The sequence below is a fragment of the Aquarana catesbeiana genome, linkage group LG04 (genome assembly GCF_042186555.1).
Source record: "Aquarana catesbeiana isolate 2022-GZ linkage group LG04, ASM4218655v1, whole genome shotgun sequence".
Lineage (NCBI taxonomy): Eukaryota > Metazoa > Chordata > Amphibia > Anura > Ranidae > Aquarana > Aquarana catesbeiana.
In genome coordinates, this window is record NC_133327.1 from 458,311,721 (window position 1) to 458,518,206 (window position 206,486).

Below are 206,486 nucleotides of genomic sequence, written 5' to 3' on the forward strand. Positions count from 1 at the left end.
TGCCAAAACCATTTGCTCAATATTTATGGCTAACTGCTAATTCATTTTTCTTTTCACTGGCTGAGGCGAAAAAGCGCTTTGGAATGCTTGCGTTTTCATTGTTCTCCTGTGAAGACTAAAAAGTAAAAGTTAGTTTTATTTGAAAGTTGTCCCTGAACTGATATTTGCACTTTGGGTGAATCCTGGTGGGCTGAATTGCTCACTTTTCACTCTACCCCAATACTCTCTCTTCTACCAGCGTTCACAGTGAGAGATTCAATCTTTCCCCATAATCGAAATAATCTAACCTCTAAGAATTTTGCACATGGGTGTTGTTTCCTCTCTCCTGTTTTTTGTTCATCTTAAATAGAAATGTCCTACTTTTTACGTATACCTAGTGTCTGGTCAGCTGCTATGGGAATATGGATTTTATCTTCTTTGGGGGAGACTTTGATCACTTTCTGTTACTGTGAAAGTGATGTTTGTCCCCAAAGCAAAGAATGAGGGGCCATCTCTCCAATGGGGACAAATGCAGAAAATATTATTCTTGGCTGAAGGTCTACTTTAAATTATATTATGACTTGTGTAGCTGTTAGCTGAATTGGGGTTTAACAAAACTAAACCTTTTTCTTAAAATATATGTAGATATTTCTTTAAGAGAATCTGTCACTTTACCTATTTAGAGTAAGGTGACTTGTTCCCTTGATAAGCCGGCCCCAACCACTGATATCGTTGCTATGCTTCACTCAGCTGTGAAAGCATTTGGGTGTGCTTGATACTTCTGGTTATAGGGAGCATTTGACACTCTCCCTTTACTCTCAGAATGCAAGGCTGAGCAGTCCAACTCCCCCTTCACTTTTTCCATTTGTTATGTTGTAGCCTGATACTACAGTTGTTTAAATAATTTGTCTCATTATTCATACACTCAGTGCACCATAGTGACAAACTGAAAAGAGAATTTTAGAAATACCTGAAAATGTATTAAAAAGAAAAACTGAAATATCACATGTACTTAAATATTCAGAACCCTTTACACTTTGTTGAAGCAGCTTTGGTATGACACGACAAGCTTTGCACACTTGGATTGGGGGATCTTCTGCCATTCTTGTTTGCAAATGCTCAGTCAGGTTGGATGGGGACCATTGATGGACAGTCATTTTCAGGTCTCTCCAGAGATGTTCAATAGAGGGTTCAAGTCAGGATTCTTGCTCCTCACAATTTGAGAGTCTGTGAGGTGCTTTTTGTTTTTTTTTGTTTTTTTGTTTTTTTTTTTGCAAACTCCAAGCGGGCTTTTTATGTGTTTGGCACTGAGAGTGCCACTCTGCCATAAAGCCCAGATCGGTGGAGGGCTGCAGTGACGGTTGTCCTTCTTGAACGTTGTCCCATCTCCACACAGGATTTTTGGAGCTCAGTCAGAGTGACAATTTTGGGTTTTTGGTCACCTCTCTTACCAAGGCCCTTCTGCCCCGATTGCTCAGTTTGGTCGGGGGGACCAGCTCTTGGAAAAGTCCTGGTTGTGGCAAACTAATTCCATTTGAGAATTATGGAGGCCACTGTGCTCTTAAGAACCTTCAGTGCAGCAATAATTTTTTTTAGCCTTCCCCAGATCTGTGCTTTGCAATAATCCTATGTCTGAGCTCTGCAAGCAGTTCCTTTTGACCTCATTGTTTTTGCTCAGATACAGCATGTATGGTCATCCATGAGGCCGTTTTTTTAGGGAGGTGTGTGCCTTTCCAAAACCTGTCCAATCAATTTAATTTACAAAGGGTGGACTCCAATCAAGGTGTAGAAACATCTCAGCAACGATCAAGAGAAATGGAAGGCAGCGAAGCTAAATTTCAAGCCTTGTTGAAAAGGGTCTGAATACTTATGCCAATGTGATATTTAAGTTTTTCCTTTTTAATAAATTTACGGACATTTCTAAAAAAAATTTATTATGGGGTACTAAATGTAGATTAATGAGATTTTTTTTTTTTTGATTTAAACAACTGTAGTATCAGACTGCATCATGACAAAATTGAAAAAAATGTGAAGGGGGTCTGAATACTTTATGAATATACTGTGTGTGTGTGTATACAGTATCTCACAAAAGTGAGTATACCCCTCACATTTTTGTAAATATTTTATTATATCTTTTCATGTGACAACACTGAAGAAATTACACTTTGCTACAATGTAAAGTAGTGAGTTACAGCTTGTATAACTGTGTAAATTTGCTGTCCCCTCAAAATAATTCAACACACAGCCATTAATGTCTAAACCGCTGGCAACAAAAGTGAGTACACCCCCAAGTGAAAATGTCCAAATTGGGCCCAAAGTGTCAATATTTGTGTGGCCACCATTATTTTCCAGCACTGCCTTATTCCTCTTGGGCATGGAGTTCACCAGAGCTTCACAGTTTGCCACTGGAGTCCTCTTCCACTCCTCCATGACGACATAACGGAGCAGGTAGATGTTAGAGATTTTGCACTCCTCCACCTTCCATTTGAGGATGCCCCACAGATGCTCAGTAGGGCTTAGGTCTGGAGACATGCTTGGCCAGTCCATCACCTTTCTCTCAGCTTCTTTAGCAAAGCATTGGTCATCTGGTGTGTTTGAGGTCGTTATCATGTTGTAACAATGCCATGCGGCCCAGTCTCTGAAGGGAAGGGGGATCATGCTCTGCTTCAGTATGTCACAGTACATGTTGGCATTCATGGTTCCCTTAATGAACTGTTGCTCCCCAGACCATGACACTTCCACCACCATGCTTGACTGTAGGCAAGACACACTGGTCTTTGTACTCCTCACCTGGTTGCCGCCACACACGCTTGACACCATCTGAACCACATAAGTTTATCTTGGTCTCATCAGACCACAGGACATGGTTTCAGTAATCCATGTCCTTAGTCTGCTTGTCTTCAGCAAACTGCAGGCTTTCTTGTGCATCATCTTTAGAAGAGTCTTCCTTCTGGGAACGACAGCCAGGCAGTCCATTTTGATGCAGCGTGCGTCGTATGGTCTGAGCACTGATAGGCTTACCCCCCACCACTTCAACCTTTGCAGCAGTGCTGGCAGCACTCGTACGTCTATTTCCCAAAGATTACCTCTGGATATGATGCTGAGCATGTGCACTAAACTTCTTTGTCCGACCATGGCGAGGCCTGTTCTGAGTGGAACCTGTCCTGTTAAACCGCTGTATGGTCTTGGCCACTGTGCTGCAGCTCAGTTTCAGGGTCTTGGGAATGTTCTTATAGCCTAGGCCATCTTTATGTAGAGCAACAATTCATTTTTTTTTCAGATAATCAGAGTTCTTTGCCATGAGGTGCCATGTTGAACTTTCAGTGAGAGCATTAACTCCAAATTTAACACACCTGCTCCCCATTTACACCTGAGACCTTGTAACACTAAGTCACGTGACACTGGGGAGGGAAAATGGCTAATTGGGCCCAATTTGGACATTTTCCCTTAGGGGTGTACTTACTTTTGTTGCCAGCGGTTTAGACATTAATGGCTGTGTGTTGAGATATTTTGAGGGAACAGCAAATTTACACTGTTATAAAAGCTACTCACTACCTTACATTGTAGCAAAGTGTCATTTCTTCAGTGTTGTCACATGAAAAGATATAACAAAATATTTACAAAAATGTGAGGGGTGTACTCACTTTTGTGAGATACTGTGTATATGTGTGTGTTATATATATATATATATATATATATATATATATATATATATATTTATTAAAAACACAGAAAGGTAACATTTAAATGTCATACACTTGCAGTGTTGATCTTTAAAATAAAATCAGATTGAAGCTAAGAACATTCTGCAGAAAATGTAGAACTAAGAGTTAAAGCAGAGTTCCAGGCTAAAATGCAACTAGGTCCTTTTTTCAATAGTTTTGTGCCTTTTCAGTTTTGTTTTTTTAAGCTGTCCTTCCATCCTACCTCGCCGCGGTGAGGTACGTCATTTCCACATTTGCATCAGCCCCTCCACCCCCAAACCCCCAAACCCTTGCTGCATTCTGGGCCGATGGACAAATCCGCTTGGGGTGCCGACATCGCAGGAACCCTAGACAGGCAAGTATCCTTATATTAAAGGTTAGCAGTTACAGTATTTGTAACTGCTGAGTTTTAATTTTTATTTTTTCACAGGCTGGAACTCCGCTTTCAATTCTCATTGCTAATAGATGCATTCATCATAAGATATGGCTCCTGCTCTGCTTGGTAACTTTTCTGTCCTCTTTTGGAACTAACTTTGCATGTTTTCCTGCTTTTCCAACAGAAGCACAGCTAAAATCATTTACAAATCTATTATTTCTTTATAGATATTCAACTTGAATTTCCAAAAGTAATATGTATTTTTCAATAAAGACACATTGGGGTTGATTTACTAAAACTGGAGAGTGCTAAATCTGATGCAGCTGTCCATGGTAGTCAATCAGCTTCTAACTTCAGCTTGTTCAGCTGAGCTTTGACAAAAAAAAAAGCTGGAAGCTGATTGGTTTTTATGCAGATCTGCACCAGATTTTGCACTCTTCGGTTTTAGTAAATCAGCCCCATTATTACAATGTAAACGCTACAAACAAATTATTTTTTTCCTTATTAGGATCAAATTCTTACACTGGATCATCAAGTACGATAGCTGGGAACAATGAAGTTCATAGGGATCCAAGAGATAAGAGACTAAAAAGGTAAAAAAAAAAAGCAGTGTAAAATTAGTGATATTACAGTATTTGAGGCAAGATTTGATTCATACTGTGCTTGTTTCATACAGCCAAGATGAAGATCCTTCTACAACTGGTGGAGCCCCAGAGAGCTTGACCTTTAAGGAGCGCCAGCGCCTCTTTTCTCATGGCCAGGATGTGTCCAACAAAGTTAAAGCTTCTCGCAAACTAATGGAACTGGAAAATGAGCTAAATACAAAATGATCCTTGTGTTTTACTATAAGGCACCTTATAGTTTAAACAATATATATATTCTAATCAAAGGACTAAAGTGGGTGGGATGACAAAAGTGTAAAAGGGAGGAATATAAATATATATATTTTTTCTGTAAAGAGTGATTTTATGAGTCATTTATTTTGAGACTGTTGATTTGAAACCTAGAGATACTGCAATAACAAGAATGATCTAGTTCCTTCCAAACTGATTTTAAGGTTTGCGAATCTCAAGTACTATTTATGTGATTTTTGTTGCTATTATCATATGGACACATTTGAAAAATTTTGGAATCCTGGCACAAGCTGATAGTGATTAAAAAAGAAAAAAAAAAGAGCCTGTGATGAACTGCTGAAGGCCTTCCACTGTAAATGTCAAAGTGAATATTACAGTACTGTGGAAGCCTGCACCAAATCTTGTAAATGTTTAATACTCTTTTGCACATTGGATTATTTTCCCTCCCTTTGTGTCATATCTGTCTAAATATTTTACTGACAGTTTTTTTCAGAGTACATTTTGGAGCAAGGAAAAAGTTTGGGGGAGGGATTAAAGGGGGAACTCCACTATACGGTTGCTTCCTTGTCGCCGGTGTAAAAATCTGCACATTGGATCTCCAAGGGATGCATTTAATAGACTGATCTTTGTAATAGAAAAGTTTTTTTTATAGTAAAAATGCATCTAATGTTAATATCTTTAATTGGTTAGGCTTTTGCTTACAGACACTGGACTACAATTGATATTTTTCAAGTTATTGTACATTTTACAGTTCTAGCAATTATCTTTCAGATACAGAATAAACAACCAGTTGAAAATTCTGAAATAATGAGTCAGTACATATTTTTATCACCGATCATTTTCCTTTTAAGGGGGTGTCATTCTTGGGCTGGCAATCACCACTGCTTTTAACAATTTTAAGTCCATGAGCACTTAAAAAGGCTAAGGCAATAGGGCTATAGTTAAATTTCACATTTTATTGAAAATATGGACTTTGTGAAAAGTCAATGTACTCTGCTACAATGGAGTTGTTTGTAAAAATATACAGTAAGAATGAATTGATATTGAAAATCTGTATTAAAACCTTTTGTTTTAATTTTGCAATTTAACTTTTTTTTTTTCTGTTGCAAATATATGTATAATTGGTCTGTGTTTTGGACATGAACACGTCTAAGTATTTTGATGAATAGACCTTCAGAAAAGTGTCGTCTTATTTTCATTTAAAAGATGCACCTAATTAAATTACGTTTAATTCTTAACTTCAAAGTAAAGTTTGTCATTTTTAATCTTCTAATCTCCTAAAGCTCTCTCTGCTTTTAGTTTTTAGTGATATCTGTCCAACTAAAGAGTGAAGGAAGTCCATTTCTTTTCTTTTTGTTTTTAAAGGGAACAAATGGGTTTTATTTATAAAACAATGAATGTGACATTCCAAAACATTCATTTTGGAATAATCCTCCCGGTGCATGTTTTAAACTGGTGATTAATTTACCCACAGTTAATGGGCAATGTCATATTCACTGCTTGATTAGTATGTCTCTAATCTTTCAATTCAATATACATGTAAAAGACTAGCTTGATGTAAAAATGTGTTTTAAACACCTTGTTTCAATGTTTAGTTTGTAAGTATATATAAATATGGGGCTGTCATATTTGACCAATACAATACTCTGCGTTTTGCTTCACATATTCAAAAAACCATAGGCTTTAACCCTTTCACTGCTGTGGATGCATCGGTTATGTAGGCACCAGCACGTAAACAAACTCCCAGCCACTATATCAGCCAGGCGTCTGTTTACATTGTTGCTGCTGGCTTTGTATTAGAGCTGATTTAGCCTCCAAAGCTGCCTGATCACTTCAACATTTAAATAAAAGTGCCCCCCCCCCCCCATGTGTCCTGAGCTTACTGTCTCTCCCCGGTGCTGATTTTCCTTGTGTAGTGTGAACCCAGAAGCACTTAGCTCTGAGCATTTATGGTTTCAGAGCTGTCAAGCAGTCTGTGCTCAGTCAGCTTCAAAAGAGTGCAGAGGTGACATTAGGGGACTAATAATCTTCTTAAGGTGACCTGGCTTGTTGGCAACCTTGTAATAGCAATAGAAAAAGTTAGAATAACTCCACTTTTGTTGAGAAAAAAAAAACATTCCCTTTGGGAGATCTATGTACATTACAAGGATTTTAACCAACTTTGTTGAAGATTCCTAGCTTTTGTTCTGAAGAAATCCCTGTGTGCTTGTTTATGTCCATGTGGGAAAGTGGATCTAATGAGAGTAATTTCATTATCAACCAGCTGCTGCACCTGCAGGGCTCTGAGGAAAATTGCAGGGTCTGCATTCCTTTAAATGTGGTTTCCTATTGGGAGTATCTCTCAAAAATTACTTTTGTTGCAAGGGATGCCTGAAATCTGACTTGTATCTTAGCGTAGACTTCTGGGGAAATGAGTGAGCTAATCACACAAGCAGGAAATTATATTCCTGGGGGGTGTTCTGTACACATTCCGTGTACAGAACATCTCCAGGTAGTAATATTGCATTTTACAGAAAATTCCAGAGCTGCAGGTTATGTACAGAAATGTAATTGTTAATAACATTCAATTACAATATGACTTGTGTCGCAATTGTATATGCTAGATTTTTTTTCTTTTATTTGCTATTTTTTTCTCCACGAAATCTGAGTTACCCTTTTAAGTAAAAAAAAAAAAAAAAAAGAAATTATTAAAATAAAATGATACATTAGTAAACCCCCCCCCCCCCCCCCCCCCAACATTTTTGTTTAATCCTCCCTGCCCCCATATTTTATTTATTTCAGGTACTTGTATAGCTCCGTCAGTTTATGCAGTGCTTTACATATATATTCACATCAGTCCCTGTCCTCAAGGAGCTTACAATCTAAGGTCCCAAACTCACATTCATACATACATACCTACCAGCATGTCTTTGGAGTGTGAAAGGAAACCGGAGTACCCGGAGGAAACCCACACAGGCACAGGGAGAACATACAAACTCCAGGCAGGTAGTGTCGTTGGGATTCGAACCAGCGACTTTTTTTTTGCTGCTAGGCAAACGTGCTAACCACTACACCACTGTGCTGCCCAATGCGTACACCTACAGACGCAAACCCCACATACCAGGTGTACATGAAAATTACAATTGCGCCACATATGTTAGGTGTCACCTTGATTGCCAAAGGCAACCCCTCCCTTTTTGGCTGCAACAGCCTACACCCTTTTGGAAAGGTTATCCATACAATTTTGGCGTGTCCAAAGAAATTTATGCCCCTTCAGCCAAAGTAAACATTTGTGAGATCAGGTCATAGTTGGCATTCCAGCTCACTCCAAAGACTTGAAATAGGCTTGAGGTCAGTTCACTATGCAGGACACTCTAGCTACTTCACATTAAACTGGACAAACCCATGCTAATATGGACCATGCTGCAACAGAATAGGGCCCTCCCTAACTGTTGCAATAAGGCTGGATGCACACAACTGTCTAAAATGTCTTTGCTGTAGTCTTTACTGGAATAACCTGAATTCAATAATTAGAAGTGGTATCTATGCTATACAGTGAGGACGGAAAGTATTCAGACCCCCTTACATTTTTCACTCTTTGTTATATTGCAGCCATTTGCTAAAATCATTTAAGTTCATTTTTTTCCTCATTAATGTACACACAGCACCCCATATTGACAGAAAAACACAGAATTGTTTACATTTTTGCAGATTTATTAAAAAAGAAACACTGAAATATCACATGGTCCTAAGTATTCAGACCCTTTGCTGTGACACTCATATATTTAACTCAGGTGCTGTCCATTTCTTCTGATCATCCTTGAGATGGTTCTACACCTTCATTTGAGTCCAGATGTGTTTGATTATACTGATTGGACTTGATTAGGAAAGCCACACACCTGTCTATATAAGACCTTACAGCTCACAGTGCATGTCAGAGCAAATAAGAATCATGAGGTCAAAGGAACTGCCTGAAGAGCTCAGAGACAGAATTGTGGCAAGGCACAGATCTGGCCAAGGTTACAAAAAACATTTCTGCTGCACTTAAGGTTCCTAAGAGCACAGTGGCCTTCATAATCCTTAAATGGAAGACGTTTGGGATGACCAGAACCCTTCCTAAAGCTGGCCATCCGGCCAAACTGAGCTATCGGGGGAGAAGAGCCTTGGTGAGAGAGGTAAAGAAGAACCCAAAGATCACTGTGGCTGAGCTCCAGAAATGCAGTCGGGAGATGGGAGAAAGTTGTAGAAAGTCACCCATCACTGCAGCCCTCCACCAGTCTGGGCTTTATGGCAGAGTGGCCTGACGGAAGCCTCTCCTCAGTGCAAGACACATGAAAGCCCGCATGGAGTTTGCTAAAAAAACACCTGAAGAACTCAAAGACGGTGAGAAATAAGATTCTCCGGTCTGATGAGACCAAGATAGAACTTTTTGGTCTTAATTCTAAGCAGTATGTGTGGAGAAAATCAGGCACTGCTCATCACCTGTCCAATACAGTCCCAACAGTGAAGCATGGTGGTGGCAGCATCATGCTGTGGGGGTGTTTTTCAGCTGCAGGGACAGGACGACTGGTTGCCATCGAGGGAAAGATGAATGCGGCCAAGTACAGGGATATCCTGGAGGAAAACCTTCTCCAGAGTGCTCAGGACCTCAGACTGGGCCAAAGGTTTAACTTCCAACAAGACAATGACCCTAAGCACACAGCTAAAATAACGAAGGAGTGGCTTCACAACAACTACGTGACTGTTCTTGAATGGCCCAGCCAGAACCCTGACTTAAACCCAATTGAGCATCTCTGGAGAGGCCTAAAAATGGCTGTCCACCAACGTTTACCATCCAACCTGACAGAACTGGAGAGGATCTGCAAGGAGGAATGGCAGAGGATCCACAAATCCAGGTGTGAAAAACTTGTTGCATCTTTCCCAAAAAGACTCATGGCTGTATTAGAACAAAAGGGTGCTTCTACTAAATACTGAGCAAAGGGTCTGAATACTTAGGACCATGTGATATTTCAGTTTTTCTTTTTTAATAAATCTGCAAAAATGTCAACAATTCTGTGTTTTTTGTGAATATGGGGTATTGTGTGTACATTAATGAGGAAAAAAAATGAACTTAAATGATTTTAGCAAATGGCTGCAATATAACAAAGAGTGAAAAATTTAAGGGGGTCTGAATGCTTTCAGTTACTACTGTATCTTATCTCGGCCATAAAAAAAAAATCTGAATATAGAGGATATATTTACCTGGCTGTTATGCTTTTCAAATGGCTTAATTGCTTTCTGAGTATGCAGGACTTTACTCAAACTTTCTAATCTGCATGCTTGTTCAGGGTCAATGACTCAATGCTTTGAAGCCACAGCTCTCTAAAGGTTCAGCAATGACATACCCCTAATTCTTTCACTACAGGTTTCTTTAGGCAGAAAGCAGAGTATTAGCATTAAAGTAGCTGAGTATCCCTTGAGTGCGTATTCTACAAATCACTACATTTATTTTATAACCAAAAATAGAAAATTGCAATCATACTTTAGGATAAACCCTGAAGTAATAAAAAAAAGAAAATGTGCTAATGAAAATAAACTACACACCCAGCGCTTGGATATTATATTCTGACAGGGATTCAGCAACACTGATCGACAAAAGTTTGACAACATGTCCATTTGACAGATTTCAGTCTAATGTTCAACTTCTGTCAAACAGGAAACCCTACACACTGATCAAAGTTCGATCCATCTATGGCCATCTTTACATCAAGCTATCATAAAAGCAAAGCCCAAAATGTTTTGTTTTTGCAAATGTTCAGCTAAACTATCATGAGCAACAACCTTTAATGGATGGAGAGCTTCTAAGTCACTGTCTGAGAACAAGTGGTTCTCTCTTTAAACAGGCTAACTAGCGGTAAATTTCTTACATCAGTCTGTTATTGATTTGAATTATTTACCTTGTCTGAGCAGAGCAGTTCTTTCCACAAGTCAATAAACGTGGTACAGTTTATGAAAGTCTGAAACTGCACAAAATGAGTTTAAATTTATTCTGAAAAATTCGATATTTTCCTAACAAAGTGTCCGAATTCACAATTTTTTCTGACTGGCTATTTATTAAAGACACGTGTGTGTGTGTTTTTTGTTTTTTTTTCCTGGCCTAATCTGAAGTTGACTTTCTGTACAAGAAGACAATGGCTCGTCAAAAGCAGAGTTTAAACAGCTAAGCAAATTGCCTGAATCCATGGAAATCTTGTGTCTTGAGATAGTTTACACTACTTGCCATTACAGACCTACAGTCTGTACTCTGGCTCCTGCACTGACTAATCTAGTTCATCTTTTCCACTCCAACAATTGCCTTCTCCCAACCTTTATATGTCATTATTTATATACTGAAGAAAACTTGTCTCAACCTTCTATTCCGGGGATATGCAATTAGCGGACCTGCAGCTGTTGCAAAACTACAAGTCCCATCATGCATCTGCCTCTGGGTGTCATGCTTGTGGCTGTCAGAGTCTTGCTATGCCTCATGGGACTTGTAGTTCTGTAACTGCTGGAGGTCCGCTGATTGCATATCCCTGTTCTATACCATCTAGCTACCTAGTTTCTCTTTTCCAATATGCACGCATTTACTTACTTTTGATTCCTAAGGACTAAATACCCTATTGTATCTTGCACCCTGCAAGTAGTTTGATCCCTGTGCTGACTGTGTCTCTTAAAACTGTAGTTCTAAAAACAGGCCTTGTATAATGGGTGACATAGCAGTGCATATTTACAAGACACAGTGAATGTTTCACTGCATTCAAGCCTTAACCCCTGCATGACCAAGGCTGAAACAGACCCTATTGCCCAAGCCCAATTTGGCAACTTTGACATGTGTTAGTAGTTGTGATATGTACCGATTATGCACATGTATCCAGATGGTTTATTCCTTGTTTTTTTTGTTTTTTTTTTTCAGGACAAATTTGGGCTTTCATTTGGTTGCAAATGGTAATCTCCTGATTTTAAATTTTTTTAAATTTTTTTTTTTTTTTTAAAGAAAAACTGCCTCAAAATAGTAAAAAAACTATTTTTTTTTTCTTTCATTTAGCCTTATATTTTAAAGCCGGTACCATGACCCACCACCAAAAAAACCTGCAATATAAATTCTCCTCCTATTGATTGCGGGAATACCATATATGTGTGTCCCTTATTTGTTCTTTTTACCCATAAATGGGTTAAGATTGATAAAAGTAGGCTAGAAATAATTTAAATGTAGTGTGGAAATGAATATATAATTTTAATTTTTAACACTTTTTCATTTGTGCTTTAGTACTACCTTGAAGTGGATGTAAAGTAAACCCTCTCCTATACCCAGTGAAGAGAATAGACTCAGATGATACACAGAGATGAAACAAATCTCCCTACATAAGTTTTACTTGTATATCTGCTGCCTTCAGCTTGCTATATTTAGAAAGTGCACGTTTTTGTTCAGCACTCGGTGTGGGTTCTTGACGTACACTGTGTGACAGCTGATTGGAGGAAAGGCACACACCCCCACTCCACATAGGCAGAGGAAGAAAGGAATGTGCAGAGCTGTGCTGTGAATAGAACAGCTCTCTACTAATCTATAGCACACACCCTGACAAATTTCAGACTGGTTTTATCTCGGTTGTCGGAGACACTGGACTCTGGGCTTTGGAGAGAGATAAGAAAACACTACAGATGTGTACCAAGGTATTGTGCATAGAGTGGCCCCAAACCTCTTCTCGGGTCATCTGCCAGCGCACCTGACTCCTCTCTAGTGTCCCCATGGGGGCACTTGTGCGTGATCGCTCCCGAGCCCTATTGCTGTGTCCATTGGCATAGACCGCAGGACTTTGCCCCACTCCCTCGTCACTGGCTTTGATTGAGAGCACTGGGAGGCAATAGCTCCTGGTGCCCCAGCAAAGCTAGTGAGACATGGAAATGAAGGGAGAGAAGAGCTGCAGATATGCACAGCCCTTGACCGAATGAGGGCTCAGGTGTGTATAAGGTGGGTGAGGGGCCAAATTCGATGCCTAAACATTTTTTCACCTTGATGCAAAGAATGCATTAAAGTGATTGTAAAGTCTTGTTTTTATTTTGGTTAAAAATAACAAACATGTTATACTTACCTGCCCTGTGTAGTGGGTTTGCACAGAGCAGTCCAGATCCTCCTCTTCTCGGGTCCCTTTTTGGTGCTCCTGGCCCCTCCCTCCTGTTGCATGCCTCCACAGCAAGCAGCATGCTATGGGGGCACCAAAGCTGAGATGCAGCTCCTTGTGTTCATTCAGACATGGAGCTGCGACTGGCCCTGCCCCCTTTCTCTCCTCATTGGCTGACTGACTTTGACAGCTGCAGGAGCCAATGGCGCCGTGCTGCTGTCCCAACCAAAGAGGAGGGGAGTCCCAGGCAGCCAAGACATTGCTGCAACATCGCTGGATCTAGATGGACCTCAGGTGAGTATTAGAGGGGCTAGATAGAATGCATTAAGATAAAAAAACTTCTGCCTTTAAAACCACATTAACCACATGCCGACCAGCCGCTGCAGTTGTACTGCGGCAGAATGGCATGGCTGGGCGAAACGACGTTATGTAACGAGCAAATGCGAGTGCCCGGCGGTCTCGCTCACCGTCGGGCTCCCACGATCGCCTCTGAGACAGGGAGAACCCGGAACTGTGTGTGTAAACGCACAGTTTCCGGTTTTCTGAGGGAAGAAGTGACAGATCGGCGATCTGTTATCTTCCCTGCACAGTCCCCATCCCCCTTCAATTAGAACACAAACTAGGACACACTTAACCCCTTCACTGCCAGTGACATTTCTACAGTAATCAGTGCATTTTTAATTGCACTGATCGCTGTATTAATGCCAATGGTCCCAAAAATGTGTCAAAATTGTCTGGCAAGTCCGCCATAATGTCGCAGTCACGATAAAAATTGCAGATCACTACCATTACTAGTAAAAAAAAAAAATAATAAAAAGGCTATAAATCTATCCCCTATTTTGCAGACGCTATAACTTTTGTGCAAACCAATCAATATATGCTTATTGCGATTTTTTTTTTTTTTTTTACCAAAAATATGTAGAAGAATACATATCAGCCGAAACTGAGAACATTTTTTTATATATATATATATATATTTTTGGGAGATATTTATCATAGTAAAAAATGTGTTTTTTTCAAAATTGTCACTCTTTTTTTGTTTATAGCGCAAAAAATAAAAACCACAGAGGTGATCAAATACCACCAAAAGAAAGCTCTATTTGTGGGGAAAAAAAAGGATGTCAATTTTGTTTGGGTGCAACGTCGCACGACCGCACAATTGTCAGTGAATCAGTGACGCAGTGCCGAATTGCAAAAAGTACTCTGGTCAGGAAGGGGGTAGAATCTTCCGGGGCTGAGGCGGTTAAGGTAAAAATCTTTAGGCTTTAGAACCACTTAAAATTAAACCACAGTAGTTGGTCCTTTCAGTTTTAAAGAATTGCATGTTTTACTTCGGTCTCTCCTGACACACTCCTGAACTTGCAGGCAACAAGGTACCATGGAATATGTAGAATGTAGAAATTAAAATTAAACAGCAGAAGGGAAGCTGCAAAGCATGCAGGGAATCTAGGAAGTGAAAAGAGATAGACAGCAGACAACCTGAAGCAAGATTTTTCAATAAATCTTTTACTGAATTATCAATAATGACTATTATGTGTATTACTATTACAATGCTGCTGTTATATAATGAAAGTAACGTAGGTTGCAGGCACATTTCCATCTAGCTCAACCAATAGAAAATTGAATCCTGTACCCACGGTTGATCTGAATAAGGCCAAAAAAAGATCATATGAAGTACGGTCTAATTTGCTCCAACCGGAAAAATAATCTTTCCTGATACCCCAAAAGGCAATCAGATATTCCCTACATCAACCATCTCTGGTATTATTACCTATAACTAATAATATTCAGTAGTATTTTGTGCATTTAGGAATGTATCCAACTCTTTTTTTGAAAACTAAACTGGCCAGAACCAGTTCTTCAGTGAGTCTATTCCAAACATTCACAAATCTTACTGTGGAGAAAGTTTTATGTATGTGGAAGTTAAATCTTTTGTTTCAGACGTAAGGAGTGCACCCTCTATAATGATCTGGAAGTAAAATAATTGTATAAACCACTTATGTATTTATACTTGATGATCATATCCCTCCTTAATCGCTTCTTAAGAGAGAATAAACTCAGTTCCGCTAATATCAGATATAATTTTGCCCCTGTATAAATCATCAGTAAGACCTCATCTGGAATATGCAGTTTAGTTTTGGACACCAGTTCACAAAAAGGATATCGAGGAACTGGAGAAAGTGCAGAGAAGGGCAACTGATGGGCATGGAGGAGCTCAGCTATGAGGAAAGATTAGAGGAACTGAATTTATTCTCTTTTGAGAAGAGGTGATTAAGGGAGGATATGATCACCATGTACAAATACAAATACATTATTCACTTTAAGGTCATCACAGGGCACTCTTTACGTCTGGAGGAAAAGAAATTTCATCTTCAAGTGGAAAGGTTTCTTCACAGTAAGAATTGTGAAAATGTGGAATAGACTCCCTCCAGAGGTGGTTCTGGCCAGCTCAGTAGGTAGCTTTAAAAAAAGGCCTGGATTATTTCCAGGGTGTACATAATATAACTGGGTACTAACATTTATAAATGAAGTTGATCCAGAGAATATCTGATTGCCTCTCGGGGGATCAGGAAGGAATCACATTGGAGCATTCTTTGCTGGGGTTTTTCACCTTCCTCCGGATCAACTGTGGGTATAGGATTGTGTATATGGGATTGTATGTTTTTATTTATTTATTTATTTTTATTTTTTTTTTGATTGAACTAGATGGACTTGTGTCTTTTTTTCTACCTGATTCTATGTAGCTAATCTTTCCTCGTAGCTGAGCTCCTCCATGTCTCTTATTACTAGTTTGGTTGCCCTTCTCTGCACTTTCTCCAGTTCCCCGATATCCTTTTTGTGAACTGGTGCCCAAAACTGAACTGCATATTCCAGATGAGGTCTTACTAATGATTTGTACAGGGGCAAAATTATGTCTCTCTGTGGGGTTGATTGACTAAAGGCAAATCCACTTTGCACTACAAGTGCACTGAAAGTCGCAGTCGCTGTAGATCTGAGGGGAAGCTCTGAAATTAGATGAAGCTCTGCCTATTTTATCATCCAATCATGTGCAAGCAAAAATGCTGTTTTTTATTTTCCTTGCCTGTCCCCCTCAGATCTACAACGACTGCACTTCCAAGTGCACTTGTAGTGCAAAGTGGATTTACCTTTAGTAAATAACCCCCATTATCTCTTTCAATATATGAAAGTATTTTGCTAGCATTAGAAACTGCAGCTTGGCATTGTATGCTATTATCAAGTTTATGCTCTACCAGAACACCCAGATCCTTCTCAACCATTAAGGGCCCTTTCATACTAATACGCTTTTTCTGCGTTTTTACCTTGAAAGAAAAACGCAGGAAAAATGTTAACTTTAAATCCTATGGGACTTTTCACACCACTGCGCTGTGGGTGCGGTGCATTTTGAAAAGTTCTGCTTGCTGCAACTCTGGCGCAGCTTTGAAAACCTCACCAAAAGCAGCTTCCCATTGGAATGAATGAAAAATGAACTCGCAATTTTGTGTTGTTGGTGCGTTATTGAGTCACATGTCCAATTTTCACAGGTGCAGGTGGCCCAAAAATGCACAGGAGACGCATCTGAAACACAGCAAAATTGCGGTAAATGCATTCTAACCGTGATTTTGCTACAGAACAGTGAGAAAGAAGCCTCACTGCCCAAGCTGTACTCCGCCTAGAATGTATGATGCATGCATGTTTTTAGCCCCCAAGTGCATAACTCTACATTTATCAATATTGCAACTCATTTGCTACATATTTGCCCAATTAAATAGTACATTGAGGTCAGCTTGTAAGTTGAAGATATCCTGTAAAGACGTTATTCCACTACATAGCTTGCTGGTATCTACAAATGCTGAAATGGTACTTTCAATCTCAAACTCTATATAATTTATAAATAGGTTAAAAACAATGGGGTCCCAACACTGAACCTTGGGATACACCATTCAGAGTATAAATCATTATTAACTAACCTCAGAATACGGTCTTTTAGGCAGCTTTCTAGCCATTTGCAAGCTACATTTTCTAAGCCTATAGACTTTAACTTACGTATTAGCTATGTGGGGGAAACTGTGCAAATGCTTTTGCAAGCTCCAAGTGTATTCAGCCACTCCTTTGTCAAAGTTTTTGCTTATTTTCTCATTAAATTAAATCAGATTTGTTTGACAACTTCTGTCTTCTGTGAATCCATGCTGTCTGTTGCTTAAAGGATAAGTTTCCCTTTTGAGAACATGTTACATCTGTTTTTAGGGTGGAACGTATAACATGTTCACACTGCTGCAGCGTCTCTCTGATTTGCTGCTTGTAGTGACAGCGAGCTGGGGATCATCTCCCCAATCTCGCTGTCAAATTTTTTTTTTAAACTGCCAACCCCATCCACCCAGCCCTGTCATTCATTTAGAGTTCTATGAATGGGAGAACTACAACTGCCGACAGCTTTTGCGGGTGTCGGCTTGTAGTTCTCAAAGAACTACCAGGATGCTCTAGGTAGTTCATTGATGCTTCCTGTCAGTGTGCAACTGCCTGCCTGTACGAGGTATGAGCAGACAGCTTACACAGTCTGCAGGAGTCCTGCATTGCACCAGTGATCTAATCGTGGGTGCAATGCCTTGCAGGCTCCTAGTAAAAAAAAAAAAATGCACATTTTTTTTATCTGCAAAAAGATGTGCATTTGTTTATTTTTATTTTTTTAAGTTGAACTTCTTTAAAATATTGTTTTCTGGCAAAAACCTCTTCTGTGTGGTCTTTTATTAAACTCTTCCCATCTATAGACATTTACCTGGTTTGTAGTTATTTGGTAAAGAATTTGATTAGATGGACTTTTTTCAACCTAACTATGTAACTATGATCCCATTTTAAACATAGGCACCACATCAGCCATGCGCCAATTCAGTGGTATCATGCCAGTCATTAAAGAGTCCCAAAAATTATTAGAAACAATGGCTTTAAAATAACAGAGCTCAGCTCTTTGAGGATATGTGGATGCATGGCCAGGTGTTTTATTCACTTTTATTGTGTCTAAATATTTTGGAACATATACATTTTGTGACTTTATGGTTCTTTTGGGGCTGTGTTAATACTGTTCCCAGTAGGGACTTGAGCTCCCCCCATTTTCCTTTGTTTACACAGAGCTAAAGAAGGTACCAGTATTTAATACACTTGCCTTCTCTTTGTCCTCTGTCTCAAAATCTAAATTACTTTATCTTGGGTTACATGCTCAGAACTGACCTATTGTTATATGTGAAGAATTTTAGGGTTTGTCCAACTCTTTTTTTTTTTTTTTACAACCTGTCATTTATTTTGAATTTTTGCAGGCTTGATTTCCATTTTACATATTCTGTTATTATGCTGTTATATGATGATCGTATTGCTTCATTTTTATATTTTTAAATGCTCTTTTCTTAATATTATAGCTTCTCTAACTTTAGATGTGAGCAACATAGGTTTTATTTTTAGCCTTTTAAACTTGTTGACCATTGGAATACATATTTTGCAGTGTGTTTGTGTACAGTCGAATTGAAACATTCCCATTTCTATACTGTGTACTTTGATGACAAGTGTAAATTGTGATCATAGAACAATTCCCTGACACCTGAGTGTAAATGTTGCTATCATTCGTACCATTCATCACAACCCTTTTTTTCAGGCAGTCCCCATTCTCTGGAATTACAGTACCATGATCATCCTAGAAGACTACTACCGTTAAAATATATAAACAATACATTAGAACTAACCTGTTTTTTTTATCTACAGATTCTTCGTCTTAATCAGTTATTATCTGGTAAATAGCCGAAATTTCACCCAGCCCCTGCCTTTTTCCTTACCTACTGTATATGTTACTGCACTACAGAGATTGCAAGCTTAATAAAGTGTTACTAAACCCACAACAGTAAAGTCAGTCTTTATATGCAGTAAAGCATGCTTGTCATACTCACTGTGGAACCTAAGGAGTTAATCCTCTGTATTGTGTAAAAACGCTTTTTGATCCTGTCTTCTCTGATCCTCCCCTGTTTTTACTATCCCCAATCCATCTGCTGATAGTACAGAGCCTTTGAGGCACTCTGCACATGTTCAGTTTGGTGAGTATTGCTAGGTTTTTGTTTTGTTTTGTTTTTTTTTTGGGGGGGGGGGGACTGCATGTGATCAGCACAGTGTCAATCAGCACTGTCCAGACAGAGGGATAAGGGTTATGCAGCCTCATAGGACAGTCAGAGGAGAATGAAAACTCCTCCCACAAGTTTTAACCAGATACTGATAGAAGTCATAAGACTGATACATACTACTGATGATAAACTGTATTTAGCAGTTTATATTTACTAAAATAATTGCATTTCCACACTCTGTGTACTGTGGGAGACCAGATATAGTGAATGCAGGGTCCTGGGTTTAGTAACACTTTAAATCGGGACATTCTCCTCTTTTGTCTTAGTTTGCACCCTTTTATTTTTTTTATGTAGAATGCTTATGTTGGCTGTTCTATTTCAAAGATTAACAATAAATGACATGGCTTGATGATAAATTGTGAATTATGTGACAGTTCTTCTTTTTTTTATTTTTAATAGGAGTGCGAATGGTTATTATCAAAGGTTTTTTTGTGATGACTGAGATCTCTAGAGTTGCTCAGGGAAGCACAATTGCTAAAAGTCTTTGATTTCTTAGAGATAGCCAAAGCTTTTAAAAATTTGTTCTCCCAGTTTTTTATTTTTTTTTAAGATGCATAATACATTCATTTTTTTCCATTTACTATTAATGAACAGCAGTATTGTATACACAAATAGTGGTTTTTTTTTCATATTCAAGATTGCATTTAAAATTAAGCATACATTCTATACCTCAGCAGCATGTGTCCCTGGGGATTGAAGTAAATAATAAGTAAAATATTAGTGTTTAATACAAATAATACTTATTTCTAATATTCTATATACAGTATGTTTCTCTTCATTTGAATGGTTAAAAAAGCCCAGATGTTAAAGTGTGTGAGGAGCCAAAGCTTTTCATTTTAGTTTTGGATCCAGTTGGGAAGGGGTTAAATCCCCCTTTTTGTAGTCTGTGTCCAGTAAGGGAGATTTCTGTTCTCTCTCTAAAGCCTCGTACACACGGTATGATTGTTGGCCAACCAAGCGTGTGATTTTTGTCAAAAGGGTGTGTGCCAGGATCTTGTCTTGCATACTAATGGTACACAATTGCCGTGCACCAAACACGAACTTGGTGACGTACTATGAGGAATTTCAGCTCTTAAGCGCCACTCTTTGGGCCCCTTCTGCTAATTTCATGTTTGGTGAGCATTGATTCCAAGCATGCGTGTTTGTATCTTTGACTTTTGTGCAACGGATTTGTGTACTGACCATGCGAAAATCTGACGTCAAACCATTGTCCGCCGAAAATTTACTAGCCTGTCATCCAACATTTGTTGGCGGAAAATTGGACAACAATTGTCAAAAGGAGCATACTAAGATTTTAGGACAACAGTCTGTCAACAGACAATCCCCTGTCAACAATCGCATTGTGTGTACGAGGCTTAACACTACATATCCCAGTGTGACAACAGATAATGAAAGGAAATTTCTACTAAGTGAGAATTCCTCTGAAACCCTTTTTGGGACAGGTGTCCCTATTAGAAAACCCCCATTCAGGTGACTACATTTTACATTTCCTATCACTTTTTAAGAAGTACCAAAGCAAACATTTGAGGAACAATATTTTTTTGGTGTTTATATTTCATTGTAAGCTCCTTTAATAAAAACATACAAAATGTATCTTATATATGGCTAGCCAGGAAGATTTTTAAAGGGCCACAGACTGAAACAAAATCTTTGTTCCTATCAATGACTATTTGATTAAGGCATCATGCACATTGGGCATCAAAAATGCTGCTTTTAAGAGTGTTTGACTTTTTATTTATTTTTTTTAACCTCTAAATGTAAATGTTCCTCCATGTGTCCATGCACACACACAGGCATTTAGAAAAAAAAACACTTGTGCATTCAGGAGTTACGCATTTAGCACTTTAGCTAATTTCAATGGCCAGAATAAATAATATTCTGGCCAATGGAATTAATGAAACCCAAACACTTGACACGCCTAAAAGCGATTTAGGCGTATTTCTATGCAGCTTTTCTCCTGTCAGGTTAAAGGCACAAAGAAGAGCTTGGCAAATGCCCAGTGTGCATGAGGCCTAAAATTTAATTGTTTCCTGTCATCTGAGGCTTTACCTGAGCGTAAAGTTCCTCACTTTGGCCCAATTGCTTGTGGTTAGTTTATCCCAAAGCAAAAATGTATTAAAGTGGAACTTTAGTCAGAAAATTAAGTCTTACTAGATCACTTCAGGCTTCAATCCAGTAATACACTGTATCACCCTGCTCTGCATATGCTTTTTCTCTCTATTTTTGGCATAGTGCTGAAAATCAGAGCCACTAGAGGCGAATCTGCTAACAACCTAAGATTTAATGCTGTTCAAGGGTGCTAAACTACAGCAAAATGGCAGCCTCCAGTAAGAAGAAACAGGAGCAATGATGGAGACAATTTACAGCACACACTCATTTTGGTAGCATAATTATTAATGTAAAATATATGTTCCCTGCTAAAGAACATTACTTTTTATCAAGTTATTATGGGTTTAGTTCTGCTTTAAATTGCAGCTCACAAATTCTTCTTCTGCATTAATTTTCTATTTTTAGACTTTTTTTCCCTTTATTTTCACATAGTAATCCAGCCAGTAAGTTGGTTGTTTTTCAACTTATTTTAACAAAGTAGCAGAGGGTTCAGACAAACCATTTAATATGACCAGGGGTGCTGGCAGTGGCGGCTGGTGCTGAAAATATTTGGGGGGGGGCGCAAACAAACTGACAAATTCTGAAAAAAAAAACATCATTTGCAGCCTCACTGTGCCATCAATTGCAGCCACTGTGCCCATCAAATGCAGCACCTGTGCCCATCATATGCAGCCTGTGTAGACACGTAAAGTGTCTTATCCCTAATCAGAACAGCGTCAGACCTACATTGCACTTATATTTAATTTCAGTACACTCCACCCAGGTGGTAGTGTATTTGTAGGGGCAGCAGTTCACTTCCAGTTTTGTCTATTATATGTTTAGTCTAATTTCTTCTGTACTTATATCCTGTGCGCGGATTTACCCACATACACTCCCATATGCAGCCTGTGCCCATCATATGCAGTCTCTGTGCCCATCATATGTAGCCTCTGTGCCCATTATATGCATACTGTGCCCAGCCTTTGCCCATCATATGCTGCTCGTATGCCCATCATATGTAGCCTCTGTGCCCTTCATATGTAGCCTGTGCCCATCATATGCAGCCTGTGCCCATCATATGTAGCCTCTGTGCCCATTATATGCATACTGTGCCCATCATATGCAGCCTCTGTGACCCCCCCCTGCTCGCCTTCTGACCGGCACACACCCCATCCTGGTGGCGGGTCAGGCAGCGGATGATGGCGGGGAGCTCCTGTGACCTCCATGGTTATCTGTCTTCCCGTGTGTGTCTTCTTCCGTTCCGTTAGGCATCCAGTCAGGACGCCTGTGCCTTTAGCCAATCAGGTGACCGGTATTAGATCTGCGCCTCCTGATTGGCTGAGAGGTTCAGGTACAGCTTACTCGGTGGAAGTAACATTAGGTTGAATTCATATCCATTGGATGCTATGTATTGTATGTTGAGCAAAAATAATGTGGCAAAACCTAGATGTATTATGAATGTACGTAATTGGTCATTAGAATTTTAATTGCATGTTTTACTATGCATTAATTGTTAAATCGTTTTAATCATATGGAAATTGTTGTATATGGTTGGTGATGTACCTTTAAGAAAATCCCATGTATATTTGGTTTTGGATATATGAATATAGGGATGTTGCTACATCTCCTAATGTATCAGACCACAAAACAATATTAGATCTGTTTGTTAGTCAAGTCCTTCTAAATATGATTATCTAATGCTACTGTCTCCCACCGCTGTCTCCCTCCTCATTGGGCAGATTAAAAGCAGCGGGAGACATTGGCTGCTCTCGATCAAATGCTGTGACACGGGAGCCGGGGAGCAGGGCTGAGTCCCGCTGTCTGTGTCATCACTTAGGCTAGGTGCATTAGTTAACTGAAAGCCTTGTCCATTAGGGAACTGTTTTTTTCAAATTTTTGATGACAGGTTAGCTTTGAGAACTGATCCTGGATTCCTTACTAAGGTATCCTTTGACTTTCATTGTTTTGAGGATGTAGTATTGCCTTCTTTCTGTCCGCCCCCCTACAGCTGAAAGGAAAAAGAATTTCATCTCTTTGATGTCCAGGTCTGTGTTCTAAACTATTGGAAATAACAAAGAGCTTTAGGAATTCTGAGGCCCCTTTCGTTCTTCACTCAGGTAGTAAGAAAAGTGGTCAAGCCTCCAAGAATACCATTGCCTGCTAGATCAAACAGGCTTTAGACAAATCATGTCCTCTTTTCCCCTGTGGCCCATTTTCTAAGGTTTTTATCTTCACCTGGGACAGAGCAACCAGGGCCACTCCAGAGCAACTCTGTCACACTGCTACGTCACTTTTTTTTCAAGCATTATCGTCTAGGCCTCCTTTCTGCTAATGATCAGGCTTTCAGGTTGAAGGTTCCTCAGTTGGTGGTCCCTCCCTAAGCATGTTGTCACTTATCCTCTCCTGTGCTGCCCTGGAGAGACAACTTGTGAAAATCAGAGTTAGAATAACTGGCAAATCTGTTTCCAGGAGTCTTCCAGGACAGCAGAGATTCCCTACCTATGGTATGTTGCAGTTTATGTCTTTCAGTTAAACAATCCAGGAGGGTTCTCGGACAAAATGCTGAGCACTGGGCTGAAGAACCACCCTTTTAAGGTCCTTCCTTTTCTGTTTCCTACCTCCAGGGGTGGAGACATGCTCTTTTCTGTGCTGTCCTAGAAGACTCCTAGAAACAGTTACCAGTAAGTCTAACTCTGGTTTTCAGCCTCAAACTATGCAGATAATTTTAAACTTATAGGAAAACAATCTATGTGCCAGCAGACTTGAGAATTGGCATCACTGGGGCAGGTTAACTTTGCAGTTAAACCTTTACACACACAAATGGTAGTCGCCACGTGGTAGCTGTGCTTTAATGAAACAAAAAGAGCCTGACCTTGTCTTAGACACTTGCTGTCACACCCTGACAGGAATGTAACAGGGTCTATAATATGGTTGTTTTTAGGGTTGCACCGATACTAGTATTGGTGCCGATACCAAGCATTTGCATGACTACTTGTACTCGTGCAAATGCTCCAATGCTTGACCCAATACCTGGCAGGTGACCAGTACACCCAGCATCCTAAACTGTTTACGATGCTTCAGTTTTTGAATGAACAGGAATCGCTGTCTCCTGTCCATTCATATTTAGTGCAGCTGAGGCTGCTGAGAATGGAAAAATTGTAATAAATAAATATTTAAAAGTAAAATTGTAAAAGTAATAAAAAATAAAATAAAAAAAAACTGACACCATCCACTCTCCCCCCCCCCCCCCCCCCCCAAAAAAAAGAAAGCAGTGTAAAAAAAAAAAAAAAAAAAAAAGCAAAAAAATATAAATTGTACAAAATAATAAAAAATGTATTATAAAAAATAAAATTGTAAAATAAATAAAAAACTACTGATACAGTCCACGCCTCATCAGTGCCACCTATCAGTGTCCATCAGTGCTGCATATTAGTGCCACTGTCACATGACATTAAAAAAAAAGTATCGGTAATCGGTAACGGCGAGTACTTGAAAAAAGTATCGGTACTTGTACTCGGTTTTAATAAAGTAGTATCGGTGCAACCCTAGTTTTCTTCAAAGAAGCAAGTTCACCATTCCAAGGATCTAAAGGGTGTGCTGAAGAGGTGTTTTAAGATGCTCCAACAGATTTATCCTTAATGCCAACTTTTCTAACTATACAATATCTATATTTCCAGATGAGGTGTTTTTATAAACAGACAACCAATATATCATTGATCAGAATGAAATTACAATTCAATAGACACCAAATATGATCATCTCCTTAGGAAATGTATCCTATCCACCCTCTTCATCTTGTAACATAGACATGTGTCTTGACAATGTCTAACTGTTTGCTATTTTGTTATACACAATTTGTTATATAAAGTAGGCCTAGAATAGAATCACCCCCTTTAAAATAATCACATTTTGTTGCTTTGCAGCCTGAAATGAAGACAGACACAGTTTTTGTTTTATCCAACTGTATTTACTCTCTTTATTATAACATCCAAATGAAAGCTATAACACCAACATGTCAGAAAAAAATGTAAAAATTTCAAAAACAGAATCACCATGTTGGCGAAAGGATCACTCCCTTGTGTCAGTATTTTGTTCAACCATCTTTTGCTTTAAGTACAGCCTTTAGTCTGTTGGGATATGTCTCTGCTAACTGCACATTTTCAGTATTTGCCCACTCTTCTTTGCAGAACTGCTCAAGTTCGGTTAAATTTGATGCTGACCATTAGTGGACTGCAGTCTTCAAGTCATTCCAAAAGTTTCAATGGGGTTTAAGTCTGGGCTCTGACTAGGCCATGCCCCTTTTTCTCCTTCAACCACTGTGTGGTCATTTTTTGCTGTGCACTTTGGGTCATTGTCATGTTGGAAGGTAAACCTTCTTTTTATTGAAAACTTTCTGGCAGATGGCAGCTGATTTTCCTCAAGAATTTGATGATATTTTGCCCCATCCATTTTTCCTTCTATCCTGACAAGTGTTCCAGTCCCTGCTGCAGAGAAACACCCCCATAACAGGATATTACCACCTCCATGCTTTGCTATAGGAATGGTGGAATTTGGATGGTGACCTGTATTGGATTTCCGCCCGACATATTGTGTCTACTACTCTTATAGTGTTAAGGCCAAATAATTACATTTTAGTCTCATCTGACAATAATACCTTTTTCCATGTGGCCTCAAAATCTTCAAGGTGCATTTTGGCAAAGCTCAATCGTGACTGCATGTGGCCTTTCTTGAGGAGTGGCTTTTTCTTGCAACCCTCCCAAACAAGCCACATTTGTGGAGAATTTGTGATATTGTTGTCACATGCACACCACTCTTTGTCATAAATTCCTGTAACTGCTTCAGAGTTGCTGTAGACCTCTCTGACCAGTTTCCTCCTGGCTCTTTCATCCAGTTTGGAGCAACATCCTGATCTATGGAGGGTCTTTGTTATACCAAATACCTTACACTTCCTAAAGTGGAACTACACTGCATCAGAGCAGCACAAAGCAAAAACAGTACTTAATTCATTCTTAATATTCAAAGCAAACTGCACCATCCATCCATGTCTCCATACTTTTTTTTTTGCTGAAAAATCACTTTGAAAAGTGTAATGAATGTAGCACCATCAGTTTTTGGATCTGGTAATTTTATTTCTGGTCAAATAATCAGACTCCTAGATATGTATTTGGTTTATGACAGACATTAGGGGGTTATGGCTTAAGGGAGCCTTATAACATCCAGATTTGCTTGTAGCTTGGAATGTTTGAATGGAATTTATTATGGCTCAATTTTGGCTAAATGTGTTTTAAGCTTGCTATAAATTGGGAGGGAGGGATTTTGTATGTGTCTAACCGTGTCTGGCTGTCCACTCAGACATAAGATTTAAATCTGGCAGTTTTGTCACTGACCTGTGCATTTTGGCAAAATAAGGGTGCCTCTGTGTTCAGTATGACTTTCCCAGCTTGACAGACATTATCATCACAACTCCCCTCTTTAAGAAGCTATACGAAAAGTATTGCAAGTTCTTTTATAACATGTCTAGCCACAATCGCTGCAGGTAATTGCTGGCAAATAGCTACGGCCACCAACAGCCTGTCATGGCACTGTGTAGACTCAGCAGCCACTTCTATCTGCACACAGCTGTTAATACCAGCCACAGAAATTAGTAGATTCTTGCCCGTGGTATTCACAGTGTGGCTAAATGCCCACATAAATGCTACCTTAGCCTGTTACCAATTAGTCTAACTGTAATGCCCCGTACACACGGTCGGATTTTTCGACGGAAAATGTTCGATGGGAGCTCGTTGTCGGAAATTCCAACCGTGTGTAGGCTCCATCGGACATTTTCCATCGGAATTTCCGTCACACAAAATTTGAGATCTGGATCTCAAATTTTCCGACAACAAAATCCATTGTTGTAAATTCCAATCGTGTGTACACAATTCCGACACACAAAGTTCCACACATGCTCGGAATCAAGCAGAAGAGCCGCACTGGCTATTGAACTACATTTTTCTCAGCTTGTCGTACGTGTTGTACGTCACCGCGTTCTTGACGTTCAGAATTTCCGACAAGATTTGTGTGACCGTGTGTATGCAAGACAAGTTTGAGCCAACATCCGTTGGAAAAAATCCATGGATTTTGTTGTCGGAATTTCCGATCGTGTGTACACGGCATAAGGGTCCATTCAATGTACTGTGTTGCTAAAAAATGGGCCTGTGTTTTTTTATCTGTTACTGCTTTAATGCACCACAACAGATCGGCCCAAGATTTCCACAATAACTTTTCAGGATAGCAAAATGTAAACCACCTTCACAGCTACCAAGTATGCTCAAAATGTGCCCTTCAGCCACAGGTGTACTTCAGTTTAACCTCAATGAGTACAAACATAATGGGCATCAACAGACTGCCTTGCTGCAAATAAAACTCCAATGCCAGAAATGTGAATACTCTTGTGCATTTTACACCCTTGGGTGCATTGTCATATACAAAGTGTGTTCCAATAGGATAGCTACTTAAAGAGGATCTTCAAACTTAGGTCTTAAAGGAAAAAAAATCAGCAGCTACAAGTCCTGTAGCTGCTGGCCTTTAAAAAAAAGAACACTTACCTGTCCAGGGATCCAGTACTGTCCTCACCTGGGCTGGTTCTTTGCCAGGCAACAGGTCCACGGTGCCAGCATATTTACTAAGGGAGCTGGCTGCGACTCCCTGCAGCTTCACAGCTGGCTTCCCATTGCACATGCACAAGTCATGCTGTGCTGTATGAATATGCAATACTGTTGTATTGTGCATGCGCAAGGTCAAGTAGTGTGTGTGTGATGTCATGAATCAAAATTTGTTCAATCCTTACCGAATTGCCCAAAGTTCCATCTATGGCCGGTTAAAGTTGAAGGGTCTCGGCACAGTTAGAATGAATGCCATGTTGGTATGGTATATAAAAAATTTTAAAAAAACTGTCTACAATGCACAGGTGAGTGACTGCATTTAATAAATATTTGATATCGTTAACAAAGCATTGTGAATTTATTATAAAAAAGTTGCAATGTGCAGTTACATAGTGAGTTACTGTAAAGTTACTGTTATATATTATTTATATTAATGGTTAGGAAACAATGATGGTCCATTTTCAACCATGTCCTAGTGAAAAATATTGTGTTACAGTACATAGGCGGAAGCTTGCAGATGCATCCCAGAATGTCCAAACCACTTGCCACATAAACACACAAATCCATTAAAAAATGTTAATAACAAATGCATTTATAAAGTAAGTGGCACCTAAATGACATTGTGCTTTTCCAGTGATTCTGGCAAATTAATAACACTTGTAGCTAAGGGGAGACAATCATGAGGGAGGAACAATAAAAGCCCTATTACACACTACATTTCATAATTGTCCCCATCATAAAAGATTTTGTGGCTTAATAGTATGGTATCCCATAGCAATATTTATTCATATATGTTATCAACTGCTAAAATGCACAATTGCCCATTTAGAAACAAAAGAATAATCCACTGTTTTTGTTGTGGTGTTTGAGAAGGAGGAGCGCTCTAAGCATCTTAAATCTTTCATCCTCTTAACAATTGTAGAAGTGAAACAAGACATAGGAGTGGATAGCGTTGTCATGTGACAGCATAAAGCTTGCGTTGGAGTAATCCATCACATTATTTATCTCATTGTTAGATTTTAGATGAGGCATAAGATATCTAAGTAGACATGTCTGCAGTAACAATCAACATCCCCCTTGTATACCAGGAGAGAATGAAACAACTGGAGCACAAATTACAAGTAAGTCTTATTAATTCAAAAAGATAAGCTACAGCATATATTTACCTTTTTTCATATTTCAAAATGTGACTGTAAATATACCAAATGTAGTTACAATATAAGGTGCCAACATGCAATCATAGTAGGCAGTTAGGCTGGGTGTATATTGTTATGTGTGCGTTGAAGCATGTATAGGAGTGAATGAGTTCATATAGTCTCTCTTTCCCTCTTACTCTGAACTGCAGTGTTTAGATGTGAACCAGCCACATAGGAAAGATCTACAACAAAAAGGCATGAGTTTCCCTGCGTGAAAATGGATCCATATCCCACTACTGAGGCAGAGCTTTTCAAGTGTGTTATGAATTTAATTGGAAAATTCTATGCTGTGTCTGACTGGAAAAAGCATCAAATATCAAATATCTTATAATTACATGTGACTGTGATGCTAAAACTTTCAGGGTGGATTTATATTATCCTGATGTGGTGCATTGTGTTAAGGCAACCTGTTCAAAAGAATAAGCTGGTAATGCACCAAAATGTTAAAAAATAGACAGGTGAATTTTTGGCAAAATAACGCACTGCCAGGGCCACTGATAAGGAATTACAGCCAGCCCTTCTGTACTGGACCCAGGCCCAGTCAGTTCAAAAGGGGGGCCTGGCACCTACTGAGTAGGAGGACTGGCTGTACTGTCTTATTGCAGACACTGATCCTCTTCTGCCTCCCCCCTGCAGCACTGCCAGCTTCTCCTCCTCTTTCTCCCTCCAGCTGCACTGCAGGGGGATTAGTTCTAAATCATAGCAATTTGACCAAGCTAGCATTTAGATGCTGAGCATGTGGGTGGCCGGGACCGAATTTCTTTTTACGGTTCAGCAACTGGGGTAGGGAAATTTGCCTGCTAAAAATCAGATGGTGGTATACTGCTAGCAGATTGGCTGCAAGTACTTGGGACACCTATTGCTATACCTTCATTCCTCTCAGTGCAGCTTTTTGAGAGGACTGGAGGTATATATAGTAGGGTTGGAGATCCCTGATGAGGAGCAAGGAGAAGTCCACTTTTTTTCTTTGATGTGGGTCTTTTAAATGCTGTTGCCAATGGACTGCATGGCAGGTCATCATATGTCTGGTCAAGTATGTGGTGCCCAAGCGGCTGCTGTTCCGGCCATGCTTGATTCGCTTCAGACATAGGATGCAAACAGCAGTGGTGCTGCACACGTGTCGAAAAAGGCCCACAACAAGGAACTTTTAAAAATCAGCGGGGAGTCAGCAGGGCCCTGCACCTGCGGAGCTCTGCAGTGTGATGCAATAGGGTGGCTGCCCTTAAGCTGCCCCCTAGAGGACATCCTGCCTCATTGGAGTTGTGCCTCCTCCTCCTCTCTTCTCTTAGGCACCCAAATACAGTCAGTGACCTCATCATCACCTCCCTCCTCGTAGCTGGAGCAAACTTGGCAGTATGCTGCAGCTGGGGGAACATGACTGCCAGTTTCCTGTCCTTCTGTGGCACCCCCTCTCTCTAGGCTCATGATACTCGCTTCCTCAACCTGGGAACCAACATCGGTGCCTTCAGATCACGGCGCATCCTCCAGCAGCATGTGTCCGACACTGTTGTCGAATAATTCTGGGGACTCCTTCATGCATGATTGTGGGGTTACTGAAGGAGTTACTGTGGAATAGGCCACTTTGGCAGCTGCTTTGGAAGGCAAACTACTCTGAGCAAGGGTGACAGAGGATGAGGGGGATGAGGACGGCTTTGTTATCCACTCCACCAACACTTCTGCATGTTCTGGCTCAATAACACGGCCAGCAGCAGAAAAAAAGGACAAGCATGCCCCACGGCCACCTGCAGAGAATGCACCATGTCCACGACCAGCACTGTTGACTGTAGACACAGAGGCTGCTTTCCCTCTTTTAGTGGCCTGTGAGCCTCTGCCTCTCCTTGGTGGCCTTCCGGACATGAAGTATATTTTGTTTTGCAACACCACACTATTTAATACTGCTTCACCGGCAGTATTAGATACTGTGTACACCACCAGAAGTGTAGTAGAAACTGTACACACTGTATTAGATACTGTGTACACCGCCTGCACTGTATTAGCAACTATACTATGGCTGCACTGTATTGTGTACTGTGTACACCACCAGAAGTATAGTAGAAACTGTACACACTGTATTAGATACTGTGTACACCGCCTGCACTGTATTAGCAACTGTACTATGGCTGCACTGTATTGTGTACTGTGTACACCACCAGAAGTGTAGTAGAAACTGTACACACTGTATTAGTAACTGTGTAGACCTCCTGCACTGTATTAGAAACTGTACAATGGCTGCACTGTATTTTATACTGTGTACACCACCAGAAGTGTAATAGAAACTGTACACACTATTTTAGATACTGCGTACACAGCCTGAAGTGTATTAAAAACAGTACACCACTGTAGATATAGGATGCAGAGTATATATTTATATACACACACACAAGACACAAGTATGTGGGTGTGTATATATATATATATAAATATATTAATACACTGTCTGTATGTAGAGTAAACACTGAATATATAGTCTATGCTAAATGCAGAGTGTGTATATATACCGTATTTATTGGCGTATAACACGCACATTCATTTTAAGAGGGAAGTTTCAGGAAAAAAACGTAAATTTTAAATAGGGAACTTTGAAGCAAAATAAGGGTCAGTGCCCATCTGCAGCCTCACAAGTGCCATCAATGCAGCCTCATCAGTCCACATCAATGCAGCCTCACCATTGCCATCAATGCAGCAGCCTCACCATTGCCATCAGTGCAGCTTGATGGATGCCCATCTGCAGCCCAGAGGGGACAGGGAGGGGGACAGGACAAGCGCTGTCAGATTACATACAGTGAGAATCTCCTATGATAGACAGAACAGTGGTCCAAAGGCGGCCCAAGAGACGGGGCTTCTTATTACAGATGCCGCCAAGTAAACAGGAGATTCTCGCTGTATGTAATCTGACGGCGCTCGTCCTGCCCCCCCTCCCTGTCCCCTCCGAGGCAGCTAAAATTAAAGTATTGGCGTATAACACGCACACGCTATTTGCACCCGATTTTAATGGTGAAAAAGTGAGTGTTATACGCCAATAAATACAGTATATATATATATATATATATATATATATATATATATATATATACACAGTATCTCACAAAAGTGAGTACACCCCCCTTATATCTTATCATGTGACAACACTGAAGAATTGACACTTTGCTACAATGTAAAGTAGTGAGTGTACAGCTTGTATAACAGTGTAAATTTTCTGTCCCTTCAAAATAACAACACACAGCCATTCATGTCTAAACCACTGGCAACAAAAGTGAGTACACCCCTAAGTGAAAATGTCCAAATTGGGCCCAAAGTGTTAATATTTTGTGTGGCCACCATTATTTTCCAGCACTGCCTTAACCTTCTTGGACATGGAGTTCACCAGAGCTTCACAGGTTGCCACTGGAGTCCTCTTACACTCCTCCATGATGACATCATGGAGCTGGTTGATGTTCGAGACCTTGCGCTCCTCCACCTTTCATTTGAAGATGCCCCAAAGATGCTCAATAGGGTTTAAGTTTGGAGACATGCTTGGCCAGTCCATCACCTTTACCCTCAGCTTCTTTAGCAAGGCAGTGGTCATTTTGGAGGTGTGATCGGGGTTGTTATCATGTTGGAATACTGCCCTGTGGCCCAGTCTCCGAAGGGAGGGGGATCATGCTCTGCTTCAGTATGTCACAGTACATGTTGGCATTCATCTTTCCCTCAATGAACTGTAGCTCCCCAGTGCCGGCAGCACTCATGCAGCCCTAGACCATGACACTCCCACCACCATGCTTGACTGTAGGCAAGACACACTTGTCTTTGTACTCCTCACTGTCTGGTCACCTTGAGGCTAGGTGACAGATGCACTCTGTAGGAGTCAGACATGCACCGCTAGGTAGTGGACCCTAGGACTGACTGCTGCGGATTGAACCCTGGGAGGTTCAGGAAGCAGGTCTACTGGATCACTAACACATATCCCACTGGGAGCTAGAACATAGATTCCCCAGGGTGCGGAGTCTAAGAGTCAGCAGGTGTTCACCAGAGCCCCTAGTGGTGAGGATGGACTGAGCTGCAGTCTGGCTCCAGGTCGTGGCCCCCAGGGTCTCACAGCTCATTCTCACGGTAGACTACAGGAGAAGAGGGCGGAGGCAGCAGGCTGGAACAACAAGGAAAGTAAGGAATAAGCCAAATGTCAGGGTGACTAGCAGACAAGGATAAACATAATATGCCAAAGGTCAGGGTCACAAGCAGAGATGAACACATGGACACAGGTAAGCTGACAGACAAAACTATTGCATAACCATGACACTCACCTGGTTGGCGCCACACACACTTGACACCATCTGAACCAAATAACTTTAATTTGGTCTCATCAGACCACAGGACATGGTTCCAGTAATCCACGTCCTTAGTCTGCTTGTCTTCAGCAAACTGTTTGCGTGCTTTATTGTGCATCATCTTTAAAAGAGGCTTCCTTCTGGGATGACAGCCATGCAGACCAGTTTGATGCAGTGTGCGATGTATGGTCTGAACACTGACAGGCTGACCCCCACCCCTTAAACCTCTGCAGCAATGCTGGCAGCACTCATACGTCTATCTCCCAAAGACAACTTCTGGATAGGACGCTGAGCACGTGCACTCAACTACTTTGGTCGACCATGGCGAGGCCTGTTTTGAGTGGAACCTGTCCTGTTAAACCGCTGTATGGTCTTGGCCATGATGCTCTAGCTCAGTTTCAGGGTCTTGGCAATCTTTCTATAGCCTAGGCCATCTTTATGTAGAGCAACAATTCTTTTTTTCAGATCCTCAGAGAGCCCTTTGCCATGAGGTGCCATGTTGGTCTTCCAGTGATCAGGAAGAGAGACAGAGCAATAACACCAAATTTAACACATCTGCTCCCCATTCACACCTGAGACCTTGTAACCCCAATGAGTCACATGACATTGGGGAGGGAAAATGGCTAATTGGGCCCAATTTGGACATTTTTACTTAGGGGTGTACTCACTTTTGTTGCCAGAAGCTTAGACATTAATGGCTGTGCGTTGAGTTATTTTGAGGGAACAGCAAATTTACACTGTTATACAAGCTGTACACTCACTACTTTACATTGTAGCAAAGTGTAATTTCTTCAGTGCTGTCACATAAAAAGATATAATAAAATATTTACAAAAATGTGAGGGGTGTACTCACTTTTGTGAGATACTGTGTGTATATATATTACATACACACTAGACTGTATATATATATCAAATACACTGCCACTAACTGAATAACCTGCCTGCTTAATCTAAATCAAGCTATCTCTCTGTCCACACCAACAACACTACACACGGCCGCCGTGTAAGCAGCCTTATATAGTGTGGGGTGTGGACTGAGTCCTGATTGGCCAAAGGCACCCTGCCTTTGGCCAATTATGGCTCTCTTAGAGCGTGCTGTGATTGGCCAAAGCATGCAGGTCAGGTGCATGCTTTGGCCAATCATCATACAGCAATGCAATTTTGCAGTGCATTATGGGGCGCCCCACAGCGCTCAAATTTGCCATGATCGCTCCATAATGTTTGCTGTTCGGTGAACGGGCGAACACCCGATGTTTGTATATAGTGATGAACCACAGAGAGAATTTGTAGTTCTCAATAAGGCGTTGCCAACATCCCAAATTGTATTACAAAAAAGAGGACCCTGGAAAAGGGAAACCTTTGTACCCTCCGGTACAGCGGGACTTTATAGGCGAACAACAAAAAATGATTTTGTATAAAAATATATTAAAAAAAAAAAAAATGTGTAGCGCTAAGGTAAATATAGTGAAAAGAAGGTTTTGGAACAAGGAGAAGTGGAACCACAATTTAAAGTGGACCGTAACCTCAACCAGGCCAAAACCAAATATGTGTATACACAGACAGTGTGATACAAACAAAGTGCAGTGCTTTTTCTTTTGAAAAAAAGTGCAAATGTGCATAAAAATAAAGTGAAAGTAAATCAACAATTAATAATCTCAAAAATCCACATTTTGCTAGTGAAGAGATGTAAAAGACTGTCCAACATAATGGTGAGGAAGTGTTAATCCCATATAAATGATAAAGACTTATTATTATAGTCCATATGTTGCATGGTGCAGTTGAAACAGGGGACCCAAGGCAGATATCCTTATAATACAGAGGCTCCAACTCTGAAGGGGCCCAAGGCAGATATCGTTATAACGCAGAGACTCAGAAAATGTAAGGTAGAATACTCTTACCAACTTCGGTGGACTCACAAGCCATAGGTGGTGAGTCAAACGAGCTTGTACTGTCTTGTGATAAATGACAGTATAAAGATGGATGATACACCAGAGGACGTCCTCCTTGAATGGGAAGCCCGGAGCCTATCCTGTAGGTCTGCACGATCACCGTTTTCATCAGCATACATGGACCATAAAGAAAACAACGACAAGGAACCTCCACATAGTGTAAATCCGAAAAATTATTTCTTAATTGGCATTTATTAGATCAATCATGATCATCAAAACAATCCATAAAAATCTTGATTTAAAAATAGAATCGATTCAAATAAAATAAAAGATAAAAAATATAAGCGTGGTGTGGGTGGCTGGGTACAGCAAGGAGACCCGACGCGTTTCGTCTGAAGAGACTTCTGCTGGGGTAGAAGTCTCTTCAGACGAAACGCGTCGGGTCTCCTTGCTGTACCCAGCCACCCACACCACGCTTATATTTTTTATCTTTTATTTTATTTGAATCGATTCTATTTTTAAATCAAGATTTTTATGGATTGTTTTGATGATCATGATTGATCTAATAAATGCCAATTAAGAAATAATTTTTCGGATTTACACTATGTGGAGGTTCCTTGTCGTTGTTTTCTTTATGGTCCATGTATGCTGATGAAAACGGTGATCGTGCAGACCTACAGGATAGGCTCCGGGCTTCCCATTCAAGGAGGACGTCCTCTGGTGTATCATCCATCTTTATACTGTCATTTATCACAAGACAGTACAAGCTCGTTTGACTCACCGCCTATGGCTTGTGAGTCCACCGAAGTTGGTAAGAGTATTCTACCTTACATTTTCTGAGTCTCTGCGTTATAACGATATCTGCCTTGGGCCCCTTCAGAGTTGGAGCCTCTGTATTATAAGGATATCTGCCTTGGGTCCCCTGTTTCAACTGCACCATGCAACATATGGACTATAATAATAAGTCTTTATCATTTATATGGGATTAACACTTCCTCACCATTATGTTGGACAGTCTTTTACATCTCTTCACTAGCAAAATGTGGATTTTTGAGATTATTAATTGTTGATTTACTTTCACTTTATTTTTATGCACATTTGCACTTTTTTTCAAAAGAAAAAGCACTGCACTTTGTTTGTATCACACTGTCTGTGTATACACATATTTGGTTTTGGCCTGGTTGAGGTTACGGTCCACTTTAAATTGTGGTTCCACTTCTCCTTGTTCCAAAACCTTCTTTTCACTATATTTACCTTAGCGCTACACATTTTTTTTTTATATTTTCTACACAGTCCTAGTCGTTCTGTAGTGTTGGCAGCTTTTTCCACTTACTAGACAGGCGCGGTATTTTATTTATTTTATAAAAATATATTATTTATTGAAAATTGCTTAAAAAAAGCATAAAAACATGATAGAGATCTAAACATACATCTGTACAAAGTATTGTTCAAAGTGCATCAGTTTTTTCACATAGTATATTTTCCACAACTCAAATTATAAACATATATTTCTCCATAAGCCTGACATGTTTCAGGACGGTGTCCCTTCTTCAGAGGCGTTTTTTAGGAGAGAAACAAATAGATGTATTCTGAAAAACAGGTAGGAAAAGTTTGAACATAGAAACATTATTCAGGGCAAAAATCCACATTATGGCATCTGAGAATGTCCAATATACATACCAGTATCCAACTTTTAAGAAGAGTTGTACAAAAATATGTGAAAGACAAATTTTTTCTTATGAAGAAAAAATAATAAATAAATGAATTTCAACTGTCAATTGTCCACCAGTGAATATGGTGGCAACCACTCAGAGACAAAACGCTGCAAACAAAAACATAAAAATGTCTGAAAAAAAGTGAACTATTGGGGAATATTTACAAAGGGCCTCTAGGGACTCGGGCAAGAAACATCCAAACGGGGACCTCCAGGGCTGAGTCTGCACGGCGCCCGCCCACTACAGAATAGTGGAGGAGTGTCATGCAGACAGGGCCCACCGGCGCAATATCACCGCAATTGCGCAATCAGCCAAAGGCTGAACAGGCATGCAGTGTGAATTGGAGGCCATGCTCTCCATCAAACAAGATGGAAAGACAGGGCCCACGTGCGCCGGGCGGGGGTAAATTAGAAAACCAAAACGGAGGGATAGGCAACAAGAAAAAATCTAGCTATGAGAATCTTCAAAAATAGACTCATCTAATTAAACCTCAAAGGTATTTTGTTTTTCTGAGTATATGGACATGACCAGATGCACACAATGAAATTATGTTGGACAGCAATGGATACAGAACAAAACACAGGCTAGAATAACAATGGTTGTATGAAAAAACAGCAGAAAACGGTCAACATAAAAAAATGTAATATAGTATTATCGCCAGTTGTATCATCAATCATATTATGTTTATTTTTCCTCATATGATATTATGGTAATGGAAAACATAATATACCTTACAAATATACAGTTTCTTAAACAAATATTAAACATGTTGCTTAAACATACAGCGCATTTTTATAATATGGCAATTACTCTTTTTCACATCCCCCGATACGAAGCCGTCCAAGAATGGACGGAAACTCATTTGGGTATTGAGTCCTGGGAACCGAGTTGCACTGAGATCGGCAATCCAACGGACCTCCCTCTGGAGCAAGATCTTGTTCCAATCACCACCTCTGTTATTCGGATGAATCCGGTCAAGAATGGTGAAATGGACAAGGGAAACTTGCCCATGTGGTGGTCTCGCACATGTTGCCCCAGAGGAAGGTCTGTGTTCGCCTGTCTCATGCTGGTGATATGTCGTGCTGCTCTCTTATGGAACTCCAATTTCGTTTTGCCAACGTAAAAACATTCACATTGGCATGTCAAGAGGTAAATAACACCAGACCTCTTGCAATTTGCAAAGTGTCTGGGCTTGTACATCTTACCATTTGGTAATGTAAATTTGGTCTGTGTGTTCATATAACGGCAGCAAGGACATACACCACAGGTGAAAGTTCCAAGTCTTTTACATGTATCGGGGCGAAAAGCCTCTAAGAGGCTTTCAGTGTCTATTAAATCAATCAGATCACTAGGATCCTGTTCTTCAAGGAGTGTTAAGAGATCATCCAATGCTTCATCTGATCTCTTCGTCTCTGTTTGAGAAATATTTTTTTCCTTCAAGAAAAGACTCTTATAGTAGAGTTTTCGAGCGAAAAGATGTAAATCTTTGATTACTTCAAAGGTTCTTTAAACCAGCATCTGGACAGAACCTGAGACCTTTGTGCAGCAAGTCCCTTTCAGTTTGTGTAAGTGAGTGATTAGAGAGATTGACAATGTTTTGAGTATTAGGAGAGGAAGAAAAGGCAGAAGGGGAAATATGTGAGGAGATTAGATGTCCGGAGGATTTGCAACCATTCGGTGAACTAAAAAAATCTTTGTCTGACTGAAGTAGGGTAGTGGTAATAGAAGATAATGAAGAATCACCAGTGTGTGTAGATACAGTAGAGCCCGCACCATGGAGTCCTACCGAGGATCTTACACGCGTCCAGTTCACTTCCCAAGTCCTTAGTGTCATCCATTCCATATGGGCAATACTTGAGGCTCAGACGCAATTGCTCCACTGATATTGAATTTGCCCGTGAGGCAAATATATTAAAGGCTCAAGGCTATTCATCTACATGTTTGAAAAAGGCCTTTAAACGTGCATGAGGACAACTGAGACATAATATACTTTTTCCTAAGAAAACATCTGCAGACTCCCAATCAATCACCAGAGTAATAACCACCTACAATAAACAACATACAATCATTAAAAATATTTTACACAACAACTGGCACCTGCTACAAATTGACCCTAATTTAAAGTGACATGTGTCTACGACACCAACCATCACTTTCAGACGAGCACGTTCACTAAGAGACCATCTGGTTAAAAGTGAGTACACTGGCACTTTTTGCTCCGATACATGTAAAAGACTTGGAACTTTCACCTGTGGTGGATGTCCTTGCTGCTGTTATATGAACACACAGACCAAATTTACATTACCAAATGGTAAGATTTCACACTGCATGCCTGTTCAGCCTTTGGCTGATTGCGCAATTGCGGTGATATCGCGCCGGCAGGCCCTGTCTGCATGACGCTCCTCCACTATTCTGTAGTGGGCAGGTGCCGTGCAGACTCGGCCCTGGGGGGCCCCGTTTGGATGTTCCTTGCCTGAGTCCCTAGAGGCCCTTTGTAAATATTCCCCAATACTCCTCTTTTTTTCAGACATTTTTATGTTTTTGTTTGCAACGTTTTGTCTCTGAGTGGTTGCTATTGGGATACTCTGGCTTATCCCAAGCAACCTATCATATCGTTTTTTTCTTCTTTCTCCTCCCCTTTCCTGTTTTACAGCGTTGCTTCCGGTTTTGTTTCCATTCTTGAACGTTGCGTTGCTATGACGTCATCGCGTTATACACAATGACGCGGCCTCTCTAAACATCTTACTCTGCTGACACTTCTAGAACGATCAGCACTGCGCAAGCGCCAGCAGCTTTTAAAATCTGCAGATGGCATCCTGCCCAAACACACACCCCAACAAACAACTACGCTCCAGCTTCCTGTATATTGCATCTAATCTTTTATTAAGTAAGTAAAAAAGCTACTTGATCTCCCCCTATCTCACTGCTTCTAAGCAGAGAAGGGGAACTTTCTTTTGTTTGCCGCTGCTCTGTATAATTTTTTACAAGTTATTTTGTTGGCTTCCTTGCAGTTTAATTGTTAATTGCATAGGAAAGTTTGATTCATGTTTTCTTTTTAAATAACAAACAAAAAATATAAAGCAGTGAGTTCTAATATGTGGACTACAGGAAAAGCAGCCTTTTTTACATAGCTTACATAGTCTACATAGTTTTTTGATAAGACGCTTCTTAAATCCTATAAAATGTAATAAAATAAAATTATTTGAATTATTTCCTAGGGCTCTACTTTGGATGTGGCGGGGTTCGTCCTCTTTCTTGGGGACCTTTGTGTGGGTTTCTCTTGGCCCGAACGGAGGCCACCATTTTCATTAATGGACAATTGGCAGTTGAAATTCATTTATTTATTATTTTTTCTCCATAAGAAAAAATGTGTTTTTCGCATATTTTTGTACAACTCTTCTTAAAAATTGGATACTGGTATGTATATTGGATATTCTCAGATGCCATAATGTGGATTTTTGCCCTGAATAATGTTTCTATGTTCAAACTTTTCCTACCTGTTTTTCAGAATACATCTATCTGTTTCTCTCCTAAAAACGCCTCTGAAGAAGGGACACCGTCCTGAAACATGCCAGGCTTATGGAGAAATATATGTTTATAATTTGAGTTGTGGAAAATACACTATGCGAAAAAACTGATGCACTTTGCACAATACTTTGTACAGATGTATGTTTAGATCTCTATCATGTTTTATGCTTTTTTAAGCAATTTTCAATAAATAATATATTTTTATACAAAATAATTTTTTGTTGTTCGCCTATAAAGTCCCGCTGTACCGGGGGTACAAAGGTTTCCCTTTTCCAGGGTCCCCTTTTTTTTGTAACACCCGATGTTTGGTTCGAACTTATGTTTGACCCGAACATCAAGCTCATCCCTGGCAGAGAGACTTGGACGGGGTGGGCAGTTAGGATTAGTAGTATCAAGCGAAGGAACTAAAACTGCATTAACATCTCCGCAATTAATAATGCTGTAAGGATGGTGTGTCAGCACTTTGTCAAACAAGGTAGTTAAAATGTTCTGATCAAAGGGAGGGGAATATGCAGGGGAGGAGGGGTGATAAGGTGTGATCGAAGGCACAGAACCTCAAAAAGGTAGAACTCCTCCAGGGAGAGATAGAGTTTGTCTTCATCCCAGGCAGGACCGCCAATCAACCATGATGAGTGAGACGCAGTGGAGCAGTCAATATGATGAGAAGGATCAGATGTTGAAACTAGAGGCCCAGCACAGCCAGAGATGACAGTTAAGGGGCCATGTAGAGAGGAGTGGTGTGAATGAAGGCTGGAAGGACCACTTGGAGTAGGGGGAATAACACGATAGTTAGAAAGGACCCCCATACAAGGGAAAAAAAGAAACTTGCATGAGCCAGTAAAGCAACAAAATTGTTTAAATAGCTAGGCAGCTGCATCCTCTGGGGTGTCCAGGAATTTGGTGGAGCCTTCATGAACCATACACAGTTTGCTGGGTTAGAGCATGCTATAGGTGGCGCCTGTGAACATCTTGGAAGGTTCTCCTTCTACTTTGGATTTCAGTGGAATAGTCTGGGAACAGCATGATTGTGGTACTCTAGAAGCAGAGTAATAGTTGATTACGTGCTGTAGATAAAATGTGGTCCTGATCTCCATAATTTAGGAACCATACCAGGAAAGGTCTAGGATTAGCGCACAGGCATCTAGGGCCTGTAGGGACATGGCGTGCCCTTTCCACTGCATGAGCAGAGGAGACCTCTGTCAGATTTAGAAGCTCCTTGAAGAAGGATTCAGTAAAAATTTCGGGATGATCACCCTCTGGGAGACCCACCACCCACATGCTTTCCTATAAAGGCGATTTTCCACGTCTTTTGCCCTGTCCAAGATTCTCTGATGTGGCATTGTAGATCTTTTTATGGTGACAGTGTGTACACTGGTAGTATCCTCCATGGCAGACATGTGTTCCTCTGCCTCCATAAACTTGGTGTTGAAATGTATCCAGATTATGGCAGATGAGATTGCACTCAATTGCCAGCTGATCTATGCACTCCATGAGTGAAAAATTGCAATAGTCTATGGCTTGTAGGATGACTTTTGTGTTGGGAGAGTTTCAGGAGGGAGCAGTTGGCTGAGGCTCCAGGCTGCTCTGTGAAGCTGACATGGCCGCTGCATCATGTCTATTGCTAGAGCAGTGTGGGAAGAGAGGGAGCAAGATTGGTGGTGCACGAGCCATGTGACTGATGCTGCAGGGTCACTGGAAATTCCCCCGCAGGAGCAGGTAGATGGCAGGGGCCAAAGCTGCAAGGAATCAGAAGGGTAAGAAAAGGAAGAGCGGAGCTCTCCTTAAACATGTCCGCTACCGATCACATCCTGGCCACGCCCCCTGTGCTGGAAATTTTCTAGATAGGCAACGCCCATCCTCAGATTGATTCGTTGTTTTTATTTATTTATTTTTTAACTTATTTTTATTGGTTTTAAAGAATTAAGTGGTACAAAACAGAGACTCTGGGCATTCCCCGCATTTGAACGAGCGCAAGAGCCGCTTGCACATGCGCAGTGCTTACATTGATCTCGCGCAGTCTAAACGTACTTGCAGGCACAGCAAGCTTGCTCTGAAAAAGTTACTTTCTCATTCTATTTTGGGCATATTTGTTACTTGGGCAGTTGTTACTAAACTTCCTCACATCACCCCACATCACCCCATAATATTGGCGCCTCCATCTTTTGTTAATATTGAATTGAAGATGCCGTGTGCGTTGTCCATAGTGGCACACGGATTTCATTCTCCCGTGCGCCGAGATCACTATAGTAAATGGGGGATTCACGCTCTGTTCCCGGCGCACCGTTTCGTATAAATGAAAATGTGCGTTGCGCCTTGCCATGCGCCTCTACTGATGTCGCACGGCTTTCGTAAATCAGCCCCAATGTAGCATTTATGTGTTGGCTAATTATTTTATTATATGTAATAAAATTATATTGGATTAGCCGGCAGAATCTTGTGTGAAAGAAATATAAAAATGTGAGTTACCAGGCTTTCAGTATCTGATTACTGCACAGGTACGCAGATCAGAAATTCTGACCTCAGTTGCTGCATACTTACTTTGGATCTAATCTGTAATAAAAAAGAACAGCATAACAGCTAGGCATTTCCAGGATGAGGTCAGCAATGGAAATCTATATTTTGTCATGACAGGTTTTCCTTAAAACATGCCCATTATTTATAAGCTTTTTAACTTTCCCTTTGTATTTCCATATGTTAAATTTTGTGATTTTTTTTTTAATATATATGCTCCTTAATGCCACAATACAACTTGAAGAAAAATTTTGTTTTTATAACATCTATTCCAGTTTGACAATCTTTTCAACTGTTCTTAAAAGTTTTTCTCAACACCTTGACAATATGACAGAAGGAAATAAACTGTTAACCATTTCAGCCCCGGAAGGATTTACCCCCTTCCTGACCAGAGCACTTTTTACAATTTGGCACTGCGTCGCTTTAACTGCTAATTGCGCGGTCATGCAATGCTGTACCCAAACGAAATTTGCGTCCTTTTCTTTCCACAAATAGAGCTTTCTTTTGATGTTATTTGATCACCTCTGCGGTTTTTATTTTTTTGCGCTATAAACGAAAAAAGACCGAAAATTTTGAAAAAAAATTACATTTTCTACTTTTTGTTATAAAAAAAATCCAATAAACTCAATTTTAGTCATACATTTAGGTCAAAATGTATTCGGCCACATGTCTTTGGTAAAAAAAATGTCAATAAGCGTATATTTATTGGTTTGCGCAAAAGTTATAGCGTCTACAATCTAGGGTACATTTTCTGTAATTTACATAGCTTTTAGTTTATGACTGCCTATGTCATTTCTTGAGGTGCTAAAATGGTAGGGCAGTACAACCCCCCCCAAATGACCCCATTTTGGAAAGTAAACACCCCAAGGAAATTGCTAAGAGGCATGTTGAGCCCATTGAATATTAATTTTTTTGTCCCAAGTGATTGAATGACAAAAAAAAAAAATTTACAAAAAGTTGTCACTAAATGATATATTGCTCACACAGGCCATGGGCCTATGTGGAATTGCACCCCAAAATACATTCAACTGCTTCTCCTGAGTACGGGGATACCACATGTGTGGGACTTTTTGGGAGCCTAGCCGCGTACGGGGCCCGAAAACCAATCACCGCCTTCAGGATTTCCAAGGGCGTAAATTTTTGATTTCACTCCTCACTACCTGTCACAGTTTTGAAGGCCATAAAATGCCCAGATGGCACACCCCCCTCCCAAATGACCCCATTTTTGAAAGTAGACACCCCAAGCTATTTGCTGAGAGGCATGTTGAGTCCACGGAATATTTTATATTTTGCCACAAGTTGCGGGAAAATGACAAACTTTTTTTTTTTTTTTTTTTGCACAATGTTGCAAAATTTTTTTTTTGCACAATGTTGTCATTAAATGATATATTGCTCACACAGGCTATAGGCATATGTGGAATTACACCCCAAAATACATTCTGCTGCTTCTACTGAGTACGGGGATACCACATGTGTACTCCTCACCACCTATTACCTATGGAATATTTTATATTTTGACACAAGTTGCGGGAAAGTGACACATTTTTTTTTTTTTGCACAAAGTTGTCACTAAATGATATATTGCTCACACAGGCCATGGACATATGTGGAATTGCAACCCAAAATACATTTAGCTGCTTCTCCTGAGTATGGTGATACCACATATGTGGGACTTTTTGGGAGCCTAGCCGCGTACGGGGCCCCGAAAACTAATCACCGCCTTCAGGATTTCTAAGGGTGTAAATTTTTTATTTCACTCTTCACTGGCTATCACAGTTTCGGAGTCCATTGAATGCCCAGGTGGCACAAACCCCCCCCCAAATGACCCCATTTTGGAAAGTAGACACCCCATGCTATTTGCTGAGAGGCATGGTGAGTATTTTGCAGCTCTCATTTGCTTTTGAAAATGAAGAAAGACAAGAAAAAAATTTTTTTTTTCTTTTTTCAATTTTCAAAACTTTGTGACAAAAAGTGAGGTCTGCAAAATACTCACTATACCTCTCAGCAAATAGCTTGGGGTGTCTACTTTCCAAAATAGGGTCATTTGTGGGGGGGTTGTGCCACCTGGGTATTCCATGGCCTCTGAAACTGTGATAGGCAGTCAAGAGTGAAATAAAAAATTTACACCCTTAGAAAGCCTGAAGGCGGTGCTTGGTTTTCGGGGTCCCGTGCACGGCTAGGCTCCCAAAAAGTCTCACACATGTGGTATCCCTGTACTCAGGAGAAGCAACAGAATGTATTTTGGGGTGTAATTTCACATATTCCCATGGCATGTTTGAGCAATATATAATTTAGTGACAACTTTGTGCAAAAAAAAAAAAAATAAAAATAAAAAAAAAAATTGTCTTTTTCCCACAACTTGTGTCACAATATAAAATATTCCATGGACTCGACATGCCTCTCAGCAAATAGCTTGGGGTGTCTACTTTCCAAAATTACACTTTTTTTTACATGAAAACATTATTTTATTTTTTTTGCAAGAAAATTACTTTGAACTCCCAAACATTATATATTTTTTTAAAGCAAATGCCCTACAGATTAAAATGGTGGGTGTTTCATTTTTTTTTTTCACACAGTATTTGCGCAGCGATTTTTCAAACGCACTTTTTTAAATTTTAATGCACTAAAACACACTATATTGCCCAAATGTTTGATGAAATAAAAAAAGATGATCTTAGGCTGAGTACATGGATACCAAACATGACATGCTTTAAAATTGCGCACAAACGTGCAGTGGCAACAAAATAAATTCAGTTTTTAAAGGCCTTTTAAAGCCTTTACAGGTTACCACTTTAGATTTACAGAGGAGGTTTACTGCTAAAATTACTACCCTCGATCTGACCTTCACGATGATACCTAACATGCATGGTGCAATTGCTGTTTACATTTGACGCCAGACCGACGCTTGCGTTCGCCTTAGCGCGAGAGCAGGGGGGGACATGGGTGCTTTTTTTTTTTCCTTTTTTTTTTTTTTTTTTGCTTTTTTATCTTATTTTTAAACTGTTCCTTTCATTTTTATTTTTTTTAATCATTTTTAATTGTTATCTCAGGGAATGTAAATATCCCCTATGATAGCAATAGGTAGTGACAGGTACTCTTTTTTGAAAAAATTGGGGTCTATTAGACCCTAGATCTCTCCTCTGCCCTCAAAGCATCTGACCACACCAAGATCGGTGTGATAAAATGCTTTCCCAATTTTCCAATGGCGCTGTTTACATCCGGCGAAATCTAAGTCATGAAATGCTCGTAGCTTCCGGTTTCTTAGGCCATAGAGATGTTTGGAGCCACTCTAGTCTCTGATCAGCTCTATGGTCAGCTGGCTGAATCACCGGCTGCATTCTCAGGTTCCCTGTTGAGACAGGAGAGCCAGAGAAAAACACGGAAGATTGTGGGGGGGGGGGGCATTCCCTCCCACTGCTTGTAAAAGCAGTCTAGAGGCTAATTAGCCGCTAGGATTGCTTTTACATGAAAGCCGACCGCTGGCTGAAAAGAATGATACCAAGATGATACCTAAACCTGCAGGCATCATTCTGGTATAACCACTCAAAGTCGTGAATTGCGTACCTGAAGACAAAAAAATGGTTAACAATAAAACACAGTAAATGGTAAAGTATAAAAAATTGCATACCTGAAAAGCAAACATGATAAAACATAATAACAATAAAACATTGTAGAATAGAATACAGTAAAAAAGAGCAGAACAATAGAGAGAGAATATAGAGAGAGAGAACAATGAAACGACAACTATTTTTTTAATTTAATATATTTTTTTGTTTTTTTTTTTTACACTTTTTTTTGTAACTGTAACCGGTTCCAGGTTCGGGTCTCTCAAAATGCGATGGCATCTTGGGAGACCCTGTGAAAGTGTGCCTAGTCTGTGCAATGCTGTACCCTACGCTAATACTCAACTAGTGTATGGTAGCGTTCAAAACATTCACCAATGCAAAGACCAGGATTATCAGGACAGGAGGGAAAATAATAGTGGGTGTCACGCCTATATCCGCGCTTGCTGCAGACATGACATCTTTTTTGGGGGGGTTCGTTGGGTAGGGGTACTCGGGAGGACATAAAGAAAATGCCTCTCATGCAGCCGACTGCATTTGGTTGGGATGTGAATGGGGGAAGTACGGGTGCTGCAGAAGTGGTGGGTTCCCAATTAGGATTGGCGAATGCAGCAGGAAGGGCACTATGGGCACGACGGGCCTGTGTTTGTCTTCTTCTTGGTGGCAGCGGGACACTACTTGTGCTTGCCACCTCACCAGCTTGAACTGCATTTATGGGACTCGCCACGTCACCAAGTGTTACTGCAGTGCTGGTTTGACTATGACTGGGGTGTACTAGGCCGCTGGTGCTTGCCAGTTCACCAAAATGCTACAAAAAAAAACTGTTAGCGATCGCAGGGATCAGGCCTGACTCTGCGAACGCAGCAGTTATGCGTTTATTGTTTTGTAAGTGACAGTGATCGATCGATACTGCACTTGGGTGGGCTGGGCTGGGCCTGGCGGAGGGGCAAAATGCAGGTGCTAGCAGGTATCTGGGCTGATCCCGCTAACACTGCCTTTTTGGGAACTCTAAACTGCTGGGGACGCTAGTATAGATCTGATCGGATCAGATATTGATCCGTTCAGATACTATACGAATAAGGGAGGTGTACGGTGCGTGCGTGGGTGTTAGCGGTACTGGCGCTAACCTGACGCTGCTTGGGGCTGGTGCTTGCCAGTTCACCAAAACGCTACCAAAAAAACTGTTAGCGATCGCAGGGATCAGGCCTGACTCTGCAAACGCTGCAGTTATGCGTTTAGAGTTTTGTAAGTGACAGTGATCAATCGATACTGCACTTGGGTGGGCTGGGCTGGGCCGGGTGGAGGGGCAAAACGCAGGTGCTAGCAGGTATCTGGGCTGATCCCGCTAACACTGCCTTTTTGGGAACCCTAAACTGCTGGGGATGCTAGTATAGATCTGATCGGATCAGATATTGATCAGTTCAGATGCTATACCACTAAGGGAGGCGTATGCTGCGTGCGTGGGTGTTTGCGGTACTGGCGCTAATCTGACGCTGCCTGGGGCGACGCATATCACCGCCGGACGATCAGGGGGCTAAACCTTTATTCGGTAATAAACAGCGGGTGCCCTGACACTATAAAAAATAAACAAACTAACCAGCGTCACCCGTAACAGTTATACGGTGATCACTGGTGAAAGGGTTAACTAGGGGGCAATCAAGGGGTTAAAACATTTATTAGGTAGTATATGGGGGTCCCTGTCGCTATAAAACGCTGACGGCGAACCTAAATATTTAGCTCCCTAACTAGCGTCACCAGTGACACTAATACAGCGATCAGAAAAATGATCGCTTAGTGACACTGGCGACGGGGGGTGATCAAGGGGTTAAAACTTTATTAGGGGGGGTTAGGGGGGTACCCTAGACCTAAAGGGGGCCTAACACTAACTGCCCTACCACAAGTCCCATCATGCCTCTGTCTGTGGGGACTTGTAACTGTCAGTCTTCCAATGCCTCATGGGACTTGTAGTTCCGCAACAGCTGGAGGGCCGCCAGTTTGAGACCCCTGTTCTACTGTGTGTGTGTGTGTTTGTGCACTCACAATGAAGTCTTCTCTCCTCCTCGCCAGAACAGAAAATGCCGAGCCGAGGGGAGATTACATCATTTCCTCTGCTGCTGTTTAGCATAGAGCAGCAGAGGAATGATCCCATTGGCTGGGAGCGATCACGAGGCGGGGGCCTCCCCCTCACCTCCGATCAGGGGGGGACAAACGCCGACCACCTCGGCCACCGGGGGGGGTCCGATTGGACCCCCCCGCCCGCGGGAGGCAGATCACGTACAGGTACGTGATTCTGCCTGCCGTGCCATTCTGCCGCAGTATATCTGCGTGAGGCGGTCGGCAACTGGTTAATTAAAATAAAGTATGCACATACTGTAGGTATGCATTAGTAAAGCTGGGTACACACATGATCCGAATATCGACTGGTTCAGCAGAAACCAGCTGACATTCGGTACATGTGTACAGCTGCCTGTCTGACAGAAGCCAGTCTAACGATCGGCTTCTGTTCTCAGTGTGTCCTCCTCTCAGAAAACAGTAGCACAGCGGGGAAGATCACCTCACTACCATCGCTTGTATTAGTATGGCGATCTGTCGGTTGTTTTTTTTTTTCAATTTGCTAGAATGAAAAAAGTCTGAGTATGTGAACCCAGCTTAAGTTGAGAAAATTCCCATTTAATAGGAAACTGTGAATACTAGAGGAACATAGGTGTATTTGCTTGATTACGAGACAATGCACGTAAAGGGTTAGTTCAATTTTACCAAAATACTGCCTATGCAGATAAGGGACGTCTGTAAATAAAAACAAACTATGCCGCTCTGATTAAAGTTGCCTATAAAGTTGAATAATGCCCTTCTCTATAGGTGTAGGCCTTTTACTTATCTCATGAAGCCTGACTGGAATACTCCCAAGATGTTACTAGGACATTTCTAAATTCCCACCCTATTAGATTGTAAGCTCTTCTGAGCAGGGCCCTCTTAATCCTCCTGTATCTTATTGTATTATAACTGTATTGTCTCCCTTTTATATTGTAAAGCGCTGCGTAAACTGTTGGCGCTATATAAATCCTGTATAATAATAATAAGCGAGGCCTAGTCGTTACTGCTCGCTTCCTACATTGCAGGAGTGAGCTTTCAAATGCTGAGCTCAAAGACACTGCATGAGGGGATAGAGAGAGCATGTGAGGGGGGCATGAATCAGAGCATAGGTTCACTCCTGTGTGCAATAGTGCACATAGATGTTTGGATCCACTGAGTCACCAGGTAAAATAGCTAACTACAGGCAGAATCGCTTGCTGTGCTCAAACGTGAATTCAAAAGTCCAGCAGACAGGTGGTCCAGCCAGACAGCAGCTGACGTTAGTCTTGAATATACAATCTTAGTAAAATCCAGAAAGCAGTTCCAATGCAGAAATGTGACTGAGCTGCTACCAACAGCTTACAGTCAATTACTACCAACTGAGAGCCTGTAGTCCTGGCTCCTGATGACAACAGCGATATGCAGCCAATAACAGTGTTACATGATTGGGAGCCCCAGTCTTCTGGCTTTGGGTGTCATGGCCCATTTAAATTGCTCATGGCAAAGGCTTTCACTGCCGTTTGAACCTAGATGCAGTGCCAAGCATTAACCAGCAGGTGATGGAAGCTTAAAGCCCAACTCTAGACTCATAAGGTCTTCCCTATTTGCCCTACCTCCCTTTTGGAGAACCACAGCAGCAATCTTAAAATGCTATACATACCTTTTTTCCAGTGTTCCTTGGTCTGCTGCAGTGACGTCACAGGCCCTCTTCGCCCTTTTCTTCCCCTAACAGTAGGAGTTATGACCTAACACCATTTTCTACACCCTTCCCCTGTGAGTCCAGAGAAGGGGATGGAGCTTTAATGCCCTGGGCTCACAGGAAGTGAGTTAAATGAACCTGGGTGTTATTAAACCAAGTAAACAAGCATGGCTGTATTATTGATGGGGTACATCTGCAGGGGACTGTGTCCAGACTAGGTGCTTTTTCCTATCATCCCTATTGTGGAATGCTCAAGCTACCTAAAAAAAATAGTCAGCTTCATGGATCCATGTAGTCAGCATCTTCCTGAGGGGCCTAACACCTGCAGATCTGGCCAGATCGGGCTTAGTCAAGTTTCAGCACTGGTAACTTCTACCTGTGGGTGAGGTTTACCAGCTTAATTCCCCAGTATGAAGGTCCACAGGCTTTGTACCTTCAGGTCCATTGTTATCCACCAGGGAGTTAACTTCTGTCTCCTCCCTCGTGGGAGTATTAGGCATTAGGAGATTCTTCTCTCAGGATCATCTACCTGTCTCCTTTTTTTCTCTCGGTCTGTTTCAGCCCACTACTCCATTGTTATGGGTCTAGTTTCAAAGCATTATAAAGTGTCTGGCTCCATTGACCAGGTAATGGCTTGTGTGATCCCTCAGCCTTTCCAAATAGCTGAGATGAATTCTTCTCCTTGTATCTTAGAACCACTATCCCCAGGGCTACTGTCTGACTTTTCCCTTTTACATGAGGGAATCCCGCGGGCACGTCCCCAGGAGTCTGTTAGACAATGTGATAATGGTGATTCCTTTTCCTGTGACAACTGTCTGAAAAGGGATTTCTCTCAGTTTGAAGATATTTTTTAACTTCCTATTGTTTCTACAGGACAGGACATGAAGGAAAATCTCCCTAATGGGATACATCAAAGAAAAAAGAAACTGACAGGTTGAAATAACGCACAAAAAGAAAACTTTCAGTTGAAAACAACACAGCAACTGTTGAAAAAGTACAGTCAAACTGTTTGGGGGGGGGGGGCACTAGAGGTCAAAGTGTATGGGGGGAGTACCAGTGCCTGTGGAGAAGTAGCACTGGTGTTAGGGAAGGGGGGATAAAGTAATGGTGTCTGTAGGAGGGTGTTTCGGGTGGGAGTGGGGGGGGGGGTTGTGGAATAAAACATTGGTGTCAGTGAGGGAAGCATGAGGGTCTGTTGGAGGGGGGAGAACAAACAAATAAGATTAGTCCTCAGTTTGGGGGATAATGCATTGGTGCTCGATGGTTTGGTGAGATTTTTTTTTTTTTTTATTCATCCCGAGGCAGCTAAGGAACAGCCCAGTACAGGGTTGTAGGTAAGTATAGCCTAAGGTTATAACCTATGTGCTGAGGTTGAGAAGGAAAGCCATCCTCAGGATGATCCTGCTAAAAGAACCACCCTGCCTACCTGGGATCTCAAGCTATAGGTCTAAAAAAACACCTGATCCCTAGTTCCAGCAAAGCGTTAGCTGCTATGGAGCTGGGATCATAAATCTTAGCAGTAGCACTAAGTGAATTTGCCGGAATAAAGACAGAGCAAAGGAAAGCATTAAAGGGTAACTCTACTTTCCGGGGGGCGGGTATAGCAAATAAAGAAAAAATAATATAGTGTATACAATTGGGACACAAGTCATATTGTGATTGAATGTTATTCAAAATTACCTTTCTTTTTCAATCTGCAGCTCTAAAAAAATTCTGAAAATGCAATGCAATATGGCTACCTGGATGTGTTCTGTGTGTAAAGAATGCCCCCCAGAAATATAATTTCCTGCTTGTGTGATTGGCTCACTGATACAAGTCATCCCCTGCAACACAAATGTAATTTTTGGTGAGATACTTTCAATAGGAAATCACTTCTAAAGGGATGCAGGCCCAGCAGTTTTCCTCGTTAGAGCCCTGCAGGTGCACAGCTGATTGATAATTATGACACCACTCCCAATAGACTTACTCAGCACAGAGGAACAGAGATTTCTTCAGAATAACAAAATGTAGGAATCTGCAACAAAGTTTGTTACAATCCTTGTAAAGTACATAGATCACCCAGAGGGGAATGTTTTTTTCTCAACAAAATTGGAGTTACACTTTAAAAGAACCTTCATCAATAGACTGTGGATTCATCAAAAAGGAGGGTCTATCCTTAGGTAGAAAGATCCCACAAAGTCATCAAGGCATGCTCCGTTCCTGTCAGAGGTTGACAGCAAAGCAATTCACTGTTTAAGAAGATGAGCGGCATTTCTCTTATGACTTCTTTTAATACCTGACATAAAATGTAATAATCTAAGGTGTTCACATGTGTACAACAGTGGCTAAGTGGTTAGCACTTCCACCTGGCAGCAATTGGGGTGGCTGGTTCGAATCCCAACCACGGCACTACCTGCCTGGAGTTTGCATGTTCTACCTGTGCCTCAGTGGGTTTCCTCCGGGTACTCCGGTTTCCTCCCACACTCCAAAGACATGCAGGCAGGTTAATTGGTTCCTGTCTAGATTGGCCCCGGTATGTGGATGTATAAATGTGAGTTAGGGATCTTAGATTGTAAGCTCCTTGAGGGCAGGGACTGATGTGAATGTACAATTTATATGTAAAGCTCTGCATAAGTTGACGGCGCTAAAAAAAGTACCTGTAATAAAAATAATAATATCCTTTTTTTCTGTCTTGTATTTGCATTTCTAGAAGCAAAGCAGTATTAGTACTTTCACTAGTACTTTTGAGCTTCAAAACCCATTCAAGTTGCCTTATATTTGAATTGTCTAATAATTAAAACATTATCATTTAGGTTAAAGAAGAAAATATTATTGTTCTGAAAACAGAAAATGCCATCTTACATTTGAAACTAGCAGAGGTAAATTTCTGTGGTGGGATGCTGTATTTCAGTTTTGAATTTACTGTGTGTGTGTGTGTATGGATGTGTATCACCTTAAACTATTGTTAATTACTCTCTTTTAGTGTATGTCTCAAACTTTAAAGTCAAATGAAGGATATGCACAAATTTATGAAATTTACAATCAGAACAAAAATGTACACCAAATCATCAGTGATACTCTCATCAAAGTCAGTTTGGCAATGCAGGTATGTATAAAGATAAAATACCACTTATAAATAGATCCAGGGGTGTAGATAAGGGGGGCTCAGGGGTGTTCAAACCGCCCCCAGAGCATCTTGGCAAAATGCCCAGACAGTGTCCCTTCTGTTTAGCCTCAGCATCAGCACAGTAGAAGCAATCAAAGTTTCGGAGTGCAGCAGCCAGCCCCCCTTCTATTGTGCCCCATCCCCTCAGTTTAATAAGAGGTCCCCCTGAAAAGCATGAAATTACTGCAAGGTCTCAGATGCCAGCAATTGACAGTGCATGGTTGAGGGAACTCCTAGACGCCTCCTCGAGGTATCATATCACACAGCCGAAGGGAGACTGGGGATGCAGGAGTTTTCCTTCTCCTTTTTCCCGTGCTGAATCTGAGGTCTGGAAAGTGGGGAGGCATGAATTTTCTGTAATTTAATTAGGAATCTTTGCTGGGAGAGAGGGTGTTGGCTGAGGAAGATATTTTTGCTTTGGGGGGTTGGTTTATAGACATTTTAATTTTTGGGGGTATATTTGAGGGAGGGAGATATTTTACAGTAGGAATAGTTGCTTGGTGAGGGAGGGTTCTTAGGAGGGAGAGGGTTTTTTTTCCTTTTAAAATAGATGTTTTTTTTTTTAATTATACTTACCTAGGTGGATGGAGCATCAGTCCAATGTTGCATCTGTCCCCAGCTGCTTCTAAGACCAACAACAGAGCAATTGAAGACCATTGATCACTCAGTTCTCAGCCTTCAGTGAAAAAAGAGTGGTGACTGTCAGTCCCTGGCTCTGCCCCCCCTCCCTCCCCTAATCTCACTGGAATGCCAGGCTGTGGAGGGGGTAGGAACGGCTGGCTCAGGGTCCTTGTGGATCACTGAGAGGCTGAGTGAGCTGCTGGTCCAGGCATCTGGGTGAATCCTGACTTTAAAGTTAGGATCTTTCCACAGCCTGGACCCTCTGAGTGATGTCAGCTGACAGCAGGCTATAGCTGACTGTCGGCTAAAAATGGGTCACAAAAGTACAGAACAAACTGCACTCCTCCCCAGGAGAAGTACAACCAAGCGGTATGCCGTACCTTCAGAGCGCATGCACTGGTGACATCACCGGCTGCTTTCCATGTAAATATCTCCTAAACACCACAAGTTTAGGAGATATTCACTGTACCTACAGGTAAGCGTTATTATAGGCTTACTTGTAGGTACACGTTCAAAAGCTGGGTTTACTACATTAAGACTGAATAAAAGCCAACCATATTGACCAGGTGCAAAGAGCACCATCCTGTGATAGGCAGTGCACAATATATATTTTTTTCATCTCTTAAAACATTTCATAAAATTTCTTAGGATGCAGTTTTTTTAAGATTTAAATAAATCACTGAATTTACTGCCCACCACAATATGTTGCCCCTTGCACCTGCTCAACTTTCAACATAAGGTTAGCTCAAATCCAATCTTGGGTCTCATTCATACATCCTACATGACCATGGTGTAGCAAGTATACTGCAAATACCTGGATCTCAGATCTTCCAATCTCTTTTCAGCCTATCACTCAGGGGAACAGGCAGAGCAGCTGACAAAAAAGAAAAATTCTGGGATCCTGGCTGTAGGTATTCATGGTATATTTGCCATTCCATGGGCATTTAGAATATGAATGAGATCTAAAGCACACGGTAAGTTTTTTGTAGTTCAACCCAGCGCACTGAGCGAAAAATAACTAGGGAGCTTAGGAGGAGCTTGCTGTACTAATGAATACACTACCACACCACAACTGCGTGCATTGCGTTCTATTCAGTTGAATGGGGATCATTTTTGCTGCGCTGCATTGCAAAGACTCACTCTGCTGTCACATGTTTTTACCGTACCTCCCCCAACATAAAAGTGTAAATGATGCTTTTAAGTTTGAAAGACCTGAACCTCCCCCCAGGAAAAAAAAATATCTACGGCACTGAATAGATCTTTACTAAACATAATAGATGGGACTGTTCTCTTATCAGTATATGTTAAAGTGATTGTAAAGGATCGTTTTTTTATTTTTTTAAAATAACAAATATGTTATACTTTCCTCCATTGTGCAGCTCATTTTGCACAGAGTGGCCCCAAACATCCTCTTCTGTGGTCTCCCGGCAGCTCTCGCGCCTCCTCCCCGCATCAGATAACCCCCCAGCAGAAGCGCTCTCCTGGTGGTTACCGTGCAGGCACACTCCTGAGTCCAGCATTTGCACCCATAGACATGGATGCCAGACTCGGCCCCGCCCCCCCGTGCCGCATCATTGGATTTGTTTGACAGCAGCGGAAGCCAATGGCTGCGCTGCTATCAATCCATCCAATCAAGAGCCGGGACAGCGTGTCAGATAAGTAAGATGGGGGGGCTGGGGGGGCGGTGACTGGCAGGTCTATCCAATCAAGAGTCGGAAGAGCGTGTCAGGTAAGTAATACGGGGGGGGGGGGTGTTTTTTCACCTTAATGCATAGGATGACGGAGAGATCACATGGTAAACGGCCGCGATCAGCGGCCATTTACCGGGATCCAGATGACCCGGCGGTCACGGATGTGTTCAGGTGCGCGCCCCAGGGGGGGCGCACGAGAGGGGAACTCTGGGAAGACGTCATATGACGTGATCCCATAGTTAAGCAACCGCCCTGCTGCCGTCATTAGGCTATGGGCCGGTTGTAAAGTGGTTAATGTCTAAACCGCTGGCAACAAAAGTGAGTGCACCTCTAAGGGGGGCGTCGGTAGTAAAGCGCTGCTATTTTTAGTGGCGCTTTACCGTTGTTTTACCGCTTTCCATTGATTTCAATGGGCAGGGGCGCTTTAGGAGCGGTGTATACACCGCTCCTAAAGCACCCCAAAGATTCTGTTTGCAGGACTTTTTTAACATCCCAAAATCGCACTGCCCCAGTGTGAAAGCACTCAGGCTTTCACACTGGAGTGACAGGAGAGGCGCTTTGCAGGTGCTATTTTTAGCGCTAAAACGCCTGTAAAGCGCCTCAGTGTGAAAGTAGCTTAAGTGAAAATGTCCAAATTGGGCGCAAAGTGTCAACATTTTGTGTGGCCACCATTATTTTCCAGCACTGCCTTAACCCTCTTTGGCATGGAGTTTACCAGAGCTTCACAGGTTGCCACTGGAGTTCTCTTCCACTCCTCCATGATGATATCACTGAGCTGGTGGGTGTTAGAGACCTTGCGCTCCTCCACCCTCCCTTTGAGGATACCCCACAGGTGCTCAATAGGGTTTAGGTCTGGAGACATGCTTGGCCAGTGCATCACCTTTACGCTCAGCTTCTTTAGCAAGGCAGTGGTCATCATGGAGATGTGTTTGGGGTCGTTATCATGTTGGAATACTGCCCTGCGGCCCAGTCTCCGAAGGGAGGGGATCATGCTCTGCTTCAGTATGTCACGGTACATGTTGGCATTCATGGTTCCCTCAATGAACTGTAGCTCCCCAGTGCTAGAGGCCTGTCCTGAGTGGAACCCATCCTGTTATACCGCTATATGGTCTTGACCACTGTGCTGCATCTCAGATTTAGGGGTCTTGGCAATCTTCATTAAGCCTAGGCCATCTTTATGTAGAGCAATAATTATTTTTTTTCAGATCTTCAGAGAGTTCTTTGCTGTGAAGTGCCATGTTGAACTTCCAGTGACCAGTATGAGAAAGTGAGAGCAATAACACCAAATTTGACACACTTGCTTCCCATTCACACCTTAGATCTTGTAACACTAACGAGACACATAACACCGGGGAGGAAAAATGGCTTAGCTGTACACTCACTACTTTACATTGCAGCAGTGTCATTTCTTCAGTGTTGTCACATGAAAAGATATATCGTATTTTCCGCACCATATGGCGCACCGGATTATAAGGCGCAGTCTCAATTACGGGGACTATTTCTGTACTTGACCATACATAAGGAGCACTGCATTATAAGGCGCATGCTAAAACATATGGTCTACAAAAAAACAAGCAAACAAAAGCCGTGGGGGGTAAATGCCCTACCCTTACCCAGGCCATGTATATGGGCTTGCTTTAATGTCCGGTATCTGCAGACAATGCCAAAGTAGTAAGTAAAACTTACTGATCCCTGCAGGAATGATCAGCGGTATCACCAAAAGTAGATCGCCCAGCTCACAGGTAGGAGAAACACCGGCCACACTGCGCTGGAGATACAGTGCATGAGAAGGGACGAATGACTTCCCGGTCCGTACGGGGATAGTCAGTAGTCTCACTGAGATCGGGACGCTCCGCTCACACAGCAATACACACACCAGCCGTGTAGCACTGGAGTAGGGACCCATGTGATGTGGCTCCAGGCGCATCAACAGTGTGCTAGTGCCCAGGTGTAAAAGGGGTTTGATGGATTTGTTTAGATTGTAGATCTCCTTCAAAGTGGAATGGTTGGTTTATCGCTGCCAGCGTACGTCCCTGTGTCATAGTGGGTAATGATTTTGGAACTCAGTGCACATATAAGGCGCACCGGATTATTAGGCGCATGGCCGATTTGGAGGAAAATATAAGGCTTTTAGGTGCGCCTTATAGTGCGGAAAATACGGTAATAAAATATTTACAAAAATGTGAGATACTGTACATACTCTATCATAGGACACCACAACAGGTCACAATTTGACTGTAATTATGGTGTACCATAAGATGAATAAAGTGAGCTTTAAACTCATTAATGGAAAATAGGTGTCCTAGGACAAAGAAAGATTGGCTGAAAACACAAGGATCATTTTAGGCTTTTATTTCTCTAGGCAGGCATGGAAAGAGAGAGCTATGCTAGAGTGAAACGGGAGATCAGTAGTGTGAAAACATGGATTTCATGCAATTTTGGCAGAGTTAGTTAAGTTGGAAGTCAGACGGAGAGAATGATTCATAAATAAATCGAGTAGTGTTTGTTTTGCGGTGGAAGGAAACATTTACATATGTGAAATCTATATGTGCATACATCATCCAGCATTGGATAGTAGAAAGGAAGAGCAGAAACCAGTAGGTGTGGAAGCAAAAGGTGGACATTGAAGATCCGTCATCCAAGCAGTACTACTGTAGCCTAAAATTGCCTAAGGAAGTCTGAGATGATGAGGTAGCCTCTGTTTTCTCTCCAGCCTAGACACAACTGGATAGCATGACAAGTGGTGCAAGGTCACTGAAGTGAATAAATAGCCTGTGAAGTATAACCTGATCCATCAGAATATGAGAGCATTGAGGCATCTTTTCTCCCAACAGCTCAGTTTACCCTTTCCTTGCTCTGTTGCATCAGCAAATCACTGTTCTCCAGCCAAGATGGCTGCCCCATGCACTAGAGATATTTCATAGACAAGCATTACAAAGTGGTCTCCTTAACCTCTTGGCGCTAGCCGCACGCAAATATGCAGCCTCTGTGCGCCTGGGCCTTAGCACCGAGAGGCCGCATATTTGCGTGAATTGAGGTCAATAGCGCTGTACCAAGAGCGCACGCCCTGCACGCTCCCGTCACAGTGACTGGCATCTAACTGAAAGCTCCTGAACGCATGCAGCGAATCACGGCGGTCACATGATCTTAAGCCACCCCCCGCCTCCCAGCATCTTAAACCTCTTAAAAAGCTGGGAGGCGCCAACGTGAATAGGTTAAAGATGGCTGCTGCACTTCTGCATTAATGAATATTCAGTTTAACCCTGTCCACACTTGCAGAAAGATAATACAGAAGCAATAAAGGAGGAAGTTTCACAGCAGTTATCAGCTACAGCTCAGGTTACAGTATATTTTAGCTTGTCAAGTAATTCATTATTTTACATTGACTTTTTTCTCACAGGGTTTGAAACAAAATGTAGGACTTCTAAGAACATTTGTAGTTGAGCATTTGGAAAATATTCAAAACCAATTGAAAGAACAGTTTCAATTACTACTGAACAATGTCCAAATAATACAGCACAGTAAACAATGTTTGCAAGGTAAGAGGCAAATAATATGGACAACTTTATTGGAAAATAGAAATGCATGAATTAAAAAAAAACTCTCTGTTGACAATTCATTTATCAACTAAACATAACTAAAGAGTAATCAGACACTTTAAAGCTGTTTTGTGTATGGGTATGCTGTTTTACAAAGTTTTCTCAGTGCAAATTGAAATTTTGTAATGCAGCATCACCCTAAAGCAGTGATGGCAAACCTTGGCACTCCAGATGTTTTGGAACTACATTTCCCATGATGCTCATCTACACTGCAGAGTGCATGAGTATAATGGGAAATGTAGTTCCAAAACATCTGGGGTGCCAAGGTTCACCATCACTGCCCTATACCATGGGGAATAGAACATTGGTGCGTGTTAAAGAACAAATGGGTTCAGCATGCAATAGCAGGGAGCAATAATGGTGGATGGACTTTTTGAAAACAAAAATGTACATATATGTTTAGTAAGATTTTGTTGTGATTGTGAAGACAACTATTATTATATTACCTTAACCACTTAAGCCCCGAACCTTTTGGCTGCCTAAAGACCAGAGGACTTTTTACAATTTGGCACTGCGCTGCTTTAACTGGTAATTGCGTGATCATGCGATGTTGTACCCATACAAAATTTGCGTCCTTTTTTTCCTCCAAATAGAGCTTTCTTTTGATGGTATTTGATTGCCTCTGCAATTTTTATTTTTTGCGATATAAACGGAAAAAGATCGAAAATTTTGAAAAAAAATGATATTTTCTACTTTTCGTTATAAGAAAAATCCAATAAACTCAATTTTAGTCATACATTTAGGCCAAAATGTATTCAGCCCCATGTCTTTGGTAAATAATATGTCAATAATCGTATATTTATTGGTTTGTGCAAAAGTTATAGCGTCTACAAACTAGGGTACATTTTCTGGAATTTACACAGCTTTTAATTTATGACTGCCTATCTCATTTCTTGAGGAGCTAATATGGCAGGGCAGTGCAACCCCCCCCCCCCCCAAATGACCCCATTTTGGAAAGTAGACACCTCAAGGAAATTGCTGAGAGGCAGGTTGAGTGTCTACTTTCCAAAATGGGGTCATTTGGGGGTCCCAAGTGATTGAATAATGACAAAAAAAAAAAAACATTTTTTTACAAAAAGTTGTCACTAAATGATATATTGCTCACACATGCCATGGTTATATGTGGAATTGCACCCCAAAATACATTTTGCTGCTTCTCCTGAGTACGGGGATACCACATGTGTGGGACTTTTTGGGGGCCCTGAAAACCAAGCACGGCCTTCAGGATTTCTAAGGGCGTAAATTTTTTATTTCACTCCTCACTACCTATCACAGTTTTGAAGGCCATAAAATGCCAAGATAGCACAACCCCCCCCCCCCCCCAAATGACCCAATTTTGGAAAGTAGACACCCCAAGCTATTTGCTGTGAGGCATGTTGAGTCCATGGAATATTTTATATTTTGCCACAAGTTGCGGGAAAATGACAAACTTTTTTTTAATTTTTTTTTGCACAATGTGGCAAAATTTTTTTTGCACAATGTTGTCACTAAATAATATATTGCTCACACAGGCTATGGGCATATGTGGAATTACACCCCAAAATACATTCTGCTGCTTCTACTGAGTACGGGGATACCACATGTGTACTCCTCACCACCTATTACAGTTTCAAAGGCCATAAAATGCCAAGATAGCACAAAACTTCCCCAAATTACCCCATTTTGGAAAGTAGACACCCCAAGCTATTTGCTGAGAGGCATGGTGAGTGTTTTTCAGCTCTCATTTGTTTTTGAAAATGAAGATGGACAAGAAAATTTTTTTTTTCTTTTTTCAATTTTCAAAACTTTGTGACAAAAAGCGAGGTCTGCAAAATACTCACCATACCTCTCAGCAAATAGCTTGGGGTGTCTACTTTCCAAAATGGGTTAATTTGGGGGGGGGGGTTGTGCCATCTGGGCATTCCATGGCCTCCAAAACTTTGATAAGGCAGTGAGGAGTGAAATAAAAAAATTACACCCTTAGAAAGCCTGAACACATGTGGTATCCCTTTACTCAGGAGAAGCAACAGTATGTATTTTCAGGGCCGATCCCAGGCGGGTGCTCAGGGTGCAGTGCACCCGGGCGCCAGAGAGGTGAGGGCACTGAAGCACCAGAGTGCTCCCCTCCCTCCTCCTCTCTGTGTCCAGAGGTGGCTCTCTCAGCAGGTCACCGCTGCTGCTGTGTTTTTCGCTGCTCAAGCCCTTCCCCCTCCCTCCTCCTGCCAGAGAAGGAGAGCAGCCGCCGGAGATCGGAGCAGCTGGTCTCTGTGTGGAGAGAAACCAGCCGCGCAATGACGTCGCGGGGGGGGGGGCGCACCATCACCGTGCCTGACACATGTTCTCCTCCTTTGCCTCTCACTCTCGCCCAAGCCTTTTTCCATCTGCTCTCCACCCGGGGGGCACGGCTGCACACTGTCCTCTCCTCTCTAGCTGCCGCCCAGGTGTTTTTATGTACCCTAATGGAGGGGGTTTGTCCTGGGGGTCTGTACTAATGGAGGGGGGGTTTGTCCTGGGGGGTATATTTACTAATGGAGGGGGGTTTGTCCTGGTGGGGGTCTGTACGAATGGAGGGGGGTGGTTTGTACTGAGGGGGTCTATACTGATGAAGGGGTGTCTGTACTGAGGGAGGGGTTTAGACTTAGTGGGGGGTCTGCACTGTGGGGCAACTATAGTTGGTGGAAGGGGGGTGACACCATGTTATACCGCACCTGGTGACACCAACCCTAGTGACGCCACTGCAGCTGCGGGCTCTTCTTTCCCCCCTCCCTCCCCCTCTCCTCCTCACGTGCACTGCTGTACTAGTGAGCGGCACAGCTGCCCACTATGTTTCTTCCCCCGCCTTCATATCAGCCAGGGAAGAAATAGAATAGAAAAAGGAGCAGAGAAGAGGATTGTGGGACATATAGTCCCAAGCACTGGCAGCCCCACTATAACATGGAAACTGCAGCTCACACAGCATTCTCAGCTGAATGGGAGAGAGAGAGCCAGGAGCCCGGGAAAGCTTTCAGGGAAGTACACCCAGGACTCCAGAGGGAGAGGCAGTGCTGAGAGAACACCATCAGAGAGAGAACCCCGCTGCCCTGCGCCACCAGAGGGAAAGCCACACAGCCTAGCGCCATCCCTGGCAGAGAAAAGAATGGAGTCATTGCCAGAATACAGATCTGGGTGCTACCCAGCGGAGTTGCCACGGGCAATTCAGAGTGAGCTGACTCCTGATCAGAGGAACCGTTGCTGTATCGCTGGGTCAGGTGAGAGGGCCGATCGGCCATTATCTACTAACGTCCATAGGAACTGCAGTCTCTGACCATCCCCTGTATTATATCTTCAGTCTCTGACCATCTCCTGTATTATATCTGCACTCTCTGACCATCTCTTGTATCATGTCTGCAGTCTCTGACCATCTCTTGTATCATGGCTGCAGTCTCTGACCATCTCTTGTATCATGTCTGCAGTCTCTGACCATCTCTTGTATCATGTCTGCAGTCTCTGACCAGCTTCTGTACCATGTCTGCAGTCTCTGACCGTCTCTTGTATCATGTCTACAGTCTCTAACCATCGATTCTATCATGTCTGCAGTCTCTGACCATCTCCTGTACTATGTCTGCAGTCTCTGACCATCTCCTGTATTATGTCTGCAGTCTCTGGCCATCTCCTGTACCATGTCTGCAGTCTGACCATCTCCTGTACCATGTCTGCAGTCTCTGACCATCTCCTGTACTATGATTGAAGTCTCTGACTGTCTCGTGTATCATGTCTACAGTCTCTGACCATCTCCTGTATTATGTCTGCAGTCTCTGACCATCTCCTCTACTATGATTGCAGTCTCTGACCATCTCTTGTATCATGTCTACAGTTTCTGACCATCTCTTGTATCATGTCTGCAGTCTCTGACCATCTCCTGTATCATGTCTGCAGTCTCTGACCATCTCCTGTATCATGTCTGCAGTCTCTGACCATCTCCTGTATTATGTCTGCAGTCTCTGGCCATCTCCTGTACTATGTCTGCAGTCTCTGACCATCTCTTGTATCACGTCTACAGTCTATGACCGTCTCTTGTATCATGTCTACAGTCTGACCATCTCCTGTATTATGTCTGCAGTCTCTGACCATCTCCTGTATTATATCTGCAGTCTCTGACCGTCTCTTGTATCGTGTCTGCAGTCTTTGACCATATCCTGTATTATGTTTGGGGGCTCTTTCTAACAGACAGCCCTCTGTGTGTGCATCAGAGAGACTCCCCTCCAGGTCTCATTAGTGTACTCTCTTCCTGTATTTTCTTTATTGTTAAGAGATTATGGGAGGATCCCAAGGTAATGAAGACTTCTAAGGGGAGCATCTCTGTGTTTGAGGCATTGCCATAGAAACATTTGTAAAGGGGAGGGGTTGGTAAGATGACCATGCCCATGTGGGGGGGCGCCAGAAATATTTCTGCACCTAGGCGTCTGTGACCCTAGGATCTGCCCTGCGTGTAGGGCAGCTCATTCATTTCAGTGAGCTGCCCTATGTGCAAAAAAGGGGAAGAGAAGTACCTGACTCTTCCAAAAACATGCTGCACCAAAACACATGGTGACATCTACCCACTGACCTAACTAAAGTGTCAATTGAATTTAAATTAATAATACATAAGTTTCAATGCCCTGCTCAAAGTTGTGTTGTTTTGTGTAAGGCATGTTATGGTTGATTAAATGTATTTTTTATTTTTAGGTATGACTGAAAAAATACTAATGCTTGAAAGATCTTTGAGAGAAGTTAATGAAAAGTACAACACTGAAAAAGAGAGGAGGAAGATAATGCACAATAACTTAATAGTAGGTAGTTGGTTCAAAATCTTGTATTTTACAGAAATGTTTTATTCATTGAATGGTGCTGTTATTAGTTTTATTGCAGCAAGTTGTAGACTTTTGGGGATATGAGGTCACTAAAAAAAAAAAACTTAGTTTTTTTTTTTATTTATTTACAGTAAGTACCTTGGGAGTACACAGTGGGCTTTCTCCACCATTGCTGCCACTGTACCCTATAATATCATTGGGACTGACTGCCACTTGACAGCTGGGTCCAGGTCACTGATGCGGATGCATAGACAGTGGTTTCTGTGTAAATGAATCCTGAAACAACAATATTGTTGATATGTTCTTTTGTTTGTAGATTAAAGGAGTCTTTATTAAACTTGTAAAACAATTCACTGTGCTTTGCGCCAGAAACATAATTTTAGCATAGTTATAAAGAGGACAAACACAAGATAACATTTGCACTTCTAATCTACAGTAACACTAAAAACTAACAACAAACTAGAATTTTTTTTATGTTTAGCTTTGTCTGTCCCAAAAAAAAAGATAGATATTGTTCTTGTCCAAGGGGATATACAGTTGCAAGGGGTCAAATAAAAAAACATCAAAATGGTAATAATTAGATAGTAAAAGGTGCTGTGCTGTTGTATTCTGACAGCAGGAACTCCTCTGCTGTCAGAGTAAACTGATGAAACACAAATTTTCCAACATTCCCGTACGAGAGAAACTTCTCATTAGATCAACTCCTCTGGTGCCGGAAGGGCCATAGATGAATGGAAATTTGTCTGGTCCCTGCTGAACCAGCCAAATTTCAATCCATCTATGGCCAGATTTCTACAAGCTCACCTCTGCCATCTGCTAAATGTTCCACAGAATTACGGTTTGCTCACAACTTCACACCTGGTCATAATCAACAGTGCTTAAACTGATATTAGAGCATTGAGTTAGTGCCTCATCAAAGGTATGCAATGCCAGTTGTCTGGTTGGAACTACAAGAAAAACAGAAATGGAAGGCGCGCACACCTAGTGCATTGCCAAAGATAATTTAATAATAAAAATGTTTTATATAAAAGTGGGTACTCACAAAATTCAACTGACAAAAGGCCATAAAAACAGTGCATGGATATGCACAGAACACGGGGTACAGCTAAAGCGTTTCAAAGGCGCACCCCCTTCCTCAGAGCTAGGTGTAATGCACTAGGTGTGCGCGCCTTCCATTTCTGTTTTTCTTGTAGTTCCTTTTGGATTACCCCTACTGAGGAAGGCAGCATCCACCCAGTTTTGGATACCATATACACCTTTCACACCACAATTTTATCTGACATCTGTTACTCCACACCTTGGAAGACCTATTAGCGCTGGAAGTGACTGTGTTTTTTGTATCTCAGTTGTCTGGTTACTTCAAGGTCAAGTAGGTAACATGTTACATGCTCTTGTATTTAGGGTTTACCATGTAACATGTTACTATGAACCAGTACTCACACCCCCCACCCAGGACAGGGATCAGGGGTTTAGCTCACTTACTCAATTTAAAAACAGTGCAACTGTGCAGGGCTTCACGTCTTTTATTCACAGGAATCTGTGATTGAATAAGCTACAAATCTCATCTTTCGCTTCTAGTTCTCAGTGAACTGCAAGCACTCTCATTGGTCATTGCCTCTTCCTACAGCTTTCAAACAGAAATCTTATACAGGCATACCCCACTTTTAAGTACACAATGGGGTTTATTTACTAAAGCTGGAAAGAGCAAAATCAGGCTCACTTCTGCATAGAAACCAATGAGCTTCTAACCTCAGATTGTTCAATCAAGCTTTGGTAATAAAACCTGGAAGCTCATTGGTTTCTATGCAGAAGTGAGCCTGATTTTGCACTTTCCAGCTTTAGTAAATAAACCCCATTGTGTACTTAAAAGTGGGGTATGCCTGTACAAAGGTATGGGCAGAAAGCTGTAGCCTGTGTCTGCTGGTGCAATGCTCTGCAAGCTCCTCACACCAGATTTGTGCTTTGGTGCCATCCCTTGGCTGCTGCAGGTGACTCTGTGATGCCTTCTGTTAGCATCTCCTCCTTAGCACATTTCCTTATTTTATTTGTTCTAACCTGGCTAAGAATATTATGATAGCATTTATATAAGCTTATGTAAAGAATGACATTTTTACTGATAATGGGGGGAAAAAATAGATGATAACTAAATTGGAAAAATACACCTCTCTTTCTCTGCTGCTTATAGATACAGGCCGACTATGACGTATCATAAATCTGGCCCCCCTAGTATATTATTATGCATTTATCTGGTTCAGAAAAGGCAGTTGGTATCAAAATTTTGAACATGAATATAATTGAATATTTTGAATATTTTTCTTTAGGATCCCAGTATTCTGAATCTTTAATTTAATACATTTATGAATTCAATACATTTATTTTAGTAATACGTAAAATTTGTTCACAGTAAAATATATGCAATATATACATTGCATCTTGATACAGGCGGTCCCTGGGTTACAAACAAGATATGGTCTGTAGGTTAGTTCTTAAGTTGTATCTGTTTCTAAGCCGGAACAGGTACATTTTTTAAGTGTAGCTCCAGCCAAAAAAACTATTTTTAAGTTTTTTGGATAGCATGGGAAGGGTTAATACCCCTGTAACGTTTGTTTTGCTGTCTGTGCCCCTGTTCAGAAGATTTCACCTCACTTTCTGTCCCAATGACAATTGGATTTTGAAAATTGTGGGTTGTTGTGGAAACAAACCTTGGTGATAATGCATCCATGGAGGTACCTTTTTCCCATGATAACTCTTACAGGAGTGAATTTCCCTTCCTAAGGGTAGATTTCCTCTCACTTCCTGTTGTCTCCTTCCGTTTGTAAGTAGGAGTTGTTTGTAAGTCGGATGTTTGTAACTAGAGGACCACCTGTATTGCATATTGGTGAAGAAAACAATGCAATACAATAGCGTCAGATCTGTCTTGTAGGAAGATTCCTGTTGTTATCTCAAACTAAGCACCATTAAAGCGGGGGTCCACCTATCTATCGTTTTTTTTTTTTTTTAGTTCATTCACAAACTTTTCTTCTCAGCATTACATACTCACATATTGTGTGTAATATGTCCGCCTGTGTCAGATTTCGTCGGAAAGAATAACTTATATTATTCACTGCAGGCAGTTTCCATCTTCATTGTGGGCATTTGAAGCCCACAAGCATTTATTTCCTGGATGTGGTGAATGCTGTGCTCCCAGCATTCACCGCTCGTTCCCGCACATGCTCAGTGGCATCCTGGGAAGCCTGAGACTAGCTCCCAGGAGTCTGGGAGAGGCTAGAAACACGCCTACTCCCACGGGAGGAGAACCAGGAAGTGCAAAGAAGAATAGAAAAATAAAAGGTAATTACGGCAATTTAAATTTTTTTAAACGCCATGTCAGCATCTAGGCAAGGAAGAGAATACATACAAATATTGTTCAAAATTTGGGTGGAACTCCGCTTTTTTAAGAGAGGGAAGTGGGGTGTCACACTAAAGAACCTATAGGGGAAGGTCATTCACCCTGAAACTATTGCTTCAGTTGTGTATAATGTGGTACAATGTACTCCCAGCAAAACCTTCAGTCTTGCTAACATTCGTTACTCAACTATAAACAGTGAAAAAATTGTAAGAGTTGGTTAAAAATATTGTGTTTCCAAAAGTAACAAGAAAGTGTTTCAAAAAAAGAGCTGGAACTGAAACTGGGATCTGCTTGCTATTTCTGTGTATGTGTCAGCTCAACCACATCTTCCACCTTTAATTGAAACTGGGATCTGCTTGTTATTTCTGTGTATGTGCTTTTGGTGATCTATGCTGCCTTCAAATTCTTTACCTCTGTCCATATCACCGTGATATTTATTTTAATTTATTATTGTCTATACCTAAATTATGAGCTGTTCTTATCTTTTTGACCATGACTCTTCTGCTCTCTTGCTGTGTCTTGTAGTCAGCCTTTGGTGTGAGAAGTTCATTCTGTTAGCCATGTGTTCCTCCTATGCGATCCTGACTAATTAATTGCCAATACCCCCGCCCAAACTCAGTATAAATTTAGGCCTTTTCTAGGGGATGCACAGCCAGGGGTTTGCACAGGCAGGGATTGCATAGGCAACTATCATCTTGGATAAACTATTCATAATGGATTAAGTATTACACTTCGGCTTAACAATTCAGCGAATGCACAAAGCGAAAATCCACAACAGACTTTGGCAGAACACTAAACAGACTACAGGTGGGCGGAGCCAGCGCACAGCATGTGAGGACGTCTTGAGAGGAGCTCTCCCTGCAGATTCCACATCCTGACCTAATCCTGTGAGCAAAAGCCGGCATTTTGCCCTGAACTGCTGGGGCATGAGTGGCGGACCCTCTGGAGAGCCTCAGGGGATGGTGAAATATGGGCCTCCGTGGCCAAAAACACCGGGGGAGAGACTGGCCCGTTATGCCTGGGGCTCTCAAGATGGCGCCGGGCAGAGAGGAGGATGAGGAATGGCCGCCGCTCCAGCAGCAGCATGAGGACACAGAAAGACCACAACTTGCTTCCTCTGGTCGGGTGAGTCCCAGAACACAGAGAGACCGCACTATACGCAGGGGGAGATCACTGGACAGGGACGATGTGCTCATACATGATGCAGGCAGGGCCCTGGAGGAGGAGGGAGAACCGTCTCTTAAGCAAATAATGGATGCCATACAGGGGTGTCAAACTAAGCTGCTAGATCATTTTGGGGAACTGCAAATGGAATTCTCCTTCATGAAACACGATATGCAGAAGCTTAGAGAAAAGGCCCAGGCTACTGATCATCACATTGCTGCTCTGGAGGACACTGTTAGACCTATGAGCACTGACAACCAGGTCATTAAAAAGACCCTCTCTGAGCACACTCTTAAAATGGCCGACATGGAGGATCGCATGAGAAGAAATAACATAAGGCTGGTTGGGTTCCCTGAAGGAGTGGAAGGTAGTCATCCTGAGGAATTCTTGGAGGACTGGCTGAAAGAGAATATGGCCCCTGGAACTTTCACTGCTATGTTTGCCATAGAGAGGGCGCACCGAATACCAGGTAAACCCCCACCAAAGGGAGCAATCTCCAGACCCATGATAGCAAAGATTCTGCACTTCAGAGACAGAGAAAATATCCTGAAAGGAGCCAGGACAGGTCCTGAGCTGAAGTGTCATAATTATCGGATATCTATTTATCCTGATTTCTCTGCCACCACTCAAAAAACAGAGGGCTTCTTTCTATCCGATAAAGAAACGGCGTAGAGAACTGAACCTGATGTACAGTATGCTATATCCAGCAAAACTACGCATTGTGGATAATGGCAAAGCACATTTTTTTACCACCCCCACGGAGGCTTCTGATTGGCTGGATGCGAGGGGACGACCGAGAAGAGGGGGCTCTCCAAGATCACCTTAAATTCCTACATACAGATAGAGAAGATGTGGGGGGATAAGGGATGCCAGGAGAAGGAAATATGGCGGACGCTGAGCTGATCTTTTACCGCCCTTTTTTCCCCCCAACCCTCTTTACAAGGTGTCAGGAGGCACTGACTGGGGCCCTCGGATGTGGCCTTATACACCTGACAGCCCGGAGGACTACAGAGGATCTCTGCTTGCTGCTTTCAAATGCTCAATTATACTTTTAACACCGCAGGAATCTGCAGGGTTTTTTCTCCTTTCGAAAACAAAGGTTTTTGGTTTTTTTTGTTGTTTTTCTAATTTCACTTGAAACCTGAGGAGTGGAACAAGAAGTCTTCCTCTTCTCCCTGAACACATATAATTTTTTGTATTTTTGTGTTGTAGGTTTTTTATTGGGGGGGGGGGGGGTTTCTCTCACAATTGAACTCACTCCTCACAGTGCTGGAGCCTGTGTGATTTTTTTGAAATCGCACATCCATTATAACCTCTTTTGGGTTAAAGGTTTTGGAAATGAAGTGCCTTGCAAGTTGGGGGCGGGTACAGGGTGGGGGAAGGGGGACAAGGGGGGGGAGGGGGGAAGTATTAGGGAAAATTATCATTATGCTTTGTGTATGCTGATGATTTCAAGCTCGTTTTCGATACCTGCTGTCTGCCTTATATGTTGCTGCTCACCAGGGCGGATGGGGGGGAGTGCTGGAGCCCTGGAAGATACCCTACCTGAACGTTGGGAGTGAGGGGGAGGGGGAGGGGGGTGTTTCTTGCTTTATCCAATATGGCTGTGAACCTTAGAGTGATCTGGAACGTCAGAGGCCTTAACTCCAAATTTAAAAGATCGCTGGTCTTTGATTATCTAAAAAAATACAAACCGCATTTAATATTGCTACAGGAAACACATCTGCAGGGCTCCAGGACTCTCTCTTTAAAAAGGGCGCATATTGCTGGGGCTTACCATGCAAGTTATTCTTCATTTGCTAGGGGAGTGTCCACACTAGTCGCTAAATCCCTACCCATATGTATTCATGCAATTAAAACGGATATAAAGGGTAGATATGTTATCATAGTGATAAAGGTGCATAATAAATTCATGACCTTTGTGAACTTGTATGTCCCGCCTCCCTTCTCCTTGTCTCATCTGGATGATATGCTTCAAGCGACTTTTGAGATAGCGGAAGGGAGGATTTTCATTTTGGGTGACTTGAACGCGGTGGTGGATCCGACAATGGACAAGTTGGATGCACCGCCAAGAACGCCAACACCACTAGCGAAGTGGATGTCAGCCCACGGCTTCTATGACGCATGGCGGGCGAGACACCCAGAGATTAGGGAATATTCCTGTTACTCTGAGACACATAAAACACTGTCCAGGATAGACACTGTATTGGTTGAACCTGAGGGACTGCAACTGGTGACTGGGGCGAGGTACTTACCTAGAGTGCACTCGGACCATTCACCTATACTGGTGGATATTGTAGTGGGACAGAGACAGGGAATCAGACACTGGAGGATGGAGGCTAGTTGGTTACAGGAGGAATATGTTAAAATTAAATGTAATGAGACTATTCAGCTGTTCTGGAAGGAAAATAAGGAAGCTGGCTCAGATCTAATAAAGTGGGAGGCATTCAAAGCTACTCTACGAGGGGTGTTCATGGCGGAGGTGGGTAGCTTCAAGAAGCAACTAGCCTCTTCAGTCATGGACAGGGAACGAGAGGTATCCCTAGCTGAGGCAGAATACGTTAGGTGACCAACTAGGGAGGGTTTGTGTACTCTCCAGGATAAGACACGGGCATACAAGGAAATACTGACTGACCAGACTACCAAACTCAGACTTGTGCAACGTAGACGCATCTTTGAATTTGGGGACAAAAATAGTAGACTGTTGGCATATTTGGCACGACCAGAATACACACCCATATGTATAACAAGTATCTATGGCCAAGGTGGGGTAGAGGTGAGTGATTCCGAGGGTGTGCTACAGGTCTTTGTCCATTTTACAAAGAACTTTACAAGTCATGCACCCCACCGGGAGATAACACTCTAGAAAATTATCTGAATGATATTGATCTTCCTAAGGTAACAAATCTAGACTGTGAAGAATTGGAAGCTGACATAACTGTGGAGGAGGTTGCGGGGGCGATAGCTTCTTTTGCCCCTAGGAAATCTCCGGGCCTAGATGGTATACCCTCGGAGTGCTACAATACCTTTAGGGGTGGACTGGCGCCCCGACTATTGCGAGTGTTCCTGACTGCACGGCGGGAGGGGAAACTTCCTCCCTCTATGAGAGAGGCCTTGGTGGTCCTGATGCATAAAGGGGGAAAAGATCCTAAAGAATGTGAATCCTATAGTCCCATTTCATTGATGAATGTCGATACCAAAATACTAGCGAAAGTATTGGCGGGGAGATTGCAATCGGTAATCTTAAAACTAGTTAACCCGGATCAGACAGGCTTTATACAAAGGCGCTGTGCACAAATGAACGTTAGAAGGTTATTTATTAACCTAGAGACGGACCATGACAATTCCGGGGAGAGAGTGGTGGCCTCTTTGGACACCAAGAAGGCCTTTGTTTCGGTGGAGTGGTCCTATCTGTTTGGTCTCCTGGAGATATTGGGATTCGGGCCTATATTTATATCCTGGGTGAAGCTGTTATACAATGACCCATTGATCAGGGTGAGGGTAAATGGAATTATATCTGAGCCCTTCTCTGTCCTCCGGGGGACCAGACAGGGGTGCCCGCTACCCCCCCCTTCTTTTTTCTTTGGTCATAAAGCCACTTGCGGCAAAGATAAGGGATGCTCCCCATCTGAATGGACTTCGGGTGGGGGGGATTGAGGAACAAGTCTCCCTTTATGCGGATGACATGCTTTTGTATCTGCAGGATCCGGGTGCTTCGTTGTCTACGGCCTTCCGGTTGATACAGGAATTCGGAGATTACTCTGGGTTCCGTATCAATTGGAGCAAATCATCCCTGTTTGCTATAGATGACGCAGTGGCGGTCCCGGCGGAACCCCCCATTCAACTATCTCAGTATCTGGGAGTTGTGATTCAACTTCCCATTTCGGGGTATCTGGACCTTAATCTGAGACCAGTAGTGGAGGCTCTTCGTGAGAAGGTGCAGCGGTGGAGGAATATGCCATTGACAGTGATGGGTCGTATAAACCTATTTAAAATGATTGTCCTTCCAAAGCTGTTGTACGTTCTATCGAACTCGCCTGTATATGTCTCGGTGAAACTGTTTAAATGCATAGACTCCATTGTGGTGGATTTCCTGTGGGGAGCCAAGGCTCCCAGGTGATCCCTAGCAATCCTGAAACTACCAATAACTCGGGGGGGGGGGTTGGCTATGCCGGACATGAGATCCTATTTCTTCGCATCCCAAATGACATTCTTGCATTGGCGGTGTTTCCCCCAGATACCTAATGCCACTACTTTACTGGAGGCAGCTGTTGCCACATCTCAGGAAACATTACTGAACATCCTGTTTAGAAAAGAGATACCAGGGAGAGGGATGGGATCTGTTATGGCACTATCAGGTAGGGTGTTCCATCTTTGTGCGCAGAAAATAATGGATGACCCGCTATGGTTATCACCTAATTGTCCCCTCTGGTACAATAAATCCCTACAAGAGTTCTGCAAAATAGAGGATGGGCATGGCTGGGCCAAATTTGGGATTAAATATCTACATCACATATACCAGGATGGCAGGCTAACATCCTTTGCACAACTGAGGGAGCAGTTTGGTGTACCTAGGACCTGGCAGTTCAGATATACCCAACTGCAGCATGCAGCGACAGCCCAGTTCGGGAGGAGGGAGGTGAAGGTACAAAACACAGCCTTGGAAAGGGTCCTGATTGACCCGGAACCGACTAAGCGTATATCAAGATACTACAAGGAGATTAGATTGGGAGGCCCTGACCTGACCGCTAGGACTAGAAGTAGGTGGATGACTTTCATTCCAGACCTGACTGAGGAATTGTGGCAGGAGGTACTCGATACATATTTTGTATCGGTGATTTCCTCCACGGATAGAATGATACAGCTTCGATATCTACACCAGATGTACTACACTCCAACCAGACTATTTAAAATGCACAGAAGGGACAATCCAGAGTGTCATAAATGTAGGGGTAATGAGGGAACTTTCCTTCACATGGTGTGGGATTGCCCTAGGATAAGACCTTTGTGGTCTCAGGTGACTTAGTTCATATCTGACTACTTTGGTCTTCCAAACATATGCTCTCCTATGAGGTGTCTGTTGGGGATTTTTGATCAGGAAGAGATGAATACAAATACTAAACTGTTCCTTAGACTTCTCTATTTTGGGGTGAGAAAACTGATCGCTCGACGATGGATTCATGGTGAACAACTCACCTTGGGAATGTGGATAAAAATAATAAATGCTGATGTACTTATGTATAGAATGACATACGAGGCGAGAGGAGCCCCCAAAAAATTTAGGAAAGTGTGGTGTAGGTGGACTGAGTCCAAAAATACCTTATCGGTAGAAGAGGAGGGGAGCAATAGAGAGGGAAGAATATAGGCAATAATGAGGGTGGACGGTAGAGTGTTGAAAGAAAGGTTGCATACAATATTATGAGCAGATAAATAATGAGGGGGGGAGGGAAGGGAGGGGAGGGAGTCCATGCAGGGGGGGTATGTTGGGAGTTTGTTTTTCTCTGGTTGACACTAAGTTTCCAATGTTTATGTTGACTGTCCAGACGCTCCTCTTTCTGAGCGGTTCTTCAATAAAATATGATATATATATAAATAAATATTTAAAGGGGGGGGGGGGAGAGAAGGGGAGAAAAAAAAAAAAGAGCAAAACAATCAGATTGAATGAAGTAAAGGCATTTTTACTATTGAAAGGAATAATTGCAAAACATGTGTAACTGGATGTGTTATATGTGTAGAGGTAACATGTTATCTTCAATGAGATGTATAACGACTTATTGGTTACAGAATGTGATATAACATGCCAATATGCTCAATAAAAATCTTGTTTAAAAAAAAAAACAAAAACAGACTACAGGTGGCCTGATTCTCCATCAAACATTTTCATCTTTCATCCAGGCTTCTCTCCATCACCCATCTTCTCCACCTCACAGCTGATATATATCACCCTCACTCCTGTCTTCACCTTATTACTGCACGTATCAGCTCCTGCTAATTCTTAACTCATATCCCGATTAAAACCTGCAGGACACTGGGACATGTCCCCCCCACATAAATCACACTCCCAAATCACCTCTCTCACCCTTCTGCTTCTCCTAACTTCTGGAGATATTTCCCCAAATCCTGGACCGCCATCATTTACCTTTGTCCAACATACCCAGCACCCCCCATCCTCTGATAGCAGCCACAATCCACACAATCTCATGTCTATTCCTCTTCAGCCTAGAACCAGCCTCCCCTTCTCCTGTGCCCACTCTCATTAACACCCTCTCACGCAGTCCCCATCAACTCTTTTCTACCTTTACCACTCTACTTCCTCCTCCATTACCTCCACCCACTAACTTACTCACTGCCCAGGAGATTGTTAATCACTACAAAAATAAGATTGAGACAATTCGTCTTGAGATCTCTGCTCTACAGATATCTCCCTCACTTTACACTGCTTGTCATTCTGCACAATCAATACTTCCCTCTTTTAACCCAGCTACTATAGAGGAAGTCACTAAACTTTTTTCTAATGCCCACCTAACCTCCTGCCCCCTGGACCCTGTTCCTTCTCAAATACTACGGTCACAATCTGACTCTATCCTTCACTCTTTAACTCATATCTTCAACCTCTCACTCTCTACTGGCATCTTCCCCAACCCTCTAAAACATGCATTAGTCACTCCTATACCAAAAAAGGCCTCACTAGACAGCACCAATCTTAACAACCTAAGACCCATCTCTTTACTCCTTTTTGCCTCCAAACTCCTTGAACGTTTAGTCTACAACCGATTGAGCGACCACCTCATTGAGAATAACCTTCTTGATCCCCTTCAGTCTGGATTTTGCCCACAGCACTCCACAGAATCTGCCCTCCTAAAACTCACAAACGACTTGCTAACAGCCAAAACCAACGGTCATTATTCAATTCTCTTACTCTTGGACCTTTCCGCTGCCTTTGATACAGTTGACCACCCCCTCCTCCTCAAAAAACTCAATTTGCTTGGTCTCCATGGCTGCACTCTCGGTTGGTTCGAATCTTACCTATCTCATCACACCTTCAGTGTCACTTACAACTCCACTTCCTCCTCTCCAACTCCCCCAAGGTTCTGTGCTTGGACCTCTACTATTCTCGATCTACACGTCCTCCCTGGGTCAGCTGATAGCCTCCCATGGCTTCCACTACCATTTATATGCTGATGACACCCAAATCTATCTCTCTGCCCCTCAGCTCACCCCATCAATCTACTCACGCATCACTGATTTACTAACAGACATATCAGCCTGGATATCAAACCACTTCCTCAAACTGAATCTATCTAAATCTGAGCTCTTAATATTTCCTCCTCCATGTGCCCCTTCCCCTGACTTCTCTTTCAAGATCAATGGCACATCTATCAGTCTGTCCCCACATGCCAGAGTGCTACAGGTAACCTTAGACTCTGAACTGTCCTTTCAGGCCCACATCCAATCCCTGTCCAAATCATGCCGCCTTAGCCTCTGCAACATTTCCAGAATACGCCCTTATTAAAGGGGGCTCCTGGATTCCGATAAGCCCCCGCCCACAGACCCCGACAACCAATGGCCAGGGATGTCGGGAAGAGTCCCTTGTCCTCATCAACATGGGGACAAGGTGCTTTGGGGTGGGGAGGCCGCAGGGCGCCCCCCTTCCCCAAAGCACCCACACTCCCATGTTGAGGGCATGCGGCCTGGTATGGTTCAGGAGGGGGGTGCTCGCTCGTCCCCACCCCCTTTCCTGACCGGCCGGGCTGCATGCTCGGATAAGGGTCTGGTATGCATTTTGGGGGGACCCCCACGCCGTTTTTTCGCCATAGGGGGTTCCCCTTAAAATCCATACCAGACCTAAGGGACATCGTCGCCTCTTTCTGTGTTTTTCCTATTGCAGCGAGCGTGAGTTGTACAGTACCCTGTCACCGAGAACCAGCGCGATAGGATCACGCTGCAAGCATTCTCGCGGGCAGGTGCTGTAGCTGCCCTTGCGTCGCATTTGGTCCGTCGGACCAGCATACAGACGAACGGATTTCCTGATAGGAACTGGGTCCGGCGGAGTTCCGGCAGGAAGATTTGAAGCATGTTTCACATCTAAAGTCCATCTGATTTTCGACCGAAAAGGTCCGTTGGAAGTCCGATGAAGCCCACACACGGTCGGATTGTCCAACGGATTCGTTCCGGCGGACAAGATCGGTCGAAAAGTCCGCCCGTGTGTACAGGGCATTACTAACACTGTTTCACTTCCTCCATTAGCTCATCCCCCTCAGCTATTACCTTTTGTATCAATTGACCCTCCCTTTTTAGATTGTAAGCTCTAATGAGCAGGGCCCTCTGATTCCTTGAACCAAATTGTAATGTAACTGTAATGTCTGTCTTTATTTTGTTAAGCGCTGAGCAAACTGTTGGTGCTATATAAAACCTGTATAATAATAATAATAATGGAACAAAACTTATCATAAATGCAGCCGAACACCCCCCAGTTCGGTTCGCGGCGGAACATGCAAACAGGCAAAAAATTTGTGCGAACACCGTTAAAGTCTATGGGACTCGAACATGAAAAATATAAAGTGCTAATTTTAAAGGCTAATATGCAAGTTATTGTCATAAAAAGTGTTTGGGGACCCGGGTCCTGCCCCAGGGGACATGTATCAATGCAAAAAAAATTTTAAAAAGGTCTGTTTTTTCAGGAGCAGTGATTTTAATAATGCTTAAAGTGAAACAATAAAAGTTAAATATTCCTTTAAATATCCTGCCTGGGGGGGTGACTATAGTATGCCTGTAAAGTGGCGCATTGGGAAGGGTTATCATCACCCCTGTAACATTTGTTTTGCTGTTTGTGCCCCTGTTCAGAAGATTTCACCTCACTTTCTGCCCCAATGACAATTGGATTTAGGAAATTTTGGGTTATTAGGGAACCAAGGATTGGTGATAAAGCATCAGTGGAGACTCCTTTTTCCCATATTAACTCTTACAGGAGAGAATTTCCTTTCCTAGGGGTAGATTTCCTCTCACTTCCTGTTGTCTCCCTCTGTTTGTAAGTCGGATGTTTGAAAATAGGGGACCTAAACATACTATACGGCCTGCCCTAAACACTCTGTGGAAAATTGGGCCTTAAGTGTTGGTGGTACCAGAACACTGTAAGCCCTCACAGTTACTCTTGGTGGGTGCTGGAACGGGCATTGCTGTGAAATATTAGATTAAAAATTGTAATTACGCGCCCCTATTAAACAGGGGCATAAAAATTGGACCTTAAGCGGTGGTGGTGGTGCCCTGAACCGAAAATATTCCTAAAAGCTATGATCATGAAGATTGAGGAGGAATAGGATAGTCACTTAGCATAATAGGATGGTCACTCAGCATATGCAATCTTCAAGGGATCCCACATCCATAGAAAAATCAATCGGTTACCTCAGCATCAGGTGCTTGGTAGCTGGTGATCTAAGACTGATTCATTTTTATGAATGTGAGCCGATCAACAGAGTTTGTGGACAGGCGCACTCTGTGATCGGTTACAAAGCCTCCAACAGCACTGAATGTGCATTCTGAAAGAACGCTTCCTCAAGACCCAGTAACCCAGGGATGTTCTGGTGGAAAGGTCTCAAAGTCTGATCTTGCCCCTAGATATTACTGCACCATGTAATTCAGACGCTGGCGATGGTTGCTGGAACCGATCAGACCTGGGCGCTGAGGACTGAATAATTGTCTGAAGGCATCAGTCAGCAGGCCACCTTCTCCATCACTCTTTCTACGACTGAACGAAGCTTCAGCAACACATTGTCCAGCACCAGGAAATTGTAACCTCCCAGGTTCTGGAAATGCATTGCACAAACCTTTCTGCGAGGCCTCCCGAAGATGTTTCATCCTCTGCTCCCTCTGCAAAGGCTGGATAAGTTCTGCAACCTTACCCTTGTAACGTGGATCAAGAAGGGTTGCCAGCCAGTAATGATCCCTCTCCTTGATACCACGAATCCTAGGGTCCCTTCGCAGGCTTTGCAGGATCAGGGGGGCCATGCAGCGTAAGTTTGCAAAGGCATTCAATCCTGAGTCCTCTGGGTCACTAAGGATCACATGATCCTTAACCACCTCCTCCCAGCCACGTACAACTCCATGGGTTTCTGGGGACTGCAAACGATCCCATGAAGACTGCTGCTGATGCTGAGTGTTATCCTCCACCTCCATGCTGACACAATCCTCCTCCTCCTCCTCTTCTTCCTCTTGTGTGATCGGCGGGCCTGCAGGAATACTAGTATCTGGATAAAGGGGGCCTTGAGAGGTAAGGAAGTCCTCCTCTTCCTCCAGTTGTTCTGCCTCAAGTGCCCTGTTCATTATTCCAGGAAGCCTGTGCTCCAACAGGAAGACAAGAGGGACAGTATCACTGATGCATGCACTGTCACTGCCCACCATCCTCATGGCCTCCTCAAATGGTGACAGGACAGTGCATGCATCCTTAATCAGTAGCCATTGGCGTGGCCAAAAAAAGCCAAGCTCCTCTGACCCTGTCCTGGTGCCATACTCACACAGGTAATCATTGATGGCCCTCTGCTGCATGTGCAGCTGCTACAGCATTGCCAACGTTGAGTTCCAGCTGGTGGGCATGTCACAAATCTCTTTGAATGTCAGCCACTGGCATTATATGACCGGTGGAAATGGACACAGACTTTCTTGGCCTGCCTCAGGAGATCCTGTAAGCCAGGGTACCTGCTAAAGAACTGCTGCATGATCAAATTCAGGACGTGAGCCAAACAGGGAACATGGGTCAAGTGTCCCTGTCGGAGGGCGGCAAGGAGGTTGGTGCCATTGTCACATACAACCATTCCTGGCTGAAGCTGGCGTGGCATCAACCACCTCTGAGCCTGCCCCTGCAGAGCTGACAGAATGTCTGCCCCAGTGTGGCTCCTGTCCCCTAAGCAGACCAACTCAAGCACCGCATGGCATCTTTTTGCCTGAGTACTTGCATAGCCCCTTGAATGCCTACGGAGCACTGCTGGTTCAGAGGAGAAATCTGCAGAGGAAGAGGCCATAGAGGAAGAAGAAGAGCAGGGGGTGGAGGAGAGAGCTGTGGCAGAAACACCACTAGCATTTTGAAGGCGTGGTGGCAAAACAAGCTCCAACAGTACTAAACCTGCATCCTTCCCAGCTGCCAGCAGAGTTACCCAGTGCGCCGTGAAAGAAAGGTAACGTCCCTGTTCATGCCTGCTGGACCATGAGTCAGCAGTAATATGCACCTTACTGCTGACCGCCCTGTCCAACGAGGCCAAGACATTGCCTTTCACATGCTGGTAGAGAGCCGGAATGGCCTTCCGTGAGAAGAAATGGCATTTGGGAACCTGCCACTAAGGTACTGCACATTCCACAAATTCACAAAAGGGGGCAGAGTCTACCAGCTGAAAAGGTAGCAGTTGCAGTGCTAGTAATTTGGCCAAGCTAGCATTCAGACGCTGATCATGTGGATGGCTGGGACCGAATTTCTTTCAAAGGTTTAGCAACTGGGGTATGGAAATTTGCCTGCTAAAATCGGATGTTGGTGTACTGCTAGCAGATTGGCCGCAAATACTTGGGACACCTATTTCTATACCTTCAATCCTCTCAGTGCAGGTTTCTGAGAGGACTGGAGGTATAGTGGGGTTGGAGATCCCAGCTGATGAGTAGCAAGAAGAGGTCCGCCTTGTTCTTTGATGTGGGTCTTTTAAGTGCTGTTGCCAACGGACTGCATGGGAGGTCGTCATATGTTTGGTCAAGCATGTGGTGCCCAAGCGGCTGCTGAACTACTTGCTGCAGCTCCGAAACGGTCTGGCCCAGGCTGGAGACTTGCAGAGCAAGGGAGGTGAGCATCTTGTACAACTCTGCAGACTCCATGATGGTCAGTTCATTATGTAAGGGCTTACCTAGGTTGGAGTCCATGGCACAGAGACAGTGGCTTGCGAAAGTATTCGGCCCCCTTGAACTTTTCAACCTTTTGCCACATTTCAGGCTTCAAACATAAAGATATAAAATTTTAATTTTTTGTGAAGAATCACCAACAAGTGGGACACAATTGTGAAGTGGAACGAAATCTATTGGATATTTTAAACTTTTTTAGCAATTAAAAAACTGAAAAGTGGTGCGTGCAAAATTATTCGGCCCCTTTACTTTCAGTGCAGCAAACTCACTCCAGAAGTTCAGCGAGGATCTCTGAATGATCCAGTGTTGTCCTAAATGACTGATGGTGATAAATAGAATCCACCTGTGTGTAATCAAGTCTCTGTATAAATGCACCTGCTCTGTGATAGTCTCAGGGTTCTGTTGAAAGCGCAGAGAGCATCATGAAGACCAAGGAACACACCAGGCAGGTCCGTAATACTGTTGTGGAGAAGTTTAAAGCCGGATTTGGATACTAAAAGATTTCCCAAGCTTTAAACATCCCAAGGAGCACTGTGCAAGCAATCATTTTGAAATGGAAGGAGTATCAGACCACTGCAAATCTACCAAGACCTGGCTGTCCCTCTAAACTTTCAGCTCAGACAAGGAGAAGACTGATCAGAGATGCAGCCAAGAGGCTCATGATCACTCTGGATGAACTGCAGAGAACTACAGCTGAGGTTGGAGAGTCTGTCCATAGGACAACAATCAGTCGTACACTGCACAAATCTGGCCTTTATGGAAGAGTGGCAAGAAGAAAGCCATTTCTCAAAGATATCCATAAAAAGTCTCGTCTAAAGTTTGCCACAAGCCACCTGGGAGACACACCAAACATGTGGAAGAAGGTGCTCTGGTCCGATGAAACCAAAATCGAACTTTTTGGCCACAATGCAAAACGATATGTTTGGCGTAAAAGCAACACAGCTCATCACACTCAACACACCATCCCAACTGTCAAACATGGTGGTGGCAGCATCATGGTTTGGGCCTGCTTTTCTTCAGCAGGGACAGGGAAGATGGTTAAAATTGAGGGGAAGATGGATGCAGCCAAATACAGGACCATTCTGGATGAAAACCTGTTGGAGTCTGCAAAAGACCTGAAACTGGGACGGAGATTTATCTTCCAACAAGACAATGATCCCAAACATACAGCAAAATCTACAAAGGAATGGTTCACAAATAAACGTATCCAGGTGTTAGAATGGCCAAGTCAAAGTCCAGACCTGCATCCAATCGAGAATCTGTGGAAAGAGCTGAAAACTGCTGTTCACAAACGCTCTCCATCCAACCTCACTGAGCTCGAGCTGTTTTGCAAGGAAGAATGGGCAAGAATTTCAGTCTCTCGATGTGCAAAACTGATAGAGACATACCCCAAGTGACTTGCAGCTGTAATCGCAGCAAAAGGTGGCTCTACAAAGTATTAACGCAAGGGGGCCGAATAATTTTGCACGCCCCACTTTTCATTTTTTTTATTAATTAAAAAAGTTTCAAAAATCCAAAAGATTTCGTTCCACTTCACAATTGTGTCCCACTTGTTGGTGATTCTTCACAAAAAATAAAAATTTTATATCTTTATGTTTGAAGCCTGAAATGTGGCAAAAGGTTGAAAAGTTCAAGGGGGCCGAATACTTTCGCAAGCCACTGGATGTATGCTCACCCTTGCAAATGGACACAGCCCACGGTAACAAAGAGATCAGCTACCTGGGCTGTGAATCTGTGCACGGGGGCTTGACAGGAATTTGCCAAAGGATAGTCGAAGTAAAGTCGTAGCCAGGGATTCCAGAAGTCAGAATAAACAGTAAGCAGAGCCAGGGTCAGAAGCTGGAGTCAGTCTTGGAACGCTGTAGCCTTGAGCCACTTGGGGCGTGACCACGCCTGGCCATCTGCAGGGCACAGTAGGGACCGTGACACAACTGCACTAGGGGTGGCACGGTACTGTGTACACCAACACTGTATGTATTGTGTACTGTGTACGCCACCAGAAAAGTAGTAGCAAGTACACTAGGGGTGCACGGTACTGTGTACACCAACAGAAGTGTAATAACAACTATGGGTGTACTGTATTGTGTACACCACCAGAAAATTAGTAGCAACTGCACTAGGGGTGCACGGTACAGTGTACGCTAACAGGAGTGTAATAACAACTATGGGTGTACTGTATTGTGTACACCACCAGAAAAGTAGTAGCAACTGCACTAGGGGTGAACGGTATTGTGTACACTACCAGAAGTCTAATAGCAACTATGGGTGCACTGCAGGTATTGTGTACTGTGTACACCACCAGAAAAGTAGTAGCAACTGCACTAGGGGTGCACGGTACTGTGTAGACCAACAGAAGTGTAATAACAACTATGGGTGTACTGTATTGTGTACACCACAATAAAAGTAGTAGCAAATGCACTAGGGGTGCACGGTACTGTGTACACCAACAGAAGTGTAATAACAACTATGGGTTTACTGTATTGTGTACACCACCAGAAAAGTAGTAGCAACTGCACTATGGGTGCACAGAAGTGTAATAACAACTATAGGTGTACACCGCCTGAAGTATATTCGAAAAACTACACCAGGAACGGCCTGCAGTCAGATATAGCTAAACTGGATACAGTGGATATTGACTCGGTTAAATTGATGATAGGCAACTCCTATCCTCATATTGATTAGTGGTTCCAAATTAATAATATCTACTGCAGTAGGGAACAGACACAAAAGATACGCTCAGCATCTTTCCAAATTACTGTTCTGCTTTATTATGACGCAATTGAAGGTTTTTATGCACATGATTACGTAGGTATCACATTAATATTACAATTGTAGGTTTATGGTAACAAGGGGCGTTACATAGGCAGGCTAATTCTAATCAGGACTCGAAAGAATGTAAACATTTACTGAAAACATTATTAGTGCCGTGTGCACAGTGAGGGCAGAGTGCAATACATACAAAATACAATACAATTATATACAGAACTTACAAATTTCCATTACAGTCTCCCCTCTTTTGATCAATATTTTGATCACTAACCATACCTGCTATCACCTTTTAACCTGGAACCTCCACATGCTTAGGTGGAGGTAGTCCTGGCCAAAGAGGCAAAAAAAAAACTCCATTGTGGAGAAAATAATAGCTGAGCAACTTTTTCATTACAAAATGACTTTTCATTGTGAAGAACAAATGATTGATAAGACATATTTACAGAGTACTGGCTGTACACTCCTGTGGCCAGAATGGCCTTCTAGCTGAATTGTGGACATGCTGACTTATCAGCATATGTAAACACAGACAATTCTACATAAAATGGAAGACGTACAAAAGACAAATATGACTTCAACATGGCTAAACTATTTTTCAAATATATATATCCCTTACAATTAAAGTAATTGAATCAAAAAGTACCCTAGACTGTGATCACAAGAGGGAAACAAATCAAACACAGAGATTTCTTTAATTAAGTCATTTTTGCAGTGTCTGGTGTGGATCCAGGTGACTTTTCCTTCAAGTTTTGCAAAAACTGTACATGAAATAGATGCTGTATTGAGTCTCCAAACATTTCCTTATATATAAATGTCTCTTAACAATCCAAAAGTCACCTGGCTTTAGTTTTAGATCCTTCCAAACTTTTAGGATCTGGAATTAGGGAGAAAACACATAAATGAGTTTGTAAAAAACCTTAAAAGATCATCAGCATTCTCCGTGAGATCCGAATGGAGGACTTCAGCTGCTGAGACAAAATATAAGCAAGTGAGTAACACACTCCCAAACACAATCTCATAGGGAGAGAGTCCAACATCCCCTTAGGGGCTTGATAAAATTTAAGAAAACATTCAGGCAAAAGTTTTCTAGTTTCTTACTTTACTTTGTCCGCTATATTGTAGACAGTAGGGGGTGTAAAAATAAAACCTCAAAACTTCTAGTAAGGACTCTCCTATAAAAAATGATTTCTTTTGTTACTCTCTGTACTTTCTGCACTCTTTATTTACAAACTACTTCTGATAACACTTTTTACTGTGGCCTTTGCAGTAGCATTTGCCACTGGACATCCAAAAAACATGTCCATACAGACAAAATGCATACTCGTAAGATCCTGACTTGGGCATCTGGATATCTTTTTTGTAATCTCTGGAAGGGATGTTGAGCTTTTGGTAACACCTTTGGTAACAGGTAAAACAAGAAGTGGTATGTTAAAAAAACAACTGTGGTGAACCCTGGCTCTATCCCATGCTCATTTACTAAGGCAGCCATAACTGCTTGTGACTGATGACACGGTCCATGTGTCAAGCTGGAGGGAAAAGAGTGGCTGGCAGACATAAATTATCATCTTTTCCAAAGTCCTGTTTCATAAGAAGTTGCCCCCTGTGGACCACTTGTTCTTCTCGTTCTGGGGTCCTTAAAGTTGAATTATTAATCCCAGCTATACTGGGCCAGAACTAGGGTGGAATCTGTGAGTTGCACAGACCCATCAAGTGTCCGGGGCTGTAAATGCAGCATCCTTAGTCACCTGGTCTGCTTCCATGTGTGAAAGTTAATATGGCTACCTCAGCAAGAAGCTGGAAGGCTGAAAACAGCCAATCAAATTAACTTGGCATGCTTTATTGGTTTACCTGCCGAAGTAAAAACAAACTTCTGGCCCTTCAAATGGAACCAAAAGCTCTCTATATCTCGACTATCTATATAAATATACACTCTTTTTATAGCTCACAGGATTTGCTAAAACATGGAGCTCTGCTTCTTGAGCTGGGGAAAAATCATCCAATGACTTTGAATACAGAGTATCCTTCTGGGTGATAAACTGCATACTTAAATCTACAAAAAATGTAATATCTGGGTCTTCAGGGAGTGTGTCCTGCACTGGACTCACAGCAGCTGATTCCTATGTCATCAATTTAACACATGCGTCTTTTCCTTTCTTTTGAATAAATGTACGCATTTTTCATTGTTAGATTTGTACATAAACAAACTCATATTTTAAACCTTTCATTAGACAAACATTTAGTTAGCTGTAAATTTGCTGCACAGAATGTCGGACCATTGACCAAAACAATATCTAACTTTGTCTAATAGCACCTTTGCATAAAAGCTACAGCTCTGATATATCGGGGTGAACCCTTCATTACTGGGTCCAGCTTGCATAAATATATTACAATGTCTTTTTTTCTATCACACTATTTGTGTAAGAACTCCAGTTTCATGTTTCAAAAGACAACTTTTTCCTGGCAATATTATAATAAATGATAACAATACCCTGCGGTCATGGAGAGATGTCCATAAATCCAAAACTATTCTGCTTATACCACTGTACTTTACAAGAAAAAGGGGCACATCATTTCACAATCCACACATTCTGCTTTGGATTTCAAAAATAAAAATAAATAAAAACAAAAGGACCAATCTGTTTGATGGACCAGAAAGCATCAAAAACTATAAAACAACTGGCTGCAGGTGGCATCTATCCTAACAGGGTGTGTGGACTTGATGTGATGGGTCTGTTATATTTAAATTTTATTTATTATTACTCTTACATCATGGACCGCACATCAAGTTATTATCAAGAACCTTGAAATTTCATTATTGTAGAAGAACTTCTTATGTATTCCATCCATCTTGGCTTTGTTAAATATTATGGCAGCTTTATTCAAAATAACAACCTCATCTTAATCTTTTTTTTCTCTCAATAAGGGCTTATTGTATAAATGTAAAATTACAAAATTGTTATCTTAATCTAAACTAATCCCATTTTTACACATTTCCCCAATAACCTGGATTTCATTTCCAACCAAAGGTTGTCTAAACCAGTTTCATTATATCTATATAATTGTTAAACTCATATTAGAAATTAATACTCATTATTACTTAATTTTACTTAATTTCCCTTTTTTAAATGCACTGTTTCCACTATCAAAGGATATTCAATTTGTGTAATACACGGTTAAATGTAACCTTCATTTTACCATGTTTGGAAAACAGATTCAAAATAATTGTGATCACATTGTTTACCATTAGATTCGTTAACCCGGCACATTTTGTTATAAATGTTTTGTCTAAAAAACAGAAATTGGCAATGGTGTCCTTCCAGCTTATCACTAACCTCTCATCCCAGCCACATTTCTTTCATGAGAGCACAAAGGAGGGGGTCACATCTGCATACATGACACACACAAGCAATAGAACTAAAGGTCCCAGCATTCGCACACACACCAATATCTCTCTAAAATCGCTTACATTTTTCCCATTTGTACACAACACATGCATATCATTCTCTCACTTTCTTTTAACTCTTTAATATTTCCCTGCCTAAATTCTGCTTTCCTTATTTTGTTCAGATATCTTTTATATCTAGATTCTATGATCAGATGGGGAGCCACAGTGCTCATCCCATCTTCCCTCTCTGACAACATATAAAGTATTCTGTTTTACCTCTCATTTCTCTGTTTCTGACTTTTACTAGTTGTAGTGCCTGATCCCAAATTCATCCCACAACTTAACATGAAAATGTCTGTTTCTGTCTAGTTCTAATGTCACCCTTGATCCATCCTTCTCACATAGATAGCTGTTTCTCTAGCTGTTTACTCTGCATGATTCTTAGTCCCTGTGGACCTTGGTAACCCAGTTACCCATTGTGGATCCCTGTCCACTCTAACCATTAATCTAGGGGCTCAGTATAGGCGGAACCACACCTTCGGTTCATATATAGCGCTTCTCTTGCGCTGGGCATTTTTGAGGGTCTCTTACCCTTCATTCCCTTACTTAATTCAATGCCCATAATGACTGGCCAGTCTTCTCTCTTCTCTATGTGTGCCTATACCCTCTTGCCTCTAAACTACTTTATCTAGCAGATGTACTACATATACCTGTGAACAGTACTATTCTTCCCTTTCTTATTTATAACACTCCGATGGACAGTAGACAGGGACAACATAACATATAACCACCAATCAATACAGTTCGATTAAGGGGAGTAAAATAGGTACCCTTTGTCCCGAAAATGCCTTACCGATCAAGGAAGTCTGATAACTCAAATGTAAGCAAAAGGCTTACCTCAGCCGGCTGTTAATCAGAAATTCCCGGATCGTCTCAAGCTCCTCGTTTCGGATACTCAGGGTCACCTGGAATCCCCTCCTAAGGCAAAGCTCGCCATGCATGACTCGGTTAAATTGATGATAGGCAACTCCTATCCTCATATTGATTAGTGGTTCCAAATTAATAATATCTACTGCAGTAGGGAACAGACACAAAAGATACGCTCAGCATCTTTCCAAATTACTGTTCTGCTTTATTATGACGCAATTGAAGGTTTTTATGCACATGATTACGTAGGTATCACATTAATATTACAATTGTAGGTTTATGGTAACAAGGGGCGTTACATAGGCAGGCTAATTCTAATCAGGACTCGAAAGAATGTAAACATTTACTGAAAACATTATTAGTGCCGTGTGCACAGTGAGGGCAGAGTGCAATACATACAAAATACAATACAATTATATACAGAACATACAAATTTCCATTACAATATATATATATATATATATATATATATATATATAAAATACACTGCAGCTAACTGAATAACCTGCCTGTCTGCTCAATCTAAATGACACTCTCTCTCCATCCACGCCAACAACACATTACACGGAGCCGATGTGCAGGCAGCCTTATATAGTGTGGGGCGTGGACTTAGTCCCCCTGAGCTATAATTGGCCAAAGGCACCCTGCCTTTGGCCAATTATGGCTCTCTTAGCTGAGGGTGCTGGGATTAGCCCAGTCATCATACAGCAATGCACTGCGCACCTGCAGTGCATTATGGGCCGTTACGCACCGCTCGAATTTGGCACGAACGGCCCATAATGTTCTGTTTTCCACAAACGGGCGAACAGCCAGTGTTCGATTCGAACTCATGTTCGACACGAACAGAAAGCTCATCCCTAATCATAAACAATCATTTAGAAAACTATCACATATAGCAGCTGAACATCTGTGTTTTTAACTTCATGCAGGGAATAAAGTAGATGAAGTAGAGTAGATCAAAAGTATAAAAATATTTTACGTGAACCAAAATGGTGCCAGTTCCTAGGTTATAGGGTATGAGTAAATAGTTCAGAACACACACACTTAGTTGTAGTTACCTCAAGCCAGAGGTTAGTCATGAACACAATTCCAATGATAACTTAGCCAAAGGCTTTGCCTGAAAAGGACAGATTGAAATACCTGATTTAAATTTTAAGGACGGTTATTTTGCACTGATTGTTTATTAAATGTTTTGGCCATCGCCAGCAACTTCCATCTAAACATTCACAAACCACCTGGACAAGCTAAGAAGTTTCTAAAGGACCTTTTTATTATAGGCTCTACATTTTTTCTAATTTAGCAGTGCTGTGTGCATATTTTCTAGTGCTGGTTGGAAGCCCAACAGTATTCGGTGCACATTATTTGGTTGATACTAAAAGAGTAGAAGTTGTTTATTTAGCAAAATGAATGTTCGTGGAGCTTAGTAAATGAGAAAAGGTTGTGAGCATTTCATTCAAGCAATCACCACATGCCAGTGGAAATCCTATTTTTTTTATCACTGTCCCTGGCAGATAAAATGGATATTTAAGCTGAACACAGCTCTACCTTATTTGCTAAGCTAAGTGAATATTCACACTGTAAAGTGAATGTGCTTTATTCCCTTGGTAAATGAACATATACAGTATTTGTTGTGTGCATAACTAGATATGAAATTGTCCAATGGTGTGCACATAATCATTGTAGAGATGTGCAACCGTTGGGCTAACACAAACATGATCTCGTTTTTGTGTTGGAAATTTGCATCCTTGCAAAAATGATCAAAAAATGTTTTTTAGTCCACAGTGAAAAATACAAAACAGAACTATTGTGTTAAAATCAATCTACCATAAAAGGATGTCTAAAGCTTGCAGTTTGCTTTCATTTTTAAAGTATTAACCTCCTTTGATAATATTACACATGGTTGTTAGCTGGCAGCTTCTGCTCTTGTACATATCTAATTGTCTTCTTTTAAGAAGGCTCTTACATTAGCATGTTTTTGGACTATGAAAGGGAAGCAAAGCCTCCAGAAACAAGGAACAACATAACATTTACATACAGCTTTATTTGTCAGACTAGAAACTAATATATAGTAATAAATGGACACCATTGAGCCTGTAGATATTTGTTAAAATGTTATATTAACAATGCTAAAATTATTATGTTGTAGTTTGTTTAATTTATAGTATATTTGGCATCATCATAAATTATTTTTCTTTTGCTGATATTCAGAGAATCAGATGATGTTAAAGATGCATGGCAATATTTGAATGGAAGCCAGTATATGCAGAAAATTAGCTAAACAGCAAAGAATTGCCAGGGTGCCAATTGTAACTGCAGATTTTCTTTTTTTTTAGGAACTAAAGGGAAATATTCGAGTGTATTGCAGAATACGTCCATGTCTACCCATTAATAGACAAAAGTTATTAAACCAGCAGGAAAGGTAATATATGTAATATATATATATATATATATATATATATATATATATATATACACATACATACACACACACATATATACATACCCATATATATACTATTATTATTGTTTTGCCTATTGTACAGTATATAATATTGTGTCCTAATCGTCACTCTTTCTTTTCCTTGACAATGCATGAAAGCTCTACAGTAGTTACATTTGCCTTGGATGATGTAAGTATCCGATACAAAGTTACTGCGCAATGGATACATTGGCCTGGAACTAATGTGAAACACAAAATGACCCTGTCACCACATGGTTACTTATAAAGAAAAGGCTGGTCCTAAAGATCATTTATACTTACTTTTTCAGTGGCCCATGTCTTTAAAAAATGCCACTTCTCTGCTTCCCCATCAGTACAGGTATTCCATACTTTTGGGTCTGCAAGGTCAGAAAGTCAAATGCTTGCAGTAACAAAGTGTGATTACCAGTGGCGGCTGGTGCTCAAAATTTTTTTGGGGGGGCGCAAAGAAACTGAAAAATTCAGAAAAAAAACCCCATCAATTGCAACCTCACCGTACCATCAAACGCAGTCACTGTGCCCATCAATTTCCGCCACTGTACCATCAAACGCAGCCACTGTGCCCATCAATTGCCGCCGCTGTGCCATCAAACGCAGCCACTGTGCCCATCAATTGCCACCACTGTACCATCAAACACAGCCACTGTGCCCAACAAATGTAGCCACTGTGCCATATCAAATGCTCCCACTGTGCCATCAAATGCTGCCACTGTGCCATATCAAATGTTTCCACTGCGCCATCAAATGCTGCCACTGTGCCCCATCAAATGCTGCCACTGTGCCCCATCAAATGCTCCCACTGTGCCATATCAAATGCTCCCACTGTGCCATATCAAATGCTCCCACTGTGCCATATCAAATGCTGCCAGTGTGCCCCCCCGCCCGCTGTCTGCACTTACCCTGTCTCGGTGGGACAGCACCTCGATGCTTCTCAATGTCTTCTCCCGTCCTCTGCTTTGATTGGACGCCTGATAGGCGTCCAATCACAGCGCCTGTCGTTTCAGCCAATCGGGTGATGGGTAACATATCCGAGCACCTGATTGGCGTAGAGTCGCTTTAGTGTTTGGAAAGCGAATATTTATTCGCTTTTCTAACACAGCTGAGTGACCTCAGCTGGCGCTCGCAGGTCACCTTTTTTGATGCCTATTAAAGCCTATGGCTCTAATCACGTGCATCAAAAACACCCCCTGCCGCTGTAATTCAGGTGCCCGGGGCCCAGAGCCTGAATAGGGGGTGGCAGCAGCGACCATAGATAGATTCATGCAATGCATGAATCTATTTATTGGTGCTAGAGGGGGTGGCAGGAGAGAGGGCGGCGCCCGTGCTCTCTTATGGATGCACCACCACTGGTAAAGACTTTCCTAGATCATACTGCTTTCTGGCGCATCTCTGCTGACTCAAGCAGCTGTGCCACTCAGCATCCTGTTGCTCTGGAAACCTCACAGATATGTAAGAAAACAAATTTTGATTTGCTCACCCTTTAAATAAAGAGTTAAAATAGTTAATACATACAATATAAGCCAAAAATTAAATACATAAAATTGATGAAATACTACAACACTATAAGTCTAGGTTCACATCTATGCGGGCTGCGTTTTTGCATGCAGTTTTTGCATGCAGTTTTCATGCATTTTGCATTTTTTTTTAATCTTTAAACGCTGTAAACAACTGTATATAGCTGGTTGCTAAGGAGTGGGCAGGAAAGCCTGAATGTAAAAAAATATTTGCCAGCAAAAAAAAAAAATGTGAAAAAAAGGGCAAGGGGTCCCCCCCCCCAAAATCTATACCAGACCCCTATCCGAGCATGCAACCTGGCAGGTCAGGAAAGGGAGGAGACAAGCGAGCCCCCCCCTCCTGAACCATACAAGGCCGCATGCCCTCAACATGGGGGGTGATTTGGGGCAGCGTGGCTCTGTCCCCCCACTCCAAAGGGTAAGGGCCTCTTCCCCACATCCCTAGCTGGTGGTTGTGGGGATCTGCAGGCAGGGGGCTTATCGGAATCTGAAAGCCCCCTTTAAGAAAGGGGCCCCCAGATCCCGCCCCCTATGTGAATGAGTATGGGGTATCCGGTACCACCACTGATGTCTTCTACCTCCACTGCCTTCTCCCTCTTTTAAAGTGTCTTCTCCCTCCGGTGATGTCTTCTCCCTGCGCTGTCTTCGCCCTCTAGTGATGTTTTCTCTCTCCGGTGATGTCTTCTCCCTCTGCTGTTTTCGCCCTCTGGTGGTTTCTTCTCCTTCTGGTGGGTTTTCTCCCTCCAGTGGTGTCTACTTCCTTCACCACCGCTGACCCAATAAAACATTAAAAAACGGTCCTCCTCCGACACTGGCTCCCTCCGTTGTGTCAGCGCCGGTGTCTACCAGTTCTTATATAGCCATGGGGCATGGCTATCCGGTGACGTCACACAGAGAACCTGCCCCTTGTGACGTCACGTGCCGTCACGTGCCCCCTTCCAGATTTTGCAAAAGCCCCTGCCCGCAAACCCCCACAACTACTGGCCAGGGTTGTGGGGAAGAAGCCATTGTCCCCATCAACATGGGGACACGGTGCTTTAGGGGCGGGGGGGCACCAGCTCCAAAACACATAGATGTGAATGTGTACCATAGGAAATCATGTTAACCACTTGCTTATTGGGCACTTAAATCCCCCTCCTGCCCAGACCAATTTTCAGCTTTCAGCGCTGTCCCTCACTCTTTGAATGACAATTGCGCGTTCATACAACACTGTACCCAAATTAAATTTTATCAATTTTTTCCCACAGAGTTTTCTTTTGGTGGTATTTGGTCACCTCTGGGTTTTTTATTTTTTGTTAAAAAAATGAAAAAAGACCGAAAATTTTGATAAATACAAAAAAGCTTTTTATTTTGTTATAAAATTTTGCAAACAGGTAATTTTTCTCCTTCATTGATGTACGCTGATGAGGCTGCACTGATAGGGTGCACTGATGGGCACCGATAGACTGCATTGATGGGCACTGATAAGGCAGCACTGGTGGACACTGATGAGGTGGCACTGGTGGGCACTGAGAGGTGGCACTGATGGGTGGCACTGATGGGCAGCACTGTAGGGCATTGATAGGTGGCACTGAAGGGCACTAATAGGTGGCACTAATGGATGGCAGTGATGGGCACTGGTTGGTGACACTGATAGGCAGTACTGCTAGGTGGCACTGATGGGGCATTTGATTGGCACCACTGGTGGGCATTGATAGGTGGCACTGGTGGGCATTGATAGGTGGCACTCGTGGGCATTGATAGGTGGCACTGATATAAACTGGTGGGCACTGATTGGCGGGCACTGATATGCACTGTGGACACTGGCAGGTGGCACTGGTGGGCACAGATGAGGTGGCTGTGCCTCTTCCTCTTCGGGACCGGTGTCCCTTACACAAAAGCCGATAATAAGCTTTTTTTCTCCTCACGCTGTCAGCGAGGAGAAAAAAAAAAAGATTACCGATCCTCTGTTTACATCACGTGATCAGCTGTTATTGGCTCGGCCCCTTACTCCGATCTGTGATCATCTGAGTCTCATCGACTCGGTGATCACAGAGTGCGCCGCACGTGCCTCACAGGGGGCGCGCGGGGAGCGTGCAAAGGGGAGGACGTCTATTGACGGCCTCCCGGCAATGTAGGATGGGAAGAGGTTAAGTGGACTGTAGTGCTTTCCTGGAAGCCCCACTAAAAAACACATAGGTGTGAACATAGGATAATTGTATGTCAAAAACTTTTCTTTTTAGTTTTGAAAAGAGCAGGGATGGATTAGAATCCTTGGTGGATGTTTATTTCAGGGGTAATTTCCTCTTGCTTGCTGTCATGGTGAACAGTTTCACCAGACATTAAGTGTAGAATAATCTACAACAGGGACACCAACAGCAAAAAAAAATCTGTCTGCACAGATACAATGCCTTGAAAAAGTATTCATACCCCATGACATTTTCCACATTTTGTCATGTTACAACCAAAAATGTAAATATGTATTTTATTGGGATTCTATGTGATAGACCAACACAAAGTGGCACATAATTGTTTAGTGGAAGGAAAATGATAAATGGTTTTCAACATTTTTTACAAATAAATATGTGAAAAGTATTCCGTGCATTTATATTCAGCCCCCTTTATTCTGATACCCATAACTAAAATTGAGTGAAACCAATTGCCTTCAGAAGTCACCTAATTAGTAAATAGAGTCCACCTGTGTGTAATTTAGTCTTAGTATAAATACAGCTGTTCTATGAAGCCCTCAGAGGTATCTTAGAGAACCTTAGTGAACAAACAGCATCATGAAGGCCAAGGAACACACCAGACAGGTCAGTGATAAAGTTGCGGAGAAGTTTAAAGCAGGGTTAGGTTATACAAAAATATCCCAAGCTTTGAACATCTCACGGAGCACTGTTCAATCCATTATAAAAAAAATGGAAAGAGTATGACACTAACCTACCATGACACGGCCGTCCACCTAAACTGACAGGCTGGACAAGGAGAGCATTAATCAGAGAAGCAGCCAAGAGGCCCATGGTAACTCTGGAGGAGCTCCAGAGATCCACAGCTCAGGTGGGAGAATCTGTTCACAGGACAACTATTAGTCGTGCACTCCACAAATCTGGCCTTTATGTAAGGGTGGCAAGAACAAAGCCATTGCTGAAAGAAAGCCATAAGAAGTCCTGTTTGCAGTTTGCGAGAAGCCATGTGGGGGACCCGGCAAACATCTGGAAGAAGGTGCTCTGGTCAGATGAGACCAAAATTGAATTTTTTTACCTAAAGGCAAAACGAGATGTGTGGCGGAAAACTAACACTGCACATCACCCTGAACACACCATCCCCACCGTGAACCATGATGGTGGCAGCATCATATTGTAGGGATGCTTTGCTTCAGCAGGGACAAGGAAGCTGGTCCGAGTTGATGGGAAGATGGATGGAGCCAAATACAGGGCATTCTTAGAAGAAAACTGTTACAGACTTGAGACATACAACCAGAGCTACACTGGAATGGTTTAGATTAAGCATATTCATGTGTTAGAATGGCCCAGTCAATGTTCAGACCTAACTCCAATTGAGAATCTGTGGCAAGACTTGAAAATTGCTGTTCACAGACGCTCTCCGTCCAATCCGACAGAGCTTGAGCTGTTTTGCAAAGAGGAATGGGCAAAAATGTCTCTCTACATGTTCAAAGCTGGTAGAAACATCCCCAAAAACACTTGCAGTTGTAATTGCGGCGAAAGGTGGTTCTACAAAGTATTGACTCGGGGGGGCTGAATACAAATGCACGCCACACTTTTCACATATTTATTTGTAAAACATTTTGAAAACCATTTATCATTTTTCTTCCACTTCACAATTATGTGCCACTTTGTGTTGGTCTATCACATAAAATCCCAATAAAATATGTTTGTTTTTGGTTGCAATATGACAAAATGTGGAAAATTTCAATGGGGTATGAATACCTTTTCAAGGCACAATATTATCTATCTATTCATGACCTTCTATTGACAATTAGTCCATTTGCTGCATTGGCACACTGCACTTCATTTTTCCTTCCATATTGATCTTTTCCTTCTCTCTTTTCTCCTAATGTAAGGTCTAGAGTACTAGTTTTTATGTTTTGATCTGTGTGAACATTAATGGGAAAAGTTTATTTTTCTATTACTGAACGTCAATATGTACGCTAAGACCTTACTATATTTGTTACTCTTTAGGGTTGATTTACTAAAGGCAAAAAGACTGTCCACTTTGCAAGTGCAGTTGCACTCATTTTCTCCATGGATTAGAGAATGTGGTATAGTTTCACTTTGAAAAGAATACCCAATTATGCACAAGAAAAAAAGAAAAGCATTTTCTGTTTGCACATGATTGGATGATGGAAATCAGCAGAGCTTCACCACATTCAATAAGCTCTGGTGAAAATGAGTGCAACTGCACTTGCAAAGTGCACAGTCTATTTACTTTAGTAAATCAATCTCTTTGTCATGTAAAAATATGGAAAGAAATGTTGTCTGCAGTCCTTGAATTCCATATTCAACTATTTTATTGCCATCTGAGTTGCATATTTTCACTTGCTGGCTTGTCTAATAGCTGTCATTAGAACAGTAAATGGGGGAAAATCTCTGTGACAGAGCACCAGATAGAAGTAAAACCTGACAGGGGCTCTAATCCTTCCCCATACTATAAAAAAGTTTGGGCTGAACATACATTTTAAGTAATTATGATTTGTATGTAAATTGTATTATATTTCACAGATTTCTTTCTACATTAAAAAATTATAAGTAAACAATGATTTGTGCATTGTTAAATCACCATAGAATCAGAGGTGCTCGCTGCCATTTTTTTGTCAGCTGGGTTACATTATGTATTAATATTATTATCATTATTATTCCAGGATAACTTGGTTATATATTCAAACTTGTTCAGTAAGGCAGAGCAAAGAGCAGTCAGGGTGTGCAAAATACAATAACTCCTAACAACCAATAAGGGTTTAGTTTTCTTTAGTCAGCAACGTTAAAAGATGACTGATTTCTGATGGACTGATATGTGCTGTTCTATTTTACATAGCTTCATTACCAATTGCTATTTGTATGTTATATTAAAAAATGGTGGTTCTTTTTCATTTAATGTGCTTTCTAAATACTGCATTGTATTTATTAATGTAATATTTGCTTTATAAATAGGAAACAGTTTCGCTAAAATGCAAACGACCAGGCCAACCAGCTGTGGATAAAATATTTAATTTTGAAAGGTATAAATTTAGAATCATCAGTTATTTTATTGTATGGTAGATGCAGTGGGTATAAAAAAGAATCACCCCCTCTTTAAAATAATTACATTTTGTCGCTTTGCAGCCTGAAATAAAGACAGACACAGTTTTTGTTTCATCCAGCTGTATTTACTCCGTGCAACTTATAACATCCAAGTGAAAGCTATAACACCAGCATGTCATAAAATTCTTCAGAAAATGTTGCAGTTGCGACCGGGCCTTGGTGTTCTGCCATCGTTGGGGGGGGGGGGGGAATGTGCCAAGACGGCAAGAAGGGGGCCCACTGCAGAACATGTGAAAGGGTCCTGCTGTGGGACCATAATAAAGGGCCTCGCGATGGGAGTAAAGGGCCCCAGGATCAGTGTGACGGGCCCTGGGCCCAAAGGGAAGGGCCTCGGTCGGGGGTCAGGGGGGCCCTTCATGGTTTCTTGCACTGGGGCCCTGAAAGTTCTAGTTACACCTCTGACATATCCTTTACATGACTGGTTAGCCATGATAGGGACTACCATAGTATATGAAGTAAGTTACTTGCAGTCAAAGAGTTAAAGCAGAAAGTCAGCCTTACCTTCAGTCATGCAGAGTTCTACAGGCCCCTCTCCTGTACTAAAATTGCTTACTATGATTTTACTGCACACAGTGTGCATTTCGAAGCTGCAGCAAATCATATGGAACCCCCATTTCGATTTCCAGGTTGGAGGACGTCCAACATCATCTAGTACTTTCCCTGGCCTGCCTCTATCATTCATTGGATTTCAGTTCTTTTGATAATGGAGGCTCAGAATCACATGTTGGCTTTACCTAGGTTAGTATGCATGCAAATGCAGTCTGCCTAGGAACTCCCACTCCCCAAGGATGATACCCACCTGTGAAGGTATTTTGATATTTTCCTAATTCCTTCCAAGAGCCAGCCCCCTGCTTGCATCAAAGCTGAGGTCTTGGGAGGAGAGCTATGTATGGCAACCTGACGATACCTCCCACCAGCCTTGATCTGATTCCTGCTTCTAAAATAAAGTGTGCGATAAAACCAGGTATTTATCAGCTTTAAGATGATTTCTTTCCTATGTACAAAAAAAGTTAAAAAGATACGGACTTATACACACCACTGTTAGAAAGGGTTTCTTAGCACTGCACTCTGCAGTGACAAGTACATAAAAATCTTACATTTGTAATGAGCATATATGGCCAACCCTATGCACATAAACATTTTTAAAAAGTTTTGCATATACTGTAGATAAACCATATGGAAACAGAGGCTTATATACACAAGTGGTAAAATTGACTGCATATCCCTGCACTCCACATTGACAAATTACCCAATACACCTAAAGTTGTCAGTGATATTTGAGAAAAACCTTGGATTCATGGCATGTTTCTTTGAACTGAACACAGACTGCAAGCCGGCCCCTGCTGACACCACCTTTCATTCTCTTCAGCAGCTCTCCTAAATGTGTGTTCTTGAAAAAGGCTGCTGGATTCACCCATATGCGGAATGGATTTGGGTTTTCCTGCATCCAAATCGCATGACAGGCAAGTGTGACCAGCTCTCAATGGAGCCAGTTCACACATGTCCAGGGCAGCCGCAGTCTGGATTGAAAAAGGGTCCGGTGCGTGTTTGGGTTTGGTTCAGATGCGAATTCAGGTAAAAATTCGGACCTGAATTGGACACGGCTCCAAGGCACAAACCCACAGCCGCACATGTGTGAACCCGGCCTCAAGCAGTAACTATTTCATGCACGCACAGTGTATACATAGCATAGTCATTAAAGCATAACTGAAGGCAGTGCGGGACAAGGTCACCTAGAGCCCAGGGAAAACATGCCAAATTGCCCCCCCCCCCCAAGATGTATGAGCATTACTGTATGTGTCAGAAAAAATCCCCCCCCCCCCAAAAAAAAAATGGAGCACAAATCTGCATGCCTACCCTCTAAGCATAAATTCCCCCTTCTCCCAATACCACCCCCCTTCTGAAATCCCACTCCCAGCATGAATCTTTGCCCCCCCCCCCAGCTCAAATTCTCTCATTCCCCATATGCCCCCAGTTCAAATCCACCCCCTGAAAAAAATCCCCCCCTCCTAGTACAAATCCTCTACCCTTCAAATTTCCCCTCTGAGCACAAATCCTCTTCCTCCCACTCCAAATCCCCCCTCCCAGCACAAATTTTCCCCAATCCCCCATCCTAGCACAAATCCCCCAAAATTCCCCCTCCTAGCACAAATCATTTCCCCCCATCCCCCCTCCCAACACAAATCCCCTGAAATCACCACTCCTAGCACATCTCCCCAAATTTCCCCTCCTACAACAAGTATTATAACCCTGACACCCCCCAAATTCCCCCTCCCCTCAAATCCCCAACCTCCTTGTGGTTCCCCTCCCCCACACATGATACCACAGGGCAGCGGCCTTCCTAGCCACCCCTTGTCCCAGCCCTGACTGAAGGCAAAACTTTTTTCCCCAGTTGTCTTCCAGGACAGCCCTTGAGAGATGGAGTCCCTCCCATCGACCCAGGAAACACATTGCCAAACAGTTCAAAAGGCGGTCCCTCAGGTCCCTGGTCAGTCATTTGTGTTTCCTCCGTCGGAGGAACATGTTGCCAGGAACCAGGAGAAGGACTCTATCTCTCAGGGGCTGCCTGAGGGGAGCGGAGCCGCACAGGGGGACCGGGTCCTATCCAGCGGCTCCAATTTAGTCCTACCTTAAAATGCTTGGGGCTCGGGTACCATCCAGCTGACAGGAGCAGACCCGTTACCCCCCTCTTTCCAGTGCCGAGGTGTGCCAGGGGCAGGTTGGTGCAGGTTCCCCCCAGGAGCAGTGACAGATGGATTCTTCCATCACAGCTCCTTGCTGCAATAGCGGAGGGGGTCGGAGACGCCGAGCGTCATTTCCGGCGGAACCGCATCATCCTGGAGGAGGGGAAAGCCCACGCTGAGGCCTACAAGTCCCAACCAGCGTCCAGCTATACTGGACTAGCGGTGGGACCCGGAGCTCGTGAGGGGGACCATGGAGGCTACTTCCCAGGACACTCCGGTGGATGCAGGCACTAGCCAAACCCAGGTAGGCTGCTGGGCAAGCCCTTACTGTGGTTTTTTCTGGGGTTTTGTTGTAAGGCTGGGATTTGTAGTACCCCATGGTGGTGGTCACCTCACAGTCCCGGGTGTATGCAGTGGTGGTTGCAGCACAGGTGCTTTTAGTGAGAGTTAAAAAGGTTCTCTGATGCTAAAATAGTTAATTCTTTATTTTAGGGTGAGGAAGCTCCAAGGGAAGACAAGTCAGGCCGCAAAAAATGCCCTAATTGTGGAAATAAGTTGTCCTCAGGCTCTAACAAAGCCTTATGCAAGCAGTGTATTGCAGGCTTACTTAAAACAGAGGCAGACTCTCCCTTGGTGAAATTCCTTGGCTCCTTTAAGGATGAGATGGCATCAACCTTTAAATCTCTCGGCGAGTTAATCGCAGATGTAGGCACGTCTGCTTCCACCAGTAGAGCAGCTGCGATTTCCTCTTCACCATGCCTTACAACACCCAGTTCTGGGGAGCCCCGTACAGTCAGGGAGCATTGCCCCGTGTTAGTTAGCCCTGAATCCTCTGACGCAGACTCAGATGAGGATCAGGCTGTAGCTAACAAAGCCGCAAAATACAAGCTGTCTCTGGAGGATGTAGACGAGCTGTTGAGCGCTATTTATGATACGCTGAAAATTGATGAGGAAGAAACTCAATTGACCAGACATGATAAAATGTATGAGGCTCTGGGGAAAAAGAAAGCTAAGGTATTCCCTATACATAGTGTGCTTTCTGACCTTGTCCGCAAGGAATGGGCCGAGCCAGATAAAAAGGTCTTCTTCCCAAATTCCCTTAAAAGGAGATTCCCCTTTGATGAGAGCCCAGAGGCAGTCTGGAATAAAAATCCTAAACTAGACGCCCCTCTGTCCAAAGTCTCAAAACAGTCTGACCTTGCTTTTGAGGATATGGGTCATTTAAAGGACCCAATGGACAGGAAAACAGATATAGTCTTAAAAAGGGCCTGGGATTTTTCTATGGCAGGTTTAAAACCAGCTCTGGCCACTTCTTGTGTTGCCAGGAATCTGGAGTTCTGGTTAGCCCAACTAGAAGAGCATCTAAAGGCAGGCGGGCACGCCTAGGGGGGAGCTCTTAAAAACCTTCCCTATGCTTTTTAAGGCGACAAGTTTCATCTCTGACGCTTCCACTGATGCCATAAAATTTACGGCTAAAACAGCTGCGCTTTCTGTCGCAGCCAGGAGGTCAGTCTGGATGAAAACTTGGGGGGAGACACGGCGTCTAAAACACACTTGTGCAGTGTCCCCTTTACAGGAGACCTAGTCTCCGGGCCTGAACTAGATACCGCCTTGGAAAGAACGGCGGATAAAAAGAAAACCTTTCCTATTAAAAAGAAAAATTTTCAAAGAAAATTTTTTCGTCCCTCAAAGGAACCCTCCAAATCAGAGAAGGAGTTCAAACCCAAAAAGCACTGGACAGGACAAAAAGGGAAAGGGAAAGGGGGCATACTTTTTAACCGCCCCAATGCAAACCCTAAATCCCAGTGACATCAGGGTCCTGGTGGGAGGAAGGTTAGTGAATTTTCTCCCACAGTGGGAAAAGATAACCTTAAACGAGTTTGTCTTGAACATTATAAAAAGAGGGTATGCGCTGGAGTTTCACAGCGATCCACCCTCAAAGTTTCTTGTGACAAAGCTTCCAAGGCACTCAGAAAAGGCCAAGGCCTTACCTCTGTTAATAGGGGAAATGGTGGATCAAGAGGTATTGACACCAGTCCCTATTCAGGAACAGGGGGGGGCGTGGCTTGGTGCCGAACAGGAATGGCTGCCTGAACTCCTCGCTCTGTCCCACGGAGGTCCTGCTAGCTGACTAAAGGAGCCCTTCACCACAGCTAACATGGGGAAACCGAAGGACAAACATCACAGTCCCGTCCAAATCCCCTAGAGGCACAGACCTGCTCTCCGGTCACAATATTCCGGAAATATTCCGGCCGCGATTACACGAGGCCCCGGCTTCAACTCCGGCCTACTCCGGAGCACGCTCCTCCAGCCTCAGCCCTGCCAGGAGAAGCTCCCAGCGCACGGAGAGCCCGTCTGCCACCCGACCACTTAACATGAGTGATCTCAGATCGGTAGCAGCAGACATCAAAGAATCTTTTGCTGCTGCTTTTACAGATCTCAGGAGAGATATTCAATTGATGCATATGAGGATTGATGACTTGGAAACAACCACAACCCGCCATGATGCCGCCTTACAATAGCTACAACACTCAGATCTGGACAACCGCGGACGCCGCCATAATCTACGGGTAAGAGGTATGCCCGAATCCGTTGAGCAGAATCACATAACACAGGCTACAATTCAGATCTTCAACGATTTGCTGGGTAGACCCCCTGAGACCCCCATCGAATATGAGCGTCTACACAGAGCTCTTAAACCCAGAGGCAGAGACACAGATCCTCCCAGGGATGTGATATGTTGCCTAATAAATTTCAGATTGAAGGAAGACATCTTGAGAAGAGCTAGGGAGCGCCGTAGCTTGCTGTACCAGGGAGCAGAAATCAAGATTTTCCAAGATCTGTCCCCCATAACCCTGCAAAACAGAAGAGACCTGCGCCCGCTGCTCGACCTGTTACGCCATAAGGGGATCCAATATCGCTGGAAATTTCCCTTTTGCCTATCCGCATCAAATGCTGGACGCACTGCCAATCTGAAAGTCCCGGAAGATCTCGGGGGGTTCTGCAATACACTACAGATACCATTCATCGAACTCCCAGACTGGTATAGAGTCTTTCGTACCCCCCAGCCCCAAAGAACCAATTCCATGGAAGCTATTCCGGTAAGAGATGAATTCCACATCAGAAGGCGCAGATCATCCTCTCCAAGATCACTTCCTCAAAGAGATCAGCGAGATAGAGACGGACAAAGCCCAACAGCATCCCCGGCCCACAGGCGGGCCAGGCCAGATCAGTCTTAATGACTCCCTTCCAAGTACTTGAGAACAATACAACTCATGCTCGGAGTTGCCGTCTTTTTCAGGTCGCCACCCCACGCCAAGCCCCAGCGCCATTGAACCAGGACAGGACAACAAAATGACCGGCGCCTCAAATTCATTCTGCAATGGGCTATTTAACACTCGACTCGGACCTGCCCCTCCATATACAAATGGACACTATTGCATTTCTACAAGTGTAGAAACCCCTGAAGATCCCATGCTTTCTCCCTCCATATAAGCTCAACAACAGAACATCCTCCTTAGAGAGATAACCCTCTTCCACAGACCCCAACAGAAGCCAAAGTATACCTCTAAGAAGCATAATTTCAGCCGAATCCATCACCAGTGGAACATTAACTGATCGAATAACTGGCTACCATGCGATCCACCAATTCCCTTATTTAACCATCAGCCTATATTAAGCCTATGATTGACAGCCTGGGATAGATCCCCATCGTCCACATGACGTCCTCCGCTGCAGTTAACAGTACCCCTTGGGTCCCCTTTCTCCCTTTCCTCTCCTCTCCCCCCCTTCCCTCCCCTTCCCTACCCTCCCCACCCCCCCCCCACACACCCAGGTACCTTCTTCAGACCAAAGATGCTACACCAATGAGATGGACTGAGCACCCGAGACAAGTATAAGCTAGACGCTTAACTTACGGTACTCCACTGTGCTCCGATTTATATATAGAGTTCTTTATTTATTTATTTTTCCTTTTCTCCTTACTTGTATTTCATGCTTTTGAATATACTTTTGCTAAATTACTTGCTATGCATATCGGGAAAGGGGGGGGCTCGTCCCGCATGGAAAAGGTCCTTGAACAGCGCACCCCTACTTGCTGTACCCGTACCAGGGACTTCCATGTGAGACGAGCTTCCTAATGGTGGACAGGTTCTTTTGAACTAGCAACTCTAGGGCTAAAACCGCTGAGTTTTGTACTGACAACTGAATACCCATAAAATGCCGCTATATACCTAACTCATTGATGGTTACTACCATGAACAGCTATGGGCCACTCTTGGGAAACGCAACCACTTGAGGTGAGGTTTTGTCTTATCCCGCTGATCAGACCATATCTCGACCAGTTCATATACCTAAACATCAATGAGTCCATACTCCTTCCCCCACCCGTAGCCAAATTACCCCTCTAATTTATAGCGAGCTAACCTTCTTGAAGTTGCTCTACCTCACGCCCTCACAAATCCCCATAACCAAGTACGAGGTCACATATTGCACTAAGTCCGACTCATTATAATTATTATTATTGTTATTAGTATCATTATTATTATTAGGATATGTTTATAGATGGTCTAATCATACAACTCTTCCTGTGCCTTTTTACTTGCTCTCAGAGTGGCGACTTCCCCGAGTTTATTAGCATAGCGAGATACTCTCTCGGTACATAGTCTAAAGTTTAGTGTTTCAATTGTCTATAATGTTGACTGTTAATGATACCACAACATCAATCTGAGATCTTTCACCATGTCTTTTTCCCTTGCTATAAAAGCAGGCTCCCTCCACACAAGTTGAATAGACTTATGACGACCTCCCACGGACTGGACATCCTACAAACCTACCTCCGGACACTTTCCACTCCTCCATACAACAGGACAGTGACTATCCTAGTTGACCCACACCGGACGTTTCAACCCCTAACAGGATAAGGTAGCTGGACTACCCCTACCTCCGGTAAGTACATCTTACTCCTCGCTAAACACCCCCACTTGACTAACTTCCTCTCTTCTTTCTCTCAACCCCCCCCTTTCCCATACCCTCTTTCCCCTCCCCCTTCTCTTTACCTGGGTTTCGCCTCCCCTGGTCTCCACCGTAGCATTCCCCACTGTAACGATTAAAAACCTATCAAGGGCGTATAATTCTCCACAGAATAAACCTACCCACACTGGTCACATTTGTAAAAGGCAGCCCCGCCTCGTGACTAATCCAGCAACCGGGTAATACCCAAATACCATGGTTCCCCTACATTCTAGTCCACCACACAACACTCTCAAAGTGGTCTCACAAAATGTTAAAGGGTTAAATATCCCTGAGAAGCGAAGCCAAATCCTCAACATGATGAGTAAATTGAAAGCAGATGTGGTGTTTCTGCAAGAAACTCACTTCCGCATGAATAACACCCCTAAACTCGCAAGCCGTATGTACCCTACATCCTTCCATGCCACTAACTCACTAGCCAAAACGAAGGGGGTCTCGATTTTGCTCCTTAAAAACCTCCCGTGGCAACTGACAGATTCCCTCGTAGATCCAGAGGGCCGCTATTTATTTCTAAAGGGAGTCATCCATAATTGGACGGTCACTTTAGCAAATATATACAGCCCCAATACTGCCCAGGTCAGTTTCTTCCGCTCTATTGCAACTACCCTCGCAGGCTTTCAATCGGGGATTACAATCCTTGGGGGCGATTTTAATGGGACACTTCAGCCCATCCAAGACTCCTCATCGGGGTCCTCCACCCTGCCTTACAGAGCACTGAGACAAATTAAGATACAAATACAGGAACTCCTTCTACACGACACATGGCGTACCCTACACCCGAATGAAAAAGATGACTCTTTTTTCTCCGCACCTCATAACAGGTATTCCAGGCTAGACTGCCTCTTTCTCTCCCAAAAAGATCTTCCCTTCCTAAAATCTGCTACCATTGAACCCCTAATCCTTTCAGATCACCACCCGATAACCCTCTCCCTAACTTTCCCGGAAAGAAACATGGTCACGAAGATATGGCGTCTAGACCCATCTCTCCTCACTTCAGAAATTGATACCAATCACATCCGCACTAGCCTAGGTAACTACTTCAGGGAAAATGACAACTCCGAAACAGCACCCCTCACCCTCTGGGAGGCACACAAGTGTGTCATCCGAGGGGAATTTCTCACACTTAAGGCCAATCGGAAAAAAGCACAACAGACAACTATACGGGAACTAACTAACAAAATAAAGAGACTAGAATTACTCCACAAGCAGTCACAGACACAAGACACATATCTAGAACTTACACAAACTAGGAAACTTCTCCTAGAAGTCCTCAACCACAAAACCCGACGCAAATTTATGCTAAATCAAAAGCTATTTTATGAACAGGGAAACAAATCCGGGAGACTCTTAGCCAGAGCTATCCAAACTAAGAAAGCTAGCACTAACATCCACACCATAAAAGACCCCTTAGGCAATTCGAGCTCGAATTTAGCAGACATAGCATCTCAATTTGAACGCTACTACACAGAACTTTATAATATACCCCAGCAACCCGAAGCAACTGTAGGCCAAACCCCTAGAAAAGCCCTTATCACAGACTTTCTCAAAAAGTTCAGCCCCAAACCCATACCCCGGGAAGATGCCCGCGATTTAGACAACCCCATATCCGAGGATGAACTCAAGAGAGCGATTAAACAACTAAAAACAGGCAAAAGCCCAGGCCCAGACGGCTTTTCAGCACTTTATTACAAGACATTTGCAGATATACTCTCAGCCCCGTTTCTGAAGGCATTTAATTCCCTAACCTCCACAACATTACCTTTCCACAGATTACTAGAAGCGCATATCACGGTCATACCGAAGGAGAGGAAGGACGCCACTTCAGTCACCAGTTACAGACCTATCTCCCTACTTAATGTAGATCTCAAATTATTTGCCAAAATTCTAGCAAACCGGCTCCTTCCCCTCCTTCCCGCAATAATAGGGAAAGACCAGGTTGGATTTGTTCCTGGCAGAGAGGCCAGGGACAACACCATCAAGGCAATTAACTTAAACCATTGGCTAACCTCCCAAAAACAAAGAGGCTTCTTTCTATCCTTGGATGCTGAGAAGGCGTTTGACAGGCTGGCTTGGGACTACCTGGGGGCGGTTTTACGCCACTTAGGTCTACAGAACCGAATGTTCAACCTAATTATGTCCCTATACACCACACCAACAGCAAAAGTCAAAGTCAACGACCACCTGTCAGACGCCTTCTCCATCCGGAATGGAACGAGGCAAGGATGCCCACTATCCCCTATCCTTTTTATTTTAACCCTAGAACCCCTACTACACTGCCTACGGTCGAACGAGAACATTAAAGGCATACCCATTGCAGGACATACATATAAAATAGCGGCCTTCGCCGATGACATCCTGGTATTTTTAAGTGATCCACTGACCTCAATCCCAAACCTGCTCAGAGATTTTGACCTATTCCGACAAATATCCAACCTAAAGATTAACTTCTTAAAATCCCATGCCCTCAACATATCTCTCCCGAAAGACCTAGTCTCCCAATGCCAAAATAATTTTCCCTTCGTATGGAAACAGAACGCCATCACATATTTGGGAATCCAATTGACCACTCACCTATCGGATCTATACACAAAAAACTTCACCCCGTTGATTCGCACAATCTCAGATGACCTAAGCAGATGGGATAAACCCCATTTCTCATGGTTCGGTCGTGCGGCCATCCTGAAGATGAATGTGCTCCATCGTATCCTATATCTGCTACAAACAATCCCCATCAAACTTCCCGCAGCTTTCTTTCAAACAATTAAACAACAATCCCTGAAGTTTCTATGGAAACACAAGCGCTCAAGGATAAGCTTCGCCCAACTCTCGAAACCCAAAACTAAAGGGGGTATTGGTCTACCAGATTTGCAAAACTACTCCCGAGCATGCCATCTGGGATGAATTGTAAAGTGGTCAGTACACGAGGGGGTTAAAGATTGGGTGAGACTAGAAGGCTCTTTTTCCCACTTGTCCATCAGAAGCACCCCCTGGATTCTCCCTTGCCACATTCCTAGAACCCTAAAAGAACATCCCCTAATAGAAGCCACCCTCAGTAGCTTCAGAGAGGTATGTAAGAAATTCAAAATTTCCTCTAATCCGGGGCCCCTTACACCTATTCGACTTAACCCAGCCTTTACCCCGGGGATGTCCAACAATTTCCTCAAAGATACTTGGCCACACAAAGACATGTCAGCCCAACACTTCTTTAAGGATGGCAAATTTCTAAACCGCACTTCACTCCCAACAAATGCAGGGGGCGAACCTCCCCCGCTATGGAATTACTTCCAGATTCGTCATTTTCTCACAACAATAAACCGAAACACATCTCTATCCAGAGATTTAACCCCATTTGAAAATTTATGCTCCCAAATCACACCGCAACAACATTTGATTGCAAACACCCACTCTATGCTTTACGCCTTGACTTCCCCTAAAGACACCAAAGCTTGCCAGGTTTGGGAAAGAGAACTTCAAATAGACCTAACAGAAGAAAACTGGGAACGAATTTTCACAATAGCACACAAAGGCTCCCTCAATGTCACGACACAAGAGAATAATTACAAAACCCTTTCCCGGTGGTACTGTACACCTGAATTACTAAATAAATTTAATCCAGAGACGTCAAACAAATGTTGGAGATGCTCTAATGAAACAGGTACATTTTTATACATCTGGTGGTCCTGCCCACTTCTCCAGACTTTCTGGATACAGGTACATGACATTACCTCTCACGTAACCACATACCCTCTGGACTATACTCCAGCTAGGCTTATTCTCCACCATTCCTCCACTTCAGCCCACACATACAGAAAATCTCTGGGGGTACATATGATCAATGCAACCAAATTATGCATCTCAGCCCACTGGGGATCCCCCCTTACCCCAACTATATCTGAATGGTTTTCCCGTGTGGGCAAAGTGGCTGAAATGGAGGAACTAATTCACATTGCAAAAGATTCACCATCAAAATACTCCCGAACATGGGCCTGTTGGACCCACTTCTGCACCACAGAGAGATATACCTCCATCATGGGGCCAAACCGTCCCGATTCCTCCAATGACTGACTGAGATACTCCAAATAACACCTCTGAGAAACATATTTACTCAACAAGACCCGCTGATTCTACCACTCCCGCCCTAATGCGGATCCCGGGGGGAAACCCCTTCAGACAGGGATCTTCCCACGAAAACCTTCATACCCTTGAAGCTCGGTGGAGACCGGGGAGGGGATGCCCCTGAACCCTCCTTCCCTTCCCCGTGCTTGTCTTCCGCTCTATCCCTCATTCCCACTCACCTCTACGTCTTTTCCCCTTTCCACATCTTTACCCCAACCGACCAGACGACAATAATCACATATCTATCCCCATGACAATTCCAACTCATGGGTATAAATTGCCATTTACCCCTCACATCTTAAAAACTGACGAGACTACCCCCCCATACAGATATACCCACCTTACAAACCCAATACTTCCATACGTGCTCAGGAATAAACAAACGGATTTATATCTAAATACACACTGCCACTTCTCTAGCTAGCCCCTTAATTTTGAAACTATAATCAAAGTGGCATTCCTGTACTAGACAAGTCCAGATCTCAGATGATGAGGTAAACCTCAAGTTCGAGGCTGTTTAGTTCCTTTTTGTATCTGTTTAACTTTCTGATAAACACATATCTGACTCGCTATGCTTCAGTGAGATAAGTCATGTTAATAAGGTTTATGTTGTCTGAATACCTATTGTATGTAAAATCTGTGTAACAACACTTTGTTCACGCAAAAACTTTTATGGGAAAAAAAAAAAAAGGAACAGGGGGACGGATTTTACTCGCACATTTTTGTGGTAAAAAAGCCGTCCGGGAAGTTCAGCCTAATCATGAACCTCCGACCTCTGAACTGCTCCATCCGATACAAAAAATTCCGGATGGAGTCCATCTACTCGATAAGGAATCTTCTCCAAAAAGAGGTGTTCATGGCTACCTTGGATTTAAGGGATGCCTATCTGCATATCCCAATAAGGAAGGAATGCCAGAAATTTCTTCGGATGGCGATCCAGATAGACACCAAAGTTTATCATTTCCAGTGCAGAGCACTTCCTTTCGGACTGTCGTCCTCCCCGAGAATCTTTACCAAGGGAGGCATTAGTTCCGTTAAGACTACAGTCAGTCACGATTATTCCATATCTAGATGACTTACTCCTCACGGCCCATTCGGAGAAACAACTTCGTCGGGACCTAGAGTTGACACAGCTCAGCCTGACGCAGTTGGGGTGGATAGTCAGTCTGAAAAAGTCCAAGACTACCCCAACACAGGAAATTTTGTACTTGGGGTACAAGATCCTGTCAGTAGAGCAGAGGATAGTCCTGCCGGAAGAAAAGATATTGAATCTGCGCCAGAAAATGTCTTTTCTTCAAAGCAGTGCCAAGTGTACAGTGAGGGAGGTGATGTCGGTCTTAGGACTGATGACAGCAGCCATTCCAGCTGTACAATGGGCCAGGTTCCACCAAAGAAACCTCCAGAGGTTTCTGTTGGAACAATTAAAAAACAGAGATCTGGAAGAAGAGATTTCAATCCCCTCCAGAGTAAAGCGCTCCCTCTGGTGGTGGAAAGAGTCAGAGAATTTGAACAAAGGGGTTCTCTGGATCTCTCCCGTCACATCCATACTAACTACGGATGCGAGCAGCTGGGGCTGGGGAGCCCACCTCAACTCAGTCTGGGCACAAGGCAGGTGGACGGCAGAGGAGAAGCTCCTCTCGTCCAATTGGAAGGAGCTAACAGCTGTCCTCAGGGCTCTGTTATTCTTTCAGAATACAATACAAGGTCATCATCTACAGGTCCGTTCAGACAATATGACGGCTGTAGCTTATAAAAACAAGCAAGGGGGCACCAGAATTCATGGACTAATGCTGGTGGCCAGTCGCATGTTTCAATGGGCAGAATCCGGCATCCATCTCTGCAGTTCACCTGAAAGGGGAGCTCAACAACACTGCAGATTTCTTGAGTCGACAACGAGTGTCGAATCAATAATGGTCTCTACACCCGGAAGTGTTCAACTACATAGCAGCTTACTGGGGAAATCCAGTAGTGGACCTGTTTGCAAACAAGGAGAATGCAAAAGTTCCAAATTTTTGCTCGCTACACCCAGAAGATCAGCCCTGGGCATTAGGCGCCTTACAGACCCCATGGACCTTCAGTTTAGCGTATGCGTTTCCTTCGCTTCACCTCATCCCGAGGGTTTTAGCGAAGTTTCTAGTAGAGGAAACGTGTTTAATCTTAGTGGCACCGTTTTGGCCCAAGAGACCGTGGTTCACAACCTTGCTACGGTTAACAGACCAACCTCCTCTGAGGCTTCCCTGCAGACCAGACCTTCTGTCGCAGGGACCTCTCTTTCATCCACAAGTATCCATGCTGAACCTCTCAGCGTGGTTACTGAGGAGGAAATTTTGAGGAGCAAGGGCCTGACTGACAGAGTTATTCAGACTCTGCTACAGAGTAGAAAACCTGTCACTCAGGCCACTTACAGGAAGGTCTGGAGAAAATTTAACAGCTGGTTGAACAGCTGAGGTGAGGTAAACATGGATATAGCAAATATCCTGCAGTTTCTCCAGGAGGGGATAGACAAAGGGCTAACTCCTAGTACTATTAAGGTCCAGATAGCGGCCTTAAGTGTATACTTAGAGAAAAGGTTGCAAGAAGATCCTTTCATTGCTAGGTTCTGTAAAGCAATCTCCAGACGCAAACCAGTTGGAGTTAACATCGCCCCATCCTGGGATCTATCAGTCGTTCTAAAGGCATTTTTGGGGTCACCTTTTGAACCTATCTCAGAGGCCTCTCTAAGACTGGTCATTCTCAAGACAGTACTGCTTGTGGCAATCACTTCAGCACGCAGAGTTAGTGAAATCCAAGCCCTCTCTGTCAGAGAGCCCTTCCTCCAAATTCTGGAAGACAGAGTCATCCTAAAGACAGACCCTGGGTTCTTACCAAAGGTGGCATCTAATTTCCATAGGTCACAAGATATTGTCCTCCATTCTTTCTGTCAGAAGGCTTCAAACGAGGAAGAAAAGCGTTTTCATTTATTAGATGTGAGGAGGTGTATCCTAGAGTATCTTAGGGTAACCAATCCATTCAGAATCTCAGATTCACTTTTTGTTCTTTTTTCCGGACAACGTAAGGGGCAAAAAGCTTCAAAAGTCACCATAGCTAGGTGGATTAGGCTAGCTATAGCAGAGGGCTATAAGACAGTAAACAAAGATCCTCCTGGGGGTATTAAAGCCCACTCCACAAGGGCATTATCAGCATCCTGGGCAGAAAGAGCTGGTGCCACCCCGGAGCAAATATGTAAAGCAGCCTCGTGGTCAAGCTTTTCCACCTTTACAAGGCATTATCGACTGGACTTAATGTCCAGTCAAGATCAGGTTTTTGGGAGAAAAGTTCTCCAAGCCGTGGTCCCCCCCTAATCTGGTGAGTACTTGGGGATCCTCTCAAGGGCTGTCCTGGAAGACAACTGGGGAAAACTGGAGTTAGACTTACCGGTAACTCCTTTTCCAGTGGTCTTCCAGGACAGCACGATCCCACCCTTTTTTGATTATGTGAATGTACTAACACTATTACCTGTTATGGTTATGTTTTTACAGTTCCATCCTTCGGTTCTTGGTGAATGACTGACCAGGGACCTGAGGGACCGCCTTTTGAACTGTTTGGCAATGTGTTTCCTGGGTCGATGGGAGGGACTCCATCTCTCAAGGGCTGTCCTGGAAGACCACTGGAAAAGGAGTTACCGGTAAGTCTAACTCCAGTTTTCTATTTAGAGTTCAGAAACCTGCTATGTTTCCATTGCTGTTTGTGCCCTTGTTAGGGAGATTTGCCCTCTCTATTTATCCTGGTGACTGTTTTCATTGAAAGTAAAAGAAAATCACAAATTTTGAGTGGTCATCTAAGCAGGAGTAGAGGGGACAATAGCTCCAAAAGGGACACTAATTCTGGTGACCCTGGTGACTACCAGGGATTTCCCTCACTTTGTAGGGACTTTCTGATACTGATATAGGACAGGAAGTGAATGGAAACCTCCCAAATGGGACACAGATGGCAGTAAAAAAAACTGACAGGGGTTATAACCCTCTCTTGCTCTATCCAAAGTGAAAAAATAAAGTTTTGCCTTTAGTTCTACCTTAAACAGTGAACCGTATACTCCTTTACACCCCTAAATTCACCTTGCTCAGCAACACTGTGAAATTATTTTTTTCCTACAGAGTGTTCAAGCCACAAGAATCTCAAAGTGCGGTATTTGAAGAAGTGCGACCCCTTATTACATCTGTATTGGATGGGTAAGAAAATGTTTAAAGTGGACCTTCAGTCATTTTTTTCAGTTTTCCATCTATTAAATCTTCTGCCCTTGTTGTTTTAACTTTGGATAGTAAAACATTTTTTTCTCCCAGTAAATCCCTTATACAGCCCACTTCCTGTTTCTTGTCTGGTCATTAGCCTAGGCTTATGACATCGGAAAAAGAGAAAAGTTCCCCCAAGGTGGGGTTTTTTGGCAGCAAAGTACAAGTATTGAGTCAAAAGTGTATAAAATTGAAAAAGTTTATTTTACAAACTTCGATTCCCTATGTAACAATGCCAAAATTACAATAAAACCATCGGATAAGGGAGGCAACGTGGTCCTGATGGATAATAAGGATTACGTACGTATGTGTCAAGGCATTCTAGACAATGGGAGTGGTATAAAACATATATAAAATCCTCCTACACCAAATTCTATGATTTGATTCAGTCAGCCTTTGAAAGAGGGGTTATTACCAATGACCAATATGAGTTTATTAGGATTAAACATCCACGGGTGGCTACGTTTTATAGCCTACCCAAAATCCATAAATGTCAGATAAAACCTCCCGGGCGACCAATCATCTCCGGAAATGGAGGAATATCTGAAAACTTGAGAAAGGTTATCAACTCCTTCCTACAACCGTTCCTCCTGTGCATGCCTTCTTTTTTGAAGGACATGATACATCTGCTACAGTCAGTCAATGAGATAACCCTCCCTGTGAACTCGCTTTTGGTAGCCATTGACGTTGAGGCCCTGTACAGCTGGATCCCCCATAACAAGGAGATCGCAGCTGTACGGGCACTCCTACAGCAGAGCCAGAAATATGATGGAGCATTGAATGACTTTATCATCGATGGGCTTGACTATATCTTGCATCACAACTTCTTCTTCAACAACTCCCACTACCTCCAGGTGCAGGGAGCGGCCATGGGCACTTGCTGTGCCCCGGCCTACACCAACTTGTACCTGGGGGAGTGGGAGAAAGCCCTCCTAGATGACTGGGACCTCACCATGTATACGAGCCACATATTTTTGTGGCTACAATACATTGATGACGTCCTCCTCATCTGGGAGGGCCCTGAGGAAATGTTGCTAAAATTCTTTGACTGTATCAATCAGAACAAACACAACTTAAAGTTTACCATGACCTGTGATCACAAACAAATGACGTTTTTGGACGTCCAGTTGAGACATACCCCCGAGGGTAAGATTTCCAGTACTCTGTTTCGAAAAAGCACCACAGGAAACACAGTGCTCCATGCGGATAGCTTTCACCCCACAGTACTAAAAAAGTCGATCCCGTATGGACAATACCTGTGACTACGCAGGAACTGTTCAGATGATACTCTTTTTAAACAGGAAGCGTACAACCTTCAAACTAGATTGTTAGCACGTGGCTACAGTCGTTCTTGTCTACGTAAGGCCTACAATAGAGCAGCCGCACGATCTCGATGCGATCTGCTATCCACAAAGAGGACGGTCAATGATCGTGGTATGGATCCTACCAGGATCATCCTTCGATTCTCTAAACAGCACCATGCGATTAGGAACATCATTCAAAAACATTGGCCCATACTCAGGGACGATCCGAAAGTTAGTGGTTTCATTTCAACTAGCCTTTCTATCACCTTTAGACGGGCCACCTCGTTAAAGGACAAATTGGTCCAAAGCGAGTTCAAGGACGAACAGAAAAGATTGAAACATTGTTCAATCTTTGGATCGTTCCCTTGTGGGCATTGCTCTTTCTGTCAATACATAAGACGGGAAAAAACATTCCGCCTTCCGAATGGAGTATTGTTTAAGCCCGCGCACTTTACCAACTGCCAGACACGAGGAGTAGTGTTCCTCATGTCATGCGAATGCGGAGCATACTATGTCGGGAAGACAAAACAAGAATTTCACCGTCGTATATCCAAGCACATTTATCATATGCAAATTGGTAACCACTATCTACCACTTGGGCGACATGTAGTGGAAGTGCACAATTACAAGATGCCCAAAGTATCCTTCACCGCACTCGATCGGATTCACATACCGGATCGAGGCGGTGATTGGAACAAAACTTTGTTGCAACACGAACAGAGGTGGATATTCAAGCTACATGCCAACCTCTTTTCCAGGACTAAATGAGGCCATCTCATTGGCCCCATTTCTAAGGGCTTTGTTTCGGGGAAAACTCAATAAATGTTCTTGGAACATTCCTCTTAATACAAAAGCTCTTTCGGTCATTTTTCTTGTTTTTATATTTTATATTGCCTTTTTTTGGATGATTTGATTCTGTTTCCATTTTGCCTTACTTTATTTCATTCATCTTGCTGTGATTTTGTAGATTTATAAATGTATGTGATTAGTGTTCCTTACGTGTACTGATTTCTCATGTATATGTATATTGTATGTGATGCCTGAGTAGTATCACTATGTAATTAAAATTAGCCTAGGAGAATATACCCATGCATGTCATGTACCATTTGTTTCTATATATTCCCTTTTTCTGCAAGCAAATGTAAATGGTTACTATGCTTCTTTTTTGGCCCTCTTGTTCACCCCTCGGGAGTCCAGCATACTCGCTGCCGCTGCCTCTGGATCGGGGTTTTTCCTCGGATGTGCCTTCCCGGCAAGGGGGGGGAGGAACCAATTACCATCCAGCGGTTCCTCCTCCCTTTTTCCCCATCAGGCACCCGGGCTGGTACCGGCTGCCACATTGGGGATTCTTCCTCCTTGCCGGCGGCGTTCCGGACCATTCTCAGACATTCCTGTCACTGCGCATGGCTCCGCGCGTGCGACGTGACGTAGGCGCGTCACGTAGTTATGACAAGAATGACGTCATTCCGGGGCCGTAGGCCTGTCCCGAATGCCGGGGGAAGCCACACGAGGCTGCTTGAATGGTGGCCATGCCCCCTACGACGGCCTGTTTGGTCGGCCTGGGGGGGACGCGCACCTGCAGTGGATCCACCTTGATTAGGATATGCCCTTAGTAAGTATATATACATGTGAATGATCTTGGATCTGTAGCTTTCCTGTTTGGTGGGTCAGAAATCTATGCAGCTCCTGCACCGTAAGTACACACCTGAGCAGTATGTTCTTGCGCCATCTCTGCCTTTATACTTATGACTTTATAATATATCTACTATGTACCTATGTTTAGTTACTTATAATACTATTTTGTTATATGTATATATTTCAGACTTGTCGACTCGGATTGGACATTGATCCACTGAGCCTGACACAACTTGCGGCCAATCCCGGGCTAGGCCACAAGCTATAGTCTGATCATACAGGGCGACTTGGCGCAGTTTCATATGGGCTCTAACACCTGCTAAGGTATATTTGGGTTTATTCTGTTTTCCCTATATTTGGTCTTATTGTGGGCATCTTTTTCCTTCTTCTAGTCACACATTTTTTGTTTTTTTGCACCCCTGCGTTCCACTAGTCCCTCATTATGTGCGGTTTTGTATACACCGCATGCATCCTTTTTCACCCTTTGGGCCACTCTCCCAATACTATGTATGCACAATTATTTCTTTATTTTTCACTGAACTTTCTTCACCCTACCACAATCACCTTATCTAATTGAGCTGACGTGTACCATTATGACCCTCTGACCAACTACTTCATCCAATTACTTAACTAATCTTTTTTCTCAATTTATTTTTTCCAAATAATTCTTCTTACTTATTTATTGTTTTTTGGCAAAAATATAGTTGTCAAGTACTTAGAGGCCGCCAACTGCATATATGGAATGGAGGGAGACTGGTGCCTCGTAGCTGATTATTTGACCATCTATTTGGACAAATATATCTTTCCAAATAATCTTTATTATTATTTTTTTCTTATATATTAGGGGTGTATTGCTTAGTCTATTTTTAGATTTCTGCTGCAAGTGTGGTTTGCTCCCCGATCGATCGTCTGGCCCGACGGGGGGTGATCTCTTAGTGTGACTTCTCGTAAGCCACATCCTTGGACTACTGCCCCGTTTTTTGGTTGCGGTGGAGGTGGAGGTGCTTTGAGGCCCCTTTGGGTGAGAGAGTGAGCAGCTTTTAAAGGGATCTCCATGTAGGAAGTTTCCTTTTCCTGCTGGACATACATTGTTGGGTAATTATATTATATGTATGCACTGCATATCATTTTCACTGTATGTAAGTACTCTGCCACATGTGTACTTATACCACATATCTCTCAACAGACTGATCTCTGAAGAAGACCCCTAGTATATGGGTTGAAACGCGTCAGGTTTATTTTCCTGTTGTTAACATTTTTCTCCAATGTTATTATGGAAATTTGTCTGTATAATGTATGTCTGATTTTATAAGTTTAAAGTACTTCCTACTGGAGCTCATTTTTTAACCTTCATGATATGCGAATTTTGTAAAATAAACTTTTTCAATTTTATACACTTTTGACTCAATACTTGTACTTTGCTGCCAAAAAAACCCACCTTGGGGGAACTTTTCTCTTTTTCCTTTTTCAATACCAGGGGTGAGCAGCATTTTTTCTCCTTCTTTTGTGTCCCCTCTTTGAGGCTTATGACATCATGCACAGCTCTCTCTCTCTCACTCTCGTGAAAATTTGCCAGGAAGGGAGGGGGCATGAGTCATAAGAGGGCCAATGAGAGCTGCAGAGCTGGAGGTGAACAGACAGCAGCTTCAGCTGCCCACACTTAAAATGGATGCAGCCAGACTTAGTGGAGGAAGATTTCTGCAGCATATTTGGCAAGTACAGAATCACAGTATATATAAAATAATATGCAAAGTGGTTGGAGGGAAGCTTCAGAATGGCAAAGATGTTTTTATTTTATTACAAATTATGTGAGTAGACTGCAGTTCCTCTTTAAATGAACAAACTATGTAGGTTTGGCTAGGTAATATAAACACCTGGATACTGAGAATAACTTCCAGCTCAAACAAGAAATGTTACTTCTTGGATGCTCTTTTACACACAGAAATGAAGTATTTGACTCATATAATACTTTTCTGTGTTGGCTGCTTTGTACTCAGTGTTGCCAATGGTTCATGTATTTGGAGACAGACTTTTCACACATTTCAGGGGAATTGCCTGCCCCTTCACATCAGGGCTGCAATGGTGGATGTGATTGGAACAGACCTGGAACAGAAACGCAGTGAAGAATTAGGCCTGTTAGAAGCTGTCAAATTGCAGAATAGCAACATGCCTTCCAGGCCTTCCTTTTTTGTGCTGTAATGATGGGTTGAACATTTAACCATTTTCAATAAAGAAGCTGGTTTTATTGCAGTCATCTATCAGACATTTGTACATCGATATTCTAACATAATGAGCATTATCAAAGAGGGCTGTGCCTCTGCCATCACTGCATTATTGTACCATGCCTGTTATGCTTTAGCTTATGATGCTTTATGTGCACAGTTACTGCATGGCTCATGGGTAAAGAAACAGATGTGCAAATTTAGGGTCATATAAAGAAAATACAATATTTTGTTGCGCTAAGGGATAACAGCTTTGGATAGGAGTGGGCAATGGCTAGAAGGTAAATAGCAGCTTGTATAGAGGGGCAATAAAACATTGATATCTAACACTTAGATATACAGTAAAATACAGTCAGATGATAAAGAATAATAATAATGATAATATGAGTAATATAAATAATCAATAATCAGATGATAGAAATGTCCAGGAATAGCGTGGGTGGATGACCAATAGTCCAAGCATAAAAATGGTGGGGGTGTAGGGCAGGGGAGAATCGGGGGGGGGGGTTATAAAGTCTAGGTATTGTAACTTCAGGGGGAGAGATACTGGCAAAACACAGGAGGCAGCATGCTTGAAGGCCAGAAAACACCTTTTTGAGGGAGATAAAAAGAGAAAGAAGCAGCGCCAACCTAAGTGCAGTATTTAAAATATACACATTTATTACAGGTAGAAATGCACTCACTCAGGGTAGGATATAAACAGGCACATCAGGTAGGGTTAGTCCGGGTGGTAGGCAGCAGGGCTCCACAGGGGATGATCCTAAGTGCTGGGGTGTTATCCTCTTGTCCTGTCTGTCGGCGCCGGTGGTAACCAGTGTCTCAGGCTGGGGCAGGAGAGTTAGAGCATGGATCCTCTGTTTGTGTTTCCCGGGTCCCGGTGACGTCATGGTTGCTCCGAACGCGTGCACGCCCATAGCGTCACCGGGTCCTGGGAAACACAAACAGAGGATCCATGCTGTAACTCTCCTACCCCAGCCTGAGACACTGGTTACCACCGGCGCCGAAAGATAGGACAAGAGGATAACACCCCAGCACTTAGGATCATCCCCTGTGGAGCCCTGCTGCCTACCACCCCGGACTAACCCTACCTGATGTGCCTGTTTATATCCTACTCTGAGTGAGTGCATTTCTACCTGTAGTAAATGTGTATATTTTAAATACTGCACTTAGGTTGGCGCTGCTTCTTTCTCTTTTTAGCAAATTTAGGGTCAAATCCCCACTGATGAAAGATTGTTATGCTTTAGCCTCAGCCATTTAGTCATGCCTGTTCAGCCACGCTCCACTTTACTCCTGTTCATTGCTTGGGTTTTTCATCTGTAAAGCAAGTCAGTTTACATGTTTGGTAAATGTTTGGGAATCTTTCAGATACTGACAGTTAGAAATTAGGGATGAGCTTCGAACAGCGAACAATTTGGGGTGTTCGCGGCAAATTCGAAAGCCGCGGAACACCCTTTAAAAGTCTATGGGAGAAATCAAAAGTGCTAATTTTAAAGACTTATATGCATGGTATTGTCATAAAAAGTGTTTGGGGACCTGGGTCCTACCCCAGGGGACATGGATCAATGCAAAAAAAAAGTAACCTGGTGACCCCGCCCCCTCTGACGTCACTGGGAAACTCATAGGGAAGTCCCCGTCAAGTCCCTGTGCGTCAGAGGGGGGCGGGGTCACCGGGTGGCCCTGCCCTCCATTATTTAAGAAGTGTCAGAAGATGAGAAGCGTCACACAGCGGGAGCCTCCCATCATGGATGCGGAGCGGCCCGAGAATGAAGAAGGGAAGAAGACGCCGCGGAGGAAGATGCCGGACGAGAACACCAGAGCAAGAAGCAGAGGATCAGAGGAAGAACCAGAGGGACAGAGGGACAGTGGGATGGACAGGGGGACAGTGAGATGGACAGAGGGACAGTGTGACAGTGGGATGGACAGGGGGACAGTGAGATGGACAGAGGGACAGTGGAATGGACAGGGGGACAGTGAGATGGACAGGGGGACAGTGAGATGGACAGGGGGACCGTGGGATGGACAGGGGGACCGTGGGATGGACAGGGGGACAGTGAGATGGACAGTGGGACAGTGAGATGGACAGGGGGACAGTGGGATGGACAGGTGGACAGTGGGATGGACAGGTGGACAGTGGGATGGACAGGGGGACAGTGGGATGGACAGGGGGACAGTGGGATGGACAGGGGGACAGTGGGATGGACAGGGGGACAGTGGGATGGACAGAGGGACAGTGGGATGGACAGAGGGACAGTAATGGACTGTACATACCTCTCTCCTGCTGTCCCGTTCTATAAGCTGTGGGTTGCACTTGCTCCCTGTACACTGGCTGCTCCTTCTGCTGGGCTCCTGCAAGAGCGCTGCATTGCTAGGGGCAACAGGGTCAGGGCGGCCGCTGCTTTGCTCTGCATGCAGAGAGAGGGACTGAGGGAGCCGGAATTAGGGGGCGGAGCTGAGGTGGACCGAGGATCGGCAAAAGCGTGGTGTACACGGAGGCGCGCTGCTCAGTACAGGGCAGCACTGGGTAAGCCTCGCTCAGCCGACGTCACTGGTTGCTAGACGCAAGGCGGGGCGGCCCTAGCAACCAGTTAGTTTAGCTAAGCGATGCAATGTTCATCAGGGTGGCGGACTGGCGTTTTTTTTTTTTTTTTCATTCCGGGGAACACTGTATTGTCCCGGAATGAAGAGACCCGGGACACAAATATGCATTAAGGGACAATCCCGGGCAATCCGGGACACGTGGGCACCCTAATCGCAGGAGAGACCCAAGGAGAGCTGTGAGGGAACATTGCCTATAGACGGTCATTGGCAATGTCTCTGCCACCACACGGTAAGATGGCAGGGAACTCCTGGAGCAGAAAGGCAGGTGAAACTGGCGGTACGCATGGTCCAGTCAAAGTTCCTCATCAAGGACTCAGGGCTGTTGGAAGTTCGGTGAGTGTTACCACAGTGGGGCTGGAGGTGCCAAGGGCTGGAGTTCCAAGGAGTCTGTGAAGGGAACACTGCTAGTACACGGTCACTAGTGGAGCCTTCATCAATACATACGGTGGATGATGGGGAGTCCTGGATCAGAAAAGAGACTGTGGGGATCTGTGTCAAGTCGATGCTGCCTGCGGGCACATGATTTGCAAGTTGGGCTGGCTGGGAACAGTAGTCCATATTTCCTACAAGATATGCTTTTAACCCACTGGCCCTCTGGGGAGAAGTTCTGCAGGCCTCTGGCCTAGTGTCAGCGAGCAACAACAGCCATAGGAGGGAGGCTTATTCAGAGTGGGCCCCTTACTATTCAATAGAAGAGGATGTGTCATATTTCAATACAGTAACTAAGTTTTGTGCAGGAGGAACCAAGTGTACAGGAGGAAACAAATAATGGGCAGGAGGTGAAAGAGATCTAAGAACATTGATTTTACATGGAGATGCAGAAGGAGATTCATACCTAAATATGCACATTACATCTTCTGGCTCTAACTTTATTCAGAATGTACTAAATCCTTAAATATGATGGCAATAATTTATTCTATGGGCATCCCGTATTCCTAATCCAAGTTGTACCCCCCAATAAAAACAACAAAAACAAAGCTTGCAAAAGACTGTTCATTGTCTCTGGAAGTGATGTATGAAGTCTGGCAGTGGGGTGATTTGTCGGTTTATTTGTTACTAGCTGCAACACCATGGCTACATTTGGAGGTCCCACCGAGAACTGCCTTCATGGTTAACCTGCTGGCTGTCGCCCTTAGCAACCGCAAAAGCCAAGGGAGACTTTCCTTATTTTGCCAAGTTTTGGGTACAACTAGGGAAAAAGACTATGTCTGCTCTAAAATTGCAATCAAATTCAGAATGGTCACTAAGTGTCATTGTCCATAGCAACCGACCAGGATCAGAGCTGCCGTCGTGCCCCTGCACTCAGTTGTTTCAATGGACACTCACTACCTCGAAAAGCCCTGCAACCAGTGACTGTAACCTTGTGCTATCACCCGTGGCAACCACGGCGAGTGATCGCACTCCGGATTACAAATATGTCCAGCGCTCTGCATGGCATGGGCATTTTTCACTGTATTGCAGAGAAGAAAAAAAATGTTTGACTTTATTAATCCTGCTTAACACAGTAAAAGGAGTTGTGGATATCTGCTGTTGCCCCTAGTAATGGAAGGCAACGAGGGGGTGTCTTTGACGGGATGTTGCACGGTCAGTCCCACACAGTAGAATATCACAGGAGAGACTTTACTGTGTTTAATGGTGATCGTTGTACAGTTTGCCTGCTTTCAGTTCCAGCTCTGTGACGCAGTTTTAAACGTTTTAAAACTAAACCTGGACAGTGCCTGCAATTCATCAGCGCCTGTCACTAGGTGTCACTATAGCGCACATTGTCTGAAGCCTGCTTACAGTTCCCGCACGCTGAACCAACAAGCGTATGGGCGGAGTCACGCCAAAGTGGAGGACAGAAAAAGAACTCAGCATGCTGCGCACCAGACACGAGGTGGATGAAGATGGTGGAGGGTGATCGGAGGATGCCCGCTGTGCAGCGATTGCCTGAAATGCAGGACTGGGTGCTGGTTGATACTGGCATCCGATTAGAACTTTGTGGGGGACTCGCCTTGGGAGTGATTGGAGCGGCTATGCATGCTGTGTTCCAGGTGCCATCTACCGACAATCGGAGTAACTGCCTGGGCCCAGTGCAGTCACTGTGGGGAGCCACTAACCCGCTTAGGGCCGGTGTAGCGGAAATCGAGATACTACACCATTCACCCGCCCACAGGACTATGCACGCTACAGCCACAGGATATTCAGAAGGCCGGAGAGGGCCAAGAATCACTTGCCAATGATGGACAGGAGCGTCCGACAGGTACGTCTACCCCAGAGTTCCAGGACAGAGGAGGAGAAGAGACTACTTTGGAGACCTGTGGCCTGGCCAGGGGCCCGGAGGCTGCAGGAGTCAGTGTGCGGCCTCCGGTTGATATCCCTGAAAAGCCGGCTCCAAGTAAGACCCTTGCTGTGCCCATCCAGAGGGAGCCCATGCTGCAGGAGGGAGTACCTTCAGGTGAGCTGGATGTGGTGAGCGAGGGCCGGGTCATAGATTGGGGTTCACCCAGAGTGTTGGAGAGGTTCGGATCAGTGGAGAAGTTGTTCTCCTGGTCCTCCCCTGAGGAGGGCTCCAGTGAGGAATAATGGGAAACTGGAGATTCCCCATCTGTTGATGCCCCATCTGACAAAGTGGAGGAACCACAGTCTCCAGCATGGACCCCAGTACAGTCCAGCAGGATCTTCATAAATCAGCCTTCTACTACCCAGACCAGGGTGCCCACCTACAGGCAATGGGTCATTAAGGCCCCAAATGCCTGTGTCCTGCCGGAAAAAGGGAAAATCAAAGAGTTACTCCGACTCTCAAGATTTCAGCGGAAAGTGCAAAGAAGGGTAGCCTTTGAGTGGGGCTTTGATTACCCCTATGTCCCAACCCAGACCATGAACATCATAGATAGCTCATGGGGACAGTGGGAGGTTGACAAGGTTTGGGACTTTTTGCATGTCCCCAAGCCACTCCGGGTGCCAGAGAGTGAAGTATGGTCCCGTTTCAAGAACATCAAGCAAGAGTGGAGCTTGAGACATGCAATCCACAGAGACCGGGTCCTGATTGTGAAGGCGGGTCGGCCTACCAGGAGCTATTCAGTCTCAGTCAGAGGGAGGGTAATGTTCGGAGCAGGTTGCCTGATCCCCGGTTCTATGTGTGAGGAAGGACTGCTGTGCTGTGCAGCCCACATGGAGCTGGCCACCAGGACTGCAAGAACAGGGCAGGATCTGGGTGGTTTTCCCTAATGACACTTTAAAAATTTTACAGGGAGAGCTTTTGCCCGCCACCCAGGGTGCCTGATGGAAAGAAAGATATCATGGACACTAGGGTGCACTGTCCCTGTTAAACCTTCCTACTACCTGACTTTCGGGAGGGACCCCTCCACCTAGGAGCCACCAGAAGGTTTTCTTTTGATACTGGCATGTCTGTTTAGGCTGCACTCTGCAGGAAGTCTCTTATGCCTTGTACACACGGTCGGATTTTCCGACGGAAAATGTTCGATGGGACCTTTTTGTCAGAAATTCCGACCGTGTGTAGGCTCCATCGGACATTTTCCATCGGAATTTACACCGCACAAAATTTGAGATCTGGATCTCAAATTTTCCAACAACAAAATCCGTTCTCGTAAAGTCTGATCGTTTGTACACAATTCCGACACACAAATGGCCATGCATGCTCAGAATAAATTACGAGACGGAAGCGCTGGGTCGGGTAAACTAGCGTTCATAATGGAGATAGCACATTCGTCACGCTGCAGTTTTTAAAATAGTTTAATGCAGCGCATTCTCTTCTTCTTTATAATACTAGAATAATGAAGTTGTTCTGCTGCTCATATTCACACAGAGTTCTGACAAACTGAATCTTTATTATTTCTCGTGATCTCCTGAATAATATTATTTATTTTTTTCATCAGATCTCCATAATAAGGTTTCTAATTTTTGTATATATATATATATATATATATATATATATAGTGGTAGTGTGGTACCCCAACCAGTATATGCGTTCAGGATTCTCAACCAGGCAGGTCGAGGGGCTCCAGGGTATTTGCTTGCTTGAGAGGAAACTGGCTTTTCAATTTCCTCATTATTTAGTAAAGTCCACTTTGGGAACTGGAGCCCGGGTCCAGGTTTTGAGACTCACTGGCACACTGATTGTTCAGGTGTGTGTGGGCCTGATAGTAGAGTCAGGACCATGGTTCTGGGCTCCACCCAGAGAGACAGGAGGTCTCCAGGAGTCCAGGCTTGCAAGGCAGAACCCAGAGAGTGCAGAGGTGCACTGAAGTATCCAGAGAGTGCAGGGGTGCACTGAAGTATCCAGAGAGTGCAGACTGTAAGGTAAAAGCCAGAGACCTGAGTCTGAGGTCGCTGACAGTAGTCAGGAGAGCTCCATGTGGGAGCCTGAGCAGTGGTGTGTCTGCTGCTGAAGAGAGCCAGGTGGCTCGGTATTTTGTTTGCAAGGCTGCATGTGTAAGCCAGGAGGCTAAATATCCTTTTGTTTAAAGCTGATGGTGAAAACCCCCTGCGAGGGAAACTACTTTTGTTTTTCATTTCTGGAACTTTGATTTTCTTTAATAAAAGTGGGCCAAAAAAGCCCTGAAAAGGAATCATCTGTGTGGACTGTTCTCGCTAGTGGGTGCTACACTTGAGCTAAACAACCCCCAAACCTCACAATATATATATATATATATATATATATATATATATATATGTGTAGCGCTGGTAGATTTACAATCTAACGCTGATTAGGTAAATTTAGTAAATTGTGTGTTAGGAAGGTTAAAAGTTCGCCTCTGTCCCAGCTTGGCTGACGTTGTGTGTGCTTCCGTGCTGACCGGTGGGTGTCGCTGTTACCATTAGTCAGTGTTGGAAGGGCAACGTGTCGAAGTGTATAGATGCTCCTCTGTCTCGGAGGCAAGCTCAGTGGAGGTGGTCCTCCGAGTTGCATTCTGGGCGAGGGTATTTATGGGACAGACGCCATGTTCTAGGGTCTTTTTTTTACAGCCACCTGCTGGCTGGCCGACAGGTATGCGTTAAGGAGCTACCTCGTGGTCCTCCAATCGGGAGGCCCACGATGCTACGGCGCAGGGGTGGGTCCAGAGGCTTGTCTGGGGCCTACCACCGCGGCCGAGGAATGGTCCTGAGCTGTCGGTCCTGTGTGACGAAGCTGGGCAGCCGAGGAGATCCCAGGGGAGGACCCGTCTTGGAGAGATCACGCAGTGTGCTGTTCTATAGAGGGGCCTGGTGACTCAGCTGGAGGACGTATCCAAAAGAAGTAACCATACAGCATAGTGTCGCCGGTTCAGCTTAAAGGTTCAGGCACTGTGACTGACTGTTCACTGCAGAAGATCTGATACATCCTGTGGCAGAGGATCGTGCAGATTTACCTCCCCGAGTAAGTCTGTGGCAGAGACTTTAGATTCGTGCTGCGTACTGGCTGCTAGACCGGTGAGAGAGGCCTATCCAGACGAGCAAAGAGTGTGTCCCATGAGGGGAACGCATTCCACATAATTATTTGAGTTCTACTGGGACATTTGTTGCTAAGATTTTGCAAGAAGATATTTGAGTTTCTTCTGAGAGTTTCCTTTTCCATCTCTTTCTTGCTACTTCCTAAAGTTTGACTGTTCAATAAAGCATTGAAAACGTACTCTGGTGTTGGTGCGTGTGTGATCCAGCAGTGAACTCAACGGAAACCCTAGATCCGGTGTCGGTGAAACAGAGGGAAGCAAAGTGAAGGTAACAGACCCATTTAACTGCTTGCTGACCGCCGGCCGTCAATTGACGGCCAGGCGGTGCAGCTCTCGTGGCGGGCGGGCGTCATATGACGGCCTCGCTTTCCCAGCCCACTAGAGGGCGCGCGCACGCCGCCGACGGCGATCACGCGCGCCCACCGTGTCACTGGGCACCCGGTGCGCGTGCCCGGCGGCCGCGATGTCCGCCGGGCACCCGTGATTACCGGTAACACAGCAGGGCTGTGGATCTGTGTGTGTAAACACACGGATCCACGGTCCTGTCAGAGGAGAGGAGACCGATGGTATGTTCCCAGTACAGAGGAACACTGATCGGTCTCCTCCCCTAGTGAGTCCCCACCCCCTACAGTTAGAATCACTCCCTGGCAACACAGTTAACCCTTCGATCACCACCTAGTGTTAACCCCTTCCCTGCCTGTCACATTTATACAGTAATCAATGCATTTTTATAGCACGGATCGCTGTATAAATGTGAATGGTCCCAAATATGTGTCAAAAGTGTCCGATATGTCCGCCGCAATATCGCAGTCACAATAAAAATCGCAGATCGCCGCCATTACTAAGTAAAAAAATTATAAAAAAATAAAAATGTTATAAATCTATCCCCTATATTGTAGACGCTATAACTTTTGGGCAAACAAATCTATATACGCTTATTGCGATTTTTTTTTACCAAAAATATGTATAAGAATACATATCAGCCTAAACTGAGAAAAAATTTGTTTTAAATAAAAAAAATTGGATATTTATTATCGTAAAAGGTAAAAATTATTGTGTTTTTTTTTGTAAACTTGTCACTCTTTTTTTGTTTATAGCGCAAAAAATAAAAACTGCAGAGGTGATCAAATACCACTAAAAGAAAGCTCTATTTGTGGGGAAAAAATGCTAACAATTTTATTTGGGTACAGTGTTGTATGACCGCGCAATTGTCATTCAAAATGTGACAGCGCTGAAAGCTGAAAAATGGCTTGGGCAGGAAGGGGGTGAAAATGCACTGTATTGAGGTGGTTAAACCAGCAGCTCCACCTTGAGTTAGTGCTATATATATATATATATTTTTTTTTTTTGTATTTTGGAAATGTACCCGCCTACTCACAAACAAACTGTGCTTTTTGAAGTAAAACACATCGGCAAGTATTTCAGAAAAAAATAGCCATTTATTCTGGGTCATAACAAAATAAAGAGGAAGGCAACGCTGGAGAAACTGCTGAAATTGGCGAAGCCTTTGTACCCCAGGGCACACATAAACTATTTGCCAGCCAAAATTGGTGGCCTGAGGAGTCCATATAATAGTGAGCACAATCTGGTCCAGGACTCCAAGAGATCAGGAACAGCAGCAGATGACATCTATGTACCCAGGCTGTGGTCATACCACAGCCTGCGTCTTTTGCCAGACCAGACTGAACCCAGGCCATCACTTTTTTGTCTTCCTTACATGCTTCCTTCCAGGCTGTGGCTGTGGTGTTGGAGGTGTGGCAGGAGGTGGAGGAGAAGAAGGAGGATGGTCGATCTCACACAGGTGGGTTTTTCTTGTGAGTTGGCCCCTCATCCCCTTATTTTGGTTCCTCACACAAGAGGAGGCATTGGCCCTCCTCCATTTGCTGCATTTTGTATGCAGTCATGCATGCAAAGGCCTCTTGGAGAGTGGGGTTGGCTTTGAGGGCCTCATTAGCCTCCCTAATAAGCCTGAGCGCTGCCTCCTCCACGTTACTCCCCTTCCTGGCTCTTTTGTTTGGAAGGCGGAGGGAGGGACCTGGGATTCTGTGAGGCTCCTACTGGGCACGGCCACCTCCTGGCTGCCACTTACCCCTGCCACCTCCTGGCTGCCACAATCCCCAGCCTCCTCCTGGCTGCCACTTTCCACAGCCTCCTCCTGACTGAGGCTTTCCTGTGTCTGAAAAAGGGACATAGTTTTAGTTTATTGTTCATCAATCACACGCAATTTTCAGCTCATGACTGTTGCAAATTGAATTTTAATAAATAGAAAAGACTATCATTTGGACCCCAGCATTTTTAATTCTTGTCCCTTACATTTTTGGCCACTACTGTCTATTGATATATAAAACACTTTAATAAATCAGCAATTAGTGATCAAAAATAACATCTATTTCACATCATTTATTTTATGACAAGAAATATGTTGAACAATACTATACCTGACTCAAGCTGGGCTCCTTCGCTTCTTCCTGGCGGAAGCCTCAGCTGAGTTGAGAGGGATTCCCTGACTTCAGTCTGGTCTGCCAGAAAATGAAGTCTCTCATACTACCACAGCCTGGGTACATAAATGTCATCTGCTGCTGCTCCTGATCTCATGGATTTCTGGACCTTAGTACGCTCACGATTATATGTGCTCCTCAGACCACCAATTTTTTTTTTTAAAACGGTGATGTCTGCCGTGGGGACCCGCGGCTTCACCAACTCCAGCAGTTTCTCCATTGCTGCCTGCCTCTTTATTTTGTTATTATAATGCGGGTGTTTAACCTGCCACAGACAGGGCAGCTCCCTGTATTTATCAATGAATATTGGTAGGAAACTGTGGTCTTTGAACCCAACCATTTTCTCTGCAAGACACAACACAAGACAAACCCTAATGTCAGGCGAAACTCTCCTAATCTTGACCCAATATATGCCTCAATCTATAAGCAGTATGGGCCACTGATGCACCAACTTAAAATTGTACCGGTCGTCGCTTCCGCAACTCCATCCTCCGCTCACAGATTGTACGTACAACGCACGCTTGTTAGGCTTTATATAGACTGCGCATGCGTGAAACTCCACCCGTCCCTGACGTTCTTTCTAGTCTATTCCCTGCCCATTGTCTTTCGCCGCAGTAGGTAGAGAACATGTCGGAGACACAGCAGGTGCATGCAGAGGAGAGTAGCAACGACGAAAGCCCGGAGCCACGAACGTCCCGATCCCGGAGGAGATTTAGGGCCTCAAATATGTAATTTGAAGAGATGGTGGACATCTTGAAGAGGGCCAACTATGATGGGAAGTATGGACTGTACCTAAATCCCAATGATTCAGTGTAAGGAGATGACACTCAGCAGCTGTTTACACATCTGGACACAGGAGCACTAGTGTGGGACACCAGAACAAACTTTTTGTCCCACACAGGTGCTCCAGTGGATACTAGGGGTGTCTCCATGTGTGAAAATTGTACAAAAAAGGGAAGTATTCCAGCTTTAGAAAGGAACAAAAAATTTCTTAAGCTTGGAACTCGGCCAAAACAGACAATTGTACGACACTTCCAAGCAATGTTTCATATTCCTATTTCTGCCATCAAATATCTGTGTGCTAAGTATACCTATTTTTTATTCACATAGTGGAGAAAAGACTCGGGACATCTGAGGACACCACAAACCCCACACCTCCTAAAGAAGGGGAAATCCCAAAGCCACAATCAGAGGATGAGGAGGGAGACGTTTATGAAGTGGGCGAAATTGTCACCACAACAGGTGAGTGTCTGAGACCACAGCTTCAGGTAATAGATGGATGCCTGCATATTTATAATACATGGTATGTTTTTCTATTTTAGGTGATGTGGATATTGAGAAAGAAGAATCTCATTTCACAAGTGAAAGTGCCCAGATCCTCATCAGGGAGATAATGGGGTGCAATTGTGATTTAGAAAATATAAAAGAAAACATCAATGATGTTCAACAAAAAATGAAGAACTTCATTGCTGTTTTAGGCAGAATAGAAAACACACAAAAATTGTACCGTTTTATTGTGTATTTTTTCTTTTAAAAATAAGTTTTAAAGTTTGTTAAAAGCCAAATTTTGAAGATGCACACGGTGTGTCAACATGTGCTATCTGCCATCACGGGATATCAATGTATTTGTTTTGTGGGTGCAACCCCTTCCTCGCAACTCAAGTAGGTGAGAGGACGGGGTTGCACCCCCAAAACACGTCCATTGATCCCCCATGATGGGAGCTAGCACATGTCGACATTAGGCATGGGATCAGGAGAGAAATCCCCAGTTTGAATCACAATTTGTGTGCATCTTCAAAATGTGTTTTTTACAGTGGTGACATCACTCCATCTGATGAAGGCAATATCAACACAGTTTGTACACAGAAGTGAAGTGTCATAATACAAAAATATGAATACACACTGTACAAATTGAAGCGCTTTGTTACATTCTGCAATTACCTATCAAGATAATAGGAGAACAAAACTTTAAACAGTACCATTTGAAAGTATTCTGGCAGGCCCTTGCACTAGATGCTTTGGTGAATTCATCCATAAATATGACCGCAAAAGAGGTAGGTATAGTGTGTGTGGGTTTGGCAAAGTCAGCAGATAGAGGATTGGTATCGGTTGACTTCGTGGTTGAGGTGAGGGAGGGTTCAAAATGATTTGGAACCCCCCCAAAAAAGCCTCTTGCACTCTGCATGAATTTAAAGACACAAATAACATTTGTACACATTTTAGGGGGTGTTTAGGCTAAAGCACTACTATGGAGCTGACAAAATACATTGTTAAGTGACTAGGCTAGGTGTGTATGGGCCCAGGATAGCATGCTGGGGAGGTTAGTGAAGGCAAATATGCATGAAAGACCAAAAAGGAAGTTTAAAAGCTTCCAGCATGCATGAGGACAAAAGGGACATTCACAGCATATTACAATCATGGTAATTAGGGAATGATAAATGAAATACAATACATTAGCACACATGAAATACATAGAATGTGATGTTAAAGGAGAAAACCTACCCTAATATAGTCCTTCTGCAGGACCTGAATTATGGCAGAACAGGTCTCTGGAATAATGATCCCCAGAGCCTGGGGGGAGATGCCTGTTGAGAACTTGAGGTCCTGGAGACTTCTCCCCGTCGCCAAGTACCGCAACATGGCGACTAGCCTCTGCTCGGGAGTGATGGCTTGCCGCATGCAGGTGTCCTGCCTGCTAATATAAGGGGACAGCAAAGCCAACAAACAGTGAAAAACGGGGTCCGTCTTCTGAAGATCATTTCTAAAATCATCAGAATTATTCTCACGGATCTCCCGCAACAAAGGCATATGAGAGAATTGGTCACGCTGGAGCAACCAATTCTTCATCCATGAACTCCTCCCCACCCTGTTCATGGACTGGGCTTGGGTCAATGCAAGAACCCCAACACCAAGCCCCTGCATAGCATGAACTCTACGACAAGTACGTAACCGCAACATGGCTTCAAAACGGTCGGCTGGTCAGAACAAACTAACAGAACACTCAAAAACAGAAAGGCTTGAGAAGAGCGAGCTGAAAATCAGAAATGAGCAGATAAGAACACACTGAGAAATCAAATACGTACTATAATAATAATAATACGCACTGACAAACAAATGCGAACTGACTACACGCACTGAAGAACAGATACGAACCCACAAGCACAAACTGAAGAGCAGTAACGATCTGAACAGCACAAGTCTGAAAAGTGCGAATCGTCTCTCACCAAACTTCCACTAATACGAGATTAGCAGAAGGAGCCCAAAGGATGGCGCACATGGTATTGAACTTCCCTTTTCTAATGCTGTTCTACATCACCGCGTTCTTGACGTTCGCAAATTCCGACCAACTTTGTGTGACCGTGTGTATGCAAGACAAGTTTGAGCCAACATCTGTTGGAAAAAAAACATGGATTTTGTCGGAATGTGCGATCGTGTGTACGGGGCATTAGACTCCTTTTGAGGGAGTGACAGTAAAAACAGGGAAATGCATGCCTTTCTGATACATTTGAAAAAAATGTGTGTTTATTCACTGAGTAGAAGATGATAACCCCTTCTACCTATTGAATGTTGTATAGTTAGACTGTGTGTATGTTTTGTCTTCTCTTAGGAACACAGGGATGGGACGACTGTCCATCCCCACCGTGGGACAACAGATGAAGACCTGTGGTAGGGAAAGTATTCCTACCCCAGGAATAGTGCTCTGCCTCCACTTGTATGACTGTAGCTGTAGGAATCTGTAGGCTAGGATGTATGTGTAGAATGTACAATTGTATATACATGTTAAAAATGTAAATAATAAATTTTTGTACTTTTATACAAAATTCCCATCCAAGTTGTCACCCTTTTCCCCTCCAACTAAATTATATGGGATACCCTTTACTCCTGGGCCCAGGAGGAATTTTTGTAAATCCTTTTCCACAGCTGAGGACAGCTGTGATTTTTGGTGGGGGGTGAATGTAGCACCCTTTACCAGTAGGTAGGTGCTAGTAAGGTTTATTTTACTAGGTTAGCCAGCACAGGTAAATTTAGGCAGGCTTATGCTGCGCACCAGGCCTGTCTGTTTTGATCTGGGGGCTGGGAGTGGTCAGAGTAGCTGTGGGCGTTACCACCTGTGCTCTGGCTCTGAGGCACCTCCCCCTGTTCCAAGGAAAATGTTCTGGAAAGGGGGCTGGGCCTGGAACTGGAGTGGCAGGCAGCTTGTGTATGAGAATTCCCATCGAGCTTGGCAGGGGGCGGCCTCATATAAAAGCTGAGGTGATTCTCCACGGGGGACAGAGTCGGCTGGGTGAAGAGAGGAATGGCATGTTAGTCAGTCGCAGGAGGCCATCCCCATCTGGGGGGGGGGCTGATCGCAGGAGAGCCCCGGGGAGAGCTGTGAGGGAACATTGCCTCTACACAATCATTGGCAATGTCTCTGCCACCACACGGTCAGATGGCAGGGAACTCCTGGAGCAGAAGGGCAGGTGAAGCTGGCGGTACGCATAGTCCAGTCAAAGTTCCTCATCAAGGACTCAGGGCTGTTGGAAGTTCGGTGAGTGTTACCACAGTGGGGCTGGAGGTGCCAAGGGCTGGAGTGCCAAGGAGTCTGTGAAGGGAACTCTGCTAGTACATGGTCACTAGTGGTGTCTTCATCAATACACACGGTGGATGATGGGGAGTCCTGGATCAGAAAAGAGACTGTGGGGATCTGTGTCAAGTCGATGCTGCCTGCGGGCACATGATTTGCAAGTTGGGCTGGCTGGGAACAGTAGTCCATATTTCCTACAAGATATGCTTTTAACCCACTGGGCCTCCGGGGAGAGGTTCTGCAGGCCTTTGGCCTAGTGTCAGGGAGCAACAAGAGCCATAGGAGGGAGGCTTATTCAGAGTGGGCCCCTTACTATTCAATAGAAGAGGATGTGTCATATTTCAATACCGTAACTAAGTTTTGTGCAGGAGGAACCAAGTGTACAGGAGGAAACAGGTAATGGGCAGGAGGTGAAAGAGATCTAAGAACATTGATTTTACACGGTCATTAGTGATGTCTCAGCCACCACATGGTCGGATGGCGGAACTCTTAGATGGAATAGTCTGTGGGGGTTGAGCTGCAGGAGGAACATCAGTCTGCATGGAGATGCAGGAGGAGATTCATACCTAAATATGCACATTACATCTTCTGGCTCTAACTTTATTCAGAATGTACTAAATCCTTAAATATGATGGCAATAACTTATCCTATAGGCATCCCATATTCCTAATCCCTATCCAAGTTGTACCCCACAATAAAAACAACAAAAACAAAGCTTGCAAAAGACTGTTCATTGTCTCTGGAATTGATGTATGAAGTCTGGCAGTGGGGTGATTTGGCAGATTATTTGTTACTAGTTGCAACACCATGGCTACATAAACAATGAATTGGTCCAATAAAAGAGAAGCCACACTTGTATTGCCTCAAGCTTAGCATCTTTCTCTCAGCTGTCCATTAAAAGGGCTCATGGCTGATGCATGGTACAGTGCCAGGAGTTATATTTTACCCCAACAGAGGTCTCTTAAGATTTAAAGTGGCCATTCTGGGGGTGTTAAGCCATCTACCCAATATCTTGTCAAATTTCTCAGGAATTCCTTAATGCATGAGAAATTAAATGCTAATGTCACCTTAACCCAAAATAACATTGTCTGAAGTTTTACAGAAGCTTCCTATCAATGTATATCTGCTGCAACAGCACAAAAACATTGTTGTTGAAGGAAACCTGTACTAAAATAAATAGAACCTCCTTTTGCCTGTCTGGTTGTCTGGCTGGCTGGCTCAGGTTTCAGTACTTTTGAATTCAATGACCCAGGACAGGTGTTAAGTATATAAAATTACTACTTTAATTTTTCCAGGTCAGTGAGTCAGAAAATATAAAGGCTATTGGACCAACATGACAGCTATGATACTGGCATTTTTAGCAATTATCACAAAGTAAATGAAAGTAGCACTGGTAGTGGCAGCTCAGTCCTTTCCACCAAATCCATAAGGCCTCATGTACACTGCTGCTGGTAAACGGACATTCAGAGGCAGCTGGACACTTTTTCCAGCTGCCCCTGAACTCATCCAATATTAGCTTATGTGTACATGTACACAGGTTTGTTTACTGAAGTTTTTAGGCAGTTGTGTTTTAGAGGCTTTTCTTTGAAGGCAAAAAAATCGGTTCAGACGCCGATTTTTCTGACGTTTCAGACGCCAGATGCGGCTAAACGCGCCTAAACATGGTACCGGCGTTTTGAAACTTTTTCGTTTAGAAGCGATTTAAGGGTGCCCTATTTTTTTACATTACAAAAAAAATTATAAAAAAATTATGAAAAACCACTAAAACATTTTTGAAAAACTTGTAATTGCTTGCAATGCTTGATAGACCATTTAATATACCCCTAATGAGCCTTTGATCCAATTCAATATACCACTAGACTCTTATGTACAAATTTTAAGATTTGAACCAGATGACCCCACCATTGAGCTTGACCCCCTCCCTACTTGATCAAACATAGTTGCATGAAATTTATTTTCTGACTGTTTTAATTTCATTTTGCCCTCATGTTAAATTTTCAAGCCTCAGCAACAGCAACATCAGGAGCATTTCCTCACATATGTTCATTATGGGATCCATAGTCAAAGCACCAAAATTAAGAGAGGTATATACAAGTAGGCTGCTCTCTCAGCTGCTGCTACTCACTCTTGTCTCACAGAATGGCTGAAATAGTTAATAAATACTGTTTTTTTTGTGCTTTGGGAGTGTTTACTGATGTTATCTTAAATAAACGCTCCTAGACTCAAACGCAGCAAAACGCGACTAAAGGCGGCTTGCAAACTCGGCTTGCAAACTTGGCTAAACGGGTGTTTTCAAATCCAGTTTCAAGCTGTCAGGAAAAACATTCAGAAGAGGTTGCCTGAGCGTCCCTTTGTACATTAGGCCTAAGTAGTGTACCTAGTCCTGATAAAGGATACTAAGCAGCCAGTATTTCTATTCAGTTATGCTCATGCCACCACTAATCCGGCATATGCCAAGCCTCTGTAAAACACCAGAAGTGGCAGATACAGCCACTTCACCATGACAGGGGGAACTGGAACTAGTGACTATAAATCCTTCTTTAATCAGCACCTTATCTCTTGTCAAAAGAAGTTTATTGAGTATACAATATTATAAAGATACATAAAGTAAGTTTACAAGGATCTATAAAGTAAGCTCATTGTTTTACAGTAGGGATTATATAGGTAAATATCATGAAATTTCAAATATTAAACATTGGGTTCACGTAAACCTAAATTAAAGATATATATCATTTCCTTAGTTACTTTTGTAGGTATTTAAATGATTTATACCTACTATATATATTGTTTACAGGTAGAGTGTATATAGGTCAAATAAATTCTGATAATGAGCTTTAATCGTAAGGTGGAGAAAAGGAAAGAGAAAGAAGAAAAAGGGTAGAAAGGCAGAGGTATGGTCCACAAGGTTGTCCCGCTCGTCAGTTCATTATTCTTTTTAGTTCTCTTTGAAGCCTTAGAATGGGTGTCTCTGTAAGTCATTTAATCTGTTACCATGGCAACAGGACAGAGTCATTGAAATTTGACAGGAACTGTTGTTTTATCCAAGGATGCCAAAGTTTTTCAAATTTTGGAATTTGATTTTGATCGATGGCTACCATCTTAGCATGGGACATTGTATTATTCATTCTGTGAATTGTTTCTGCTAGTACCAACGTAGGAGATTTCCATGCTTTGGCCACTGTTTGTTTTGCAGCCGTTATTAGTTGGATCATAAGTTTGAATTGAGAGAGTGTTAACCATTCCGGTTTTAGATTAAGTAAAGTTATATATGGATCTGGTTGTATTATTTTTTTAAATATTTTAGATTCAATCACGAAGACTTCCTTCCAGAAGGTTTGGATTACTGGGCACGTCCACCATATGTGTAAATGTGTGCCTATTTCTGGGCATCCTCGAAAACAAAGAGCTGAGGTATTAGGTGAATATTTTGCCACTCTAGCGGGTACAAGGTACCAGCGAGTTAGGACTTTATAATTTGTCTCCAGTGCTAGGATGTTGGGTGAGGATGACTTAGATGTGAGCCATATGTTAGACCAGTCCGTGTCTTCTAAATTTCGTCCCAGGTCCTCCTCCCACCTCTGAACGTAAGAGGGTCTATTAAGATTTACTACTCCATATAATTGATTATAAAGTGATGAAATTGTACCTTTAGCAAATGGATCTTTTGTACAGATTGATTCAAAAATGGATAATTGGGATAATGGTGTATCCCCCTTTAGGAATGGTGTATAGAAATTTTTGATTTGGAGATATATAAATATCTCAGAATTTGGTAGATCATATTTTTCTCTAAGCGATGGGAATGAAAGGAATGATTTAGATGCTATGAAGTCATTTAGTGTCTGAATGCCTGATGTTGTCCAAGCTTTAAAAGAATTTGGGTAGATCCATGCCGGATAAAAGGCCGGATTTCTGATAAAAGAAAGGAGAGGATTGTGTGGAGATTGTAACTGATATTTGGTTTTTAGTTTATCCCAGAGAGATAAGAAGTGTTTAGTTATGGGATTATGAATTTTAAAGCGGTCTTTAGGATCAAGCCATAACAAGTTTGATATTAATAAAGGGTCATTTTCTGAAGCCTCTATAAATACCCATAATGGGATTTCCTGTTTTGCATGGTATTTGGACAGACTGGCCAAATGTGCTGCTCTGTAGTAGTTAGTAAAATTAGGGTATCCCAGGCCTCCTTTATTTTTGGGAAGATGTAGTGTGTGTATAGGTATACGTGGTTTAGAAGAGCCCCATATAAATGAAGTTGCTCTTTTTTGTACTATTCTCAAAAAATAGGAAGGAATTGGAATAGGGAGGACTCTGAATAGATAAAGCAATTTGGGTAGAATAGTCATTTTGATTGCATTAATCTTCCCTATCCAGGATAAAGGAAGTTGCGACCATTGTTTTATTAGATTTGTGATCTGTCTTAATACAGGAGGATAATTGGTTGAGAATAAGTCAGAATGAGATGCTGTTAAATGAATTCCAAGATATGGGATTGATTTTTCTGCCCAAGTGAATGGGAGTGCAGCCCTAGCCGGGGTCAATTCCATGTTTGTGAGCGAAATATTAAGCACTAGGCATTTCTTAGGATTAATCATAAGGCCGGATAGGGCTGCAAATCCATCAAGAGCTGGTATTAAGTTAGGACCAGAGACCTGTGGTGATGATAGAAAAAGTAATATATGGTCTGCAAATATACATAATTTGTGTGTAATACCTCCTACTTCAATGCCAGTTATAGTTTGGTCTGTTCTGATGTATTGGGCCATGGGTTCGAGTATAAGGGCAAATAATAAGGGAGATAATGGGCAACCCTGTCGGGTACCTCTTTCGATATTAAAGGCATCAGATTTGTATCCAGCGTATTTTATATAGGCTTTGGGTTTATTATATAATGCTTTGATCCATGTTAAAAAGTGGGGTCCAAAAACCCCATTTTTGTAATGAATATTGCATATATTGCCAGGATACTGTGTCAAATGCCCTCTTAATATCGAGAGATAGAAAACATAAAGGGATTTTCCGTTTTTTAGCAATATGTGCCAATAACACTGCCCTGCGTATATTATCGCCTGCCTGTCTATTTGGCATGAAGCCTACTTGATCTCTATGTATTAATTTTCCTATAATGCTATTGAGGCGTTTTGCTATTATTTTTGCTAATAATTTAATATCAAGGTTTAACAGAGAGATAGGCCGATAATTCACACAGGAAGTATCATCAGAAAGGGGTTTTGGGATCATACAAACAATTGCCATTAGTGTTTCTTGCCGAAAAGAATGTCCTTCTAGAAGTTTGTTAAAAGTTTCAGTGAGAATGGGAGAGAGTATTTCTGAGAATGTTTTATAGTATAAAGCCGAGTAGCCGTCTGGGCCTGGTCTTTTGTTAAGTTTTAGGTCTTTTATGGCGTTAGCAACTTCATCTATAGTTATAGGCTCATCCAAACTGCTTTTTTGATTCTGAGACAACTCAGGTAAGGTTATTTTTGAGAAGAAGGATTCAGCCTCTGTAGGTTTAAATTCATTGTTTGTCTTGTATAAAGTTGCGAGATGTGAGTGAAATTTATGGACTATTTTAACTGGATTACAAGTATAAACATTTTTTGATAATTTCAAACGTATTGGTTTGAAAGATTTGTTAGTTGAATTTAATGCCCGAGCCAAATATGTACCTGGTTTGTTTGTATTCATGTAGAAATTGTGTTTGGAGCGTTTGAGGGATTTATCAACTGACTCAGTGAGAAATAGATCGTATTCCAATCTAGATTTTTCCAGATGAGATTTTGTACTCTGAGATGGATTATCTTGGAATGATATGTAGGCTGCATTAAAATTGAGTTCTAGTTTTTTTGCTAGATTTTTGCCTTCCTGTTTAAATAGTGCCATTTGTCTTTGTATTGTACCACGCAAGACAGGCTTATGAGCTTCCCACAGTGTTATTGGGGAAATGTCTATTGTATTATTAATTGATATGTATTCCTTTAAAGCTTGTTCAATGGCCATCTGATGTAGTGGGTGTTTGAGCATTATGTCCGGTAAGTACCACGTTGGGTCATGCGCTTTTGGTATGGCTGAGGCTATAGTAGTGTATACTGCATTATGGTCAGACCACGGAATCGGAATTATATCTGATGCAATAATTTCTGGTATCATTCCTATTGTTAGAAAAATATGATCTATTCTGGTGAAGGTTTGATGAGGGTGCGAGAAATAAGTGAATTTCTTTTTCATTGGGTTACTTTCTCTCCACGAATCTACCAGATTGTATTTGGAAAGAAGTTGAGGAAAAGGTAATCTAGAGGTTATTTTGGATGGTGTAAAAGGTGATTTATCTAGAAATGGGAGGAGGACCTGGTTCGAATCCCCGCACATTATCACTGTTCCTATTTTGTGTGTATTAATCACTTGTAATATATGTGAGAGGAATGGTGTAGGTTGTTTGTTAGGAGCGTAGTAGGAAATCACCGTGATTGCTGTATCCATTATATAACCCATGAGTATCAGGTATCTACCTTCTGGGTCTTTAATTTCTGATGATAAGGTGAATGGTGTGGATCGGTGAAATGCAATTAGAGTTCCCCTTTGCTTGGTACAGGCAGAAGCCATGTAAATTTGTTGATAAAAAGGAGAAATATATTTTGGAGTAGAATCTTTGGTGAAGTGTGTTTCTTGGAGGCATACTATGTGAGCCTTCTTGTTATGGAAAGTACGGAAGGCTTTGGTCCTTTTTTGAGGGACATTTATTCCCTGAACATTCAGGGAAAGTATATTCAGTGGTGCCATGGCAACAGATCAAATAGTTTTGACTTACTTTTTGTTATGCAGAGCTGACTGCGCAGATCAACCTGTGTGGACTGAAGAGATGAAAAGATAGAAAAGAAACCAGTGAATTCTGGAGTAAAGAGTAAACAAAAAACATATGAGATTAGATGATACATTGTATAAATTATTTTTTGCAAGTAATTTACCCGTGAAAGAGAATAAATATCTCTCTCAGGGGAATAAGTGCCTTCGTCACACTCCCACATAATATGGTTGGGAGAATGAGGAGGGCTAATGGGGGTACACGGATCTTCCGCTTACAGGAGAGAAGTGCTATGTCAAAAGACATCAAAATGATGATTCATTAATTGGAGTACAGAATACAGTTTTTGTTGAAATTATTTATTCCAGGGTGGTTGTATATGGTTAGTCTTGCCCTAGGCTAAATAATTCAGTTAGAAAGGTACTGTTAATAACTTTGGTATTGATGAAGATAGTTTGAATTATTTTGGGATTTTAACCCTTTTAGAGTAAACAATTACATATTTTATTCATATGTAACTGTTTAGATATGTTAACTCATAAAATTGAGGTTGTATTGCTTCAGATTAGAATAAACAAAAACATAGTTCTAGGAACTAGTTAGGTACTAATATATTTGTTTTAAGAAAAGAAAGAAAAAGCTTCCATTACTTCTGGATTATTGAACATATTTGTCCTAAAAAGTAATAAATCTATTGTTATTACCTGAAAATATATAACTGAACAAGAATTTCCTTATTTCACTTATATATTCTAAGGCTATATGAATCAGAAGTAATAAGAAATATAACTGGAATGTAACATGATCCCACACAGTGTGTGACTATCAGAATGCAGTTACATTCAGTTATAAATACAGGTTTTTTTATAGAGAACCATCTCTTAGTATAATAAATGAAGAGATATCAGGAATTAGGATGTCAGTCCATTGAATCTTCTTGGTCCATGGATGATGTGGCATAACGGCCTCTTTTGTGAGAATGATGATTCCCATTTTGTTCTGAAATTTTCTGGGTGCTGCCTCAAGGTGAAGATGATGCCATTCTTCTGCGTGTGGGGGTGTTGCTGCTTGTGGGTTCTGTCAGATTTAATTTTAAACGGGTTTGTTGTAGTTCATCTGCTGATCTGCTTCTGTAAATTGTACCTTGGTAGTTAAATCTGACTGAAAAGGGGAAGCCCCATTGATACATAATGTTGTGGCGTTGCAGTTCCATTAGTTGGGGTTTCATGGATCGTCTTTTAGTAATAGTAAGTTGGGATAGGTCAGCAAAAATTTGATAATTGTGTCCTTGAAAATTAAGTTCCTTTTTTTCTCTTGCAGCAATTAATATTTGTTCTTTCGTTCTGTAATAATTAAATTTTGTGATTATATCACGTGGGGGTCCGTCTTTCTTTTTGGCTGTGAGGGCTCTGTGTACTCTGTCCAGTTCTAAACGTTCAATAGGGATATCTGGCTTTAGTTCTTGTAATAGAGCAGTAATAGTAGATTGCAGGTCTGTCACAGTTTCAGGTATTCCCCTTATGCGCAAGTTTGAACGTCTGGCTCTATTTTCGTAATCTTCGAGCTTAGTTTGAAGTATTACATTCTCTTCTTTTAATTGTTCCAATTCTGTTATATTTTCTTGGGTTGTAATTTCAATTTCATCAATTTTTATTTCTAAGGCTGCGGTGCGGTTTCCCAGCTCTCTTATTTCTTTGGTTAGGCTGTTTGTTATTTGGTCTGAGGTTTGTTTTAAAGCCTTATGAAGCATCTTTTCAAATTGTAATAATATTACTGGGGATGCTGAGGAGGCTTGTGGAGAAGTTTGTGAGAGGATTTGTTCTGTATCTGACTCAAATGGAGAGTCTTGCTGTGACATTTTCTGTCTGTGAGAGCGCCCTGATGCTGTATATTGTGAGGTGACTGGAGCTGCTTTAGTTGCAGTGAGTGCCTGTGAGCTCTTTGTGAGGTGATTTTTATTTCTGCCACGGCTTCCTCCCAGTACCCTATTTCCTGCCCAAACTTTCACAGTTTGTTCCCTGGGGCAAAAAGGTTCAAATGGATACCTTTTGAGCCTGCAGGCTCCGCTTTGTCCTTCTCTTCTCTCCTCAGCGGTGTGGAGCTCTAACAATGCATGTCTGCTCCGCTAGGCTCCGCCTCCTGTCCCCTCAGCACCTTATCTCAAACCTAACTACTTTTTGTGCTTCTTAGTATCATGCATGCTGTCATGACTTATTGCATATCATGGAGTTTGGGATGGGGACTCACACAGTGGTTGATTTGCTAGCAAGCTTCCACCTACAAATGATTTCTCAGTGGAAAATGTGGTCATCTATCACATTTACCACATTTGGGCTAAATTCCATTGCTGCGCTGCACTTGGGGAAATCAGCACATGCTCTCTGACTGGTTCACATCAACCATTTTTGTATGCTGTGTGTGGTCTGTCTGTTTACTATGACAGGAAATGTCCTGCATGTCTGCTCTTACAATGGGTACAACCACTCCACATACTGTACTTTGAAGAAAAAAAAAGGATGATAAGAAAAGGGGAGATAGCAAGACATGTAGGAGGAGATTAAAAGGAGAGAAGTGGGTGGGGGTGGAATGCAACTCAGAGTGAGGTACTGTCTGAGCCTTCTATGTGTAGAGCTGAATGTGTTCAAAAAGCCTCCATTGATGCTGATGGGAAACTGGAGGTGTTCACTATATCCAAGAATTTGCTAATGAAAACAGTATCATTAGTAGTAATCAGCATGGGTTTATGAAGGGTCGAAGGGTCTTTCTTGCCAGACCAATCTGTTAACATTCTATGAAGAAGTAAGCTGCCATCTAGATAGGGGAAGGCCTGTGGATGTGGTGTATCTGGATTTTGCAAAAGCACTTGATACAGTTCCCCATAAACACTTAATCTACAAGCTGAGGTCTGCAGGCATGGACCATAAGGTTTGTTCTTGGATAGAAAACTGGTTACAGGGGCGTGATAAATAATATGTACTCAGACTAGTCTGGAGTGGGAGATGGGGTACCCCAAGGTTCTGTCTTGGGACCAATTCTGTTTAATTTATTCATAAGTGACATAGAGGATGGGATAAATAGCTCAATCTCAGTTTTGATATGATACAAAAATAAATAGGGCAATAACTTTGCATCAGGATATAGAAATTTTACTGAAAGACCTGAACTAAACAATGGAGTGTACAACTATATGGCAAATGAGATTTAATTTGGAGAAATGTAAAATAATGCACTTGAGGGCTAAGAACATAAACGCAAGCTACTAACTGAGGGGGGAGAACCTCTGGGGGACTCAAGGATGGAGAAAGATACGGGGGTCCTAGTGGAAGACAGACTGAGCAATAGTATGCAATGTCAAGCGGAAGCTACCAAGGCTGGCAGAATTTTAGCATGCATAAAAAAGGGGATAAACTCTAGAGATAAAACTCTAATCGTGCCACTTTATAAAACTCTGGTCCGGCCACATCTAGAATATTCCGTCTAGTTCTGTTCACCAGTCCTCAGAAGGGATGTGCTGAAGATGGAGAGAGTCCAAAGAAGGGCAACAAAAGTAATAAGATGACTGGAGGACCTCAAATACGAGGAGCAACTACAAGCACTAAATTTATTCTCGCTGGAGATAAGACACTTGAGAGGGGGCATGATAGCGATTTACAAATCTCTCAGTGGTGATCCCAGTGATCCCAGTATAGCAAAAAAAGCTATTCAGTCTCAAGGGGTGTTAAGAGGACATGGGGCCACACAATGAGATTGGAGGAGAAGCAGTTTAAACTTAAGCGGCGCAGGGGGGTTTTCACTGTCAGGGCAGTAAGAATGTGGAACTCTCTTCCACAATTGGTGGTGTCAGCAGGGAGTATTGATATTTTTAAAAGACTCTTGGATATGCTGCTTAAAGAACACAATATACAGGGATATGGGAAATAATCATAGACATTGACACAGGTACACAATACTCAGGTTGAAGTGGTTGGACTATTGTCTTTATGCAACCTTACCTACTATGTACATAGTTATGTAACCTGCAAGGAAGAGCTGGGGAGAAATGAACACTGAGGAGGAGAGCAGACAGGGATTTGGCACATGTTCACAGAGGGTGCATGAACCTCCCAGTGCTTCTGAAAAAATATATAAAATTGGCTTCTAATTTTTTACACAGTTCTGGTCATTTCCTCAAAACTTTACATTTTTAAACATAAAGGTAATTTAAAACTGTTCACATAAAACAACGTGTAACTTGTTTAATGGTTTCAATTTTTTTTACTACACTGTCACAAGATGACACCTTATAAAATAGGTAACAAAACGTTGTGATCAAAGTAACAGGAAATTTCATAAAATTTCTCCATATAAAGTAAATAAGTTCTTTACATTTTCAATATGGGATTTCCTGGGCAGTAGATGTGGATCTGACTTGATCTGATAAAAATATTATACAGTATATGCTTTTTAACTATTAGAAATTTGTTAAAATACAGTTAGAAACCGTTTTAGTACTGTGTTAGAAACGATAGTCTTGACTTAATTTTCTGACCACAAGAATATAGGAGTCATTATATGATCTCCTGCTTTATAGATATTTTATTATCTATAGTGGCTGTGGAGGGGAAGGAAGATCTGGGTGTATGAGGCATTCGTAGGGTAGTTGGATTCATTTTGTGGGCATACTTTTTCCCTCTGGTAACTCAAAACAGAGTTGTAAACAGCTTTTCCCCCCATACCCTGGGCTGGTACCTGCAGACACAGGGCCTTACACAATGTGCAGAAAAAACTGGCCAATGAAATGTAACAACTGGTCCAGAGGTACTGGTGTCTGGAACAAAAAGTGGATTTATCTTCAGCTGCTCCACATGCATGCACCCTACAGACTAGCATGGACCTATTGTTTTATGAGGGACATCCAGCTCCACACCCACCTCTGCGGGGAGTTGGGGAAGTCGGGACAAAGTAATGTAATCCTCCATTGCTGCTTTATTGGGTGACCCCACTGGGAGATTGTATAGGGAAGAATAATATTCTCTGAATTCCTGTGCAATCTGGGTGGGAATGACCTTTTTTGGCCCGAGGGAGCTACGATTTGGGGCACATATGTATTAAGTCTGTGATTTCTGACCGCTTTAGCTAATAATTTCCCACACTTGTTGCCGGATTCGTAAGTAAGCTTCCAGCAGAATTGAAGCGCCGCTTTAGCCCTATAATGTAGTAGACCCACTGTTTGCCGTCAAAGTTCCTTTTCCAGTAAGGCTATAGGTGTTTGCTTATGTTCAATTCAACTTCATGTATCTTATGAAGAAGCATAAGCAATTGTTGCTCTCTTTCCCATTTGATGCACGCACCATGTTTAGTCAACACCCCTCTTATAACTGTCTTATGGACTTCCCACAGGTTACCCGGGTCACAGTCTGAGCTGTCATTTGTTTAGGAAATAGTGCTTCAACTCGTTCGTAAAATTGGTCAGAACTGCAGGGGTCTGTAACAGACTTTCATTTAACCTCCAGAATCGAGTTCTGGTGGTCGAGACTGTGGAGAGGGCGTATCGCATAGTAATAGCAGTGTGTTCTGACCATGTGATATTGCCTATGATAGGATCGTTCACTGCCTCCTATTGACTATGGGGGACCAGAAAATAATCAATTCTCAGGTACACTCTGTGAGGAGAGGAATAAAAGGTATAGTCCCTTTCACCAGAGTGATGCAGTCTCCAAACGTCTATCAGTTGGGCATTGTGTAGGTCTTGTGTTATGTGCATATCAATGCCAGGGCGTACCGAGGAAAGGCCAGATGAGGTGTCCACTGAGAGGGACAGAGGTATGTTTAAAATCGCCACCTACAATCAACTGAATTCCAAGAGCAAGTTCAGTACACAGTGGATAAAGATATCCTGACGATCATTAGGAGAATATATGGTAACCAACGTTACCCGTGTGCCACCAATAGATCCCTTGATAAACATATAACTGCCTTCAGTGTCTATTAAAGTATCATGATAGGTCCGAGGTACCTTGCCTGAAATGAGCATAGAAACTAGATTTAGCCGACACGTTAGTAGCATGATAAGACAGAGGATAGTATCGATTTCTCAGGCATGGAGGGTTACTGTTCTGAAGTGAATTTCCTGTATAAACGCCACATCAGCGTGGGCTCTTTTAAGGTCATGCAATAGCATACGCCATTTTTCAGGTATGTTCAGACTCTTCGCATTCATATATATTATATTAATATTGATAAAATCCATCGTCCCTGGGTCTAAAAAAAAAAAGGAAGGGGGAAGCAGAGGGGGAAAAGAAGGAAGAAGTATAGAAGATAAATGAACAAGAAAAAAGCAAGATCAGAACAGGACAGAACTGACTTGCCATTTACGCGTACCTGCTTGGTGGTTAGCACTGGCTTGCAGCACTAGGGTTCCTGGTTCAAATTCAGGTCAGGACATTATTTGTGTGGAATTGGCTTATGGATTTCCTTCCACACACCAAAAACATGTTGGTAGCTTAACTGCTTCAGCCCCGGAAGATTTTACCCCCTTCCTGACCAGAGCACTTTTTGAGATTCGGCACTGCGTCGCTTTAACTGACAATTGCAGGCTCGTGCGACGTTGCACCCAAACAAAATTGACATCCTTTTTTTTCTCACAAATAGAGTCTTCTTTTGGTGAGCGACAATTTTGAAAAAAACACAATATTTTTTACTTTTTGCTATAATAAATATCCCCCAAAAATATATAAAAAAAAATATTTTTTTCCTCAATTTAGGCCGATATGTATTCTTCTACATATTTTTGGTAAAAAAATTGCAATAAGCGTATATTGATTGGTTTGCGCAAAAGTTATAGTGTCTACAAAATAGGGGATAGTTTTATGGCATGTTATTATTTTTTTTTTCACTATTAATGGCGGCGATCTGCAATTTTTATCGGGACTGTGACATTATGGTGGACACATCGGACAATTTTTACACATTTTTTGGGACCATTGGCATTTATACAGCGATCAGTGCTATAAAAATGCACTGATTACTGTAAAAATGTCACTGGCAGGGAAGGGGTTAACACTAGGGGGCGATCAAGGGGTTAATTGTGTTCCCTAGTGTGTGTTCTAACTGAAGGGGGGAGGGGACTGTATAGGGGAGATGACAGATCGCTGTTCATACTCTGTATCGGCTCCGGGGGCGAGCAGCAGGCTTGCATGCGCGCCCCTAGTGGTCACAGGGCGAAGCGACGTAACATAACGGTTTGCCCAGCCCTGCCATTCTGCCACAGTACAACTGCGGCAGCTGGTCGGCAAGTGGTTAATTAGCTGATTTCCAAATTGCCCCCAGTATATCAGATAGGGACCTTAGATTGTAAGCTCCTTGAAGGCAGGGACTGATGTGAATGTACAGTGTGTAAAAGTGCTGCATGAACTGTTAGCACTAATAAATACCTGTAATAAATACATTAATACATTTAAACCTGAATCCTGGGATTAGCAAATTTTTACTAAATGCAAGCAGTATGTATATTAATACTTGAACCTTGGTGTGATTTATGTCTTTCTTCCAGATGTTTTCAGTAATCCAATATGAAATTGCCTCAGGAGCAGGAGCTTTATGTCATAAGAAAGACAGCTAACTTCTGCTCTCTTCTTATGCAAGGTGACTCTGTCCCCGCCTGTAGTTTTCTGCAGCCAGTCAATAGTGGAGGGCCTGTTTAGCCCCTCCCACAGCTCTGATCTCTGCACAGGCTATATGTCAATGTTGTCACTGCTGCTTTTAGATACTAATATCTGGGTTTGTAAAGGCATTTGGTGCACACAAAGTGGATTTATATCCTTTATGGCTATTAAGGGATATATATCAATGAAAGTTTTTGTGCCTGGAGTTCAGCTTTAAAGGGTTTCAAACTGACATTGTTGGATTATTCACTTAAGTTACATTACCAAGAATACTGCAGAATAAAGTATAGGCTTTGGGAGGTAAGTTAGGGCTGGGAAATTTTCCACTTAAAGTGATTGTAAAGTTTCTTTTTTTCTATAAAAATAATAAACATGTTATACTTACCTGCTCTGTGCAATGGTTTTGCACAGAGCAGCCCAGATCCTTCTCTTCTCAGGTCACTCTTTGGCTCTCCTGGCCCCTCCCTCCTGTTGAGTGCCCCCACAGCAAGCAGCTTGCTATGGGGGCACCCGAGCCAAGCGGCAGCTCTGTGTATCCATTCAGACACAAAGCTGCGGTTCGACCCTGCCCCCTCTCTCTCACTGGCTAACGGACTTTGATTGACAGCAGTGGGAGCCAATGGTGGGAGAGTCCCGGGCGTGAGGCACTTGTGGACATCGCTGGATCGAAATGGGGCTCAGGTAAGTATTAGAGGGGCTGCTGCACACATAAGGTTTTTTTATCTTAATGCATAGAATGCATTAAGATAAAAAAACCTTCTGCCTTTACAACCACTTTAAGTTTATGAGAGATATAGGAAGCTATCCCACCATCATTCATGAGTAACTAAAATATCAGATTCGCATTTAAAACTCAGAAGAACAGATCATAGTTTCAAACTTCACACTTACTTCACTGACTGCATGCATTTTTCAAATCAGTGACTCAGAAAGCAGTGAAGCCAAAATTAACCAGGCAACTAGCATTACAAAAGGACTTAAAGGGGTTGTAAACCTTCATGGTTTTTCACCTCAATGCATTCTATGCATTGAGGTGAAAAACCTCTTGCTGTGCAGCAGCCCCCCAGTGCCCCCGCTTTACTTACCTGAACCCTCTTTTTCTCGCGCCGGGAACAAGCACACAAGCTCTAGCCGGTGTCTCATGTCCTGATTGGCTAGATTGATATCAGCGCAGCCATTGGCTTCCTCTGGCTGTCACCCAAATCCAATGAAATGGGAGCTGGGGGTGGGGCCGAGTCCGGCATTCGTGTCTGTGGATGCAAATGCTGGACTCGGGAGCATGCCCGCAAGGTAACCCGCCCGGGAGAGCGCTTCTCCTAGGGGGTTATCTGATGCAGAGAGGAGCAGCGAGAGCCGCCGGGGGACCCCAGAAGACGAGGTTCGGGGCCACTCTGTGCAAAACGAGCTGCACGGTGGAGGTAAGTATGACATGTTTGCTATTTAAAAAGAAACGAAAAAAAAAAAACGATCCTTTACAATCACTTTAAGCAATGGCAACCCATGTAGTTGTAAATGTTGGAAAGGTTTATGATCATTGTTTAGTCTTCTGACTGATGTGTGACCTCGATTTACCTACAATATGCCTTCAATTAATTATTTAGTTACAATGTTTGCATTATGGCATATGGACAAACTGGAAGTGGAAAAACTTACACGATGATGGGACCCCATTCTGAATGTGAAACAGAAAACCACACAGAACTTGGAATTATCCCAAGAGCAGCAGAAGAGCTATTTAGGTAAAACATTATATTATGTTTGTGGATGCAGAATCTGTCAGTGACTAAATCTTGATAACCTGAATGATAACACTGCAACACATGTTAAAGATATCAGAGTACAGAATCCTGAACCATCTAATCTGCAAATCCCCACTAAAAACTCACCTTAGTCAAAGTATGTGGTGAGTCAAAGGTGATTTGGCAGTTTATTCTCCATGAAAAGAGGCCATCCTAATAATCTACCCCAAACTTGCCAGTGGTAGGTACACACTATTCGTTTTCATTCAACCTCGTGGGTTGAACAAAAACAAACTGTCAGCTTCGGTTGAAGATGGTGTTTTAACCATGCAAGGTTAGTTCAGCGCTCTCCTCCACTGAACTATTCTGGCCGGCTTTTGTCGGACAGACTGACATATACATGGCCGAAGGTTGGCTTTTGTTTTTTTGAACCGGCCGTTGTCTCCCGACATTTGGCCCCTGTGTACCCAACTTTAGGCTCACAAAAAAAAGATCATGTCTTATCTATGTAAAAAAGAGAGAGAGGAGCGCCACTAAGTAAAATCATTTATTCACCAATATAAAAACAAAGTATCAACTTACATTTAGGAGCGGTATATAGAACAGACAGATGTGATTCCTGATAGAAGAGGGGGAAGGGAACAGTCAGTGATTCCCCGGGGATGCCTCCAAACACGACGCAGTCTGGCGGGGAGGCCAGGACGGTACACAGCCTGTCTCTGCGGGAGGACGGAGTGGCAGCCCAGGAAGCCGCTGGCAATGTTGTCAATGAGGAGAAAAAACACAATGCGTTTCTGAGCCTGCGCAGGGTCTGTACGGCACATGCGCGCTCCTTTATCGAGTGTAGAGTAGGGAAAACAGTGAAGAGCTATTTATAGCAGATCAAAGGTAATGGGTGGACGTATTGTATGTATCATGTATAGCAATAATCCTTTATTTTTATTTTTATTTTTGTTTCCATTTTTTCATTATTTTTTCATTATTATTTTTTCATTAGTATAGAATGGTTTCTGTTTTATTTGTCTTGGTTTAGCTTGCCTGCCCACTATCGGCTATTTGGTAATAATGTTATTCACGCATTGTTGCATATATCATTTTCATGCAAACAAATACATACAAACAATATATACAAACAAATCGCATACAAATGTGATCATGTATGCGAGGAACTGGAAATCAACACCTTCCTATATATATTCAGAATGGTTTCTCTTGCATTTACCTTTGGTTAGCTGGTTTTACTTACCATTGGCTATCTAATAATGTTATTCACGCATTTCTTGCACATATCATTTGTATGCGATTATGGGTGCTCCATATGTCGCAATCCAATATATTTTACCTTTTGTTTTAATTGTCGCACCAATCATTCAGGGGTGTGACATCCAGCATATTGTATGTATCATGTATAGCAATAATCCTTTATTTTTACTTTTGTTTCCATTTTTAAAATTTTTTTTTTTTTTTAATTTTTTTTTTGATAGTTTATCATAAATGCTCTGATATATATGCATATATATACACTCTTGAGACACATCTTCTTTTAATCATTCACCCTTTTTAGATATATAGTTCTCTAGTAATATTTTTTTTCCCCAAAATAATTTTTTCCCCAGCTTTCTTTTATCAGACATCCAGCTTACTCATAAAGATACAGATCTGTGCTCTGGCCTTGTTATATAACATTGCTATTGTCCGTGGTTCATTTATTGACACTCCGGTATTGATACAATCAGCTGTGAATGTCCACCCATTACCTGCATTGATACAATCAGCTGTGATACAATCAGCTGTGAACGTCCACCCATTACCTTTGATCTGCTATAAATAGCTCTTCACTGTTTTCCCTACTCTACACTTGATAAAGGAGCGCGCATGTGCCGTACGCAGGCTCAGAAACGCGTTGTATTTTTTCTCCTCATTGACAACATTGCCAGCGGCTTCCTGGGCTGTCGCTCCGTCCTCCCGCAGAGACAGGCTGTGTACCGTCCTGGCCTCCCCGCCAGACTGCGTCGTGTTTGGAGGCATCCCCGGGGAATCACTGACTGTTCCCTTCCCCCTCTTCTATCAGGAATCACATCTGTCTGTTCTATATACCGCTCCTAAATGTAAGTTGATACTTTGTTTTTATATTGGTGAATAAATGATTTTACTTAGTGGTGCTCCTCTCTCTCTCTTTTTTACCTGGATGGATCTGAGTTTGACTTCTCTCAACAAGAAGAGCTGCCTTTCGTGAATCTGGCCACACAAATTCCTACAAGAAAAGAAAAGTTTTATTCCGGTGTTTTGTTTTACCTATGACTTATCCTCCAGGGATCCTCTCCTGCTTTATAGACTGTTTCCTGGCTCCTGTCCAAGACTTCCAACACCGTCCTGATTACACCGTGATTGATCCAGCTTTTAGACTTTATAATTTCATTAACTTTTATAGTCATTTACCTTATAGCCTCTGAGCGCCAGTTTATTTGTTTTAGCATTTCTTATCTATGGGTGTCATAAATGTGTCAGTGTAGTATCAGAAGCAGGCAGCAAATGTATTGACTTAAAATATGAAACCGCAAAAGAAAGATAAAACACAAAACACAGATAAATCTCCCCCCACCTTTAGGCCCCTGTCAGCTTTTCAGGCGGACCTGATCGGACCATCCAATCTCTTCTATGGAGCAGAGGATGTCAGCGGACACGTCCACAGACACACGCCGCCGTCCAATCTGATCCTGTCCACCGAAGACAGACGGATGGGGGACCTATTCCCCATTCGTCTGGCGGATCGGATCGAAACGGGCAGGCGGTCTGTTTACATCTAGAGCGGGCTGTGTCCCTGTCCGCTCTACATAGCAGAGCGGACACGGACCTGTCACCTGCCTGCTCAGCGGGAATCAGTGGAGAGATCCTTCTCTGAGCAAGCAGATCCCACTTCACAGATGCGCTCTTGTGAAAGGGGCCTTAGGGAGATTCACCCTCCCTAATTGTCCTGATCAACAATATCCCCAGGAATGAAAGTGAGGGTAAAACCAAAGCTTTGCGTTGCCACTAAAACAGAAATAGAGGGGAAAATCTTTCAATAGACATACTTTCTGCTCTTTATGTTTGGGGGACTTAGGGGTTGATTTACTAAAACTAGAGTGTGCAGAATCTGGTGCAGCTGTGCTTGGTAGCCAATAAGGTTCTAACTTCAACGTGCTCAATTAAACTTTGACAATAAACCTGGAAGCTGATTGGTTATTATGCACAGCTGCCCCAGATTCTGTGCACCATTTTTCGTAAATCTCCTCTTTAAGCCCCATACACACTATTCGATCTTTGGCAGATTTTTGTCTTCAGATTTACCAAAACCATATAATATGAAGTCAAACCTTAAGAGTTTCAATTTGAATGCAATCAGGCAGGCCCTTGCACTACATGTTTTTGGTAAATCTGAAGACAAAAATCTGCAGAAAATCTAATAGTGTGGGGTCTTAGAGAAGCAGTTTTGCTTACCCGATCCTCCACTCCAGCAGGTTTCTCTATGCTGCTAGACCCGGCAGCCCCTTCTGCCCTGTAGTCCAGCGGTCTAAGGACCTCTGACATAATTTAAACTGATGCAGGGCCTGTAGCCCTGCATTACACATGGGGCCGGCTGCCGCAGGATCAGGAGGATCAGATCAGTAAACATGCTTTTCTAGTCCCCTAGACAGAAACAAGCATTTAACCCTTGCAGTGTGGGTGCAGGCGTAGTGAGAGGACTGCCTTGTTAGAATTTTAAGTGTAGTGCTGTTGTATATAACATGGATCCTGCTTCTAGTAAATGAAATCTATTTTCACAAAAAATAGGGCAAATATTTTGGTGCAAGATGAAGGAACTGTATTTGTAAATATTTTACCCTTCCACCTTGCATATTCTGAACATTTTTACCTCATTCTAGACTCATTTTGGAAAAGCCAGAAGAAAGTCATTCTGTGGAAGTTTCCATACTTGAAGTATATAATAATGACCTTTATGATCTTCTGGCATATGACAGTCATTCAGGTCTGTGCCTAAAGCGTGATATTGTGATTGGTAAAGATGGGAAGAGTTATGTGCCTTCACTGACATATAAGTAAGTTTTCCTTCTCAAATCTTCTTCTAAATGAGTGAGAGACTAGGAGCCATTGAAGTAACTAGATGTTTGTACTTTTTTTGTTATGTTTCCTGCTATCCTGTATCATTGGAAAATAATTGTGGGCACAAGTACGTGTCAAGTAACAGCCACATGAAGGTCAGAAGCCAATGTTTCCCAGCAGAACATTGCCCAAAGCATCACACTGCCTCCACTGGTTTGCCTTCTTCCTATGCACACCCACCCATCCACATGATTTAAAAGAAAACATGATTCATTAGATCAGGCCACCTTCCTCCATTGCTCTGTGGTCCAGTTCTGTTACTCACATGCCCATTGTAGGCTCATTTGGCTGTGAACGGGGGTCAGCGTGGGCACCCTGACTTTTCTGCGGCTACGCAACCCCATACACAACAAACCGTGATGCCCATTTTTTTTGCTTTCAACACATCAATATCAGGGACAACATGTTTATTTGCGGACTAATATATCCCAACCATTTTCAAATGTCATTGTAACAAGATAATCAAAGTTATTCACTTAACCTGTCAGTGGTCACAAATTTATGGCCGATTAGAGTATTTACTACCACTAAATGTATTTTTATTGAATGAATAGAAGAGGAAGATAAACTAAAACATTTTTACTCTGTTTATAAGCACTGTGAGATTGATTTATTAAAGGCAAATAAGTTGTTCACTTTGCAAGGAAATTTGCACTTTGCAAGGGTGTTTCCCCTAGAATTTAGTGAATGCGGTGAAGTTTCCCTTAGTGAAGAATACCAATAATGTGCAAGGGAACTAAAAAATAAAGCATTTTTTCCTGCATGTGACTGGATGATGGAAGTCAGCAGAGTTTCACCTCATTAACTAAGTTCTGGGGCAAATTGCTTCACAAAGTGCAACTTTCCATACTAAGTATAGTTACATAGTAGGTGAGGTTGAAAAAAGACACAAGTCCATCAAGTCCAACCTTTGTGTGTGAAACAGTCTTTTTGCATTTACTAGTAAATCAAACTCCAAGTGTATGTCAATGATGGCCGAGTTCATACTTCTGTGTACAGTAAATCTACTAATTGATGGAGTTCTAGCTTTCACCCCACCATATTGAATAGTCTATCATGCACTGTCAGACAATAAGGTACCACCCATAGGCATGCGCAGGGGGTGTGCCTGGGGCCACTATAATCACTACGTGTGGTGCAGATACCTCCCACTGCCCGGGCTTCCACCGTGTGTTGACCTCCCCCCTGGGCCTGCAGTGCTGCTGGTTTCCCTCCTCTCCTCCCAGCTGCTACGAAGAATGTTTCAGGATGCAGAGCGGGGGAAGGGGCTAGTAAATATGTAATTTACCGGCCCCTTCCTTTACTATTTACTATGCTTCAGTTTGTGAATGAACAGGAGGTCATTCAGGACTAAGCACTTCCCAATCATTCACTGTCTTGTGCAGATGAGGCTACAGAGAAATTCATGTGTGTTAGAGCTTTGGGGTGCACACCCTAATGCAATAGCCTGCACACACCTAGGATTCTTGTCTATCATTTAAAAAATATTTGTAGACATTTTAAAAATGCATATTTAAATGCAGGTGGCTTTTTATTATATAACATTAGCAGATCATGCATAGTTTTGTAATACAAAAGCCTAGCAGGTCAAAAAGTGTCTCTGTCAAAACTTGATTTAGAATTATGTGATCAGGGCGAGAGTTATGATCATCTTTTGACCTTCATTCAGCTGGGTGTGCATTCTTATATTAAACCCCATTCATAGTAAAGTGGAAAAATGATTCCATTTATGTAAAAAAAATTGCACACTCACTTGTTTTATCCACATTTTTAGGTAAGGTTCCAATACCCTTCAAAGTTTCTTAAACTGTTATACTATTTTATTGTTTTACAGACATGCTGCATACATTGAAGATGTTCTAGATTTGGTGAAAAAAGGTTTACAGTTAAGAGTTAAGCATTCAACTCTAATTCATGCAAATTCTTCTCGTTCCCATCTAGTTGTCACCTTAACTGTGACAACTAGTGCTAAATCTGGTGAGACAGTCGGTAAGTTCATTCTGGCACCCTAAAAGTAAATTATCAGACCTCCAAAATATGTTTTTCAACAAACCTAATTTTATTTAATGAAATTTATCCTAATTTTTAGACCTCAAAAATGTGTTGTGAGACCCCCAGCATACTTACCTAGGGCATAACCACATGCAAGACCAGCCCCTAAGGCTGGGTTCACACTGCAGCATGCTCCGGCTCACAGCAGGAGTCCGGTGTGTCTCCATTCACAGTTTCAGGTCCGATTTCAGCCTGAATTTTTGGCTGAATTCGGACCTAAAACCGACCAAAAGACGCACAGGACCCCTGTGCAATTCACACCGAAACCGCTGCTGAGTTGTGTAAACCGGCTCCATTGAGAGCTGGTCACAATCTCCTGACATGTGAATTGGATGCGGAGAAACCCGCATTCAATTTGCACTGGTGTGAACCCAGCCTAAAAGAAAATATCCGTTGTGCAGAATCTTTACTATTTTTTTTTTTAGCAATATTTTCAATCTTTTTTGAATTTCTTCAATTTAAAAAAAAAAAATGTAATTTTAGGTAATTTAAATTAAAAAAAATTTCACAGATACAAATGTAAAGCACAATGCCTTCAATATACTCTAAAAAGAAAAAAAAATGTTTTATTCACCTGTTGACCTAACAAAATAAAATCGTTTGGTGTATATATCTGTCTTTATGCAGACCATTTATTTCAAAGCAAGGTGAAATAGCTCTTTATTAGAAAGTGTGTTATCTTTTATCTGCCTGTGTTTTTGGTAGTATTGTACACAAGAGCTGTTGAAGCAGCCTAAGCACTTTAAAATATGGCGTTTGATGATACATAGCTGTAAAATAAATATTAGAATAAATTTATCAACCATTCTAGATATATCCGGTGGTAGCCTTTGCAGTTAATTTTGGGAAAACATTTAGCTTCAGGCCAAGATAATCAGTTTGTGAAATATCCTAGGATTTGTAAAAAGAAAGCTCATCATTGCCTGTGTGCTTAGGAGTGCCCTTTGTTAAAAAAAAAAAAAAAAAAACAGTCCTACTAATGGCTTACAGTAAGCTGCCCATATACTTAAAAGGGTGGTTGTTCAGGCTGTCTGAAGAATGCGTCAAAATGTGTCAGACAGGAGAGAAAAGGGGGATAGGCCAGGGTTGGATGGTAAAGGGTGATTTTTTATTGTTTTTAAATCCTTCATACAGCACAATGTTGGGAGAAGTCACACAAAATAGAAGTAACAATGCAACATTGAGTTTTCGCACGCGCTTTTAATGGTATTTTGTCAACAAGTAAAGAAGTTATGAAATAACTCATTCAGTTCTAGTTAACACTTTCTTTTTTCTAGATACATTCAACAGTCAAAAACAGAAATCGATCAAAACAAAACTGCAGTTGGTTGACTTAGCTGGAAGTGAATGTGTGGGTATGTGTTATCATTTTTTACAATAGAATGTAAAACATATTATGTATTCCACATGTGTCCTGTTGCAGTCAAAATAAATGTATCATAACAGAAACTTAAAGTGGAACCATAGGCAAAACTTTTTTAATTTTGGATAGATTAAGGGAGGGTTAAAACCCCTGTCAAATTTTATTTTTTTGCCATCTGTGCCCCATTGGGAAGATTTTCCTTCACTTCCTCCTGTCCCATAAGCAAACAGGAAGTGAGAGAAAATCCCCATAAATCAAGGGAATTCCTTGGGGACCCCCAGGTCACCAGAATTAGTGTGCCCATTGGAAGATTCACATATATAAACTGTGCAGCGCTAATAATGTAAATAATAAATCCAATAAACTATATATAGCAAAGATATCTATAACATATCACCATGCATTTAAAGGAATATATAAATCAAAAGTGTGCTCTGTGATATTGCACTCAGTCCTCAATGAGGATAATATAAAACTAAACGGCAATAGTCCATATAAAAAATAATAAATAATAATAAAGTGCTTGAGCTCCTTGAATATCAATAAATCATTGATGAAGTATTTAAACCAAACAGCAAAAGTCCATAGTAACATCAATCATGTGATATTGGTGTCTTCATGTGTGGTGCACACACAACCCCCACGGGGTGTTCCCTCACCTTAAGGGCTTAAATAATAAGCCTGTAATAGATAGCAGTAGCCTGCAGAGATTCTACCTTTGCTTCTTTTATCCTATGCGAGTTTGTGGAACACTAATATGGAACACAGGACACCTGCTCCTTGCAATAATAACCCAGCTCAGAGGTCTCTATTTTCTCCTGGTATGTTTCAGAAAATTTCCTCTTACATCAGATGCGGGAAATGTGGGAGCCCGGCGGTCGCGATCACCGCCGGGCTCCCGCGATCGCTCGGGGCACACAGAGAACCGGGTTCTGTGTGTGTAAACACACAAGTTTCTGGTTCTTTGTGGGGAAAACAGACAGATCGTCTGTTCATACAGAGTATGAACAGACGATCTGTCATCTTCCCTGCACAGTCCCCACCCCCCTTCAGTGCTGAATTGCAAAAAGCTGTCTGGTCAGGAAGGGGGTAAAATCTTCCAGAGCTGAAGCGGTTAAATTACAAAATAACTATTCTTTTTGGGACAAGCAAATCTTTTTTGCTGATATTTTCTATGCAATCTATAACCTAATAATCTAAAACAAAAAAAACAAAAACATCATCATATGCAGATTGATGTTCACCTCTTTAATCTGCAGAGGAGTAAAGCAGTAAATACAATGTAACAATAATGTTTAGGGCACTTTCACGTGGCCCCTGCTGAGCTTTGGCTGCAGTGCAGGTGCACACAGTGTACCCACGGTTTTTGTGCTGGTTTGCTGCTCTTTCCCGTAAAGTTCTATTATGTCCCACCGTTTGGTTTCTGAAAGAGTAGGGTATGGTTTAGATATACGTTAACTTTTGAAATAATTGTTTTTCAGCTGTTTTTAATTTTAAAAAATGCATTTTCTATTCTAGTAGTAAAAAGGAATGGCAAGATTACATCCGGATATTTTTTTATTTATTTAATAGGTATGTCTGGTGTACAGGGAGTAGCCTTGAGAGAGGCTTCGTTTATTAATCGAAGTCTATCTGCTCTGTCAGACGTACTGGGTGCCCTAGCAGAACATCGTACTCACATACCTTATCGTAACAGCAAACTTACACACTTGCTGCAGGATTCTATTGGTGAGTACATTTCCTTGTATAATGCATGTATAAATGCAGAAGATGTTGATGTAGGCAATTTGAAAATACCTTGATTGATGTGGTTCAAAAGCAAGACATTTTTTACCTTTACACATTCCTTAGATTAAGGTAAAAAAATGTCCCAGTAAGTGTATTGCCCTCTCACCCCCCCTTATACTTACCTGACTCCTATATCGATCCAACTCTGTGCCCATCTGCAGCCAGCACTGCTCTTTCTCTCTCTTTACACAGGCACATAAGCAACAGCAGGAGACATTGGTTGCTGTCAATCAAATCCATTGAGGAGGGAGTTGGGGGCAGGGCTAAGCCACGCTGTGTGTGTTTATAGGTGCACGAAGGCTGGCTTGGTAGCAGGCCCTCAGATGTGCCACCATAAGTGGTGGCTTCCTATGAAGGAGCATGAAAAAGAGGAGGAGCCTAGAGATTCAGTGGGGGATCCTAGAAGAGGAGGATTTGGGTCATTGTTGGCAATACCATTGCACAGAGCAGGTAAATTTAACATGTTTGTTATTTTTTTTATTTTTTAAATGAAGCCTTTACAATCGCTTTAAAGCCCCCTAAGGCATTAAAGTGGTTGTAAAGTCAGAAGGTTTTTTATCTTAATGCATTCTATGCATTAGGATAAAAAAAACCTTCTATGTGCAGCAGCCCCCCTCATACTTACCTGAGCCTCCTCTCTATCCAGTGATGTTGTAGGATTGTCTTGGCTGCCCGGGACAGCCAATGAGGAGAGAAAGGGGGCAGGGTCGGGCCGCAGCCCCGTGTCTGAATGGACACACGGAGCTGTAGCTCAGCTCGGGTGCCCCCATAGCAAGTTGCTTGCTGTAGGGGCACTCATCAGGAGGGAGGGGCCATGAGACCCGTAGAGGGACCCGAGAAGAGGAAAATCTGGGCTGCTCTGTGCAAAACCACTACACAGAGCAGGTAAGTATGACATGTTTATTATTTTTAACAAAAAAGAAAATTGAGACTTTACAATCACTTTAAGGGAAATCCAACACATTTTTTGTGCTTTTTTTGTCACGTTTGTTGCACAATAGCATAGGACACTTGACAAACATGCCAAAGTAGCTCCTGCACTTTTTTGTCAGTGAGCCTTGCGTTTTTTTGTAATACATGTTTTGGTGGATTTTTCACGCATTTTGTAAAAATGTGCATCTCATATCGGCGTTTGGGGTGCCATTAGGAATTAATGGCACCACAAGCGTGATGCGCATATCGCTACATTATTTGTGTGTTTCTGGGAAAGCATGGAGAAACAAGCATTTTTTCTTACATTCCCAGAACACAAAGATGTGAATGGAGCCCTGAAGCAATTTTTTCTGCCAAGGTTTTTTGTGAGTTCTTAGCATATAAGTATACAGCCCAGATCTGAGTGATCAGGTAGCCAGCTTCTTACAGCACATAATGATATGCACAGAGGCGTAGCTTGAAGCTTGTGGGCCCTGATGCAAAAGTTGACCTGGCCCCCCCCCCCACACTACCACCCACCACTTCCACCGTGTGTGCAGATACGGCCACTGCACGCCAAGATACTCAAAGTGGCTTAACAGTTTTGAGTTCCCGGAGTTCCTCCTTATATTAGAGGACAGGGATCATCACTGGAGAATCGGAGGACGGGACCCCTGGCAGGTCATTTGGCAGAGCTCCTTTCCCATCCCAGCACTGTAGACAGCTACTCCTCCCCCACAATACACAAGGCTGCAATCACATTCCTTTTACACACAGTCTATCAGCCTTCAAAGGGTGTATCTGGATTTTATGTTGGCCTTCTGACCTGTGAAATCCCCTGGTCAGAATGGCAGTGTAGTTGCAGTAAGCAGATACACCCTGTGCAAATCATGGCTAACTGGCTGTGTTGTAAAAGAATGTCATTTGAGCCCTGTAGAGGAGGAACAGTATAGAGTGCTATACTGGGAAAGAAGCACAGCAGCGGGGCATAGCATCCAGGGTGGAGGGGGTGGTCAGGGGGCTTTGGGGGGGGGGGGGTGCAACTAAGATCGGGGGGGGGGGGCAAAGCGAAATCTGGTACCTGCAGCCTCTCAGAATGTTTTAAGAGATTTGTTTTAGCAATTTCTGAAGGTTTCTCTGTCAGTGTTAGCAGGTGTTGGGGAAAGGTCACCTTTGTGTCTTTTCTCCAGTTGTCAGGGAAGTGGGGTAAGCAAACATCCCCAGGTGGGGGGGGGGGGGGGTAGTACAGAGAATCCCAGTCCAGTTAGTGACTAAAAGACACTGAGCATCTTACCTCACTAGTGACATCGGTCTCATCGTGGTTGCAGGATGGCACTCTCCTCCTCTTAACTCGGTTACCATTCCATGTTGCCAGCACACAGCACAGACACTTCCCCATCCAGGGCTGTTCTCACTCCATGCTCCTCTCCATTCAGGAAATGGGAACAGAGGGGTGTGGACTGTGGAAGGCAAAGTGGAAGCCCAGTACTGGAGCGTGGCTGTAGGGCCCTAGGGCATATCGGAGCTGAACTTTATGGAGGATATGATAATATGACAGGGAGGCTGCAGGGGCCCCCTGGAGCTAGGGTGGGGTTGCGATTGTGACCCCTGCAACCCCTTATGCTACGCCCATGGATATACAGCCCTTTTTCCTGCTCACAGGACAGGATGATTTTTTTCCCTGCTCATGGGACAGGGAAGTTTCAATCCTTTTATTTTTGGTTTAAAGAGATATTGTAGTATATACAATATACAGTATCTCACATAAGTGAGTACACCCCTCTTTTTTTTGTAAATATTTTATTATATCTTATCATGTGACAACACTGAAGAAATTACACTTTGCTACAATGTAAAGTAGTGAGTTTACAGCTTGTATAACAGTGTAAATTTGCTGTCCCCTCAAAATAATTCAACACACAGCCAATAATGTCTATAGTGAGTACACCTCTAAGTGAAAATGTCCAAATTGGGCCCAAAGTGTCAATATTTTGTGTGGCCACCATTATTTTCCAGCACTGCCTTAACCCTCTTGGGCATAGAGTTCACCATAGCTTCACAGGTTGCTACTGGAGTCATCTTCCACTCCTCCATGACGACATCACAGAGCTGGTGGATGTTAGAGACCTTGCACTCCTCCACCTTCCGTTTGAGAATGCCCCACAGATGCTCAATAGGGTTTAGGCTGGAGACATGCTTGGCCAGTCCATCAACTTTACCCTCAGCTTCTTTAGCAAGGCAGTGGTCATCTTGGAGGCGTGTTTGGGGTCGTAATCATGTTGGAATACTGTCCTGTGGCCCAGTCTCTGAGGGGATCATGCTGGATTTTGCAAAAGCATTTGACACAGCTCCCTATAAACGTTTACTGTACAAAATAAGGTCCGTTGGCATGGACCATAGGGTGAGTACATGGATTGAAAACTGGCTACAAGGGCGAGTTTAGAGGTTGGTGATAAAGTATTCGGAATGGTCAGGGGTGGGTAGTGGGGTCCCCCAGGGTTCTGTGCTGGGACCAATCCTGTTTAATTTGTTCGTAAACTACCTGGAGGATGGGGTAAACAGTTCAACCTCTGTATTTGCGGACAATACTAAACTAAGCAGGGCAATAACTTCTCCGCAAAAATATCTGAAAAAATTAATGGGGTGGGCAACTACATGGCAAATGGAGCACAAGTGTTTTCCCGCACCAGTATGGATCCAAACCAGGTATAAAGTGGATGTTGCTCTCCAGAAATGAGGAGCCCCAGGTGCTGGCTAATGCTAATCCACGCTGTGAGTAGACAAAAAATCCGGACAGCCGCACTCCAGGAAAATATAATCCAAAGAAGTTTCTTTATTGTAAAATCAGGAACATATCATGTACAGGACACCATGGACAGAATGTACAGGCAATCAGCTAACGCGTTTCGCACTTATGCCAAGTGCTTACTCATAGCCCATAGCTATGAGTAAGCACTTGGCATAAGTGCGAAACGCGTTAGCTGATTGCCTGTACATTCTGTCCATGGTGTCCTGTACATGATATGTTCCTGATTTTACAATAAAGAAACTTCTTTGGATTATAGTTTCCTGGAGTGCGGCTGTCCGGATTTTTTTGTCTACTCACTACATGGCAAAAAGGTTTAATGTAGAAAACTGTAAAATAATGCATTTGGGTGGCAAAAATATGAATGCAATCTATACACTGGGGGGAGAACAGAGCTAATAAAGGGTCTGGAGGATATTAGTTATGAGGAAAGGTTGCGAGCACTGAACTTATTCTCTCTGGAGAAAAGACGCTTGTGAGGGGATATGATTTCAATTTACAAATACCGTACTGGTGACCCCACAATAGGGATAAAACTTTTTTGCAGAAGGGAGTTTAACAAGACACATGGTCACTCATAAAATTAGAAGAAAAGAGGTTTAACCTTAAACTACGTAGAGGGTTCTTTACTGTAAGAGGAGCAAGGATGTGGAATTCCCTTCCAGGTGGTGGTCTCAGCGTGGAGCATCGATAGTTTCAAAAAAATATTAGAACCTGAACGACCACAACATACAGGGATATACAATGTAATACTGACATATAATCACACACATAGGTTGGACTTATTGGACTTGTGTCTTTTTTCAACCTCACCTACTATGTAACTATGTAACTATGCTCTGCTTCAGTATGTCACAGTACATGTTGGCATTAATGGTTCCCTCAATAAACTGTAGCTCTCCAGTGTGGGCAGCACTCATGCAGCCCTAGACCATGGTACTCCCACCACCATGCTTGATGGTAGGCAAAACACACTTGTCTTTGTACTCCCTACCTGGTTGCTGTCACACACGCTTGACACCATCTGAACCAAATAATTTTTTCTTGGTCTCATCAGACCACAGGACATGGTTCCAATAATCCATGTCCTTAGTCTGCTTGTCTTCAGCAAACTCTTTGCGGGCTATCTTGTGCATTATCTCGTCTGAGCACTGACAGGCTGACCCCCCACCCAAAGACAAACTCTGGATATGACGCTGAGCATGTGCACTCTTCTTTGGTCGACCATGGGGAGGCCTGTTCTGAATGGAGCCTGTCCTGTTAAACCGCTGTATGGTCTTGGCCACCATGCTGCAGCTCGATTTCAAGGTCTTAGCAATCTTCTTATAGCCAAGAGCTATAATAATATGTAGAGCAACAATTCTTTTTTTCAGATACCAAAGGTTGCCATGAGGTGCCATGCTGAACTTCCAGTGACCAGTATGAGAGAGTGAGAGTGATGACACCAAATTTAAAACACCTGCTCTCCATTAACACCTGAGACCTTGTAACACTAACGAGACACATGATACCGGGGAGGGAAAATGGCTAAAATATTTACAAAAATGTGTGTGTGTGTATGTATATATATATATATACACACACACACAAACACACACGGAAATTTGATCCCCTTCTGATTTTGTACCTTTGCACGCTGACAAAGAAACAATCATTCTATATTTTTAATGGTAGGTTTATTTTAACAGTGAGAGACAGAATAACAACAAAATTATCCAGAAAAACGCATTTAAAAAAAAAGTTATAAATTGATTTGTATTTTAATGAGTGAAATAAGTATTTGATCCCCTATCAATCAGCAAGATTTATGGCTCCCGGGTGTCTTCTAAACAGGTAATGAGTGGAGATTAGGTGCACTCTCTTAACCTCCCTGGCAGTATTCCCGAGTGTGGCTCGGGGTAAGATTTCAGTACCATTAGCGGTAACCCCGAGCCTCGGGATCGCATCGCTGGATCCTGGAAGAGGTTACTTACCTTGTCCCCAGGATCCCGCGATGTACTCCCGCCAGGGCCGTCTTTAATTTTGATTGGGCCCTGGGCAAACATTTTCTTGGGGCCCCACCCCTCCATTCTGAGACATACAAAAAATAGCAGGTAGACTCAAAATCAGTTTACTGCAGCAGATCACGCAGCAATTGCAATTGTTTGCCAGAGGTTACAGCCTATCCTTACTGCTCACTGGCTGGTTTCTAGAGGTTACAACACATAATTTCTGCTTGCCGATTGGTTGCTAGAGGTTGATGTACATTATTAGCCCTCACTTGCTTGCTAGGGGTTACAGTACATCATTATCACTTACTGATTGGTTGCTAGAGATTAAAGCAGATCACTACTGTTCGCTGATTGGTTGCTAGAGGTTAATGCACATCATTACCTCTCACTGAGCAGTGGAGCAATCCCAAATAATTGAGCAAGTAAAGGGGCACATTAATACACATATTACAGGAGAGTGTCAGAGAGTGCAGACATACTGCAGGAGACAATCAGAGACTGTGGACATACTGCAGGAGACAATCAGAGACTGCGGACATACTGCAGGAGATTACCAGAGACTGCGGACTTACTGCAGGAGATTACCAGATACTGCGGACATACTGCAGGAGACAATCAGAGACTGCGGACATACTGCAGGAGATTACCAGAGACTGCGGACTTACTGCAGGAGATTACCAGATACTGCGGACATACTGCAGGAGACAATCAGAGACTGTGGACATACTGCAGGAGATTACCAGAGACTGCGGACTTACTGCAGGAGATTACCAGAGACTGCGGACATACTGCAGGAGACAATCAGAGACTGCGGACATACTGCAGGAGACAATCAGAGACTGCGGACATACTGCAGGAGACAATCAGAGACTGCGGACATACTGCAGGAGACAATCAGAGACTGCGGACATACTGAAGGAGACAATCAGAGAATGCGGACATACTGAAGGAGACAATCAGAGACTGCGGACTTACTGCAGGAGATTACCAGAGACTGCAAACATACTGCAGGAGATTACCAGAGACTGCGGACATACTGCAGGAGATTACCAGAGACTGCGGACATACTGCAGGAGATTACCAGAGACTGCGGACATACTGCAGGAGACAATCAGAGACTGTGGACATACTGCAGGAGACAATCAGAGACTGCGGACATACTGCAGGAGACAATCAGAGACTGCGGACATACTGAAGGAGACAATCAGAGAATGCGGACATACTGAAGGAGACAATCAGAGACTGCGGACTTTCTGCAGGAGATTACCAGAGACTGCAAACATACTGCAGGAGATTACCAGAGACTGCGGACATACTGCAGGAGATTACCAGAGACTGCGGACATACTGCAGGAGATTACCAGAGACTGCGGACATACTGCAGGAGACAATCAGAGACTGCGGACATACTGCAGGAGACAATCAGAGACTGTGGACATACTGCAGGAGACAATCAGAGACTGTGGACATACTGCAGGAGACAATCAGAGACTGTGGACATACTGCAGGAGACAATCAGAGACTGTGGACATACTGCAGGAGATTACCAGAGACTGCGGACATACTGCAGGAGACAATCAGAGACTGCGAACATACTGCAGGAGATTACCAGAGACTGCGAACATACTGCAGGAGATTACCAGAGACTGCGGACATACTGCAGGAGATTACCAGAGACTGCGGACATACTGCAGGAGATTACCAGAGACTGCGGACATACTGCAGGAGATTACCAGAGACTGCGGACATACTGCAGGAGATTACCAGAGACTGCGGACATACTGCAGGAGATTACCAGAGACTGCGGACATACTGCAGGAGACAATCAGAGACTGTGGACATACTGCAGGAGATTACCAGAGACTGCGGACATACTGCAGGAGATTACCAGAGACTGCGGACATACTGCAGGAGATTACCAGAGACTGCGGACATACTGCAGGAGATTACCAGAGACTGCGGACATACTGCAGGAGATTACCAGAGACTGCGGACATACTGCAGGAGACAATCAGAGACTGTGGACATACTGCAGGAGACAATCAGAGACTGCGGACATACTGCAGGAGACAATCAGAGACTGCGGACATACTGCAGGAGACAATCAGAGACTGCGGACATACTGCAGGAGACAATCAGAGACTGCGGACATACTGCAGGAGACAATCAGAGACTGCGGACATACTGCAGGAGACAATCAGAGACTGCGGACATACTGCAGGAGACAATCAGAGACTGCGGACATACTGCAGGAGACAATCAGAGACTGCGGACATACTGCAGGAGACAATCAGAGATCGCGGACATACTGCAGGAGACAATCAGAGATCGCGGACATACTGCAGGAGACAATCAGAGACTGCGGACATACTGCAGGAGACAATCAGAGACTGCAGACATTATACAGGAGATGGTCAAAGAACTTTCAGCAATGCACAGCTTTACAGTTGAATAACACAGCTCAGGGTTTCAGCAGTCAGGCATTTTATGGGTGTAAAGACATACCTGGCCAGCCAAACTCACTACATACATTCAGGTGTGTGGGCGGGGCTTCCACTCTCTGCTCTCACTACAACAGTTCCACTGATGCTTTGTGTTGGGGGCTGCATCACCTATGAATTGGGGCCCCGATGACAGCTTTGCAGAGCGCACAGAGGATACAGGAGGATGTATTCCCGCGCTAGTCAGCTGAGAGGGGCGGGGCTGGGAGCTCCACTGACGCCGCCCACGTGCAGCCTGTGTACTCGCATCTGTAGTGAGAGCCAGTGATCGGAGTGGGAGTGTCATTGGAGCTCCCGGCCCCGCCCCCGGACCTCTGTATTCACCAGCCAGTATAGAGGAGGCGGGGCCGGGAACTCCAATGACACTCCCACTCCGATCACTGGCTCTCACTACAAGCCGTCACGTAGGCGGGGTCAGAGCGTCAGTGGAGCTCCCGGCCCCACCCCCTCTCAGCTGGTTAGCACGGAATACATCCTCCCGTGTCCTCTGCGCACTCTGCAAAGCTGTCATCGGGGCCCCAATTCACGGCTAGCGCGGGCCCCCCAACAAAGATTGGGCCCAGGGCAAGTGCCCCGTTTGCCCTGCGCTAAAGACGGCCCTGACTCCCGCTGTGTACAGTGGCCAGATCTTCCACCCGATGCACTGTGTGCTCTGTGTGCCCTGCCCTGACGCAGGGGGGTGGAACCAGCGGCAAATTCAAAATGTATAAAGCACAACACACACTGATACATTGTAATCCTATTGGATTACATTACTAAATAAAATAAAATTGACCTTAGTTTGCCCCCGAGTGCTTTATCCAGTGCCCTTGCCTGTGGTTTTATTGTACTTTCTGTCTGGAAACTGCAGAACGACCATGGCCTCAAAAAAGCGTGCCTCTACTTCAAAAGCGGCATATGACGATTCGTGGGGAAGTTCGTCATCAGGCACGGAAAGCGATTTCAGCGATGATCCTGCGACTGTGCCCATTGATGTGCGGACTTGGTGCTCGATTGACTGCGGTACGGAGCACGTAGCGCCCCCAAGATTCCCGTTTACCGGAGGACCCCGTATCAAAGTGGAGGTTGAAGATGACAACCCCTTGGGATACCTCCAACTCTTTTTGATCGATGAGGTTATAGAAAAAATTGTTACGGAGACAAATCTGTACCAGGAGCAACAATCTGCTATACCTCAGAGGTTTTCAAGGAGCAGAAAGTGGGAACCAGTGACCAAAGAAGACATCTGGAAGTTTCTGGGCCTAATTATTCTTCAGGGAGTGGTGGGGAAACCCCTGCGGAAGTGGCACTGGACAACCAACAAATTACTAGCCACTCCTTTTTGTTGGCATGGTCATGTCAGAGTACAAATTTTCTCTGATAATGAAATATCTGCACTTTCAAAATAATGAAGAATTTGATGAGACTTCTCATCCAGCACCAAAACTGAAAAAGATTTGGGAGGTATATCAAATTATTCTGAAAAATTTCCAGCAGACCTATATACGAGATAGAGACGTCAGTATAGACGAAAGTCTAATGGCCTACAAAGGAAGACTCAGTTGGATACAGTATATCGTGTCTAAGAGAGCACGATTTGGCATAAAATCATTCATGCTCTGTGAGTCCAGCACTGGTTACATATGGAATTCGGTCCTTTACACTGGGAAAAGAACCAAATTCAACGAAAGATTCAGTAATTATGGAATGGTAAACCACTTCAGTTCTTTTTTTTTTTAACAAGAAGAAACCACTTCAGTTCTTACTTTGACTGAGCCATTGCTGAATCAGGGCTACTGTGTAACCACAGACAATTTTTACACTTTTCCAGAACTCTATGAGTTCCTTCTACAGCACAAGATGGATGCATATGGGACCGTTAGAGCTAACCGACGTGACATGCCGCCAACCTTTGGCAATAAAAAGCTCAAGGCAGGAGAAATAGTTGCCTGGCAAAAAGGCAAAATGATGGCACTGAGATGGCGCGACAAAAAAGATGTGTGCCTAATGAGTACCATTCACAACACCTCTACTGTCATGGTACACACAAAAGGTGGAAAAGACATAATGAAACCACAAGTCGTGATGGACTACAACAATGCCATGGACTGGATTGAAACTCTTAATAGTATTATGCATATGGAGATATTGGTAGCTGAAAATAATGACACTATACAGAAGTTTAACAGAGTGTGGCAGACCTGGATAACATTTAAAAACTCATCAACATTTTTGGAAAATTTATAATTTTCAAAGTTATTGCAGTAGGAGTATAAATATTTTATCTTTATCAGAAACAATTCCATGATATTGTTTACGTGAGACATTATTCTCTATTCTTGCTTTCCCTTTCCTCCCCCTTTTCCCGTTCTGCCCCCCCCTTTCTTCTTTTTTTTTTTGTGTCACTCTGAATAAATAGAGGGTTTTTTTATAATTATGAAGGTTAAATTATTTAATAATTACAACCCTAATGAACATCAAAGGCTAAATATGTATCCAGAGTGACTGTATATTGTATTCTGTGTTTGTATTTTGTGTATGTATATGTGTTTTTTTGTATAAAACTTTAAGAAATTCAATAAAAATATGTTTGAACAAAAAAGATGTGTGCCTAATGAGTACCATTTACAACACCTCTACTCTCATGGTACACACAAAAGGTGGAAAAGACACCAACAACGCCATGGGAGGTGTTGACAGAGCTGACCAGGCCATGACATTTTATCCTGCCATGAGAAAGCAACAAAAAAAAATTACAAAAAAATCTTCAGGCATCTTCTTGAACAGTGCCTATGGAATGCATTCATTCTTCTAAAAAAAAAAGAGTGACAGGCCTGTGGTTCATGCAGACTTTGTTTGGAAAGTTGCCGAACTTATATTTCTCAAGCACCAAACACTGTAAATAGATCTGGACGTCATGCTACCGGCATTGTGAACCCTGAACGCCTGACTGGTCATCACTTTATGGACCACATTCCACCAACGGAAAAGAAGTCAGCACCCACAAGGATGTGTGTAGTTTGCTGCTCTAAGCGTGACAACACTGGAAGGAAAATCAGAAAAGAAACCAGATTCTATTGTCCTGACTGTGACGTCGGACTTTGTGCTGTACCATGTTTTTAAATTTTCCATACGCGGAACGTTTACTGAAGCAATATGACTACTAATATTGCACTGTTGTTTGACCCAAAAAAAATCAGTGTTTTTGGTAATTATATTATTTACTAAAATGTATTGAATAAAAAGTATTATTACTATTATATTATTATTTGTTATTATTCATGGTTATTTATTATATTATAATGTATGATTTTGTGTTTCAAACTTTATCATACCCGGGATGTCTATAGACTCTGGTTTGGACAGATTTAAGTGACTTATTCCTAAGAATTACAGGCCTACAATATAAAACGCCAAATTTCCAGGCAAAATAATGGTACCGCTTTCAGCACCTAAAATCTGAAATAATCATACCGCCAGGGAGGTTAAAGGGAGTGATCCTAATCTTAGCGTGTTAGCTGTATAAAAGACACCTGTCAACAGAAGCAATCAATCAATCAATCAGATTCCAATCTCTCCACCATGGCCAAGACCAAAAAACTGTCCAAGGATGTCAGGGACAAGATTGTAGACCTACACAAGGCTTGAATGGGCTACAAGACCATCGCCAAGCAGCTTGGCGAGAGCGTGACAACAGTTGGTGTGATTATTCACAAATGGAAGAAACACAAAATAACTGTCAATCTACCTTGGTCTGGGGCTCCATGCAAGGTTACACTTTGTGCAGGTTCAAAGATCATAAGAGCGTTGAGCAATCAGCCCAGAACTACACGGGAGAATCCTGTGAATTATCTCAAGGCAGCTGGGACCATAGTCGCCAAGAAAACAATTAGTAACACACTACGCCGTGAAAGACTGAAATCCTGCAGTGCCCCCTGCTCAAAAAAATCACATGTACAGGCCAATCTGAAGTTTGCTAATGAACATCTGAATGATTCAGAGGAAAACTGGGTGAAAGTGTTTTGGTCAAATGAGACCAAAATTTAGCTCTTGCGCATCAACTCAACTCACTGTGTTTGGAGGAGGAGGAATGTTGCCTATGACCCCAAATATACCATCTCCACCGTCAAACATGAAGGTGGAAACATTATGCTTTGGGAGTGTTTTTCTGCTAAGGGGACAGGACAACTTCACTGCATCAAAGCAATGATTGACGGGGCCACGTATCCTCAAATCTTCGGTGAAAACCTCCTTCCCTCATCCAGGCAACCAGGGCATTGAAAATGGGTCGTGGATGGGTATTCCAGCATAATAACCCAAAACACAAGGCCAAGACAACAAAGGAGTGGCTCAAGAAGAAGCACATTAAGGTCCTGCATTGGCCTAGCCAGTCTCCAGACCTTAAAGTAGAACTATAGGCAAAAATTTTTTTTGCATTTTGGATAGAGTAAGGGAGGGTTATAACCCCAGTCAGATTTTCTTTCATCAGCTGTGTCCCATTGCAAAGATTTCCCTTCACTTCCTGTCCTATAGCCAAACAGGAAGTGAAAGAAAATCCCTGAAAATGAAGGGAATTCCTTGGGGACCCCCAGGTCACCAGAACTAGTGTCACCATTGGAAGATCCCCCTCTATTACTGGGGAGAACACAAAATGTGGGATTTTCTTTTACTTTCACTTTCAATGATAATGGTAAACAGGGAGGGTGAATCTCCCTAACGGGGGGCACAGACAGCAATAAAAACTGACAGGAGTTCTAATCCCTGTCCACTCTATCCAAAACAAACAATAAATGTCGCCATTAATCTTTAATTTTAACTTTTTTAACTTTAAATTTTAGTTTAATCTTTACTTTAATCCCATAGAAAATGCTAGAAAATGTGTGCAGAGAGCTAAAGGTCCGAGATACCAAACGTCAGCCTTGAAACCTTCATGACTTGGAGAGGATCTGCAAAGAGGAGTGGTACAAAATCCCTCCTGAGATGTGTGCAACCTGGTGGCCAACTACAAGAAATGCCTGACCTCTGTTATTGCCAACAAGGGTTTTGCGAAGGGGTCAAATACTTATTTCACTCATTAAAATGCAAATCAATTTATAACTTTTTTTAAATGGATTTTTCTGGATTTTTTGTTATTCTGTCTCTCACTGTTAAAATAAACATACCATTAAAATTATAGACTGATCATTTCTTTGTCAGTGGGCAAACATACAAAATCAGTAGGGGATCAAATACTTTTTTCCCTCACTGTATATACACAGTAGTGACCACACCCTGGTGCAGACAATCTTTCATCATTAATGTCTTTACTCCACCCCTGCACATACTACCTGCTGTCAAACCCTTAATAACACCTCTGCTGCTGTCATACCATCTGGTGCTCTTCTTTTGCTCATACTGGCTGCAGTCATACCTCCTCACTCCTCCCCTGTTCATAGTGCCCACTGTCATACCATCTGGCACTCCTCTCCTGCACATACTTCCCGCTGCCATAACCTCCACACTTTTCTCATGCTGCCCATTCTCATACTCCTTGCATGTCTTGGTTGCAGGAAACAGCCCACTGCCATATCATCTGGCCCTTCTCATAAGGACATAATGGCTGCTGTCTTCCCATCTGGCACGCTTCTTCTGCATATACTGCCAGCCATCATACCCTTAAGCACTCCTGCACGTCTTGCTGTCATGGCCTTCATGACTTCTCTTCTGCTCATATATATAGGATATGAAGGAAGAAAGAGAAAACTGCCACACTCCAACTATATGCATTTCCATTTCATAAATATGCTATTTCCTAAAGCTGTACTATAAGCAAAGAGAAAGCTGTTTTACCTACCAATGCCTTTGCAAATGTTGTGAAGCCATTGCAGTGATTTATACAGCCCTGCCAGCCAGCAGAGCCATGTTGGTGAGCTCACTTTATCTACTGCAGTTACAGCAAAGCTTCCGGTGCCAAATAGCTTAGAAGCAAGTCAACTGCAATTCCAATGCACTTGTGAAGGTACATAGATGACGCTCAGAAACATCTCAAACTGATCACAAATTAAATCTAAATGCATCCAAAAGCATGAGGCATTTTTACATTATCCTGTGAGCCATGGCCTCATGATGATGCTGAGTTCAGGGCAGGGGTGTGTAATTGACTACCTAGACTAACAGGAACGAGTTGTATGACACTGGGCATAATTTAACTTAGAAATGCCCCAGGAGCATTTAGTCTGCAAGGATGAGACAGAGAGCGGCACCAGAGTGCATTTACAATTTTTGACTGTAATAACAAATGTCTGATACGGACAAGCCACTTGAAGCAGCCTTACTCTCTATTTGCTACATAGTTTTAAAATACAGTATCTCACAAAAGTGAGTACACCCCTCACATTTTTGTAAATAGTTTATTATATCTTTTCATGTGACAACACTGAAGAAATGACACTTTGCTACAATGTAAAGTAGTGAGTGTACAGCTTGTATAACAGTATTAATTTGCTGTCCCCTCAAAATAACTCAAATACTCATATACGTAACAATAATATAATGGTGGTACGGTACATAAAGTCATAGAATCAATATCACATGGTATAGCAAGCTATAGCCTTCCAGAGTTCACCAAAATCAAAATTTGAGTAAAACCGTAATACATAATAATGCCCGCAAAGCCTATGGCCTCATTGATCCTGAGAAAGGGTATTGAAAGTAGACTTGATGGTCAGGTAATATTTAATGAAAACATGGCATAAAGCAGCTCTACGCCTTTCGTGGCTGGTGGGTCACTCGTCAGGAGCGAGCACAAGATGTATCTATGGGTAAAAACATTTGGTTTAGATAGTTTAATATGTGCAAACATGTACAATGGTGGAGTTAAAACCCCCAAACCAAATACCTGTTGACTCACTATAGTTCGTATGATGGTGGTGTAGTGCTGGGCACCGCGACCATCCGAAAAATGCTCTCAACTGGGAGCCGCAGCAGGCATCTCATCCAGGGTGCCCCAACAGGCATTAACCAAGGCAGGCATGGGACCACAAGGCAACCTACGTGTGAAGTGAGAGTGAGGGGTGAACCAAGGTTGAACTGCAAAGAGGAGGAGAGCATGGGGGAGTGAGTGAAGGGAACCATGCTGTGGGAATGAAATGGATTGGTGAGAGCTGACAGCCAAAGGGCTGAATGAGTGTGAAGTGAAAAGGGTTGAGAAAAGCAAGTGTAGCACTACCCCCGAAGGAGTTGCTGATAAATGTTCAATTCTGCACCCTGCCTCTCAACCCCAAGAACAGTCTCGACCCCTCTGGCACATCTGTATGGTAGTATGAGTGTGGGACTCAGCAGTAAAGAGAAACACAGTAATGATACACTATACAGTATATTTACCGTAACCTTGGGACCTGTCACTTCACCAGCTGTAATAATAGATAGAGATTCACACAAAATATCAATTAACCATTCAGGAAGTTTACTGATATGGAAATTTAACACGGAGAAACAGTGTGATAATTTGAATGTAATTAATGACAACAGATAACAGTCAAAGTATCATAGTTGCCAACATTGTAAAAAAAAAAAGTGGGACACTTTTGTGGCTGTAGGCGGAGCTGTCCAATAATTAGGGGGCGGGGCATTCGTCAGCAGGCGTGGCCTGGCAAAAACAGACAAGTGCGGCGAAAAATGGGCGTGGTTTACGCGAAATTGTGGGCGTGGCTTAAATGGGCGTGGCTCTAGAGGGTGTGGTTAGAGTCTGAAATGAATGAGGGATGGAGAGGGGGAGAGAGGGGGAGAGAGAGGGAAATGACGGGACAGCAGCCCCAGATCCTACACAATAGAAATATGTGTATTCTAGAAAGTTTAACAATCAGCAGATAAAGATACTCCAAACACCTGGTGTTAATGCTTCAATCATCCCGGCACCATGGTTGTTATGGTGTCAGGATGATTGAAGCGCATTATTTCTATTATTACATTGTAATATAAAATGAAATCATTCAACTCACCATAATGCAGAATCAGTGGGATCCCTGAGCGTGTCACCAGCCACGTCGCCTGCCACCAGCCGTCCGTCCTTGCTTCAGATGTCCGAGCAGAGTCCGTCCTTGCATCAGGTGCCCCCAGCGGAGCCCCCCTCACACCAGGAGTCCCCGGCGGAGCCCCCCTCACACCAGGAGTCCCCGGCGGAGCCCCCCCTCACACCAGGAGTCCCCGGCGGAGCTCCCCCTCACACCAGGAGTCCCCGGCGGAGCCCCCCCTCACACCAGGAGTCCCCGGCGGAGCCCCCCCTCACACCAGGAGTCCCCGGCGGAGCCCCCCCTCACATCAGGAGTCCCCGGCGGAGCCCCCCCTCACATCAGGAGTCCCCGGCGGAGCCCCCCCTCACATCAGGAGTCCCCGGCGGAGCCCCCCCTCACATCAGGAGTCCCCGGCGGAGCCCCCCCTCACATCAGGAGTCCCCGGCGGAGCCCCCCCTCACATCAGGAGTCCCCGGCGGAGCCCCCCCTCACACCAGGAGTCCCCGGCGGAGCCCCCCCTCACACCAGGTGTCCCCGGCGGAGCCCCCCCTCACACCAGGAGTCCCCGGCGGAGCTCCCCCTCACATCAGGAGTCCCCAAGGGAGCCCCCCTCACACCAGGAGTCCCCGGCGGAGCTCCCCCTCACATCAGGTGTCCCCGGCGGAGCCCCCCTCACATCAGGTGTCCCCGGCGGAGCCCCCCTCACATCAGGAGTCCCCAAGGGAGCCCCCCTCACACCAGGAGTCCCCGGCGGAGCTCCCCCTCACATCAGGAGTCCCCAAGGGAGCCCCCCTCACACCAGGAGTCCCCGGCGGAGCTCCCCCTCACATCAGGTGTCCCCGGCGGAGCCCCCCTCACATCAGGTGTCCCCGGCGGAGCCCCCCTCACATCAGGAGTCCCCAAGGGAGCCCCCCTCACACCAGGAGTCCCCGGCGGAGCTCCCCCTCACATCAGGTGTCCCCAGTGCCCCCCCTCACATCAGGTGTCCCCAGTGCCCCCCCCACTCACATCAGGTGTCCCCAGTGCCCCCCCCACTCACATCAGGTGTCCCCAGTGCCCCCCCCCCACTCACATCAGGTGTCCCCAGTGCCCCCCCACTCACATCAGGTGTCCCCAGTGCCCCCCCCACTCACATCAGGTGTCCCCAGTGCCCCCCCACTCACATCAGGTGTCCCCAGTGCCCCCCCCACTCACATCAGGTGTCCCCAGTGCCCCCCCACTCACATCAGGTGTCCCCAGTGCCCCCCCCACTCACATCAGGTGTCCCCAGTGCCCCCCCCACTCACATCAGGTGTCCCCAGTGCCCCCCCCACTCACATCAGGTGTCCCCAGTGCCCCCCCCACTCACATCAGGTGTCCTCAGTGCCCCCCCACTCACATCAGGTGTCCCCAGTGCCCCCCCCACTCACATCAGGTGTCCCCAGTGCCCCCCCACTCACATCAGGTGTCCCCAGTGCCCCCCCACTCACATCAGGTGTCCCCAGTGCCCCCCCTCACATCAGGTGTCCCCAGTGCCCCCCCACTCACATCAGGTGTCCCCAGTGCCCCCCCCACTCACATCAGGTGTCCCCAGTGCCCCCCCCCTCACATCAGGTGTCCCCAGTGCCCCCCCCACTCACATCAGGTGTCCCCAGTGCCCCCCCCACTCACATCAGGTGTCCCCAGTGCCCCCCCACTCACATCAGGTGTCCCCAGTGCCCCCCCCACTCACATCAGGTGTCCCCAGTGCCCCCCCCCCCACTCACATCAGGTGTCCCCAGTGCCCCCCCCACTCACATCAGGTGTCCCCAGTGCCCCCCCACTCACATCAGGTGTCCCCAGTGCCCCCCCACTCACATCAGGTGTCCCCAGTGCCCCCCCACTCACATCAGGTGTCCCCAGTGCCCCCCCACTCACATCAGGTGTCCCCAGTGCCCCCCCCACTCACATCAGGTGTCCCCAGTGCCCCCCCCACTCACATCAGGTGTCCCCAGTGGCCCCCCCACTCACATCAGGTGTCCCCAGTGCCCCCCCCACTCACATCAGGTGTCCCCAGTGCCCCCCCCACTCACATCAGGTGTCCCCAGTGCCCCCCCCCACTCACATCAGGTGTCCCCAGTGCCCCCCCCACTCACATCAGGTGTCCCCAGTGCCCCCCCCACTCACATCAGGTGTCCCCAGTGCCCCCCCCACTCACATCAGGTGTCCCCAGTGCCCCCCCACTCACATCAGGTGTCCCCAGTGCCCCCCCCCACTCACATCAGGTGTCCCCAGTGCCCCCCCCACTCACATCAGATGTCCCCAGTGCCCCCCCCACTCACATCGTGTCCCACAGCGGTGCGCGCGCCCACCCCCCACATGCAATAGTACAATACAATATATATATCCTGTACTCAAGGGCTCCCCCTAAGTTGCAATGCAATGTTCCAAATGCAAAGTGAACTGTGGTGCTTTGTAGAAGATGATAAAAGTCCCTTGTCGTCTTGATCTTCAGCTAGCTTATGCTATTAGACTGCAGTATTTGTAAATCCAAACAGGGAAACAGGTAGAAAGCAAATTGTAGGATAAATAATGCGCTGGTAATTGTGTACTTGCACATATAAGGCACTTATAATACTTTCTCCTTAGCAGTGGATGCGATTCAGTATGGACTTTATGGCACAGAGACACAAATCCTAAAGTACAACTATATGCAGCCTGTGGATAAGTGAGATCACTTTTGTGGGACTACAAGTCTCACCAGCAGTCTTTAGATGGCGCACTTAGTTAATAATGTACTCTACTGGAATAGGCATGTGCCCTTCTCACCACATAGACCCAGAGGCTGTGAGGCTCCGTTCAGACTCTCCTCCTCGTATCTCCGTCTGATGAAAGATGGTTCCGCCACGCTGTACCGCTCCTCCGGATAGCTGGGTTGCAGGAGCTTTCAGATGTCCTGGACTGCACACCGATAAAGCTAAATTGGCAGGGTTATACTCTGGAATCCCTTAGAGGCTGGCAATCCTGCTCCGCGCAGGCCGTGATCTTTTGGTCACACAACACAAACCTCCTTGCTGACTGCTGAATGGCATCCCAAGAAGCTGAAAGATGGCCGCGCTGTCCTTTTTATTCCTGCTCCCAGCATGCATCGCAGTAGCTTGGCCTTGTGGGTTTGTGGCTTGCCATTGTGGGTTTTGTAGTACCAAAACTAAGTTAAGCACAAGAGTCACTTGCTCTTAAACTACATCTCCCACAATGCTTTGTAACGCTGTCTCACAGAAACTACAGAAACTAAAACAAAACTCTCAATAGCATTAAAAGGACACCAGAGGGAGCCAAACTCTTACTTAAAGCGGAGTTCCACCCAAAAGTTGAACTTCCGCTCATCGGATTCCTCCCCCCCTCCGGTGTCACAGTTCGCACCTTTCAGGGGGGAGGGGGGTGCAGATACCTGTCTAAGACAGGTATCTGCACCCACTTCCGGGAATAGACTCCCATGGGAGTCATGCCCCCTCCCGCACTCCCCCGCTGTCTCCTGGGAAAGACACAGGTCCCAGGAGATAGCGGGAAACATTGAGAAAGCGCAGCGCGACTCGCGCATGCGCAGTAGGGAATTGGGAAGTGAAGCCGCAACGCTTCACTTCCTGATTCCCTCACGGAGAATGGCCGCGGCAGCACCCGAGGATCGAGGGACGGTTCGGTCTCGGGTGCCGACATCGCTGGAGACCCTGGGACAGGTGAGTGACCTTATTTTAAAAGTCAGCAGCTGCAGTATTATTTTAAGAAACAATACATTATTTAGCATGATAACTTGGGTAGCAAAACCCCTGCGCTACACAAGTGACCACCAGTGAGAGCGGGGAAGTGAGAGTGAAGACCAAAGAGAGAAGTAGTGTTTTTACTGATTACCTGTAGTAAGGAAGGGCTGGTGGCAAGAATGGGGAGTAAATCCTAGACTGGTGTGCAGCCCAGTGTGTGAGGGAGCCTCGAGTGCCAGAACCTGCCTGGGAGACGTCCATATAGGCACCTCGATGATGACGCCACCGACGTCACGCAGCGCAGCAGGATCGAGGGGGGGGCGAGGTGGGTCGGGCAACCAATGCCCAGCCCTCCGCCACCGGAGATCCCCCGATCTGCTTGCGAGCGTGGCTACCACCCAACACTGAAGAAATGGCTGCACTCCAAGATCCATCAAAATTTGAACTTTTTTAACACTTGGGGTGTTCGTCTATTAAATAAGAATTTTGATGGATCTTGGAGTGCAGCCATTTCTTCAGTGTTGATCGTATACGGAGGCGAGCTGAGGCGGGCACCCATGATATCATTAGGCTTCCTGTCTCACCTGGAGCAGCGAGTTCTTTTGTTTGGTGACTACCACACACATGGTTGTGACAGCGCCCATGTGTTTGGGGTCGTTATCATGTTGGAATACTGCCCTGTGGCCCAGTCTCTGAAGGGAGGGGATCATGCTCTGCTTCAGTATGTAACAGTACATGTTGGCATTCATGGTTCCCTCAATGAACTGTAGCTCCCCCAGTGCCGGCAGCACTCATGCAGCCCCAGACCATGACATTCCCACCACCATGCTTAACTGCAGGCAAGACACACTCATACGTCTTTGTACTCCTCACCTAGTTGCCACGACACACGTTTTACACCATCTGAACCAAATAAGTTTATCTTGGTCTCTGGTTCTAGTAATCCATGTCCTTATGCCGCGTACACACGGTCGGACTTTTCGTCTACAAAAGTCCAACGGACGCTGACGGACTAAAGCTGGCTGGTAATCCGATCGTGTGTGGGCTTCTCCGGACTTTCAACGTACTTTTTTAGCCTCAAATCCGACGGACTTTAGATTTGAAGCATGCTTCAAATCTTTACGTCGTAACTACGACGGACCCCGAAGTCCGCTCGTCTGTATGCTAGTCCGACGGACAAAAAAACGACGCATGCTCATAAGCAAAAACTAAACGGAAGCACTCGGTCTAGTAAAACTAGTGTTCGTATTGTAGGTAGCACATTCATCACGCTGCAAAATCTGTGATCGTTGAATGCAGCGCATTTTATTACTTCTTTACGAGTGCTCTAAAGAACGAAGGTGTTTTGCTGTTCATAATCAGAGTTCTCCCAAACTGATTTCTGGATTCTTTTTCTCTTTGATCTCATGAATGATATAGTATGCATTTTAAAAACAATGTTTCCATACTAATAATACTTTTTCCCCTTTTTTTTTTTTTTTTTTAGGTTTGTAAAGTTACCACAAAGAACCCATTATTCTTTTTTTTTTTTATAGTGATTATTTTTTAGTTTTTAGATAAAGTTAACCCAAAGCACCGTTTTTGGTTATGTAAATTTTTTTATTTTCAAGACTTACCACTTGAACATTATTAACATTAGTAATGTATTTTTGGTGTGTTTTTTCCAAACTCAATGAGATTGTTGTCCCTTGTTAATTTAACATTGTGTGTAAAATCAATGATTTCAAAGAAAACACATAAAGTCTTTTGCTAAACTCAAAAAAGATCCATTTATTCATGGTCAAAATAAAATAAAGAGGAAGTCAACGCTGGAAAAAGTCGGTGTACCAGAAAATTGGGATCTTGCGGAGTCCATATAAGAGGGAGCACAATCTGGTCCAAGAATTCCAGAGATCAACAGCACCAGCAGATGATCTAGATGTCCCCAGACTGTGGTCCTACAACAGCCTGCGTCTTCTGTCAGACCAGACTGAACCCAGGTCATCACTTTCTTCTCTTCCCTGCAGCCTTTCCTCCACGCTGCCCTGCAGCCTTCCCTGTAGCCTTCTTTTGAGGCTGTGGCTCTGGTGTTTCAGTTGTGGCAGGAGGAGGAGGAGGAGGAGGAGGGGGGGCTGCCTCATGTAGTTGGGTGTTTTGTGTTAGCGTGCCCTGCAGCCCCTTATGGATTGTTTCCCCAAATAGGCGCTCACAAATGAGGCGCTGCTCCCAATCCATCTGAAGAAGCCTGCTGGCTAAGTAGCAGCCATAGGATTCTTCCGCTTCGGGGGGGCTCCTTAAAAAACGGGTGGCCTCTTGCATGAGGCGCATGGATGCGTCCTGTGTGACCATCCCCTTCCTGGCCCTTTTTTTGGGAAGGTGGAGGGGAGGCACTTGGGATTCGGTCAGGCTCCTACTGGGCCCAGCCACCTCACTTGGCCCAGCCACCTCACTTGGCCCAGCCACCTCACTGGGAGCAGCCACCTCACTGGGAGCAGCCACCTCCTGCCTGACACTGGGCCCAGCCTCCTCCAGGATGATGGTGAATCCGGCCTCCTCCAGGCTGTCCATGGGCCCGGTCTCCTCCTGCCTGCCACTTTCCCCACATTCCTCCTGGATGGACTCATCCTGTGTATAAAAAAAGGACAATAGTTTGAGTATATTTTTTTGGGTTCATCAATGACACACAGTTTGCTTCTCATGAATAGCAAATTCAATGTGAATACATCTCTTTAATAAAAGTGTCTAATCAGACACCCTAATTATTTCAAGCAGGTGCCAAACATATTTAGCCACTACTGTCAATTGATATGTATACACAATTTTGAGTGCAAAATTATTTTAGACAATTATAACATCCAGTTAACATCATTAATATTAGTACAGTAAATATTTGTTAAAATAATTTACCTGACTCCAGATGGTCATATCTGGTTCATCCAGGATGGAAGACCCAGCTTGCTCCTCATCAGCCTCTGCTGGGGTGGAGGGAAGGGTGGAGGGAAGGGTTGAAAGTGATGGCCTGGCTTCATTCTGGTCATCCAGAAAACGGAGTTGATTGTAGTACCACAGCCTGGGTACATAAACATCATCTGCTGATGCTCCTGATCTCCTTGATTCCTGGATCTTCTTATGCTCCCTCTTATACATGTTCCTCAAGACCCCAATTTTCTTGAGCAATGTCTCCATTGTTGCTTCCGGGATGGTCGCCTGGACAAAGGCCAGAAGTCTCTCCAGCGTTGACTTCCTCACATGCTTTGCATAATACTGAGGGTGTTTCACCTCCCACAAATTCCTCATCTCTCGATATTTCGAAATAAAAGCTGTAAGGAACTCTGGATCCTTAAATAGGGGATTCATTATATCTGGAAAAGATGAAGTCACAAGACAAAAAACACTTTTATTATAGGTTTCTGCTAACCCCTCATCATCTTCTCCCTATGTAGGCCTCATCAATCTATCAAGCCATATAGGCCGCTTGCTACAAAGTCATGACCATAAAACCCAAAAAAATATATATCTAAAATTACCTTCGTTTTGTAACGTCCTGGTCCACTATCACCTACCACAGAACGTACGTACGACACGTGCGCAAGGCCCCTCTTTATACACTACGCATGTGTGAAACTCCGCCTGCGTCGCCCGCCCCTGACGTTCGAAATTAACTCATGTTCTCCGCCCCCTAATTCGACGCACAGAACGTACGTACGACACGTGCGCAAGGCTCTTTATACACTACGCATGTGTGAAACTCCGCCTGCGTCGCCCGCCCCTGACGTTCGAAATTAACTCATGTTCTCCGCCCCCTAATTCGACGCACAGAACGTACGTACGACACGTGCGCAAGGCCCCTCTTTATACACTACGCATGTGTGAAACTCCGCCTGCGTTGCCCGCCCCTGACGTTCGAAATTAACTCATGTTCTCCGCCCATTTTTTGTTACGGCGCGTAGTGGAGTTAAAGAATGGCGGAGACACCTGAAATGTTGACGACCTCAGGTAGTGGAGACAGCCCGGAGGCTGGAACGTCAACTAAATCTATGAGGCCTAGATTTAAGGCCTCTAATATGAGTTTTAAAGAGATGGTGGAGATGGTGGCCATTCTTCACAAAGACGACTATGATGGGAAGTATGGGCCGTACGCACGGCCAAATTTGCGCAAGGCCAAAATAATGGCGAAGGTCGTGGAGACTTTGCAGGCATCTTTTGGGGTCCAGCGCTCCAAAGATCAATTGAGAAAAAGATGGTCTGACCTGAAACTCAGGGAGCCGGATCAATACCGACGTATCCGGAAAGTTCTTAAAAAAAGTAAGTACTTGTCGTGTTTTTCTCTTGTGTTTATTACCTTGTATACTGCTCCATGTGCTTTTCCTTCCTATATGATTTTTTGTTCATCGTTTTAAACGATCTTTTAATAAACCTCGTTACATATCTATAGATAGATCTATATATATAGATATCTATATCTATAGATATATCTATATCTATATCTATATCTATAGATATAGATATAGATATAGAGAGAGAGAGAGAGAGAAATATATAGAGAGAGAGAAATATAGAGATAGGTAGATAGATAGATATAGAAATGTAAAACATTCTTTTGGAATATTTTAAGTTATCTTAATTTTTTTTCTTTACATTTAGTTAGATATTTAGAGATTTTGTTCCAGATATAGAGAGAGATCAAAAGATTATTAACTATATTTTGAGATATTGATATCTATCTATCCGATATGTCTTTATAATTTTAAATATTGAGGTAAAATAGGAACTCTACACAAACCACTTCACTACAAATGTTGCAAAATTACTATGTACTAAAATATCTGTGTGCTAAGTAGATTAATAATTTTTTGTTTCACATAGGGGAAAAATCACTCAGCCAACAAGAAGACAGTCCACCCCAAGCAAAACATGATTGGGAAATCAGCCCAAGTCCCACTGAGGATGTGGAAGAAGGAGAGGTGGGCGACATGGGCACCCCACCAGGTGAGTGTCTGACACACCAGCTTACGTTAATCTATGCATGGCTGCCTTTTGTTTAATGTAATTTGTCTACTCTATTTTAGGGGATCTGGTTGTGCTTCATTCAAGCAACAGTGCCACCCCCGAGGATGTGGAGGAATTAGGCTACATGGGCACCCCACCAGGTCAGTGTCTGAGACAACAGCTTTATTTATGGTAAGGTAAACTATGTATGTGTGCATATTTCTAAAGACATTTTTTGGTTTCATTCCACTTTAGGTACAACAAGAAGTGACTATTTCACCTCTGAAAGTGCCCAACGGCTAATTGGTCAAATAATGGCCTGGAATAAAGACATCGATGAAATGCGTAATCGGCTGGATCGTATGCAGCAGGAAATGAAGGACATGATTGATGTTTTGGGTCGAATCTAAATGCCCTTTTTTAAACCCCAAAACATCAATCATGTCCTTCATTTCCTGTTTTGCTGACTCCATTCTGGGCCTTCTCTTTCTTTTTTTGGCAGAACATAAATGGCTGTTTAACCTAATGTAAAAAAGGAGGGCTGTTTCTCGTAAATACCTCAAAAATCCACAAAAAAATAAAACTTGATTTTCTCAAAAACCCAAAAAAAAAAAAAATAATTGATTTTAAAAAACCAAAAAAAACTAAAAAAACTTGATTTTAAAAAACCAAAAAAAACTAAAAAAACTTGATTTTAAAAAACCAAAAAAAACTAAAAAAACTTGATTTTAAAAAACCAAAAAAACTAAAAAAACTTGATTTTAAAAAACCAAAAAAAACTAAAAAAACTTGATTTTAAAAAACCAAAAAAAACTAAAAAAACTTGATTTTAAAAAACCAAAAAAAACTAAAAAAAAACTTGATTTTAAAAAACCAAAAAAAACTAAAAAAACTTGATTTTAAAAAACCAAAAAAAACTAAAAAAATAGATTTTAAAAAACCAAAAAAAACTAAAAAAAACTTGATTTTAAAAAACCAAAAAAACCTAAAAAAATAGATTTTAAAAAACCAAAAAAAACTAAAAAAAACTTGATTTAAAAAAAAAAAAAATAACAAAACTTGATTTTCAAAAAAACAAAAAAAACAACAAAACTTGATTTTCCAAAAAAAAAATAAAAAAGCCTGTTTGCGAAAATCAAAAAGCCAAAAATATTTTTTGTGGATTAGGTAGAAATATTTAAATATAATTATATTTTTCTACATTATTAAGATATCATTATATTTTTGTCTATGAACATTTTATACTAAATGCAGAACTGAATGCATAACAACCATTAATAAAAACATCTCCTTATAGGAATTAAATAAATGTGTGGTTTGTTATTTCAAGGCTCAGTATCAGTTTGGTTATAATTGTAAAAAAGTTGTTTACAGTGGCAATGGAGCTTATTTAGACATTTAAAATTAAAATACAGTTGGCACTACAACTGCTCGACCATAACCTAGGAGACAGCCCAAAAGAAAGGCAAGCAATAAATATAATGCAAGATTTCCTCAATATTTTTTTTATTGTAAAAAATTATATATCCTGGCCCATTGCAATGGCCCCCCTACCCATAAAATAATTAACATATTGCTGTCTAACTTGACGGGCACTTTGGGGGGCCAAGCCAGTACGGACAGTATCCAGGCCTGTAAGGTTGGCTTCTATTTGTCCGGCCTCAGGCCCAACTGTGCCTATATAATTGGGAGAATGCTTGTTTAAAAAGTTGTGCAGAATGCAGCACGATAAAATGATAAAATTAAGTTTGTATTCCGCCAAATTAATGGCTGTTTGAAACAGGCGGAACCGGCTGGCCAGAATTCCAAACGCATTCTCAACCACTCTTCTAGCTCTGGCCAGCCGGTAATTAAAAACCCTCCTCTCCGGGGTGAGGGTTCTTTGGAGGAATGGCCTCATGAGGTGCTTGCTGAGAGCGAAGGCTTCATCGGCAATGAAGACAAAGGGGAGTCCTTCCATGTTATCCTCATCAGGTGGCAATCCCAGGCCACCACTCTGGAGACGCTGGCAGAACTCCGTCTGGGCAAATACTCCTCCATCCGACATCCGGCCATTCTTCCCCACGTCCACATATAAAAAATCATAGTGTGCCGACACCACCGCCATTAAAACAATACTGTGGAACCCCTTATAATTAAAATAATATGACCCCGAATGGGGTGGTGGCACAATGTGGACATGTTTCCCATCTATAGCCCCTCCACAATTGGGAAAGTCCCAACGGCTGGCAAAATGGGATGCCACAGTCTGCCATTCCTGTGGCGTTGAAGGAAACTGGGGAATCAAACAAGAAAACCAAAATCAATTAATTTGGAAGCTAACATTGCAAGAAAATTAGACAATTAAAAACATTATTCCCCAGCATCAGTATAACATTAAATAATTTAATTCTTCTGGAATAACTAATATGGAAAGGCACACTTATCAGATTGCTCACCCCCTCTGATGGAACATTGATTACATTTTAGGGGGTTGTGAAATCTAGATAATTGCTCATTAGCAGCACACTATTTGGAGTGAGTTTAGGTGGGGGTGGGGGGGTGGGGGGGTTGTGAAATCTAGATAATTGCTCATTAGCAGCACACTATTTGGAGTGAGTTTAGGTGGGGGGGGGGGGGTGGGGGGGGGTTGTGAAATCTAGATAATTGCTCATTAGCAGCACACTATTTGGAGTGAGTTTAGGTGGGGGGGGTGGGGGAGTTGTGAAATCTAGATAATTGCTAATTATAAGCACACTAAATACACTCAAACAAAATACATTCAAAATGAGTAGACTAGGTGGATATGTTCCCATCACTTCATGCTGGGAATGTTATTGAAGGAAAATATACATGCATGACAAAAAATAACAGGAAAAAATTCCAGCATGTGTGAGGATAAAAAGGGGACATTCACACTATATTGCAATGATGGTAAGTAGTGTTTGAAGCAAGAAATACATTACATTATCAAAGATTACATAAAAGAACATGTGATGCTAATAAAAGAAAAATATCTTACCTTAATATAGTCCTTCTGCAGGACCTGTATGATGGCAGAACAGGTCTCTGGGATAATGATCCCCAGAGCCTGGGGGGAGATGCCTGTCGAGAACTTAAGGTCCTGCAGGCTTCTCCCTGTGGCCAAATACCGCAAGGTAGCGACCAGCCTCTGCTCCGGAGTGATGGCTTGCCTCATGCAGGTATCCTGCCTGCTGATATAGGGGGTCAGCAAAGCCAACAAACGGTCAAAAACGGGGTCCGTCATCCGGAGAAAGTTCCTGAAATCCTCAGGATTATTCTCACGGATCTCACGGAGCAAAGGCATGTGACAGAACTGGTCACGCTGAAGCAACCAATTCTTGGTCCATGAACTCCTCCTCGCCCTGTTCATGGACTGGTCTTGGGCTGAAGAATAAACTACAGCACCAAGCACATACAATGCACGAGCTCTACGACGAGTACGTACAGGTAACATGGCTTCAAAACGGTCAGCTGGTCAGAACGCACTAAACAGAACGCACTGAAGAACAGCAAGGCCTGTGAAGAACGACCTGAAAATCAGGAACGAGCGGCCAATAAAACAAAGGTTTCTCAATGCCAACTGACCAAACGCACTGAAAAGCAGATACAAACCTCACAAGCACAGACTGAACAACAGTTAAAACGAACTGAAAAATACGAGTCTCACAAGCGCGAATCGTCTCTCACCAAACTTCTACTAACACGAGATAAACACGAGATTAGCAGAAGGAGCCCAAAGGGTGTCGTACGGGCTATTGAACTTCCGTTTTATAGTCTCGTCGGACTTGGTGTACGTCACCGCGTACTAGGCTGTCGTACTTTTGTGTGGTCGTGTGTAGGCAAGTCCGTTCGTAAGAAAGTCTGCCGCAAGTCCGCCGAAGGTACGTCGGAAGTATGTCGGACAGGCTGTCGGACTTTTGTAGACGAAAAGTCCGACCGTGTGTACGCGGCATTAGTCTGCTTGTCTTCAGCAAACTGTTTGCGGGCTTTCTTGTGCATCATCTTTAGAAGAGGCTTCCTTCTGGGATGACAGCCATGCAGACCAATTTGATGCAGTGTGCAGCTTATGGTCTGAGCAGTGACAGGCTTACCCCCCACCCCTTCAACCTCTGCAGCCATGCTGGCAGCACTCATACGTCTTTTCCCAAAGAAAACCTCTGGATATGACGCTGAGCACGTGCACTCAACTTCTTTGTTCGACCATGGCAAGGCCTGTTCTGAGTGGAACCTGTCCTGTTAAACCGCTGTATGGTCTTGGTGACTGTGCTGCAGCTCAGTTTCAGGGGTTTTGCAATCTTCTTATAGCCTAGGCCATCGTTATGTAGAGCAACAATTCTTTTTTTCAGATTCTCAGGGAGTTCTTTGCCATGAGGTGCCATGTTAAACTTCCAGTGACCAGTATGAGAGCATGAGAACGATAACACCAAATTTACCACACCTGCTCCCCATTCACAGTTGAGACCTTGTAACACTAACGAATCACATGACATCGGGGAGGGAAAATGGCTAATTGGGCCCAATTTGGACATTTTCACTTAGGGGTGTACTCACTTTTGTTGCCAGAGGCTTAGACATTAATGGTTGTGTGTTGAGTTATTTTGAGGGGACAGCAAATTTACACTGTTATACAAGCTGTACACTCACTACTTTACATTGTAGGAAAGTGTCATTTCTTCAGTGTTGTCACAGGAAAAGATATAATAAAATATATTTACAAAAATGTGAGGGGTGTAGTCCCTTTTGTGAGGTACTGTAGATTTTCAATTACAGTTAAATTTGAGGAAACCCCATGATATATTTCTTATATGTTCCCAGTCACACAGCATATCTGTGTTACTAAGCTTTTCGATGTTTCTAAAGCAAAGGTGTCATGGCATACTGCATGCATTTCTGAAAAATGTCAGTGTTTCCTAATATAGAAAGGCTTAGGACAGGCTGAGCTCTTTCTCCCTCTATAATATGCAATGAAATAACGTCCTTACATGATGTCTCCAACTTACAAGCTGACCTTAATGCACTGTTTAATTGGGCAACCATGTGGCAAATGAGGGGGCTAAGAATATGCATGCATCATGCATACTAGGAGGAGTAAAACTGGGGGAATCAATGAGGGATCTGGTAGATCATAAGCTTAATACTAACATGCAATGCCAAGCTGCGGTTTCCAAAGCGAGCAAAGTCCTTTCTTGTATTAAGAGAGGTATGGACTGCAGAGAGAGAGATATCATTTTGCCCCTGTTCAAATCATTAGTAAGACCTCATCTGTAATATGCAGTTCAGTTTAGGGGACCAGTTCTTGAAAAGGATATCGGGGAACTTGAGAAAGTGCAGAGAAGGGCAACCAAACTAATAAGGGGCATGAAGGAGCTCAGCTATGAGGAAAGATTATAGGAACTGAATTTATTCTCTCTTAAGGGGAGGGGATTAAGGGGGGATATGATCAACATGTATAAATACAAAAGTGGTTCATATAGTGAACTTGGTGATGAGTTATTCACTTTAAGGTCATCGCAGAGGACAAGGGGGCACTCTTTATGTCTTCAGGAAAAGAGATTTAATCTCCAAATAAGAGCTGTTAAAATGAGGAATAGACTCCCGCAAGAGCTGGTTCTGGCAAGCTCAGCAACTTGCTTTAAAAAAGGCCTGGATTCTTTCCTAAATGTAGATAATATAACTGGGTACTAACATTAATGTTTCCTCCACTCTGAATATAGATATTAGCCACATATTACAAACAGGAACAAGGCAGGACTTGTTTGGCTGCAAGCTGGAACATGAACTGTTTATTGAAACACATGTACAGAGAGGTAACACTCAGGGACAACCCCTCCCCCTCCCTTTGCATTCAGGGCGGGGTAAACTGTCTAATAACAATAGACACACAGGTCAGGTGTATTCAAACTTCTCATCAGTAAACATTCTTATCAGCAAGGAGGGGCTGCTGGAGGAATCCCCCCCTCCACATAGACATACATTCCATACATCCCATAATATACATTTCTCCCAAGGCAGACAGACACAATAGAACAATGGAATACAACCACACCCCAAACGATCCCAGCAAACAGTCCAACAGCATTAGACAACACACAATATATACATATATACAACATTCCAGTGTGGCTGTACAGTGAGTCCGACTAACACAAATCAGACTGGGGTTCTCGGTCACCCTGTGCCCCTATTAGGGACACAGGGTGACTTAGACATAGGAGGTGCATAGGGAGCTGAAACAAGGGTTTCCCAACCTCCCCAAGGGTTTCTGGGTTCCACAGGCCCTCCGCCCAAAGTGACTCCTGTCATAGGATTATATGTACTTTTTTATTGGTTGAATTAGGACTTTTTCAACCTAACTATGTAATATACAATAAGTATGGCCAGCTTTTCTTAATCCTTTTTTCGTCTGATAATAAGCCATCAAAGTACAGACAGAGTTGACTGTAACAAACACATTTCCCCTGGCTCCCTCATAAAGAGGACCAAGTAGGATTTTTCAGTGTTGGAGTTATCAGAAAACAGCATGTAAAATTGTATAGAAGCAATTCTTTATTTTTTATTTTTTTTTACATTATAATATGTGAATGAAAGTAGATGTCAGTAGATAAAGTTAATGGAGCTCTGGACTGCATTTTAAATGATAAAAAGAACTGAATTTTAATGATAAAAGCTTGAGTTTTTTTATTATTATTATGTTGCTGTCTATTGCAACATATCAGGAAATCATTCATACAGATTTGCATAGTTACAGAAAGGTCAATGTTAAGATACCCTAGAAAATTTTGTAATGAGTAAAACTATACTATATATTTTGGACAGTTTGTTTTTAACATTCAACTCTTCTATCTTACAACAGGTGGTGATGCAAAGTTGCTGGTGATGCTGTGTATTTCTCCTTGTCAGAAATTCACAACTGAAACCCTGCAGACGCTGGGATTTGGAACACGTGCCTGTCAAGTATCCAGAGTTCCTGTGAAGAAGAAACATTAAGCATACATTAAAATTATACTATTAATATTGTGCTGTTAATGTGTCTTTTGTTATGATCACACAAATAATGCCTACTAAGGAGCTGTTTATGAAACAGTGGACAGCAAACTTCATGGAAGATTTTTCTCCTCACTATGCCCTCACCTCACCTCATTATAACAGCATCTGAACAATCTTTAGTAATTATTTTTTGTACATGCCAAAGTTGTTTAATGGTTATGTTAAAGAGAAGAGGGGATAGAGGGCAGCCTTGGTGAATGCCTTTAGAGAGTGGGATGTCAGGGGACATGAAATTAGGAGTAACAAGGCCATTGGTGAGGAGTATATCTTTTGGACAAATTGTAATATGGGACCAGTCATGCCAACCGCTCTCATGACCATGAACAGCCAAGAGAAGCTGATGCTATCGAAAGCATTCTCTTCATCCAATAAGATAATGGCTGTATCATGGTCAGGGTGCGTTTTTTAGTAAATTCAGGAGGACTTTACGGATGTTGACGGTAGCAGACCGCCCTGGGACAAAACCTGATTGGGCCTGATGGATGATTGATGGAAGGATATGTGTCAGATGGGAAGCAACAATTTTACAGAGAATTTTCGTGTCAACGTTGATTAGGGATATAGGCAGGGCTTTTTTTCTGTCAGAACGCACAGGAGCGCCGTTCTGCCACCTTTGCCAGAGCATTCCTTCCTCTCCTTTCCTCCTAATTGTATAGTCCTGCTGCCCCCAGAGGGATCAAACACGGGGGCACCTCCGGCAGAGCACTCCCCCCATATCCTGTGTGAACCCCCGGCTCCTCCTCCTCCTATGTAGCCTGCTGCCACTGCCCTGAGGGATGGAATGGCTGCAGCTTGTGGGAGTGGCGGGTGGGGTGATCTGTACTCCACTGCTCTGCCCTGCCTCTCACTGCTGTCCAGGAGATTGGTTTGGAGCCGTGTGTCATGGTATCTGATCGAGTGATCATGGATAGCGGTAGGTAGCCAGGCGTTCCTCCTACTCCTCGCTAGCCTCATGTAAACTGGACTGGTCTGTTACTGTTTTGCGCAAAATGCTGCTGAATGGGGTTGTACTGTGGACTGGGCTGGGTGGTCTGCGAACTCTACTGGGTGGTCACTTTGCTAGACAGTCTTTCTGCTGGCCATCTATTTGCTGGGCGGTCTCTTTGCTGGCAGTCTCTTTGCTGTGCTGGAAGAAAAATATTACAGCGCACACATACAAAAAAACATTCACCTCCAGCAAGGCTAGTTTAAAAACACCTAAACATTTTCAAAAAGACATTTTCAAAAATATGGGGATTTGGTCACACCATATTGCTATATGGTGCTAAGCCCACTTACTGCGACAAAGTACCCCATGATTAGTGGGTCCTACACTATCCATAGATTTGTGAGATCCTGCTTCTCTGAACCATGAGAGCTACACTCTTCTAAATGGGAGAATCTTGAGGTCTCCACCTATGACACAAGTGGACACTAATGAGAGGTACTTTGCTGTGCTGGGCGGTCTATTTGCTGGGCGGTCTCTTTGCTGGCAGTCTATTTGCTGGGCTGGGCAGTCTCTTTGCTGAGTGGTCTCTTTGCTGGGCGGTCTGTTTGCTGCTGGTCTCTTTGCTGGGCTGGGTGGTCTCTTCGCTGGGCAGTCTCTTTGCTGGTGGTCTGGTTTCTTTGCTGGCGGCCTCTTTGCTGGGCTGGGTGGTCTCTTTGCTGGTCTGGGCGGTCTCTTTGCTTGGCAGTCTCTTTGCTGGCAGTCTCTTTGCTGTGCTGGGCGGTCTCTTTACTGGCAGTCTCTTTGCTGGGCAGTCTCTTTGTTGGGCAGTCTATTTGCTGGCGGGGTGGTCTCTTTGCTGTTCTGGGCGGTCTCTTTGCTGTGCTGGGTGGTCTCTTTGCTGTCCTGGGCGTTCTCTTTGCTGGTGGTCTCTTTGCTCGGATGGGTAGTCTCTTTGCAGGGCGCTGTCTTTGCTGGCGGTCTCTTCGCTGGGAGGTCTCTTTGCTGGCGGTCTTTTTGCTGTGATGGGCGGTCTCTTTGACAGTCTCTTTGCTGGGCGGTCTCTTTGCTAGGCTGGGCGGTCTCTTTGGCAGTCTCTTTGCTGTGATGGGCGGTCTCTTTGACAGTCTCTTTGCTGGGCGGTCTCTTTGCTGAGCTGGACGGTCTCTTTGCTGGAGGTCTCTTTGCTGTGCTGGGCGGTTTCTTTGCTGGCGGTCTCTTTGCTGGGCTGGGCGGTTTCTTTGCTGGCGGTCTCTTTGCTGGGCGGTCTCTTTGCTGGGCTGGGTGGTCTCTTTGGCGGTCTCTTTGCAGGGCGGTGTCTTTGCTGGCGGTCTCTTTGCTGGGTGGTCTCTTTGTTGGTCTCTTTGCTGGGCTGGGTGGTCTCTTTGCTGGCGGTTTCTTTGCTGGGCTGGGTGGTCTCTTCGCTGGGCGGCCTCTTTGCTGTGCTGAGCGGTCTCTTTGCTGGGTGGTAGCATGGGGTATAACCTAATGGCAAGGAGTTTTGTTAAAATTTTGAAATCATTATTTAGTAATGCAATGGGTCTGTAGGATGCACAGGAAGTAGGATCTTTCTGAGGTTTATACATTAAGGTCAGATGAGCATAGTACATAGATTCTGGTAATTTCCCTTCCGAAAGGCATTTCGTATATAATAATGCCAACTGCGGTGCCAGCATCTCCCCATGCGTTTTGTAGAAATCAATTGGCAGCCCATCTGAGCCTGGTGCCTTTCTGGAGGGGAAGGATTGGATTGCGTTTAGTACCTCTAAAGCTGTAAAAGGTTGCACCAATGTCTCTCGCTCTGTGTCCAACAGCCAACCGAGAGCCAAAGGATCTAACAGATCTCGTAGCTCCTCGGGCAGAAAGTCGGAGGGCAGACCGGAGACCTAGAGAGTTTCATAGAAGTTATTAAATTCTTTTAGTATGCCTGAGGGGGTTGTTACCGTCTCACCCTCTGGAGTGGTTATTGTAGAAATGAGTGTGAGTGGTTGGTCATATTGGGCTAGCATGGCTAAAAGTCATCCATTTCTGTCCCCTTGCTCAAAGAATCGTTGCTTATTTTTACATGTTTCTAGCTTAGTGATTTCTGCCAGGTGAAGGTTCAGTTCTCTCTGGGCAACTGCCAGAAGATCAAAGTGGCTTGGGGTAGGGTCCGAATTCAATTGTATGTGTTTGTATGATCTATCACTGACTGTTGCAAAGACTGATTCTCTAATGTCTGTTTCTTTCTGATGGCTGCGATGGAGAAAATACATTGTCTCCTAGTGTAGGCCTTGAAGGCATCCCAAGTGATATCTGGAGCGGAGGACCCCGTGTTCCGCTCCCAGAACTCACTCGGCAGCGTTGGCATTTCATCTGTAAGGTCAGGATGGGAGATCCATCCCGAACCCAGCCTCCATAAAGCTGTGCTATGGGAGGCAGGGGTGCGGAATGCTACAACCAGGGGGCTATGGTCCAACAGCCCACTAGGCAAATACTTCGCCTCCAGCACGTCTGCCAACAGTAGCCAGGTCTATCTGCGAGGCAGTCTTATGGGAAGCTGAGAAGCAGGAGTAGGATCGGGTAGTAGGGTGCTTCCATCTCCATATTTCATTTAAGCCTATGGCCTGGGCCCAGGTGGAGAGCTCTGTAGAATGATTTATAGAGGGAGTGGGTCTGTCAAGCTCAGGTGGCATGGTGGCATTAAAATCCCCCATGATCAAAATATTCCCAGGACAAAAGGGGGTGATCCTCTCCAGAACCGTGTACAAAATTTTTGGGGAGAAGGGTGGAGGGACATACATATTCACCACAATATATTTTTGCAACCACAAGGTAAATACTACCAGAGCAAACCTACCTTGGGGGTTTGTGCTTATCTCTTCAATTACACATGAGAAGTTCTTGTGTATTAGAACTGACACGCCCCTTGCGTAAGTGGAGTATGTGGCGTGAATCACCTTTTGAATCCACTGCTTTTTTAATGTTAGGATTCTGCTGCCCATAAGATGAGTCTCCTGGAGAAAAATAAGTTGGGGAGAATTGGATTTCAGGTATTGGAATAAGAGGGCTCTTTTAAATTTGGAATTTAGACCTCTAACATTCCACGAGAGAACAGTAAAGGAGTTTGCCTTTTGATCAGCCATTAGGTCTAGATTTCATCTGGATGACCTGATAACGAGGAAGGTGATTCAAGAGACTAATTATGAGCAGCATAATCTCAATCATGACTTACAACTGATTGTTATCACTTCGATATAGTAAAAACATTGAGCATAGCAAGAAATCAAACGAAAACCAGCCCAAGCACAAGGTGCTTATCCTACTAGTTTCCATCACCTTCACAAAACTGAGGAAGGGAATGGGAATAGTTTTTACCCCAAAAAAAGGAACAAGTATCCTACATTTAGAAGGGGGGGCCCTATAACATGGGTCTCAACCAGTTCTGTAATCTCAAAATGCAAGATTGTATCCAAAAATTTTAAAAAAGGAAAAACACAAAAAAGGGGGGAAAGTTTCTCTTGCAGGTCCTGGCAACTGCAGAGTAGGGTCTTGTCCAGGACTGAGGTGAGAAAAGGGGGTCTGCCATAACTAGCAAAAGTCCTCACTGGGACCGGAGTGAGGTGGGGGTTCAAGGTGGGAAAATGGGACGGGTCTCCATTCAGAGGTCAAAGACAGAAATCAGTGGCAGTTGCTGGAGCTCCTCAGGCAGGAGGAGTGGGCATTTGTCCAGTCAGCAGAGGATATCAAATAGGGAGTTAAGATGATGATGAGGTGCAGCAGTGGAGAAAGGCATACGGAAAGATAGTGGGTAATGCTGGAAGGTAACATGAGGCAGAAGGTAGGTCATCAAAGGAGGACAAGGTACTTAGCTGGTCTCAGCGTGTTGTATGTTAATCATAGTTCCTGTTGGCAGTATGTCACTAGCGGGTATCCAACCACGCCACAGCAGCCTCCGGAATGTCAAAAAAGCGGGTGTTATCCCCATCAGTGATCCTCAGCCTGCTGGGGTATAAAAGGCCAAAACGTATTCCTTTTCCCGGAGTCGGGGTCTTAGATCTGTGAAAGACTTGCAGCATTGCTGCACCTCCTGAGAGAAATCTGAAAAAAAAACAGTCTGGTGTTCTCATACTTAATTTCAGGCATGGCTCGGGCTGCCGCTAGGTATGCGGTCTCGATCGCGGTAATTTAATGTCTGTAGCAGGAAGGGACGTGCAGAGGCCCCAGGTCTTGGATGGAGTGGTGGGACCCTGTGGGCTCTTTGCACTACAAATGTGGGCGGCACATTACCTAAATTAAACAGGGTGGACAACAACTGTTCAGTGAACTCAGCTGGTCTGGGGCCCTCAGCTCTCTCGGGTAAACCAAGTATGCGAATGTTATTTTGCCTGAGGCGGTTTTCAGTGTCTATGGCTTGCTCCTGGAGCGCTTTCACTTGGAGCTGCAGGGCCCTTACCTCTGTGGAATCCGACCGGACCGTATCCTCCACCGTGGAGACCCTGTCCTCCACTTCAGCTATGCGGGACCAGAATTTATCCATGTCTTGACGGATGAGACCGACATCTACGGTCAGGAAGTCTATCTTGGCAGTCAGAGTTTCTTTGCATGCCGTAATGGCCGCCAGGATCTCCGCTTCCGTGGGGGCTTCCACAGCCCCTGACTCTGCAACCGTTTGCGTGTTCTCTGCATCGCAGCAGCGGGCTTCCTCCTGGACAAGGTGGCCGGAGAGGTATGGGGAGTCTTCTGTCTGGATTGCGAGTGACCAGTCCTAGGGGGGCCCACCCGAAGTGTACCCTGTTATGAAGGAGTGTCTTGGGGAGCCCATGGGTAGGCACAGGGGTCCAGGGAACAGGATGGAAGGTGCGGTAAAGCTGAAATGCCTGCACAGGGTCGGGGTTTCCAGTAAGACATGTCCCCTTCAAGGATGGTGGCACAGGGGAAGGAGTATGGGATGGCTGGATCACGGCACTGTAATCAGCCTTTATGGATCTTCTGGTGACCCACACAGCCCATCTGCCTCCCCGGGAAAGCCGCCACAGGTGGGTAAGGATGAACTGTCGCTCGTCCCGCGGATCCTGGCACCCGAGCTCGGGGATGTCGGAGGTTCTGTAGGCCTCAAAATGGTGGCATGTCTCTGTTGTGTGTAGCTAGGCCGTGGCCGAGTAGAAACACAATCGGCCGTCTGGGCTCCGCAATTTATGCTGGGGCCGCTGCAGGGAATGCCCAGGGACAAGTAGGGTAAGTTTGGAAGCTTACCAGGGTGGTCTGTATGCAGGATGGCAGCAGATTGTGGCAGGATTTGCAGAGCTCCTCAGCAACACGTCCTCTTCGGTTTACATCCGGACACGCCCCCCCAGGCGGTCTCTTTGCTGGTGGTCTCTATGCTGGGCGGTCTCTTTGCTGGGCTGGGCCGTTTCTTTGCTGGGCGGTCTCTTTGATGGGCGGTCTCTTTGCTTGGCGGTCTCGTTGCTTGGCGGTCTCTTTGCTGGCAGTCTCTTTGCTGGCAGTCTCTTTGCTGGCAGTCTCTTTGCTGTGCTGGGTGGTCTCTTTGCTGGCGGTCTCTTTGCTGGGTGGTCTCTTTGCTGGGTGGTCTCTTTGCTGGGCGGTCTCTTTGCTGGTGGTCTCTTTGCTGGGCGGTCTCTTTGCTGGGCGGTCTCTTTGCAGGGCGGTCTCTTTGCTGGCGGTCTCTTTGCTGGCGGTCTCTTTGCTGGCGGTCTCTTTGCTGGGCGGTCTCCTTGCTGGCAGTCTCTTTTCTGTGCTGGGCGGTCTCTTTGCTGGTGGTCTCTTTGCTGGGCTGGGTGTTCTCTTTGCTAGGCAGGCTCTTTGCTGGTGGTCTCTTTGCTGGGCGATCTCTTTGCTGGTGGTCTCTTTGCTGGGTGGTCTCTTTGCTGGCGGTCTCTTTGCTGTGCTGGGCGGTCTCTTTCTGTGCTGGGCGGTCTCTTTCTGTGCTGGGTGGTCTCTTTGCTGGCGGTCTCTTTGCTGTGCTGGGCGGTCTCTTTCTGTGCTGGGTGGTCTCTTTGCTGGGCGGTCTCTTTGCTGTGCTGGGTGGTCTCTTTGCTGGGCGGTCTATTTGCTGGGCTGGGCGGTCTCTTTGCTGGGCGGTGTCTTTGCTGGCAGTCTGTTCCAGTCACTTGTGTGGGCCCGGCTTGGAAGACCTGAGGTACGATCTTCAGCTGTATGCATGACTGTATTGAAGTCCCCACCAATAAGGTGAAAGTGTTCAGGAATTTGTAAGACCTAGGAAGTGAGCTCCTGAAAGAAGGGCTGTCCCGGGGAGTTAGGGGCATAAGCATTAGATATAGCAATGTCACGCGTGGCAACCGTCAGGTGGAGAGTAAGTCTGCGACTCTCCGAGTCTGTCTCAATAGAGCGAATGGTATAGTGGAGATTTTTGTGGAGTAGAATAGCAACCCAAGTTTTACGTCCCACAGCTGGTGAACCAAAAGCCTCACCTACCCATAATTTGCACAGGCGAGGAAGGTCGTCTGCGGGCAGTTGGGTCTTCTGTAGGAGAGCAACGTCTGCTCGCAGACGTTTAAGGTGTCTCAATATCTGCATACGCTTATGAGGGGAGCGCAGCCCCTTGATATTCCACGAGATTACCTTTAAGTGATTCCCATCATCCAAAGTAGCCATGGCTGAGGCAGTAGTAGGTATATGTGAAATGGCCCGGTCAGGGGTAGTGCTACCGCAGTAATCGCCCCGTCGGATCCGGAATCATTAGAGCTCTGGTAGAATCCTGAAGGTAAATCAAATGATAAAAATTCAAATGACCAGATATAGAATACAGTAACAAACGGGAGGGCAGGCCTCCAACAACTTTTCATGAACGTCACTTTTTTCCTCATGGAGCCACCACCTATTACGCCCCTGCCAAAGAGCGCCTCCTCAGTGTAGGTCAACATGGGGTAGCTCCGAGGAAGGGGTCAAGGGGCCTAGGGAGATGGGGGGGAGAGGAGTAAATCAGGGAGGGGGAGAGAGGATAGGGAGGAGAGGAAAAGATAAGGGGGCAGGGGAAGGGGGTGGGGGGACAGGGAAGAAAGAGAGGGAGAAGGGGAACCAGAATTCAGGCAGGGACAACCCATACAAGTATCAAGTAAATTAGGGATGGTCAGATGCGACAGAGATTAAGGTTCACCAAATGAGGAGAGTCAGAGGTGGTGGGCCAAGACCACTAGTTAAGAGAGGGCCTAGGCTGTCAGGATCAAATGGAGAAGGAGCGAAACGTGTAAGTTGGCAGGAACGTGTAATCAGTGGTGCGTAGAACGGTCACCTGGAAGGCCAAAGCTCACCCTTTTGTAGGGGGGGTTTTGAGGACTTAGGTGGCCTTTGGAGGACAGAGGTAATTTCCTGTATGGAGAAGACTGTTTAGAGGTAGAAGGGTCCTCCTGTTCCATGTCAGAAGGTTGTGTCGTGTTCAGGTAGTGCTGTGCTTCAGATGGAGATGTGAAGGAAACATGTTCACCTGTGACAGGTTGGATATGTAGGATCGCTGTGTATGCCAGAGAAAATTTGATGCGATTGTTGTAGAGGGACGAACAGACCGCCAAGAAAGTCTTATGTTGTCGCATTACTTCGATGGAATAATCAGCGAAAAGCAGTAATGGGTGGTCATCTAGAGAAAGGTTTTGCTGGCGGTTGAATTTTTGAAGTATGGCTTGTTTATCCACATAATTTAGGTATCTAACAATCACAGGGCGGGGCTTGGAGCGAGATTCCGATGGTTGCCCGACCCTGTGTGCCCGTTCCACCAGGCAGGAGGTTTGTAGCCCCAGCTGCTCCAGGATGGTGGTGGAGCAGATGGTAGTGAACGAAGAGGAGGAGGAATAGGATTCGGGTAGTCTTATTATTCACAGATTATTGTGCCTGGAACAATTTTCCAGGTCATCCACTTTGTCCGGGAGTTCCTTTTGGATGGAGGAAAGCCTGGCTACAGCGGCGGATGTTGCAGCAGCATCATCCTCCATGGAGGAGATCCGCTCCTCTGCCTGGTCAATTCTCAGGTATTGTAACTGCAGCTCCTTCTGCAGGTGCTCTAGCCCTATAAAGGACAGCATGATCTACAGCTTCGGTCACCATTGGGGTGAGGAGAGCACAGCCTGGGCAATGCTGGCAGGATCCACCTGTGGGAGTGTGGAGGGCTCCTGAGAGAGGGTGTGTGCTTGTGCTGAGTTCATAGCAGGAGATGAATCAGCGGGTGCTATATTGGCTACAGCGTGTGCTGTGTCCCCTGACGGGGGGGAGCGCGGGCCGCAGATCGCTCTACAAAGCGATCCATGGTTTTTCCCCAGGTAAGAGGGAGGTAGAAGGAGGGGAAACCTCGGGAGCTAGCAGGCTTGGCAGCAGGTTTGTGGAGGAGCGCGGCGGGAGCTGTAGTCTTCTAGCTCCTCTCCATGCGGTGTCGGAACTAGAAGTCTACCAAAGTTGTTTAAATGTAAGGGCTGTATTATGTATAAAACTTCACTTTACAGTAGCCAATGCAAGCTAATATTACAAAGGTACATAGTTACTCAGATTGAAGAAAAAATGGAATACATTGAAAAACTCTATATAGTTTTATACCACAATTGATCCAGAGGACGTCAGCAAAACCTTAAAAAGCATGGTCCACATGCTCTTCCAGTGGAGAAAAAATAAATTCTTTCATGATTCCCAAGGAGGCAATTGAATATTCCCTGGATCAACATTCTCTGGCATTATTACCTATAAATGGTATTGTTCAGTTATGTTTTGTGCATTTAGGAATGCATCCAGCTCTTTTTTTAAAAAAACAATCTACTGAGCTGACCAGAACTAGTCCTTTCTGCATTTTCACAGCTCTTACTTTGAAGAAGTCTTCCCCTGGGTGAAGGTTAAATCTTTTTTCTTCCAGATGTAAAGAGTACCCTCTTGTTCTTTGTAACAACATTAACATGAATAACTCTGCACCAGGTTCACTATATGATCGACTTATGTATTTATACATGGTGAGCATATCCCTCTTGCTTGCCTCTTTGCAAGAGAGAATAAATTTAGCTCAGCTTATATTTCATCAGAGCTCTTCCATGCCTCTTATCAGTTTGGTTGCCCTTCTGCACTTTCTCCAGTTCGCCTATATCCATTTTGTGAACTGGTGCCCAAAACTGAACTGCATATTCCAGATGGGGTCCTACTAATGATTTGTACAGGGGCAAAATGACAAGAAAGTATTTTGCTTGCTTTAGGCTGGCCACACATGGGTAGAATTTTAAAATAATTTTCTTTCAATAATCTTATCTAAGAATTTTTGTTAGACTTTCGCACCATTAGTGGGCCGTAGCAACGGCTGATTTTCGTGAAGCCTTCAAATTTGAGTAATCGGGCATGTTGGAGATTCGTTCAAAAACAAGAGATTTTCTAAGCAATGATGGGAGAATTGTGTGAGAAATATAATCGAAAAAGAAATGCACATGAGTGCAAGAAAAGGAAATTCTCAGAAAGAAAAGAATATTCCCGGCCACAAAAAAAATTTTCTGTAGCAACATGAGGTGAAATTGAAGGCTTGGTTGGTCGAATTTCAAAATCAATGGTGGCACCAGCGGATCACAAAACGCACTAAATTTCGGATTTTTGAAAGAAAAGTTGTTTGGCATTTGACCCATGTATGGCATTAGAAACTGCAGCTTGGAATTGCATGCTATTATTAAAGGAGAAGATCACCTTTGGGAACATGTTACATGTTCCACCTGTTTCTAGTTCATTGGTGGTAGTTCATTAATTCTTCCTGTCAGAATGTATCAGCTGTCTCGTACGAGGTATGAGCAAGCATGTACACTGACTGGTCTGCAGGAGATCCAGGATCTGCTGATCGCTGCTTCAATGCTTTACAGGCTCAAAAACTAATAAATGCACAATTATTTTACCTGCAAAAAAAAAAAAGTGCATTTATTCTTTTTTTTATTTTTAAACTGAACTTATCCTTTAAAGTAGAACTATAGGCAAACTTTTTTTTTTCATTTTGGATAGAGTAAGGTATGATTATAACCCCTGTCAGGCTTTCTCTTTCTTCTCTACATATTATTGCTGGTACGGTTGAGCCAGTCCTGGACAATTTTGTTTGAAATCTTGAGGATTATTTCCCTAGGCCCCCTTCACACAGGGCAGACTCTGAGCGGACTCTCTTTGCTCAGCAGGGGATTTGTCCACTGATTGTCCGCTGAGCAGAGGGGAGTGGGCAGATGACAGGTTGCTGGTCATTCCACCTTTGCAGAGCATATACAGACACAGCCTGCTCTGCTCTATGGGCAGTCGGATGTAAATGGAACGGCTGTCCAATTTTACCCAAGTGCCCTACCATCCGATCCACCCAGGTAGAGGGGAATGGATCTCCTTCTGTTTCCTTTTAGCGGATCTGATTGGATGTAGGCGGGTGTAAACGGACACAAGTCTGTTTACATCTGATGCTCCATAGGGGCGAAATGGAGGGTCAGCTGGGGCCTGTCTGAAAAACTGATTTACAGTGGAATGATTGATTTTACATAATTTGGTGATCATATTAAATCGTGTCAGACTCTTTTTGAAGGTCTTGGAGAACTGTTTTGATTTTGGCATAAGGACCCCACAAGTATCGATAGCAAAGAAAAACACTAGACTCCTGAATATATGAAGTTTAAATAAGACGAGTTCGACCTGCATACTCTCTAAAAAGGATCTAAAAAATGGCATCTGATTTTATTTTAGAGACTTGAAATAGTGGTAGATATGAGTGTGCTTTTCCATGAGTTGCATTTTTGTTAGTTTAGATTGTGAGGATACATACACCATGTCAACTGTATGTATCTTTTTTAAGCATATCAGGTTTAGTAGGCTCAGTTAGAATAAAGATCTAATGTTTGCCTGTTTACATTTACCAACAGATAACCTAATTTGCCATGTACAACCATGTGAAAACACACACACCTCATTGAAGATGCTGACTTTTTTCAACAAATATGAAGTAATGGACTTTGGAACTAAAAACATACGTGCCTCATACAATCTAGGGCAGCGGTAGGCAACCACAGCACTCCAGCTGTTGTGAAACTACAAGTCCCATGAGACATTACAAGACCCTGACAATTACAGGCATGACTCCTAGAGGCAGAAGCATGATGGGATTTGTAGTTTCACCACAACTGGAGTGCCGAGGTTGCCTACCCCTGATCTAGGGGCTGATGGAGAAGTGTTCTGGTAGGTCATGAACTTAATAACAGCATGTAATGCCAATCTACTTCCTAAACTAGCAACATTTTTTTCTTGCATAAAAAGAGGTGTCGAGTCAAGCGCGACATTATTTTTTTCCCCTGTACAAAGCATTAGTAAGACCTCATCTCGAATATGCAGTTCATTGTTGAGCAACAACTCACAATAATTGTTGACCTGAAGAAGGGCCACACCCCGATACAAGACGACAGCTATCTTCCCTCTCTACTCTCCTCAGCTTGCCCTCCAACTGTTGTGCTCCAAGCTTCATTTTGGACCTGCGTTCCTCGATCGTACGATGTCACGTTTGGGTGTTCCCGTCCACTTGCTCTGGTCAGTGGTTGCTCTGGCTGCCTCTCAGTCCCCCCTTTGCTTCCTGGTTGCCGCGTGTTTCCGCCATACACCATTGGGGATCCCATCGAGGCTCCACACTGTCCATCCGGCTCTGCACATGCTGGCTTCCCTCTTCCTAGAGACATCCAGGAACACATGAAGGTTTTGCCATCGCAGCACTGACCCACCAAGCCAGTCCACCACGAACTGTTTGCTTACTTACTTTGTCGGGTTGAAAAAAGACAATTATCAATAGTAACACTTATTTTAAATGATCACTTGCCAAACTTAAAAAAAATGCATTTTTATTCATTTTTGCCTTTAAAATATAAAAACAATTAAATACATTTTGGAAGACAATACCACCAAAAGAAAACCATATTTGTCATATTTGAAAAAACAAACAAACAATATATACAATACTTTTGTAACTATGTATCTAAAGCAATAAAGCTATTGCTGAAAAGCCTATAGCTAAAAAGCGAAAACAGCTCCAGTGCTGAACTGGTTAAATCGGACTGCGATAAAAGGAATTGTGAGATTTAGATTACTCAGCATTCCAGAATCTCACCATGAGGATTATGACACCCTCTTTTCAGCTTTTAGGGTAAGTTACCATGTTACTAAGCACACAACAGTAAAATCAGTCTGTATATGCAGTAAACCATGCTTGTTATACTCACTGTGGAACCGAATGGGTTAATCTCCACATTGTGTAAAAAGGCTGTTTGATCCTGTCTTCTCTGATCCTCCCCTTCTGCCACAGTCCCCAATCCATCTCCTGATCATACAGAGCCTTGGGGGCACCCTGCACATGCTTAGTTTGGTGTTTATTGCTAGAGAGCATTTTTTTTTTTTTTTTGGGTGGGTGCATGTGATCAGCAATGTCCAGACAGATGGTCAGGGGTCATGCAGCCTCATAGGACAGTCATTGGAGAATTAAAACTCCTCCTACAAGTTTTAACCAGTGCTTGGCCGGACACTAATAGCAATCACGAGACTGCTATGCACTGATGATGAGAAAAGGTATTTAACAGTTTATATCTACTAAAATAATTACTTTTCCTTGTTCCGTGTACTGTGGGATACCAGATATAGTGAATGCAGAGTCCTGGGTTCAGTAACACTTTAAGTATATTTTCCTACAGGATTTTTTTTTTTACACTGCGATTTGCTATGGTGGAAGGGGACCTGATCTTATAGGTAAATATAACAAACAAATGCTTTTCCTGTCCTCCTAAAATTGGCACCTGGGGCTACAAATGACCCTGGCTCTGCTGTGCTCTCTGATCCCAGGCTCTTTGGGCTCAGGACTACTGTCCTTTTGATCTCTAAAGTTAAAGCCTCCCCGCTAGCTTTTTGTTATAAATGTTTTATTGTTTTGCATTATCTCTACTATAACATACTTACAGTATAAAACATTTTAACTGTGGATAGACCCCACTGTGGATAGACCCAAATTACGACAATTCTGGTACTAAATAAATACATAACTTTTGATTTGTCAACTGAACTGTTTAAAATCCTGCAGGCAGGGACATATACTACACACTGCTACAGCTGTGTTATGTAAACTGTATCACATAATATGTAACTCTACAAATGACTATTACTAAAAATGCATTGTGCATGCTACAACAGTGCCCTCTTGTGGAAAAAAAACAAAAGATTTTTCCATTTCTCAGATTATTGTATTGCTTTAAATCCTTGTTGCAGTAACAGAGGCATCAAACAATATATTATTTGAATTCTGACCAACACATGCCTAAACAGCAGGTAAAATTTCTACTCAAATAAATTTTGGTTTATATTAAAGCAGATCAAGTCCTGCTTTTGAAAACTGCGCAGATAGGCACTTTATTGCAGAAGAAACATGCAATATCTCTAATGCAATAAAAGAAACCTACATGCCTTCTTGCAGTCATCTGTGGAATGTGCACTGAGCTGCGCAAGCGCATCTAAATCTACATTCCAGAATACGCAGCAGTTATGTCATCCTGTCAATGAGAACAGGCACAGCCCAGACCCTAAAGGATGCTGGCAAGGGACCATTAAGGGAGGTAAGCATCGCAGAGTTTAGCATGGCATTAACTAAGAAAATACATTATATTTTAGGATACAGATATTTACAGATAAAATGGATAAGATTTGTGCCATTCCCATTTTTATGGGAATGTTTGAAAAAAAAATATGTTTATAGAAACAACCTCTTCATGTTCTTCCTAGACAACACATTAGTTCTTTATCGTACATCACGGGACACAGAGCAGCATAGTAATTACTATGTGTAGGCCACCTTCAGGTGATGGACACTGGCACACCCTAAACAGGAAGGTGCCTCCCTATAAAACCCCTCCCATACCGGGAACACCTCAGTTTTTTCTCCAGTGTCTAAGGTGTTGGTCACAAGTGAAGATGTGCTCTGAAGAGCTCCACTGGAGGGATCCTTGCTGGATTTAAACAGCCTCCATAGACCGGATCCATCCAAAGTGCCACTGCGGCCAAGGTGGATGGTACTCGGGCCCTGTATACGAAGCACAAGGTTTTGCCTCTAATGCCTTTCTTTGCAGGGCTGGACCCCGGAACCCAGGACTTTTTGGTCATGCCTACATTACCCAAAGTTTTTCCTGGAGGGGTGCTAATACAGGTCCAAGGGAGTGGAACCCCTACAAAGGGACCCGGTCCTTGAAGGTTTGCTAACATAGCCCTCCATGATGGGAGAAGTTTGGATCTGTCTGTTACAGCAGTATCCTGCAGCGAGGATAAGGTAAGGGAAGAAGCCTAGGAACTGTAAAAAGTCCACCTATGTTTTTTTCTTCCATTAGTAAAATGTTGTATGCCTTAAAGTCTCCACTAGAGGGGCGGCACAGTGGTGTAGTGTGTAGCACTCTCACCTAGCAGTAAAAATGGTCACTGGTTCGAATCCAAACCACGACACTACCTGCCTGGAGTTTGCATGTTCTCCCTGTGCCTGCGTGGGTTTCCTCCGGGTACTCCGGTTTCCTCCCACACTCCAAAGACATGCTGGTAGGTTAATTGGCTTCTGTCTGAAAAATCGGCCCTAGTATATGAATGTGAGTTCGGGACCTTGGATTGTGGGCTCCTTGAGGGTAGGGACCAATGTGAGTGTGCAATGTATGTGTGGGGCTCTGTGTAAAATGACAGCTCTATATGGATACCTTAAATAAAG

The 206,486-nt window shown here is 43.4% G+C and overlaps 2 protein-coding genes across 24 annotated transcripts in view; both read left to right on the top strand.

Moving 5' to 3' along the window:
• Positions 1-6,151, top strand: part of AFDN (afadin, adherens junction formation factor) — a 386,193-nt gene extending 380,042 nt beyond the window's left edge. For 20 of the 21 annotated variants that reach the window (XM_073627519.1, XM_073627513.1, XM_073627512.1 and 17 more), the window contains 2 exons: positions 4,568-4,652; positions 4,736-6,151. In XM_073627519.1, the coding sequence (XP_073483620.1) occupies positions 4,568-4,652; positions 4,736-4,889 (239 nt within the window). In that variant the 3' untranslated portion in view covers positions 4,890-6,151. The remainder of the gene's footprint in view (positions 1-4,567; positions 4,653-4,735) is intronic. The other variant, XM_073627527.1, reaches the window with a different exon arrangement.
• Positions 6,152-28,880: 22,729 nt separating this feature from the next.
• Positions 28,881-190,808, top strand: KIF25 (kinesin family member 25). Of its 3 annotated transcripts, XR_012243938.1 has the most exons (14): positions 28,881-29,044; positions 53,194-53,259; positions 53,364-53,486; positions 59,259-59,397; positions 64,141-64,244; positions 90,106-90,191; positions 113,027-113,101; positions 149,464-149,601; positions 153,507-153,680; positions 155,579-155,733; positions 157,074-157,151; positions 158,732-158,887; positions 159,140-159,397; positions 190,667-190,761. XR_012243938.1 is itself a non-coding variant. In XM_073627535.1 (13 exons), the coding sequence occupies exons 1-13, from the start codon at positions 28,973-28,975 to the stop codon at positions 190,798-190,800; spliced, it is 1,500 nt and encodes a 499-aa protein (XP_073483636.1). In that variant the 5' UTR covers positions 28,881-28,972; the 3' UTR covers positions 190,801-190,808. The 3 variants fall into 3 exon arrangements, 2 of the variants coding, with proteins under 2 accessions (XP_073483636.1, XP_073483637.1); XM_073627535.1 differs by lacking the exon at positions 159,140-159,397 and having other exon boundaries at positions 190,667-190,808; XM_073627536.1 differs by lacking the exons at positions 53,194-53,259; positions 159,140-159,397 and having other exon boundaries at positions 190,667-190,808.
• The last annotated feature ends 15,678 nt before the right edge of the window (positions 190,809-206,486 follow it).

Coding starts and splice junctions, on each gene's coding strand:
- KIF25 (XM_073627535.1), top strand. CDS start 28,973: ATGTCTGCAGTAACAATCAACATCCCCCTTGTATACCAGGAGAGAATG. Junction 90,192..113,026: donor TTATTAAACCAGCAGGAAAG/GTAATATATGTA, acceptor TTTTTCCTACAG/AGTGTTCAAGCCACAAGAAT. Junction 113,102..149,463: donor ATTACATCTGTATTGGATGG/GTAAGAAAATGT, acceptor TTAATTATTTAG/TTACAATGTTTGCATTATGG.